Source organism: Falco cherrug, chromosome Z (genome assembly GCF_023634085.1).
Source record: "Falco cherrug isolate bFalChe1 chromosome Z, bFalChe1.pri, whole genome shotgun sequence".
Taxonomy (NCBI): Eukaryota; Metazoa; Chordata; class Aves; order Falconiformes; family Falconidae; genus Falco; species Falco cherrug.
Window position 1 is genome coordinate 23436576 of NC_073720.1, and position 226133 is coordinate 23662708.

The 226133-nt window shown below is 37.9% G+C and overlaps 1 protein-coding gene across 1 annotated transcript; it reads right to left on the reverse strand.

The window, feature by feature from the left end:
* Positions 1–41833: 41833 nt before the first annotated feature.
* Positions 41834–200597, reverse strand: ADAMTS6 (ADAM metallopeptidase with thrombospondin type 1 motif 6). Its single transcript, XM_055699675.1, has 25 exons — positions 200050–200597; positions 194549–194938; positions 193407–193771; positions 185776–185944; positions 180389–180606; positions 179779–179862; positions 179140–179285; positions 141654–141697; positions 137354–137459; positions 125021–125167; positions 115291–115432; positions 103780–103887; positions 97108–97253; positions 94809–94872; positions 85328–85430; positions 84049–84182; positions 82154–82277; positions 80832–80912; positions 75833–75996; positions 74022–74160; positions 63247–63376; positions 59505–59709; positions 53246–53422; positions 51810–51966; positions 41834–45264 (listed from the first exon to the last, which is right to left on the reverse strand). The coding sequence occupies exons 2-25, from the start codon at positions 194643–194645 to the stop codon at positions 45155–45157; spliced, it is 3360 nt and encodes a 1119-aa protein (XP_055555650.1). The 5' UTR covers positions 194646–194938; positions 200050–200597; the 3' UTR covers positions 41834–45154.
* Positions 200598–226133: the final 25536 nt, after the last annotated feature.

The following is a 226133-nucleotide window of genomic DNA, read 5'->3' on the forward strand; positions in this document are numbered from 1 at the left end:
CATTCTGGCAGAGACATCTGCGTCTGCCATTACTTAAATGATGACAGACTTGGATGCTTAGAAGATGATGAGGGGACTCCTGTGTGTATATTCACAGTAAAAGATGCAGGTATTTGCTTACATCTTTCACTGTAACAAGACATGAACGGATCATACAGTGGCTACATACAGCACAGAGGTTGTGAAGTTAGAAGTGAGACCACATCTCCTAGTGTAGAGTTTTAGACCAACTAGGAATATCTACCAAATGTCACCGAGTAAATCCAAGGGGCTGAGCACATTATATAGCCAGGACATACACTGGAAAGTCATGACACAGAAATTCCTTGAAGAGAACTGGGAGCACTGGTGACAAGCATCCGTTGCTACCCTGCAGCGCAGCCTCCATCTCCCTGCTTCTCCCTGCTAGCCAGCATACGTGTGAAGTCATGCAGGCTGAGTGGGGGGAACTGCCTTACTGCAGTGCTGTTGCTGCTCCTGTGTCCTCCTCTTCCAGCACCTACATCACCCAGGCTCAGCTCAACAGCTAATTTACCTTCCCTCAGGCAGCACCTTGGACTAAAAAGTGCCCTGAGTGCATGCTCATGTCCATCAGCTCTCATCCCATTTTTGCATGTAGATGGTAATCCTTTGATAACACATCCTGCCCTGCCAGTACCGTAAGCTTGATATATCCCAGTCTAATGCTGTACAGTGATTCCCCTTCAGCTATCCTGGTCAGACATGCTACATTCCAACTTGCTAGTCACAAATTCCTCATGCAGACAGACAGAAACCTCACACTCCCAGTGGGGCACTCTGATCGATAACCTCCACTCACAAGATCTGCAAGGCACAAGGGGCAGGTGGCACACAGCTTCTCAGTGGCCAACTACCTATGACCTCAGCTGCTGTCACAACAGGATAACTTCTTCTGAATTCATTTTCTTCTACACTGTACTGTGAAACAAATACTTTTTTTTCTTGAGAAGTTTTATCTTCCACTTCAGTATCCATCACAGATGGAGTTTTCCATTTATTTTACACACCTTCTTTTCCCCTTTTTTTCCAAGAACGCTTTCACATGGCACAAGTTTCATTTATAAGACACAGATTGGAAGTGTATGTTTAAAGAGCTACTAAGCTACTGCACACTTGTGCAGGTCTGTCTTACACATCTCACACAAATGTGTAAGAATTGCTTTTTGCCTTCCAGACTTCACCACCACACTCTCATCATCATACCTTCCCTGTCAGCCACTGTTACTGAAGGGCCAGAGGAAGAATTTATATCATCCTCCTCCTCCTCCCTCTTTTGAAATGGATAGCTATTAGGTTTATAGCTAGGCTCTGCCTCACTGTCCTCCCAAACTATTTCTATGTCTCTGTGTACTTGGCATCCCAGTGCAGAACTGAAGAATCTGTACAACCGTAGAAAAGCCAAACTTAAGCTGAAGCTGCATTATATTTTATTATGTGCATGTGTAGTTTCTGCACATACTAAAAATGAAAAAAAACCCTGAAGTCAAAGCTTCAGTGAGTAGAGTTATAATTGATATTTTAACTTTATTATGGTTAAAACACTTTCTCTGTATATCTCGCTTTTTTATTCCTGAAACACACAGCAAAATAGCATTGTACCAAAAGTACTTTCTCTGTTCATTCTTGATCCTACCTTTAAGTCGTGCATAAAGAACGAAAGCTGGAAGCTGCTAGAAATACCTAATATGCATGACAAACTGACATTAGTTAACTAAGTTTGAAGTATCTGCTACTCAGAAAAATCTGACCACAGAATGAGGATCTTCTGATTGCAGCCTACAAATGGTATCTGATACTCCTCTGGAAGCAGTAAAAACCTCTGAAAGCTAATTTGGGGGAAAAAAAAATCAAACCTTTTCTTTTCCACTTTTTTAAAATACGAATTGGTTGATAGTAGTAACCTTCTACTCCTAAAGCACCGTTTAAAAAAGCACAAGGCCTACCTTAACAACTCTAAATTTACAGACATGAAGCTACAAGCATGACAGTGCCTTCTAAAAAACAAACAAAAAACCAAAACAACAAAACAAAACAAAGCAAAACCAAAAAGACCCACAAACCACACAAACAAACAAAACCCCCTATTCTTAAACCTCAATGCATCAGAAAAAAAATGAGGGGTTTTGCAATTTTATTTAGTGTCTCCAGATCTACATGAAGCAATATTGCAGTGTGGGAAAGGTAGAGGGAAAATCTACTGTTCTTGACTTAGAAGATCTCTTGGAAAACAATGACTGATACAAAGAGCTTTTACTATGGTTCCTATTTTTAATTTATTAAATACACTGGCTATGGAACAAAGCAAGATGCAACAGTTGTATTCCTCAGTCAATGGGAGTCACAAACTTATAACTCCGCTCCAATATTCGTAGGGTTATTTAGGCTGTACACCTGCTCCCCGTTCCGATCTGTTTGTAGTAGTAAAAGGGCACAGTTACAGAATAGCCCTAGGATAGCATTTCGTTTTGGCAGCTTCATTTTGGCAGCCATAAAGCATTAAAAGCTGAAGCTCTTTATATTGAACAATCTGGAAGATCATGTTTTTGCAACAGCTACTGAAAACTCGGCTCAAAAACATGTTTGCTCTTCTTCAGAAGTAACTTCTAAGTCAAACAGATTTTAATGCAACATTGCATTCAGAGGATACTTCTTGCACCTCTTGGACCAAGTGCCTCCCTATGTTCTTGGCAAGCAGTCAGAGACACTGATTCATACAAGTTCACTTATGAACATACACTGATTCAAAAATATTTTTCCTATTTCTTCTTTTTTGTAGCTTTACTGTGTGAATGGCCTGCATGATATGACCTATATTATCAGGTATTGTGCCCTTCTGCCTCTAAAGTTATTTCACTGGAATGGCAGAGAATAACAGTCAAAATATGTATAGTAATTAAAAAAAAAAAACAAACAAGATTTCCATTACAGCTACACTATAATATCTCTTACATTTAAAGCATATACAAACCAAGGGATACCATACATTAAACACATTAAGCACAAGAATTATTTCACATGGTAGAGCATGGGTTGATCCCATTCTTATGAACTGGGATAGACTTGGCAACATGGCATAGTAAGCATGAACATCTGAATAATGATTCAGGGGGATGAGCTGGTAAATGGGATACTATAATACGAATCTTTGCCCTGGAGAGTGGGAAGACAGTTTTTAAGATGATTGACCCTTGAGGGGAAACAGAAATATGCATGTTTTAATAGAGAGCAAGATAATGCCATCTAAGGCACCCAAACAATCAAGTTATCTCTGAATGACACAGAACAGCATTTGAGAGAGCTGTAAAAACATGAGGAAACAATAATTCTGACCCGACTGTTGCAGGCTTATTTATATTTGTAATGTAGGCAGAAGAGTCTCCTTCCAGTGTTTCAATAATCATTTTATTTTACAAAGACAAAAATCATTGGACAGAGAAATCAGTAGCAATGTTTGCCTTTCCCAAACAAAGAATTTATGTAAACATCTGCAACTGAACACCCCCCACCCCCCCCCCCGCAAAATCAAACCAGCTTACTTCAACCTTTAAATCTAATGCACTTTACTTGTTTTTGTTTAATTTCAGGTGGTTTCACTGCTACGAGATGAGACTTCATATACCGAAGGGACCAGAATATACTACCTCACTGTCATATAATTTAGGCTCAGTCATACCTCAGACAATATTTTTACAAGGTCACTTTGCAAAAGTATGTCTAGCCTATCCAAATGACGGTATTATTTTTGCCAAAGGTTTCACTTTGGGGATGGAAGTATTCCAACTACTGTTTAATAGGCTATATGGAGAGGCTAAGAAAACATCATTTGTTGCACACACAGCTTATGTGTATAATATAGAACTAAAGAGTACAGACTGACCATTGGCAATATAGCCTAAAACTAGCTTTACTGAAAAAAGCCACAAAAGCAATGAGATTTTGAGTTTTCCTTTCTGATATTATTTTTGGAATTCCTGAGCTTAACCAGAAATATGAATGCACAAGTGAGAAATACATCTGAATTCAGTAGCTATCTAGATTTTCAAAATGCAAAAAGATATTTTTCAGAAGATAGTTTATAACCCGGGTGTACAACTTTTTACAAACAGACAGGACAGCATATTCTCAGCTACAATCTTAGGACAGGGAATGGACAGGAGAGGAATGGCAGGAACTCCAATAAAAAACTTTTTAGAAATACTGATGTGAAGACAACACGCTCTTCATAGCCAAAGTAATTAGTATCAGGCCCAGTTTCAGGAGGGGATTAGAATGTAAAGTAAAACAAGCACATATCTTTCTTCTCAAGCTCTGTTCTTAGAAGACAAGCTTCATCCACAGACTTCATTTCTAGTCAATTTGTAACAGTTTTTCTGGTAAACTTCTTCATGGTCTGAAACTTGAATTCATCATTGTTACTGAATATAATTATAGTGAGAATGCAGTATATTTTAATGGTGTGAAATCTGTCTAGATATTAGTCCTGATTCTTGTAACCTGTGCTGTTTAAAAGGTTAATTTATTCAGGAAGTATGGTGTTTTACTGCAGTAACAGGAGTTCGTATTGAATACTTACTTATTCATAAAGCTCAACGGTTAGAAACAGGAAAAGGTGTTTTTCCTGTGACTCTGTCATTCTTATCAAGGACAGTGGTATTATTCCTTAAAGAAAGTCACTCACCTGCTGTCAGAACCCCTTCAGTGCACCAAGAAAGATCCTTATTCTCATGCTGTGAGTGACTAAAATTACAAAATCCATACCAGACAAGCACTGCCACATGCACCAGAAGAATACAGCACTTGAAAATCAGCTGGCATCTGAACAATCTTAGTATGCCACAGTCAGTAGGTTACTGTAAATAAAATTTGGAGGAACAGAATCACAAGAGAAGACCCCACAGGCTGAGGAAGGAGCTGGAAAAAATACTGCAGCTGTGTAAGGATCTTAGCCAGGGAACCATGGTTCGTAGGCATGGGAAAGCCCAGCCAGGCATTTTGAGTAAAAGTACATGGCATAAGAGGCTTCACAATGCATAATATATACACTACATAATATTCTGTGATAGTTCTGCTTTCAATATAGAAAATAAATGTTTATTTACCCTACAGAGCTGTAGAACAGCTGGCATTCTTCCTCTGTTACAGTTCCATTTAAGTCCATGCTTTTTGACAGCACCAGAACATGCAGAAATCTGGGGCTTCTTACCAGATGAGAAAAACTACAGAAGGGTAAGCAACCATTTTTCCTTTGTTTTGAAAATGCTTTTTGTGAACTGTTAGTCAAAGCAGCTACATTACTGAGACTGGCAGCAGACAGTGGAGTGTTGCTCTCCCCGACCTGGCCACCATTCTAGTGTTTAGGTCTCATCTGTATTTTGCATATATCAGTTGGCCTTTCAGTTGTCAGATCACAGGTTTAGTTCAGGTTCCAAACAGGAGGGAGAGAGGCAAGAAAAGAGCTTCTAATAGCGACAAACTCTTCGCTATTTCCATAATGATACCATGTGACTTTTGGAGCAGTAGCCCCCTGTGACCACAAAAAACCACAGGCATTCAGATATATTTGAGTAAGCTAGTATAATATCACACAGCTATGGACAGACAATATATGGCTCCTGGTCACCCTGTGTGGAATGCAGTTTTAGAAGAAAAACATCTTAAACTATTCAGCTGAAGGGCAAGTCCAAAGATGTCTTGCATAAAGACTCAGTGCCTCAAGTTATCTATTGATTTCTACCCTGAACAACTAAAGCACACATTTTCTGAATGGTGTGAATGTATCTAAAAAGAGAGTTTGGAGACTGAGGTGGTATTTATTCACATACCACTAAATAAATATGCACTATACCTCTCAGAAATATAGTCAACATTAGGAAGGGAGAATACAGACAGCAACTCTAATCATGGAAAAAAAGGATGACACTGTACAGAGATCAAACCTGACTGAACAAAAGGTAAGTCTAGACTCATTCAACAGTAGTGAATTAATCAAGAACCTTTAGTACCAGAGCTACACCGACAGCAAGTGGGGCTTTGTATGACACAAATTTTCCTGAAGTTTCTCTTTTCATGCTTTCTTGGCTCTGTGCTTACATACAGCACCCTCTTTTTAGTGAGTTTTCCAAATAACATAGCCACTAAGCATGATTTCAGGTCAGAACAGACAGGATATAATCAAATGTTCCTACATAATTTAAGTAAGAAGTTTGTCTAATCTCTCTCCCTCGGTATTCCACACTTCCCCAGCATGGTCTTTTCCAGTGCATGACCATTCTTGTCCTCAGAAATCTTTTCCTAAAACCTTACCTAGACCTCCCCTGCTGTAGTTAAAACTATAGCTTCTTGTACCACCCTGAATGAATAACCTTTTCTGCTCTGCAGCAATATTTTATGTATTGGAAGATTTATCATGTCTCCTCTCAACTTTTTCTTCTCTAGAATAAACAATCCCAAATTTTTAGTTCTAAATCATCCCTACTGATTTTCTCTGGCTTTTCTCCCAGCTGGCCTGCATTCTTCTTTACCTGTGGTACCTACGGAAGGCTGGACACAGCAGTCTAGCTAAAGCCCTACTAATGCTAAGAAGAGAGGAATGAATTTTAACTTACAGCACCCCTGTTCCCCCTTCTCCATTGGCACAACTTTTTTAATGACATTTAGCTTGTGAACCATTATAATTCTCAAATCCTTTGCTAGTAACATACTGGTTAGTATTTATTTTTTATTTTAGCAATTTGTTATTCCCAAGAGTGGTATTTTATATTCATCTGTATTGAACTGGACTTTATTGTTTTGGGATGTTTTTTCAATTAGTTGCAATTGTTATGATTTCTAGTCTTATTCTCCAGCACTCTTGCAAGCCTTTCTAGCTGTAGTTTTGCCTAGGCAATACTTCCTCGGTTGCTTATGAGAATGCCGTATGAGACAGGTCAAACTATCAAACAATTAAACTTATGTCTCTGCTATCTGCAAGCCCTATTACCATACACTAGAAGGAAATTAGGTAATCAAACTAAATTTATGCAATGAAGGCTAAGCGCAAGTTCATCATGTTCTGAAGAATAATATGAAGTGAAAAAAATCTATTCCACAGAAGGAAAATATTTGCTGAAATGCAATTTGTTCTTAATATGATATAGTCTGTGCAGGATAAAGAATGCTTTTCATATTTCACTAAATCCAGCAGCATGAGCCAAGTTAAGATAGAGCTGAGGCTTAAAACCTGATTGGACATTCAATCACATGCATTTCTTTTCTTTAGTTGTGTCATGAACCTCTGGCTGCAAATTGCAAGATTATGCATACCCCAAGCCTCCAGTCCGTTAAACTGGTTGGATGAATGTGTGAAACTGAATCAAAAGCCAGCTCTGGGTCTGCACAGATGGTAAGGCAGAGGTAAGCACTACCAAGCTTTCTCAATCTTTTTATGTCAGCAAGGGTACAGATCTTCTGAAAAAAGAGAATCTGTAGAGGCTTTTTACTTGTGTTGACATAGCAAGTTGTGTCATCTAGACACAGTAACTAAAACAATTTCATTTCCTGTATGTCCTCATATGAATGTTTGTAATTCCTCTTACCAAATAAAAGGGCTGAAAAGGAAAAGAATTAAAGTCTCAGAACAACTGCTCTCATCTGTCATTTGAAAACTGATATGCCATGTCTCCACAAAGGAAGTCAAATGCCTCCAGCAATTCTTTTTAGACTGATTTCCACATGGTTCTTTACACTTTAGTCAAAGGTACTGCCACTGAGAGGAAGCCCACAAGCTACAGAGAAGGAAGATAAGGGGGTTGCTAAGTATGTGAAATATTTCATGATGACTGTGAACGTAGAACAGCATTTCACATTTGTGAAAGCCAGCTGGCCTTATGGGGAGATAATTGGAGGTTGTCTAAAAAGAACCTCAGCCTTGCACGTGAAAACAGAATCTGTCAGTGGTCAGGCTGAAGGTGAATCTCGTCTTTATCTTCTAAAATACTGGACGCATAATCAGGATGCGACTTCTGTTTGAACAGTTGTCACTAAACAGGTCCAAATATATCTGTCCTGTGCAGTGCAGTCTTTGCTATCATCTAGCCTTTGATTCTGGCACTTCGATTTTTCTCTGTGATCAGTGAGACTTTAGATACCTTGATTTGCCTGTCTTCTCAGGATCAAAGAACATATTTTTTTGAATGGGGCCTGGTAGTTTATTAAACAGAATTCAAGGAAAACAATAGATATTGTCTTGAAAAGTCTGTTGAACTGGGAATCAATTGCCTTTTCTTGTTCCTCCTGGCATACTGGTACAGTTTAGGGGAGTACTGTTTCCATACACTGCTCTAATCCTGGAAATTAGTAGACTTATTCATTATAAGGTACAAGTGAAAAAGAGTGACAGTTGTTTCCTGGGAGGTATTGGTACTAGAATGTGGTTATTTGCTGGTATCAACACAGCACTTAATGTTCTGCTGTTAATCCTTTCTGTAGGACTATCCCATCCCATGCTCAACATTTTGACCATTCTTAAATCATACACTTCTTGAACAGAGCCACTGCTTTCCTCAGACTCAAATATGAAATCATCTGACTAAATGAACATGTCTACATTTCTACAACTCTTTTTTTTTCAATGGGCATTACCTAATCAGAAGAGATGTAGCAATTACACCAGTAGTTTGTGCCTCAGGTCTCCAAATTTTTGTTCCCAGAACAATAAGAAAAAGGTGGCCAAACAATAGTCAGGTGATGCATCCCCTAGAAAATCCCACTAGACTAATTTTTCTGAAATTAGAAGATTTTTAACATGACAAGCAAGGCTGACACCCCCACAGTAGGGCCACAGAGAGAACCACTTTTCAGGTCTAAAGAGAAATATTAAATATTCATCTTCTCATACTTGAACGAAAGCAGTCCTGTATCAGGTTTGGAGTCAGATTATACCACCAGCCTCTCCACTTCCAAGCAGAGCTTAGAACCTGTCAGGCAAAACATGGCCGTGGCCAAGAGCTGCAGTCCGTGCTGTGCTTCTGAGAAGCATGTTACAGAAGCATAGGCTGTCTTAGCTGGGAATACTTGCATGCTGCTTCACACACAGTGCTAACTTATCTCCTCTGTCTGCTTCTGCCACATTTCTGCTTTGATGCTGTGCATTGAAAAAAAAATAATCGTTTTCTTGTTAGAGCAAAGCACTAGGTGTCAGAAATAAAAAGCACTACCTCTTTATACACTGGTTGCACCAATACAGTTACTTCTTTTTTACCTAATATGAAATTATTTTTACTTACTTTATATTAGACGTTATTGTTGTGAAGTAGCTACGTTTGTTTTGGTGTTTCTTTTTTGGCCAAAACTGTCTTGCAGGAAGACCAAACAGAAAAACATATTTTAAACCTTCCATTTTACTGCATCAATTTTACTAATGTGATCTTTTTTTCTTTACAAGTGTTTTTCCATAGCACCAATGCCAAACTTACTCTTAGGCTATAGGGAGGCAGAAGACAGACAGGGACAATGCTATTTGAAAGCAGTTCAACTCACCTCCGAAATAATGCAGCTGTAGTCTGTTGCTACATTGGCCTATGCTCACAAAAAAACACTAAATGAAGTGCTTAAACACAGCACTTCATTCCCCTCAAATCCAAAGAGAACATATGTCCCTGCTCAGTACTTGGACTCTGACTGTTTTTTACATCCAGGTAGAAGTGGGAAGTCTCAGGTAGTGAGTACTGACGTAGTATTTTGAGGACACAAGCTCTCAAGGTCAGGGCTTTACGTTTAAACTAGTTAAGAGGCATAAAAGCCCTTCTGAAGTACTTAGGAGTTTCCCTTTCAGCAGAGTTCTAGGAAGATTTTTATGGAGCAAATCCATTTGATACGTAAAAAGGATGGAATGCAAATACCATTAAAATAGATTAAGATGGATTTGCTTTGTTCACGACCTGTATGAAAAGTATCATCAAACAGCAAGCTTGAAGGTTGCTGAAGGAACAGTCTCTGGGAAGATTACAGAAAGCTTTTTCCTCTTGTCCATAATCAACATATTATGGCAAGTTCACAGAGTTAGTACTAATTATTGCATAAAAATTAATTTGTAACTATACGGTATATGAATGTTTTCTCTCTGAAGTGAAATACAAGCATATTCAATAAAATAAAAACGTGTAAAAGCTAATGGTACAGAAAAATCCCACTAAGGGCTCACACAATATGTCCTCATGTAAATCAGCCATCCAGCTACATTTGTGCTAAAACATTGTGCTTCTGTAGAAAAGGGTCATTCTCTGTCCATCTTATTAGAAGATATTATTAGGAGTATTAGAAACTATTGAATGGAAAGTCAGGTCACCTCCAAGAAGTCACTGAGGAAAAACTTTATTCCTAGCCTTTAAACATAAATACTGCATGAAATTAAAAAAAAATACCATATGAAATAAGTCTTAGTCATTCTTTCAAAATAATTTTCATAAACTTTCAATTCTGGAGTCATTAGTGGATTCCTTTATAGTATAAAATGTCTATTTAGAGTTATGTATAGCGCTCAGAAGCAAGAAAAGGAACCAATATGGAAGAAAAAACCCAAATAAATTACACAGCTCAGTTTCTCTTTCATTTTCTCTCTCTCTCCTGCTACCTTGCTATAGTTTCTTTAAAAGCTCCTTTCACCTCAATCTTCCTTATTTTCAAATAGGTTTCTTCTATTTCTTCTTTCAGCCACTTCCGGCTAACCAGGGAGGTCCCAGTTGACTGGAAGTTCGTGAATGAGATGTCCATATACAAGAAGGGCCAGGAGGAGGATCTGGGGAGCTACAGACCTGTCCGCCTGACCTTGGTGTCAGGGAAAGTTAAAAAGCAGATCATCTTGAGTGCCATCACACAGTATGTACAGGACAGCCAGGTGATCAGGCCCAGCCAGCATGGGTTTATGAAAGGCAGGTTCTCCTTGACAAATGTGATTACCTTCTATGACAATATGATTTGCTCAGTGGATGAGTGAAAGGCTGTGGAAGTTGTTTACCTGGACTTCAATAAAGTCTTTGACACCACCTCCCACTGCATTCTCCTGGAGAAACTGGCTGCTCATGGCTTGGACAGGTGTACTCTGTGCTAAGTAAAAAACTGGCTGGATGGCCTGGCCCAAAGAGTGGTGGTGAATGGAGTCAAATCCAGTTGGTGGCTGGTCACAAGTGGTGTTGCCTAGGGCTCAGTACTGGGGCTGGATCTTTCTTGATCTGGACGAGGGGATCGAGTGCACCCTCAGTAAGTTTGCAGATGACACCAAGCTGGGCAGCAGTGCTGATCTGCGGGAGGGCAGGAGGCTCTGCAGAGGGGTCTGGACATGCCGGACCGATGGGCCGAGGGCAGCTGGATGAGGTTCAAGAAGGCTCCGTGCCGGGTCCTGCACCTGGGTCACACCAGCCCCACACAGCGCTACAGGCTGGGGCAGAGCGGCTGGAAAGGGCCTGGTGGGAAAGGGCCTGGGGGTGCTGGTCGGCAGCCGGCTGGGCATGAGCCAGCTGTGTGCCCAGGTGGCCAAGGAGGCCAGCAGCACCCTGGCTGGTATCAGAAACTGTGTGGCCAGCAGGGCTGGGGCAGAGATTGTCCCCCTGTACTGGGCACTGGTGGGGCTGCACCTTGAATACTGTGTTCAGTTTTGGGCCCCTCACTGCAAGGAAGACTCTGACGTGCTGGAGTGTGTACAAACAAGAGCAATGAAGCTGGTGAAGTTTTTCGTGAGCAAGCGCTATGACAGATGGCTGAGGGAACTAAGGTTTAACCTGGAGAAGAGGAGGCTCAGGGGAGATATTATCACTCTCTACAACTACCTGAAAGGAGGCTGTAGGGAGGTGAGTCTCCATTTATTCTCCCAGGCAACAAGTGATAGGACAAGAGGAAATGGCCTCAAGTTGCATGTCAGGGGAGGTTTAAATTGGATCTTAGGAAAAAAATTCTTCACTGATAGGGTTGTCAAGCATTGGAACAGGCTGCCCAGGGAAGTGGCTGAGTCACCATCCCTGGAGGTATTTAAAAGATGTGTAGCTGTGCCGCTTCAGGACATGGTTTAGTGGTGGACTTGGTAGGGTTAGGTTAGCAGTTGGACTCAATGATCTTAAAGGTCTTTTCCAACCTAAATAATTTTATGATACCATGATTCTGTCCTTTCTTTTTGCAAAGCTACTTGCTTGTTTGTCTTTTCTTGCTGCAATTAAATAACCAATGTGACTCCAGCTGACTTCTGTGACTCCTCTATACCTTCCCCTCTGCCTCTTTGCTAACAGTCTTTTACATCTGGCTACAAATGTAGAAAACTGCTTTCTTCCTCACCTTAACAGGAAAAAAAAAAAAAAAAAAAAAAAAAAAAAAAGAGGTAAAATATCCCAGGACACTGCTGAGGCAAGCAGTAACACTTTACTAATCATAACTGCATTCACATATCCCTCCTCACCAGCTGTCAGACCTTCCTCCTTAGTTATGTCACCACTGTAGCTCCTGACCAGGGGCTGTTCCTTAAGGACAAGCCAGCGAATACACCATACACGACTGAAAAGGTTAAGTAAAGAACTCTGGAGTTTACCCTTCCCCTGCCTCCTTGGCATGCAGCCTGAGCTGCCTTCTTTTCTATGAGAGGCTCCAGGCTTGCTGCCTGGAGTTTGAGGCAAAGATGATTTGGATGATACGCATGTCAGGTTACAAGCATATTCTGCTTTCCTGTAAAAGAATGAAGACAAGAAATCAGACACACATCTACACTTCAAATGTGCCATTTTCCAGATTGTGTAGTGCAAGCTAATGGCAAAGGCCCCCCACACAGCAGCTGCTGTCAAGGCAGATATAATACCATTCTATAGATCTTGTTTGTAAAGCAGAAAAACTGGGAGATTCTGTATTATTTACAGCCCCACCTTCTCATTGAGACTAGTTCACACTGGTCAAAGCAGCACCAAAATGTGTACGGATAGGCCAGATTCCTTCCAGCTAAGTGATTTCAAAATGGGAAGAATTCGCAGCTAGTCATCATTCCTAGGAGGACCACCCTGGCTTATGAGGACCAGGTCAGGTTAGGTACAGCTCAGTCACAAACACTGAGAGAAAGGTCCCTTTTTATGGGATCATACACAATCCTTCATCATCCATCCAGAATAAAGGACCTCTACAGCCCCCCTAATGGATTTGAGCAGTGAGAGATTACTCAGAAAGGACACGGAACATAAACAAGGGCTGTTAGATACATCTGAGAAATAAGATGCCCCTTTAACACCTAAAGTAACTACAAAAGTACAATAAACCAGTCAGGGCTAAAAGCCCTTTCAGCTTTTTGACTACGAATCTCCAATTGAGATAATGGGCTGTCTGCCCAGGAGCTCAATGAAACCTGTTCATTATCACAGTCTCCAGAGTGATATCAACAAGGCGTTCCACCTGTGGGGAGGGGAGGGGAGAACTTCTTTTGAAAAGTAGAAAGCAAAAAAAAAAAAAAAAAGAAAAAAGAAGAGATTTGACTTTCTGTCTTTTAGTGCTTCTGCAGGTTCCTATGACAAGCAGCTACTTGCTCCCACCATCTGCAGGTACCAGTCCTGTGACCAGTCTCTCCTGGACTAACATAATGGATGCAGTAGGTGCCACCTTCTCAGGTAGCCTGACTGGGTGCCCAAGTGCCAATGCTGGTAGAACAACTCACCTTTTTGGCTGCTCACAGGAACATGAACCCAAAAATGGGAGGGTAGGAGAGCTCTCCTGCAGAAGAACGCTTGCATTTGAGCCTCTGCTCCCAGTCATGGGTAGTTCTTGCATTCCCCACAACCTTTGTAAAAGCAGCAGAGAACTACTCATCAACTAAAGCCCAGCTGACAGAAGCTCCTTGGAGTAGTCTGTAAGATGAGGTGAAGAAAACTTGAAAAAAGGCTGCTGTGCTGATTTTACTACTGTGCCCTTCTGGGCAAAAGGGCTTCCTGCATGCACGTGCAGTTGCTGGGAAAGGTAGTTTGCTGAAATGTAGAGATGTTCAGCGCTTCCCATGGTGGTGTCCCTGCCCTGCACTTTATCCCGACCTAATCCCCAGCAGATGATGAAGGTCACTGTGAAGCTTGATTCCTGCCCTAACCTCAAAACAGCAACTCCCCAAACACCCATAGCAGATGCCTGGCAAATCCAGTGAGTCTGAGCACTCAGAGCGAGTAACGCCTGCTGCCAGAGAGCCTTAAAGGAGCAGCCTGTGAGTCTCTCCAGTACCCAATGCGCAGTAACCTATACTGATGACCCATACTAATGCACATACTGGAAAACAAGCCGTCCTACCACCCCTACAGAGTGATCTAGGGCACACCCAGGTCATCAGCTTGGTTAGGAGGCCACAGCAATTCTCACCATCATCCATGCTGGAGGCAGCATGAGGGTGGAGGCATGCATGTTCACTTTGAACTGCTTTTCCTCCCCTCTCCAGCAGGTGACAAGGGATTTTCCTCACCCCACAAGGATGGTGTTTTTCAGAGTCACAGGGTGAGCAGTGACTTTCTTCCTCCAGCCCTCCTGATGCCACCTCAAGTCTAGGAGAAGAGAAATAAGATGTTAGTATTCCCTACCTTGGAGAGATTGTTCTTCAGCAGTTTGTTTTAGACCAATAAATAGGCCTCCAGTCCCAGCTGGGCCCTCCAGGCAGTGGTCTACATACCTTCCTCAAATTGTATACTTGCTCTGTAGGGGATCATGCTGTGCCTCCCTTTTCTCCTCACCAAGCAGTCAAGTGCATGAACACAACAGGACGGGCACTTTAGTACCATATTAACAAGAAGAGGCCTCTCTCTGCACTATGTCTGTGCCCCTGACTTTGAAGGGACGTGTTATGAAGTGCTGGCAACACAATATGCAAGTGTGCTGGTACAAGCAACCACATGTGCTGCACATGGTGAACAGAGAGCTCTGCAGTGAAAGCTGCACAACTGCATGTGGGTAGATTCAGTAAACACAGTGTGGTTGCCAAGGCTTCATCCTTGCTCCATCGAAGCATACAGTTGCTCTCACAGTGTCCTAAGGTTAGGACAGAATTAAGAGACAGGAAGATTAAACCTCTGGGAGGCCATGTCAGTGGCCTCACAGGATAGCTCACCCATGGCCAAACTTCAGTCTCTCTTGAGGAAGAGTACTGGGACTTTAGGATGTCAGTCAAAAGAGGACGATGATTAGAAAAAGATCACAATAGAGGCTGGAAAAGCATACTCTGAAAGGGTGCAGAATATACGTATATGCTAGGCATTTATGAAGGGGGGTGTGTTACTGAAACTGTCCAGAAATCAAATAATTTTGTTTCATCTGCAAACGCCAGATTACTATTCATCATTTTATAGATATCAGGGGGAAAGGACAAGCATAACTAAAGCTTTTACAATTAGTGCTTTTACCTATAGTTCATTTTCATATGCCTAAATTTAATCTGATCATGTAGATATACGGATTTTGCATTTCCCAGTCTCTTGTGGAATTGATTTGCATTCAGTGAATTTTCATTTTGTTCCCCCTCCCAGACTGAGTAACGTGCTACCACACAAAGACAAAAAAAGGACCAGGGCCATTGTAAAATTAAAAAAAAAAAAAAAGAGACTGCAAAACACACCACACACCAACTTTAGAGCATGCAGTGAGAGCTTTTAAAATCTCAGCCAATGTGATTGTCTTTTTGTTTGGACAGTGGTAGGAACAATAGGATTTTTGGCTAATCCCTACAGTTCTAGGGAATTAATAAAGGGAGATATTAAACAATATTCACTTGGCAAGGAAATACATATTTAGAATTACTGAAATGGCTACAGGTGAAATTTTATAGATCCCTATTTAGTTGGATGAGGAGAAGTTGCCTTTACATGTACTATTTTGCAAAATACATGCAGCAGTAAAATATAAAATTCTGGAAAAAAGCAGAATCTGCAGGATAAAGAAGGGAGAATGGGAGCAGGCTGTCAGAAGTTCGTATTTCCCACAGAAGGAAATGAACAAAGACATATGGGACAAAACCAAAACAATGAAACATGTAAGCAAAGATAATGCTTAAATGGAAAAAAAAACAAGAGAGAAAAGATTGGGACGTGGGGGTGGGGTTGCGGGGGAAGCATGCTATCAAAACAAAAAGATACAGGAAGAATACTAGAGGAACAAAGAAGAAAAATAGTGATAGATGGCTAATATGCTGCAGGTCTAAATTATTTTTTCACTACACTGCACACAAAAGGAAAGAAGATAACATCCTAGGGACTGAGGCATGTTTTCCTAGGCTTGGGGGAGCGAATTGTTGAAAGGCTTTGCCCTCATCATAAAACAGATAAGAAGGCAATTAGAACTACTGAAAGCCAACAAAGCACTAGACCCAGATGACTTAAATCCCCAGTGGAAGAAAGGGGAACTGGAAACCTTATAGAAAAGATTTATGACAGCTTATTGAGAACAGGGTATTACTAAAGGTCTGGAGAAAGAATTGATGCATTACCACATTTAATAGAGGATAGAAAGAGCCAGGGAACAAATGTGTTCAGCTGTAGGCACACATATGCGAAATGCTTACTAGGAAAGGTAAAAAATTTGTATGAGATATGGAAATAATAAGGAGAAAGGGAGACAGGGAACACACATTTGCAAAATTCATTATTTTTTGTTTCTTTGGATATCTGTTTGCATTCAGTATTGATCACCTAACAGTAAGGAAGGGCATATGTAGTAATGGCCATTTATCTGGGCTTGAGGCAAGAATGTAATACGCAGCCAGAGTCTCCCCCAGATCTGCATATGGTTGTTAGTCCAGGAGAGCAGTTCTTCCTGATAAAGGACCCAGCACAGGCAGCTGTATCAGTCAGTGGAGCATAAACACGTTCATTCTAGTGGTGGGTTCCAGCCTTGCAGAAGCAGAAGTTAATTGAATAACCTGGCAGACACATCTGACCACTTAAAAGCAATTTCAAAAGCACCTCAAAGCATGAAGACATGTAAATAATCCTTCAGAGACTACAGAGCAGCAGCAGAACACTACTGAAAGACATATGAGTCACAACTCAACACTGAAGGGACACTTTCAGAACTGCCCTTAACAAGTGAGCACTTTTATAAGTGCAGACACCACAATTCGAAATTATTTGCATGGTCAAGGCAACATATATGGGGAAAACATTAAAGAGATTGACACAATTTAAGGTCAAAACACAAAATACAGTACGTAGATGTTTGTATCCCTTCCCTTTCTCCCCCAAAACATTCTGCTAAATTAATCCTAGATTATGCTATTAATTTACTCTGGACATTGATTTATAGTTTTAATTTCCACTTTCTATTTAAGAAGAGTTACTAGCTTCAGAAAAAGCAAAATCTTTAGGATAAAAGGTAAAAAATGCCTAGTTATGCATTTGTGCACTTAGGTTCTGGAGGGCAAAATTAGAGCTGCCAAATTAAAAAATACTCCAAACACTAATTTTCTTGATGTGATTTGGCACATGGAGCTGAGAGTCAGGTAGCCAATTAGCACACTAACTCCTCTAAAGGTCTTCTCACATACCACTTCACATTACAAGCTGAGAAAAGTACTATACAACCAATACACTAAGGATATTTTTCAAAACAAAAAGTATGAACATTTCTACCAAAATGAAGCTTGTAAAAGCATAAGCATGGTTATGGCAAGAGGCAGAGCCACAAGACAGCCTTTATACTTAAATTAATGTACAATCTTCAAAGACCTTCACCTTTCTTATCAGCAAGCCTGTGCACACTCTTGTCCAGAGTTTGTCACACAATTTATCTTTTCTAAGAGGGGGAAAAGATTCTGTGGGAAGTGCTGTTAAAAGACTGGCACACTTCATCAGTGTGAAACAATTTAAAGAAATGCTGCTATTTTTAGTTTCAGTGAGACATTTAGTTCATTAAGTGGCACTTCTAGCTGTCCTAATCACCATGTCTACCTCTTCTTATGGCCAAAATTTCTGATCATCAGAAAACTAAAATAAACTTGCAACATATACATCACCCCCAGAGTAACAACAGGGATAAGAAAGGGTTGGATTCACTGAGGGGAAAAAAAAATCCAAAATCAAAGAAAGATTTACCATGCAGATCAAAATGCTTATATAAGCACCAACAAATTAGAAAGTGGTACCACACTGGAGTCAGACATCATGTTTTGTCTTCTAAAAAGTGTCTGAAGTATTTGTGTACTTCATCCCAAGATCACAGCAAGACATTTTGTTCATAAGTTCACACACTGATTAGCACATAAAATCAGACGAACTACATTTACCAAAAAGAATTATTGAAATACAGGAGAGAAAAAGCAGCATTAGAAAAAGGATTAAGTGCACTGAATTATGGAAGTTGGGACACGTTGATAAGAGAAACGATGGAAGTTCAAACCAACTAATTTTTAAATGTAAAGACTGTGAGAAGAGAAACAAAGAAGAGCTAACAGCTATATTTGCATCTCCAGTATTTTATAATGACAGCTATTTGTAGCTCCATTCTGAACAGTCGCCTTCTGTCATTTAATATCTGTGTATTCATAACTGCACAGTTAATCTTACTAAAAGCTAGCAATCTAAGAACTGGCTCTCCACTCTTTATTCATGTAGTTTTCTCACTGTATTTCAAAGCATTGATTGGTCAAAAAAATTAACACAGCTGGGATTAAAAGTGCTACACAACAGTCAGGAGCACATGCTGGTTATATACAATAAGTTCAAAAACAAATAACAGCTGTGATGTTTTTTGACTCAAGACAGAATAGTTAGCTGCTAATTCAACTTCTGACACACCTCTGCACAGTCAATTTTTCTTTGCTGTTTTGTTTTTATGTGACTTTTCATTTCACCAGGTCAGACCATATCATCTTGGACAGCCTCAGGGGCCTCTGAGCAATCAATGGCACAGAGTACAAAGGTTGAAAAAGCAACTGCAGGTGCAAGCTCTGATATCACTGATCCAGTTTGGTGCACTATAATCACCCATTGCTTAAGGCTTCAAAAACACCAGAGTTGACCCTATGCTTTATAAATTATGCTACTTTTACAGAACTATCCCCTTCAGCTATTGAATGAATTGTTTTGTATAAACATGTATCAAATCTCATTGTTCCTTTCCAAGCTTCCAAAGTGCATAGCTTCCCCCAGAGGGGAAAGAGGCTGAGAGAGACTTGGAAGATTGTAATGGATGGGCTGTGGGGGGGTGGGAGCAGCGGGGGAAGAAACAAAAGAAAAAAACCCCAGCTACTATATTTTGGCTAATAAAAAACTATACAAAACAATGCTTATCCTCAGGATTTATCCCTGTTAAAACAACTTCTGGCATTAATTGACTGCAGCATAAATTTCCCAAGAACATTCAGCTCTCCAATACAGTAAAACAGGTTTGGTTTTTTTCATTCATAATCTCATCTAATTAGCATAAGCAAAGGAAAATGCTATAAGGCTGACCTTCAGGCAAACAAACAGAAGTATTTTATGGCTACTATCAGGAAAGAGGAAGTCAATATATTAGACTCATAAAGAGGCTCAAGATCTGCATCCATCTAGATGTCCATTAAAACCTAGCTCGTGAACCTGCTGTCTATGCCTGTAAATAGCTAGTTAGCCAAGTTATTAAGAAACTACACTTAGGTTTAGGTGCGTGCCTAAATACATACCATTTCAGATGCATTAGGCAGGGGGAGGCTAAGTTATTCTTTATCATAGAATAGAGATGTTGAGTCTCTCTCATGTGTGGGTGTATGCACTCAGACCCCATATGTTCAAACAAGACACAAAGAAACTAACATCATTATTTCCTACCCTGTGATTAAAACTGTCATCCAGGATGTGGGAGACCAGAGTTCAGTGCCCTTATTTGCCTTGGGGATTAGAATCCATACCTCACCTGTGCTTCCTTCCCCACCCCCCCACCCCCTTCCCCAAGGACAAAGCTATGGGATACCTTAAGCAAGGGGTGAAGACATACCCATTAAAGGGAGATACCCATTACACTGACACAACATCCTTTTGTGCATCTAGCCAGTTACACAGTCTTGGAAATTACACACACACACACACACATAGTATTTGTTTACATGGCATTTTGCAGGCAGGCACATGAAAATTCCACCCAAACTGAGCCAGCAGGACAGTGCCAGCTCTGAATGAAAAGCCATACTGTTGCATTTAGCACATCATTGAGCCTCAAATGATAAACCCCACTCAGCAGTAAGCAACTTTAAATTCGGGCATTTCTTAACTTTTCACTGTTTAACTATATTAAAACTAAAAATGCCTGCTTGCAATATATTAAGTAGCAAGATTAGTAATATTCCTCTGAAGCACTTTCCTAGGACTTGAGCTAATGATAGTAATAAAAGACTGGCTTTCATTTTGTGGCCCTATCTGTAGGGGGAAAAGACACACACCTTGTAAATTTGTTTTACAAATTTTTTGCGAGACAGTAATGCAATTGGAGATCCAGGAGGAGTGGTTCTGCAGGCAAGCAGGCCATAGTTAATAAGCCAGTCAAAATGATCTAGCTGCTTCTGTGAAAAAGCTTAGAAAAAATGCAAAGCTTAAGAAAAAATCATTACCTTAATGAAAATATTTATCGTCTTTGATTTCCCCATTCCTTTGCTAACAAGAAGATCTATGAAGACCACTGCTAAAATGTCCAAGATTCACATAGAAGACAACAACCTACTATTTCTGCCAATTGCTTGCTTGCTTCAAAGGATTTGCTTTGACAGACCAAAGTTTTCCATCTGTTTAGAGCTAAAAAAACACCTTAAAGAAAGTAGTATGACTTTTAAAATCAAGCACTCAAAAGTAACCAAGAAATTAAAATAACACCTGCTTATGCAGCATTAGTTCAGCTACCTGTTTACACATGCTCAGGTCAGATCTAACAGGAAAAGGAGCTAAAAGGACACCAGACTTTTATAAAGACACTTCTCAAATCCAGGGCTAGTAATATTCACTGCAAAATTATTACCATCCAGAAAGTTACTAACAGCGATGTTGTCTAGTTTCAGTTAAGAAGTAGTAATTTTGGGGCATGCTTTTGGAATTTTCAGTTTGCCTATATGAAAAACAGTTTTCACTATGTAAAGCAATTTTATGCGCACTTACAGTCAAATCCCAAACCACCAGTCTGACATTCCCCTAACAACAGGTTAGCAGTTTGTATATATTTCAGCAGCAGGGCAGCCATTAAAAATGTCTGCTTACTGTTGGGAGTCTGAGCCTTGCCTAAGGGTCCTGCTAGTTTAAGGCAAGTAAGTGTTGTGAACAGCCGACCAGCAGGAGTGTGAAGCCTAACATTACATTCTGAATGTGCTTCTATTACTGAAAGAGGGGGCTGAATCCGAACAAAACCTCATGAGAAGTTCAGTGCTACATGTATCTTTTTGTGTCCAAGATAGATTTTGCAAGAGGATTGAATTGTACTCTTGATGTGAACTATGAAAATCCTCACCAGACGAAAGAGGAAAAAATCCTTCAGGGGTTCATCTAAGTTAATCTTGTAACTATGGAGTTAATACTGAGGTTGGGTAGATAGCTATTTATGTACTTGTCTAACATTTTCTTGTGTAAATGTTGATTCCAGTCTAAGGGACCAAACACCACTGCATTCCTTTCCTGTGAACGTGGCAATTCCTAAGACTGAGAGAAGCATAGCATTTCAGCAGGGAGAGCCTGAACTTCAGGACACTCCCTATGAGTCTGCAACACTCCCTCACTCCCCTCATCTGTCCATGATGTTATGTTGCATACTTGAATGATCACAAAACAATTTTTCTTGAATGACCTCTGCCCCATTCTTTGTGTTCCAGACTTGGAGGATGAATCAAGGCTGCACATGCAGTACAAAAGCTGCCTTCTGCAAGTACTCAGTTTGGCCAAAAAGCTGGAAGAAAAAATTGAATGAGGCCAGAAATGCAGAAAGAAGAGTCTGGTTTCATACTCAAGGCTGATAAGTGATAATCTGGATCATTTCTCTTGCCCCTGCATAACACTTTTCTTTCAATTTTAGTTAGTGCTATACAATGCCAAGTACATAGCAGAAAAAAACTAGAAAAAAAATCATTCCAAGACTTCTGAAGCTGGAGACCCAAAGTGGGTTTTAGCATTGGATTGTAAATTTTCTAATCTATTAAATTATGAAATATGGTGCCTTTTAATCTGCTACAAGTTTTCTGAGAATATTAGTCATTACCTGACTAATATTTGAGGATGTTTAGATACTGTTATGGCGACTTCCTCGTAAGAAACCATTAGGAAGTTAATAAAACTGTTAACTTTTCATGATTTTGAGAAAACACAGTAAATATGGTCAAATTTAGACAACAAATTGCTTGTTATTCCATCATCAGTTATGGTATACAGAAGTAGCATAGCAAATAAAGATAGCATGATATATTTGGCCTTATATGCAAAACTACTTCACATTGCATTAAGAACCAGTTTAAAAATGTTGAGTTTTGTTAACAACAATCCAGAATTCTGAACAGTTTTGTTGTTGCCACAGTCACCCTGGTTAGGCATGATTAAATTTCAAAAATACAAAAGCAACAGCAGATCTGGGGAGGAAGGTCTTATTTTTTATACCATCATTAACAAATGAAGTGTCAGAGGAAGATAAGAAGAGCCCACTTTCTATTATTCTGTGCAAAGCTTCTGAAACTAAGATGACCTAAAAAGTATCTAAGACAGAAAACTACATTTACATTTTTACATCTTATTCTAGGACTTCATTACTGAAGTTGCTCACACTAAGGAAATACTGTAAGAGAGGAAATACTACTTAGAGGCCTGTTTCTTTTCCAAGGATTCACAGAAAAAGACTTTGAAACTTTCTAAAATGTAAAACTTCTCAGAAAAATGGTGTTAAATAGAAGGCACTTGGCAGTTTGCAGTAAAGCTTATTTCTCAGGACAGAAAGTACATTCCTTCTTTGTGGCCTGTAAAATACAGAGAACTGTATTACAAAAATTGACAAGTAATTACAAGGTGAAAAAAGATTTTCTTTTTAATCCTTTTTCTTTGTTATAAACTGGCTTCAGCTGATACTATTTTGACCACAGGACTTCGGGGTACATATATTCAAAAATCACTGCAAAATACTAAACCATTTACGATTTTTCTCCTCTTCACAGACAAATTGTGGTTTTCCTGCATATATTAATCTTAGAATGGATTTTCTTCTCCTGCAATGTTATGCTTACTTGACACTTCATAGCTTCCTTGCTTTGTTTTTTAGACCAGATCTGGGAGAAAGTTTCTTCTTTAATACTAAACTCCAGGTTCCCCATAATTCAGGAAACTCTCCCTAAAAATTGAGGGAAAGTGAAGTGTGTCTTGTTTGGTTTTGTTGCTATGCCTGCTAGTGGTAATGCTTAAGATTTTGAGAAGCTTCTCACTGAGTCTAGACTGAAGCACTTCCTAACTACCATAATCATATTAGGCAGTAAAAAAGTCAAGGCCCCATACCCATGGTCAAGAGGACCAATTTGATACATATAAGGCACATAAATTACTTTTTCTGGGTGAATATCATTGTTATGGCTTAGATTAAGAGGAGAAAAGTTATTGTAGACTGCACTACATGGCAAACTTCTCTCAAGGGTTATGAGATTATTTACTATTTGGATGTTTCTTCGTTGCTCAGAAGTTATTATCACATAGGCTTAGAAGACTTTGAGCATATGCTGAAATATGACATGTAGCATGATAGTATTTAACTGGCATACATCCATATTTCACAGTTGAAAGTATGTCTTATTCGTTATCTCCTTTTAAAGATTTGAGGTTAAACTTTCTAGGCAAATGACAATGCACACTGATATTTTTTTTTTTTTATTTCCAGAAAAATCCATTACAAATTCCATGTTACATGTAAATTTTCTTCGAATAAGCAAATAATTTGTTTGTACAGATAAAATATTCACAGATCTTCAACCCTGTTTCATACCAGCAAAAGGACACATTTTAAATGTACCATGGAAACATTTTGCAGGTACTGAGAATAAAGTATAATGGGATAGTTTAACTGTGGGAAATGTCAAACTAAAAATTCAAGCAAACTAATATTAAGAAAAATAAAAATCTGTCACATCTAAGGTTTTATATAAGTTTTTCAGCTTTTGTCCAAACATGCTGCCAGGAGATATTATCACAAAGGATATTCTTAGCTTCTTCAAGTCTCTTTCCATTTACTGTGTAGCAAGTATAGCCAGAAATTCAAGAATGTAACCTGTGTGCCATATTTTGATGGACATACCCCGAGGATGCAATTCCATAAGTGATTAACAGAAAGGAAACAACTGCTTTATTGTCATCTATTGACTGAAGAAATCGCCGTCATGGCTGTCAAAGAAAGCATCAGAAGTTACTGAAAGGAAGAAGAAATGAGCATCCCTCTGGGCATCAAGTTTACAGTGCTAAGCTACTTCACTGCAATATATAGAGTAAATCAAAGTCAGATAATTACTCATAGCATGAACAACTGTATAGAATAAATATGCATGCTAAAGGGATAGTAACAATTTCAATGAAGTATTATTTAGTCCCTTATTTTCAGTAAAGAAAGTTGTTGAGAAAAGTCTATCATTAACTAGCACGTGCTCACATACATGTTCTTTTGTAACTTGAAAATGGAAAGGAAATGCAATGTTTAATGTTTTCATTAGAATATTGTCCTTGTTATTGGTAATGATGCCTTAAAAAAATACTGACTAATCAAATGAAACATCAAAAGAAAAACAGCCTGAAAGGAGTTCCCTTTGTGAGGGAAGATTAAAAGAGCTACAGAATTGCAACCTCTCTTCCCCCATCTCTTGAGTGGACTGACTGAAAGGCAAGGAATGGGGGAGCAAAGTCCCTCCCACTGTAAGAGAAGATCAGGTTCATGACCACCTGAGGAACCTCAACATACATAGGTCTATGGGACCTGACAAGGTGCAGCCCAGAGTCCTGAGGGAATTGGCTGATGTAGTTACCAAGCCACTCTCCACGATATTTGAAAAGTCACAGCAGTCACGTGAAGTCCCCGGTGACTGGAAAAAGGAAAACATCACACCCGTTTTTAAAAGCCTAGAAAGGAGGACCCTGGGAACTACTGACCTCTGTGCCTGGGAAGATCATGGAACAGATCCTCCTAGAAGCTATGCTGAGGCACACAGAGGACAGGGAGGTGATCTGAGACAGCCAGCATGGCTTCACCAAGGGCAAGTCCTGCCTGACCAAGCTAGTGGCCTTCTGCGGTGGAGTGACTACATCAGCAGACAAGGGAAGAGCTTGGATGACATCTATCTGGGCTTCTGTAAGGCCTTTGACATGGTCCCCTGCAACATCTTTCCCTCTGAATTGGAGGGATACGGATTTGATGGATGGACTATTCAGTGGATAAGGAATTGGCTGGCTGGTTACATCCAGAGGGTAATGGTCATTGGCTAAAATTCCGGATGGGGACTGGTGACAAGTGGTGTCCCTCAGGGGCCTGTACTGGGATCCATACAGTTTAGTATCTTCAACAAAGACACAGACAGCGGGATCAAGTGCACCCTCAGCAAGTTTGCAGACGATGCCAAGCTCAGTAGTGTTGCTGACACACCTGAGGGATGAGATGCCATCCAGAGGGACCCAGACAAACTCAAGAATTGAGCTTATGTGAACCTCAAGAGGTTCTACATAAAGGTTCTACAAGGCCAAGTGCAAGGTCCTGCACCTGAGTTGGGGCAACCCATGGTATCAACACAGGCTGGGGGGTGAAAGGATTGAGAGCAGCCCTGTGGAGAAGGACCTGGGGATATAGAGGATGAAAATCTGGACATGAGCTCACACCCAATGTGTGCTTGCAGCCCAGATGGCAAATCATATCCTAGGCTGCATCAAAAGAAGCATGGCCAGCAGGTTGAGGGAGGTGATTCTGCCCCTCTACTCCACTCTGGTGAGACCCTACCTGGAGTGCTGTGTCCAGCTCTGGAGCCTGGAGCATAGCAAAGACATGGACCTGCTGGAGTGGGTCCAAAGAAGGACCAGAAAAATGATCAGGGGGATGGAACATCTCTTCTGTGAGGAAAAGCTGACAGAGTTGGGGTTGTTCTGCCTGGAGAAGAGAAGGCTCCAGGGACACCTTATTGTGGCCTTTCAGTACTTAAAGGAACTTATGAAAAAGATGGGGACAGACATTTTAGCAGGGCCTGTTGCAATAGGACAAGGGCTAATGGTTTTAAACTAAAAGGGTGTAGATTCAGACTAGATACAAGGAAGAAACTTTACTGTGAGGCTGGTGAGACTGTCCTGGTGGAACAGTTTACCCAAAGAGGTGGCAGATACTCCATCTCTGGAAACATTCAAGGCCAGGTTGGAAAAGTGTCTGAGCAACCTGATCGAGTTGAAGATTATCCTGCTCATTGCAGGAGGGCTGGACCCAATGACCATTAATGGTCCCTTCCAACCCAAACTATTCTATGATTCTATGTCTCAAGTGGTAGAGCCAAACTTTGACTAAGGAAAGAAAGTCTGTAAATATTTTGCAATAATTTGGGATACAGAATTATATTCTTTCATTGAAGCTAGACAATGAGCATTCATATTCTTGCATTTTCCTTCTTTCACATCCTTTTCTTCAGAAGTCTACATGTGACCATTTATCCAATGTGTGTCCTAGCTGTTTCTTAACTATCCATAATGGTCTAGCCTCACAGCTTGGGTAATGTAAATAGCTTTTGCCCCAACAAAATCCCAGAATCATGAAAATTCCTAAAGAGCGTGAAAAAAAAAAAAAGCTGGTTAAGTTGGTTGAAGAGTTGGAAGGTCCTTCTTACAGATATTTATTCACAATCTTAAAGATGTTGGGTCTCCCCAGCTAAAATGGGAAGAGACTTTCATTAAGCATCAATTGTAACCAGGATCTTCCAGATTTTCAAGGAATCTTAGAAGACTTTTCCACATCATGGAACAAAGTGACATTTCTAAACACCCCACAGCAAGAGTGAATGCTTTTCTAACTTCCTGCCCCCAAGACTCTGCTTATCAAAAATTAGATACAGACCACAAGATGCAATTGAGTGGAACAGACAGGCCCACCAAATGAGGAGGAGTGTAGGCAATCATCTGTTACTGTTGTACAACTATTTCCACTCCCACTCCTTCTTCCCTTCCTGCTTTACTTTCTTGATTTATGAAAGTAGAATAGGAAAAGTTTTTCATACATTCAGTTATCTCCAGTGGTTTACACAGGACAGCATCTAGCAAATGAACAGTTTTTGTCCATACCCTCAAGCTATCTGAAGGTAATAATAAAAAACCTTGTTCTTATTTTTTTCTTCTGTTTTAGCTTAAGTACTACCTTTTACTGAAGAAACATGACTATCTAATTATCTCGGAGATGAAAATCAGAGCCAAGCTGATATATCAATAAAAAATCTGTATAAATGATCTTTTCTCCTTTGAAAAAATAGCAAAGTCATTGACTAATCAAATTAGACCTGAAATTCAGGTTTTATTTTAACAAAAGATACAATAAACTTATTTCCTCAAAATGTGACATTTCAGCCTCACAACTACAACATCCTGTGCTAATCTTAGAACAGGAGGATAGACCTATTCAAAAATTGAAAGTTACCAAGTCTCAAAGCATGGAATACAGTCTGGATCCAGACTTGGAGCAAAAATATTAAACCAAGTAATAAGTTCATTACTTGTCTAGTCTCTTTACAGTTCAAATTTTGTATAAGCATTGAAAGAGCTTGTGCAACCTGATGCATGCTTAATGCAGGTACTTCCAAAAATAGTATTTTTATATGACTGTACTTTACAAAACGTCAAAAGCTCTTTAATTACAAAGAACTTCCCTGACTCATTATAATGTCATTGACAGTTACAGAGTATTATTTTTTCTTAGTCAAAGCCTCAAATTGCTAGCACATTTATATATGGTCAAAAACATATCAGCAGGGTGAAAGAACACATTTCACTTGTTCCAGGCTAGGATGGAGGATGAAACACACCTTGGAGTCTAGATTTTAGTGAAATGACAAAAAGAGGACTCTCTGTTATAAAGCCCTTATTTTGAATAAGAGTAGAACTTAATTGTACTAGTCATTTTCTACCCATTATCTTATTTTGGGATACTGCAGCCAGAGCAAAGAGAGGTAAGAGATAGGTCAAAACTCTTTCTCTACAGCGTTGTTTGCTCAGATCAGGTGGAATATATAGGAGACCTTTAAGATCATTTGGGGAAGGAGGGTTCTTGACCATTTTAGCTGCTGACATTGTTTTTCCACTAACAAGATGACTGAGGTTAGTTAGCTGGAGTGCTGAATAGTTTTAGTGAAGAGCTAAATAGATGTAATGCACATTGATTGCACTTAAAAAACTAAAAGCCATCAGATTGCTTTCTAATCTGCACAGAGCTTAAAAGTCATTTGGTATTGGTGTATTTTAAACTTCACTTTCACATCAAAAGACATAAAAACTGGGACATTTTACTTGGATGCCTTAAGCCTCTGGGTTAAAGTACAGGTTAGCTCTTCAGTTTTTGTGGGATAGGAAACTTGTACAAAGCATCCCTGAGTACGACATGGCTCTTCATCTCTCAATTTTGTGTGCTTTGGTAATTGCTTTTCATCACAGGACTGTGTTTTATCTGCAGATGTCACTTCATAGCATGTAGGTAAACATCTGGCTAATAGGGTTGTACTGGGCTCCTTTTTTGTTCCCTCCCATGCCTCAAAACCTACATATCTAAGTTTGACAGTGGGCTGCCTCCATTCCTCAAGGCATAGGAAGGAAACATAGTAAACAAATATGTAAAATTCCAGGTGGCTAGTTCTGAATGTAGAAAGCTGTATTTCAATAAATGTTCCTTAAATGGAAGCTCTCTCCATGTTGGCAACATCAGCAACACTACTGCTGCATACATACATTTTGTGACGTATTTCTTACTGGTTAAGTGACTACCAAGGCCACAGCAGCTGATCAAAGGTTGTACAAGCACCAGGTACAGGCATCTAGGTGGAACACTTAGGTAGAATGCTAGGTAGGTATGTAGGCATTTAAGTAGAGGCCAGAAGAATCTGTGCACTAGAATCATATTTGAACAGATTTCATCTTGCAAGGGAGCTACCTTTTTATGAGACAGCTGCTGAAAACACACCTTTGTAATTTTCACAGTTCTGAAATAAAAACTCTCCCTTCAGTTTAATATAAGAGAAGAATTTCAGTTTAGCAGAAGCTTTTTAAGAGTGCAGATTTCCACTTAATCATGAATAATGCAGAAAAGTCCTGCTTTTCTGTCTGCCATATCCAAACATGGAAAGTTTTATCAAGCTAAACCACACTGTGAGGCTACTCCTTACATAGTTCTGGTCCTCCCTTTCTACTTCATTTTATCCCTTCTTTGGGGTGGGAATGGACAAGGTGGTTATTCTTCAGGAGTACTTGATTTGGGTCCCTGCCTGCTGTTGTGCACCTCTGAGCTCCTCTGGGCTTGCATAGATGGGCCTTTAGTGAGCTGCTCTCTCCTGTGATGAGCTTGGCAGGACAGTATTTGGCCTGCCCTTCCTGCCATTGTCTCTTTGATTTCCTTTGTGGGTGTTTTATCACATAACCTCCTACTTAGATTTAAAAATCAATAGGCAAATAATTTTGAAAAAAATATTTTTTTAAGGATGCTCTTCAGAATGACAAGACATCTCCAAAATGGCTGTTTATAATTTAAGCTTTCCATTTATTCTTACAGTCTCAAGCTGTAATGACTGACAGTTACAAAAGCACTGGTGGAACCAAAGGAGATAAAGTGGAGATAAAGTAGTACTTAAAAATAGAAATTGCATCTGATTCATACCTTTCTTTTTTTTTTTTTGTCTCATCCTAATTCTACATTCCTCAGCAGATCTTAGAAGACTTACATTTTGAACACACTCTGAGCTATATTTCTCCTGAACTTATATTATGCTTAGCTTCACCTTTTCACAAAACTTCTGCCTGTTTCAAAATCACACAAGTGTCAGATACATGGTCATAAGTAATAGCCTTAGATGGGATAAATACATATTCTGACTGTGGGTTTCAAATACTGCCATTGCGAAACCACACTTGGACACAGAGAGTCTGATTAGAGCCAAGTGTTTAATATTTTTTCTAGAGCTCACAAGTTTTGGCACAAACAGCAGGTACCTCAGATTCTTCTACTGCTTTTAGAATAAGACAACGTTTAGTAACACAGTATAAATTCAATAAATATAATACCAAAGGATTTTTTGCTTCATATTAATAAGGACACCAATGAACAGATTATAAGCAGGCAGGGAGGGGAATCTCACTTTACTGACTTTGGCCTAAGATTCCCTGAGAGAGGAAAAAAAGAAACCATAATTGCTTTTTTCTAACCAACACAGCATAAGCCTGACTAGTAACAATGCTTAAGATTACTAGATTTTCTTTTTTATAACACCATGCTCCTCAAGCGATTAGATACTCAGCAAGAAAGCAGCTTTAAATACTTCTCAGCTTCTCTTTAGCACCTGGGTTTGCAGCATCTACAATTCTTTGACCACCAAGAATCCAGTAACTGAGATTAAACCTAGCAACATCCAAGCTGCTGCTGTTTCAATTTATTACCAGATGTTTCAAAAAAGGTAATTTTATATCTATATGAAAGCAGAGCATTAACAGTGTTTCTGTCTCCCTATCCTTGCCAACAGGGCTCAAAATAGCTCATCGCATGAATGCAGAATGTAACTCTCCTGGACTGTAACACAGCTCGGTGATGACCATTTGAATTGCCTCTTAATGTGCACATATGCCAGAGCACTGCTTGGTTTCAAAGCAAAAACTCAGTCAGATTGACACTGTATCTTCTGAAAGCAGGCATGCATCATCAGACCTAGTTAGCCAGGTCAAGAGACCAAACCTCTACTTATTCTTACTCTGTTAGTTGTCTGCATGTGCTACAACCTCTGAAAGGTACACTTTCATCAAATTACCAGATACCAAATACTTGCTGCCTCTCACAGCAGTGAAGTGACCTCCCTTGCCACCCTGCAAAGCGCATCAGTAAACCTGCACTAACTACTTGAAAACAAAGATTATCTCAGCTCTAATCACTGTAGTGCCAAAGAAGTTGTCTGTGAAGGTCTTTTGACTGCTGGCAGGCTTAGTAATGAGTTCCCAGTACTAGGGGATTATCAGCCCAGGCCTGCTTTACTCCCTCTTTGTTCTAAGCAGAGATCTAAGAAACAATTAACTAGCTAGGGAAAAAGTGGTATTCTCCATCAGTGGCAAAGAACTTTTTCTTCTAACCTTTGAAAGGGATTACAAACAGTGAACATCCCCTATATCTTAACCCTTTGTTGAATGCCCCACAGGACAAGAGATTAATTGTTAAAATTAACATGAGTTATAAGACTCCGCAGCAGCTTGGCCTGCCTGGGATCTGCCTGTACGCTTTCCTATTTGCCCCCATGCAACGCGTCATTGAGCAATACGAAATTTATAGAATTGATTAAATGTGGTCACTTGCTCCACACAAATAAATCCTCATGAGCTCCATGGATTTGCTGCTATTCACAGCTCCAGGTATCAGGCATCCTCTGGGAAACAGAAGCAGCCTTATGGACTGCTTTATCACTTCAAGAAATTAACTCATGAGAGCAGCAAAAAGACTGCCCAAAAAAGATTTGGGAGCCACTTCCTACTTACTAGAATTGTATGCTCCAGCCCCAAGTCACAGGAACACCACAAAGAGCTTCAGCTTTCCTTCAGACAGAATTGCTCCAGCACCAGCTCCAGAAACACCCTCTCACAAACCACAAAGGAAGCATCAAAAAGCCTATCAACAACCCTCCTTAACCTCCTCTTCAGAAGCCTCCCAATGGGGACAGCCACCTAAAGGCACTTTTGAGAGGAACTGTAAGAGCCATGGATCAACCCACTTCACAGCCTGACAGCTACTTCTATTAGTTTTAGAAAGTGCCTGAGGTTACCTAGGACTAATGGTTTCTCAGAACTCTCAGCAAAGGATTCACATACGATTTCCAAACCCTTTCAAACCTTTCTGCATTTCCATGACTAGCTGGAGGAGGAGTGATGATGAAGTCAGTTCCCTAATACACCCAAAGTAGCAAGGAAAGCACCTACAGGACCTTAAGGAGAAGAAATTCTACCTTTACTTCTGTTGCACAAGCATTTTGTAGCCTCTCATCTCCAAATGTACAAGTACTTGACTTTGTTTCTATACAGTCCAAAATCTATCTGTATACAGCATTCCTCACAGCTGTGACGACAACACCAACCCAGGCCGAGTAACTTTGTAAATTAAGCACCATACTGCATCTCATATGTATTGTCAATTCACTTCCCATATGCCTTTTGGGTTAGTCACACAGAATTACTATCTCAGAGCTTTGTGAAACAGGAAAAGCAGTTTTGTGCTGAAACACCGCCACTGCAAGCCAGTTCAGCAAGAGCATTCCCTCCTTTCTGCAGCATCGCTTCCCCTCTGTCTGCCTGTGCTGACTTGTACATATAAGGACCATGGCACAAGTGTAAGAGTTATGCCTTGCCAGAGCAGGTTCTTCATAAAGGCAACTGAGGAGTTGCTGTGGATTGCACAGAACAGGAAGGTGAGCTCAGTATTGATAAAGACTTTTTAAAGCTGCACCAGGAGTAACATTTGTTTCTCTTCAGGAAGAAGGGATGATCCAGAGCTGAACTTGAAAGCAGAGAGGAAAAAAACATGTCCAGACATAGGAACAGGCAGTCAAGTGTGTGACCCAGCCTGAATTCATTGATTTGAGTACTTTGAGATAAAACATGTAGCACAAAGCCCAGAATAGGTAAATGACTATATTAAAATGAGCTTATTCTGTGACAAAGTAGTTCTGTTTAAAAGTAGTTAAAAAAAAAATAAAATTTCACATTAACCAGAAAGCAGTGTAAATGCATCTCATGACACTGTGTTAGTTCTTGCTAATAACCAGGAAACGTGTAACTAGCCTGAAGAGAGGTGAATGTTAAAATAAATGTTGTAACATGCAACTTACATAATTTGGCATTTCGTTCCAGGAACTAATGGAATAAAACAGTTAAAACTTTTAAGTTTTAAATATGAATGCTAGTGGCCAGATTTCAAAATGTAGTGACAGGTAACTTCTGGCACAAAATCATTTCCAAGCTGCTTTTCAAAAAATTCCTCTTTAACAGAAAAATACAACTATGACAAGGTAGTGTAAGATACAGCTGGGAATGTCCAAAGGTTGTGTATAACATGGACACAATGCAAAAGTGATCATCACTGAATAAACACCTCAGTGCCTGTGTATGCTCATTTACACATGATCTTGCAAATGCTGATGAACTTTCTGAAGCATTAACTGATTTCTGTAAAATGCCCCAAGATCCACTAAGAACAGAGTAAGCTGAGAGTAAGATCAGATAAGGAAGAAAGAAGGGGGAACTGAAAGGAGACCCAAAGTGCCCAAAGTGGGTTTTACATTTTCCTGCTGTCAATTAACTGCAATTGCATGTTAGTTAAGCAATATAGGGATCGGGGGGGAAAACCTTTTTTTTTAAAATTTCAAAACTGTTTCTCCAAACAATGCTTTGTGAGTATTTTTCCTAGTACCTGTATATATTTTTAAAGAAGACTGCTAACAGCTTTTAAAGACTGACTTGTAATTTTAGTTCTGAGTCAGAAATGCTGTTTGTGCGCTTTATTTTGAAATCTGAACTGAAATTCCAAAATATTCTTCAAATACCCTTATCCCCACCACTTCTTCAACATCTGCCTATCAGAAAAATATATTTGCTGTGTAACCACATGGTAGGTTGCAAAAGAATCTTAAGAAGAAAAAGGAGACAAAATACATAGTTTGGGAAAAATTTCTGCCAGTTTGTAACTAAAAACACTGAAGGAAATTCAGTCCTTTATCTAACACATTCATATATAAGATAAAGAGTTTGATATATAACTTCTTGATAAGTTTTCAGAAAACTGTAAAGGTAAGTCCTCCAACTATAAATCACAGGAGCACCCAGATACCATCATATCAGCAGAGTCCTTCATAAAATACTTAAGTATGAAAATGGGTCAGACTATCCACCCAGAAAAATCTTATTCTTTCTTGTATGTTTATTTCAACATTGTTATGTACTTATATGGAATTGTTAAACCAATCATGTTTTTGCCAAACTGCCTATAACATAATCCACCTATGACTGACCAGCTACAGAACAAAAATTAAACAAACATTTCGCTGCTGTTAATCTTTTTTTCTGTGGGTTTGAGCTTCTGAAGCCAGAAGGTCACTTGGATTATGTATACAATGTTGGTAATTGCATTCCTTAAATCTACAAAATGCCATGAAGCTCACTATTTTCCAAAATAACTTCACAAACAATGACAATTACTGCCCAGACATTTTCAAACACAGCAGGTTATTGGCTTGGGCAGTGATGGAAACCCTAAAGAGAAGATAAATATTTTGAAATGCACTGTAAATCAAATTTGTGCACTGGAATAAGAATGGATTATCTGCCTCTAAAGAGCAAAAGATGTTTTAGTTTGAGAGGTTTTTTTCATGCTTATTTACTAGAAATTACTTTAAATTGTATCTTTGTGATTTATTTTTTTTATTTTCTCAAGATTTTTAGCAGTTGCATTGTAATAAATACTCTAATATAATTAGTTATACATACTTTACTCATTACATTTACTGATATCCAAGAATTCACTGTTTCTTAATCTTTTAATAAAAAGTATATTTTTCAGATTAAAAATTGATTGGGAACAATGCTGTGTTGGCTTCATGCTGCTCTGCAAGTATTTATAGCAGATGTATCTACAGTCACAACCGGACAAACTATATTTTGATACTATGGCACCAAGACAAAAGCAGCCACTTTTTGCATCCTTCATTTCAGAAAGAAAGTATCTGGACAATAAAAACAGACAGTTCAAATGGGAATTCATGCAACTGACTGTCTAAGCAGCTTTGGCTAGTATCAACAGAGACACAACAACCTGGAAGCCAAAGGCATTGGGTATATGTGTGCACACTCCAAGCTGGTTATGGATTATCAGGTTTCTGACTTTATGCCAGATTCACTTTCCCTGGCAGAGCAAGACTGTTGTAGGAGGAAGACAACATTACCTTTGTACTCTCATAGTAGTCCTTCAGCAGACCACTACTTCTGGTTTGCTAGGCATCTTCACAAAAGAAGTAATACAGGTAAAACAGGATGCTGCTAGACTGTTGTTGAGGGTTTACTAATGAGTATAGAGTTGGTATGGCACACCTCTCTTTCCTAGAAGATCACAGACATTAGAGACAAAGTGAATGTGGGCAGAATACCCCTGCGCTATAGCAGTTTCCAGCTGGAAGGCAATGCCTTGAAATGACCCAGAAAGAAGCAGCATTTCACTAAATCAGGTTATTATTTTTATAAAATAGGGATCAAAGCTTAAAATTTTATAAAACAGTTGCCTGCACTGACAAAGTGCAACTGGCACTTCCTAAAAAGTGTAGTGAGCATTTCCTTCTTAATGATAATAGGATATTTATTCCGCTAGCCCTTGTGATTTTATAGCATCTGAAAAGTATTTGTGTTTTCTACTGAAAGACTACTGCAATAACATGAATCCAGGTGTTGAATTTCCTACCTTTCCTCTCAACCTTACAAAATTAATTTTCTAGCTTTCCCTCAGTATAAAGAGGTGGGGGAAATGAAAGAAGTTAACCATAAAGTTTTTTTTAAAAAATGCTAATAAAAGATTAGTAACTCAGAAGTTTGGTTTTCATTTCATGTGGGTTTTTTTTCCCCCAAAGTTTCATGATTTTTTCCAAATCCTGGCTCAAGATTTTTGAGCAGTAAGGCTGACTATTCATCTGTGCATCTTTTTCCAAACTTCCATAGACTGAGTCAAGGTAAGTATGGCCCATTAAAAGCAGCCTCTGAGAACAGCATGAATTTGATCAAAATAAAGATAAACATACCCAGTTGAATGACACACATGATATAAGAAGGAAAACACGTGCAAAAGCAAGCTGGCATTTTACACATAACCACAGCACTCCACTCCACAATTCTGGACACTCTGCGCAAGGTGACTGCTTTTGTAATCAAGTTGCTTAAGCCACAGAGGAATGTACAAAATTTTAGTCCAAAGTTTACCAAAACATGTTACCACTTTCTTACCCTTTTATTTTTAAAGGACATTCAAGGTTTATTGTTTTGAAGGCTTTAGGTCTCAGACTGTTAACAAGCAACATACCTCTTGGCAGCTCTTCACTACCCTGACGACCAGCTGAGAGACAACACACGCTGTAAGCATTTGTTCATCAGCTCAGCAGAATTACATGGGACTCAGCAAGCATCTGGCATTCGAGAATGCTGCTGTCCTTGTGGCAAGCAGATTTATGGGCATCATTTTTGCAACTGCTACTTTTTGTAATCATTTGCAGATCACTCATCTGCTAAATACAGCATAGCCAATTAAAACAGGCTATCCAAAGAAACATAGAGTTCAGCCCACGCTGCAAGGCACCAAGAGCTATCGCTTCTTTCTTTTAACGGTATACATAGCACTACCAGAATTCACTGAAGGGATTAAACTGACCAGGGGTCTCTCTGCCTCCCCAGGCCTCGCATGGGCCCTCCACTCTCCATCCTGAGGACTGAGCTTCTGCAAGGGAAGTCCCCTTGGCCTCCCCAAGCCTAAGGCTTTTCTACAAGTTTTTTCCACACTTCCTCTACCCACAGGAGCCATCTCCTCTCCACTGTAGGGGCATCTCTGGCTGGGATGTGTGGTCTCCACCAGCTCATCCCATCCTTGCCGCAGGATCCCCTTACTACCTGAGATCTCCTCAGCCATTCACACCCACCCAGACCCCCCACTCCATACCCTCCCTCCCTAACCTCTGGCCCCTATGTAGCTGTCCCAGCCCAGACACTTCCCTCCCTCACTGAGAAGCCCCGCCGATGTGTGTGCCCCAGAGATGCAGCCCCACTGTGGCTCCCTGTGCCCCACCACCAGCCTTCCACTCAGCTTGAGCCTTCCTGCTCACATGTGGGGACTTCTCTCTTTGGAGCCGTGTGGCTTCTCACTGTGGTGTCCCCTTCACTTCCCCAGGGGAGGAGGCAGCTGCCATGAGCCACGGGATGGGCAGCGGTGGTTGCTCAGCCCAGCCCAGCCCGTGAGGACCACAGGCGCTTCTTGCCCAGGTGCTCCCCAGATCTGGGACTTCCCAGCATGAAGCTGGCCCACAGCCAGCTCTCAGCCTGCCCTCGGGTGCCAGCTGCCCGTGGAGGGGACCCATCACAGCTTGGAGCTCCGCAGGTCTTCACACCACAAAGTGACCAGGGCAACCCCAAGCCCCAGCCAGGCCTGTGACAGGCTTGTGCACACCAGCACCGTGTCCTGGCTGCCGCTCTGGGCTGCCACGGGGCATGGCTGGTCTCCCAGAAAGGGCTGAGGGACAGCTGGTGCCACAGGCAGGGAAGTTAAGAGGAGGCTGCTGGCCAAGTTTGGAAGATGTCCTGGAAAGAGCCTGCTTCTTGAGTGCAGCCTGTCCCCACCATGCATGCCAGGTGATGGGAAGGCCACGTACCAGGGGAACCGATTCGGTGCAGCCCTGCCAAGGCACCACAGGGGCACCTGCAATGTCTGAAGCCACATCCACCCGTTTTACTGAGCCTCTGCCCACAGCCTGGGAGTGCCAAGGAGCAGCCAGTGAGCCTCTGGTGACAGAAATGTGTTTTGCTCATACTGGGGGGAAAAGGGCCGCATGGCAGTTTTCCATCTAGAGGAGGCAGAGAGTGAGGAAACACATCCAGGGCCATGAAACCAAGGCCCCAAACCCATCGTTCTCAGCAGTTTTTCTTTCATTAAAATTTGTGGTCACCATGACTGCATGAAGTGGCAAAAACAGCATTGCAACTTCACAAACCTTTCGAGGATCCTTTACAGAAGGATGTTTGTCTTAATGCTCGAGAGCTTTGTTAGGCTGATGAAGATAAGAAAGTTAAAAAAATATATCCATATAAATAGAATCCAGGCCATCCACCTTTAGCTTTACAAATATTTCACCAAGGACTGCAATGACAACCGAAGCTGAGCCAACTTCTTAAACCTCACTGAAAAACCCAGGATGGAGTATGCTTCCCTTCAGCTTCCCCTTTGTGTCTGGTGCAAAAGGCAACTTAAATTCTTTCCCCCTGTTATTTAAACAGGCTGTTCTGCACTCTCTTTCACAAGGACTCTGAGCAAGATACAGTTAATTGATACATGTAATTATAGCCATCTTATATCCACTCCTCCCTAGAAAATTCAGTTACCAGCCCTATCCCTGACAAAATGCTTGTCAAGAATAATACATCTGAAGTCAAATGTTATCTGCTAATTGGCAGGATGGTTTCAACAATGTAACCTTATCTTAGGTAAATAAACTTCTAAGGAAACTTTGAGCCAGAAAGACCAAATGAAATGTTTTGAGATTCCTTTTTACCGCAGAAGGTCTTGTTTTGATAGTGCATTTCAATAGCAAAGGCCAATGTGACAGAGAAACTCAGAGACCAAAAGAGAGGCTCAGTTCCTTCTGTTCATGTTTGCTCCTCAGTGTTTTTCATAATAAGAAAAAGCATACTGAGGGGGTCTTTCATTATTGAGGTAGGAAAAAATGTGAAAAATTATCTGGTATCTTATTTGAAAAAATAAATTAATGCATCTCTAGAACTTGTTTATTTAAATTCTTACTTAAATTTTCTATTACTTTTTACACTTCAATAACTAATTCACAAAACCAGTCTAAAAATAGCATTTCTAACATACAACATTGTTGATATGGATGTGAAAACCCTTAATAACATTCACATTGAAATATCAGATCAAAGACAGCAGTACTCTACACCAAACATGAGATCCACAGACATGTGAAAGCAGTGAGGAAGAGAAGCAGTCAGCAGGAGGGAGAAGATGATAGAGGGAAGAGAAGTCCTCTCCCAGTATGTGGAATCCGAGGAATGAAAGAGAGCTTCCCAGAAATGGACTGCAAATTTTTCAAACATGTTGTTGTGTGTGTGCAAGGCCCTAACCCTGTCTGATCAGTACTGAAAGATGTTAGAAGGCAGTGACCCTATTATGTGCACTGCACTTCTGTAAAATTAATTGTTTTATAAAGCATAGCTGACCTCAGAAGAAATGTGGCAATAATAACTTAAAATGCACTCTCAACTTAAGTTGGTCTTCCTCAGGTAACTTGGGTGTCTGTGTCTTTCTATAAAGATATAACTGGAAGATATTCCCACATGTGCAGAACTGTTATGTCAGCTAAGCGGCGTACGAAGTGTTAGTACCAATCTGCTTCCAAGGGGAGGGAGACTTTGAATCCTACATAGAAGACTGATCTTCACTGCAAAAGAGAAATCATACTGTGAGATGGGTTTTCAAACAATATGAATGATAATTTTGTTATGTTATAAACATTGCAAGAGTGTGTACAATTATAAGGACTTTGATGTCAAGGGGGATGGGGAGAAGAATAAACAAATACACTGACTTTGATGTGGTTATCATTGAAGAAATCCAGTTTCCAAAAGTCATGGCTTATCCCTTATCAACCACACCAAATCTGATCCCGCTGGGTGGTCATGGCAACTGAAGCCTGGAGCACTCTTTGGATGAGCCTTCACTTCTAGCTCCCAAAACCTTCCTTTTCTATCTCAAGCTGTGATCCAACAAATTTGTTCCAAACAGGGTTGCTAAAGAAGTGAGATCGTTTATCTAGTGATCTTGCTAGGTCTTCTCTAAAAAGGTCTGCCTGTTTATAGAAATGGCATCTTCCCACTCTTAATGCAGAGATAGATACTTATATCCTTTCCAGGTCAGATTTCAGTAATTTTCTGACTGGCAGCTATATGACCTCTGAGCATAAACTATGTGTCTTGTAGCCTGTCCAGCTCAATGAAAATGTTAGTGATGTGCAGAAATAGAAGAAAATAAATAACCTGTAGTGCTTTGGTAAAATGCCAGTTTAAGGGACACAGTATCCTTAAATGCACACCATACCACATTCTGAGAGGCTCGGTTTCCTAAACTGGACATGAACTCCTCCTTCAGCTGGGCCAAATATACTTGGGAAACTACCAAGTCGCTAGTACTATAGTGAACCTTGTTCTGTGGCTGACTGAGCCCTTATAAATCTGTTTGGGATTCCATCCTGATTACTGCATGCAAATGCTCTTACACTGTTCTGTCTAGGACAAAAATTGGAGGGACCACACAGAAGCAATGATCCATCCCTTCCACCTAATTGTTGTTTGTGGGTAAGGGAAGACGGCCAGATAGGGTGTCACTTCTTGCAGAATGACAGCCTCGGCTTAGTAATGGTCTTCTCTTAAGACCCTTAGATTGATGACTGGCTGAGTCCAGATGAGGCTCACAGGACTCATCCAAAGCCTGCTGCAGTAAACCTCCACAGAAGAGTCCTGGATCTTAGTTCCTAGTAATAAAAAATAATAAATAAGTCAGCAAAATAACCAGGGCCTGTTCAGCATTCTACAGAGGATATTTAAAAGTGTCTCTTGTAGGTCAGATGGCTTCAGAGAGAACAGGGAGCTTACTGATGAAGGAACTGCTGTGGGCTATAGCTAGGGAAATGAGGGAAAGGAAAAGCCAGTATCTCAGGAAAAGTAATGTCCACTGCCTCAAGAAATAAACTGAAAAAGCGTAACAGAGAATTATAATTGCAGGGTTGGCTCCAGAAGGAAGTTTAGGTGCAGGAAGAGCACATTTTCAGAAGACTGAAGGGTATGTTGTGTGTCAGGAATTCTGTAGTCAGCATGGGTGATGGTAGGTTTAAGGCAGGAGGAGGAAGAGGAAAAGAGGGGAACACAACATCATCTGTTTCAGTGTACCCAGTTTGTCATTATCATTCAAAATACAAACACTCCAGGGGGAAAGAATAACACTAAAAACCGAATAGCGGGAAACCTATCGGGTAGTAACTTGTAGTGTCAATGTATGGGAAGAAAGTCAACAGTTTTGGAATAACAGAGAAAACTGTTATTAGACTGTTATTTACTAAGACTATGCCATCTTTAACTTCAAATCTGTAGGGCAATAAAACTTTGTGACAAAGCACAAGTAGAAATACCTGCACCTTTAAAACAGGTAATTGTTTTTTTTTAATTCTTATTTGTAAACAGAATAAAAAAGAATAACCAAAATTAGTAAACACCTTATCAGAATAATGAAACTTCTCTACTTTTAACAGCCCACTCATAATAGTAGGGTGATTTTCACTGTATCAGAAAGGAGATTTTAACTGAGAAACAAGAAGTATTTCATAGGACTTGATCAGAGATCTCCATACAAGGTTTTTTTACTGGAACAGGTAAGAATCATCTCTCAGCAACAGTGGCACCAAGTCTTCTAATTTTCTTCTTTATATTAAAAACCAACATGTCTTCAGATAAACTTCAGATAAAACCTTAAAAGCTCAATGCAAGAAGGACATTTTATTGTTATTATTGACTAGCTGTTAATCAAATCATTCCAAGAAGTACAGGATATTTTTGCTGCCATTAATTTAATTCTTGATCTACATTATTGCTTAGGCTAAAATATCATCTAACAATGTACATGACCACGGTCTTGACTTTTCCTTTTCCTTTTTTTTTTTGCTGATATATGACAAACATTGCTGCTGCCAAGGACAGGATTGTAGCATAACATATAGATGTTACTTGAAAGAAAACATCTTGTATATATTTTGATGCATCTGATGAAGCAAATGGTAAGCATACAGAATTCTAGTAACTGTTAAATCAGGGAATAGACAACTGTACCATGGGTATCATTCTTAAAAGCTGCAGTTTTATTTTACTAAATTATCTATGTTAAAAACAAATTTGTGGCTGGTGTGGAATTTCACTGCATCAAGTGTTACAATATTTTTTTTTCATTACAAGCAGGAGAATGCATGTAGAACAAGTGTTAAGAAACTTGACAATAAATTAGAATATAATTTACAAAAGCAAAAATAACAAAGTAACAGTGTACCACATTAATACTGAGTATAAAATAATAAGCAACTAATCACAATAATACAAAGGTAATTTCAGTCTGTATTATTAAGGATATCTATGTGACATTCACTCCATTACAAAGTTCCTAATGAAATGGACTATTTTTGGGTGTATACACCTTGAGGGGTTAATCTCTAGATTTTTCTTTCTGTTTTGATCTTCTTCTAGCTGATAGTGTTGCTCAGTGGAAGTACTGGCATCAGATTGATTTCTGTATTTCATATTCTACTATTTGATTCTAGGCCTGCCATATTTATAGCCTATACAAATAGTCCTTTTGTCACTATTTAGGAATATAACACTATTTAGCTTAGATTACATAGATGGCTACAGTGTAGCAGCAGCAATGAACTGTGCTGTGGAAACCAATTATTTTTCTTTGAATTATGTTTCATTTTTCAGTCTTAGTCTGAAGTGTTGCTTAGTTTGTAAATCCACATACATTCTGTGTTTTCCCTTTAACAATACAAATTCAACCTTGCTCCAGGGAGTTCTTTAAATTCCAACCTCAGAGCTGTTAAGTTGTAGAGTAAACATCAGACTCCCTAGTGTTCTAGCACCAGTAAGAGAGCAAAATGTGTCTTTGGAAACACTCCTTTCAATTTTAATGTCCTAAGTGAGGTAAAAAAAAAAAAAAAAAAAGTTTCTTTCGAATACATAGAAAACCCTTTTCCTGTTAGCTGAAAAGACACATTAGCTGATAAACAAAATCATGCCCTGGAGAAAACTGGACCCTGATACAAAGAGGTCTGTTGCTTAGGGAATGCCATAGCAACCCCTTTCCCTTTCATTGTATTTTTGACCTAGCCAGGGCATGCTAGCACCAAGGTGTTTTGTCAAAAGAATATACAAAGTCGATTCACTTAACAGAGAAGGACTGCATATTGCCCTTAATGTCTATGTGCAACTCCCAAAGGCTGTGGGGTTTTTTATTTACTGGTGTCAGTTTTAACAGGAGTTGTTTACATGGTGATGAGAGCAGCAGATAAGCATATGTGAATACACATGAGCCAACTGAAAATGAATTCCACTGGTCACACAGGCCTACAGAAGTGGAAATAATGGCAAGAGGTAGCAGATGACAGGAATCTGATGGTCATGAACACATGGGCTACACAAAACCCCACGGACAGACTGTCAATATGTTGGAGGGATTTCATAGTATGAATCCTGTTAACAATACTTATTGTTCCATGTTAATTCACATTAGTAAATAGTGTGCAACACATTTGGCTTGTTATTGGTAAAATACACTGGTACACTTCAATCTTGTATTTTGGAATTATTTTTCTTGGAAAAGAGTACTTTTTTAAAAAAGTGCTACTTGAGTTAGAATTTGTAACACATTGTTCACGTAATTTTAATTGCATTACAACAAAGGAGGCATAGCTGGACACAAAAGCACTTCATCAAGTACCTGCTGCAAAATGCAAGTGTTCAAGTACAATATATTAATATAAACAAGTACCTACTTTTCTTACCTCCTTTATTGAGTCTGTTACTGAAAAGTGAAAGGGAAGAGGAACAAGACAATTAGCTTTTTTATAGTAGATTCCTGAATGTTTGGTTTCACATTTAAAAAGCCAAGTATTTGGTGACTATTAAAAATATGGTAATAACAAAATAAGTGGAGTATGGCAGCAGAATAGTTAAGGTATCCGGTTACTAATCCAGAGGCACGGGTTTGTTCCAGTCTCATGCTGAAAACTGCCCCTAGCTTTAAGTATGGTCTAGCTCTAAATATGTACCTGGGCATTTAGGGTAAGGTGGCTAGACTTCATTCTAGCCACCCTTTTTCCAGTGTGCCTTACTCCTGATAGTCCAACAGGCCTCTTGGCTCAAGCACACTTTTCACTTCTCATTTGAACACAACCTAGATACCTCCATGAGTTGTTTATTCTTTGGTTGTAAACTTTGCCCATGTGGATGGGTTCGCCTGAACTGCACATTCACATATTCTTCCTCACAAACAAATGTACTTCTGCTATGGTATCAAAGAAGGGAATACCGAGAATCCATTTTGACTTTCAGCTTTGCAAAGGATGGTTGCTATTACACAGTAGGCTTATCTTTTGCACTGGAATTCCTTGGGTTTGGAGAATCATAAGTAACAAGAAAAACAGATCTAGATGCCCACAAAGTTGTTTCTTCTTTGTGGCTGGTGTTGTAAACAAAAGTGTAAGTTCTAAGCAACCTATATAGCAGTAGTGAAGCAGCTGGCAACATGGTCTTCACCACTGCTGGGAGTCTGCCTCCTCCATGATTTTGAAATATGTTCCCTTTCAGTGGAAATCTCAGCTTCACTTGTACAATGGTAAGATGGCTATAAACCTGCAACACAGATTTAATTTCGTTTCATAGCACACTTGTATTTCATGCACCACTGCAATAACTGTTGCACCTCTTAAAACTAAGTCCCTCATGGTTGTTCGGTTTAGTATAGCTTTATATATGGCTCACAGCAGTATTCAGGAAATATGGATTACTCCAAAGGGAATTAGGTGGAATGAAAGAAAAATACATATCTTTTTTTTTAATTTCTGCTCCTTAAATAACATTTCCAAGCTCATTTTATAATTTAAATTGTGGTGCTGTGTTGTGAGATAAAATAGTTAACATTTTTAAGCTATGACTTAAAATTTTTTTTGATTCTTCTTTACTTTCATAGTAGACCAAGTCATAACAGCTACATTTTAAACAGTTTTAAATACAAATGGATTCAGTGTCATTGCTAAGTCCATAATAAAAATTATTTTAATGGTCCAAGGAGGTAAACAGACTATTGGATTTAGTCAAAAGAACACAAATGTTCCACAGTAAGCTATTCTATATGTGTTGTGTGGATCTTTCCAATTTGGCATGCCCTCCTTATACTGTGTCCAGCACTTTGGATTAATAAATCCCACTTCACAGAAGTTAAAATAATATTGAAATCCTGTCAGCTGGGGCTGACCAGTGGTTACGTTTTCCACAGGGTAATGCATTTGCAAGGACGTCAATCTCACTGCGTTGTGTGACTCTCTTCAATGGACACTCTGACACTCTTCCACAATGGTAATAACAAGGCACATTCTTGTGCTTTCTGTGGGTCAGTGTCCTTGGCAGGTCTTGCAGCACATCTGTCTGAAGTATGCTCGACTGCAGAACTTGAACTTCAGCACCAGTGGGCAATATGCCACTTTGTTCACATCTTTGCACTCTAATAATTAAAAGCATTAAAGAGAAAAAATCAGAAATAAAAATTAAATTACGATGAAAATTTTACGTTTAACATGTTGCTTCTCTATCCAGCCACCTTGCCCTGTTTGTAACTACTCTTTCTAGTCCAGCACTGTGCACACAATATATTTTAAAAAGCCATAAACATGTTTGCAGGGCTTCTCCCCCAGACATTTAGAAGTGTGCCTGCTTTGTCTTGGAAGAATTATCATTTATTGGGATAAATGATCACTTTAGACAGCTAGGAAATACAAGTAATTTTTCTTACAATGCTTTTACAGCTTTTTTCTCAGGAGTTATTGTACCCATCCACGAGAGGTTATCCAAACAATTCACGCTATTTGGTACCATGCCTCTACATTTGTACGAATCCCTGAAACAGAATGGGCACTGCAGCTAACAGGGATGGGGAAAATGATGAGTGTTATGAATAAATGCACCAACAGTGCGAGTTCGTTGACTGGACTGAATGGTGGATTATATTTTAGGCTTTGTTCCACACATCCACAATTTCTTTTATGTAGAAAAAAAAAGCCATTCCTATGCCCATAATAGACATGTAAGAGGTTTTTTTCATAGTTGCCTTTTCCCTATATGCTGGGCTTACTGCCTTAGCAGCCCGTCATACTGGCAGGTAACTCTCCCAGGAAGAACAAAAGCTCAACCATGTGGAGGAAGGATTCCTTTTCTGTCCCACACAGGTTGTATCTAAAGTGACTTGTGGGGGTACGTTACAGGAGCACTGCTGGAATACACTGTGGTTCTCCTCTAGCTAAGTTTCCTTTCTGTGTAAAGAAGGTGTGAATACAGAATGGAATAGTTTGGCCCATTCCCAGTTTTTATGCTGATATAGCTGGAGATAAAGCTGCATCTGTGAGCTCAGGGGCACGTTCTGGTTCTACAACTCAGATGTTGCTGCTGCAGATTTCCTTTGCACTGGAGTGAATATTATGACAGACGCCCAATAGGGGATTTTTAGTTAAAAGCATTTGCACAGTTCCTTCCAGACTGATACTAAAATAGGACTTTGGCAAGGAGCTTTGCTTCACGTGTAGGAAGATGGAAGAGATGTATACAGAGAAAAAGTAAACCCCACAAGTTTGAATAACAAAAATTAAGTGATGGGAAGAATGAAATTAAGATTCATTTTCTCAGATGATTTGTCTCAGAAGAAAGCTCTAAGTTTTTACTTTTCAGGTTGGATTTGATACTGGCTTCCTCCTACAATCTTTCTCAAATTGCAACAGCTGTAAAGAAAATGTGAAAAGGGTATGAACTAACAGTACTTCGACCATTATCATTACTTTGTATTGATTTCATATCTAGAAGTGCAGACTGGAGGGCAGGATGTTGTTGCTCTAAGGCATAACGAAACAACAACCCTTGACTCCAAGATGTCTGTAAGCCAAACATGAAAGAGACAACAGACACACCAAACAGGCAAGAAAAGAAAAAAGTAGTAGAGAAACAAAGACAATCAGCATGTACCATTTTTCAGCTCCTTCTGTTTGTGTTGTTCTGCATAGAGTTTCCTAGTATGTAATTTTTGTGTTGGAACATGTAGTTATGGATGATGCATTCATGCTGCAAGCATACATGTGATGGGTTGACATTGGCTGGATGCCAGGTGCCCACCAAGCTGCTCTATCACTCCCCTCCTCAGCAGAATAGAGGGGGGAGAAAATAAGGTGAAAAAACCCTTGTGGGTCAAGATAAAGGCAGTTTAACGAAGCAACAGCAGAAGTCACGTGCACGGAAGCAAAGGAAAACAGATGTTATTCTCCATTTCCCACCAGCAGATGATGCTCAGCCACTTTCCAGGAAGCAGGGCTTCAGTACCTGTAGCAGTTGCTCCAGAAGACAATCGCCATAAATAATGAATGCCCCCCCGCTTTGTCCTCCTCCTTTCTCCTTAGCTTTTATATCTGAGCAGACGTTACATGGTATGGAATATCCCCCTGGTCACTTTAGGTCAGCTGTCCTGGCTATGTCCCCTCCCGATATCTTACCCCCTTCTCCCCCCCCAACTGGTGCGGATGAGGGGAAGGCTGGAGAGACAGCCTTGATGGGGGTGAGCCCTGCTCAGCAGCAGCCAGAACCCTGGTGTGTTATCACCACCTTTCCAGCTACCAAACCAAGCACAGCACTGCGAGGGCTGCTGTGGGGCCCAGCAAGACCCAATACAGTACTACAGTAGCAAGTCAAGTGCAGATGAGGATTTTTAGTATTGGAACCTAGGCTAGCATCAGTGAGGCTGAACCCTAGTATCTGTACTGAATGGTATTTTTTAATTTCACTAACCCAATGTTTTATGCTCTACTTTTCTAATTTTTAAATTCTCAATTTGGAAACAGAGTTGGGCACCAGGAGAAAAGACATTTGGGGTAGCTGGTTGAAAGAGACATGTTTCTCTATCATACGCAGTCATTGTGTTTCACTGTTTCAAAAACCTTCCAAAAGAGGTCAAATATTTCTCCAAGAAATATTTCAGGTCCTTGTGTTTGTGAAGACTGGGAATATAGGAGACAGATGGTGAATTATAAATGAAGTAAGGAATAAAAAGGTTCACTTCATCTTGATGAGAAGTAAAAAGTTCACTCGGCCCCAAAAATAACCTCATACACATTGCATTTAGTCAAATACAGGTAAAGCCACTAACTGCATTTCTGCTAAAAGTAGGATTTGAAATTATCCTATTTCATGTTTCTTTGAGTTATTCTTCCTTTTGACTAAAACTGGAACCTGTCCAGCCAATGCCATTTGGACAGCAGTGAGACAATATTCTGGAAGTTGCCCACAACTTCTGTTTTAAAAATCAGTTTTGAAATAGATACAGTGGCTGATGAAGTAGCCTATTCTTCATAGGACTGTGGTTGAATGGAAGAGGTTTAGCAGAAGCCTTTTTGTTCCTAGTAACTACTGTTAATAAGTTTCAGAAAGCTAAACATATTAAACTCTCCCTTCCTGAACTTTTGTGGCTAGATCAGACAATATTATGATATTTACTATCACATTACAGTAATAAAGTCACAGAAAGTCACTGTGCCTTTCAACTAAAGAGACTACAAAGACATACCACACAAAGCACAAGGAAAACTGAAATGACATAAATAGAGATAAAATAGAATTTCAGGTGAAGTTTCAGATGCCTTTTAGCAGTCTAGACTCAGCAGATGTGTGTGTATATGTATATACTTAAGACAATAAAATAATTCTGAATACATTTCAAATCATGTGGTACCTGCTGCCTGTAGTTCACTTCTAGCAGCAAATGCATGTTACCCTCCTCAGTGGCAGCCTGTCAAAACCCCATCTACAAAATTCTAAATCACAAGTCAAAGAAAACAAAGAGCTAAAGCAGATGTAAAATGTGACATGATGTATCATAACTTCCTTTTACTATTTCTGTATCCCCAAAATTTTGAGTCTTATTTTATGTAAACAACCTGCACTTTCCTCCAAACTTTACCAACATGGTCATTATACTGCAAAGTGGCTCAAGCTTCCTCAAAATAATGTACGTTCTTTGCTTGGGTTAGCAAAATTAAATTGTGCAGGAATTGTGTAATGGGTTCCACAGGCAGTGAGCACTGGAGTTTGGTAAGTGAAGGGAATCAGGTGGTTTGCTGGGGTTTGAAATGGGAAGGGAATCCCCTCAGCTACAATCCCCCTGCTGCAAATCAGTGATCTGGAGCTGAAGTTGCTTTTGGTCCACACTGGGGCCCAAAGCACGAGGCGATGCTACTATGTGGCATACAGACAAAGTCTCCGCATGTGAGCAGGTATGCTCCACTATGTACGCACATTCCCACCGGGCAGAACACTCCCTCCCAGAGACCTGACTCCTTCCCGAAACCCAAATGCTGATACACAGTTCACACCCCACTGCACCGGGAGAGAGACAGGAGTGAGTGTACAGGCACAGCATGCTCCTCTCACAAATACATCCCCGAAGAAATATCAGAACTCAAATATTTCCTTCTCAGAATTATCTTTCAAAAAATAGTTGTGCTCTTTAGGATTAGTTACTTCTTGAAATCTAACAAGCTTTCCATCATCTGTTGTATGCTGAAAAAGATATGCCTCTCTGTTTAAAGGCTAACACCACCAAAACAAGAGATGGGAACTCCTTGTGTGCAAGAGGATTATTTTAAGGCAGAAAATATGCAATATACAGACATTATTGTGCAAATCCTCAGTTTATGCTTCTTATATTCATTATATAATAGCAGCTTTGAAATGTGTATAAGTTAGAGTATGTATTTAAGAAATACTCACAGAAGTATTGAAAAAATACCACAAAGACAAAATCTTTATCTAATTTTGGGATAGGGCACCCTTATTACTTCATGGATTGCAGCAACAATTTTCTGGAAGGATGTAGGTATTTTAGATTATCAAATGATCTTCAAGATTACATTTACTTTTGAGCCATCTGAGCCACTTAACCATTTTAAAATGATCAGTGGTTTCCAGTAAATACCTTCAATGTGGGACGTAAGCAAAAATGGGATGCTAAGTGGCAAGATGTTGGGAACCGTATCTATTGGAAGAGATTGTGCTGTAACTCTGTTCCTAACTGTCCTAATGAGGCTGCATGGCTGTCAGTAAGGTGGCTCACGCCTGACCCACTCAGAGTGCAGGCCAAAGAGCTGAAGTCCATCTGGAATACTGTGTAAGTGATTTTCAACATTTCTATTTGTGGACCCCAAAAATCTTCAAATGAAGTCTGTAGGTCCCTCAAATTCACTATGACCAGCAGGCTTACTGTTCAGTTACCCTGCACAGTTCCACTGTAAAGAAGTGTATGGCCGCCCAATGTCCATATATCACACACCGTAAACCCCTAATTGTATTCATCTATAGGAGATTAGCATTTTTTCCTGATAATATTGAAGAATTACCAATGTAATGAATATAAATAACAATACGACCTTGTCATCTTGAAACTAAGAGGAGACTGGGACTAAATCATGCCCACTTTGCCACTTTGGAAAAAGTCAACATCTTTGTTTGGAAATAAAGTATCATTTAGCCTTTGAGCTTTAAGGAGCAGAAAGTTTCCTAGATTGATAATCATCATGTAAAGATTACTTGAGAGTACTAAGCATAAGAATGGGAATTAAAATAAGCAAGGAAAATTCTATTATGAAGATGCTTTTCAAATAACAACGTGGAATGATAAGCCTCTGTTTAAAATCAAATTTCCAAGCAGTTAATTACGGTGCTTGTACACTGAATAATAAAGTGTATTTCTGGGAGATTTTAGTATGCTCCCGTTTCATCACAGACATCTCCATTTGACAGACTTTTATGACAACTTTGAATCTACAGTGTGAACTTCAACGGGTACAGTAGGTGTTGAATGAATACCAAATCTGGGAATACTGTACCATAAATTTGCTCCCTGCCCCCCCACCACCCCCCCGTTTGTTTTTTTTTTTTAATTATTTAAAATCAGAGTATTTGTTCCATATAAAGAGGATATTGAACTCCAATGTAGTTGGAGAACCTGTGTAAAAGATACTCCATTATTTACCGCACAGAGATTAGTTATGTTAAAAAGAGCAGTGGTATTGACATTGCAGTCAATTACTCAAAATTTAGGAAAAGTCAACATTTAGGGAATAATTGTTTTAAAAGACCTAACGCTGTTGTGCAATCTTTCTTAAATTTTGGACATGTGTGTTTTGGTAATTTTTTATTCCACTTCCCCTTCCACACAAAATGGAATGTACTCATCTGGTGAGTAACTACTCTAAATTTCTACAATCAGTAAAGAAACTTTGGAGTTTTACTGCCTAGCACTCCAATTCTACTTTGAAGACAGCATTTCCTAATAGGTTGGTTTGGACAATTTATGAGTTCAGATCTGGAGCCTTTCCTAAACATTAATAAGCTTACTTTGACATTATTATCTAACATATCCTCTAGCAAAAATATGTTATTATGAAGCTAGTTAATAGTCTGATTAAATTAGACTGCATCATGTAAAAAAAAGGTAATTATTTTGAACAGTCATTACCAGTCCAAGAAAATAAAAGTTACGTAGAAGCTGACAAGTAAGTCAAAGTATAAGAACAGGCTTGAAACATTGTATAGCACTAAATCTGTGGTCCCACTCTTTCAATGAATATGTAATTAACTATTTTTGCCACTACACTGTTATGTTAACCACTGATGGAGCAGGTCAGGGTTGAGAACTATATCATGCTCCCCCTGCTCTTACGGACATTTCCATTAAACCAACAAAGAGACTGGAAAATTAATGACACAAACCAATAGTATTTTGTCCATGACTTAGGCTACATGTTTTAAGGGTGTTTTTTTTTAAACAAAGAACCTGCATTTAGCTTTTTATTGACTTCACCTTTGAACTACAACGACTAATTAGAAAATAATTATAAAAAATTCATACACAGTCTGAGATGATGTCGTGTAGACTTTTACTAATAAATTAATGCAGTAATACTGACCATGCCATTTTACTCTCTACAGAACGTCATATTAAGATGGCAGACATACCTTCTGTGTTGGAAATGGGAGTACTGTCACATTTACTTTCACACTGCTGCATTGATGGAGGTCTAAGTGTTTCTGGACACTCGCTAGATGCTTGTCCAGTGTATGAGAGGCACTGTACTGTTCTCATCTGTTGCCCAAGACCACACTGTGCAGAACACTAGAAATAAGAAAGGTACAAAACTAAAACAACTTGGATCCAATTTTTAAATATAGAACAAGGTAATAGGAAAGCAATCAGGAACAGTATAAATGGACAACCTTACAAAAGACAGGCATCTGAAGAGATCTGGTTAATACAAAGCATAATTTTCATAAAATAGTTTAGATTATTTTTTTTTTTGACAGTATATGGGAACACTTGTCTTTCAAAGAAAAAGAACCACAATGCAATGTTGGCTCCCAGAACAGTTCAGATTTGAGGTATAGTTTAAACTATTTCATATATCATGTCTGAGTTTAAGTGCATGTTTTCAAGAGAGCAATAATCACTTTAGAACAAAGAAGAAAAAGCAAGGAAAACAAGACTTCAAATCTGCTACAAACTTTAAGGAAAAAGGAAACTATCTTTAAAAATATATATACTTTGCTGTTTCAAAACATTTTTAATTTCTGTAACTAAACAGTGGGTTTAGTACAATATCAATTTAAGATAAATGCGCATCTGGACAGCTACCATAAAAGAAAAGCCATAATACCACAAATGATTGTACCCTGGTTAGTTAAACTGAACTGTTTTATTTTCATTAGTGCCATTACTCAACAAACTTAGAAAATAAAGCATCCACTTATTACTTTAAAACAGGCCTTTAATCATATGCGAAAACGAAGAAAGAAGCAAACTCAGTGTATCATATTTAGAAACACTGCATAATGGTAGCTATGTTCAGCCTGTCCTGTAACAATTTAGCTCTCTGTCTGGTAATTTAGCATATTTTATGTAAAATTATATAGATCTCAAAGTTTTTTTGGTGGAGATATCTATCTATCTATCTGTCTATCTACCTACCTATCTTACTAAAATAGGAATATATATATATATACACGCCCCTATCTTACTAAAATAGGAATTGGCTTCATATTTCCATCATGTTTCTCAGGGAAGCTAGATGTATTTTAAAAATAGTAAACCTTGAATCATCGCTGCATGTATATCAAAATCCCCTTCCAAAACCCCTATAATTAGGACTATTTATTTTTTTAAAAAAATACATACAGAAACCCATCCAGTAGAAAATAGATTGCTGCCAGCAAATCCTTTCTAGTTCAGCAGACAATTATCATTCAGAATCACATTTCAATATGAGCCAAACAGGGAAGCAGCTTCTCTTTCAGTCATGGGAGCTACCTCTTCTCCATTTCCACAAACATCTTATCCTTAGAAGATGCTAATATGTAGTACACTTAACAGCAATAAATACTTCTATGAACTTTCTTACCTGTCCCCAGTCTCCAGTAACCCAGCGAGGAGGAGGACATCGGCCTAAACTACAGCGGATGCGGACTGGTGGCTTGCTTTCCTCTTGGCATTGCGCAGCTGGAAAAGTTTTTAAAAGATCGCTGCTTTTACACAGTACAATTCTGTGTTTGAATCCTGGGCCACACTTTGGTGTGCACTGAAAAAATATTGATATAAATACATAACGAAAATCTTCAGTTAAAAGTCAATAAAAGTGTCAGATATGTTATAACATAAAACAGGAGAATATATTTATAGTTTTACAGAATTTACAAAATTTTAAAATGTTTAGAAACACAAACAAGCTGACTGATATTGCTTTCTTAAGTAAAATTTTTTTAAGTTTTAGTTTGATAAAAGTAGATTTCCTTTGCTATTTGCATTTAGACTATGGCGTTACTATTTATTTTTATATAAAACAGCATTTAGGCTGTTGGTTTTAATAAAAAGCACTTTGCTGCAAAGTAGAAAGGTCCGCCACATCTATTGCTACTATGAAACAAACTTGAGTGTGCATTTCAGAAATTGAAAGCAAAACTCTCTGTTTCCAACTCACTTATAGACTATTGAGCTACGAGGAACACATTTTTGCTCAATAAACATACTGGTAGAGAAGTGGTTTCTTGGAGACTCCATAGAAACCGGGCTATTCAGATAGAAATACTTTATCCTCTCCTACGATGCATGCTTTTCATTCCTTTCCTATTTAAATTTTAATTCTGTTTTCACACATTTCTTGTTTTTCCTCTTTTTATCATTTCTCTGCTTGTTCTAACTGCAAGCCAATAATAACACTGTAATCTGAAAAGAAGCAGGTTTGATGATCTCTGCTTTTCCTTCTTTCTTCATATTGGTTCCCCCCCACCCTTTCCTTCCTTTTTGCTACTATGAACTGTCATTTACATTAGCACAACCACAGAAAGGGGAAGAGACAAGTGCTAACAAAACTCAAGACCTTCCCCATATCAGTCCCTCTTTAACACCTGACCAGAAGATTTTGCAAGCAGTTGTAGAATTCCCTATTGGCATGTATCCCATAAGCCTATCTGCAGTATGTGGACCAGGATTAGTTTCTGACAGCATAAACTTCACACTCAGATTATGCTAAACCTGTCAAAAGTGGAACTGTCTTTCAATATGAAAGCAGCTGGAGAGACAAAACATTATCTGGGAAATAATACTATGTCAAAATGAAGCAATATTCAAGAGGCACACACCAAAGGCCTTCCACACATCCAAAACGGGTTAGTATACATTTGGGGAAAAAATAAAAACCCCTAAGAATAATTTTCAAAAAAATCACTCAAGTGATCCAAACTCTACGTTATATGCCTAATCCTGAAGCATCTCTGCCTAATTTAAGAAATTTTAAAACAGTTCCACAGCACTATGTAAGGTATTGATACTCCCTATACATATGTAAAGGGTTACGTGTGTGTGTGTGTATATATATATATATATATGCGCACACCCACCCCCGCTCAAAAGAAGATCTTTAAGAAAATCTCTCAGTGGGAGCCACCTAAACTAATCAATACAGAGTGGACAGATTCATCCTAAACCTTATCTCTGCTTAGATTTAGGATCTTAAACTGGGCTGCAAAGACATGGGTCCTTCGCTTGGAGTTTATAATCCAGAACTGCAAAATGGGTACACAATCCCTTTCCCTGAAATTTCACCTCCCCTTCCCTATCCTATCCTTTCCTGTCAAGGTGCTGCCTCCTTATCTACAGCAGTTCAGTGCTCAGAATTCTGATACAGAACAGCCAGGTTCAATCATCCTCATGTCCTCATACTGAATGGGCTTTTAACTCCAAATCTCATATACCCTAAGTACCTGCCTTACTATAAAACTAGGGGAAGGAATTAAGTGAGAGAAGAAAGTTCTCTGTCTCTCTCGCTGGACTGCAAAAACAGTATTAATGCTAAATAGAGACCAAAAAGAAACAGCGACGAGTGTGTGAGGTCTTCGGCATCATCACCATGATTCCTCAGTACTGGTCCAAATTCCATGGAATATTGCGTGTATTTTCTCTCACAAATATTTCGTCTAAAATGCATGATTTTTAAGCAGGAACTAGAAGCCAACACCCCTTTATAGCTGTGTGCTTAAAAACCACTTGTGCTTTATCTCTTCTTCTCAGTGACTTAACATTCTGCCAAAAACAAACAGAAGAGAGACAAGGTTGAAAGGACCTTGTCAAAAATATCAAAACCCAATGTGCCTGTGCTGTTTCATGATCTCTAGAATGTATTAGCAAATAAACAAGAGTTTGAGGATCAAAATTTGAGTTTAGAAGAAATACGTCCATTTTCTAGTCCTGCTTGAACACATGTTCTTTTATCTATATCTACATTGCCATCTCAGAAAAATCTTTCAGCTACTGGTACCAGAAGAACACAACATCCCTTAAAAAATTACTTTTTTCGGAGTCACAGTCGAAATTCCACTAAGTAAGATGGACTACACCCAGTCCCCAGAAATGAAAGCAAAGTAAGGAAATAGGATGCCTACAATAATACTGAGTCACCAGAACTAAAAAGCATCAGTAGGATTTAACCAAAAATTTATGTCTCCAAAGCAAATGCAAGACAAAATACCCAGACAAACAAAACCAGGAAAAGTCATCCACTATGAAATGCTTCTAGAATTTTTGACTCATTTAGTGGAAGTCATGACTAATGGTAATATGAATGCAAACCAAATGTACTTGTCTGATAAGGCTCAAGAAATCCTCAGATTATTTTTTGCCATGTTATTTTACTATCTGGAAAATTATAAAAGAAGTTATTTATAGAGGGCAGAATAATTCAGTCAAAGCTAAACTATTGCAAAGCATGAAAAAGTTTATGGTAAAACTGACATTGCCTGAGAATGGCTACATTCCACTGGGCAACAGACTGTTAGCTTTCATTAGTATTTGATAAAAGCACTTTTATGTTCTCCTAAGGACTTTCTTTAATGTGCATGTTTACAAAATGTTTTTGTTTCTTTGACCAAAAAGATACAGAACTTCTTGTTAATAATTACTGAAGACTAAAAAATTAGTACATGTGTTCTACACTTGTTTGATTTGTATCACATACTGCTTCTTTTGAGTATGAAAACAAAACTTTAGAACTTGCATTCCAGAGAAAAGTACTAAGGTTTGCCATTGGTTTCAATGGAAGCAGTATTCAACTTTTCATTTTTTGAGTTCACTCTTGTTTTCTTTTTCATGCTTCTGTCAGAAATTAATAAAATACATATATAAAAATGTTTTGATATATATTAGCACAGGATCTAATACATTATATTTCTGGGAACCCTGCACAGAAAAAAGCGCTATTTTTCTCATTATATTAAAATGGTATCATGAATCAAGACAGTTTGCCAAGTTACACCAGGCAAAATTTGTATCAGAAAGAATTTGGCACTTCTTCACAATCCTGATTAAATACCATCACAACCAGGAGCTTAGCAGAGCTTGAATCTTTAGACAGAATGATTTTGTTCAAAATTATAACACACTCCTGCTGTATAAAAGGCTGGCAAAAAAGCCTTAAAAAATTGTTGACGCTTATGAGGGTGGCAATGTTAAAAGCTCTAAGGATGATGCATTAGTGAGCAATGTCTCAAGGAGGTAGCTAAAGGGTAATAGTATATAGCCAACACATATCTATGGCTCTATAACATCATATGGATACTATTATTTGTTAGTACTGAGATGATGTCTAGATATTCCAGTTGGAAATAAAGTACTGTGAAAATGGATGCAAAGAGCTTACAAACTATCAACAAGAGATGTGGTATGACAGTCTTCAACTGAACATCCCCTTCCACTCATCCATTCTTTCCTTCCCTCATTTCCGCTTTAAGTCAGATTCCTTTTCAAAGAGCTGGAATACACTGTACCTTTTCAAGTAGCGACAAGGACACTTCAATACCTTTTCTGTCTTGATTTTCATGCCCTACCTCTTGTGTGAAATGCTGGCTACCAGTGGGGTAAAAAAATACTGTTCTGCATGTAGATTCACTGTGCTGTTTCTATGTTTCTCGAGGTCCTGATCTACACTGAGAAAAGTTGCTAAAAGAAACTGCTTTTCTACAGGTTTCAGGACACAAAGCTGACAACTTTTTATAGAACTGATTCTAAAAAATACCTGTTACCTTAAACTGAGTAAAGCTAGAGACAGATAGAGGTATTGTGTAGGAATGACCTACCTGTTTTATGATAGTGGATTATTAATAAAACCTGGTACAAATAACAGGAGATTCAGAATATAAGCAAAAGTATCTGCCTGATAAATTAATGAAAACAAGAAAAAGTATCTGCCTGATAAATTAATGAAAACAAGGAAATTTTAAAAGCTCACATTGTATTTTAGAAGATTTTTCATGGATTTAAAAGCTTTTTAAAATGGCATTTAATTCATAATTCCTTATAGAACAAAGCCAGTTGAACAGTACAGCAAGTTGACACATTTTCCTTTTGTTCAAAGAAAAATAATGGGTACAATAATAAAATAATAATAATAATAAAATTGTCTACAAAAGTAGTTTCTTCAGCTAAGAACAGATGGAGATTATGCAAGCATGAAATTCAGACATCAAGACAAGGAACAACAACAGCTTCCATGGCAGTTCACAACACTGTAATTTAAGACATGGATATTACTACTTTTAAGTACTGCCACTAATGCTTAGACTATTATTAACAGCAGATTGAATTCCCATTCTTGGAGATATTAGAAAGCTGTCTGGACATGGTCCTGGATAACTGGCTCTAGGTGGCCCTGCTTGAGCAGAGAGGGTTGGACAAGATGACCTTCAGATGTCCCTTCCAACCTCAACCACTCTGTGATCTCATGAACTATATTACCTGCATTAACAAATTATGGTAAAAGCTGTTCTGTACCACTTCTGTGGGTGTTCACAGTGACTCTAGTAGGCTTCCTTCTTTATGCCTTGAAATTCCAGAGACTCTAACAACTTTTGGAGCTAAAAGTATCTGTATGTAATTAATATGTGATAGCTGTGGAACAAAAGAAGCTTATTTAGGGTATGCTGATACACTGTAGGTTATGGTTATTTTCATTAGAGGCAGGAAATAAAAGGATAAGGCACGTGTGAAACCTCCTCTAACTCTAGTAATCCATTTCCAGAAAGACAAATTCAAACTGAAACATGAAAGCAGAATGTGATCAAGATTAATTAATTGCTGATGAATAATAGCTGGAAAGGAAGAACAGCTGTTTCATGTAACAAAAGCAAACAGGTATAAACTGGCATAGAACTAAACATTAGAATGCTTCTTGCAATTCAAAGATTGAAGTTCAGGAAAAGTTTTCCAAAAAGCAGTGGGACAAACCTCCAAACTAACTAATTTTAAAACATAATTTAATCAGTTTATGAAAGCAATTATATGATATGGCTGCATTCAACAACAAGGACACAGATATGGCAACTCAGGAAATCCTAACTTGTAAGTAGTTCAAAGGGTACTCCGAGATAAAAAGTGGGGTGAGATGGGAGTCCAGGATAGCAAGGATCTGAAAAAAATATAAAGACATTTTTTCACTCTGATTTGCATGTGATGCAGTCCCATTCAAATGAATCTGCCTTTCCTTCCAGCTGCACTGGTTCACATTCTTCACACTTAATACCTGAATCAGTATAAGGTATAGTGTAAGTTTGGCTTGCACTTTAAGACCTATCACCATACTTAATGAAAGATGTTCTCTCTTTAATAAAAAGAATACCAACTTTTAGGTCTGCCTTTTGAGGTATGTTCCTAAGAATGTGATGCTTTACATCAGCACGGTTACTTCAGGAAAAAGAAAAAAACCAACAAACAAACAGTCTGTTCTGGCTTCTGATATGGTAAACCTATCATCTCTACTATGCAGCTACTTGCCTGTTCAAAAATCAATGGAAATGGAAATTGCTGTTATCTTTAAGACAATTATCTCGTATCAAATGGCTATTCTAGGGTGTGTGTGTTTCATTGGGGTTTTTTTACTACTTTACTATTCTATTTTGTATTTTACTATTTTTCTACTTTGATTAATAAAACCAGGTCATAACTGTTTGACAAACATACAAGGAAAGAATAAAGAAAAAACTGCTTCGGTATTAAACCTATGAAGTTTTGCATTTCTTATTAATGCTTTACAAAGTAGTAATAGAAAATATACTAATCTTCAGTGATCAGAGTTCCTGTCTCCGCTATGAGGTAACACAGCAAAATTGCCTTACTTCTGACCAGTCCAAAGCAACCCACTGGGGAGGACAGGACTGATTGTTACAGGGCTCTTTTTCAACAGGCCGGTGTGTTAAACAGTTGGTATTGTCCAGTGTCTCCTCCTCAGAAGGTCCAATCTTTCTGATACAGAGAACTGTCCGTGAACGCATTCCTCCATCACAAGTCTTACTGCATTCTGACCAATCCCCTATAAACCACCTGGACAGAAAAAGTTAGGAGACTCAGTTAATGTATTTCACAAACAGAGTGGATAACTGCGCAAACCCAAAATCCAAATAGTTTAAATTACTAAACCCAAATAATTGTTAATAATGCATGTATTCACAGTGAAACAAAATAGAAACTTACAGGTCTTTTACTGAGTATTTTAATTTATGTCACACTGCAATTATATCTTCCAATAATACTACTACTTTGTGTTTTTCTATAGCAGCAACTTCCAGCCTAGGCTACTAGTTAGAAAGGAGTGTTCAGCCTGACACAGCTGCAGCTATCTAAGCAGATTTGCACAAGACTTGCCTGAAATTATTTCTCTGAAAGTGGTTAACAACTCGAATTGTTTGGGAACCACTACTGTAGGTTACAGCACAAGTTAAAAGCCAAGATAGTTGCCTCTCTAGTATCATTACAATAAAATATTTTGATCTCAGAATTCGGCTTTCTGAGAGTTAATTCTCATGTTTCTATACTTTTTTATAAATGCAAAATATTCTTACTAATTAGAGTAAATACATTAAAGCATTTGTTAATCCTGCTGTGACATTTTTTGTTTCGTGTTTTTTTTCCTACTGATGAATGGTTAATGCAGCTCAGTTCACTGGAAATCTCTCTTCACGCTGTTGAGCACATTTTGTCTTCAGGATTTCATACTCTAATCAGATGCACTCGTCTGTATTATCCTTGCAAAGGAGGAAGGCTAGCATACTATCAGATGTTGCCAACATGACAAAAATGCCAGGTGCCAGTAGTCACCGTGCACATTCCTTCCTGGAGGTATGCTTGGAGCTGCCTCATAAGATCTGTCATTTTCTGATGCCTTTGTCAAAACAAAACATGCTGCTATCCTGTCTTGTGTTACAGAACATATATTCTAATATGAACTAATAGGAATTCTATATTCTCTCAATACAGAAATGCAAACGAATACGCCACATTCTGTCATTAATTTTGCAGCAAAAGAGAATCGAATTGTGATTCTTTGCCACCAAACTTATGCTTTTACCACAGTAGGGAGAATCAGAAGCTCTTCAGAGCTTTGGAGAGGCTGAACTGTTAAATTTTTAGTTGTTACTATGATTTACTGAAGTGCATTCTCAGGTACCTTTTATGTTTATACATTACAACAAGAAAGTGTTATTCATAATTCATATTACTGAGTTACCTGTATCATTTCTTGAAAACTGGAATTTTAAGAGTTATTATCACAATAACAAACAAAATACTGTGAACAAACACAGTCGCTGCTGCTGCTGCTGCTCAGGGACATCAAGTATAATGTAACTGTCATTTCAGTTAGAGTAACATTATAATAACCTTTGGAAGACACCACATGGGAAACAGAATTATGTTAGTTGAAAAAGGAAGTACTTGGCCACTCCATGTAAAAGAGTAAGTCTTACTGGGTGACAAATAGCTCAGCCAAAAGGGCTAAACTTCTTTGGGTAACCATCTGTTACCTGAACAGCTTTCTTCTAGACTACTTACACGATCAGGAATCAAGAACACTTTCTTAGGAGTTTGGCACTTTGTATTCACCCTGTGAGGAACATCAGAATGGAGGCAGATGTGGGCTGAACTGCTCTGACATACTCAAGCAGATGCTGATTAACACACACCACCCCCTTTCTAAATCTTGATGACTTGAGTTTCACCATGTTGATCAATGTCCCTGCTGTACTGGATGCAGAATGCAGAGGTGTACTGCTTTGTAGGATGGGAGGTGTGTGGTGTGTGTGTTCCTGTTTTTTAAATAATGTCAGTGCAAAAAAATAAAAATTCATATACTTAAAAATATGTCAAACATTTAGTATGTAATATAAATACCTACAGCAAAGTTAGCGTCGCCTCAAGATTCTTCTGTCATTCTTGCCTTAAGAATGGTCCCCAGTTCTACTCTAAGCACTATGCACCACATCTGACACACCCTAAGAAACTGCTTCTATCTTTTTACTTACAATGTCTGAGCTGCTTTGAGTAGTTCAGGCTAGTTTGGAATAGCTATGTTAACACTACTTTTTGAAGTGCTAATTTTTTAATAGTTAAGCCACACAAAGGAAGGTATAGGGATGTGTTTGGTAAAAAGGAACTGACCAAACACGACCACTTCACAAGATCTGCTCTCAGGTACATGCCACGACAGTTTAGTCAGCACACTTAGAGCCATACTAAACAGTGTTACCCAAACAGAATCTAAGTGCACAGCCTTGCAGAGGAAACATCTATTTACAAATAGACTGTGGGGCCAATGATTTAGACCTACTTTAGACCTGTTTGTGAGGCAGCACATTCATGTTAAAGCACACTCATAGTGAAAGCAGTGTAATGGCTTCACTTCTGTTTATGTCAAAGGAGTTTGGTACGTGACACGTGAGTAAGTGTAGAAGACATTGCTTTAACATCCTGCAACTAGTCACCATACCAGGGAAGCAGCTGATACTCCAGGAGGAAACTGGTTTCATGAAGACCTGTTGCAATGTTAATGCATTATGGTCTTGTCTCATTTCTCCCAGTGTCCTTCATGCTACAATTTTCCAATTTCTAAGAGATATTTAAAAGAGACCAAGTACTTCTTTATTGTCTCTACATTTAATCAGCATTAGTGATTTTCATGCACAATTAGAATATAGTAATAGATTATCAGCAAACTAACCAGAGCCTACGAATCAATGAACTGTTGTATCTGTTCCAGTTTTTCCACAAGTTTTGTCTCAAAACATAAGAAGCTGCTGTACACATGCTGAAATAATTTTCTAGTGCAAAATATCACGACTGTTTCTAAACAAGTTTTGTAGCAAGATTAAGCTACGCTATAGGTCCTTGCCAAATTTTGTTATTGAACAAATGAGCTGATGTGGTTTTAATTATGTTTTCAGTATATAGCATAGCTATCTTTCAAAATAAAACTAAATACATGCAAAAAAGTAGGTACCTATTCTAAAGGCACACAGCATTACTGTACAATACTCAGTATCCTGGATGGAATGTTGTGTGACAAAATAATTACCAGTAAATTGTTTGTTCTGTTGAGAATTCTCTACATTTGCCATCTCTCATGTGAACACTTAAACCCAAATTTCAATATAACACACTTAAAAATATGGCAGACATTCAACATGCAATATAAATATCTATGGCAAAGTTAATCTCACCTCAAGATTCTTCTGTCATTCTTGCCTTAAGAATGGTATCCAGTTCTACCCTGAGCGCTATCACCACATCTGATACTTACACCTTAAGAAACTGCTTTGCTAGTATCTTTTTACTTACAATGTCTGAGCTTCTCTGTGTAGTTTAAACACCAGTGTTCTTCAGTCAGATCAGGCCTCCTCTAGGTCAAAGTATGTATTTTCCACAACTGATTTCACAGGAACAAGAAACCATAAACCAAAACTACATATCTTGTCTGGTAAGACAGGATGCTAATACTAGATCACAATTTTATAGACATTTGGTCAACAGGATTTATTATAGACTACAAAGATTCTTCTATCTATGCAAAACACATCAATGACTTACTCAGGTGGGCAAGGCTCAGTGTTGCAGGCTCTTTGGTTTTCTGGAGGCTTACTGTCAGGGTCACAGTAACTGTTTTGTACAATGGAGCTGTCATCCAGCCTTTTACACACCACCTCTTGTTTCTGCACACCTTGGGATGAAATGAAACACCATTAATTAATCATTCTTGCTCTTCTTCTACTTGTTGAGTAAAAGTGTATTTCACCTATTGATTATTAATCCTTCCATCCCACTTTAACTGGATGAATGCTGCAGGGGTGTGAATTCCAATTGACTGAATGCCCCTGACCACAATAAATCTTTCATTTGCCTTCAATTTTAGGCCACCCCATTGAGAGAAGATTATAAAATGCTGTTGTTTTCTAAAACAAAGGGAATATATTTATAGATTTACTAACAGACTGTTTTTATTTGTATATTGTACAAAATCCATTTTCTGTCTGCCCTCCTCTCCCAGTAAAAGACACTTCAATTTCCAAAGAAAACATCACCAAATAGAATGTGGTCACACTTCAATGGAGAATTATTGGTTTTGTGCTCTGCTTTAAAATAAACCAGCAATACTGGGAAGCAGTATTGCATTTTTATACATGTTATCCTATAAACATTTCCTTCATTAAAAAAATAGAAGTATTATTCATTCTGAAAGATGCAGTTTCTCTCTGTGAATGCTCATTTTGTCTGGCACTCCCAGCTCCTCTCTCACTGTTAATCCTCAACAGGGCAGCTCAGACCTCATTATCATTCCCAAAATATAATGATGTAACGCTGCCAAGGCAACATAAGTAGTGTATTAAGCAGAACTTCTGATTTTTAAAAAATAGGATCTAAAGAAAGGCATTAAAGAACCATTGATATGGCAGCAGTGTACCTCAGAGAACTGTGAAGAGTAGTACACGAGGCCTCCCCCTCTCTTTTTAGAACAAACTGTATAATGTTTGCTAACATAAAAAGACCTGTGGATCTGCAATTCATTTGCAGTTCTTATCAAACATGAGTAGTCATAATACTGAAATAACACAATTATTTGTATGAGAAAAGTTGCAAAAAGCCTTGAACTTTTCATAAATACAGAAGCAATTATTTAACTTCTTAAAAAAATGAAATGTGAAAATTTCATGAAAAAAAATTGTAAGTGAAATGCTTACAATTTCATAGGGATTAAAAAATCCTGGCTTCAAATATCTGCCAACTTTACTTCACAGCCTTGTCTTCATTTTAAGACAAGCTTTTTATAGGAGGTAGACGTGCAGTAGTAAAATTAATTACAGAAATATGTTTTTCAGACACTAAACATCCCACTAAAAACATGGAAATTGTTTCACCAAATATTGGAAGTCCTTTTGCTCATTTTAAACAATAGGCTGCCGTTATTTGTTGGTTCCAACTTACCTTGTAATTGTTTATTTTGTTATTAATTATTGACAAGAATCAAATCTCCTACTTGTGTTCCCAAAATGTGACTTCTACAGAAGTAGTAACTTCAGGTATTTAATTCCAACAATGAGTCAAGCCTAGCCTTGAGATGCCTGAAGTTTGGCCCACAGCGCATCCTGCTTGGTTATGAACAGAAATCTCCAGTCTACACACATGTGAACTATCTTCACGACATTACGTGCAAAGGACATGGGGCAAATGGTAACCTTTTCTGTGAGTTTTGAGGATGGCCTGCACTCCCCCATGAGGCTGCAGATGCAGGAGTGAAGTACAATCCCTTCTCACCCTGAGGGGTTGCCTAATTCCCATGAGCACACGTTAACTTTTAAGACTTAGTTGTTAATTTAGCTAAGGTGGCAAGACTATGAATTATAGTCCGTAGATTATGTCTAGTTTTTATTCAATTACGGTCTGATGTAAAATGTCTAAATCATCTTGAGATCAAGGATGAAAATCCATACGTGCCCATGCTAGATTAATGTCTTATTTTCTGGCTACAGATTAAACCCCTTCCTTTTCTTCCTGCCACAAGCCCCATGAATCTTGCATCCCTGGCTGCACTGTGGCCCAGAAAACTTACTTTCTCTTTCCCCATCCTCTTCAACTCCTCAACTTCCTATGGAACATAGTTAAGAGTACTCTTCTGGAGATATATTCCCAGCTGACACCTCTTCAGTCTGCAGTAGGGAATTGCTACTTTAATAGGTAATTATCATGGCATCCTGCAGAATATGATTGTTATCCCTCTCGTAAAAATACAACCTTTTTAATTCAAATACTCACAGTAAACCCAGCAGTCTGGATCCTAAGCACATAATGTTCCATGTGTCCTCAACTCTAATGTTCATGTACCTGACAAGCAGGAGGAGTTAGATTCATCACTCAACGTACTACTTACAGGATGCTTGCTTAGCAGGTGAGAACTTTGTATCAGCCTTCAAAATCACCTGCCTCCTCACCTCACTTCAAAATCATTAACCATGTTGAGACCAAAGATGCCTAAATGCTGGAGACTTCACTCTACTGCAGTACCTAAATCCAGAGTCCAGAGCTTTGCTGCTGGGCTATCTCCTTTCTGATTACAGCTACACACAACCTTCACAAAGCAGGCACTTTAAATAAGGTTGTGTGTAATCTCACATGCCTGACATCTCAGGTTATCCATAAACTTCACAATATTTTTAAAGTAAGCTTTATTTATAACAAAACATGATTAATATGACACATATGTCTTACAGGTGAGCCATTTGCTCCTCTTTCTACATGTATCTGGACACCACATTAGACAACACTAGGTACCACTGAACCATGTGGAAGGCTGCCATATTTGTTGGTTCCAAGTGTATCCTACATACACAAATCTACATGAATAAGGTAAAACGAAAATACCATTTTTGAACAGTAACCAACCTCAATTTTTTTGCTAATTTTCAATTTGTGTGCTTTACATGTTGGAAAAAAATAATTTTGCTAGATAGATAGGTCCAGCTGGAACTGAGAAACAACTCAACTCATTAGCATGGGGAACCCTCAAGGGCCAGAGGTACATGCCTCCACAACTGGTGGCCGATTGTGTTAACATACAGATATTCTCTTCCACATATTCACCCATCAGGTATCAAAGACTTTGGTGCTTCATATAAAGATGTTCCATATATAGCATCCTCAGAACCTAATATTTCCATTACGTGAAATGATATAAGCAGAAATTCAGTGAGATCTTGCCTGTAAGGGCAATTAAATAACTTTGGAAGACAGGAACTTGGAACATACAACTAGAAGTAACACCCTTCTATTGCTGAGAACCACTCTATGCAACCCCCTTTCATAAACTGATCAAATTCCACTTCAAGCCCAGGTATATTTTTTTTCTCTGAATTTCACACCTGTGACTAAGTATTCCAATTTCCATTCTAGGTGCACTAAATGCCAAATTAATTTTTTAAAGTCAAACCAGTTTTCTATTCAAGTAACTTTATTGTGTTAACCAAGTCAACTCTTGCAGTATCTGTGTTGTTAGATACAACATTCCTTTGGTCAGCCTCACAACCTGTCTGTGTGTCTGCTCATACCTGAGTTTATTACAGCCACAATACCAACTGTTCCCAGTACTCCAGAGATTTTACTAGTGTCTTATCCAGTGTCATTAATACTTTTAAATAAATACATCCTAAAATTATCATGACTATCACATATCTCAGTCTTCCCCATACTTTTCCTAGCACTGCACTGTCAGCAAATTACATCAGAGCTTTCTACTTATTATGCTGAAAACCAAGAAAAACTGAAGTCTCATGAGCCATGTGAAAGGCCTATAAGAAGCCCACTAGGCTCACTGCCTTTTGGACCATTAATTTACATTTTGATCATGCATGCCTCATCCACTAAGCTTTTCTAATTCTTTTTTAGGTGTAGGTGACAACAAATACCTTAAGAAAGTCTAGATCAACAAACATACTACATTTCCTTAGTCTAGAATATTAATTATATATTAAAATATATCTAGCTAGCTAAGCATGACCTATGATTTTACACTTTGCCCCATTTGTCACTTACTTCTAGACCTTTATACTTTTCAAAATTTCAAATCAGCTAATAGTTCAATGTTGGTACAGATTTATACATATATATATATATATATACACACACATACACACACACAGAGAGAATGAGAGATTATTTTCTTCAGTTCTCTACTCTTTTAATACTGTTTTAGTAAAGAAAAGGCATATAAACTGCATCACGAAAGAGAGAGAAAAATGTTTACCAGATGAGGGTCTCCTTTATAAAAATCTTCCTTTGGTTCATAAAAAATAAGTGGAAGATCTAAATATCTGAGAAGCTGTGACAAGATGATTCACTTTAAATCCTATAATCTATGCAAACACTGCCAACAGATGAGAATAATTAAAATCAACCTGAGTAGGAGTATTTCTTTTGCAATTTTCTCTCAGACTTCACCATGAGAAGAAATAGTATTCAAAAGGTATAGCTGAACAGCAACGCTATAACATGGCAATGTTAGATGACACGGAATTTATGTTCAACTCTGATGAATAATCATTTATCCTTTCTATCACAAACTGCCTTAATTCTCTTGGTGGCTGATAAAGTAGGATGAATATTGCCTTCATAAAGATATTTCACTCAAATATAATTGCTTAAAAATAGTAATTCATGCACACTCTAGGATTAAGCATTTTAATGATGCATATCATTCTCACAAATATATATATGGAATAACATAGATGTTAATGTTAACCTTTCCCTGAATTTGCTACTGGCATCAGACACATTTCCTTCTAGACTTTGGCTAAAAATTGGCAGCCTCGATGAATGAATTTCTGAAGAGCTATGTAATAAGAAAGTGTTCTGAAGTACTACGAACACTTAGTATCATTGTGCTCAGTTTAAAAAAAAATTTAAGTCAGACATGTTATTAATTGAATGTTGGTCTGGTAGCATATCACCCATAAGACAGTATTCACCACTATTCACTTACACATTGAAGAATCTTTAATCCATGCTAGGCGATATATTACCAAATTTTAAAGTGTTCTGCAGCATCTTGCCACATAGTACGTAAACTTTATGTTACTGCAGTCTAATTACAGTGTTATTTAAAAATATCTCAGAAAAAATGCAGATTCTGAGTTTAAGACAAGGAAAAGAAATGGAAAAACCTAGACATACAGTTTTTATCCAGACAACAGCTACAACTTGGTTAAGCCCTGTGGGCCTTGAAAAAAATCTTTTTAAATTATCAACTCTTCCCCAAATACATGGTCTCTCTTAAAATAATCTAAAAAGCACAGCTAAACAAGTTCATTTAAACTCTTGGGGGAATAATTACAAGCAGTTAGACAGAAACACCCTGCTTTCAAACCTACAGATTTATAGTTTATAATAAAAGACATAAAATGTCCTCATGACTGGTCAATGCAAGTCTAATAGAAAACAAAACTTCAGTGGTTTAGTGACCATAATCTCCAGAGAACTGAGATGTTTTGCAGATTTCAATTCACAAATAGTCTGCATGACTTTCAGCAGCCAAATTCTAAATTACATTTTATTCTTAAATTAAAATTTCAGGCATGTAAATGCTGTATCTATTTATAAAAGCAATCCCAAAAATTGTGGTTTGCGATTGCAACAGTTAATTATAAAGATGCCAGTACCAATATATTGTGAATCCTGCATCATTAAAACTAGTGCATGCTGGTTAACCCAGACATACTTTCTGAGCTCACTCATCAGATCACAAGATGTTCATCACAGAGCCAAACTTACATTCTCCTTGAAGAGAGCAAGTATGTTTTATTTGTCTAAAGACAGTTTCATAATTTGTCTGAAAGGCATGAAAGGAAAACATCGTAGGCACCACTCGATAAGAGTGATGAGCAGTAAAGAAAACTGGATGGCAATCAATTCACTTATAATATTATACTACCTGAATATTTCATAAAAACTCATTAATATCTAGGGCATTCAACTTATCTAGAGATGAACTCTAATAAAATGAATGAAATCAAAACCCCCGTTTAGTATACCTGGTAAATTCTAGATAATAAATGCTGTCATTTGTTGCTAGAATTTATTAAGCATGGAATATATGAAGCACATAAGAAATTAAAAAAAAGGGGGGGCATATACATTTAAAAATAAAGTATACGAAAATAAAAACACAGAGAAGGATTACTTTTTTTCCTTTGTGGCATTTTTTTAAACAATACCACCAGCAGTTCACTTCTTAATACTACTTATGAATCTGGACAGTCATACACTTGCCTTTGGAAAGCTACAAGGTAACATGTAGGAAAAGACAGGCATGCAAGTAAATAAACTACTATTCTGTGATCTACAAGTGATGTATATCATCCTTTCCCATTTTAGCACTTTATTCTTCTACTATTTCTATATATCCTAGTTTTCCCTTTCTCAGACTTCCTCATTACATAATAACAAGGTCCTTAAAGAAAATACTCATTTTTTTCTGAATTCCAGCAAATTGTTCATCCATCCAACCCTTCTGAATTCCCTGTGTTCTCTCCTCTCCCACTTTTCTCTGTATAGATGAACTTGCACTATACATGCTGGTATTTTCTGGCAGTGTTCTACTGTAGTCTTGTCCAAGTCTGCCACCATCTATAAAGACCTATATGAGATAGTAACAAACTTCGCTTCTGAAATCTCAGGAGTAGAGCAGCTGGTGGTGAATATACAGGAAAAAAGGGAATTAATATGAAGAATGTATGTAGCTAAGTTTTACATAGTATTTCCAGAGAGGAAGAACTAGCTCAGATACTATAAAACTGTATTTTAAAGACAAGTTTTTCAATATAGAAATATAGGTCCTAGTGTACAAAAAAGAAAAAAAAAAAAAAGCTGTGATTCTGGTATTCCAAGTCTAAGAACAGATACCAAGAGATATTAGAAATTAATGGAATTATATTCTCATCTTACATATGAGTACATGAATCCAGGAAAATAAAAAGAGTTGTTTATTACCAGGCAAGCCTTTTTAACTACCTGCTAAACCTGAAGAACCTATTTTTAGAAAAACTCCAGAAAATATCAAAATAAATCTCAGACTTTGGAAACTTAATTTGTGTTCAGTTCACACGGAACATGATGCTCATTGTCAGAGACACCATGAAATACTTTTTTCTTTTCTCCTTTAACATGAATGACACTAAATACAGTTTATAATCTCTCATGAAAGAAAGACTCACTTCCTTCTGGTTTTTTACATTCAATTTAAAAACATAACTTTATTTCACAGACTTTATCTCCTAGACCACTCTGTGAAGGACACAGGGGGATAGGAGGCATAATGTCTGCTGAGCAAAGAGTCTGTTGATTTCAGGTGTCTGATTGAGTTTTCAGAATATTTTGCTTTATACACACTTCATGCAATGATGAAATTCATTGCATGCTTCAGAGGTCAGACACTCCAGAGAGGTACCCATATAATGATTAACTGATAATTAGCAAGTAGGACTCTTAATGTATGCTTTGAGTTTTCAGCATCACATGAGAACCACACAAGGGAGGTAGCAAATGGAATCCAGAGCTCTGGCAACACATTGAGCTGTTGTAAGCAGGAAACCCTCCTCCTCATTCTATTCTGCAAAATAGGCCCTAGAACAGAGGTCCTGCTTGAAAATTCAGAGCACTTTTCGCTGTTCCGATGTAACTCATCAGCACAGCAGAGATAATACAGAAATCCAGTGGAAGAGACAGCATATTACCATCTAATTAAAGATTGTAGGCTGCTCCTAGCTTGCTCTTAGCTTGCTCCTTGTCTCCTGACTGCCCTAGTTACCCCTTCTCCAAGACAAGGCCCACAAGCTCTAGAAACAGCTGAATGCAGTGGATTCCTCTCAAAATACTATGAAGAAGAGAGTGCACAAAGATTGGACACTTCTGCAATATACAATAGTCCAAAACCAATTTAATCTTTGCACTGCCAAAATGCTGCTGTAGCCTAGCTCTGCTTCATGACATTCAACACATACCGTCAAAATTCACAATACAGAAACGTCATTTTAGTGGGCTGTAATGCAGTTCTCACTTTTATATTTTAGATTCTTTGAATTAAAAAACATACATCAAGTAGTAACTATGTTTTAAAAGACACAGACTTGGTCAAATGATATGCAATGCAGATACAGTCAGTCTGATTTAGAGAGAACTAGACTTTAGTGTGGAATGGACATGAACTAGCCTGTGACACAGCCTCAGCAAGTCCCTGCTCAACTGGTCCTTCTTCCACAGAACAGTCACAACGACAGAAAACAATTAAAGATTCCATAGTCATCCTTAATTCTGTCATTTCCTAGCTTATAAATACTTGCAAATTTAATGTTCTTTTAAGACAGTATTTTAAGTGTTACCCAGACAAAAAGACATAACATTAAAATATAGATGCAGACATGTTCAGAGGTGGACAGAAGTTAAATGTGTGGATTAGAATTTAGATTTACCTATAGCTTTGACAAAAACCTGTGTCTTGATATAAAAGTATATCTGGCTCTATGTCATCTTAGCCTTCTTGGATCAAGACAGAATATCATATGATCAAACCTTGATCAGTCCACATACAACAGCTGAGCTACACCTGCCAAGAGGCAGGAAAATGTTGATGCCTTTAACTTGTTCAGTCTGTCACAAAGTCCCTATATAATTTTTTTAACCTCATAAATAAAAATAATTTACATACTAATATTCCTCACACATGTTTATTGTCCTTTTTTACTTCCAGTGAGAAATTCTTTAACTGCTTAGTATTTTGTTATCCTTTGATGTAAGGCAAAATTTCTCTCCTAAAGATGCAGAGTTCCAAGTAAACAGAACTCCAGTAATGAACTTCATAACAAATTCTACAGAAATAAAAAAAGTCATGCAGTGGTTTCATTTCTAAGTTTTTTCAACATTTCATATTTGTATCAGCCAAATCTTCCAGTTACAGTCTCTGTCTCTGCAACTTTTGTCTCCCTTTTCTTTCTTCCTGACTCAGCTCCTTTTTACAATTGTGTCTTCTTTTGGCATATGGTGAAAGATGTTTCATAAACTGGGAGGAACAGCAAGTACTCATATGAAGAAAGTATATACAGTTTTAACATGAATTATAGTTACAAAGAAATATTTACTCCCTGAGTACAGAGCTCAGTGAAAATAAGCGACCAAAGTATACCCTCATACTCAAGCTGAACGAAAGGAGAGCAAAGTGCCTGGTTTAGCTACTATAAGCTACTGAAGAAAATCTTCCCCCCAAAAGTTCTAAATTAATAAATGTCTGCAATTTTCAGGGATTCACAAGTCTTCCCTTAAAAGTTAATTAATCAAGTCAAAATGTTTTCATCTAGGCAAACACTCATCCCTTCAGAGCCATTTATTTTTTCCATGGCATATTGTGAATCTATGAAATGACAATGACCTGCATGACAGATCAGTGACTAAAATTTTGTCTCTACCCAAATCAATGGGAGTTCTCCTATGACTTCAAAAAGATCACTAACTCATTGCCATCATAAAATAGATTTTGGCAGTACTTTTAAGGTTCTGATACTTGGAACTGTATTTTGCTATGAGCTAGGCACTTCCCTTCTTCATACTACTTTAAAATATTCCTTTTCCTACCAGATTCACCATTACTGAAAAAGTAGTTAAAAAAGCAGTATGCCACCCAGGAATCCAACAGATGAACAATAAGAATAACAGAGCAAGTTGGCACCTTACTCCATTTTGTTTCAAGACTTTGTCTAATTAGCAGCACAGAAAAGAATTTGTGCTGTCCTTTGTGTATTACATATGGCTAAGCAAACAGCAGCATTTAAACAGCTAACAACTAGTAACAGCCACAGCAGTTTCCAGCAGAAAAGAAAGATGAGTCATGACAGTTCTAAACATGAACACCTTCAGTAGCCAGAATAAAAAAGGACCAATATTTGGTCCAAAGGTTCTTAAAAAAATATAGTGTGTTCCTCTTGCTATGGGCAGTGCACAGTGCAGGAGAAAACTGAAATTCTGAGATGGATTTAAAGCACTCTCCCCTATCTTCTGAAATAGACGTATGTTGGGGAGATGATGCAGTCTCCAGAGAAGAAAGATACTGTTCACACAGCACTGCTACTCACCAGTCCTTGCAGCAGCAATGGTGTTGGCTTTGAAGGAAGCCAACTGTCCTGCTCTACCAGCCACAGGTAAAGAATTGCATTGGTGGCCACTAGAGGGAGGATTAGGAATACAGTAATTTGTGGGCGAAAGGCACCCATGATGCATCACACGGGTCAGCCTACAAATCCCCCACTGCTGCCAAAGGACAACAATTCTCAGATACTGCTGTGGGCTGGGAAGTAAAATCCAGTTGTTACCAGCTGCTACAGAGGAGCTACCAGTATGCATCCTAAACTTTGGCGGCTGAAGGATAGGAGGGCTGACTAGGATCATGTGAAGCATACCTACAAACCCACAAAGACACATCCCTTCATTTACAGCTGCCTTATTTGTCTTCTGGTTTTTAATCTCCTTACTCAAAAATTCTGATGTCCTTTACCAAGGAAGCTCCTGTAAAAGCAAACAAACCAACTTCAAGAGAATCTCAGAAGAAGCATCAGCAAAGACACACTGTGACAAGATACACTGTGTCTAACAAAAACATCTCAACATATTAAATGTACTGGAAAACAAAATCTGTTGTGAGAAAATGAATGTTTTCACTACAGTAAGGTTGAGGCATGTCTGAAAGAAACGTTTTCAATTAGTTACCTAGATAATTATGTAAAGTGTATCTTGCAATTCAGTTTACCCTGTAGCTTGTCTGCCTGGTGTCTTACCTCCAGCACAAGTGGCAGAACATTCTGACCAAGGCAGGTGATTCCATGCAAAGCCAACTTCATTGTCTCCACTGCCAGTGCGAGAGATGGGAACATTGAATTTATACCTTATACCCAAATTTTGTTCCTGTAGCAGAATCTGTAGTTGAAAACAACTGGTTATACCATTAAAACAGGCAAGCAGAGGGCAACTACAGTGACATTTAATCTAAGTATATGTTAAGTCCTGCGGAAGGGAAAAAAGTAATAAGGGAAGCCACAGTAGTTCTTTTAGGTATTCCCAAAAGAACTGGATTAACTTTTAAAACATATACAAAAGAAAAGCATTGCTGTCTAAGGTGAGCTTTGTCTTCTCCCCCTAACTTGTCAGTTCTTTATTCTTGACATAATTGTTCTAAAAAGCCAGTTTTCATAAAATTAATGTCTTAATGGGAATTAACTTGATAATTGAATAATTATGCAAGGTCAAAGTTGGTTAAGGGCATTACTGTGCAAACATGCAACAGTCCTCATGGAAATCTTGCGAGGAGCAACCCACACAACAGAACCTAGCTCTGCCATTATTTGCACTTTCAGTGACTATAGTAACAGTAATAATAGTAACAGCAACAGACTTGCTGAGATCATTGTTTTCTCCTAATGCAACAGCCAATAGCATTAGCTTGGTGGAATCACACCTGTGCTTCCTTGAAAGGAGTAATCAAAACTCTTGCTGCAGCCACATCACTGCAGGTGATACAGACAGAAGTGCAACAATCACCATGAGTTTTTGTCTAACCTAAAGTGAACTGCACTTCCGCACACCACCTGTCCAACACTACCCTTTTGAATCTATATCAAACATTTTCTTTCTGTTGCTAATAATGTATATCATGTTAGATGCAGCGATCTGACACATCTATCTTCTGTGAAATTTTTCAAAGGCATATCTGCCCATCTCCATCAGAGAAAAGAGCAGAGAACTTTTAAGTAAAAAAGTCAGTGGCATGGGCTGAATAAGAAAAGGCACTATAATCATTGTGTAACTCATTCCATATGGATTATTTAGCTTATCCACACCTACAGAAAGAGAAAATAGGATTTGGGTGTTTGAAAATGCTGCCTAAAATGTGACTATCCACTCAACAATCATTCTATACACAAAAATACTCCATCTGGCTCAAGCAATCCCTGGACTGCAAATCTGGCAGCTGGCAGAATACACTGGGCAAGCATCACCTTGGTTTTATACTTCTCAACACAGTAGCACAACAGCAGGCTCACTATTGCTGCTCTCAGAGACAGGGTACCAGGATCCCAGCCTCACCTTCTATTATGTTCTCACATTTTGTGCTATCTGTTCAGAGCAATGTATGTCACAGCAACACAGTTTAACATGGGTCAGATCACGATACTCTTGTTGTGGCAAGAGTATACTTCACACTCAGGCTAGGCTTAAACCCACTGACAAGCACAGAACTGTCAGGAACTGTCATGCTGTATCTCAACCCTTCCATGTATCAGCAGTATGCAGAGGTACAATGTATGTCCCACACACAATTTAAGCTACCGTTATGCTGAACGACACTTAACAGAGATGGGGCATTTCCTGTGGCATTTCCTGGTGCTCTTCTGACTTTATTTTTGCTTACCACAATGTTTGCCAATTTTGAAAGGTAAAGCTGTGTTAAAACATAAATGCAAAGCTGCAGCTAGGCAGGCTGTATGGTCTTTGAAAACACAACTTATTTTGATTTCATTCATGGCCTTTGCTTTTCTCAGAACATGAATACATATTTCAAATTTCAGAAATACATTAATTACAACTTTACCATGACTATGAGATTTTCTGAAGTAGGGCCCAGTGCTTCCAAAGACTCTGGTTCATCTGTTGGCCTCTTGTAATGGAAAGCTGTTCCAGCAACATCAAATTTCCTTGGCCAGTCAATAGTCCAGGCACCATTAATATAGTAGTCATCCTCTTCAGATTTTAAAGCTTAAAAAAAAATACAAGCCACCTAAAAATTGGAAGCAGCATTTATAATGGAGAAGCCATTGCAAATTAATCTACTAATCTGTTAGAAGTACATGAGCTTCAGCTCCATGACATGATTTTTTCAAGCAATGTAAAGTCTTTTCTTTATTGTCAAAATATCCCTTGTGCAGTTTGACCATATTCCTCTGCAATAATCTTCAATGTGCAGATACACTTTTCAGATTTCAACATGCAGATGCTATATGGAACAAAACAGAATGCCTCATGCAACTTGCAATATAACTTCAAATCAATATATAGATATATAAAATAAATAAATGTAACTTTAAAATTGAGACCATGTGCAATGGATGCTGTTCTACATAAGATATATGTAGGTCTTAAATGTATAATCAATTACCAACATAATTTTTAGATTAAGAAGTTGGGGCATAGGATAGGGTATCTCAGATAATGTGCAGACAAAAAAAAAAGAGAAGGAACATTGAGTCTGACATATGGTGCCAATCACTTCTTGCTTTGCTGCCTTAGTCCACTGGGGTTATATATAGATAGATAGATAGCTTACATATAGGTGTTTTATATACATAAAATCTATACCTTATATATAGAGACAAGATATATAGATATTTCTACTACAAACCCAAATGATAGCTACTTAATTTGATAAAATATTGTATTATTCCTATTTTACAGCCTTAAACCATAAAAGCACTATAGATACATCAAATTTCTTAGCTAACCAACTAATTAGGCTGGGCAAGCAGATATTATTCAGGGATTTATATTGCTCAACTATATTAAAATACATTTCTAAATACAAAACTGTCTTTGTGTTTTAAGGTGAATAGTTCTGTTAATTAGATACTGACTTCTTGACTTTAGGTGAAGATTACAGTTATTCAGCATTCGTGTTTACTTTAAATAACATATGTTCTTAAAGGGAAAATAATGGTTGGAAATACGTGGTCAAACAGCCATGTCATTTTCGAGACAAATAATTGACTTTACTAGATAGGCAACAAACGTCACAATCATAAGGAATAAGATAATTTACCATCAAGTTTTATTCTCAACTTCATCTGTGTGGACAGATGGTTTACCTTAAACAGTTAGGGAAAATGTCTCAATGATGCTCGAATTTTCTAAAACTGATCAGACAGCATTCATATGAGCAGGAGACAGTTGGAGAGGTGGTATGGTTCTGCTGGTGACAACCACATTTGGCAGGTATTAGTAACCATTTCCATCAGCACCATAAGGCCTGAAAAGGAATGTCTTTCCAGAGCATACATCTTACTCCACTGACTTCTCTGGATTTACTTTGGAAACACTCATGTAGAAGAAACTAGCTCTGACACATTCATTTACCTGGAATTCTCAAAGTAATTCCGATTCCTTATTGTCTATATAGGCTTTGTAGTACAAGAAGGAGATTTTTTAAAAAGTGAATGTAGGAGACCAAGACAAATTGCAAGCAGTACTGTACTAAAAGAAAGGAACAGTACTTCACTGTTTATCTATTTTGCATAGGTATATAAAATAACTATGTTACGGATGAACATCAGAATTTTGTTTTATCGATGGTCCTATTGCACATAGCCAAAACATCTATCCGTCCTGCTTTTATAAAATCTAGCTTATTTAAAAGAAATTTGTAGGGCCTTCCAAAGCTACCAACACATACTGAAGTCTCTCATACTGTGCCACTCAATCCCAAATGTTTTCTTGTCAGTATATCTAGTATCTACCAAGAGCAAATATTGAATTACTGTATTATTTGAGACACATAAACAACTACAAATGAGACATACAAATAAGCACAAGAGAATTAAACATCCTCATACATGTTTACATAATTAATAATTGTGAAATTATATGCTACCAATTGTATGTATTCTATATACACTTCAACTAATGTATATCCAGAAGCAAAGCCATTAATTTTTTACCTGTCAAAGAAAGATGCATTTGCATTCTGTAAATAGATTTACCTAATTTCAGCTGTTACACATAGGTGAAAACCACACTGTTGTAAACAGCATTCCAATGATATAATTACATGACAACGATGACACAGTGGCATACTACTATTAGCATGTAAGACAGAAGGAACAAGTTAGTGTCCTCATCAAATAGTTCATGGGAACTTGACATTACAGGAAGCCCACAGAAAATTAGCACACAACACCCTGTTGTGTAAGGGGATTATAAGGGAAGATGTCACCCTGGATCAAGCCATTTACAGGAAGGTAACAGCATTACTAAATACATGTTTTTTTCAGCAGCCTGGAAAACAGGCAGTTTTGGGTTTTTTTGCTGTTATTTGGAGTTATTTGCTGGACAGCTCAGTGCAAAATACTGAATTATTTATACAGCTGCAAAAATGTGCTTTTACTTTCACAACACTAGGAGCAATAACTGGTGCAGAAATGACAGCCAGAGACAGGGGGACGGATGACAGGTGTTGACTGAGCTAACTGAATCACGAAATGTCTAATAGCAGCCTAAATTTGAGGCCATGGCTTGTAAAAGAACTGGATCTTAGTTTAAGGAACCATGGGATGTTTGCTGCAAGTTAGTTTGAAAGCCTGCAAACTGAAAAGAAGAAACTTTGAAGTCCATGTGACAGCTACCAAGGAAGAAGGTTCTATTCTTCCATTTTTTTGTGTATTTCTGAAAGGAGAAACTGATTTCTTAGGCTGTGGTCACATATCTGGCAGCAGTGCATGCAAAACAAAACATAGTAATATGTGTAAATGAGCGGAATCAGTTCTCTAATCTCATTCACACTGTGGCCACAAAAACAAAAGTCCTGGAAAACAAAGTGAACTCTATACAAAGACAGGGAAGGAGCTGTGAAGTTGATACTGCCACTAAAGAAATATCCATAATACCCTTGATGTATGTATTTTAACGTAATTAACTTTTAACTATCACTCTGATTGTATGGTTCTTTTAAGGCAGCAGAAAAATTTGAAGCCTTGCTTTCCCAAGAAATTGGTGATCCTAAAGTAGTGATCTGATTCACACTCAGAGAACAAAGAATCCCTTTGTGATGAAATGGATAAATGTGATGAAATGGATAAAATGAAAAGGACCCTGCAACTTAGAAAGATTAACTGTCGTTAGGATCCAATGGCACCTGTGAATGTTGGAAACAGAAGAAACCAGTGAAGGACAGGAATCCCCCAATTGTGTAGTCAGGGCTGCTGTGGCATGAAGCAGAATAGCAAGGAGAGAGCCTGAAACTCAGAAAACTCCTCAAAATTGTGACAAGCACATTAAAAAGTGTTTATGTACCGCTTTACAGGTTTAGATCTCTGGCCAGATTAAATACCAATGAAGTTGTATTTTTTATTTAAGCCAAAAAATTACATTTTTCATTCATTTTATACAGATGGTGCCAATCTAAATGCTTTTCCAAATCACTTTCCTCTGCTTATGATACAGAGGAATAACAAAATTATTTGTAGTAGCTAAGAGTTATCTTATTTGTTCTGGTTTTCAGCTGCCCATGGAATAGTTCTTAGCAGAAAATGACAGTGATAGGATGCACTGTGTGCCTCTCTCCCACGACATCTGTTTGAAATGTCAGTATAGGATATATGGGCAACCTTACCCACAGTATATTTTGACATAGGGGAGAGACCATGGGAATGTGATGCTGAAAAAATAGTAAGCACTCTACTCCTGGAGTACCAGTGTTGTTATTCCCACAGAATAGAAGGAGACTGATTAACTGCTGAACTACAAAAGGGTAGGGGCAGGCAGGATGAAGGCATCCAACAGTAAAAGGTACTTTTATTATCAATATAATCAGCTTAGGAATTAATGTATCCAGGAGGACAGTTGCCCTTCTAACACACACTTACAGGCATCATATTCCTTTACAACATGTTAATGTTATATATATCAACTACATAGAGTACAGAGTGACAAAAGTAGGCTTGTCATCCACTGTTTAGCCTAACAGGCAATAGCTTTTGGTTGTGTTATTCCGTTAGTTTGCTGTACAACTAATCAGCTCTGTAATCTACTTTTGACTAAATAAATGGGTTTCTTGCACTACTGTGAACTGACTGCTATGCAAAATAGGGTACAGGGAATTCCAGAAATGCACGTTGTCTTGAGTTCAATGAAGCCAAACTTGTACATATCAGTATTAAAAAAACAGAAATCAAATTTAACACAGTCTTTAAAGAAAGGCATAATTATTTGGGAATTTAGATTTAATTCTGTGGTTCACAACAGGCTCTCTGAATGACCTCAAATAAGCACCTAGTTTTTCTGCAGCTCATTTTCCTTATCATTCAATAGGGATGGCATTTAGTCCCTACAACACAGCAACACAGAAATACTGTGGAATTATTACATTAAACCGTTTGAAGATGAGGAGACAGTATTCTTAGCATTTCAGTAACTATGGCTGTTGAATAATCATTCCAAGAACAAAATAAAGTTTTAAAACAGCGTAAGCCCCCAAGATCAGAGACTTCCCAGATGGAAGATACTACCCCAAAGTGGGAGAGTACATCACTTGAATGTTCCTCATCCACTTCAGGTCAGGTCTGACACTGTAACTATAATGAAATTGACTTGATTTTGCACTGAGTGGACAAGGAAGAATCACCGTGTATTTTATTAGCTGCATTCAGAAGAATACATCCTAACCAACTGCTGGAACTGTCTGATCACAATCTAATATTAACAGCTAAAAATTTCCTCTGCTGCTTCTACTATGTGTATGGTTTGGCCAGACCAGAAAATGTACCTTCAAATCACAACATAATCTCTGACTTAGTAACAGTCTGTGATTTCAGCCATGGTCTTACCAATGTAATTCTTTGACACTGCCACTTCTCTTACTTCAATGTGCACAGAACCTCTTGGAATTTGAATCACTTCCATATAGCCTATAAAACAAAGGTAAATTTGTTTACGTTGACAAGTATTAGTCATTAAATTAAACATTAATAAATTATTTACTAATAAAAGTTACTATGACAGATGGGATTCAAATGTACTTGAACATTTTATTTCACATGATATAGAGGAAAAGAATAAATTTCATCCAAAGATTTGAAAGTGATAGCAAGAACTTAAAAAAAGGAATTCCTGACTGTGTGCTAAGTGCTAATACAGTCTTTTCAACAGTGTATCAAGGAAATTAACATATAAAATGACCTTAGGATCGATCATAGGATAATTCATGTTGGAGAAGACATTTGAAAGCCATTTAGTCAAACCTGCTACAAGCAGCATCAGCTAGGAGATCAGGTCAAGTTACTCAGCACTTTACCCTGCTGGGTAGTAAGAAACTCCAAAGATAGAAACTGTACAAGCTTTCTGGGCAACCTGACCCTCTCCTGGACTGCCCTCCTTGGGAAAAAGTTTTTCCTTCCATTTGGTCATCAGGTGTCTTGTTTCAGTTTATAGCCACTGTCCCTTCTCCCACCATGTAACTACTACTGTGAAGAGCCTGGCTCTATCTTCTCCATAACCTCCTCACAGGTATTGGAAGGCTGATACTAGATCCCCACAAACCACGCCTTCTCCAGGCTAAATAAGCCCAGTTCTCTCAGCCTTTTCTCAGAGAGGGGCAAGTGCTCCAAACCCCAATAATCTTAGTGGCCCATCACTGAACTGAACTCACTCCAGTGCATCAATCTTTCTTCTGTATTTGGGAGCCCCAAACTGACAATACTAAGATTGCAATGCTAATATTACCTTTTTTGAGCTAGGCTTTAAACTAATCACCCATATACATTTCCCGAGTTCTTAATAAGATAAACTTTAGAGACATTTCTGAATTCCTTCTATTTTAAAATTTCATGTATGACTAAATGTCAAATTCTGCCACACACATTAAATTCACATACAACACTACCCTTACTATACCACTATAACTAAATAATAATTTTAAACCCCCACCCACTTCTTTAAGTGCATATGAGACCATGAAAACAAAGTATTCAGTAATGAAACGCTGTTTTATTTGACATCAAACCCACTAATACAGTAAAAGGAAACGAGGCAAAAGGAGTCAAAGTGAATGTCCAACAGCTATGCCATGCTGGAAATCAATGCAGCACTGTTATTTGCTAAGAAGTGATCTAAATGCATTGTGCAATAGAACGAACATATATATGCATACCTCCTCTGGGTAATGAATCATTGAAGAAACCTTCAATGGCTTCACATGTACTCCCATCTCCTCCGCAAACACGACATCTATCTTCCTTAGCATCAGACCCCAAAATATTATCACAACCTACATGCTGAGAACAGATAAGAAAAAATATTTTAACAGGATGATGGCCTTGCACCACTATCTTAATAACTTTTTTGAAGTGTTTCTCTCAAGTTGGAGATATTCAGTTCTTTTTATCTACTGTTTTGATAGCTGTTACAGTAAGTGGGTTTTCACTTACCAGAGAAAGAAAAAAAAAAAAAAGAACAATCCACATTCTGGGTTGTTACCAAATCTTGATCAGCAAGTACCTTCTATTTCTACTGTGACTTTCAGGAAGGGATCTCAATGTTTTACAAACAATTTAGTTAATACAGTTACCAATGAACGATTAGTGATGTTTTTACTTAATATTACAACCATTAACTGTGTTACATCTATATTCCCTTGTCAAGATAAACATTTGCAGCGTGTTCCTTAAACATGTATGCAGTATAAATAATATTATCAGTCCTAAAGGCATTTACAGCTTCATAGAACATATACCCACATCCTCCAGGCAAAACTTGCAATTATTTTCACAAGTTTCAATGTGAAGTGTAAATTGACTACACTGTAAGAATGAATGCAGAATGAAACTTAGTGAAAGGCCATATTACATGCTGTATGTATTAAACAGGATTCAAAAGACTCTGGAAAAAAGAGGTGTCTGTAACTGATCATTAAAAGTACCTTACATTTCTGATTATGTACTTCAGAAATCTATGTACAGTGAACAAAGATTAACTCCCTGTAACTTATTATAAACAGGTAATACATAGGTCATAAGGGAAGTTAAAATACTTTAAGTAATTGACAAAGTAGTATTATTTGAATTGTTTACAATTTTGAATCTGATCCACCAATATGTCAGAGACCCAAATTAATAACACAGCTTATTCTCAACTTGAGATTTAGTCTGACTATTAGTTTTAAAAGATTTCTCAAAACTACTAAGATCTTCTTATGTATAAACTACATCAGAACTCCCCAGATTTGTTTTTGGTTAGTTTGCCAATACATGGCAAATGCTTTTGATCTCATCATGTTATTCAATAAACATACATCTTTAGCCCTCAGTTTAGCAAAGAACTTAAGCATTGGGTTAAGCTTTAGTTACGTTAGTGGTTTTTTAAAAAAATAGTTTTAAACAAATTTTCTAGTCACCAGCACTGTTCAGATGCCTATACTTAAGTATGTGATTAAACACTTTGCTAAACTGAAGAAGCAGTGGGATGTACGTAAAAAATACAGCACAGACCTCCAATCCTATTTAAATTCATGTAATGCAGTTCTATAGAAAACTTACATAACCAGATTTTTAGTACATGGCAAATACTTGTGTCATTAGAACTACAGAGCAATAGTGACAACTTTCTGTTTCAATTAAATTAACAGCAGAACTGTTTGCAACAGGATGAACTAGTCAGAGAGAACCAGATTAGTTTGTTCACATTCACTGTTTTTCAGCCAGAGTGGTGTTCTAATTGGAATGACTGAACAGGCCTTGGAACATCTCAAGGATGCTGTTGATCTCCTGTTGCCCCTTTCATTGGTTCTCCAAGAGGAAACACAAAGCAAGAAAAAAGACGACAAAAAGAAGGATTCTATGAATGCCTGTGAGAAGCTACTGCAATTCAAATGATTTGTCTAATTTATGCAATATTTTTTATCCTTTTGTCTCAATCTTACTCTTTCATTGAAAACTTGACCTGTCAACACTCCCATTTCATATAATAACAAACAAGTATCGTAATTAAATGCAGGAGATAGCAGACACAACAAAGTAATCCATAAGTACTTCATAAAACATTTGTAACCTTGCATTCTCCATTGATACAGATATCCAGTGAATCAGCATTGCACTGAGTCCCATCTATTACCGCAGGAGCACGTTCAGTGTAAAAATTATAACCTTCAGCCAAGCAGTTTAATGCACATGGTTTAACCCCACCTGGACAACAAAAACGAACGAAAAAAAACCCAACAGAAATCTCGAAAAGTTAACAATTAGTTAAAAATATATATGCATACAGATCTGAAATTTATAATCTTATCTCATACCTGACACATATAAACTATACACTTTATTTAACTCCCCTTTATTGATTTCTCTACTTGACTCTTCTTTCTTGCAAAAAAGATTAATTCCCTTAGTAAGATACAGCAAGGTTGGCTGGCTCCGTAACGATTCCATTATGTTATACAACCCTAATGATTATTGAACAATTTAAAACATTAGGGATACCACTTCATCATTCGAAAAACAAGAATAACAAGAAAATGTAATCCTGGAAGTAAATCAGGGTAAATTTCAAACCCAAGATCAGACTGTTTCAGTTATGAATTTAGTCCTATTGAATTCCACTACAGATCAGACCATGTGACCACAATGATAATTTTTAGGCTTCTAATCTAAAAAACTGAGAGTAAAACTATTCAAGTCAATAAAATACAGTACCACAAGGGAAAACACAGACTTATTCACTAGAGTTTACAACAGTAAAAAACAAAATAAAAAAAGGGTAACCTAAGAACTTTGAACAATGGCAGAAAATTAACTAAACTTGATTAAACTGTCTGAAAGAGAAACAGAAATTACAGTCCTTTTCCCTGCTGCAAAATACCCTTTTATTGCACAGTGCAATTATAAATAATTATTCTAGTGAAGTAGTCTTTAAATACTCTTATGAATGCTTTCACTTATTTCTCCTTTTCCTAGTATTCTGATGTTAACAAAGGAAAATTCATTGTGAGATTTTTTTATACTGTATGCATCACTGTAGCATGACAGGCACTTACAGATCACCTATGGAATTTCTAATTCTATTGCAACTGCAGGTGGAAAAGGGCTGCATATTTTAAAAGTGGAGTCACTACGATGCTTAGTCCCCTTCACAGTAAAACAAAACTCTTAACAGAATATAGAGATGGCTCTTCTGCAAGATTTTCAGAAACTGACAAAAGTACAAGCTTAGCAAACTTAGCTCATTAAATTTTAATCAAAACATTCTATTCACAAACATTACTCTCTATATAACATTTATATAATTTTGAAGACTTCACATATGATAACATTTATACAAAGCTAACCATTACCTCCAGTGTAGGGTTTCCAGTTATAATACTTTCCTCGGAAAGGCATATTGTCAAAATCTGCACACTGCTTTTCTCGAAAATCACGGGCCCCTGAAGGACATGGCTGAAAGAAGAAAGACAAAAAATGTGACATTCTTCCAAATATTAACGTAAAAGAAAATGCATACATGCTTATATTGATAACGTAATCATGCAAGAGACTAGCCAGTGGTTCCCTGCTTTGTCTTGTGGCTCTGATTCTGGAACTTGCTTTACTGTTTTACAGCTGAAGTGTCTATTTTGCAGTCAGGCTGGCATGGAGTAACTGAAGTAATTTAAACAAAATTAATTGTTATATAACAGTTTCCATAAAACTGGACAACTAGAATCACATCAAGCTATGCTCCATAATCAACCCATCAGCTACTGCCTTATAAACACACATTAAAAACACCTGAAAAAATTAAAAATAAATTTACTAAGATTTGTATGCTCAGTTATACTGTACTAAGCAGCTGTACTGAAGACATGTTATTAAGGCATCAAGAAAAAAATCAAAACACTTTATAGAGAGGTCTATCACCTTTGCTTACTTGCAGACTTGACAAAAGCATTGTTTTAAGGCTGAGAATGAGAATAGATACCATGTTTGGCTCTGATTTCTACCAGTCTCCAAGCATGAAGAAATAAAAACTTTTAAATTTTCATTACTTTGCATTGCAATTAAAAAACTGTAAAGTATCTTTTTTACTTGGAATAAGGGTAGATGTAAGTGAAATTCATCTCAGAAAGAATTACTCATTATTCATCAGTAGGTTCAAAATAATTATTACAACTAACCTTGAATACACCCAGAATTAAGACAGCACATTAAGCATTGTTATCAATGCTTAAGTACCTGTCAAAATTTCAAGCTGCATCAAAGTATTGGAAATACATATTAAAATCATTTTTACACTGAAAGAGAAGAGAATTTGACAGAAACCAGAGGTGTTAATAAATACTGCTGTTTTATGAGGAACAGAAGAGTTCATTTTATGACAGTCTTACTGGTCTTCCTATGTATCTAAGCCAGTTAGCACTGTTCAGGAATCTGAAATGCATTCAAATAAAATGACCTCTATAAACACAGATGATAAAAATTTACTGCACAATGCAAATATTAACATAATAATTATGGTTCTCAGTATACATTAATCAAACTCTTATAACAGCCAGCCCACTGCAATATGATTCAGAAACTAGAAAATTTTTACCAGTTTTGAAGCTGTTGCAATACAAATTAAAATAATGAACATCAGACAGAATTTAAATTTTCTTTATAACTCACTCTATTATTATCTCTTTCTAATTAAAAATATATTTTTGAATGTAATACATTTACTGGTGAAAAAAAAAGCACTGTAACTACTTGAACTCACCAATCCTTCAGGTAAGAGCGAGAATAAGAAATAACCATACAAATAAAATAATGAAAAATTTTAGAAGTTTTTTAAATAGCAACACAAATGAAATTTGCCTCTTTGTGTCATATTCTCTAGGCAGCAGAAGGATCAGTCTTGAGTCACCTCAAAGCTTGAGTTGGAATCCTATACTGGTCACTACACCCTATTCTTCAGTCCCACTTGCTTAAAGTACTAATCTACATGGCTGGTATTTTACTGCACCAAGTTCCCCTCACAAGTTAATTAAATCACCCACCATGGGAAATCTTTTTTCTAAGTAGTTATACCAGGACAAAACAATAAAACACAAAGATTAGTAAAGAAGGATCAAGACTTCCATATTTATATTCTTAAAAAAATTACTTGCAATCTGATCTCTGAGATGTAGTCTTATTTATCTTGTTTGATGGTGATCTTGGATGCGTTTTGAAGCAGTAAGATCACTTCATAAATGATCTGAATAAAGGGGAAAAGTATACCCTCAAGAAGTTTGCTGATAACACAAAACAGAGAGGAGTGGTTGATAAGGCCAGAGGGTTGTGCTGCTGCCCAGAGGGACCTTGACAGGCTGGAAAAATGGGCCCGCAGGAATCTCATGGAAGTTCAACAAGGAGAAGCGCAAAGTCCTGCACCTAGGCAGGATCAACCCCATGCCCCAATACATGCTGGTGGCCAACCAGCTGGAAAGGTGGTCCGTCCTCTCTACCCAGCACTGCTGAGGTCACACCTGAAGTCCTGTGTTCAGTTCTGGGCTCCTCAGTACAAGAGAGACATGGCTATGCTGAAGACAGACCAACCAAGGGCCACGAAGGGCCTGGAGCAACTCTCATGTGAGGAAAGGCTGAGAGAGCTGGGGACTGTTCAAGTTCAGCAGGGGATCTCATCCATTTGTACTAACATTTGAAGGAAGGGTGTGAAGAAGATGGAACCAGACTCTCTCCAGTGGTGCCCAGTGATTCACCCAGAGGAAAGGCACACAAATGGAGACACAGGCTCCTACTGAACATCATGAAACATTTTTTTACTGTGAGGGTGACCAAGCGCTTGTGAGTTTGCCCAAAGAGGTGGTGGAATCTCCCTCTTTGAAGATATTCAAAAGCCATTTGGACATGATCCTGGGCAACCAGTTTGAGGTTTGAGCAAGAGGAGCCCTAATATGATGAACTCTGGAGGTCCCCTTGCAAGCAAAGAAAAATCCTTCTTTTAACCTATTAAATACCAATTCAGTTTTTGTAACAACTTAAACTGCTAAAAAACCCAGTTTGTATCCTCTTTTCTTCTTGAACACAGTTCTAGCAGCCTGACAGAAAACCAACTACACAAAAGTATGCATAGTCTGTAATCTCACCGCTGACAACAAAAGCAGACAAAGCTGGGAATACCTGGGAGCAGCTAAAGGAACTGTGGAAGCAAAGCCCCTTTCACACAGCATTCCTGCTTTTTTGATATTTTTTCTGGTTTTGGTAGTCCTGCAGATTAAATCCTGGTTTCCTACACTGTAAGTTATGTTAAATAAATTTCACAAACTAATATATTCTATGATATCAAAGCTTTTACATAATGTGGTGTCTTTGGCTCTAAAAATGCAAATCCATCAATCCAGAGGCAGATTTGGTGATCTTTCCAATAAAGTAGGTTTCCATTTTAGTGGCTAAGTCCTCTCAGTGAATACCCTCATCTCAGGGTCTTGCTCTTTGACCAAATCATTAGTCTGAATCCAGCTTTCAGGCGGAATCAGTAAAGTTTTCAGGCAGTCCTTCTCAAGACTGCCGTTACCAAATGACAGCCTGAAACCTGAACATTCTGTGATCTGAAGCACAAAACGCAACTTAAAAATTTGTTGTTGCTGCCACATAATTTTCGTACCTTGTTTACTATCTCATTAATACCTGAATGAAAGTAAAACTATGACCTCAAGTAATGCGCTCAAAATCATGCTTGACAAATGTGACCATCTTCTACAATAAAGTAACCTGCTCAGTTGATATGGGGTGAGCTGTGGACATTGACTACCAAGACTTCTCCAACGCTTTTGATAGGTTTCCCACAGCCTTCTCCTACAGAAACTGAGGTGTTACGGTCTAGACAAGTGGTCTGCGTGGTGGATGGGCAGCTGGCTGACAGGCCACACGCACAGTGTGGTAAAAGGCTCTTTATAAAACTGTCAACCTGTCAAGTGGGGTGGCCAGGGATCGATATTGGGTCCAACAATGTTTAGTATCTTCCTAAGTGATCTGGATGATGAGGTCAAGCGTACCCTGAAGTCTGCTGATGATACCAAACTGAGTGGGGAGGTGGACACTTCAGAAGGGAGAGCCACCCTGCAGGAAGACCTTCACAGGCTGGAAGACATGAACCTAATGAAGTTCAACAAAGGCAAATGTAAGGTTTTGCACCTGGGAAAACATAATCTAGGAGTGCAGCACAAGCTGACATCAACCCATCTGGGGAGCCGTTTTGTGGAAAGGGACCTAGGGGTCCTGGTAGACAACAAGCTCAGTAAGAGCAAACAGTGTGCTGCTGCAGCAAAGAAAGCCAGCAGGATGCTGGGGTTGCATCAACAAGGGCATCACCAGCAGAGATAAGTAAGTCGTTATTGCATTCGGCATTTGTCAGGCCACACCTGGAATACTGAATTCAGTTTTGGTCCCTGCTATATAAGAAAAGATGCAGACAGGTTGGACAGGATCTAGAGAAGGGCCACAAAGCTGATCAAAGCACAGACAAGCCTGCTGTAGGAGAAAAAGCTGGGAGAACTGGGCTCGTTCAGCCTTCAGAAGAGATGGCTTAGGGGAGAACTTGTGACCATGAAGATGGAGACTACCTCCTTACAAGGAGTCACATAGAAAAGACAAGAGGTAATGGGTACAAGTTACTCCTGGGGAGATTCCGATTGGGCACCAGAGGAAAAATTTTTACCATGAGAACAATCATTGCAATAAGCTCCTCGGGGAAGTGATGGATTCCCTAAGATTGGACACTTTTAAGATTCAGCTGGAGAGGGTGCTAAGCCATCTTGTCTAGAACATGCTTTGGCCAAGAAAGATGGGCCCAGATGATCACTGAAGTCCCTTCACCTGGCGTCCTATAAGTCTGAAAACTATAGGTACAGAAATGCAAAACTATTACTGCAAGATAAACTACAATATGCATTTACAAAATGTCAGCTTTTTGCACTGTATCTTTGTGTATTTACTCTCTTCCCAAGGTAAATGTGCAGTAACTGCTTCTCTTTACTGGGTAATCTATTTCTCTTTTTTCATGCAGTTATAGTACATAGATAATTCTTGTCAAGCAACAGGCTGCTTGTGTTTCCAAATGCTCTTTAAGACTGCAAATCATGAGGTAGGAATCTAACAAATGTACAAGAATTTAAAATCATGCCTAAAGGTCCTGAGAAGAAAATAATGAAATAATTAAATTTTTGAGTGTAAAAAAAGCATTGACTTAATGAAAACAAAAAATTTTAAGACTGAAGCAAAAATAAATTGTCTAAAGAGTGTTAACGAATCATTGAACCAACATTGACATGATACCAAACATCTTATCTCACAGAAATCTGTTTTATCTTGGAGCTTAAAGTCAGGCAGACTTCACTATTTGAACTCACTGTGTCTCCTATTAACAAAGGGCTATACTACACCTCACAGAAGATGATAAACATGGCCAGAAGGGTGACAGTTAAAACTCGGACTGTTCAAAGATACAGCTCCTCACATGAATGCATGTAAGAAAAAATAGTCTTGAAAATATTAGAATTACAAAAGCAACAAACAATACCTGTGAATGTATGCACAGTGGAAGGAACCAACAAAAAACATTTGCCTACATTCTACTAAGACAAAAGTCTGAAGAACAAGATTCTTTAAATGGTATGTATACACTCATGCTTTTATGTAGATAAACCATTCACAGAACTTGTAAGCAAAATATGTTTTTTACTGTATGTAAAAAATTAGGAGGCTTTTACAGTTTTAGACGTGTATTAAATCATGCATCACATCCTACACATTTTAAATCAGATGAGTTACTTTGAGTAATTATGTGTCTAGCAATTCTATTAGCATTTTGTATTTTTTTTTTAAATTAAACATATTTTTGTTGGAAAAATACTGATATTTTTGTTAGAGATAGTGTGGGTTGTGGTAGAAAATAAGTTTCTGATGACTGTGTTCTTTCTACAATCCCTTTTGTTTCCAGAACTCATTAGGTAATGTTCTTTTCTGCTGATCTCAACGTTTAGCAGATGCCTTTTGAATTAAGAAGTCATATATGGCTTTGGAAGTGCTTGATGAGAAATATGCTTAGTAGGAGTGTGTGTGCTGTTTCCAAAGAATTAAAGTGATCAAAAGAAAGGACAACAGAATGAACTCATCTTTGAAAGAAAAATGAAGTAAAAGATATATTAATCTTTTTTTTTTTGTTTATGAATAGTAGGAGCTTTAGGGAGTGCTACATTGAAAATTACAGATGGACGATGAATGTTGACACTGCAAAATAAACTTCAACAGAAAAGATGTACAAACAACATATTTATTCATCAAAACAATGACAGATTTGCAAGATTTGCATGCTCTTAATGCTTACATAAATCAAACATACCATTCCATTAAAAATTTCAAGCACTAAGGAGTATCATAAATCTTGAAACAAAATCTACTAATCTCAGCAGTTCTTACCTATGTAAAGCCCTAAATATTACTATGAAAGAAATAGACTCCAACCATCAAAACCATTAAAGCAGTAAATTTAAACTTCTTTAATTACCAATATGTTTTTGCAATGGAAAACCATCCCCAAAAAAACACGCTAAAAAAATGATTCACTATCATAGTGTAAGAAGGGCATTTCCAAATTGCCTGGCCAAAGTCTGCAATTGTTCAAGATTTGTTTTTAAGACCTAGACAACAAAATGTTGTTTCCTTTCCACTATGTTGTTTAAATTATTAAAATCAGAGTATAGGAAGGGAATGAACACTTCAGAATCGAAGACTATAATTTCAAAAGATTTTGATAAATTGGAGCAGCGGTTTGAAATAAAGGAATGGATGCAAATTACTACACTTGAGTAGGAACAATCAACTGTCCAAGCAGAAACTAAGGAAACAATTCCTAAACAGCAGCCCTTAAGAAAGGGATTTGGACATTATGGATCAACACAGACTAAATACATATAGTCACTCCTTGTAATAAAAATGAACACAGTACTGAAATAAATGGAATCCCACCACTAAGATGACAGACTATGTTCAAAGTTATACTTACCTCTGACAGGCCTCAGCTAGAATCCTGTGCAGAGGTTTGGGCACCACGCTTCAAGATGTGTACTACTGGGATCCCAAAGGCTTTGAACACAGAGACTGTCTAGTGTAAAGAAGACTGAGACATGATAGTAGGCTGCAAACACAGGAAAGGCTCCCACAGAAAGAATATTATCAGCTGTCTCCCTGCTGGTGAAGGAGTAAGTGAGGGTCTTAAAAGGATCAGCAAACATACGCTGTGTTTTATGAAAACCATCCTGACTGTAAGGATATGGTAGAATCCTTGGATGGGAGGTATTTCAAAACAGATCAGCTTCTTAACCATCAGTTAAGAATGGTTTAATAACAATTGATTTTGCCCTTGAGCCACGGAATAGCCTGAACGGCCGCCTCAGACATCTCACAGAGGTTCCTTCTGTGACCCTGCAGGCCTCCTCTCAGCAATAAACAAAGAAAGAAAAAGAGAAGCAAAACCAGCTAAGAATAAAACTGTCTGAAAAGTGTCTGACAATAATAGAACATATCCTACCAGCATTTCAACGGTATCACTAAGTAGCTAAGGTATGACTGTTAATAATAAAGCATTAAAAAATTGTTGTTTATTTGTGAGGAAGCAGGATTACATATTATGCAAACCTCCTTGTATACTAGTTAGCATGGCAGAAGCTAAATAATATCTACTGAAGATAAACATTTTAAATAAAAATGCCTGGACAATTACCTCACGGAGGTCCTCAAAAGAGTAAATGGAGGAGGGCTCCTGTGTGCCAATGTGAATTTTGTAACAAATCTTAAGACTGTATGATCAAACTGGAACAGTACTAACGCAAAAAGGTCATTATTTGAAAAGGACAAACAGAATATGCTAGGTTATAATTTGCCTGATATCAAGACCAAATAAACAGAAAAGTTTGCAGAGACTTGACTGATACAGGTTTAAAAGAAAGATAAATAATAATACAAATCAGTATTTTGTATAAGAATAGGTTCTATCAACTAAAACTTTTTAGAATCCCTAGTTAAATTAAAAAGATAATGGAATATGCCAAGGTTTTGGTAAGGCACTTAACTAGTACACAACATCCCGATTAAAAAAAAAAAAAAAGAAGAAATGAACCTGTAATAGTTCTGTAAAACATACATTAAATTTATTAAGAATTTACTGACAGATTTCAACAGACAGGTTTCAGTGAGGAATCATCAATTACTTGGTGAATTAAAAGGTGGATTTCCTATCAATTCTAAGAATAAGAAACACACTCAATGTCACTCAACATTTTCCTTTGTGATTTGGAACTATGAAATCATTCCGTGCTTATGAACTCTTCAAATTAAAAAAAGACTATTGGAGGGAAAATAAAGAGAAAGGTGAATTAATTACAGTGGATCATCTGAGAAGCTGGATCCACTCAAATGAAAACTGCATAAAGACAGCCAAGCACAAAAACACACGTCTACAGAAAAAAGTACGACTGTCAAAGTTTCAGAATGGTCCACTGCAATTTGGAAGCTTGTATGACTGGAAAATTTTTACAGCTCCTACTGGACAAGCAGCTTAGCTTCAGCTGCTCTTACAACAGTGGCCAGAAGGCCTAACACATTTCTTGGCTGTGTGAACAGAGCAGCTGTGATTAGTAGTAAGAACGTAATTTCTAATTTGGAAATTTGTAATACTGCCTAATAATGAGAATAGCCTCCATGGAGAAATTTGCAGAACTAATACTTATGATAATTAGTAATCATCATAAAAACAATGATTTTTTTTAATTATTTTTTATTTTTTTTTTTAAGGAATCTGCATATTAACCCTTGTATTTTTTCCTGAAATACATCAAAAGATAAACAGGTAAATCAACACCTTTAGGTACAGATTCTCCCACTGTTATGAACCTTCTTGAATTAAGAAGAAAATTAAGAAATATTGGAAGCTAAAATAATATGACAGCCTATTTATGTTTGTAGCTCTATTAACTGGTAAAATTACTAGTGAAATTATTGGTGTTGACTTTTTTCTGGTTCTCTTTTTAACTTACTTGAATTTGTAATTTAGGTTCACGATTTGATTTTACACATTTATAGTCTGTCCCATCCCCTTAGTGGTAGTTCATTATTTGATGGGTACAGTTCTAAAGTAAAACTGCATGATCATTCTGGTAATACAAGAACCAACAGATACCTAATGGCAAAACAGCAGGTTTAAAACACACCAAAAGAAACACATTTTCATAGCACGTGTAAGAGGATTGTGTAACACATTAGCACTTGAAGTAATGAAGGTATAAGAAAAGAGTAAGAGCATTTAAATGTGGATTCATAGAGGATAATCCCATATGTGGCACTTAATGAAGTATAGATACGATATGGAGCTCAAGAAATCTTTAGACACCCAGCTTCTGGAAAGTCATACAGTATATCCATGAAAAAGTCATGCCTAGGCATTATAAGAGTTTGTAATTTTTCCCTATTGGCTGCTACTGGGAGACGAGACACTGGGCTAGACAGACTTTTGCTCTGATCTGGAATGCCCCTTGTTCACCTTTAACATAGATGCTCAAGTTGAACTCACTCCAGGCCTTAATGTGAAGGCACCAGCTGGGCATCACACTGAGACAGGGATCCTAACATTTAGCAAAACACATAGAGTGCCTAAAACATAGATGTGCACTAAAGGACTGTTCGCCAATAAAATGCAGAATGCACAGTTTTCTGAACTGGGAGAAAAAATGCACCCATTGCTGCTAAAACGAAAACCAGACAAGTTGATTAAACTTTTACAGTGGAACAAAATTTACTTACATCGGTATTACAGGAGCGATACCGCTTCCTTTCTCCAAGACAATATTTGCCTCCACCTGAAGGCCTGGAAAAACATATTTTATGTGTTAGTATATGTATTAGTCAAAACACAAGTTCATAAGCGATACTAATGCATTACTAATATAAATACTTCAAGACATATACATTATATAAATAAAAGTACATGGGAGCTTTAAGGTGAGATTTTAAAATATTTAATTTAATAAGAATTACAGCATTGACTTGAATTAGATCAGATACAAAACAATAGTGGGCACTTAAAAATTGTCACTCATCTAGTATTAATCTAGTTTGCATACATTTCAAGCAACACAATTTCATTGTATTTTGAACACAATAAAAAGCCATTGTTTTAAATTATTTGTTTGCTCTGTAAAACTAATGAGAATTGTGTAAACAACGTATGTGATATTTCTTTTTTTAATCTTCTCATGTTACACTTGAAAATACAACAAAATGAAGAAATACTGCCCGCTAAATACTGGAGCCAGCGAAGACTGCATTTTTTAGCTCAAGAATCCGATTCCGATTTGAATTAAGCAGTATTAAATCTGAGGAAACTCCAGAGTAAGCAGGTTTCTATTAGTGTGAATAAGACACTGGCTCTTAAATTCCCAAACTCTTCAAAAGCCTTATCTATCTTCCAACAGAGGTCAAATAATGAATTAACATTGACTCAAATGGAAGATTAATCAGACATCAGCTATTTGGCTCATAACCTGAAAGCAGAAAGGAAAAACACTTGATGTTTGTTTAATTTTTTATAATAAAGAAATGAAAAAATTAACTAAAAAGAAAATCAATATTATTTTCCACATTACAGATATTTAACCAGGCAACATTGCCCTTGAACCAAAAGGAATTTTTTTCTTAATGAAGACATGCCCCCCCAAATGCATTTGCTGGCTGTACTGTCAAGCATTTAATATGTAAGCACTTTTCAGCATACCAACCCATATACACGTTGACAGTAGTTAAAAAACCTTAAAGAATCACTTACTCTCCAAACAAACATTTCACTAGCATTTTTACCTACTGCTGTGAAAAAAATAATTAATGCATTATTCTCTCAGTAACACAATCTGACATGTTATCGATGCATATGGATAATTTTTGCCTTTTAAGCCATTCAGTAAGTTGTGCTGTTTGCCAGATTTGATACGTTATTGTTAATGACAGGAGATGAACAGACCACCTTAAGCAGTAGTAATGTGACATTATGGTGTCTGTCCTGCAGAGCACAGTGGAAAGCTGATGTACAGCCTGGCCTGTAAAGAACCTAAGTCTACAGAGAGGAGAAGATAAGAAAAAAGTGACAAAAGCCACAAAATGGAATTTCATTAAAAGAAGAAAAAAGCTTAACGTTTTCAAGAAAAAGTGGTCTTAAGAACTAATAGTTGTGATGGAAACAGTGATTACAGGACATGATAAGAACAAAGTATGAAGTAATAAAACTATCCTTCTGCAATGACCTATAGCTGTGATGAGGTATCCAGACCATGGCAAGCAGCAACAGAGAAAAGCAGTGATTCATTTAGCAAAGAATGGGAACAGAAATAAGCAAATATTCGTCATCTATGAAGCGCTAGTGACAGAGAAAGGAGCACTTACCTGACAGACCTTCTCTGAACAGTGCTCAGGACACTGGAAAGCAGACAGGTGACAAGACCAGTACAGATACACACAACTGATCAAGCTGCAGTGGAGAAGTTGGCCCATCTTGAAAGAGAGTAGATGGACCAACAGGGAGTAGTGGCAAGGACAGAAGATGCTGAATTGTTTTAAGAGTCAGTTGGAAAGTACAGCTGAGTGTTGGACATGACAGCATATAAATGTATTGTATGCCACATAATATACTATGGTTTATATGTAAGCAGTTGTATGTAAAAGCTTGGAAATACTGATTTTTTACTAATTAACTGGCAATAGTTATTCTATATCATAGACAAGCATTAGAGGACTTAATATCTTACATGTCTTAAGAAAGGAACCTGTCTAAGGCATAATTTAAATATATTTTGCACGAACAGCAAATTACAGAAGGAAATCCATTATAGTTACTGCTAAATATAAATCCAGCTATCTTACCTTGTACAAGATACATTAAAATGTTAGAAGTACGTCTAGTGAACTTCTCCTGTTTAAGTTTTTCTGTCTGCTATTTTGAAGAAAAATGTTGGCAAACTAGCAAAACATTTTTACAGATAACATAAACTACGGGTTTGAATAATTTCCATATGTGTCTTTTTATTGGCTCCGGCTTACTTTAGCTACTTACGCTGGACTGTCACAGTGTCTTATAGACGAGGAGACTCCTCCCCCGCAGGTCCTGCTGCACTCTCCCCATATTGACCACGGACCCCAACCCCCATCTATGCTCTGGGGCCAAGTGCCAAAAGGTACGCACTCTCCCTGATAACACCACTGAAAGATTTCACAAAAAAACACAAAATTAGCTTCCAGGCTGACAGTTATCAGGACAGAAAAATATAAGGGTCAGACAATGACCAATTATAGGCATTAGTATTCCCCGTACAGATAACGAGACTAATATTTTACTTTTTCTAGCCATGTTTAGACATTGGTGAGGGTGTGTGTGATTTGTTAATTGTCTTCACTAAGTCCTGAATTATAGGTCCCTAACACACACCAGAAGTTAAAAGCAAGCTAAAAATAAAGATTTTCTTTTTTCTTCATATATCCTCCCTAATGTTTCACGTTAAAGGAACTGCAAGTTGCTTACATTGTTTTAAACACTAAGATTAATTTCTAAGATTAGTTTAGAAAAACACTCTCCACTTAGGATTCATGTAGGGACTTCATTATGCAAAATGAAAAATCCCCACAATGGTATTTTTAAGTACTCCCTCAGGTTTTGAAGAAGAAAATCTGGACAAAGTTACAATGGAAGAAGAAGTTGTTGCAGTACTTCATTTATACTAACACTACAGACATAATAAAAGTAGTGCCAAAGCATTAGACATGGTACCGAAAAGCATTATACAATAGTGACTGGCCACTCGTTCAGGGACAGAAAGTTACTGTTACTTTGGAACATACAAAATTACAGACATCTTGCGCAAATGGCTAATTGTTAAAGTAAGTTTGTAATTTCCTGAGCCAGAAACCTTTTTTAAACCCTTCAGAAATAATACTGGAGCCCACAGTTTGATCCACATTCTGGTGTCTACTGCATCACTGAGAATCTGGAATAGCTCAGTTAAATAACCCTTTAGTGCCTTTTATAGGCTTAAGAGACAGAAGACATGGACAGACAGACATATCCCTGTCCACCCTTAAGCAAATAGAAAGCTGACTTCATAACAATAGGCAGCAAAGCCATGTTTTCTCTTCTCCTGAGTCCTAAGGCTCACCTAAAGCCTCCGTCCCAGTGATGTAGGACATACATAAACAAATAAATATAGCCGTTCATAATGACCTGAATTCCTCTAGATTTTTCTGAAAGCAACTGAAAAGAGAATTTAACCTTCAGTCATTACTGAGAAAAAAAAAACCAAACAAAGAATTAACAGGAGTTCAATATGAACATGGATTATACAGTGTCAAAGAAAATTAAAAAAAAAAAACCTTATTTTTTTATTAGAAATATAATTTTTAATAAAAAGTACTTATAGACTGTAAAACATGTCAGAGTTCTAAGCGTGTACCTCTCAGGAATGTACATTAAAATGGGGTCTAGCAGAAGATGTACCTGCCCATGGTAGTGGGGTTGGAACTAGGTGATTTTTAAGGTCCCTTCCAACCCAAGCCACTCTATGATTCTATGACTAATATTAAAATGTGTAGCTTATCATCCGTAAATGTGCCTAGATACAACATACTTTTGCACACACACACATATGCTAGCATCCAACATATTTCCTTATTACATTATTCCCTTTTTATATCCACATTAATAAGTGAAGCCTGTAGCACTATTTTTCTAGCCACATTCATTCCAGTTTCTTCTCTCAAAACATTTTGATCCTCCATGACCTGTTTTTTCTCTGTATATGCTGTACCTGTTTTAAAACACAGCTGTCATAATCCAGCGCATTTCTGTTTATAAGCCTCATCCAGTTAGAGAAACAAAAAATAAGCATTAATGTATCTACAGAATAGATAAACCAGACTATTTTAAATCTCAAGTTCAAAATGCATTGCCTTTTCTACCAAAGTCTGGCCAGGTCAGAGTTCTCCTCCTAGCAGCCCATGTGGTGCTGCATTTTAGGATTGTGACCAGCTAAAACACTGATGTTTTAGCTATTGCTGAACAGCGTGTACACCACCAAGGCTTTCTCAGTTTCTCAACCTGCCACCCAAGTGAGCAGGCTGTGGGTGGGCAAGAGGAGGGACAGCTGCCCCCAACTGACCAAAGGGATATTCCATACTCTGTAACATCATGCTCAGCAGTAAAACTTGGGGTGGGGGTGTTTCCAAAGTAGCCACTGCTTGGAGATTGGCTGGGCAACTGTCTGCTGGTGGGAGGGAGTGTGTGATTGCCTTTGATGTCTTGCTGGCTTTTTCTTTGTTTTCCTTTCACTTACTAGACTGTCTAACTCGGCCCATGAGTTCTTCTCACTTTTGCCCTTCTGATTCTCTCCCCCCTCCCTGGAGAGGCAGTGAGTGAGCAGCTGCATGGGGGCCCTGCCGCTGAATGGGGTCAACTCACTGCAACCTTCTTCAGACAAAAAAGAACCCAGACACGTGTTTCCCGTGGAGTTGTACTGAGGAAAGGAAGGTTTATCCCTCTCAAAGTTCTGAATTTACAAAGCGGTGGTTTATGCCAACGAGTAGGCATCCATCAGAGGAACAAAAGCTTTATATGGAGATTCTCTTAAAATCCAGACTATCACTGACTGTCTGCGTAACACATAACACCATCTGTATAGTGAACTCACATTTTTAGGTAGTACAGATATATCCACATGGCACAGTGTTTTGCAATGCCTCTAATAGTGCAATTACGATGGAGAATAAGTGTTTTTGTGAGTTACACATGAGGAATTAAAATGTTCTCATTTTCTTCTCATTATAGTGATAAATAATAATGATTTTATTAACTAAAGACAATAATCTCCTTGCAGCATTCTATTGAAGATGCAACACAAGTACATGAACAGTTAACTAATGCTGAAGTCAAAAACTAAAAATTAAAACGTTTCTAACAGTAAAAATGTATGCCAATAGTTTAATTGAAAATACACTATATGTATTACAAATGTCAAAATCAAAGTTAAGAAAGGAAAGACAGAGTTACAAGTTAAATGCACAAGAATATCATATGTGTAAAACAGAATATGCAAACCATCCTAGTTCTATACTATCACAACTGCATACCATAGGCAGGTGCATTTTACCTGCTTTCTTCTCCAAAACTGTGTAAAATCCCTGTACTCTGAATTTACTCTGTCATGCAAACATTGTCTTCAACATTCACATAGCCCCCTGTAAAAATTCGTTAAATTCTCCTCTAGTGAATTTAAATTTGAGGGCATACTGCTCACTTCAGTGTCTCCTCTTAATTTTTTAGTGAAATTTTATCTTACACCAGAAGTCAGTGATGCATAGGATCTCTGTCAGAGTAATTCAGAATGACCAAAATCTTTATTTTTTTCTAATGGGACTACAGAGATATGCTTCCTCCGCAAATTACAGCAACATCATCTACTATGATAACATAAGGGCTATTGAGTAAACAGTATATGAAGAAACAAGAGAAGGTGACAGCTATATTAAAAGAACAATCCTTCATGAAAGGTTTAAAACTGAAATGTTAATTCTTCTCTAACACCGATAAATAAGATAAATAATTTTCACTTAATTCAACTAGAAAGACAGGGGCGATGCATTTGCTTATGTATAAATGTACAAAAAACTGTGAATAATGTAAGCAGTCTCAAATTTTTCTTATAAAGATCATTAACAATAAAATAAACCACAGTATTACAGCACATTTGAGATCACTTATGTAAGTGTTGGCTATTTAACAGAACTAAGATTTACAATAGTATACTTTTATAAAACTCACTAGGGAAGTGCTCTAATATTGAGGAAAAATGATTGCATCTTTTGTAAGGATGGGAAAAGATTAGTTCAATTTTAACAATGGATTTTCAATCACTGCTTCTACAATTGTTTTGCAAGAAAACTTCATGTCCAAAAATAAATTTACCTTATCTTAATTTCCAGTAATAACTCATATCATCGCACAATATAGCTATTTAAACTGTCCTTTCAGCACACTCTTTCTACTATTTGCACGTCTGCCCCACATTTACATCCCTAGCATGGATCTAAACAATGAAGTTAGAAAAGGTTACTTTTTTAATTACTTTAAATTCAAAGACAGAATAAACATTCCTATCAGTTTTGTCTTATCATTTTATATGCATCAGAGTCCTTTCAAAAACCTATCATTTAGTCTACCTTCACGAACACATCTCTGGGCATACCAGAGAGAAACTTCATGTATATTTAAAATTATTATTATAAATTAGTAAAAAGTGTACCTTTTTGAACCCAGCCGAAACGTAAAACCCTTCACCAAAGCATGAACATATTAAAGCTTCAAAACAGAACAGATGTACAAGTTCCATCAGTAGCAAGAAACCACTCTATTCTCTTTCCCTGTATGCAGAAAACAGCTGAGTAACTTTTATGGAAAACACTCTAACAACCTTCAGGCGTAGACAGACATCTACTGTGGAAAATTTCAACCCAAAGAGTTAAAAGTTTGGCAGGTTTATATAAGCAACTGAAAGAAGGTTTTATAATAGAGTGTTAGGCCAATTTAATTACAGAAAACCCTCCCAACACTGCCAATAAGATGCTAATGCGCATTGCACCAAATTTTGCTTTGAGTTAATAGCTACACTGAATTTACATTAGTGTAACTAAATGCAGAAATTGACCCTCCAAATATGATTAAATACTCTGAGATCTTGTTAGGCCTTTAGAGCAGAGAATGTAATTTATTACATATTTGGACAGAGCCCAGCAAAACAGGGCCTAATTTGGTTGTGGCCTTTAGGCGTGACTGCAATATAAATGTAGTAGTAGTTGTAGTAGTAGTAGTAATAATCATAATAATAATAAAGTGTTATAGAATTGTAACCTATTATTTTCTCCTTAGCATGTGGTAAAGAGAACGACATATTTGGAAAGAGCTCGTGTTTTCTGGTTTTTTGCTATCAGGAACTAATAATTTACAGGAACCTTTGAAGCTGCAGTTTACAGATACAGCTCTCTGCTGTTAACAGGCACGAACAGTTTACCTTTGTAAAACAGTACAGATTCTCTCATTTCCCTCTAAAACCTAATGATAGAACAAGATACTGATGACTGGAAAAAGACATTTTGTAGACAGCAAACCAATTAAAGCCTCTGGCAAGTGGACACAGCAACATTGTCTTAAAGCATCTCAACTTGTTCACCGTAGTCCCATGGTTTAAAAAATATAAATTGAGGTAAATTGCTCCTTGTCATTGACAAGGAGCGGTGGTTCCAAAATAAACCTAGACTGTTGATTTAAGAGTAGAGCTTCTAACATTTACTGTTACTTTAATAAAAGGTAACATTTTTGGTAGAATGCGAAGGTCTCTATTTTCATTGGCTAACTCTAAGCACTCTATTTTTTTTAAATGACCCCTTCTTCAATGAATTTATTTAACATGGTTTACCAATATTTCCAAACTCAGCATGGAAAAGCCATCAGAATGATGCTAGGTCATGAGCCCTGAATGAAGCCATCAACAAGCATTAATAAACTGTGACAGCTGCCCAAAAGCTTTCATTCTTTCTGTTTAAACATCAGACTGAAAGTCAAAATGCAGTGTAATCTTTGTTGAAACTAGCCTAGCTAGCCTGGCAAAAGTCAGAATGAGAATAGATGTCAGCAATCACTGTTAGGAAAAAATTCAATTTGGAGCAGTAAATTTTATGAACACATGCAGAACTTTCGAACAGATACTAGATACTGTTTAATATAATAAGGTCTCTTCACTTTGTACGAACATAAAATATATTATTTGGGGGGGGGGAAAAGGCATATAGAATTCACTTTTTCCCCAGTACCTGTCTTGCAACTTAATAATTTTGAAAAAATTTCTATCCTCTTTAAGACCTGAATAGATCTTGCCTTGTAATTGAGAAATGCTCTTTTACTATTCTTAATCTAAAACTAAGTTTCAGAACTTTGTCTGAGACCACTGCTATACAGACATTGTTTTAAAATCAGAATACACATGTTCAGCCACATACAGTAGCACTAGACTTATCTATTGCAGCATTCACTTTCTGTATTTTTCTGTTAGGTAGAAAAGTTTATCAGACTGCACGGCAAAATCCTTTAAAGCTGAACAGTTATGCAAGTATAACTGAATATTGTAAGAATAATCCACAGGCAGAACAGAAATGTCACTGGGAAATATGGCTTTTAGAAAACTCTTTTATTAAGGCAACATTTTTTCTTTACGTTTTTATGGTTCAGCTTGTACCTGAAGGATTTTTTTTTTAAAAAAAAAATCTTCTAACAAAATGACAGAATTCAGGCTCTAGATTTATGTTACACATTTTCAAAGTCCATGCCAGACCTAAAGTTATAACAGTCCTCTATGGAAGAGTGCTATATAATTTAATAAACATTAAACCAAAGAGTTTTTACAAAAATTACTCAAAAAATATGCTAAGTGTACACAACAGTTTTGGGTTTTTTCAATCCAGGCTATAGATTTTTATAGCAAGCACAAATGTTTTATTAAATTATATATATAAAATAATTGTGAAAAAATTCTGTGGGATACCTCCAATTAAGATGCAAACATATTCTGAAATATCTCTTTTTTTGAAGTCTTATGTTGCTTCTAAGTACTTTAATTTTCTTGTCCTCTCTTCCTGTAGTCTTTAAACAATAAATTGCTTCTTCAAACAATAAATTATTTGTACTTACCCCCTTTTCAATGCTCCCTGTTTGGCAAAGAGTACCTTCAGCTGCTGGAATGCTGTTGGTAACACAACGGTTACTTTTGCTGAGGCACCAGAGCTCTCTACACACTTCCTAGGAAAGAAGGCAGAAGCAAGTTGATGAGAATAAAAGCCTAAAATTGCTTTCAGTCCTCATACACCCACGTATACACAAATTTGTTTTGAACAGAGACTATTAAGAAGTAGGCTGCAGAGATAAATCTATACACGGCTGTGAAATATTCTGGAGCCAATTCAGAGTCACCACATTTTACCCAAGAATATTCTGCCAAAAAAAGGTATTTCTGGAAGCATCAAACTGTAGGCTACAAGAATGCGTTTTTCACACCTGCCATGCAAGTCATGTTTTATAGATGCTTTTTCTTGATTAGTGCTAATACTGGGATTAATTTCTTTTAGTGTTGCTATAAAAGCGGTCTTCAGATGCTCTGTAGTATCTCCATTACTGTCATTATCTGCCTCAGAAATGCATGGTAAAAGGATACTATTGATTTTGAAATATAAACCAGCAACAATTATTTTTGTTTCCTTTAGTTAAAGCCAAATTTCTGAGCTCAGATTACTTGCACTTCTCTTCTGTAACACTCGCTGAAAAAGTACATGCATATTTAGTGCTAACTGAGGTATGTACTAAAATATTTCCTTTAGGCTTTTTGATTTGTGGGTGGTATTTCATATATGATTTAGCCTAACCTGTTTCCCTCTGTTGTCATTGTTAAGCAAATACAGGTTTTCAAATAATCTTTTTTCCTACCATATTTTGTTGTTTGGTTTTGCACATTTAAATTAAGCCAGTTCTGCTGACATGGGAGATTCATTGTTAAAACTATCTAAGGTTGAAATTCATAATGTGGGCATGATCCAAAGTTGGCTGCACACTGGAAATCTTCATACTTGCTTCAGTTGCACTTGGATTCAGGTATGCATGCAGAATGGAAGCAAAAGTGGTTTGCTTCTACAGTAAATTACTTACATGATAATCTTTCTTGTGTTACTTAAGAGTGTCTGTGCAAGAGTTCACCACCTGCTAGTATATATTTTCTAAGTATTTTTTAAAATTTGCAAGATACTCAGATCTTTAAAATTACCATATAGTTATTATTATTTTGCTTTATTTAATTGCTGCTTGAAATCATATCTTAGAATTAATCCTTGCAGAGATTCTATGGCTGAACCTTGGCACAAAGAGCAAAAAGGAAAAGACAGTGTAAGTAAATTAAAGTTAATATGTGGCCCCACCCCGAAGTTCATTGTTTCTCTGAGGAAATGAATGAGTACCTAGTGTCTAGGCTATCTTATTTATACATATCAATAGGAACAACTGTTAAATTTAACGCTAAGATTCAAGTTTCTTGCAAAATCCATATATACAATCCATATACAAATGGATTTATTTATACATTATTCACTAGCAGCTGCAGTACAAGCTTTTCTCAAATAATGCAAAATTATTTTCCAAGTTTAAAATCAGCTGGTGCTGTTCTTGCAGGCCTATTAATACACTGTATTTAAAGTTTCATTATTGGTACAAGCAAAGCATCTTTTTAAAATCCATTAAAAATATACCATATTATAATGGTTTGACATTATAAGGAATAAGTAATGATGGTTTCTGCAGTTTCCATCCAATTTGTGACTATCAGGCCTGAACTATTTTTGTCCTGTTTGGTGGGTGGCTCTGTGAAAGCTTAAGGGAATTGTTGAGTCTCTGTTTAGGAGAAATACTGCTGCTTGTAAAAGAATACCCACTTACAACATAGAACTCTTGCTTTTCAGATTAGAATTATTCTTTGAAGAAATGCAAACAGTTTTATTTACTTAAACCTCTGAATAAAACACTTGCTTTTGCAACTCAGCTGAGAAAATTTTCAGATTAAGATACACAATTGCAAATAAACACACAATTTAAAACATCAAGGAGGGAAAGAACAAAAAGTACATCACAAAGATTCTTGAAAAAGTCTAACTAGATTACTAATTCCACAGTATGAGGTGCTGCTGTCATAATTCTGCCTTATTTACTTTTCCATTTATTACTTTCATTTTGTCAAGCAAAATTAGTGTAATTAACTTGCTCGTGTTTCATGTGTGGTTTACATTGTCAAATTATAAGCGTCAGACTGTGACACTTCTACTTGTGACCTTATGTTTATTTGGCATCTGATCAAGTTCAAATACTTAAATTAGCGGCTGTGTTGTCACTGAAGTTTCGTTCAATGTTCTGAAAAGCCAAAAATTCAATTACCATGAAGAAACAAAGATTTCAACCATTCTAATATAGGCAAATGCAAAAAATCAGATCTGGATAACAGTCTGGAATTTAAAAACAACTACATTTCAAGGCAGTTTGAATCCAGAGTTCTGGTTTGTGCTCCAGAGTTTACATGCAGAATTTCACTTCTGATACGCCTACACAAGCATGCCATCTATATATTAACATATATGGGAAGTAATAATTGAAACATGTATTTCATTGTCAGGCTAACATATCCACAAATGAGAGTATTTAACAATTTCTTTCTGATAGGATTCTTTCTCTGTACTCCAGCTTCTTCATGGCACTAGACTCCTCCAAATTCACTGACTAGCATCACCCAGACACCTTAATTTCAAACAAATAATCAGCTGAACTGTGTGAATTAATAGATACAGCACTCCAAAACTATTTTAGCCATTCATCTGGTTGCAGGATGATTGTAAGCATGTTAGCTCACCTCCCTACTCCACAAAATGTGAAAAATATTTCCCTTCTTCCTAAATTGCTTTGGGAGATAGAATAAAAAGCACTGCATCAAACCCAGATATTATTACCCACACAGTCTGGTAGTTTTTATTCAGACCTTAATTTCAGCAGAAGTTTGCTTAAGTAAATCCCTAATGACAAAATGAAAGTTTCTGACAAAATGAAATGACTGTGGGCTGTATCACACTATTAATATTTGAGAAAAAACCTCTGTTTAAATCAGAAAGGAGTTCTGTTTGAGACATACAATATCCCAAAATCAACAGAATATTTCCTTACAGAAACTATGCAAAAACCAGAGGATTTATTAACTAAAATAACACAGTCTATTAATTTGTAGAAGTAATTCATATTAAAAACTATAAATTAAAGTATTTTTATAATTTCTCTTACATCTAGCCACACTTATTTAAGAAGCTGTTTATCGTCCCTTGCTGTTTTGCATTTGAAAGAAAGAGTAGAATCTGAAGTACATTCTCGATTACCCTGTACTTGAAGTTAAAAATAACATGAACGTTAATTTGAAAACAAATAAGATACCTAAAAAGAAATGGAAATTCCATCTGTGCTGTTATTTCATTAAATGAAAATGGAATTATACCAGGTACTACTATGGCTATGTCTTCTTTATTTTCAGCTGATTTTATAAAGTTAACAGAGAAACTCTGACCAAGGTGCATAAAGCTTTCTGTTCTCCAGCTCAGCCCTACAGCTGGTACTACCTTAGTTTCATAGCTACTGATTTGAGCTATTTCCTTACTACCACCATTCTATCTGTAACATCTCTTAAGCAACTGATTTTAATAAGCCAGCCTTAAAAACATGAGGAACTGCCCCGGAAAGGTCAGGCATAAAGTAACTAGTAGAAAGTATACTGGTTTTTTTCACACACTAACAACCACACATGCATGCACGCACACCCACCCACCCACCCACAACTACCCATCAACATAAGGTGACCCTTTAGGGGTAGCTTTTTTTCACTGGTGGACAGAGGATGAAGCTAACATATTTTTTGCCAACATTGTATTTGGGTGAATAATTTACTGAAACCAAGAGAAAGAAGCATAACCTGAAAATCATTCAGTGACCTCAAAGTCAGTCTCCAAATGTGTGGATTTACTAATTTCTAAAGCAAACATGTGAAAGTGTTTTAAAAATCCAGGAAACATAAACTGAAGCTGAGGCCTTTCACAAGATCAAGACAAGATAGATGACAACCTGTAACGGTGTATCTTAGGGCTCCATGACTTCAGTTTGGAATTCGGATGCTTGTATTTGCAGTAAATTAAACAAAGCTGAACCCATCTAGAGAAAAAAAACAGCAAATCAAATTATCTTCCTTTTGCCTAAGTGTTATCAATGATGGAGCCTCCTTCTGTTTTGTCATGCAGAGTTACATATAGGCATTTCAAATTATGTAACATCTAAGCATCCTATATCATAATCATCATTAATGGTAACAATACAGCACAATCAAAACTCAGTAATATGAGCAAAGACTAAATTGCTGTGCTGTTCTTAATGTTCTCAACACTAATGAAAGCCTCCAACAAAAGTTAGCAGTTTTGCCCATAATATTAAAAAAAAAAAAAAAGATGGTGAAATACATTCACAATGCATATTAAACTATGGTAATTTGGGAGTTCCATTTTTTCTTCATATCATTTTAAAATGTTAATTAGGATTTTGTTACTTCAGCACATTTTATCTATAATATGCTGCACCTCTTGATGAGCATTTGCCAAAATAGAGCATAAAAATAATTAGCTTGAATTGTAATTTACAATTCAGACCTGAAAAGCATCAACCTAGAGTATTTTCAGCCTCACTGCTGAAATACTGCTGGCAACAGTTAAAACTAGACTATAATTATGGGTGAGCTTGAGAAGGGTCAAAGTTTAGTTCAGATAAGCACCCAAAAGTTACCATTTTAGTGCTCCACTACCTAATGCTCATTAAGTGGTGCAGCATGTTATGAATCACAACATGCTGAAAGAATGTGAAATAGAATCTAAAGCTTAAGTCGTGCTTTTGTATTATGATACCAATATTCTTTCCTAAATATTGGGTGCTTATGTGAACCTTACGGAAACTACAGAAGCCCCACAAGGTCAATCACCTCCAAGTAGCATCCTCCCTTTCAGACACATACAACCTATCCCATCTGTAGTCAAACCATACTCCAATATCTGGAACCTCATTACTGCTTCTACTGTCATCTCATGCGCTCCTCCTGCTTTGATCACTAGCTTCACCTTGCACATTTTCAAGCAGCCTTCATAAGATCCAGGCACATTGGTGTTATGCCTGTGTCTCTTGTGAAAGAGAGAGAAAGAGAAGGGGAGGTGGCGGGAAGATATAGGGGGAGAGAGAGAGAAGGAGGGGGGAGAAAGGGTAAGGGGAATGGAGGAAGGGGGCTGGAAAAGGAAAGGGGGGGGGGCGGAAAAGAGAACAGAAAAGGTGGGCAGAAAAGGGAAAGGGCGTCGGCAAAGGGCGTCGGCAAAGGGCGTCGGCAAAGGGCGTCGGCAAAGGGCGTCGGCAAAGGGCGTCGGCAAAGGGCGTCGGCAAAGGGCGTCGGCAAAGGGCGTCGGCAAAGGGCGTCGGCAAAGGGCGTCGGCAAAGGGCGTCGGGAAAGGCAAAGGGCGTCGGGAAAGGCAGGCAGGAAAGGGAGGAAAGGGAGGAAAGGGAAAGGGAGTCGGAAAGGGAGGAAAGGGAGGAAAGGGAAAGGGAGGAAAGGGAAAGGGAGGAAAGGGAAAGGGAGGAAAGGGAAAGGGAGGAAAGGGAAAGGGAGGAAAGGGAAAGGGAGGAAAGGGAAAGGGAGGAAAGGGAAAGGGAGGAAAGGGAAAGGGAGGAAAGGGAAAGGGAGGAAAGGGAAAGGGAGGAAAGGGAAAGGGAGGAAAGGGAAAGGGAGGAAAGGGAAAGGGAGGCAAGGGAGGCAAGGGAGGCAAGGGAGGCAAGGGAGGCAAGGGAGGCAAGGGAGGCAAGGGAGGCAAGGGAGGCAAGGGAGGCAAGGGAGGCAAGGGAGGCAAGGGAGGCAAGGGAGGCAAGGGAGGCAAGGGAGGCAAGGGAGGCAAGGGAGGCAAGGGAGGCAAGGGAGGCAAGGGAGGCAAGGGAGGCAAGGGAGGCAAGGGAGGCAAGGGAGGAAAGGGAGGCAAGGGAGGCAAGGGAGGAAAGGGAGGAAAGGGAGGAAAGGGAAAGGGAGTGGGAGTGGAAAAGGAAAGACAGGTGGGGAGAGAGAGAAGAAGGGTCTGGAGACAAGATAGCCCTAGCAAAGAAGAAAGGAAGAAAGGGGACTACAGGAACTTGTTAGAAAAAGATACAAAAAGGATGTAAAACTACTTCAGGATTCAGAAACAGGAAAACTTCCACAATTTCTCTTGGCTATACCGATCTTAATCTTAAAAAAAGAAGAGGGAACAAAACTCACTTTTAAGAATAAAAGTGAAAATGTTTCAAATGTTCTTAATTACAGCATGATCCTGTAACTGCTTACACAAGAAAAGCTTGAAACTTTATCATTCTAAATGCAAAAGGCCTGCACAATAGTGATGACAGGTTTTGCACTTGACTGGCAAGACCTTATGAAATAAAAAAATAATGGAAAGGTTGCTAAAAATGAAAAGAGTATACCACCAGGATCTTAAATTCCTCTCTTCGCCTACACATACTTTAATACCAACTTGTGAGCAATGTAATATAAATCCATTTGATCAAACTACTTACGCTCTGTTAACAAACACCACGTATAAAGTGACTTAGCCATGGTATGACATATGAAGCTTTGGGGAAAAAAAGTCACTTTTCAGTGAGTTGCTAAGTACTATGTACAGATTCAACTGAATACACAACTATAGTCACAGTATCAACAAGTGAGGGAACAAGAGGGAACCAGTAGTTTTACTGCAAAGATACACCAGTGGCTTCACTGCCTTTCCTTCTGAAAAAACAGCTTCCAGGCTCTGCTTCTACCTTCCTATAAAAACCCAACATCAAGCTCAATATCCCTCTTTATTTAATTGGAGTAAATCACATCAGTGTGTCACGAAGAAAGTGACAGTTTAATTCACCAACATTAAAGTTTGTATCACCTGATTACAAGGGTCAATTCTAATTCAGGGTATTTTGCCCTAAAAGAAATACTGTAGAACTATTGTGTACAGTAATTTATGCACTTTCCTGGATTTGAAAGTTAGCTGATCAATACTATTTTGTTTTGGTCATTACTAACTAATTCAGTTAAACTATTCCATCTCTGAATTGGCATGAAGGAAACCAGAGAGCAATGAAGGTATGACAACTGCATGTTCTTCCACTTCTGTAGTCGACACTTTCCTAGCAATTAATGCTAATTAACTTTATGGTCACCATAACTCATTAAAAACTTCCCAGAGACAACTAATGCAAGGGAGCTATTGAACACCAGGAGGGCTTCTTAATCTGAGAATATCTTCATTCTGCCTGTTTACAAGCGGTAAGTTCTATCATAGCTTGAACTCCATCTGTCCTCCAAAATGTACTCAGAAAATGTGAATAAAAACTGTTATTTCAGTTTAAAGCTATTTTCATTGGCAAACTAACTGAAGAACTTACTTGCAAAGATAACACCATAACAAAGAGCACTACCTATCATCAGTTAAAATACACAACCCAATGTGTTAAACTCCAGTGTGAAACACAATGAGTGGTCCTGATGATTTCAGTGAAGCCATGTATGCAAAGGAAAAGAGTTTGTCACCTCTTCCCCATACTCAAAATATTTGGTGACACCAATGATGGTGGAAAAGCATAAAATGTGAAAAAATATACCAAAGAATTGTGAGGCACTATCTCTGATATGCATGCCAGCAGCCAACAGCTTCACAGATCATAAAACACACCACAGCAATATTAGCCATACGCATAAAGTATTAACTGCTATTAAAATGTCTGAGGTTTTAGCCTCTGTCCTAAAAATGAGAGGACCAGTTCTAAGGCAAAGCATTATTTTGAACCACAAAATCCGTAAGTTACAGTCACGTATTTTCAGGTATTATTTAAACTCATAAAACAAGACTGGAATTTGTTCCTGAGTTAACCCAGAGACAGCCAAATGCCAAATGTTATTAGGCCGATGCTCAAAGGTTTAGGAGGTAAGGAGTCAATGAAAAAAGTTCTCCTTACACTCACCTAAACAAAGGGAAAGAAAAAGGTTCTGAACTACCAGGGGAACTGGCATACGAACCGAGCAAAGAGCAGAGACAAAGCTGACAATCAGTAGAAGAGAATTCACACTGCACCACCCTAGAAATTGTAGCATATCTAGTAGTTAGATAAATGAACCAGAACGAGCTCCAGTTATTCCTGATAGCCTCAAAATCTCCCACTGTAGTGAATCCAACAAGATACCTGAAAGCATGTGTTGTCTTCAGGGAAAAGTTATGTTTCAGTATTATATGGTGAAATTTCCACCATTACAATTTGGCTCACTCAAAGTCAAAAATTTAACATTCTCCTGAATCTGAAAGTGTAACTTAAAAATGAAATATTTTAAGTAATTTGAGACATTGTCTCTCAATTCTTTATTCAAAGTATCTATTTCTTCACTTAAATTCTCCAAAATTGCCCCTGTATCATAAATGGTGGAAAGTACAGAATAAAGAACAATGCACATGTAACATTAGAAGGATCACTGTTTACTATCTAACATGTAGTTTTAATTTTTCAGCTTAAAAAGCTAAAGCATCTCTTTGAATTCTTCTTTACTTATTGTGCTGAACAATACAGGGAAATCTGACCAATAGCCACAATACTTTTGCTGGAACAGTTCTGTCCCTAAGTGACTGAACAGTTTAATTAGGTCTAGTACTTAACATAGTATCAAAACAAATCTACCAAAGAGCTCCTTTTAAGGACAAACTGGCTCCTTGACAGTAAACACAGAAAGGCAGAAACTTGCAGCCCCTTTAGTACTTTAGTTCTGATACCTTAATTGTTCCAACACCTCTCCATGTATTTAACTTTGAGTTCCTAGATGAGAAAGGCTTCAGTTACTTAAATGTGAAAAACTCTCTGCAGGATTAGGACATGATCTATGATCAAAAGAAACAAAAAGTTTAAAACACACATACAGAGAGAATGGATGAAGAAATAGGGTAGAAAAGTCAACAAACACATCAACATTAAAGATAGATGGTTGAAAGAGGTAATTTTTCACACGTTTAGTAAAATATTACACAGAATTCCAAAGTAGAAAGAATCTGAAGATTTTCCAAGTTACATTGAAAACATCAACCATTTCAACCAAAAATCCCAACAGCTCCATCAGAGCCCAAAGACTTGTAACTTTTTGGCCTTTGAGAGTTTGACTGTTTCCCTTGTCATGTCTCGCCATCACAAATCAGTAAAGAACATGAGCAACAGGAAAAGGCAAGCAATTTTCTCTGAGATTTCCCTTTGGTTTAGAATTTATTTCCAAGTCACTAAATCGCATGTTGGAAAACCCGCCCTACCCCTTTTTTACCATGCACTTCAAATAAAAAGGGCTAAAAGAAGTGCTGTACAAAAGTTAGTACACAAACTACATCCACCGTTAATTGGGGATTTTTATTGGTTTTCCATCCATAGCTGCACATGTGTCTGTAAGAGTAAGATCAATGAACTATTAATGGCATCTTCATGTGAACAGTACATCAAATAGGAATACCCAAAGCACTGCTTATTTTTGAAAATGGAAAGGCTGAGCAGAGTATTCAGCTTGGCTTCTCCTGGTATTTAGATCTAGTTCCGCTACTCAGTTCTAGAAACCATATTATATATGAATAGGTCTTTCTTGTGTGGGTATTTCCCATTTGCGTTACCAGCTTCCAAAGACTTTTTTTTTACCCTTTCAAAATTATCACTTGAAAACTGTATCATCATAATCATCATGACAATATTTTCAGAGCATTATGGCCATGGAGGATAACACTTTCAAATGCAGATGCTATTTTAAATGCATACAGTTTCTTAAAGTGGGTATTACCGAACTTCTGCAATAACCTGTTATATTAATATATGCAGTCTGAATCTATCTATTAAAAACGGGGGGGGGCGGGTCTGAGACAAGTAAGTTATGCTTCCATTGATGGCACACTGATGGAACACAACACACTACATCAGAGGACTGGTAATGTCACACAAAGACGTAACTTTTTAACTATTGCCTCAATTAAGTGTCAACCTCTTCTTTGTAACTATAAGGGAATCCCAACAAAAACTTTACAACAAAAAGAAAGTAGGCAGAAAGCCAAGATTACCTACACATCTTCATTACTTCCAATTGTTTGTTGTTTAGAAACTAGCTTAAGAAAGAAAGTGTATCGTGCAGCATGATCATCACAACAATGATTACATAGTTTTAAACAGTATTTGAAAAAAATAACATACATGGGGAAAAGCCAGGTTTTGCACATTATTAACTTTCCAGTTTAATTTAAAATGCATTATATCTCCAAAGGCTGTGCTATAAATGATGGAATTAAATACCTGCAGATTTCCTTAGTCTGAAAATAAAAGAGTACATGTGGTGAGAATTTTTAAGAAAAAAATAAATTAAAAAAAGGTATAACTTAGAGGTAGTGACAGGAAACAAGGCTTTTAAAGAACAGCAGTGGGAAGTGAGAACTTAAGAGGAACAATAAAGGCTGAAAGAGGTTTGATGAGGGATCAGGAGTAGAAGACCCAGTGAGCTACACAGCCAGCTACATACAGCTTTTAAATCCTCTGCACAATGCAATCTGCCAAAGAGGCATCCCACGAATAATACTGTATTTATCACCCCAGGGATATTAAAAATGGACTTTCTTTGTAGCTAGCCTTTAGAGAAGTAAATAGAAGTTCAATGATTACATTGTTTTATTGGAATAACCTAAAAATTAAATTATTATTAAAACTTTTTACTTTTAAACCACTAGATATGTTTTCAAGGTTTATTTAATTTAGCCTCAGCTTATTTTTTGAAAACAAGTACAGCAGAACATATCCTTTTACTACATACTTTGGTCTGTAACATTTTAAGTAAATATTTACAAATTTATTGCATATAGGCCCAAGCATGCAAGTTCTACTGTAAATTTATTTACCTCAACTATTGCACACTGCTACTTCCAGCCAAAGGTTTGTTACTATCTAGCTAGTCAGTATTCTATTCAGCTATCTAACTTCATGTTCCTCTGTTCCCTTAACCACATCCCATCTTTCCAAAAAGAGATCTGAACAATGTAAGAAACTATATGCTCCATGTCAGAAAAAAACCCCAAAAAAACATCCCCCCCCCCCCAAGACCTGACAAATCAATACAAGTACAAAAGTAATTTAAAAAATTCAAAAGTAAAAGCCAATACAAAGATTTCATGTTTCAAGACTAATGCAACATGAACCTAACCTCATTTAACTGAAATCTGGGAAAACTGTGTAGTACACTTTACAAGGAGCAGGATCAAGTTTCTGGGCTCCTTTTTTTCCCCTAAAATTAAAGAATGCTTTCCCCAGCTCATTGTTACACACATATTTTGGTGTACAGTACATACAAATGACTCAAGCAAAAGATGCAGCATAAGGATTAAAATTTACCCTTTGCTTATGTATGATGGCACCAGGCATGCTATTGGAAATCTGTAACCCACTACTGCATCTAACTAAAGATTTATGTTATAAAGGAATATATACACATGACTAAGCAGAACACTCAGCATAAGGATTAAGACTTCTTACCCCATATTTACATTGGCGGGATGTTGCTCCATACTGGAAGCGACACTGTTCATCAGCATCATACACCTGACCTGGGGCCACAGCTGGATAAAGAAAGTCACGCTTGGGAGGCTCATTATCAAGGCAAGTACCACGGCCCGAACTGTTCAACATAAAGGACCAAATCAATTAGGAATTCTACTGACTGTAAATCACAGTAACGATATCATGTATCTAGTTCTTACTTTTAATAGCACTGGGTGTGAAACAAATATGATTGCAATAAACAAACACTAAGATGGTACACCCATAGTAAAAAGAAAAAATAATTAGAGGGAATTAAGAAATTAAAATATTTTTTCATCATTATTATTAACAAAATGGTTATTTTAGATTGCGAAATAGATTTCATAAATTATCCTTTTTTAAAGTGTGATAATTTCTGAGCCACACAAGACTGATTTTCATTTTTGTTTTAAGATTCCTATTTGTTTTCTCTGAAGAATAGCTACATTTGGTCATAGAATGAAAAATAAACACATTAAGCAAATAAAGAAATTCAGTTTACAATTCTTAATGACCTTCTGATCCTTCAAACAGCTAAGTATAATCTTACAGATAAGAGCAGCTCAATTCGTTTATATAAAAGTAAAACACATTGAAATTTCAATATAACTAAATGTTTATAGGATTAGGACATTAACATGCACACTTTTCTTCCACTCGGGTGAACAAAATAGTTACAGTGGTAAAAATCCTGCAGGATCTTCAAATTTACCTATACTAGTGTGAATAAAAACATTTGTATGGATCCAAGATCTTTTTTATTGTGTTAATATTTTGCCTTTAAAATTTCATATTAGAACTAAGATCATACAGTATTTTCTTCTCTTATATTCACTGTTTTGCTTGGTGGTTGGCGGGGTTTTTTTCCAAAATATGCCCATATTCAACTACATTAGTGTAGTGGAATAAATAACAAAGCAAGCCAAATACACTCTGAGTTCTGTCTAGGAAACTTCGCAACTTTGTACTTTGCTAAATATAATTACTCAGTTTTATTTAGGCAGTGTGCATAAAAGAGGGCAGATGCTTTTTTACTTTCATTTTACATGTGAATAAGTGAGGATTTTTAAAGAATTCTTATGCCAACACTTTAAATTTTTTCTGACATTCCTACAAATTTTGCCAGCACTTATGGTTTTTTTTCCAAATCTTTTCCATGCACCTTGCCAAAGGAACGTAATTTCAGAAGTGAATGTTCTATGCTGTTTTTAGGAGATCTCTAATTTTCTATACTTTTCATGTGAAGATAAAAAAACGAGCAAAAAAGCCTACTCTAACTCACATTTTGTGTTCTTATTTTAATCCCATTTCATTCAGTTCTTTGAAATACTACAATAAACCCTTTGAAAAAAAACAAAGAAACAACTGCTGACCATTTCAGAAAAAGGCAAATAGCAACTAAGGCAATACCAGGTAAATACAGAAAAAAATATGATATTCAGTTACTAATCCCAATGAATTCAGTGTGATTTACCTATACACACACACACACACACATACATGCACCCTCAGCTGAAATCTACCTTTAAAATATCAACTGTGTGGTCCTGGCATAAAAAAAATAATGTACTTCCCCTTTCATTCCAGCTTTAATTATTGCAAGCATAAATATTTTCTAATAGCAGAAGTTGGGAAACTATCCTACATTCTTTTGAAATACTTCAGTGTTGTATTTTGTGTGTATGAGGAGTACATGTTAATAATTCCAATATGAAAATAACACAAATACAGTCTGATTTTTCTGCATTGTCTGGACCAAACTGCAGATAGGAACTTTACTTCCAAGCAGTTGGAATGTTAGCATTTGACACCAGTTTGAGCTCGTACTGCAGGTGATGGGAACATTTTCAATGATTCCAATAGTGCAGAGTTTGATCTGTAAACTACGATCTTGTAGACAGCCAAAGGCACAGCGTTAAAAAATCCTCATTACCTTTGGAGACTCTCTGCATAGGCACACATACTCCTACATCCATTAGATTACAGAATGAGATCTAAACCTTTAAATTCACTGAACCTGTAAACCTGTTAAGTCTATACCTACTCTACAAGTCATAATTGCAGAAATATGTCAAAATCCTTATAGTAAATACAGAAATATGCCTCTTCTGCTCTAATGACAGGATTTTCATCATAATGAAAAACTGTTGCGATAGTAGAAAACCAAGAAAATGACTACAAAGCAGTTGTTCACTTACAAGATACATCACATTACCATCGCTCAGACTGAAAATTGTTTCTTACTTTCTGCTTCAGTTCTGTTATTTCACTCAAGTAGCTGAACAAAATCAGCACATTTCAAAAACTTAAGCATTAGAACCTGACACTGTATTGTGTGAAGTACTTTGGAAAGGAAATACCATCTGTTATAAACCACATTAATTAAACCACGGACCTTCCATTGGTAATGAAAGGTCTCACCAAAGCTGCACGAAGGATGAATACAGGCCAAGGACCATAAACTTTTCAGAGAACTTCTACTGGACTCAGGAATGGTGTAATACTCTTGAATCTATATCCTTGTTCTTCTCCCTTACTCTTTGCTCCAACAAAGTAAACCCCAGATACCTGAGAAAGAAAATCTGCTAAATCTAGGGGAATAACCGAAAGGGTGCAAGAAGAATGGCATCAGAGCACTTTATAAACAGAGATCTAATAGTTATTATCAATCAGGCCTACAAAAGCGAAAAAAGTGCTCTGTCCAGATGTAAAAAAGGTACAAGAGGGAAAAGAATGCCCAAAATACCTTCAATTCTGAAATTTTAGAAAATTTCTACTCACAATCACTTTTATGCTTTGTGACCTTACTTTATAATAAGCATATACAAAGTCAATCCTACAGACTATCACTGCAGAACGTTTACATTTTTGAACATGGAGTGAATAAATCTTAAGTGTCTGCAATATAAATAAATGATCTCAAACTCATCCCTACATTCTATATACTCCACAAGATACTATTAGACTTCCTCTATTTCCTAATTTTAGTTTCATTTCATAAGGTTTTATGGGATATGGTGGCACTGGTTCCAATTATAAAGTAACAAAGCTTGATGTCATTTCATCTCAGTATTGCAGTGTAGTGCCTCAACTGATCTTTGTAAAATACTCTGCAGTATATTTTAAACATTGTTTTGTATTATAATATCACACGGTAGCAAATTAGTCTTCTGTTTGGAAGCATATCAAACACACTAGAGCATTCTCTGAAAGCTTAAGATCACCAACATGCTACCACTGATAACTGATCAAAATAAAAGCAACCAGGGATTCAGTGCAAGATTCTTTACAGACAAAATAATGCAAAATTGAGGATCATCACCTCTGTCCAGACACCACTGTTGCACTGAAGGCCAATAAATAGAAAAAGCAAAAAACACTGATGTAGACTTTTCAGGGTTGACGCTCCTATTACGGTTTCTACTCCCAAACATTTCAGCAACATGCACAGTACAACACAACTCCTTCAGTGGCTAAAAAAAATATTCCAAGAACACTGGCAACGAAATTAGGTTTTGAATTTTACAGAATTGGCTCATTCATAATAATAATGTGGACTATAATGCAAGCTATGATTAACAGTGATACATTCAATTTCTTATAAATATTAGTAATTATCTGTTATAGCTAAACAATCACATACATAAATATATGGATAGTATACACAATTTTATTTAATTCTGTTATCAAATTACTCATAAAATATGGGAAAATAGTAAAATTTATTAACTATAAACACAGTGCATTTTACACATATACATACATATAAAAATGTAAATAATTTACATGCCTATACATAACATTTGGCTCCTAAAAAAAATCCTTACTTCTTCTTTATTACATACTTTTCCTGAGTAAAAACTGGTTTCCAGAGAACACCAGGATTTATTTCTGTACAGGTTACAAAAGCTGCTTAACTTGACATTAATGAATAAACTCTGCAGATTACTCAATAGTCTACAGATAATAACAAAAATATTTGCAGAATCAGGGCATAAGTCATGGAAGTGTGATTTGGAGTGGTATGTTTAAAACTAAAATGAACCAGAACAGGATTATTAAATGAAAACACTCTTGAATGTTAAGAGAAATTCAGATGCTGATTCGATTTACCACTTACTCCTATGATAAATTCTACTTCTTATCAATCTTTTATGCAAGGCTGGCTCTACATCTTATTATCTATTTCATAGCAAAGACTAATATTGAACACAATCTTCGTAATATTAAATTTTTCTTTTGTCTGATAGTATATGATTTGCTATTTCTTTAATGTACACTTTTCTCCACAATATGATCTGTGTTCCAAAGCATTCTTTGATTTGTTTAAATAATCATCCAGAAAGCCATATAAGGAAAAATATATTGGTTCATCTACCAAAATCATCCACCTACCAAAATCTATTGGTATCTAGCCTTCAGAGTTTGGGAGATACTAAGCTATAAAATATAAGGTTTATTCATTGTTCTGTATTTCTTTCATCAAACATACTACAGGGAAGTTAATGGGAATCTGCTGATGATTCTGCCCTTTACAATCTCCTCAAATTTAAATAAGCCAAGAGGTAGACAAATAGTAATACTTGCGAAGTCAATGTTTAAAAACATATTTTCATGATTACAGAAAGTGTAAAAGCCTTTTAAGTAAAACATAAGACTTTCAAAGTTTCAGAAATCTACAGTAATTGCGGGCATATGCTTTTTATTCAATTATCTGATAGGTAAAAACCAAGTCCTAGTAAACTTTAAAGAAATAAGCAAACTGTAATTCAAAGTGTAGGTCAACAGATAATACTGAATATAAATTTTCTCCATTGATTTGTAGAGAGAGATAGGAAATTTTGATATGATTGATGTGACCTTATATTTCAAAACCAGTCTTGGGTTGTACATTTTAAAGATTATTTAGGTTTCTAGAGTACTAGAGGAACGGCCAACCTGCCATAAAAAGCACATGAGACACATATCCTATATTTATCTTGCATATCCACTTGTATGTCCAAGATTCTTGGGTAGATGAAGTCTGGGCCCAAACATTGGATGATTTATCTTGTCTACATGGGCTTGCTTGGACCAGCGTAGTTTTGGCTCCTTTCCAGAGTTAGAAAAGTGTAGTCTCAGACCTAAACCCTGCTGTATGGCAAACTTAGACCCTCTCCAAGAACCTCCTGTCATAGATCTTATTTATTCAAATAGTTTAAAAGGGTCTTGGTTCTTCTCCATTCATCTTCAAAAGACAATCCTGCCTTTGAAAGACAGAGCTGGCCATCTGGCTTCTTCTAACACCTTCTCTTGCTGACAGGATTAACGAACTATGATTCTAGAAATCAGATTTTGTTCTTGCAAAACATAAAAGCAACAATAAAAAATTCTAAGCAGAGAGTTCTCCTCTTTACATCTAGGTATCTGCACGGCTCTATAGGCACACTGTGTAAATACATGCTGGCTCTCATGAAACGTGCATGTTATATATATAATATACATACATACATACACACACACATGCTGCATAGAATTAAATTTATATTAAATGGTTTTCAGTCACAAACAGTATTTTTAGGCTTGGTTCATTACTCTATGAACAGATATCAAGGGTTTCCACTTCTCTGACAAGAATCTCTGTTCTCTGACACTGTTTCCCAACCCTTCAATTCTCAGTGAGTATTACTGCCTTTAATTCCATAAAAGGTTAGTGAAATTCAAAGCTATTGTAAAGCACTTATGAGCAATTCAGTTGATAAACTGAATTCAGTCAAAATCCCACTCTAACATAAAGCTTGACAGACAACTGTTATTCTGTGTTAGAAGGAACGTTTTCCTCAGAAAAAAAAATATTTCCTTTAGCCATTTCAGAGCCTGTGTCGGCTGACCATCCTTCTTGAGAGTTTTGATAGATCTATTACCAATACATAGCGTTACTTTGTCTTATTGCCATCCTCTAAGCCACATTCATCCTCTATCTGGCCATCTCGCAAAATAAATTGCTTTCCCAACTAGTGCCTGACCGAACTGATACCTTCCAAGTGATACTTAATGGCTATTCCTGAGTAGCGTCAGTCTGGAAAATTTGTTTCTGGGTGTAGTTTCAAGAAAGTCTTGAGTAAAAGAAGGATGACACTACTTTTGATTGTGACCAGCATGACTTCCATTTCAAAATGCTTCTGCCTGATGATAAAGGACAACATGGTATCTACATTACAAAATGGCACACAGTGAAAAACTGCTGTAGCAGGTGGTGACCCAAGCTGATAAACTAGTACATCCACATTAATCTACCGTACGTATAACACTGTGAAAAAACAATGAGCTTCTAGTGGAATTCATTCCAGCTGCATCATCCAGGTGCCACGACAGCGCTGCTCAAACTCACATCCAAATCCAAGCTGATAAATCAAAAAGGTGTTGTCATACCGACACACGGCTTCAGGTTTTCTGCTTGAGTATCGGCATTTCATCCCATTGTGTTCCATCCTTCTTGTTAAATACAGCTAAATGAATCCTAAACTAGCCATATTCATTCAGCACAAGAGGAAACCATTGTCTTTCTTATTTGTAGTCTATTGGGTCCTGTCCCCGCTGTTTTCCTATTGTTGAGGAAAAACGGAAAGAAAGGGGGCAAAAATCTAATCTATATGGAGACACAGGTGACAATATCTTGAAACTTTGCCTCTAAAGCTCTAAATCAGTATTTTTCTCATTTGTTGCTAAGTTTTGAAGAAGTATTAGGAGAAAAACTGAATTATTTTTCCTGTCTGGATGCAGACTGTTCTCTTACAGGAGCAGTCAAGGAATTACTACCACATGAAACTTGCTATTTCTCTTTGCTTCTTGCTCATGGATCATTACAAGTAACAGAAAAGGATCTGCTCAGGAAAGGTGTGAATGGGTAAAAAAAAGTAATCTAGGCTTCTGACAGCCATCTTGCAGCTACCTGAGCTTTAGATCAACAGCTTCCTGCTGTCATTGAGGAGATGACATGAAAAGCTTGGGAGAAAACTAGAAGCTGGGGAAAAAAAATTTACAAATTTACAGACCATTCTACTTTATGAAATAATAAAACAACTATTTTGAGAAAAAATTATTAATTCATTCATAGTATAGTAGAAACACAAACAAGAAGCATGTATTTATAATGGACAGATCATGTTTGAGAAATGTGACATTTTTAAAAATAGATTGCAAATGTAGGACATGAAAGAGAAGTTATCTTTGGATCTCAGTACATTTAACACAGTATCATATACAACTGGAAAATCTATTCATAATTCCAACATAATTGGATAAAATGTTTATCTAAGGTGGCTTCGAAAAAAATAACATCAACGCTCCAGGTTACAAAAATACAGCTAAAATACTATAAAAGATAAATTATTATTGAAGCGGCTATGTGTAGAATTTATTTTATTTACTCTAGGTCAAACAACACTTAGTATCTTCAGTAATGATTTTTTTTACGAAATTCGAAGATGATAATTTGAGTAGAGTTGCAAATACTGGCAAATAGAGAAGTATCTCAAAAAAACTGAGATTATTACTTTGGGGACAGATTCACCAGAGTAACATTCTGGCTTTATGCTAAGGTAACTACAATTTCAATGGCATCCCACAGACTTAAAAATGAAACTTAACAGTGAATCAAATCTAGGAAACAGGAAAAAATAATGGAGATGCTAACAGTAAATAATAAAATAAAAAATTAAACATAGAGGAGGCACAAGCCAAACATGTTTTTAACTGGCAGTAAAAATCTGAAAGATCACTATATACATATCAAGTACAGAAACAAGAAAGTTTATTCAAGCTGAAATTTAAAACTGTGTGGGAACATAATGAGCAAATATTCAGCTCTGTTACATTTGCAGCATAGCACAAGCCACAGAATGCTACCATATTTCTTTCTCTAAATCCATAAGAAATTACTTATTACCTCTCTGTTGAATTGTGTCTTCATCAACAGACAACTTACTGTCAGGACAATTACGGGATCAAAATGGAATTCAGAGAGCAACAAAGTAAAGTAAATGAGACAGAGAATAGCAGAACTGTAACAGTAAGAAACAAAACCCCACATGCTACAAGAAAATACCTGAATTTTAAGCTTACGCTCAGAACTACTAAACTGTGAAATAATCTCTCAGTAGAGTTGTGAAAACCGTATTCTTTGTCATAGTTAAAACTAGGCCATGTGATATACTAGAAAGTCTAATGGGAACAGTGTTGAATTAACAGGAATGATTGGTTATGATAAAACAAAACTACCCTGTACATTTATTTTTTTTAAATAAAATAATAGGAGTGTTAAATGAATACATACATATCTCTCCTGAGAAAATCAGTTTATATTATGAGAAACCTGTACCACACATATACGTAAGGACGACTTATTCAGTCTGTTTTACTTTATAGGCACACATCTTAAAACACTACCGTACATAAAATTGGGTGGGTGCACAATTCAGTGAGATGATACAAAATGCTGATTAACCTGACACAGTATCTGAAGTTTTTTTCCTTTGAGCAGCACCACCATGAAACATTTGTCTCTGCCCACTGACTATTCTATGAAGAGCTGAAACACCTCTCCAGAGCAATGCAGTGATCCTCTACACTGCGTGTGAAGCTACATTTGAAGCACCCTAAAGAAAATTTATTGGTCTGGGTGGTTCCCTTTAGGCAAGATTCAAAATACAGCACCTTATTCTGAGGTTAGATCCCTGAAAGAGCAGGAAAAGATCATTTTGTTCTTAGCAGTCTCATTGTTAGACCACTTGACTGCTTTAAGTCCATCTCCTAAAACACAGTAAGTGTACGGATTATTAAACAACCTTTATTTCTTAGAAGACTGATTGCACTGACGACACTGAACCTGCCAAGCAGCTGCCATTTGCTCCCATAAAACCTGTGTTACACTATATTTAAAAATCCTGTTATCAACCTGTTCTCTGTGAACTCAACTGTTTTTGTCTTTCCCAATTTAAAACACATGCAAAGGCTTCACTATGCATCACATACACCAATGTATACGTGGATATGAGCACATTTTTGAGATTAACATATTTTGACTGTTTAGATTTTTTCATACAGAAGTAAAATTTCAGGTAGCAATCTACTTCTGGATAAAAATCACCACACAAGTGTAGATTAGCACAATTTTAATATATTAACGTAAAGATCTATGCCATCCTCTCCTATAATCTTTATATTCTCACCAATGCTACCAAAGAACATTGATAGATAAAAACCCCACAAGACTGCATGAAAAAAATCTGAAGAATGAAATGTGCAAGGATCAGGGCCACAGCCTTGTTCTTTGATTAGATTCCTTCACGTTATGCACGTATTTAAAAAAACAAAACAAAACAAAACAAATCAACAACTTCCCATCATTCATAGACAAATTCCACCCTTCTCTGTTCCTTGCCCTCAGATTAATGAAGTAGTAAGATATCATCAACAATGCAAAATGTTTTGAATAGATTAAAAATGAGAACTGTAGGTAGGGAATGAAGCAGAAGAAGCTTTTGCCAATACATACAAAAAGTGCTCTACAAAATAAAAAACTTACATGACTTGCTGTCCATTTTAAAAATGTAAACTATCAGAACAGGTCACTGTATCTCTACTCTTTACCCTGAAAAGTGTCAATTTTTTGTAAACTCATGATTTTTCTTGTGAGATTACTTACTCTAAAAAACTGGTGATGTAATCCCGACTGCAGGCTGACCAAGAGAAAGGGTTGGTGTTTGCTGTAATATGAGCTGCCATTAGCTTTGCTGCTTCGTGACCTTTGGTCCCACAGGAATTTCCAATTCCATCATGATTCATACCAAAACTGCCCAAAAGAGGAGAGAAACAGCTCATTACATTTCTACAGCATCAGATATCTCTTAATGCCATCTTTACAGAAATCATGTTGGACCTAAACGTACGCAGGAGAACTTGGGTGGAGAATCAGGATCAGTTAAGTTCTCTTTAGTTTATTCAGATCTCAGAATACTGCACAATTAGATAAATTTCCTTTCTCTCACACAGACTTTTGAAAGCATTTTACTTATTTTCTAAAGCTTCTAAAGAAAATATAACAATATTCTTGCAAAATAAATACAGAGCACTCAGTTCTTATTTGGTATTGTACCTGGATAAGGAATATACATTGTGGCACTGATACTCAGATTAGTAAACAAGGACAAAGAGAGAATAGTTGATGTTGCGGTAACAGTACAGTATAGGCACACAGCAGCCAACAATTCAGGGAGAAAATGAGTTCTGCAATTCCCAGGATCACACTGCATGCACACTCTCTCTCTGTATCCACTCACAGAGTAGAGTGACTTGGAACCTTCTTGTTGGAGGTCTGCTTTGTCATGGAACATCAGAATGAAAACAACTAGAAATCAGCAGAAAGTATAGTAAGAAACCTCTGGAGGCACTTGGCCAACAGAGATTTCTAGGCAACAAATTAATTAATTTTCAAGAACGATTATATAACTGTGGAAAAAGAAATATGGAAAAAGAATCCTTATGTCTTAGAAATCCCGTGTTACTGAAATAAACCCTCGGAGCTATAGATAGTCAACATAATCTTTAAATTAAAAATAGAAGTAAATTCACAGAGCATCTATTTGAAAAGACTTTCATTAGAGGATAACTTTGATTAAATTATTACTGCTATTCCTAAACAATCAACAACACATATGTGATGGCCTGGCATAAATGAAGTACCTGAACACAGTATTTCTTAACAGTATGCACTTTTCTAAAGCTATGTTTTTCTGTTCTCTTAGTCTGCCTCTGATTAATTTTCACACAATCACTTGGGGGGATAGATCTATTTCTTTAAACATCAACCTTTGGTCAAATTCATTCCTTCTTCCCGAACTGGCACAAGGCTTACAAAAGCAGAAGGACAGGTAGTGAGACACAGAAGAGCCTCCCTGACCACAACACAAAAGCAGTAGTTAAAAGGACTGCCAAAACTGAGCTTCTACACACCCAGAGCAGCAAAACTGTCATTTCTTGGTGTATCATACAAAGAGATCAGCCTTTGGAGCCTTCTGTACTACAAATGCTAAAAAGACTGACTCCCTGATTTCTTACTCATCGCTCAGGAACACAAATATGCTAAGGCACTTCATTTTGATTTTCTATAAACTTCTAGGACTGACTGCGAGAAGATAAAAAAGGTAGTAGATTATAGGCTGGCCATTTGTCTATGGACAATACCACTTCATGCCACCTTCTTTACTGAAAACAGTGAGAGTGGTGTTATATTAATCTAAATATATTGGTCCAGAATGTGGTATAAAAATACATGATCTTCATGTTACTCTGAGCTTCAACACACTGGGTACTGTTCCACCTCTTCAGCTGATCGTACCTATCTACAAGCACAAGGTATAGCTAACCATTCCTCCCAAACCCTGTTAATGGCACGGATGGAAAAAAAGGAACATCAGTGAATGACAGATGTTTCCTACACACTGGGGAAGAACATAATAAAAAAAGCATCACTTCCTTGCCTGTGGGATGTCTCCCTATGCAATACCTATCTGTACCTAGCATGTATCTAGATCAGTGCATGATACCACAGAAATGTGACATTTTATACATGGGAAATTTTATACATGGGAAAGGTCTGGCTGACACCTTAGTTTATTATATCATCAAAGGCATACCTCCTGCATATAAAAAACACAGCTTTAATAACAACTCATCTAAGCAATGGATGTATTATAATGAAACTTTCAGACCTATGTTAATTATTATGATCAGCCTTCAATATCGATAGATATTTTGGGAGGGAAGAACTTAAGCGGTTCAATGCACAAACTGAACCAGAATTTTACAGCAAAAAAAGTGCTTTATTGACCTAGTTCTAAACTGCCATAGCTTCCTAGAATTAAGGGTACTTCAAATAGAAACACTTCATGTTGAATTGCCTCTGAACAGTTTCTTAAAATACAAACCTTAGGTTTTTAATCATCTCCAAGAGTGACTCCTTTATAGAAATGGGCAATTGGGTATGGGGGAACAAGTTGAACTGGATCATGTTAACTATCTCTGATACCCAGCTTATCTGTAGTGTTCTCCATTTGTCAAAGAAATGGCAGACTTTAACTGTTTGGAAAATGAAATCTGGATCTTTTAGGCCTATCTAAAAAAAACAAGAAAAAAAAAACAAACAAAAAAACCAAAACAAAAGCAAAACCCCCCCACATACACACAAAAAAAACTCCACAAAAAAAAAAAAAAAAAAAAAAACCACAAATGGGCCACAACTTAGTTTTATTAGTTAAACTTCTTAGTTTAATATTTTTCCTTCCTCTACTAGCTCTCCTGAAAAAAGATGTTGCTGATGGTGGCAATGGCATGCCTAATAAAAACCACGTCTGTAAAGGAAAGCTGTGATTTTTGATATACACAGGAACTCAATGCTTTTTCATGAGCTGATGGTATTCTCAGTTTCTATAATTATTCATTCACCTAAATCACCTATTCCCTTCCAAGAAGGCTCTTCTACTTGCCTCTGCTTCTGAACTTAGAAGGAAACTGATCATTAGGTGCAGGTAATTTTTTCTAATGTTTGGAAAGGGGTTCTGCAATTACTGTCATCTGTTTCCAAAGACGGTAGTGGCAGCATGCCATTACAGCTCAGTAAATTGCACTCCTATGGCCAGGACTGCAGATGAAAACACATTTCTGTCCAAAGTACCAGTTTTATTTCCATCAGAACACATTGATTATATTTGGCCACTGTTACATTAAAGCTATGTCTTTTACAAAAGCATGCTTGCAATTAGATTGAGGTGGGCAGTGAGGGAAAAAAAGAAGGAACACACAATATTCTTCATGGAACCACCGTTATAATTTACTTACCCTTTTCAAACTCACTGAACAGATGCAGACCGTATTTCTTTCACTGGCTTCAAGAGCCTGTCTAAAACTACCAGTATAATTTTGTTTTCAAAAGAACAGCCAGATGAGTGAAGAGAGAGTGAAACATCTCAGGTGACACAGGAATTTTTCTATGAAGTTACCTTTCCACCCAGCATCTCAAGGAAAAAAGTTTAACCCAGCAGCTCTTGTTTTTCAAGAATTATGGCTTCTCTTTTCCCAAGACAGCACCTATATTACATTTAAGAACTGTGCAAAGCAGCAACACCAAAACCTTCAAAGTCACAAATTAAACTCTCCTGCAACTCCTCAATAATTTGTATACTTCTTTAAAAATACTAAGAGGGCAGCACATCTGCCTAGTGCACTGTGCCTGTTTCATCTGCTACCATCTGTAACGGAACAAGATTATTTTTTTCTTGACAATCTGTTTTTTTCCATGTATCTGCAAAAATTATCTGAGGGAGTTATTCGAATACACGTCCAACTTAAGATCTGACCTCAGAAATCACAGGGGAGATAACTAGTCTCAGCTGCACTGAATAAAACAGCAATAGATAACCAGAGACACTGGAGTATAAGCAGACGGAAGGATGGGAATGTAAACATCTTGTCTACCCTTCCTTTATCTTGTGAAGGAACAATACTGCAGGTCGCTACAATTTAATTTGTGTTTAAGATTAGTTTACTGATTTGTTGGATAGTTCTAAACTATGATGCTTATGGTCGCCGAAACACTTATTGCCAATATATCTGGAATGAAAGCAGTTATTCTGTGAGACAGCCAGGATATTACTGTCCTGATTTATTATCCAAACACTTAAGATGCAGAGAAGACAGATCCAAACCAATGAGTGCTCCTCAATACTGTTCACTGAGGTTTATTTTGTATACCATGTACTTTCATAGCACTGAAAGTTACCTGAAATGTGCTACTCAAGTGAACTGCTTTTCCTCAGTAACAATCAATTATCTCTGCTTTCCAACTGTAGTACTAATGATTTGCATATAAAACCATTTCATAACTTTCTTAGTGTTTGGAGCATTCAGAACTGCAGAGATTGCTAATTTTTCCTTTCTCTAAACACAACAGGATATGCTCATTTTTCAGTCACTTATGATTTATCAATTCATGAGTTGCATGAATTTCACCTAATTATTTTAAAGTAGTGGCTATTACCACTTACCACAGTTTGCTCTTCCACTCATTTAACGGCATAAGGAAGAAGCATACCAGAGACAGAGATCTTGAGTCAGGTGAGGCAACAAAGTTACAGGAATACAGGCAAGAGAAATACTGTAAAATCAAGCACTTGATCTTCTTGTATTCTTACCTGAGGCTGATTTAAAGCTGCATAACTACATGTAACTCTTTAGGAAAAAGAAACCTTTCTGTCCAAAAGACAAAAGAAACTTTAATCTTAAGAAGTCTTATTATACTACTTACTTGCACTAGGAGAGAAAAAATAAACATACATACTAAGAGGGAAATGGGTCATTTTCAAGCTAAGTATCTTGACCCAGGTATGTTGCCAAAACTTCCGCCAGTACCTCAGCACATGAGTTACATACATTACTCTCAAAACATTTATGGAGAATGAAGAAAAGGGCAGGGAAAAATCACAAAATGCACCAGTGAAGAATACTTTAAAAACTTCTAACAATAAATGTCTACTACAGTGAGAAGATGTACCGAGCATGCTTGATCAAGTATTCTTGTACTAGATATAAAACCTAAAGGGTGAAATACAATTTGCTTGTAAAAACTGCCAGTTCATTTTATTAGATACCAACTTTTTAATAAACCTTGTATTCATTTAGGTTTTTAGTATGTTGTATTCTCACAGTTATTAAAAAGGTTTCATTAAAATCTAAATATATATTTCATATAGCTTAGAACATCTATTTACAGCTTACATTGAAATAATAAGAAAATTGTCAGCTTCCCTATATGTGTAAATGTTACCAGTAGTTTTTGCCTTTTCTTAGTGACATCAAAACATGTACAAGGAGGGAAGAGTTTCAGCATTATTTTGTTCAACAAAAAGTGCATGAATGTAAACATTATCTACCATTAAAGAATAAAATATATTTTTTCCCCTACAATATCAGAGCTATGAACTCAATGTAACAAAACACAATTTCTGTGTGGACATACACGGTAATTTTCTCAATTATTCTCAGGTCTAGTAGCAGTGATAAATATGTCAATTGATATAATGTCATGGTAAATTTTGTGAGAAGATACAATCTTCACATTTTATGGTTCTAAAGTAATAGAAGATCAGCACTTTTTCTTTACCTTTTTAACTATATTCCCATACTGTTTTACAAGAGAACGTTCTCCTCTTTCTATGTAGCCTTCCACCTGTTTCTAGTCAATGTTATAAAAGCATTGGTTGTACCTTTGTAACAGCATGCAAATTGCAACTGACCCGTAAATGACACTGCAAATAAAAGAGAAAATAATAAAAATGTATGGTCTTGAAAAATCAGTTTATTTTCATTTAGGATCACAAACGTTGATAGCATTTATTTAAAATACATGATACTGTGTAGTTCCCCTCACGGGAGGAATCAAGGTTAATTAGTTACTTAACTTTCTATTTCCTTCTCTTACTGTAGGTTTTAACCTTAACTGCAGATTTCCTGCATTTGGAAATCATTATATGGTTTGGAGCATCCCTAATCCTTTATTTGAAGTAATGCAGAATTTAAAATTTTGATGCTGTGCAAACATACTACTTCCCTGAAAATTTGTGAAATAAACTAATTCCATAATGGTAGCTTTATAACAAGCATACCTGTCATGCAAATAAGCACAAATTTAGCATACTTTTATCATATCATTTTTCCCATTTACTTCCTAAGCATCATTCTTCTCCAAGTTACAGCTGATGATCAAACACAACATCAAATACAATTTTTAAACATTAGCAGAATTTAATATTAAATAAGGTATGAGCTCTTAAATGCACAGCAAATTCTGATTTGCTAAAAACTGCAGCCTATTCAGAAACATAAACTTTCTTATGGGGAAATGACAGACGTGTGGGAGTATTAGAAAAAGCAGAGTACTAACTTCTCCTGGTTTACATTGCCATAGCTATCAGGTTTTCATGCCACAAGGGTAACATCAAGTAAGGTCTGTGTGCTGTACAAAGCCAGAGTATGAATACATCAGGTCTCTACACTGTAGGTCAAAGTGGAAAGTATTGGCTCTAATCAGGAAGCAAACTTAAGAGCTCAGATTTCCTTTGGAAATTCATGATGCTCTGAAGGTTAGGAAAACCTTCCTCTTAAACCCCATTTATTCTTTTTACACTTAAGAACTATGAAGTGTTATTACATTCCTTTTCCTTGATCACAATGCTTTGATTTAGACAAATCATTTTACTACTGGAAATTCTAAACTTGAATTTTTCACAGTGTCTAAATAACACAAGCCTTTTTCATATTGTAAATATAAACATGTCCCAGAAAACAGAACTGTTCTTCCAGCCTTAGGTTTATGGTATTTCATTCTATATGCACAAAACATCATTAAAACTGAAGTCCCAATTAAGACTTTTTTATAGAAGTTGCATGCATTTATACCTGCAGTATTACAGAGGCAGACATAACAGAATGTTCCTTTAACAAGAAAAATCAGGGCAGGTGGTGGTGGTGGTGGTGGTGAGGGAGCGAGAATATGATTATGTATGGTCTTAAGCGGCTTGTCCAGCCAAAAAATGGACACATTTGGTATGTTTGTGGGGTTTTTTTAACTAAAAACGGTTACTTGAACTGTCCCTAAAAACTTCAGCCATTGTTTCTCTGTCAATCCTTTGCATCCAGCAGGACTCTAGGCATCTACCAGGGACTCATTTTAACTTGTTCTGGCTGGTGTTGAAGTGTTCATACACTGTAGATTTGAGACAATCTGTTAGCCCTGCTATAGTTGAGGATGGAAGGCATGATGAAACGGTAACAGGATCAGCCGGAGATCTGGCCATGGGAGAGCTGGCAGGAGGTAGTGTTAGTACAATTCATCCCAGTTGTGTTTCAACTATTTTTGAAAGCTTTTATGAAGTTTGGTATATGTGTCTTTATTACCACAGACTGGAGTATTTTCCTTCTAGTTGGGCAACACATACGTTCCTTGACATGCATTACTTTAGAAATCTTACTCAAACTCAGGTCCTATAATGTAGCTGAGGTTTGACTACTTGTGGGTCAAACCAGGTGCCAACCAAGCCACTCTATCACTCCCTTCCTCAGCCAGACAGGGGAGACAAAATAGACAAAAGACTTCTGGGTCAAGATAAGGACAGGGAGAGATCACTAACCAATTACTGTCATGGGCAAAACAGACTAAACTTGGGGAAATCAGTTTAACTTATTACCAATCAAATCAGAGTAGGGTAATGAGAAATAAAAACTAAATCTTAAAACACCTTCCCCTTGCTCCTCCTTTCTTCCTGGTCTTTACTTTCAGTTCTCTCTACCTTCTCCCCCTGCACAGCACTGAGGAACAGGGAATGAGGGTTGTGGTCAGTTTAACACATTGTCTCCACCACTCCTTCCCCCTCAGGGCGAGGAGTCCTCACACTCCTCCCCTACTCCAGCATGGGGTCCTTCCCACAGGCTACAGTTTCTCCACAAACTGCTCCAGTGTGGGTCCTTCCTACAGGGTGCAGTCCTTCAGGATCAGACTGGTCCAGCGTGGGTTCCCCCCAGCAAACCTGCTCCAGCCTGGGCTGCTCTTTCGGTGGGGCCACAGGTCCTGCCAGGAACCTATGCCAGCCTGAGCTTCCCACAGGGCCACAGACTCCTTGAGGCATCCACCTGCTCTGGTGTGGGGTCTTCCACAAGCTGCAGGTGGATATCTGCTCCACCATGGACCTCCATGGGCTGCAGGGGCACAGCCTGGCTCACCATGGGCTTCCCCACGGGCTGCAGGGGAATCTCTGCCCTGGTGCCGGGAGCACCTCCTGCCCTCCTTCTGCACTGACCTGGGGGTCTGCAGGGTTGTTGCTCTCACAGTCTCACTCCTCTCTGGCTGCAGCTGCACAGGGTTTTTTTTCCCAGTTCTTAAATATGTCATCCCAGAGGTACTACCACCATTGCTGATGGGCTCAGCCTTGACCAGCGACAGGTCCATCTTGCAGCAGGCTGGCCCTGGCTCTGTCAGACATAGGGGAAGCTTCTGGCAGTTGTTCACAGAAGCCATCCTGGCAGACCACAGCTACCAAAACTTCACCACACAAACTCAACACACTGATCAAACATGAAGCTCACTGATCCCAGAAGAATGAGGAAAAGACAAACACCTTCTGAAAGTACTGCTAGGATTTTCTAGATCAGAAATTTCTACTGCAACACTGAAGACCAACTTTCTCATATGGGAGGAGAGGTATTTATAATATTTTTCTACTTTGCATACAGACTAAGAAAAGACTTTTTTTTTAAAAGTGCTAGAATTGCACGCATATTTTTAGCTGCATAAACTAATTCAGAACTAAATACATGCTTGAAAAATTATTGTTCATCTCAAAGCCAATTTACTCTGTTAGACTGTATCATCTTATTATTTCTCACACCTTTTTTTCCAGTAAAGATATGACTGCTGAACTCCTCTATTTTCAGTTTATTACATTTACCATAAATCAAGACAATTCTGACTTTTCAAATATTACTTCAGATACCTGTCTTTTCTCCCTGCTCCTTCTGTAACAGCCCTCAATAGCTGCCTGTCTTTAGTAAATTCTGTTCCTACTCCAAGTTTTATGGGCAGCTCTTTGTTGTAAACATAGCCCACTATCCTCGTATTTTGAAACTTCCCCCCACCCCGCCCATTTTTTTTTTTTTTTTTTTAATTTTGTCTGTTTCACTTTGTTATTTAGTTTCCAGATCTCAGCTAATCCATAGGACTGCAAAAATGAATGGCACAATGCCTTTCTTTTACGGATACACCCCTTTCAATGGAACCTGAAATTCCATATCAATTTAACTAAGCATCCTGTATGGCATGCATGGGGCAAGCTAGGCATTTTAAGAAAGTATCCCAATTAAAACGCATACAGCAGAAAGCCACATAATTCAGCCAGTAGGGTAACGGAAAATGGGACTGAGTCTTAAATTGTACCATTTGTCTGAGCTTAAGAGCATACTCTAGCCTGAAAATAGTTCCTTTCTTCACAACGCAGGGGATACACATTCAGTTCTCACTCCTGCCATGAGCAACCACTAGTTTAGACTTGTACTTATGAGAAATCTTAAGCATTTCTTTGGTGTGAAATATATAATGGCAGGAAAGTAAGCAGTAAGTCAAGCATCATAAATCAAGTCTAGAGATACTATTCTAAAGGCTAAAGGGCCCACTCTGAACTTTATCCGATTCACAAACGTATTCTAAGTAATTAGAAGTTTGTGCTATTCTCAGAACCATGCATAGGGAGAAACAATCATAAAACTGTTAGTCTAAAACCAATCTTTATGTCCTCAAGAAAGAAATATAGAATTAATCACAGTGTATGGTCACCTTCAGTAATAAGGCTGGTTATGAGTCTCAACTGCACACAGCTTATCTGCACCAAAACTGAGTTATATACCTATAACAACTAATAGTAGTAAGGCTCGGAAGCCAAAAAAGTATGTTGAAAAATACTTACAAATATTTTACAGGAAGTAGGACTGAGCAAAATAATCACACTCTCAGTTTCTAAGTATTCAAGACTAAGTGCTCTTCTGAATAATGTTCTTCAACCATATGAAAGTTACTTGGATCAACACCAGGGTTAAATGAGTTAAACTTAATACACTATGATATACAGAAAGTCAGACTGAATGATCTGATGATTTCTCATCAATCTATAATTTAATAAACTACTAGAAACTAAGAACAAGTTGAGCCCTACTTCCATCAGTAAATCTTACAAATCCAGTATTGGAGAAACTGTGGGTAATTATCAAAATGTATGTATTATCATTACTGTTCTCTTTTAATCATAAAATAATTTTATTCCTTAGTTCAATATTTTTAAAAAAACACTCAGTATTCCATGGAACTATATAATAAATTAAAAAATGATCTTTCCAACTGCAATTCTTCCATTCTAATTTAATAGAGTGATTTTTTGTTATCTATTCAGTACAGACATGTCCCTTAAATGCTTCCGTTTTTCATTTGACAATTAAGCCAATTTCCTACTTCCCATGTTGTCTGAAGAGAAAAGCAATCATCATGGTACAGCCAAAGAAAAGTCTACAAGGCTCACCAAATGATTATTTTACTCGCATATGCAAGTACACATAAGCAGGTACTAGGAAGCATGAAGCTGACTGGAAATAAGAATGTCCTTGATTTAGACGTAGAAGCATTCAGTCACAGCATGGGTGAATGGGAGGTAATGCTTGAATAGCACAAAAAGCTATAAAACATGAAGATTTTTTGCCCGTGTATTCTTCTCAGTTTTTACCGAAGGTATCTACATGGCACATTAATTTTTAACCCCAAGCCTGCAGTGCAACTTTCTTGAATCACTGTGCACTGGATAAAAGCTAAAGTAGTATAATTTCTACTTTATTTTCAAACCAACGTTTGACATGTCATGCCAGCTACATGATGAAGTGAAAGCCTCAGAGAGCTGAGAATGATGAAGTGAAAGCCTCAGAGAGCTGAGATTTCAGAATTTTAAAAGACTTTATGTATAAGCAGCCAAAAGATATGGAAAGAAAAAAGAAAACATAGATGGTTAAAAAAATTCCTGTGATCACAGGATATACGCTATCACTATATTATTTTTCTTGGATTCTAACCAAAGTCTGAGCTCTTCAAATCAATTCTTATCATGCCAGCTTTACATGATAAAATAGCTGCATATTTTTAAATTATTGTCATGTATCTGTGGAATAACACGTATAAAATATGTTGCATGACATATGGATTAGAATGACGATGTGGTATTGGAATACTGTTTTTCTTGTTAAACGTGACAAATTCACAGCGAGGTCACCTATTACTTCAAAATATTATTAACAGGAACTTCATAACTATGAGTGATTTGGAGAAGCCCTTTCTTCAACAGTGGAAATATATTTTCCTTTACCCTACTTTTTTCAACTAATACAAGTGAAGGAAAAGAAGGAAATGAAGATGAGGAGAATTACGTATGTTTTAAATTATTTTTGTTCGTATCTTACGATTGCTTTTGGATTCTAAAATTTGTCTGCTTCAGTGCAGCTACAGGACTTTTTTCATCATAACATAAATGAGATCATACTTGCCCAGTGACTACCTCACATGATAGCTGGGCTGGAAATAACTGTTTACTTCCAACTCCTTTTTGTGATCAGCAGGTTGATAGCTTCCATTTCGGTTTGCATTGGAACTTCTAGCAATTGCATCAGCTAATGACTGGAAAAACGTCATCCATAACGCATTGTTGGTCAAGCCATGTAAACAAAGAAGGAAACCCCTTGATAACAGGTTACTTGTCTTTCTAGTCATCACAATAGATTAAAAATGCTGAAGGAAGACCTGAAATATTTCCAGACCAAACTCAGATTTTGTCAGTCGCATAACATCATGCTCTTTAAAATATGCTGATGCTTAAAATGTAACAAGTGATGCTATGACTACTCTGACTGTTCTATATATTTCATGTGTTTGAGTGAAAGATGACCAAAAGTGTATGAATATTGACAACAGAATCAATGTTTACTGAAAATAGTTTGAACTATATTTAAGAAAGAATAACAAAAAAGGGGGGAATTACCTTTTAACCGCTTTTCTTTCATAAAGAAATGGACACAAAAGTAAGAGGGGGGCAAGAGAAAATTTTCAAAGCCAAATATTTAAAAATATGAAACAGAGTAGGAAGGTTGTAAGCCAGATCTCAAAAGCACATATTTAACTAGAATCTGAAATCAGAGGGTAAAGAATGAGCCTTCAGTTCTAAATTTAAAGTCCTTGGTAATAAATACTAAATAAAAGTCACTGCCACTCCTGAATACTATATACAGAAACATGGAGCACCAGAATAGAGATGGTACAGCCATGCAGGGAAAAAATGTATCTATTATTAAACTAATATTGAAAAGGTAATACATTAAAACGTATTCTTTTTTTAAACACACTCACTTGTGACCAATCTCATGTGCAATGGTAAAAGCTGAACCTAGGCCAATGTCTTCATTAATGCTGCAGCTCCTTTCAGGCTCACACATTCCAGCCACAGAGGCCAAGCCTGAATAAACAGAAGGAGACACAAAGGGTCATGCCAAGGTGTTTCAGTCTTAAAAGCCCTAGTTATAAATGCCTGGATTCTTTTTAATAACCTCTATGCACAGAAGGAGCAGTTGGCAAAAGGTTAACTTTCTAGTCATTTGCAAAATCACTGGGGGGAATTTCACTTTGCCGGCTAGACATTAATATTTTTTGAACTGCAGTCAGTGCTGGAAAATGTCTAGACTAGGGGTTAGATTTATAAATTTTACTTCTGGTAACTTGGGACCACCTAGTAACTTGAGCCAGGAGAGGGAACTCAAGAAAGCATTTCTATTTTAACATTCTTGAGCCTGAAGAAAGCAAAGTGTATCCACATTATTTTTCTAAAGAAATCTGTTTAAGTTTAGTGGGTTCATAAAAACATACAAGCAACTTTTTTAGCTATGAAAAGCCCCACACGGTACGTTAAAAAAAATAAAAAAACAAACCTGAATGCATCTATGAAGAGAGAGAAGACATGTTAATAACAAGAATTCATTTAACCATAGAAGTCTTTTCCATTTATCACCCATCATCTTCTGGAATTAATACCTTATTGTATTACAAGCACTACTTAAACATTACTTTAGAGAGAAAGCCACTGACATTTACAGAATATAGCTCTTCTGTACCTTACACATTCTTCAACAAAAAATTATCACACAACATACTGCAATCATAATTTAGTGCCACTAGAGAAAGATCTAAACATCAGATTTATTTAATGTATTCCTCCCTAGAGTTTCTTATCTGAGAGCAGCAGTAATCCTTTCTGTAAGGAAATTACCTGCTCAGTTAACTACACTATAACAAAAAAATGTCTGGAGAATGTGTAACTTTCGTTAGGGTATGGGAGGCATGGGGCAGGGAACAGGGAAGAGTGTAATCATACTCTATACAAGCAGGCACATCAAATTATTCTGTTTGGACTAACAGTAAGCAAGCATAAGATGACAAGTGCTTCCTGGCTGTGTCCACATTAGCAAGTAATTTGGAGCCATAGGAGCAGGTCAGCAGAGTGAAGCACTAATACTGAGGCTCCTCACATATCTTTGTATGTGGGTTGGACGCTCTACTTTGGGCTAGTTTAATCCCACAGGCTGAACATATTTACTACACGTGTGGTTCAAAACTTTCTACAGGGGAAAAAAGGTCTAGTGGTTTAGACCCTGTTTTGCTGATTGACTGGATACCAAGCAAAAATTATTTCCAAATCAAATATAAGAATAAATTAAGTTTATTATATTACAAAATAATAATGGAAAATAGCATGCAATGTGATAAAAGGAAACAGTACTAGTACAGGTACATTATGATAAAAAAGCAATAGGAGCAAAGCATCAAATCATTACTGCAAAGCATTACAGAGACTAAGAAAAGAACACATCACCAATTACACTGTTAACACCATCCAGGCCCACACTTCAGCCCCATGAAAGCCCTTTTGCAGCTGGCACCAGGAGTCTTTTGGTAACTGGGAAAATTCCTACATGGTGCATCCACCCATAGGTGAGGCTCCTGTCCCAGTCCCGGAGCTTGCCCACCTTTATACTCAGTGAAAAAAACAAAAATAGTTTACACACCTAGTGTATGTAAACTTTAACTTTAGGCTAAGTGCAGGTGTGCACTATGTCATGATTTGTAAGGTTCACACATGCCAGGGATGCTGGCCAGACACCCGAGTGTGGTGGAGTTACTGCCATGACACAGCTGCATTGCATTTATTGTCTGGATGGTCCTGCTCATATCTGGCTTGTTCAGGGGGCTCAGGACACACACCACCTTCTCATTAAAGTTGTCCTTGAGCTCCCTGAGCTCACTGTCCCAGTTAAATAATTTCTAACTAAAGTAATCAATTTCATAAACTTTCACCACAGACCCCAGTGTCTCCCATAGGCAGATATGGAGCATTTAGGGAGTGTGTGTTCTGACAGTTTTCCCCAAAACAAACCTAGTTTGCAGATACAAAAACTACTATGATAACCAAACTGACATGGGCAAAAGGTGATAATGTGCATTGGCAGAATTTGCATCAAAACAGTACCACTGCTATAATCAGTCTAGGCACACCCACTGAGGACAGGTTAAAACATCAGAAGAAAAAAGACTACCCGTGGAGAAAAATCTGTTGGGTTTTTTGTTGGGTTTTTTTGTTTGTTTGTGGGTGGGGTTTTTTTTCAGGAAATACAGTAACTACAGTTCACCTATGCTATTCTAATTGACTAGGACATGCTGAAGACAACGTGGCAATACTTATATACGAGCTGTCATGTTCCTCTGCAAAGTCTACCACACTTGAGCAATAAAGTCATCTCCATGTTCAGATCTTGTAACTGAGCGCTTGCTGCAGTGACTTACAGGAGCAGATTAACACAATCCCATACCATGCTTACAGAAAGTGACAAAGATCACATCAAGAACTCAGTCCATGGCTCAGATTTAAAAACTGAGTTGTCCTTCACTGGAGCCACAGATGCACTGCAAAGACATCTGAGGTCTCTTTTCTAAGAGGTTCTATGAAAGACTCCCTGTTTTAGGAAACTTTAATAGGAAAGAGATGTCTATGCCACACAAAATCCTCTACTTCCACTTCTTCCTAGAACAGCAATGATTCAGATTTCTTTTGACCTTTTGAGACTTCTCTGAGACTTTTTCTCACAAACTCCTTAAATATATGCTTAAACTTAAGTTACTGTGGGTCCCTGGGACTTACGCATATTAAATGACCTGCAAAGGAGGGCCACAGGGGCCTTGTCTCTTCTCCCATTCAATGTCTATAATCCAAATATATTGTTATGGTTGTGTTGCCAAGTGTCCTAGAACACTGAGTTGGAACTGATACCATATGTAATTTTTATTTTTAAAATTATTTATTTATTTATTTAAATCGAGCCTTTTGCTTAATAAAACATTTGCCAAAGCCTATCCTCTGTTTAAGCTGGATTCACATGAAGCAGAATTTACCTTTATGCCAAAGTCTGACACAGTAAGAACTGGTACACTAATGACCTGAGTTAAAAATATCACATAAAAATATAAAATAGTTCACATGTTTCTATGACACCAATGTAGGCAGTCTCTTCCATTTTGTCTCCTCCACACAGATGTCAAAGCAGATCAGTTACATTTAGAAATTAATCAGCATCATTTGCCTTTTACTAAAACATGCTGTGGATATTGTTTATGCAGATGGCAACATTCTGGTACCTTTCCCCATGCAAACTACATCGCTGTGCCAGAAGCATCTTGCTGACTTGAGCAGGACTGGTACAAAATTAACACGAGTTAAGGCTATCAAAGTAATTCAGGAAAAGACAAAGTAAATACACTTGTGAGCTCTGATTGAGAAAAGTATTAATAATTTGAATTTGAATAATCAACTTAGAATTGTATCTTTAATTACTTTGAGAAAGAGGCTTCTGAAAAGATGGAAACTGGAAAAATCTAAATAAATGTTACATTAGTCTTTGAATAATATCTGTCATATCATAAAACACTATTAAAGGTAATAACTATAGTACAATAAATAACATTTGGTGACAAATTTAGGTACAGATTCTACAGAACAATAGCTCTCCATCCTGCACCTAAGGTTGCTGTGTGCTTCTCCATTATGAAACCTTTGTTTTCAGTAGTTTCAATGTTACTGTAATTCACATCACTGTGGTATTTTTCTGTAGGTCTGTGAAAGAAACAATCTGAAGCCATACTCTCTGTGTACAACACAGCAACATAAACGTCAAAGACATAAACATCAAAGGCAGTTTCTTTCAAAAGGGTTGGGGTTTTTTTGGTTGGTTGGGTTTTAAGTGTTCTGTGGTCTTTGAGTTTTGCTTTTGTTTTGTTTTTGTTTTTTTTAAACAAGATCATGGAGACAGGTTAAATGTACATACAGAGCAAGTTCTCTTCTGTAACAACAAAGTTTGAGTGATCTGATAGTTTTTCTCAGAACTACAGCTGCCAGAGAAGAAACACACAGCAGCAGCTCACTTAAGCTTCCAGCAATGTAAGAAAGCCAAAACCCACCAAGGTTACTTTTTATTGTTCATGTTTATAAAACTGCAAAATTTTGAAAGCATAGCCTTAAAAAGATCTAATAGGTCAATAAAACAATAGGCAAGTATAAAGCAAGGAAACGGCAAATACAAGCTGAAATTTCTCCTTATGATCTTACCCAATGTTCCACAAGGCTTGTTTTTGTAAGTGCAGATATCATATCTGTTAAGGAGAAAAAAATGTAGATAAAATATGTCAGAGAATCACATTGTAATATATTTTGTATATTTGTCACATTATCTGTATCATAATTCAAGTTGTCAGACCACAATCAGCTTAATTATGTGCACCCAGCTGGTGTTGTTCATTTTCTACACTCTGGTGTAAACCACAAGCTGCAGTACACTCACAGCCGCTGGCCTCAGGCCAGTGGGACACCTGCCAGTGAGAAAAAAAAACGGTTAAAGTGGATCTTTGTAATCACCGGCTCCATAAAGCAGTCTGCCACGCTGTTGCGAAGTTACAGCAGCATTTCTATAGGCTGCTACTGACTCAAAAAACTTAATTTTACTTTTTGAACATAACTGGAATCCTTTTACAGTCTCACACCGATCAGCTAAACAATACTAACAGTAAACTCTACTACTTACACTTTGATTCCAATTAAAACTGTAACTCTCAAATATTACACCAACAATTACATATTTTAAAAAAATCTTATGAACTACCTTTATAGCTCCCTTGTAATTATATTCCAATGATTATATGTGCCTTAAGTGTATACTATAACAAACGAAAAACATTTTCATGAAAAGCTACATAATACCTTAAGAATTTTCTATTTCAGATACAATCTTTCAAATACAGAAGCTTGAGTTTTTGTGTAGTTAACATGTAAGTATCTGGAGCTGAAAATGGAATTAAAATGTCTTCTGTGACATTGCTGATAGTAGCAGCACTAGTCATGCAGCAGCCAATTTATTAATTACATCTTCATGTTTTGAATATACAATCCTATGATACAGCTAGTAATATGAGAACACTCCTATGTCTTTGATTTTTAAGGATTTATACTGAATTCCTTGTATGTTTCAGAACAAATTCTACTCTTTTGAACGGTGAGTGAAAACAAACATGAAAAGATAGCATCTTTTATGCTTTATTTTTTAACCCAAATACTAATTTCAGGCAACCGGACATTTGTGTTAAAAATAACCTAAGGACTCATCACTAGGAGTCTGATCACAAGAGATACACCTTCCAGTGCTAAAAGACTTATGGTCTGTCTGTAAGCCAAATCCATGGACATAATAACAAAGCTTAAAATTTGGAACAAATCCAGTAAACTCTCTATACGTGTAGACCGCTGTGACCACACGGAATTCCTGTGATTTTTGAAGGTACTAAGTGTGGAGTAGTTTGTGGGATTAAGCACTAATTTTGAACTCAAATGTTCATATATACAGAATCTCATCAAAGTGGTTCAAACTCTGCCATCCTATATGCACATAAAGCTCTCACTGATTTCCCATTTGCTGTTTGGGAAGGGGAAGGCAATCAAATCGCATTCCTATATAAAATATGTTAGAATATAATCAGGTTTTGTATGTCACAAAGCTTTAAGATGACACAGATACAAAAATAGATTTTTACTGAATATTTCCCTACTTTAAGATATTTAAGGAAGTAAACTTCTTATTTCTGCATTTAGGACAGGCCTGAATCTAATCCTATTGAAGTTCATGCAAAATTATTCCTCAAAGAAAGCAGACAGGGCTCAAGCTGATTTGGTGAGAAAACCCAAACTTTGTCAAATTCTTCAAAATGTAGTTTAGAATTGAACACAAGGAACTCTGTGCAATACATGGGAATTACTGGTCTTCTAATGCTTTTTAATATCCAATGGTAATGCGGGGGGGGGGGGGGGGGGGGGGGGGCACGACAATTAAAGCTAATTATCCTTAGATAAAATGGATGTTTAAGAAGAAAGCCAGTTCACTAAGCTCAAGTAAAATGCTATTACTGATTTCAGCAGAGCTGAAAATTTGCCCTTATGGTCTGAATCTGCTTACTCTTATACATCTATGTATCTGAAGTTACTCCTCACTTTCAGTTCAGTTTCACAATGAACTGTGGTAAGAGAGAATTATATGAATTAAGCACCTTCCTTGATCCTGTTACATTTTTGAAAAAGAAAGACCACAGTATCCCTGTTTATGCTGGGTAGCAAGTGTTCTTCATTATGCATAGGCTAGCATTTGTAAGAAAACATGACGACAATGGAACTTAAACTAGATAATAAAACTAAGGAAAACATTTTTATTTTCCAATATACTAATTATTTTTGTAAGAATATATCTAAGTACTAATGTGTTCTAATTATGGCTTCATTAAATATTAAAATTTTATAGGCAATAATTGATTTCCTGTAAGGTGCATTCATATACTCTTATGCCTCAGTTTATCAGAAAAAAAAACTCTACTGACTTACTTTACCTACATCTTCAAGCCCCCCCCCCCTTTTTTTTTTATTTTCTTCCTTTCATATGGATGATTTCTGCTCGTGATTTGTTTGAAAGTTCTTATCATTTTTATGTACTAAACTGCTCATTTCCATCATTTGCTTCTGTATATGATTTAACCATATCAGCCTGTCTGTTTTGCTTTTGACACCACCTCCTCTAACTGTATTTTGAATTTCCAAGGAGTCCATTTAACAAACAGATGCTGGGTTCCAAAATGCAGAAGACTACAGAGTCAGTAATTGCCAGATAGTAGTTTCAAGCCAAGAAACCCCTGAAATGACAAATTATCCAGATTACCCATGGGATTCAATAGGTCTAATTGCTATTAAAAAAAAAACAAACCAAAAAACAAAAACAAACAAACAGAACAAAACAACAACAACAAAAACCACCCTCACCCAAACAAAAAACCACAGGCAACAACAACAAAAAGAAAAAGAAAAAACCCCAAATGCACCAAAAGGAAAGAAAGAAAAAAAACACCACAAAGGTGAAGGTAAGTCATAGCTCTTAGGTAAGTACCTTAGTAAATACCTCAGGACCCCAAAGACAAGCAAAACAAATTTTCAAGCCAACAGTTACCTCAGCCAATGATGAAAAAAGGTAACAAAAGTCATGAGAGTTACGCAAACACAGTTTGCAAGATGTTAAAATGTTTTCTTCTTGATTCACTGACAAAATGTGTAAAAGAGCCACCACCCAACATTTTGAATGTATTACAGATGTGCAGGTTGCAAAAAACATCAGGATGAGATGGCAGCCTGATCATTCTGAGATGGCCAATGAAATCCTTTGCCCAAGTCAGAAGAGAACATCCTATGCCTCTGGGTAAAATGGGTGCATATATCCCTGAAATGTGACCAGGCTGGGGAAGTGGAATGTAGAAAGAGGTATGAGGCAAGATTGTTGATTGTGCGTCTGTTCCCACCCTGAATGGATAAGTCATTTGATGAGGCAGGCAGGGAAGAGGACTGGGGCTTCTGGGCACAGCCGCAGGGGTGCTGTAACAAACAGGTGGGAAATACATGATGTATGTACAGTTGTTACTGACAACTCTGACTGACACATCAGCCAGAAAGGAACCGCAGAGACAATTATCAGTTCAAACAGGATGGCCAAGAACTGGAGCAACAACAGCCTCCTGTCATGCCATGAATCAAACATGAAGTGTTAGTGTGCCCTCCTAGGGGACTTAGAAAGGAAAAATACCTAGTCTTTTTTGGCAGGATATGAGCATGTCCCGTGCTGAAATATACATCTATACCACTGAATTAAAGAATGAAAGGGACCACAGTCCTGGACACTGAAATTCTATTATCTGTATTATTAAACTGTTTTACAAGTCCATCAAATCATTTAAAAAATGTTTCTTGCACAGATTTGGCTCATGACAACAGCTAGTCACAAAAAAAATTCCCATGAAAATTTCAGAAGGTGGCCACACACAATTATGAACAGGCTATACATACAAAGCTACTCTGTTCTGCAGAAATCAGCTTTATTAGTGTGGACACGAGAATTTCTGTGGCAGTGGTCCTCAGTGTAAGAAAAAAACTCAGTGACGTATTTATTTAATTTATTAGTGTACATGCAAACTACAGACTATCTCTTGAAGAAGCCTCAGTTACCTGCAACTCTGACTTCCAGAAAAACCCTTTCCTTTGCAAATCTGATGAGTAGCACGATCCTGATCATTTGACTAAGATCCAAATCAAACAGATAAGAAAGATGAGTCCTCTGTAAATAATGTAAGCACTGCTCAGTCTTGTCAGGTAAGTTATTTGCAGCTACAGCCAATCTCAGAACCTTAGAGGAAAGAAGGCATTTCTCTCCTATCTAGCTGTACATTGCAGGGAAAGGAGAGAGGATTCGTCCTGATCCCTGTGCAACCTGTTGGCTTGCTGGCCTAATGCATGTAATTGTGCAACTAGGAAGTTCACACAGAGTTCTATGTAAGCAACTGTATTCCCTAATTTAACAAACAAAAAGAAAATGAAAGATGTACAAAATCACAGGTTTGAACATTAGAAAGCATCTCAATTCAATCATGCCTCCACTCACCCCTACCTAGCATAAAAAAGTAAGTAATTTATTCCAGAAGCTACATAGAATAAAAAGCTATTCCTTAAAAGCTACTCAAATTCATATTAAGACTTGTTTACAAAATAATTGAGAACACCTGTACTAGGTTATCCAGTTCATCTGCCTCTCCCTCCACAGCAGTCATTTCTGAGTGCTTGCAGAGAAAACAGGTCAGCACAGACTTACAACTTCCCTGACAGAAGTACCTCTGTGGCTTTGAGAACTTCAGATGTAAAGAATGCATCTTAATTGATTTTTCTTCTAGTGTCTTTAGCACTTGGTTAATTCCTCCTTAATCTTAAAAACAAATTAATTCGATGTCCATCTGGGGGATGTTGTTACGTCTTTATCAGCAAAGTTGAGTCCCTCTGTCCCAGTAGAGATCTCTCCCATGCTGAATTTTGTTTTCTTTTAAGTCAGATTAATAAATTGAACTTTGTCAGCACTGCACCACCACACTGTGCCCTTTCTGCCACCTTCGTTTGAGCTCTAGCGCTTTTTAGAGTTTCTGAAGCATATGTATTACAATTCAGAAAGTTGTTTTCATACTGGTATTACAGTAGCAGATACAAAGGCAAAACTAATTACTTCTTCTTACATGTTAATATCTATTTATATGTTGAAGGATAACATTGTCCTTTCCACCAGTCTGATTATGTGAAATGTCCCACTGAAGGAAAAGAGTCTCTATAAAGCACTGTCATTACTAGCTGTATATTACTGGAAATGTTCACTGTGCCTGGAAAAAAGACTATCTGCATCAAAGTAACACTGAGATAGAAATACACCTGTAACAGGACTGGAAACATATATGAATACTAGCATTGGTTACACTTTGAAGAATTTAACTAATCAACAAGAAGAATAACCCACATCACATAGCTTATTTAACACAAACTGTTCAAAACCAGTACAAAATACAAGCTACTTACTTATAAGCATGTAAACCTGCTTTAAAATTACCTGAAAGCTACCAATATGCCCAAGTAATATTTGAGATAGAGATTGACAGAAATAACTGATGCTTTTAAAGAAGCATCTCTTAATGGCAAAAAGAGTTGAGAAAATAAACACACACACAAAAACCCCACACAAAAAACCCACAAAAAAACCCACAGTCACAGCAAATTGCTGAGGAAAAACCTGCAAAGATGACTGGTACATAAACATTAAAAGTACATTAATAGAAGAAAACTGAAGCTAGACAAAACCAACAAATAGGAATGACTGGACATAAAGCTCTTCATAACTGAGACAGACGAACACGTACCTCATACACATACTAACTACTACAGGATTTGCCTATTAACCTGCTTGAGAAGGTTGTCAGAAAACAAGTAAAGCCTAAGACCTGCTTCTGTCCTGAGTAAAAGGAAACAGAGCTAACTACTACAAATTATTAAGAGTTAACTTCTAGGGAACATATCCAAATATGTTCTCTCTGAAAGGAATGGGTTATTTTTCACATGTTTTAAACTAAGTTTGACCAAACCATACTTTTTGACACTTGCTTTTTATTATTGAATGTTTCAACAATAAGCTATTCAAATAATGTCCTTTTCATATACCCTTGCTCAACAATAAATATAACAGGCTCATTAGAATTTAGTTATTTTTTTATTTTTACTCTTTATGCTATGCAACAAGATTTATCTATGTACCCAATCATGTGTCTCATGTTTGAATAGGTGTTAAAAGATCACACACCACACACACACACACACACACACACACAAATAAATTAAAAAATTAAGTTAACCTGGTTCCAATACCCTAGGACTATAAACTGAACTCTGAATCAAACTGAAATCTCAGACTTCCCTTAAAGGATCAAAAACCTCAAGCTATCTGAAAATTCCAACTCCCATTTCTAAATTACGGAAAACAAAAATGAAAAAACAATGAGTAGCTTGTAGTTGCACCATGCTCTTTTGCATACCTAGACTGAGCTATGATTAAAAAGTGGTTATTTTGCAATTGCAGGCAATGTCACTAATGCTAGAGAATTGCAAGGGAAAAACAGTTAATGGAACAAATACTGACTTTTGGTCAGTTTTTATAAAAAGCTTTGTATCACAATTCTTCAACACTTCGTCACTCATAATTTGGTCATTCATTAGATTTGTACAGGTTACAAACAGCAATATTCTTTTATAGCACAGTATTTTTTGATGTCTTTCTAAAAGCTTTACTACAACATATCCTTAGCCTTAGAGAAAGTGGTACACCACAACAGCATTCTGCCTTAAAATAAAGTACACATCTTATTTGGTTTCTTCCTCAAAAACCTCAAACCAAAAAGAGCTCTTTAAACCAAGGAAGGAAAAGAATAATATACATGTTACATATCACTCAACAGAAATAGCTTTTTCTATTATTAGTTTTCCATGTCTTTAAAACTACCACAGACAACCAAAGTCTGGCTCTATTGGACCTTCTTCTGATACTTAGCTTGTGTGGAAAAATAACGTTCTGAATTACAGCTAGAAAAACTCTTTCTGCTGTAAGTCCTAAGTCTCCTGATTTATATGAAAAGAAATATTTTAAATAATTGCACTGTAGAAACATTTCCATACTACTTTTTCTACACTGCAAATGCACTTAGAATGGTAAAAATTAACTCCATTCTGAAACAATTTTTCTAATGCTGTCATTTGTCTTCATTAATTTTGGCAACGTACCATTAGAATAACAGTTGAAAATTTACCATAATCAGTAGGATTACTGGTGTAATTAGGACAGATGTACAAAGCTTATTTTGAGATTATGATTTATTAAAATATTATTTTTAAAAATAAAAATAATATAAATCTCAACATAAAATCCACCTCAAGTGTCTAAAAGTTTTTAAATAAGTTCATGAAAAAACACATCACTGATAAAAAGCCATCATACCCAAAAAACAGATGAGTAGCTTAAAAATTTGTTATTTTGAGGAAATAATACATTTAGGCTTTTTAGTATCTGCTTTCTAAGTCAATCTATATTTATTTAGATTATGACACTCTTCAAGGTTTATTCTACACCTACCCAAACTGAGAGCGTCCTTTTCCAAAGTAAGCTGCATACAGAAATGTGTTCTTAGCAGCTACAGCAATGAGAAGAGAATAAAGTACAGACTAACAAGTGTTACAAACTGTTCTGTCAGAATCTAGTTAGGCTTCTAAGACAGACACCTACAGAATCCTAAAAGCAATAATTCAGCATTCTACTAGTGAAAAAAGGAAAGAGGGGGAAAAAAAAAAATAAAAATGATTCAAACACCATCAAACTGCTGACTGGTTCAGATATGACACATCACAAAGCAATCTTTGCTCCTGGAGCGCAAGTCTTAGGAGGAACAGCTGTGGGAACTGGGGTTGTTTAGCCTGGGCAGGAGGAGGCTCTGGGGGACCTCATTGCTCTCTACAACCACCTGAAAAGAGTTTGTAGGCAGGTAGGGGGTAGGTGCTACTCCCAGATAATTAGCAACAGGACAAGAGGCAAGAGCCTCAAGTTGTGCTAGTGGAGGTTTAGGCTGGATATTAGGAAAAACTTCTTCACTGAAAGGTTGGTCAAGCATTGGAACAGGCTGCCCAGGGAAGTCGTTGAGTCACCATCCCTGGAGGTATTTAAAGAATACATTTATGTGGTGCTTAGGGACAAAGTTTAGTGATGGATTTGGCAGTCCTGGGTTAACAGTTCGATTTGACGATCTCAAAGGTCTTTTCCAACCTAAATGATTCTATGATAAATGGTTTAAAATAAGATAGCATAAAAATACAGATAATTCCTTGCTGTTGGCTGGTGTATTGTTAGCATCATTTGGAACTCTGGAAAATAATAACTCCCTTCCCTGCTTTCTTATAATCAGAATCTTTCTGTGGACCAAACATGACTGCAAAGTAATAAAGAATCAGCTCAACCACGATATATCATGAAGGCAAATGAACACTGTACAAACTCATTAGACTATTTCAGTTGACAATGTAGACTTCAGCATTACTCTAGAGACAGCTTTATAAGCAAATCTGGCCACTGAATTAACAGCCAGGCTCTTGTGGTTCCAAAGCCAGACCCCCGCAGGTCTTGGACTAGCAATGTCACTTCACTCCCTGCTCTGCTTTGATTTCTACGTCATTAGAATTTAACTCTTCCTTTCTCTACTCTGTATCTGACACATACAGGCTTACTGCTCTAACTCATCCCTCCCTCCTCCATATATTTTCTTTCGTGACCCTCAGGTAACGTAAGTTCCAGCAGAGTTCTCCCTCCACACCTTTATGATGACCAGAGATCAACTGGCTCAAACTATCATCAACTAGCTTATACAAATAGACCTATCCTACTATAAACATAAATTTGAGGGATACCCACACTGCAGTCATAGCAGCATCAAAAGGCTCAGCCTAGGGTAGCTACCTGAAGACCCACCTTGCTTACTCCAGTCTTTACATCCTACACCAAATTCTGTGCATCTGCATTTAACATCAGCACCCAAGCTAGCTAAGGAGGTTTGATGAGTCTTCAGCATACTGGAATCACTTTACTGATAGCAGTACAGACAGCATAAGCCATCACACAGAAGGAGCTCCAGGCCTTCTAGCAGTTGCAGCTCGATCTTAGATAAATCTGTCCTTCTTCTTCAGAACACGTTAATTCTATTTCAAGCTAGGCTTGAGGTCCCCTTTGACACTAAGACTCCTCAGCTAGGCATCTTTCAACAAAATCATTAAAAACCCCTTTTGTTTGGATAAACCATATGCAGATTCCAAAATGGTAGAAATCTGAAAATTAATTACAATGGTAAGACACAAAGCTTGCAAGCTGGAGGCTGTGAACCCATAAAAATGATCAGAGTTTAAACCTAGCAGAATTACAAGGAATGTTTCAGAGTTTTTATGCAGCATATCTAATTTTGCTCCCATGGGATAGTTCCTGATTCATAGGATATTTTTTTTTACCCTGGTGTATCAGACCTGTAGAGCTACCTACCTGCATGTCAATCATGACTTCATTACCATTCAGAGACAATTGAGAGATGCAGCATTTGCACTATCACACCATCACCAAAATGTAGGCAACACTTAACACGCTGTTCCTCAAAAGCAATTGTGTAGTGTTATTGCATTCTCAGTACTGAGCCAAAATTTAGATGGAGTTACATTGATGTGATTAGAGATAGCTGGCATAGAGAACAGAACAAAAATTTCTGCATATCTGCTCTAAGTACATTGCTAATAATTTTTCATCAGTACCTTCAGGAAAAGTCTGGCAACAAATACATAAAGCCTTTGTTCAGAACACACTGACTCAGAGCAGCTCAAGCAGCTTACAGGGCAATGCTTTTTTAGAGTGTGCTAATGCAACAAAGTCTGGGAAAAAGGAAGACTAGCAAAACTAATTACATAGGTGTGGTTGGGGGCATCCTGCCACATAGCAGAAAATACCACGCTAAACCGTTTATAGGAAGCCACTAGTCTAGACCTTTGGCAGGAGGGAAAAACAGCTAGCAGCTATTATTACTAACCAAGTTTTAGTTCTGTTGTAACAAAATAATGAGATAAATTATAGCAGAAACATATTGCAATTATATGTGTAAGTTTTGCTCTGGATATGGCCTTTCTTTCTTGTCGCACTTTCTGAGTATTATAAATTATTAGTTTACAAGTCTCTCAGAAGATCACACATCTTTATACACAAAATGTCCACTTTATCTGCCCTTACTCACACTGTATAAGGGATAAAAAGCTTGGTTCTTGAGGTAGGTTGTAAAGCGTAGCAGTTCATTAGAATGACAGACCACACCTGGTACAAAAAGAAGAACACAAAAATTGCAATATGGGCCAGGCCAAAGGTTCCAGTATCCCAGTACCCTGTCTTCACAATGATCTAAGAGAATGCTCAAGAAAGAGCAACAACAGTGCAAGCATAACATTGCAATTATCCTAATATTCTCCCAACTTCAACTATTTTTGGCTTAGATTTTTTGAGACAGATGTGCTTCTAGATATTTTTTAACTCTGATTTGATTTTTCTTCCTTGAAGTTGCCTAGCCAATCTTTCTTCTGCTAAGTTTACTGGGAAGCTTCTAGTTCTTATACCAAAAGATGCAATGAACAACTGTTCCTTATTTATGCCCTCCATACAATCTGTAACTTTTTAGATGACTGTAATATCCTCCTAAATCTGACTTTTCCAAAATTTGACTCATTCAAGTAAGACAGTCCTCAACTTAGTCATTCCTTGTAAAGAAAGTCGCATATTTTTTTGATCATCCTTGCTTCTCTTTTCCAATTCTCCTAAAACCTTTTTAGGCAAGGCCAAAATGACACAAACAATTCAAGACATAAGCATATCATGCCTAGTTTACTCAATGGCATAATAAGATTGTTTATTCTTTTACCAATAATTATTAATATTTAATTAACTGGAATAACAATATATTTTACATGCAGCCCAAATCTTTTTAGTAAAATCATAATATTATCAAGTAATAAAATCAAAACAGTAAAGAGCAGCAGTGATTTTTTGCAATACCTCTCGTTGATCTTTTTACCAAATTTCTGAGAAAAGCACTGGAACTCTTAAGCAGGTACTGTTACAACTTATTTTTCCTGAACACTATGAGAAAAATATGCCCTGTGCTTGGGCCCAGTTAAACAATCACAAGGTATGTGGGTAATTACAGACTTGTATTTACACAGAGAGCTAAATTTCAGTACCTTAATGTGGCAATTGAAAGCTTCTTCAGTCAATGGAATGAGACACATTTGATGACTTCTTTTTCAATTAAAATTAAAGACAATCACTCCATTCACACGATTTTTAACTCTGACCAGTATCAAAAAGAATTTTAGATTATTTTGAGTTTGCATTAAAACTATTTTACAAGGTTAGTGTTTGTTTCTATAAGCCATGTTACAATAAACTACAATTACAATAAAGGATTTCTCATCTTCAAGAATGACAGCAACTAATTTGGTTGCCAGTGCTTAAACAACAATACAAAGCCAATCAAGTGCTGGCCATCTGTGTTAGTTCTCCAGATAACACACATTAATTCCATCGAACAGGCTGCTGCGGTGTTCTACAGGCTAACAAATTTTGAAACTAACAAATAGTGTAGATTGCCTGTGAACTGACAGGAAGATAAATGGACAGACTGACAGAACGAAATAGCAGTAGAAGCAATGAGTGTTATAACAAAGGTAAGTTTAAAAGATGTCAACAGAGAATAAGTCTACAAGAGTAATAGGAAAGAGAGCTTGTCCAAGTTTGTGAAAGTGCACCTACCCAAAGCTCCTGTCATGTTAAGACCAAAAGGAATTTAATTCCGTTTTCTTATTTTTTATAATGTGTTGGCAAATGGGATACCTGCACCTCAGACTGATCTCTGAAGTCTGTGGAACCTGTGCATTCAATCCAGAATCGAACATAAATCTTTGCTTCATCTCCTCTTCCATACAATGCACAGCAGGAAGAAATATTTGTTCTATTCAAGACAAAAAAGTTTGTGTGTGGCATACATTACCATTTTCTGTCTAGCTTACCTTTTACAAATTATTTTAATGACAATAGCAACTAAGTGTTGTGAATGGCTGAATACCATGAGAACAGTAACTTACTTTACAACAGTGGCTCTTCACAAACCTCATTACTCTTACTGTATACAAGTTCGGATTAGTCAACAGTGTCTATCCAGACTGCATGCACACATACTTAATTTCCCATATCTGTAAGAATGTAAAGAATGTAAGAGTGGAGCAGGTGCAGTTTATATTAGTACTTCTGCCAATAAGGAATCACAGAAGACTCAGTACTAGCTGAGGGAAAAAAACAGGCTGCAGCAACAGCAATTCATCTTGCAAAGGGATGCACCTGTCAGATTCCTTTCCCAGCATATGAATTCTTCAAACTAAGTTATTAATTCCACATAAAAAGTACCTGATTGTTAAAAGGCATTCCTCACTGATTCCTTAGTTTTAAACTTCCATACATTATTCATGTCATTATTTTGTAAAGTAGTCTTTCAAACCTAACGTATTTTGAAGCGGAAAAATAAATTCCTCTTCAGTACTTTTACTAAGTTCACTAAGCATTTAGTCACTTGAAAAAAAAAACCAAACACCAAACAAAAACCACAAACCACCACCCACCAAAAACACAAACCCACCACTTGCAGTTGTATTTCCACAACTAGATTGGCTTCCTCTAAAAATGTTATGAAAGAATAATTCCATTATTTTTTAATTGAGAGATTACTCCTTTGTATTAAAAATTATTTGAACTTATGCTTTTTTATTTTTACCACATACTGAATATTAGCATGAGACTATTAAAATAATTATTCCCCCAAGTCTTATAAAATCTTAAATGCTGAGCAGAAATTTTGACTGGTTATAAGAAGAACTTTTTCCCAGTGAGGGCTGTCAAGCAGTAAAGTGGGTTGCATGAACAGCTTTTGCAAGACTTGATTGGATAAAGCCTTGTGCAAACTGGTTTGATCTCACAGCTCACTCTGCTTAGAGGAGGACATTGAACTGAAAATCTCCAGAAGTCCCTTTCAACCTGAATCCCACAGATTCTAAGTAGGTGTTACCTGAAAATCTTCAAAATGTTTCATTAATAATCATGGAATAATAAAAATGACATTTTAATATGACTCTTCAGAATATTCTTTGAAAAGTAAAGTAAATTTCATACTCAGAATGTAAGCTTCGTTACAGCCATAGCTATTGTAGTCTTAATATTTTATCAATATAGAAAATGGGGGAGAAATTTCCCTCCCCATCCCACTCTGAGTCAGAACAGTTCTACATCTTGGTAACAATTACATAGGAAACCTCCTGAATCACGTTCCCCAATTAGCTGTTAAGCTTTAAGCACTTGACATTGTCTTGTAAAACATGCTCTTTTCTGCAATGCCAACACAACTGCCTAAAACACTAACTGTAAGAAATCCAAGAAGTTCAAGATGAAAGAAAAATAAGTATGCCTTATTTTTTCCGGCTCGGTAAGTTTTCCAATTAACATAGTTAAACCATTACAAATAAATGCAAGTAAGTGCTGTGAGATATGCAAACAAGAAAAGTTAACATCCAATAAAACATTTCTCTCCATTGTGGCTGGAAAATAGGGAGAATTTAATTTTTTTAAAAATCACAGAATTATCTTATTACTTTTATCTGTGTGTAGTTAGTGAACCAAAACACTTCCACCCAAATTATACAGATATATGTTTCAATATAGAAGTTTAATAAAGTAAGGATGCTTGAAGAGAGGTTGGATAACATGCAAAAAATACCAGTATTTGGGTTTTTTCTCAACATAAAACTGTAATTTCTGTTGTACAAAACAGTCTCTTTATTAATTTGTTCCGTTTTAGTTACTTTAGTGTTTCCATTAACGTTAAATGCGGTTTTATTCAGTAAATAAAATTCATTTACAAATGCAAATACTTTAATCAAATTCTCACTTGTGCTTGGAAGAACTTGTAAAAACCTGAAGCAAAAAATCTGAAGTAAAAAAATATTTTTATAAGTTCAAAATGTAAAAATATTAAGATGAATAAATGTATTTAAGGTCTAGAGCTACTTAAAAGAACGTGCAAAAGCAGTTTCCTTCCAGTAATGCACAAAGACAGGGAAAATTCAACAGTGCAAAGACTACAAAGAAGACCCACACATTTCAGTGAAGTTACTACCCCTAGCACTGCACCATACTATTTAGATCCCCTTTTTTAAAAGGGTCACGTACAGGAACAAATTTTTTTGGATCACCAAACTATCTGTTTAATTGACTCAAGACATAACCAAAAATAGAATTGCAAAACATTACAATTCTCCTGACCAATGGCATCTCTTACTATTGCTATTGTTTGCTGCTCATTTTTTTAACCACTAAATAATTCACAATCTTAGCCAAAATATGACTAAAACGCAATAGCTTCAAAACCAATCTTAGCGAAAGACCCATAAACACTTTCATGGCTTAATAGATTGCATTTCTCGTCTCTGAAAAAATTCTTTGGTTTTGCTAGTGTCTGGAGTACATTTTCTTGTTCTTTAGTGTTTCAAAACATACCATTCAGAATTGCATAACGTATTTCACTCTACTTTGGCAGGTGGCTAAAGGAGCTCATACGGTAGACATTTCTTCTGAAATAATCTGGACAATGAATATTGTCAGCATTACTGGAGCTTGCAATTATTAAGCAGGTCTGACCTTAATCTAAAATTACAATATAAGCAAACACCTTTCATTACAGCTAAATTAGTGTGCGAGCTAAGGAACTGCCTGTACCTCTTCCTCCCTATTTATCCAATCACTTAGCACTCCCTTTTTCAAGCTGCTGAAAGTAATAAATGAGACACTTGTTATAGGTCTAGCTGAAGCACTGTGAAGGCCACCCAAATGGAACCTCAATGCTATTCAAGAAAACATCTTAAAATGTCTGGAAAAGAATCACTCTTATCTGGAAGTTGAATGTGATCAGCTCTACAGAATAACACCTGATGCCCTAACAAAATATTACAAATATCTACAAAAGAGATTTGACTGCACTGGATATTCATGAAGTATCATCCCTTCAGCAACTCAGTACAAAGCTAATTTTGAAACAAAGCAGCCATATGGGAAATAAGTAATGAATTTTGACAGTCTCTATCCTTCTAGTTCAGACATTAAAGCATCTTTTCCTTCAAGATCTTAACTGTTTAACTCTGAGCTTACTGACAATGAAAGAGTAGCTGACTCAGTATATGACAAAACAGGACTAAGCTAACTTGTAGTATCTTGCTGGTAATTTGTAGTAAGTTGCTCATATATCTAAACCATTACACAGCCTCTTACATTTACCTGGAATCAGTGTTACTCTATGTAGGTCTATGAGTATCCCCACAAAAAATCACATAAGTCAACATGCTCTTAAAACACCAAAACATATCAACTGTAAGTCACTTAAGAACTACATCTCAACTTTGGAAAGAACTTGAACAATAAAACACATGAAAAAAATACTTCAATTACCTGATCTAACTATTATTCCTTAGCCACAGACTAAGGCCATGATTTCACAGTCCAGTTACTCTTACACAGAATCTAAAGCCATTACTGAAAGAGTTCTCCGCAATTTTTGAGTAAGTAACAAGGTTATATGAATTCCAGACTACTAAGGTTACATCTCACTGCAAAACAGAAAAATGTTACTGCCAATGTTTTGGAATTTTTTGAACAATAACAGATTAGAAGTTATCAAAATATTTTGCAAATCACTTTTTTTTATTTTTTGGCAGCATTAAAACACGGGGGGGGGGGGGGGGGATCAAAAAACTACTTGTTTTGAAACAATACAGTATTTCAGGGGTTTTAGTTTCTACTTTTTATTCTTAATTAAAGCTGCTATTCATTAGAACTAAATTGTAACTTGCTTTTATAGAGGGGTGGGGAAAAAGTCTCCCCATTTATCAACAGACCAGGTTCAGTACCTGTAATGCCACAGCAAGTGTTTCCATAACACCCCTCCAAAACTGATACAAGACTCAGGTATCAAAGTTCATTAATATTGGTGCAGTCTGATTGCTAAAAACAATGCCAGCGACTCTTTAACTTTTGTAATATGGATGTGTATTTTCTTCTGCCTGGAGAAACACTAATGATAAAGTTAGTGTTACCCACAGAGAATTGTCCTGAACCATAACTATGTTCTGAGAGATATTACAAAAGCTTTCAATTCCAAATCATGGGAAAAAGTCACAATGATTGCTCATTAACTGAATATACTGGTAAGTGCACATGTGTAGATGCACCCTTTTTCTGCAGTATCCAGAGCACAGTGTATCTTTTTAGCAAGCTGTATACCAAAGACTCAGACTGCAGAGTAGCAGTAAACTGTCAAGACTCTGAAAACTCACATAGGTACCCATTCAAAATTATTATGGTCTTAAACTGTGGGGGAATCTTCAGGATAATCTGTTGGACCAGTAAGGCTTGGGCAAAAGAGCAAGTAATTAACTATTATTTATTTCAAGTCATGGGAAGACTCCTTCAGTTGTTTAGGAGAGAGGAAGCAATTTTCTTGGGGGGAAGGGGGGTTGGGGTAGGGGCAGAATCTAGAAATACAAAAAATCTAGAAATAGAATCTAAAAATCTACAGAAATTTTAAAATTTAATTTAGAATTTATTTTTTATTTAAATAAAAAAAATCTCTGTGGGTAACACTAACTTTATCATTAGTGTTTCTCCAGGCAGAAGAAAATACACATCCATATTACAAAAGTTAAAGAGTCGCTGGCATTGTTTTTAGCAATCAGACTGCACCAATATTAATGAACTTTAATACCCGAGTCTTGTATCAGTTTTGGAGGGGTGTTATGGAAACACTTGCTGTGGCATTACAGGTACTGAACCTGGTCTGTTGATAAATGGGGAGACTTTTTTTCTCCCCCTCTATAAAAGCAAGTTATGATTAGTTCTAATGAATAACAGATTTAATTAAGAATACTTTAAAAAGTAGACACAAAAAACCCTGAAATACCATATTGTTTCAAAACAAGTAGGTTTCTGTGTTTTTTCCCCCATGTTTTCAATTCTGCCAAAAAAAAAAAAAAAAATTAAATTAAAAAAAAGAAGTCTTCCACCATCCAATCTGGAGAACAACAGAAGTTGTGACTGGTAGCGTATTAAAAGAGCATTAAGACAGCAAGGAACACAAAACAATGATTCTGCTTTGTATGGAATCTCAGAAAGAAATTTGATTCTGGGAGGATCTACTCCTCAGTGCTCACCACCACATCACAGACCATGGATCACCAGCCCCAAGGGCACTGGTAACCGATGTTTTTTACTAAACCAGCTATGGGTTTCTGGTTGAGAACGTATCATAGTTATCATGACCAAAGTGCCACAAAACATCAGAGGAACACACCTCAGTTGTTAATTGCATTCTGTTTGGAAAGCTGAAGAGGATTTATCTTTTCATTTTACTCGATTCCAAGGCAAAGGCAAAACCCAATTTTACTCTTAGTAAGTAAAATGCAGGAGGAATAGCAGAAGATCCAAGTTCAGCATAAGCTGGCATTCTTTTCTGCCTTGAGGAAGCTCTCATTGAATACTATAAAAGGCTTAAGATGAAACGTTCTGTTTTCTGAAAAAAAACCCAACAATGCCACTTCAAATCCGTATTAGAAAACAAAACTAGCTGCATTACAAGATGGGCAGATTCCAAAACCTCTTTTTTATATCCATCTGTAATAAGCCAAATTCTCTTTACTCTAGAAACTAGAGAAAAGGTATGAAAATGGTGCGGATATTGTTTTTCAATGACCAGGCTGCAAAACACCAGAAAAAACAGGATCACACTCATCTGCTATATAAAAGGCTAAACGGAAAAGCACAAGTACAAATCTGTGAATCATATAAGAATTCAGTCTCTGGAACTAGTAGTAAGAATAATGAAAGAGATAGTGAAGCCCAATTTCCCTCGTTGCCATGTGTTCAGGGGACACAGGCATCCACAGCATGGCATGGGCAAAGGTACTGACAATCAGAATTCTAAGATTGTAACTTTATATAACCCAAGCATATTGGCAGTAAAATTGAATTTTCAAATTAATTTCAGTAACACACATGTGAAAAGCATGTATTTAAAGACTGTATTTTACAGTTAAAGCGATTTTCTATAGTGATTTGCATTTATGTCTGCAGCAGCAGAATCAGACCTTTAAGCATACAAAAACCCATGTCAAGACATCTTGTTTTGATACTATGAGCACTGAATATCATCAGCACAACTCCATGCCTCAGTCTCACATAAAATTCACTGAAATGTAACTGATTGGTAAGTTTTACACAGGGAATTTTCATCTTACTGTGAAAACTATTCTACTGAAGTCGTAAGACTTGTTATGGGACTAAAGATTTGACTGTCAGACCCTGTTAGGTGCAAGTTGGGGAGTGGAAGAATATATGTATGGGGGATATTACAACAATTTTAACAGTAACAGACATAACAGTTCAGAGAAAAAGTGTTATCCAGCAGCATTAATAACCAAGATTGAGACAAGCAAGAACGTAATAATTAAACAGAAATTTTGTCAGAATATGACAACTGATATTCTTGTTCTAATGAGCAGAAGAAGCAGTCAGAATCAATTCTATACTGTATTCTAAAAAAGGGAACCTTAAATACAGATAACCTAGGCATCTTGGTGACTCAGAGGGAAGAGTGCCATCTACTGAGTCAATAACTTAATTATAATAAAACCAACAAATTACATACTTGTCATGGAACAGAAAAGAAAGTTTCAAGTGATATTTAAAGAGTTTTCTATCTTCTATTGAAAATCTAAAGTTTTTTTATTTTGAAACATTACTACAGTTTATATGATAATGATGCCATGTTTCTATACAAGTGAGCTAGTGTCTTAGCTAAATTAATAATTTAGCCTAAATATTTCTGAAAGGCTTCTGATGCCTTTATTTCTAAGCAATTTAAAAGCTTTCGTTTCCAAAGGGAAGATGTCACTTTCTGACTATTCTGCCTCTTAAAAATCCCTCAGATTTGGACACAGAAACATGAAGATGTTCACATTACACATCAAATTACTGGAAAAGTAGAAAAAAAATGGAAAAGTAGATCTTTATTCCTTTTTTTTTTTTTTTCTGTCTTTTTAAAATATTGTGGCATACGGGTCTCTATGTTGGAGGACAAAATATTAAAACAGGACAACATGAATAACCAGTTACAGAAGATACTGTTAATTTATTTGACCTTTGGGTTAACAAAGTTGTTGATAATCAACCTGCAACATATTAACGCATACCTTTGCAGAAAATTTAACTACTTCTAGAAGTATGTAGGGTGGTCACAGAAAAACTTTGTGCAACCCTTAAATGTGGTTCTATATCTCACTCTTTGCCAAATATAATGTTATTTATCTACAGATTCCAAATTCTTTTACTGAAATTGTGGGATGCAAGTGATTATTTCTGGATGTTTCTGCTGTGCCCTTTACACAAGGAGTGAACTGATACTATGGCTCCTATTCTAAAACATTTAAGAGTATATACAGAAAATGTGATTTTTGTCACTAAGTGCTCCAAGCTGCAACACCACACAAAAATCAAGCCTTTATTTCCACAAGTACTCAGCAGTGAACAAGCCATACGGGGTGGGGGGTGGGAGGGACGGTGGTGGAAAATACACAGTGGGGTAGAAAGTCATAATTTAGATTCTGCAAGCTTCTAGAAATTAAATATAAATCTTTCATATTAACAGTCCTTTCTTGTAGACAGTTTGCCTTCCACGAAAAACTTACATCACAGTAACTGGAGGATCTGAGAAGTCAGCTGGATATGGAGCTTCTGAAATGCCCCAACTGCTTTGCAAAATCTGCTTAATTTTACAGTTCTAACTACTGTATGTTTAACAGATTCACAATCTTACTTTCTTATTTGTGAACAGTGTTTCTGAAAATAAGGAACTCTTAAAATAAAAAACCCTTCCACACAGGCAATTTAAAAAGCTTCAAAAGTGCTTAGCCCCAAGCAGCTTCTAGCAAATCCAATGGAGGTAGAAATGTTAACAAATTTTATGGCACATTATGGTACAGAGATCCTTTATTTTTAAAAGCTTGGCTAGGAAATTTTCACATAATTCCTACAAATATAGCATAATAAACCAATAGTAAAGCCCTTACCAGAACCCCTGCAGAACTTAAAAGCTGTGTGAAGACTATTACAGTACTTGCATAATGTTCCCCTTCCAGTCCTTCAGCTCTCTCATCACATTGTTTTCAACCAAACAGCTCAGCCTCATATGTGTTTTACTACCTTAGTGGGAAAACACATGCAAATACATACTATTGCAGTTTACTCAAGTATAATCAAAAGCAGTTTTGTGATGACCATTTAAAAAAAAAAGGGAGGTAAAATAAACCCCAAATTTGTTTCCAAAGTTTTTATCCGTGGAAAGCAAAACTTCAGAAACATCTGACCTTATTTCTAAAGTTTCCTCCAAAAAGCTGTATTTGAAAATATGAATCAATCATGAACTGGCAGTCTTGTATTTGACTTCATCTTCACCACATGTGATAGGAAATTACATGGTAACTATCTGGGAGAAATAGATACACGGAGTGGAGACCATCAAGATTTTGTTTTGAGAGCAACTATAAAATTATGTCTCGTTTAGTGTTTAGGGAGTTCATACTGTTGAAAAACCAGATTCTCTCAAGCTCAGTTTCAGCATATAAAACTGACATAATTCTTAAGAACAATACAAGCTGTGACAGCTTTAAGGGCAAAATGGCAATCAAAAAAAAATAAAGATGTTTTGGTGGGTTGCATAAATGAAGTTACCTACCAACAGATTAAGTACTTCAAAATACATTGTCTAAATATGCATTTTCATAAAAATCATACAACCAACATGATAATGGACTTCTTTTTTGCCATAGTATTGACAGCCAACCATCCCCTCTCTTCCTGCTCTGTGCTAACATGTATAATTTCCCTACCTCCAGCTCCACACTCACATTCATCCCACACCATTTTCTCTCATCTTCAAATGACAGGCTGTGTAGAGATTGAAGAAGAGAAATGAGGATGGGAAAGTCTGGTGCATCAAAATAAGTTCTGATGCACAGTAGATACCAGTAGCAATTTTGCTTCTTTCTTGTAGTGCTGTCAATACACACCATCTCTGTCACAGAGGACTTCAGTGTTGCTGTAGACTGTTCCTGGGATCCAAGGCAACAGCAACTGCATATTTCTACCCAGGGCTGCACCCCTGCATCCATCCCAGTCAATCCCAAGCAATCATCCACAGACATGGAAATGTATTTCAACAAAGCTACCACAGTAAGCATGGTAGAATGGGTTCTGAAGATTAAGGCAAAGCTTTCATTAGCAGGCCATTATCCATTTGGTAATTTTTACTGGTCTACTGCTACTTCAGGCCTTTCAGCTATAAAGGCAAGTAGCAGTGAAGAAGTTTATTTGTTTTGTAATAAGAAGTTTAGTCATGTGCAAGTGAAACTCTTTACACCAATTAAGTGCAAGAGGTTATAACAAAATAGCAGGCTAGGAGGAAGGTTTCACCTACTGCAAGAAGAAAATGATCTGTCTCAACTCAGGGCAACTGAGGAGAAAGAAGACAGCCTGCTGTTTTATGAATCTGGAGGTCTTGGACATACAGTACAGGTACACTAAAGGCAAAAGTCTAGAATTGCAGTGCTTAAGTTGCCTACGTGTTACGTAAACACGCACAGGCAAGAATAAATAGCTAGGTCTGTCACTTTCAAATTGTATTACTCTAAGCTGATCACAGCAGATCAAGCACTCCTACTTGATAATTAAATTTGGAAAAGGCAGATTCTGTTTGAAAGATTCACAGAAGCACTGTAATTTTTTTTACACTGCATACAGTTCCTTAGGAGGCTTAAAAATATATAATGCAACTCCAAACAACCCAGTTTTCTGGGCAGAGAAATGCAAACTACAAAAGAAAAAAATCTCCATCTTCTAATCTAAAATTCATTTCCTCAGGATCTAAAAGATTTGGATCATTATGAAGTTTTCTATGTTCACAGCATAAAATTCGGTATGAAACTAGAACAGCTCTGGCCCAAAGAAAGAGAACTGCAAGAGACTCAAGTATTTTAGAATACTGTATTAGTATAATACTCAACAGAAAATCAGAAGTAAACGTATCCCAGACATGACTTAGGAAGAAGCTTTCTCTTCTCCACATAGTTTAAGCTTACATGCTTGAAAGAAAAACAACCACGAATACAGGATCTGATCTTGTAGAGCATAGTTTATGTAAGCATTTCAACTGAGGTTTAGATCCCTTTTTCCTCCTGAGTTTGCAGAGCTGCACAACCTTTAGTGTATGAGCTAGTTATGGCCTTGGGTCTTTTATGTCTTTATAATCCCCTTCTCTGCAAGTATTACACTAAGCCGCCACTTCACATATGCAAGTATCTTTGATATTGTCATATGAGACACAAAATTTTGTTTTCATTATACTTTTTCCCTTAATTTGATTCCAGTTTTTAACCAAGCATCTTACGAAGTATTTTACTAACAAAAATCACAACATTTTGATACAATGGAAACACTAATTCCAGAAATTAAGTATTTTATTGTGAGCTAGAAGAAGCTACACAATGACACTTGCTGAAATAGTTCATCTCAAACCTATTATTGAAGTGTCTTGTCTCTGAAAACACACACTGATAATCTGCATATTGCTTGCCATTTACAAGCATCAAATTACAGCTGTGTACAAAATACATGTACTTGCATGAAGAAGGTTCACACAGTGAGGACTGTACATGGTCTCACTGAGTACGAAAACGTTTTCCCTCTGAGCCTCTGAACAGACCTTACAGAAAGTCACACTTTCTAACTATGTCCAGTCAAGGAACACCAGCATTTCCAAAGGTGAAAACAACGGTCTAGCAACTTTAATGAAATACCCTGTTGGGCTGGAAAGAATTTTCAACGAGAGAAATCTTAAACAGTGCAACATGAGTCCCCACTGCCAAATCTTACGTGAGACTACAGAGCAGTACAGGAATTACACTCTCAGCCAAAGAGCCTTGAACCCTTCAGCTCTGTTAACTTGATATATATGCGAAGTGAGAGGTATCTTCAGAATTAATACAGATATTAACTATTACGTATCGTCTTAGATTTAAAAAATACATATTTCTAAAGTATGTATTTATTTTACACTGCCATGGGTCTGATTCCAAATAACTTTTAACAGTAAAGCGTTCTAGTTATACAGATAAAGTGATTTTAGAAATAGGAAACTAAAGCACATCTGTATCACCAGTCCCACAAAACATTGTTCCAGAGCACCTCACAGAAAATACTTCCACACAGCTGCCACAGACACTTGGGGAACAAGTGATTCAAGATTTTATGGAAGAAGAATCTCTTTAATATGCAGCAGGGGAGCAGAGGATGCAACTGAATCTGAAGGGCAACAGACAAGCTTATGGCACATACCATGTGCAACATGTACATTGGTCAGTAACAGCGACCTTTACCAGAAGGCATAGCTCAAAACTAGATCAGTGAAGTAGTAAAAAAAGATTTTACAGGCTTAAAGAAAATACTGTTAACATTCTTATTTTCCTTCCTAGTTTTACAAAGTTATATAACTTGAACTGAAGTCACATCATCAGCATGGCAGGGAAAAAAAAAGTTGGAAGAAATGCCTTTTTAAAATTATACTATGACATTGTAAAACAAGTCCTAAGTACTACAGTTTTAAAGAGTGATACTCTGGTGTTTCAGGCTGAGGAATCTTGGAGGGGTTTGTTTGTTTGCTTGCTTTAAAGTGTGGAAAGAAAAAGAGGGTTTGGGTGTTGTTCCCTAAGGACACGAGTGCCCACAAACACAATGTTCTCACCTTCCTTCCCCTCCCTCCCATACACTAAATCTGGTTGTTATCACCTGTAAGCAAGACTAAGAAAGTACTCTGCCCTCTGTATGGCCTAAATCCTTCAATATGATATACTCATGCAGGGTTGGGGTTTTTTTAATCTATGTAATTGTGCAGAGCCAAGTTAATATTTTAGGCACTTGGCATAAGCATGAGAGTTTAACTTACAGATGAAAATGCAGGACTGCAGCCATAGTAAATACTCTTCCTGGTAACTCACTAAACAGAACCACAAAAAAAGTTAAATGTATAGAGGTCATAGGCAAAGGAAGATAAAATTATATATTACTCTGATGGCAGACAGGTCTTTTGGATGAGGCTGAGGAAGATTAAAATCTTCTTTTACAGACAAAGAAGCCCTACCGTGTAATGTGTCTCATACCTAACAGCTAAATGTTTTTAGATTATGTTTTAGATTTTTCTAATGTTCAGAACAATTCTAATTTCTGCATGACACATAAATAAATTAATTTAATTTATTGAACTAAAACTGCCACATCTAACAGTGACTTTGCTGCAATTAGAATGTGGTATATTTCACGCACTGTGCTACCACCAAAAAAACATTTCATACTGTAGTATAAAGAATATTTAAGGAAATCTTAATCTTCAGGCAGGCAAATACACAGTGAAAAGACATAGCTCACCTCTCTGAAAGAATGCAAGTTCACCGCTACATACTTTCACCATAAAACACTTGGCATGATCAGTGCTTTCCTGAACAAATGGTTTCAACTGAAAGCTTCTATAAGTCATTAAGGAGAGAATACAGTATTTCAGTTGGAAGGGACCAACAACAATCATCTAGTCCAAAATACAGAGGAAATAGAGAAGAATAGAAAAGAAAGAGGAAAAATAGAGAAGGCGGCAAACAGAAGGACTCCTGGTCCAAATGCATGATGAAAAGTAGACAAGAAGAGACAGATGCAAAGGTGACAAAAAAAAAAAAAAAAAAAAAAAAAAGAGTTCTGTGGGTTTTAGCTGATTAAGACGGGTCTTAATCAAGGAGATTACTTACACTGTATACAAAAGTAAGTACAGCACACTTGAGGAGTTATTCTGAAGGTACAACCAGGTACTTAAAACCCAGCCAAAATAATTTTTTAATCATGGTTTTCACCTTGCTTCCATTAATCAGAGAAAACCAAAAACCATTCTAACATAAAATGATACGAAGAAAATTCATCACGCTCAAAACTTAGTGACTGCTGGTACAGTTTTGCAAATCAAATTATCAGCAACAACATACATGGTAATCTGAGTTCACATCACCAAAGGGCTCCCCTCACTGGGTCCAGTATTTTCTGTTGTTGATTACCACATTGCTGGAATTTACCATCCTAACTATATATGGTAATGCGTGTTACAATAAAGGATGTACAACCCTACTCATTTCACAATTTGTTGCACCTACATAACATTTATATATAATATGCAAAACCTAAAAATAAAAGCTTCTTTAACTTAAGTCTTTTTTTATATAAAAGTATTTTCCCATTTGTGATAAATGGTTGAAACTGATCTTGACCTTATTCAAGTCCAGTTCAACAGCACTTATAACTGAAAGCCACTTCCCTCTTGCTATGCAAAACACAAAATGCAAGAGAGGAAAGCGTATGAAATATTCAGTACAAAAGATCTACACTATAGTGTGCCAAAGCAGCAAACATTAGAATAACTATCATTACTGACAAATTAAGATTTTGACTCACCAAACCGTATGAAACTGCCTGAATAAGAGTGCTGCCTGTTAAAGAAGTGATCAGTCATCACTCAATCTAAGACAACGACACATCACTTGGAAAAAGTATCCATGGTGGTAGGACCTGGCCATGCACATACAACATCTTTTGGCTATCTCCATAGTGTTTATGGACTACTTTGACACACTTCTGAAATGCACTACATAGTGGTATGTATATCAAGAGTTTAAACTAGGAGTGTTTAGAATTTTGCATAAGTGCATGTGTGGATGATTAATGACCGGTAATCTAAGAAATATATTTGATTATGCAGCTCTAGAAGAGATTTTTTTACTCACACTGTTGCTAATGTTGTAATTGCTGGCCTTTACTAGCCTAGTCAGCAGAAATACAGCTAGTGAGGGCAAAATCATCGAAAGTACGGAGAGTTTCAAGTCTAGAAATAAGTAAAAAATAAACACATAAAAAGGCAGAAATTGTTACATTTGCTGAATATATTCCCATCAGGAGTATTCCCATGTGCTACAGTTTCACCTGCCGGTAACAGGTCAACGTGGCAGCAACAGAAGGTAGCAGAAAACAAACAATGGTAGGAAGAACTGGAAAATAGCACATGAAAGAGCAGATATACACAAGACTTGCTAGTTATTAAATGTGTTTACAATTTCATATTTAATTCTTTACAGTTGGACAGACCACTGTTCCTTCACATACTGTTGCAGCACAACTCATTTGACCAGAATTTCATTTAGTTCTCAGTGTTATATCACTTGTGTTTCAGCAACTGTATTTTCCACTGTTTACTTCATAAAGACAGTGAAACATGTATCTTTAGAAAAGTAAGAGTCAGTTAAGAAAATGATTGAGAATACAACGGAGGTGGTAAATTAATTCTGAATACGCTACATGTAAAATATGATTTCTTATTTTCTTCATCACATTTCTTATTAACTAAAATGTTTTGAGTTGAAAACAAAATAGTTTTGATTTCATTTGAGTTTGAAGCAAAATTTCATGTGTTGTTTGGCAGATCTGATTTCAGAATCAACTTTAGAACCAATTAACAGAGCACATGTGATCAGGCCAGCATGGAAATTACAAAATTAATTTAACTATGGTATTCTAACCTTGTATTTTTACCTCCATCATCCAGTTCTGGCAGAATTTTAATAGCCTTTTAAGCTATCTTTTATCATACATTATGAAAGTGAAACTGAACAGTTACAACTGCAGACATGAACTACAACATATTTCTTTACTTGGGACAATTCTGTAATATACTCTGCTCCTGCCTATTCATCCCTGCTCTTTGAATGGAAAACTTCCAGACATTTCCTTTCAAGTGTCACTTTGTTGCTGTAAATTCACCAATCAATCAAGCACACAAGCAAAAAGGAAATAAATTTAACCTGTAAGTAATGCTAATCACTTTGGAAAATACTTTTAAGACACTGAATGTACTTCAAAATTAGTTAGGAAGTGACCTATCTCTATGCATAATAGACATTTATAAAAGCAATTTAATACAGAAATGGGTACAACTACAAAGAAAATACCACCCCTAATTTAAGAAAACATTATGACACTCTTGCATCTGACTTCATTAATCCATGTTTTAAAGCTGAAAAGTATTTCAGAAAGTTATTAACTAGCACAGAACAAACAGTGCTCACTTTAGGTTTTACATAACTACTTGCATAGTGAAAATGAACAAGCAATGAACTCAATTAGAAGACTTATCCAGATCCTACCGAAATAATGGACATGCTGTCATTGACCTCAAAGCATAAATAATCATGCCATTCATCAGGATAGACAGGTGTAAGCTAGCAGAAACTGAAGAATACTGAATACTAAAATTGAATGGATATGATGTTGCCACTGAAAGAATTAATTTACAACCTGTGTCCTAATTAACGCACTCTTTTAATGTGTTCTTATACATAAGCAATCTAATAAAATACAGCTATAAAGCTGAGCTAAGTAGTCCAGGCTGATGTTTAAAATGTGAAGAAAACATAAAGATGTAGTATATATAAGTGTGTGGTGAGAGACAAAATTTATGCAACAGATTGCAGACAAAATCCCAAACTGGTGAAAATCCAGGGTAAAAACTGGCCTAATATGTTTTTCTGGATTGTTAAGAATGAGCAGCACAGCTACTCACTTGCATATGTATTATTCTGCCAGTCATTGTAAACTGTGAAAATAACAGCAGCCCCCATATACAATATACTTAAGCAAGAGAGGGGTAGGGGAAGAAAAAAACAGGAAAAAATGCTAGGATTCTACTCAGGCTACTAAGAAAAAACAAAAATGAGATACTTTTAGACAAGTCTATGTTCTTTATAAAGAAGAAGGCAAAATATGACATTTCAAACTGCTAGAAAGCCCTTCTTCAGATATCTGTCCAAGCAGTAACTGAGTGTTCTAACAGATATCCCAAAATATTACCATCAAACATTTCCTGGAAAAACTATCATTTGAATAGTTTTATGACCCTTTGTGCAACTCAGAAGGTAAATGCCTGGAGAAAGAAAAAAAAAGGGAGGGGGGGGGCGCGCATAAAAGCATATAAAATTATTTTTCATTGACTTTTTTTCTTCCATAGAAAGTCCAGTGTGTAAAAGCAGAACTTTTATTTGCAAACTACAGCAGGCATTAATAAACCATTACTATCAACAGCGAATGTAGTTCGAAATTTTATGGATTATATCCCAATGCAATAGTAGTTTTTAACTACCAAAGGTTTCATTGCTTCATTTACAGAAAGACTTTTAACTGGGGGCAGTAAGAAGCTGTACTGCCCATGTTGTGTGCTGGTAGATATTAAGTTTTCCAGTTGAGGAAATCATTAGGTCTGTAACCACTTCTACTCAGTAAGCACATCTTAAGAGAAGTTTGCGGGATTACACTGAAATTATCTGTCTTCAGTTAAGATAGGAGAATGTTATTTGTCTTTTTACTCAGTGTTTGAATCAATTCACACAAAAAAATCAAAAAAAAGGAAACGGATTTCAGACTCATGCTCTACTCAAAGCATGAAGGTCTGCGCTTTACTCTTGACACTGCTCACTCTTCCCAATTTGATCTTAAACGTTTTGAATACAGTTTATCCATCTGGAATGGATTAGGCAAACTCTGGGTATACCTTATACCTTTTCCACCCTTCCACCTTCACAGACTCAAATTTTATAAACTCAATCAGAATACATATCTTCTAACTAACCAACCATAAACTAAGAGTCAACTAATGGCATCAGAAATTACAAATAACAGCCTTTTTATTGATTAGAAAACATTCCACTCACACAGTGTGCTTGTTAATTAGCTGCAAATCACCTGCTGGTTGACATTTGCCATGCAGTAAGCAGTTTCTCAGCGTCACGTTCTAGCCAATTTATTGTTGCATGTGAGTTCTCTCAAATCCCATAGTGTCTATTTGATTCCATTCAGCTATAAAATCTAGGAATAAATTTTAAAGATACAATTTACCCTAACCTCCCCCACACCCCACGCCACCCAAAAAAATCACAGCCAAGGTACCAAGAGCAGAAACCTGAAAAAACGTTTCAGGCCTTATTCTCTTAATGTGCAGGGGGGGAACAAACCAACCCACCCCACAAGTAAACGTATAGCTGTCAGATAAAGGAGAATTACATAATATGACAACTGATTTTATTAATTCCCAACTGTTTCAGATTTTTCTTTATTGCCCGAGTTATCTAGTTTCGCTGTCTACCACAATTATCACAGCCTACAGCCTCTCAGCTCACAGAAAGATACACAGAAAATGGATGACGGAGAACTCTCCACCGAAATATTTGCATATGTTTTTTTCCCCCCACTGAACATGCAGGGGTTTCAATCTTGGAACATGGCTCTAAACCCATATATATCTTGAGCAAATCATCTACACACAGATCCTGTATTGCTGTAATGGTTCACAGTTATTATGTTGCATCTCAACCACAACTTCTCTTTTGTCAGTCACTCAGGATCCTGAAGACCCACAAAATGTTTTTGACCCTAGAGTAAGAGTACTGGAACTGTGGTACCAGCACCGTGTCTAGCAACATACTGATCCTCTCAGTGATCAGTAACTGGTCTCTAAAAAAAGAGTGTAAGGAACATGTCATATACAGAAACCCTGGTATAATATTCCTATTATCCAAAGCATCATGCAAACAACATCAAATACCTTACTTTCCTCAATCTGCTGTAGCAGAGTCCTAGTACATTTCAAGTTTGTTTCAGGTTTTTTTCCAAATACATCATTTTGAATATGCAGATAGATTGTTCAGGTACACCCCTTTAAGCCCCTGAAAACAAAGAGGCAGGGGGAATTTGGTGTTACTATATCGAAAGTGGGCTCCTCACATTTTAAGTATCTGGAGAGACAGGCATTAAGGGCAACATATATATCTCAGCTTTTCAGCCCTCTCTCTCAGAGAAGTAATCTTATCCACATTGTGTCCAGGACACTAAGTCTATGGACAATGTTATGATTTTTGCACAAAAATCAACCAAGTCCTGTCAGGGGATTAAATTCACTGCAAGGAACTCTAGTGGAACAAGCTGAAAGGCTCCATAAAAAACAGGGATGAGAATCGCTTAATGGACTAAAAGTCAACGAAGTAAGAAGCAAATAGATACAACTGACATCAGAATTACTTCTTGAAATCAAAGACCTTCTCATTAACAGAGGGAAACAGCAGAAGGAGGGCTGGTGACAGGGCTTCACGGGAACAGAAAAGCTTTGGACATCCAGATTTATTGGGCTAGGAAATGTCAGCAGTCTAGTCAACGGGCTAGTCCTGACACAGCACCATGCAAATGCCTTGTATATAAAAGAAATCTTTGCAACAAGGTCAGAAGCCCAGAAAAAAGTGGAACATTTCCTCAGAAAAGCAGCATAACAATCTTGGACCTGCAGGAGGAAAGGAATGTGCAGAGTCCTGGCTGGCCCTACCTCGCTACCAAATGCCTTAACTAGTACAGAACTCGATGGGAAAATGTTACTGTTATTATAAAAGAAAAGTATATTGTTAACCTATAAGCAACTGGCATGCAAAAGGACAATGGTGTCCATCAAATGCATTTCCTTTTAGGGCTGCTATTGGGACAATGCAACTACCAAATCATCTCTGACTGCCTAAAGCTCCTTAATGTTACAAAACAAAAGAAAGGCATGACTGTGGGCAGCTCTACACAGGTATGCAAAATGAAACAAGAAAATTTTTGACCCTCTCGAGTATCTCCAGCAATGCCAGAAACATTGCAGTTCTTTAGATCATGAACCACAAGATTTACAGGAGTTCAGGATTGCTGCCATATACCTCCTGCCCCCTTAGAGAAACTGGCAGCACTGGCCTGCACAGGGGACGCAGATCTCACAGACAAATTAAAGACAGTACACCTTGCCCTTGAGAGCACATGAATGACAGAATAACTAACTGAAGCACTGTGAAGTTAATCTTGTACATATACAATAAACATTAACCAGTTCTGTAAAACTTCTCTCCTTCAAAGATTTGAAAAATCCACCAATTGTGTAATAAAGCTAATGCCTCCCACATGGGCTTCAGCAGTGCTGCTAGAGCCATGTTACAGACCAATACCAGAGTTACTGCTAACAACAGCCATACCACACTGCTTAGCAATACGCTTACTGAATTACAAGTACAGTGGTACCTGGCAAAAATACAAGTCTGTATTAAGACAGAGCTCATTCATTCTCTCACAAAAATTAACATACACAAGCCCATTTAAAACTCAGAGAAACAGAAGATTATACCATCTGTGGTATTGAACATTTTTACTGACACCAGTCTAACCTACAAATCAAGATGTATTTGGCTTAATCAGTAAGAACACCTTATGGCCCTGAGTCTTTATTCAAGCAAACGAAGATTCCTCGAACACAGTGTATCAGTTCAGTGGGGCTACAGGATAAATTGTTGCTGAAGCAGTAAACCACTTACAAAACTAACTCCAGCGGACTCATATCCAAGTAAAAGATTGTTGGTTTTCAAGATATTGCAAGTCATTAATTTCAGAAGCTCTATCTAAATCAGTGCATCTCCAACAGCATAAGGGGTGGGAGAGGTGGGGAAGAAGAAAAAAGGATGCTAGTTTACACTCTCAAAACTAAAACTTTACAAAGCTTTTTGCATGGAATCACTGATGTTCCCATAAAAGCACTGCAGCTGCATCAAAGAGATCTTAATGCTTTTGTCAAGTATAGTGGATATAGTTTTCTTTTAAAAAATCATAAAACTCTTGGTATGCTACCAACAGAAGATGAGATTCAATGCAATGATTTTTGAGAAGTAATACCTCTTTAAATAAGTACGATTTCAAATGTTTCTCTGTTTAAAACATTTGTATCTTAAAGACCAAGTTCTGCCCCTTTAGAGAAACACACATGGGCATCTCAACTTCCCTCTGAAACTTTCCTCTCTGTGGGCTGCTTGGTATGCCTTCTGCTGGATCTACTGACACACCAGGAGACAAACTAATAGTTCTGGATCTTCCCTCCCAACAGGAAGAGACTCCATTGCTGCAGGGTTTAGAGTCAGTCACACATGTCATTTGGAAAAACAACTATTTAGGACAAACCAAAAGAACCATCTTGAGCTACGCAGAGCTCTAGGGAGCATTTAGGGTGTAAACTAAAAAAAAAAGATTTGTAAAAGGCTTGGTTGGTTTGTTGTTGTTTTTTATTTATTTTGTCACCTTCTCCACCTCTACTACAAAGTGTAACCAAGCATTGTGGGTTGACCTTGGCTGGATGCCAGGTGCCCACCAAGCTGCTCTATCACTCCCCTCCTCAGAAGAATGGAGGGCGGAGAAAATAAGATGGAAAAAACCCTTGTGGGTCAAGATAAAGGCAGTTTAATGAAGCAATGGCAGAAGTTGTGTGAACACAAGTGAAGGAAAACAGATGATGTTATTCTCTACTTCCCACCAGCAGACGATGCTCAGCCACCTCCCAGGAAGCAGGGCTTCAGTACCTGCAGCGGTTGCTTCAAACGTCATAAATAATGAATGGCCCTCCCTCCTCCTCCTTTCTCTTAGCTCTCATATCTGAGCAGATGTTATATGGAATATCCCCCTGGTCACTTTGGGTCAGCTGTCCTGGCTTTGTCCCCTCCCAAAATCTTGCCCACCCAGAGTCTACTGGTGAGAGGGGGGAAGGCTAGAAAGACAGCCTTGGTGCTGGGTGAGCCCTGCTCAGCAGCAGCCAGAACCCTGGTGTGTTATCACCACCTTTCCAGCTACCAAACCAAGCACAGCACTGTGAGGGCTGCTGTGGGTCTCTGCCAGACCCAGTACAACTAGAATGCAACCCTCTGGCCCTTACCATTCTGTGCAGGTGCACAGGAAAAGGAACAGGTTTGTAATGTATAACCTTGCAAGTTAACCAAGGTATTGCTGAGGAATTCTGTAATTCTTCCTTTATGGTCTATAACATCAAGAGAAGGAAGCAACTGATTGAAATTGAAGGGAAGCTAGGTTAAAGGATTCTTCAAAAATCACTAACGATATCATACTGTACATTGTGACCTCTGAAGTTTTGTGGGTTTAAGGTAAACTATGGAGACTATTTCTTAGCAAGTTTCTGAAGAAACAAAAAGAAACACGCTATCAATGAAGGTTAAAAAAATAGTAATCAGCAAATAAACAAGAACTAACTTCAAAAAGGCAAAGAGATACTTCTGCACTGGGGGTGAGATGCGCAAGGGGGAATATAGAGACTCTCAAAACTTAGAGTCTTAAAATGACAAATCTGAGAACAGACATTGTGCTAAAAAGTAGAGATGATCACATCTGTGATGCAGGAATACAGGAACAAAATGCAAAGACTACTTTTTGTATACCAAAGACTTAAGATTTAGAGAATCATACAAGTTTTTCTCCTTCTTTTATTGATCTGTAATACAAAAGAAAATTTTAAGGATTCACTAGATTTATCTAAAGTCAAAGTCACTTCATGGAAAAAAGACTGTCTTAACAGCATTACACTATTAATCAACTTCATAATTAAAACCTGTCTGCTCAGTATTTTACTTTCACTTGCTCTCAAGAACCTAATTTGGACAGATGACAAAATATTCAAGTCTGAGACTTAAATATAGTCTCCAACACAAAAAAACCTAGGTGAAATTTCAATGAGTGAACACTATACAAAAAAACCCAGGCCTCACTCTTTTAAAACATTAATTCAGTCACAGTCTTATCACAAAATAACATTAAGCATTTAATTTAAGACCCAGGAAATACAAAAAAATGTTCTGTAAGTGAATGAAAGAAGGCAAAAGCACAGTAACACACACAAAAGTATTACCAATGTTCTGGGTAATTCCTATTCTTGTTATACAAAGTCACCCTATATCCCAAGACTCTGCAATAAGCCCTCTGTATAAGGCCTATTACCTACCCTTGGGTTCTCATTCTAGAAGGTATCTAATTATCATCCATTTCAGGGATGCTCAAAAGCTCTCCACTGAAACTGAAGGAAGATGCTTCTGCTGACAATAGTATCAGGAAACACTCCTGCTAATGATCATTTTTATGCCTACAGCATAAAGTCTGGCAGCATTAACGCAGCTAAGCCAGTCCCAATACTCACTATAGTGAGTTGAGAATGGACATTATTTTTGTTACCATACTTGTGCAAGTAATACCATCTTTCCATCACCAGAGCTTTGCTCTCCAAATTGGCAATTAGGCGTTTACTTGGACCAGTCTCTTACTTGCCTTATTTTTTATGATCAGCTAAGAAGTTGTCTGCAGCCCCCGACTAGCTTTGCAAAACAACCGCTCTGCAGACCACTGGGTGCCTGCTGGACACCGACAGGGAAATCTACACACCAGGTACACTGAACACAGCTGGGCTCCTGTTCAAAGACCAGTGGCTTAGCAGGCATGGTAACATCTCCATGGGACTTTCTAGATTAGCTTGGCATACCTTCATCCCAGTGAGGCTACCTATTTTTAGCATACAGTTAGTTTAGGGTACAAAAGTCTGTCTGTGTTGGTCAAGCAGACACCCCTGGGGAACCAGTACCCTTAATACTGTTTTTTAACCCAGATCAGAGCAAGCCATCTTTGGAAGTACCACGGAGGAAAGCCAACAGTTGCCAAGAAAAGCTGACATGCTGTGTTCAGTTGCATGGATGAAGATAACGATTTCTTTTCTTAACAATTTTGTCCTGCTTTTCAGATAAAGATTGTTACAGTTACAAACACAAAACTATTCATAACGTTGTACTGAAACTTTCCTACTTTCAATAAAATAGTAATACACACAATGACTAAACATGGTTCCAGTGTCAAATTCAATTAAAATGTAATTATCCCATACAAAACAGAGCAGCATCAGTGGGACAGATTCAGGAAACTGCTTTTAAAACAGTATTACAGTGGCTAAAAAATAATTCAGTATTTGGTAGTATTGGTTCAAATTCCTATGAAGAGGTTACTAAAGAATTCTTCAACACGTTAAGACTTTCAAGCACTGTAGCTATACCCTTGTCTTTCACATGTAATGCATTAACTCCGGTTTATCAGGTGATGCATCCAAAACAGAATGAAAACAAGCATGTTACCATTTCATAATTAATTTAGAATTATTTAAAGTTAATGGATTTACATGTTTATATTAATATATATTAATATAAATTTATCTTTACTCATTCCAACCTAAAAATAGAAAAATCCATTCTTCACATAGGCTGATACATTTTATTAGTAAAAGCCAGTTTCAGTAATAGCCTGATTGATCCATTTAAATTCATCAGTGTAGCCTTTGAGGTTATTTTTAGAAATTGTAATTATTATAGTAAGTAAATGAATACAAGCATTTTATTGTGAAAGCATACATAACTCAACTTAGAAGTTCAGCAGTGCTTTATTAATGCACGTATTACTAGTCTACAGCTACCACACTAAGGCACTTTGTGGATTTAAAATACAGGTATATACTAAGTGCGAACTCCTTAGAAGTAAACGAGGATGTTATTTTTATAACTCGTATGTCCTTTTTAAAAGGTAGCATACACAAGTCCTAAAGAAACTATGCAGTGTACTTATATAATTACTAAGCCCTCCCATAATGAAGAATAAAATAAGTCCTTAATATTTACTACTTTTTGCTGAAAAAAACTTTATTTTCAATGGGTATTATCCATGTCCTCTGAAAATTTACTCCTTTTGCAGTTAAAGGTCTGGAAGTTAGCACTGTCTTAAGCCTTCATCTGGAAGGCACAACTGTTGCTGGGATCATCCTACCAGAACAGGGAAGCCAGTACAGAATATACAGTAATAAAATGTATTAAAGCTCAATAGTGAAAGAAAATAAACAATTGTGCTTTGCCGTGCCAGAATTACACTAACAAAATGTCATGTTATTCAGCCGTAACAGTAAAAATACAGTGTTGCCAACACAGTTTATGCATATATATTGGGGGGCTTCAGCTGGCATAACCACACCACCTACAGATTACACTTTTTCACTCACTGCCTAAATTATGCTAGCAAAAGCTTGATGTGTAGCACAGCTGTAAAGAAGTATTTCACATGAGAAACTCCAGTGAAGGAATTACTTATATGCCTAAAACCAAGCATAATTGTGAATACATCAGATCTTAGAATGTAACTGTATTTCTTTTTTTTTTTTTAATTTCATTCCATTTATTTTTATTAGAGACTATAATATTAATTTGTTAAACTTCTTGGTCTGCAACAACTCTCTAAATCACTCTGGCATTTAATCATTCTAATGGTTACTATGTAGGATTAATAACCACATGTAACAATTACATTTGAAATATGAATGCAAAAATACATGCAAGTGTATTCTGGAAAGTGTTTCCTCTCAAAAAACAAAAGCTCCTTATACAAAAAAAAACCAAAACAAACAAACAAACAAACAAAAAAAAAACAACAAAAAAAAAAACCCAAAAAAAAAACAAAAAACCCCATCCATCCTGAAAAAAAACAGCCACTTTTCCACCTTTTACACAAAATTTCAGAAAAGATCCATTATTTTAACCACCATTTAAAAATTTTTTGCCGTGAACACAAATCCACAAATAGGTCACATACAAAACAGTATAGAATTTGTCCTGAAAAGCAGAAACTATAATAAAAAGATCCTAATCCAAAATAGTGCTGCTGCACCTGATGCTATTTAAACAAAATAAAAAAGAATAGCGTCCTTCAACAACAGGGAAACTGATCTCCTAATAAAGTACAGTTACCAACCCATAAATGAAAAGGGCAAACAGGAATACATTTATCAAGATTGCAACACTACACTGCAAGCTTTGTCGAACTTATCACAGTAACTGGAATGGAAGCAAAATGGGCACATACACAGGCTTTGAATTACTTATTAGAACTGTCAATTCTCATCTTAATTAAGTGTAATAAATCAGAACAGCTACAAAGCAGATTCTCACATTGCCTGAATCTGAAAGAACCTGTTTTTCAAAGAAATACTATTACAGTAGTTGAGGCTCTGGCTTGAAATTCTTATTAAAAACATTATATATGGTTAGCCAAACATTTTCCATACTGTTTTGTTCTCCATAATCTTATGAATTCTCTTAAATTACAAAAGTATAAAATGTTCAACAGGATCAATCTGTTCTACAGGAATACTTTGCATTGGTAACTATGAAGTGAAAACAACAGCAGAAGCAAGTAATTTGCAGACCTTTCTTTCCCAAATTCTTAATCTATAGTTTGATAGTCCAATATATTTAAGACAAGCCATCTATTAATTTTCCTCCTTTTAAGATTACCTACAAATTATATTACTTTACAACTAGCATATATAAAGTAAAAAACCAAGAAAGCTACTATAATGAAATAAAATAAACACAATACTTATAATGACCATACCTAGTTATAAGAACCGCATTATCATGGTGGGCAATCCCATTTTCTGGAATGGTGTTTCCATCACTTTGGTGGGAGAGAATGGATTTCTGCCACTTACAGAAGCTATCGAGGGACTTGTCTGCATGGTGATTTATCTCCAAGTTTGGCTGCAATACAACATGCATACCAGAAATGTTCCAAACAAATTACTAAGGTCAGTTGTTAAGCCTTTTGAAAACTAAAATGGGACTATAATTAGAAGCAGTGGTTTCTAGGAATAAACTCTTCTTGCCAAATTTTATCTCTGTAAAATCTGACCCCAAGTTCAGCTCTGTATTACTGAACAGGCATTCCTTCTGCTCGAACTTTAATGATTATGTCAATAGAGAAAAATCATACTATCAAAATATAGATCTAAAAATAAAACTGACATCCCCAAAAAGGTATATTAATATTCACCTGAAGTTAAGAACAGGTATCTTTGAGATGATATATAAGGAATATTCCTTTGAACTGTTTCATCTTGATTAAAGTAATGAAATATTACAAGACAGGTTTTGTACTCAGATGCAGTCATTTCAAGCAATAATTAAATGAAATCTGTATTACACAACATAACTTGTATTGCAGGGATATAAAGCTTAGTGCAACAGCTCTTACCTGATCTTCAGTGAGAACAATTAAACGTGTCACTATAATATTCACAACGTTTCCTAGACTGGAATCACGATAAAGTTTGGCAACCTGACCTCCAGAAAATAAGAAAAGGCACAAAGTCAGACAAGAAACACTACTTGTTTCCTAAATGGTTAACAATCAACCTATTTTCTCACTCAGTGTAATTCCATGATGTTAATTATCATTATCACCTAAAGAAGTTATTTTTGGACCAAGAAAATCACTATTCAGTAAAAGAAACTTCTTGCGACACACTTCATTTTCAATCAAAACTGTTTATACTTCATTTCATAATTCAACCAGCATAAGGAGCACTTAGACTGTTGACTTAAACAGAACAGATCTGTACAAACTGAATGTAATCACATGCTTTTAAAATTAAAGACAAACAATATAAAAGTGATCACGGCACACTTCTTGACAGAAACAGTACCGCATTTTTCCCACAATGTTAACATTTGCCCTATTTCAACTAATTCCTGCAAGCTGATACATACTTTAAAGCATTATTCATGCCAATAAATACTTTTCAGTTGCTTTATCATTTCAGTACATGCATATTGATATGAGCACAGAGAGGGATGAAACTTACAATATTCATTACACTCAAAATGTAGTGTTCAATGTCTTTGCGACCATGGTATCCCACCATCATTTTGTCAGCTACTACCAGCGTTTCCACAAACCGTTCAAGGCTTACTGATCTCTTCTGTCGACTGTGACTACTTAATGTGTCATTGACTGGAAGTGAAGTTGGAAAAGCAGATGCATCACTCATCCACCAAGGTTTACCGCTTCTTGTGAGGTCTTCTAGGAACCAAAATAATTAAACACCTCAGAGGGGTCACTGGTAAAATTCATTCAAATGCAGCTCTTTTATGTTGAGATTACCATCTTCAGGCTTCTAAGAAGTCTTTCTTGAGGCAAAGAAAAATTGAATTACTATGTAATTTTTTAAATTAAAAAAATACCTTATAGAATGGAAAACCAACTTTGAGCTCTAATATCCTTAAATCTTCCTAAGCTGACCTAGGATAATAAATCATGAATCTTCTCTTAACAGTTCTAATTCTGCACATCTGTGTTAATACTAAATATTAGTTCTAATTAACCACAAGTATACTTCAGAATTTTAAGGATAAGAACAAGACAACTATAACATCGGGGGAAAAAATACTGGAAACCAAAAGATCACATTTAAGGCAAAATGTATCAAAATATATTAAGGAATTAAACGTGCTGGTAAGGCATGAAACTCTGTAATTATTAGGCAATTATGCTTACATGCCTAATAATTTTAAGGCCAGAAAAAAATATTTTCTCTTCAGAAAGCTATCAGATTATGTTTTATCTATCTGGTGAATGAACTATAACAGAAAGTTTTAAATGGCCTGACATGGGATAATTGCTATAGTTATTTTTGACACCAATTTTCATTCAAATACGTTGCTTATTGTACTTGTTTCATGTAAAATCTACAGAAAAATATTTCTTGCATCCAAGAGATTATTAAAAATCTAAGCAGCTGTAACTATCAGCAAAACAAACACTACAAAGTGACTTTGTATTCCTGTCCTCAGGACAAAACTGAACCTGCCTTTCCCTGCAAAACTGGCAAATTTTTGTATATTAAGTATCTCTTTTCTACAAAGGTCCACACAGATCTCAACCTTAAGTTTATCAAAGTGTATTATTAGTCCAGTTTTACCTATGTAGGATCTCAAAGTATCTAAGGTATTCTAGTTATGGATAAACGTAACATTAACAGTTAGACACACTTATAATTGTCTGAACAGGACTGACTGCTCATGTGAGCAATTTCCCAGATGCATCCTTACCTCTACTAAAAGAGGTTCAGCTAAGGATGAGTTGAAACAGGACCAGTACCTTCCGTGAAGAAGCAATACTTTATGCAACTCAACTAAGCACACTATTTTCAAAGACAAGTAACTACACCACAAAGAATGTATGTTCAGGTCAAAACCAGGAATATAAAGCTTCAGCATTCCCACTGTTGGCATATTTCATAATCTTTGAGGCCACAGTGCTATTTAAAAGGTGCATATTTTAGAAAAGTCAAAAACTGAAAATAAACCTGGTTGTTGAAATAATGCTGGTAGTAAAATTGTCCTTATTCTGCAACAGGTATAATCCACTCTAAAAAACTGTATCAAGTGTTAAAGCCTGTTGAGGATTCTATAATGAGTAATAAGCTGCTTCCTGTTTTTCCTCTCTTCTGTAGGAAATTCAAAACTGCTGTAATTATTCAAAGATTTTCATCTCACTTAAGCAGTAATTTAGGAATGTCTGGAAATTTCTGTGATCGCTTCTGTACTAAAATTTAAAGAAAATCTACTCTTCATTTTCAAATAACAAATAGTGATGTTTGAGGGTTTCTGATGCTCTTAAGATTGCTAGAAGTAGTTTAGAAATGCAATACTGCTTCCATATTCATTCATAATTTTTCACTCAAAGATGCAAATCTATTCTAAACATTTGAAAACTGATGAGCTCATGCAGAAAGCTTCCGGAGAAAAGAAGAAATATTATTTTTTACTTATCTTGGTTGCATCTTTCAAACAGAAAACTTTCAGAAGACTTCACAAACCAAACATTTCTGCTTTTCTTACCAGATGAGAAGCTTAGGCTTCAGCTGGTCTCAAAGAAACAACCCTGAGTTCTTAGGCTTGCACTCCAGGATCTATCAATGCTTATGCTGTTCTACTTTAAAAAACACTAAATAATGCTGGCTGAATTTTCTTTTAAGACACGTCAATAAAACTTTGTAAATCATTTAACAAAAATAGTTCTGTGGCAAGTTATGCCATTTTCCCACCATATTCCTAGATTAAAAAAGAAAAAAATTCAACTTCATTAATATCAAACATAGCAATCAGGAAGTAAGAAATGCAGACATGGAAAAGGCAAAAAAAAATAACCCACAGGAAACCACATAATTAATCCCAAAATAATGATTACAAGAGCAGAGAGTTAGGTTTTAAATTGCAACTGAAAAGAAATCCAAGTGTGTGTAGACATGGACTTCACAACTATAGTACCCAAATTTTCCTAAGTCAGTCCTCTAAATATGTTAGATGGGGTGAAGGCAGGGAGGAGAGAACACAAACAGGAAAAGGTCTCAAAATGCAATAGTAATCATCTATGTAAGATGCAACTATGAGAACATTTTGACATGAAGCATTATGTGCTTTTTTTCTTACTATTTTAACATCATTTAATGCATATACAAGTATTTTTTCATTTTAGAACACACTGACTGTGAAGTGTAGCGTAAGTAAAATCACTATGTAAGACAGCATGTAGTACAGCCATCCTTAAACAATCTGCCACTCTGCAGCTTTCATATGTGAACTTTTGTTGTTTCTCAATCCTATCCAAACACAGCATTCTGCAAGAAAACCCAGTGGCCTCAAATCCCATTGAAAAACATCTTACCAAGGCCTTAATGATATCAGCTATATTTAATAAAAGTTAACTTGGTGATGGTTTACCCATGAAATAGTAATTTAACATTTTTAACATTTTTAGACATTATTATAGCTAACTGCTTAAAATCTAATGTAGGTTATGAAAATCTAGCCCATGTTCCTATTCAAATCTCCCTGCCTCTCCAATTCTTCTCTTGTATTAAGCCACCATAGTTCTATCTACTATGTAGTCCACTTGCTCATCACCAACAATTCCAATCATCCTTTCACCAAATTCCCCACTTCCTATCAGTTATTGCAATTTTTCTCAGAAAGGTCAGAAATAACACTCTTCTTGCCTCTATCAACACTTCAAAATCCTGACCACTTCCCTGATTCAGAGCAGGTATACAACCAGTTCAGGTCTAGGTTACAGCAGGAGAACCTTGCTACATGCTGAGGAGCAGCACAGCTACACATGCAGATTCCTCCCAGAATACTACACTGGCAAAACTTTTCTGAACGTAAAGATAAAAATCAGTCTCCAGACAAAATAAATTATATACTGCCAAAAGACAGCTACAGGTTTGTTACAACAGCATTTTAAAATGCAAACTTGGACTGATTAAATCTGCCAAAACCAGTCAAATGCCCCAAAGATTACTGCAAACCTGGCTTTAGGCCTACTGACTGAAAGCCATGAAACTGAAAATCAGTATTTGGTTTTACTTTTTAGATATTATGGGGATGCTCTGGGTTCCATGGCACTTTGGGATAAAGATACAACAGTGCTCAGAAAACAAGTTTTAAAGGTTTTGGTACCCATGAGGAGAACAGTAAAATAGTATGTCATCTGGAAAAGTAAGAGCTTGCAGTTTTGTGGTAAAGCAACTTTTTCAGAAATTTTCATGGAGTGGAAGTAGTACACAGAAGAACAGGAAAAGGGGGAACAGAGATAAATGGCCATGATAGTAGTCTCAGGCTTGTAAAAAGCAGTGATTTAGTATTTCAATAATTAAGGACTTCAGGATATGACAGATAAGAAAACTCAGGAAATGCACAGGAGCTTCCAAGAACAAAGACAGCATCAAATATGCCCTAGTAATAAATGCTAAATATTACTGCATATTTCACAAAAAATGGATGCAAGGTGCATAGCTCTGATCTACCTATGATCCATCTGACAGACACCATCTGAATGACTGAATGCAACCTGACCAAACTAGCTGCCACTGCTTCATCCTCACTTGGAGGAGAGTGCATTAATCCAGAAAGTGACATCTGACAGGCCAATATACCTTTTCTTTTTCTAGGGATAAAAAATGGTGAAAATTGCGTCATTCTACATTTCATAATCCTTCCACTTGTTTCAAGAGGCTTAAGTGGCAGCTTTTCCTACAAAATTAACATATATTAGTACTCTTACTTTACAATCAGTTAGGCAGTAATAGTTTGGAGACTTGTTCTGCAATATTAGAAGCACATAGATGAAATACTGTTTCCAAACTAGAACAGAAGTTACATGGATGAAGCTGGACATTCCCCTAAACACAGTTATTAACTGAAACACTCAGGAAAAACTGTCTCCCAAGCATGGGCATTTGTAGACAATCTGCACTGTAAGATCAGCCAACCAGTGCCAGTAAAAATTACAACCTCGCAAAGAAGCTTAACAGTGATATTATTTTATTTTAAGATTATTATTTGTCAGCTTGCCCTGTTGCACTGAATCGCATGAAATACAACAGTCCAGGACTGAACTTTTAAGAACAAGCTAATTCTGATACACAAATGACAAGGTTAAAACATTTTTCTATGATGAAAAAAAACCCATCATTTTAGCACTTTAAAATAACTTTCCAAATTCACTCCATGCTGTCTTCAAGAGGTTAGTTTTCAGTTTCAGTTTAAGTAAGTGAAAATCATGTCAAAGAGTACTTGAAAAATGTATTTATGGAAGCTAACACTGCTTTACAAGGTAAATATCTCTCAATCAAAACTATACAGTCCTTCCCATAAGGCACCTGTACATCACATATTCAACTCTTGTGGAATAACATTAACCCACTGAACCAAAAGCCAGTATCAAAGCACCACAAACCTCTGTAAACAAGACAGATGTGGACTCCAGTTCCAAATGAAGTACTAACCATGATACAAACACATTTATTGCATGTCAAGTTTCCTCAAATGAGATGGAACACTTACTAAAGATTAAGCTTTAAGTAATACTTAAGTCACTCAACCATGCTTTCCAGTTGGGGAATCAAGTACATTAACAGCAGATTTTGAGGAAGCCTGTGCTCACAACTACCACTGTACACAACACAGGCATAAAACAAGACTTACTCGCAGTGTCTCAGTTTTTGGAAGACACTAGACTCTCGATCTCAATCTGAAAAAAAAGCAAAACTACTTTTTAACAGGTAACACCACATCACCCAAAAGGAGGAGCTACATTCTCCACTGTCTTACATGTGAACCAAGCAAGACTTTAAAAGAGAGCTTAAGTTATGATTTTTTAAAAGGAATGACACTCATACTCATTTACCTGAGACTCCACAGTGACTGTGATCATACAGATGTTGCTGGTGCATGGTAGATTTTTTGTATATAACATGAGGATGACCCTTTTCATAATTAAAGTTACTAGAATCTTCTGTTATATTCCTTAAAGGCTCAATAAAATACTCTTCATCTTCTGTAGCAATGACTCCATGCTTAAAGAAGAAAATAAGAAAAGAAAAACTTGCAAAAGACAATATAAAACTCCTATTAAAAAACTTTAAAAACATTTGACTTATCACCTATCTCTGTAAAGAAACCCATAACTATAAGCCAACACAGCAAACAACACATGAGCCAGCTCTCCTCCACCGATTTCAGTGGCAGCAGGAGTAAGTGCCTATAAGTAACACAATGAGAAAAGAATAAAAATGTCATTGCCCTATTTCTGGAGTTCTTTCCCATCACTTCTGATGCATGTAGTAAGAAAGCAAGAGATATTCTTAGTATATGACAAACAATCTCTTCACAGAGATGTTCCAAAACTAGACGATTCATATCCATTAAAAGTGATGCCAAGCCAAAACAGCCTTGCGCAAATCGTGAGACCAATAACCCTCTATGAGACACACCAGCAGATGCTTAAAGCCGCTTACTGCATCAAAGAAAAACAGCATGAAGGATTAATTTTAGAGCAAATATTCAGGGAAACCACTCAGCATTTTGTATCCAGACACTTAATTCCAAAACTGAGCTAGTTATTAGAATCAAATTATTAATGTTAACTTAGGATACACTATCTACAAAGCATTTATTCTTTAAAAGGTCTTGCCACAAATCTGGCAAACCCAAGCTGCTGCAGACTGTGCACTAGACCTCATTATCCATAACAAATGAACATTTTTTCCTCATATTGCAGTGCAAAATAGTAGATACTCTATTCTTATAACTATCACATTTGTGATCTCAGCTTCTTCCAAACAGGAAGTGGTTTATGAAAGAAGGGGGAGATTTCAGGCCAACTATGCAATTTCCTGAACCTTCAGCAACTAAAACTTGAGCAGAAAATCCAGCTTTAGGATCCTTTCAGATATAGAAACATTGTGGAGTAAGCCCTGAAGACTCCTACACCTATACTGCCTACACAAAAAAATCTGGTATCCACATCTAGGAAATTCTGAATGTACGATTTCTATACTGGGAGAAAGAGCTACTCATCAGGTATGAGACTGGAAGCAGGAACTTCTGCATTCATATCCTGATTTGATGAACTACAAATTTCTATCACACCTTTGATCTGTAAAAGCAAGTTCTATACATAAGCCTTTTTTTAAAGGGGTTATTTTTTCCCTCCAATGAGACCTCTGTGATCAGCCATAAGACCACTTGTGCCATCTCTGCCCTAAATACCCTAAAGCAGTTCCTAACATCAGGGCTTGCCACTGATGGTCAAAAGCTCTCATCCTGCTGCTGTTCTGTACATCAAATGTGTGCTGTTCTTCACTCCTGGAATAACTGGATTTCAGTAGCAACATAACACTTAGAAAATAAAAAATTTTGTATAATGCATCAGAAAGAACAGCATTTTCCAAATATAACCCTGCTATAAATTCTGAAGATGTTATGTATGAACACACTGCAGCTTTCAATAACACATTCCTTACATAGTGACTATAACAGTAAGTGTTCCTCTTCGGTGGTATTTTTCATTATGAACTCATTTACTCAGGAAGGTAACATCTTGGTCTATATCACCTGGAAGATGCTGGTATCAAATTTTTCTCACAATGCCTTCTTGTTGCTTGTAGTCTAAGATTTTAATTTACTTACTTAGTACACTATTGCTTATATAGTATTGAAAATATAAACCAAATTGTAACTGGGTTTACCAGATGTGCAGAAAGAACCTTGGCAGACTGGACTGCATCCAGTCTGCATGTCAGACATCTGGGTTCAACTCAATTTGGAGCCTTTATAAGCTCTGGTATTACATTCCCACAGGAAGAGAGTCCTGCAGAGTGGCTGTGGCCAACACCATCAGGCTGTCTGCTTCATGCCAAGCCTAAAGAGAAAGAGATACCATCCAACCTGTGGCTCTGCCTCTGCAACAGAGTGGGTCTTGATCTAAATCTGGTTACTCCAGAGCACACATCATTTGTGTCTGTACTCAAGTCTAGCCAGGTTAACAAGTAAGCATGAATGAGATATTTTTTCAGATACTGAAACTAGACTGGTGGATCAGTTGAACCCTCATGTGAATGACCTTAGTGGGAGTGAGTCAAATAAGATGCCATAAACAACACAGTTCCTTCATGTACCAGCAGTGAAAAAGGTTAGGAGAGTATGACTAATTTTTCCTATGCCTAGCTGACACCTCACCTCATCTGCCCAAACACCATGGTCATTTAAAGAAAATAGATTTTACTAACATCTGGTTGAGGAACTGCAAATACATTTTAATTTATACCTACCACCAGGTAGTCAGAACATGTATGCAGTGAGTTGCTGCAGCCAGCCAAGTGACTTGAAAACACTGGAAAAGCCCTTGTCCTGCGTATGTCCTTCAAATAAGCCCAGCATGTGTACACCATTTTAAACTTAACATGCTAATTCTGCTTGCAAACAGAACTGTTCTTCCCATATTAAACTGATGCAAGTGGTCTTGTTGAATTGCAGTAACTGATTTTAAGAACCACTCTGAACTCTGTACATAAAAAGTACCTATGTCAGTGACAACCAACATTTATTCAGAGTTTAGAAAATCATGGCGGCTAAACACACTTCCATTGTATATGCATTCAGCAATGCCTGATTAACAAATAGTGGGAATTATGTTATTACGTCCAAACATTCTAAACCCCATTTTTGGCTTCTAATCTACTATTTGAGCAAAACACAATTTTGGTTGCAGAAGTAAAATAATGTCCTTTTAAAGCATTGAAAGGAATTGGGGGGGGGGAGGAAGGGTTAGGTTTGCTATTATATTTGAGCAGATTGTGATTTAAATTTCTGCTGCAAAGGAAAAAAAATATCACTAAGATATAAGAATGACCAGCAAACGTTTTGAAAAGATACCAGCAAAAGTTTTGACAAAATACAATGAATTTAAAAAACAAGCCAAATGCCCCAAGTAGGTTACTACAAGCAACATTCTCAAGATTATTATCTGAAACAGATTGTTTGAGGTCCTGTGTTATACAATCCCACTACAGACTGCCAGCTCCTGCTAACATATATAAGGTCTGGATCCAGCAGTTTGACATGCTCAGACAGATCTGTGAATCCACACGGAGTTCCCCTGAACTTATGAAAAGGAATCTTTTTCTGTCGGGTTTCTCCAGCTGAGGCCTTAACCTCCTTCAGATGGGGGATGTCCATCAGTTGCAGTAGCAAACTGAATTATCGAGGACAAGTGCATGCCTTTTCCACACAGTACTACTGTTGTACAATTTCTCCATGCCTTGAACCTTTCTAGACTTCATGCTTTACCCATTTTTAATTATGAAGTAGTAGTAATGGAAACTTCTGAAAATGTCAGTGTTGTTCCGTATGTCTACAGTTGGCTATACACTTCAGTGGGGTTTTATGGCTGAGGAAAAAGATTGCGTTAGCTTGCTGTGTTCTTAAAGATGAAAAAAATAGTGATCTGGCCTGAGACAGTACATCAGGCAATCTGAGATACCTTAAAACTAGGACAGGGACAGCTTACATATAATTTTCTGAATACTAAGTCTGTGCTGCAAACACATCTTAGTACCAAAGAGAGCTCACCAAAGACACTGATCTAGAACACTAAATAGTTTTTAATACAGTTTATGATCTTTAAAAATTATTTTATAAATTAGACATTATTTTATGTGCAATTAAAAAATACCATACTATATGCAATTTATAATCTATAAAAGAAGATGCATTCTTTATGGTAGAATCAGCTTTCAAACAAGCTAATTTAAGAAGAATATGAATAATTTATACATAAATCAGTTTAGGAATACATTAAACAAACATTAAGTCTTCCAGCAGCAAGAGTATTCCTCCTTTAACCAAGTAAGGTCATGCTTCTAGCCACAGCCTACTTCTTGTGCCTTCTTTATCACTTCTGTCTGGATGGAGACATCTATGCTACCCAGCACAAATGTCACTCAGTGCATGGAAACTTCAAATGCCATGGAAATACTTGGCCTTTTACATTAAAAATTTCCTTGGAACCACAGTAGCCTCAAAATGTGATTTAATGTCTCATTCACTTTCCTAATAATAATTACTTTCTACACACTTTTAAGTACTTCCCATCATTGGGCTTTTCAGATCAAAATGAGAAAATCTACCCTGGAAAATTCATTTGTTTGAGCACTCAGTTAAAAACTTTGACACCTGGCAGAGGACAGCGGTGGGTCAGAATGCAAGAAGTTCGGTTTCTGCTCAATACCACTACTATAAGCTCCAAAACTTTCCTTCTTTTAAGATTTGCTCCCTCAGAATTAGACATACTTCTTTCCCTTGAGGTGAAGTTCTCTCTTTGGCCAGCCTGCCATTGTTTCTTCTCTTCTTTCCTTCAGTATGACATACTCAGCTCAGGCAGTGCCTCAGCCTCGTTGCCTTGCTCCCGGCACCCAAAAGCCCCACCATGCTGCTCCTTGCAGGCTCTTTCATGGGCAGGCCAAACCTGCAATCCATCCACAAATATAACATTCACTAAAGTAAATAAGAGTCTGGAAGCCAGCCAGCCTGCCGGACAAGACCTTCAATTTCCTCACTGCTCACTGGATTATAGAGCTTTCCTCATAACTTCAGACAATTTATAGCATAATCAGGGCTCAGCAGACGGAAACTGCTGGAATGAAACTTTGGTAAGTAGCAGCCTGTAATTCTGGGGCACTTGGTAATAAGAAATACAGAGGGAGCGGCCAAAACAGGAAACAGTGACAGGGAAATGAACTGACTGCTCGTCACTTTTATTATAAGGAAACTGAGAGAAAACCCTCCTTGTACAAGTGTTCTTCCAAGTCATACAACTTTGGTTAATCAGATCGTGGACTTGCCTGACCACGCTGAATAAACAGATTAACTCAAAACATTCACTAAGGGGAAGAAATTTCCCAGATTTGGCAGAATGTGACAATTGGAATAAATGGAATGCTTAAATTTTGCCTGTGAGGAACTCACTGTTAAAGATGGTTACTTATTTTAAGAGTTAAAATGACTGGCTTTGAGACAGGTGTTAACCAAGGACTATGCAGAATGTGACTAGCAGTCTCTTACAGACCAACAACCTGACTAGAAAATATAAAAAAATATAAAAAGTACAATGTATTCTGAACTATCACTAATTCTAAAACAAGTGGTACTGTCTCCAATATTCACTGCCAATTGCTTTATTAAACATGTTCTAACCAGCAGCTGTATAATAAAATAATAATCAGTAGGAAGCATCATTTAAAAATAACTCGGTGATGGATTTATCTGACTGGAGTGTTAACTCCCACACTCTGGAAAGCCCTACCAACACTGGATGACAGAGGAGTTTCTGTATAGTAGAGGATGACACTGAGTTGAGCCCACTGCTGCACGCCTCTACAGCTTTTCTGCCTCTCTGAGAAAGAGCCTTTTGTCACCCCTGCTGCTGCTTCTAGAGCATGACAGGAGCTTCACATGCTTGTGATGAGCTCTTCTAGGAGATGCAGTGGACATTTGAAACTTGCAGTCCCAGGGAAGAGGCATGACCATGAAGTACTTGCAAGTGCCAGTTGCGGTGGGCCCAGAGATCGGATTATGGCTGCCTTAATACATGGGAAGAAATACGCAAGAGCTGACAACAACGAATAGCACTGAAGATGAATTAACTGGGAATTACTCCACACTGAAGTTAGCTTATAAACACTAAATTAACATACTGACACCTAGAATGCCCCAGCAAAACATCATGTCTGGAGGCAGAGGGAAAACACGCAACAATGGTAATGCTGAATGTCACCTTAGGGTATAAAGCACAGAAGCAAAAAGACATCTCTGCTTCACCATGATGCCTTTCTTGCCACTCAATTATTTGAAGAAATGAAATGTCATGAGGAGCAAGAGACAGGCAAAGCTCATAGGATGATACAGACTTTTTCCTGCTTCATACCACTCTTGTTTTCCAAACACGAAAATAAAACAAGAGTGAGCTAGGGCAAGAGCAGGCATTCTTGACTCACTCCCTGACCAAGGTCAGAGAGGAACTGAAATGGGAGCACCACAGCACTGACAGCAGGCTCCAACAGGGCCAACCAGTCTGTGCCTCAACTGGCAGAAACTCTGGACGTAGAGAAGCATACAGCCTCTTTTAAAGAAGCAAGTCCTGAAGGCAGGAATTTGGTCCATAGTATTTTTAGGTGAAAATAACTCAAAAGCAAGATTATTGAATATATTAGTTTAAGAGCTTAAATAACTGTGACAAAAAAGTTATTACACAGGAACTGCAAAACCAAAACAAAAATTGTACTAAATTCTGACCTATCCACTATAAGTGTGCATTAACCAAACTATGATACCACACTCAATGGAATCCCATTTTAACTACTTTTCTTTGAAAGTGTTTGCTTAGCCCTAGAAATCACCATTAAATTATTTTTCCTCAAGACTAGCCCAAAATGTTAACCTAGACTGTAAAAGAGATACCACAAAGCATCTGGGTGTAATGCAACATATCTGAAGCAGCTGGCTTTTGTTTGTAAATAACATCCCAAGATGCATTATTCAACAGCACATCCAATGATAAATAGGAATCAGTTTACCTATTTTCTTTAGCAATTAGAGCTGTTTATTCCTAAAAAGAAGATTGACCAGTGTTTACTATAGCTAAAACCAGAACGAATAACCATAATGTGTACAAATATTTTTTACTAGAGAAATTACTGACTCTTGATTTAGTATTTCCTTGTCATGCCCATCTATTCCAGTTACTGAGTAGTCTGGGGTTGGTTTTTTTGTTCGTTTTCTAATTTTTGTTAGGAATAACAAAAGCTTTTTCCCATGGAAGTACTTCTGTCATGTAATCATGAGAACAACAATAAAAGAAGAGATGAGCACAGAAGAGATAAGAATTTCTAATCCCACCTTTAAATGCAACTGTTCACAATTTGTAAACAAAATATTTCAAGGGAAAAGGTAAATAATTACTTCCTGGTACTTGCAAAGGAGCTAATTTCCTCTTCACTTTTTGAATTTACAGAAATGACAACTTCTACACCAAGCAATTCCTCTTCTTTGTTACTTCACTCAAAGTTTCTAAACCCAGATTCTCAAAGACGACAAGCAGGTGTTCAGTTCAATCAATGTCTCCCTGGAGAGATGCAGCATCCTAAAGAATCCACTGTTTCCTTCTCCCTGTGCTCTGTTTTATAACCTGTAAGGATCTCAGCACAGACCTAATCTTGCAGCCCTGGTGTAGACACTGTAAACACCAAAAATGTTGCCTGCTAAAGGGCTACTGAATTGGGTCTTAACAACTAAGTTTGAAAAAATGATTAATACTTTTCCCCAGGACACAGATCAGGTTTTAGGGGTTTTCTGCACCTTCCTGTCTGCTTGTTTCCCATAGGAACTCAAAAACCTGAAATATATGCCAGTTAAGTTCTTCTTCTGTAATATAAAAGAGACAGGCACGCTATTATACTACAACATGTAACGTATACTTACCAGACCATTGCAGTTGCTTAAGGCCACTTTAGTTGTACTGTGTTGGTCTTGCAAATATCCTGTGTAGTGACAGTGGTCTAAAAAATCGTGCTTCCACTGCGGTCCTCCTTTCCCCCAGTATTCTACTGTAAAATGTCTGGACACCAAATCTGTGTTGAGAGTCAGGTTTAAATGAAAGTGCTTGCCATAGGCAGAAAGTTTAAAAAATAATTTAGATGCTGCCAGTTCTTGGTCATAAGGGTCTGTGCTCCTCCTCCTTCTTGAGGGTTTAGCATTTTTCACAGTAAAGCTGAGGAAGGCTCCATTTTGATCAACCCTTATTGGGACTGTTAGTTGGTAGTGTTCAAGGTAAGACAGGAATTCCTCTTTGTAATCACAAGGTAAGACAATCCAGGGAGTGGGCATAGAAGAGAAGAAAATATAACAGGAAACAACAAGTAGTAGCATAAACATAAACCATACTTGGCAAATCTAATCACCTTCATAAGTAAAAGTAATTTTCAAGTAAATGCAAGATGCAGCACTTTACTAAATGAAATAAAACATCTTTTCTTTCTTTCTTGAGTCAAGAAAATGTGTTCAGTTTCCTATTGATTTGATATCACTGGAATTACAAGTTTTTAACTACGTATCTTTTCCTATTTATCTAAAATACGTAAATATTTGGGGCTGAATTCTAACCTAAGAAGGACACAGCCTTCCCAGGCATACCATTCAAAAACAAAAGCTATTACATCCACCTGCAAGGATAAAAATGGTAGTGATGAAAAGTATTATATTGTAAAAACACATAAACAGCTCTTCATTTCATTAAAAAGCTATAAATGTTAATGGATAGAAGCCAGAATAGATCCTTACTTCCTAGTCTAAAAACATGTGAATGTTGTTATGGCAAGTCTCTAAACTGTTACCAAGCACAACATTTTACTAGATTTAATAGCAGTTACAAGTAAGCAAAGAAAATAAAAACAAAAAATTTATTCAGATTTGCTGTATTTAAACTTCTATGACAATGAATCATGATGAAACTAAGAGCAGAGCCCACACGATCTCATTAATTATAAAACATGGTTTAGGAAATGTTACCCAAATGCAATGCAAAAATAGACGCTTCTTGTCAGCTACAGAGGTCAGATCCCTACCTTGAGAACTATACGAAAGCCTGTTGTCACTGTGAAATTCTGACGAAACCATGACTAGGCTCAAAATCCATGTCCACATCTTCCAAAAAACTTCCATAATTTAGAAAAACAGAAAGCAGGTTTTTTTATCCCCCTCCTTGGAGAGCTACCTGTGTGCTACAGAGTTAACTCCCCTCCAGAATTGCACCATAACAAGTATATTTATTTTATACTACTTCCAAATTAGCTATTGCATGTTCCACTTCTTGACAGGTGTTCTTTTCCAAGAACCTGTACTTTCTTCTATATCTGCAGTCATTTTCTCAATTCAAAATACGTATTTGTAAGATTCCTGAAGATGTCAGTAAGGCATTAGACTGGATAGTTACTGAACTTCCTCCATTTCTTTTCCTGAAAAAGAAAAGAAAGTGAGTCAAGGCAAATTATTTCTATTAAAAGAGATCTATACTGCAAAACAATAAGCCATCATAATGAATTATACAATGTAACATTTTGAAATCATATTAAACCATTACCACTTCCATGGTTCAAGGTCACAATCTTACAAAAACCATGAATTACCATTAACCTTGAACAGCAGAGCCATACAGCTTAAGAAGCACGTATCGACTTCATGCTAAACAGGCAGAAGGATTCATAAAATTAAGGTTTCTTGTTGCTCAAATACTGTGTTCAGACTTGCTCCAGCTATAATCAATGTTACGCACTCATTGATTTCTGTGGTGAATAACTAAACCCAATATACTGGTAGACAAAAGAAGAACCTGGGAAACAATCCAGAGTAGTTATCTGATCTTTCTGCAGCATATATTTTGTTATTACTTGGGCCTTGGTTCTGCTTACGCAGGCAGAACTCTCATTCACTTAAATGGGAAGGCTGCACGTTCGAGTACCAAAGAACAAATTCCGTATCTAAAGCTATTGATCACACACATTCTGATTTTTCAAATACTTGTGTCAAGAATGTCTTCATCTACAAAAATGTCATCAAACTACAATTTGATGTAGTAGAATATATTTTTATTCTATTTTGCAGGTCATCAGATTAAGCAAATAAGATGTTACTTCCCCCTAACACCCCACCCCACCCCTTTTTTTTATTATTATTTAAAACACTATTGCAGAAATACTAGAAAGCAGCTCTAGCTGTGGCTAGGGATTAAATGGAATATCTATGTAGTAAACTAACAGTCCAGTATCATAGGATACCAAACCGTGTGTTGTGTCAGCTGGTACTAATCAGTCCTTTTAAGCACTTACAGCACACCTGTGCACAGAGCAAATTCTGCTAAGGCACACAATGGAGAAAGAGAACACCTAAGATGGGGAAGACTGTTTAAAAACAAATTTCTAAAAGCACATATAGCCACTTACATGCACACCAGATAAACTTGCTTTTCTAAAATTCTGAGAGTGATTTACAACATTCATTCAGACAGGTTATACCCCTGCAGTCAGTGGACAATTTGCAAAGGTTAAAGAGTTGTAGCATATCATCTCAGGAAAGCTCAACATCATGCAAATCCTATTTACTAATAGCACAGTGAGTATTAGGAAACTTCTCAGCCAATTTCAAATACATTTAATTATTCCTTGTAAGTGAGGTTCATCTGATCATTCTAATACCTACTTTTCAAATATATTTCAAGACAGCACAAAGTATTTAATCAGGTTTGTAGAGGGAATAACATATTTTGCAAGCATAGCTTGGGCTTAGCTTCTGGGGAAGCATAAGGATTTAGTGATGCCATTCACATGTAGCAAGGCCTCAAAGCATATTATGAAAATCTCTGGTCTGGCCTTCCATGTAAAACCTTATTTCCTAGCTAACATTTAGTTACATCTTTTAGACTTCTACAAGTTTTCAAGAGACAACCAACCCCATACTCCTCAGCTACACCAGTTTACCAAATAACGTGCCTTATTCTTAAACTGAGAAAATCCTGTTTCAAACTCCTATCACTGAATCTTACTTTACCCCATCTGCTAATAAGCTGCTTTCTTCTCCTTGCATGACTAGTTATAATATGATACATGCACGTCTTGACACTTCCTGATAAGCAGCTCAACCTATTCTGTTTATCTCACTCTGTACTGTCCGGTTTCCAGACGTCCAAATATTTGTGCAGTTCTTTGCTGAACCCTTCCCAATTCATCAGCATCCATTTTCATGCACAGAGACCAGAACCAGACCACGTAGTCCAGTAATGGCTTGTTACTGCCATACAGAGAGGTAACATTGCCTCACAGCTTTTACTTAGTCAAAAAATTGAAACTGGGAGCTCACGTTCAGCCTCTCAGGATGATAATGTCACCCTAACATTAAGGCCTCCTGCAACTGTAGTACCTATGGACCTAGGTAACTCAAAATACTGGACGTAAACTATGTATCCTGTTATTTAGACACCAGTGGCCCACATGGTAGGCACTGGCCAACAGCATCCAAGAGTCATCCACGTCTAAGTGTCCCTGCAGGGGGCTGTGTGAAATGGGGTCCCTCATTCTAGCTTCACACAAGAAAAACCTCCTTTCCCATTAAGCTTGCTGAAATTTCCAGTAGAATCTTTAACCTCCTTTCCAAAAGTGTTATAGCCAGCTTGAGCACTGACACAAGCAGACCACAGATAACTATATTACTGCTCTGAATTAAGGAGCAGTAATGGATGTGAAGGATAACTGACGTGAAGGATAATGCACTCAGGTAACTCCAGACATAGCTCTTCCAGTATGAAACGTGGTAGGAACATCAAAGCATCCACTGCCTACACCCTTTTTTCTTTCCATTTTCCTTACAAGCTTATGTTCAGTATTTGACTTTTGGTTGTTGCCAAGATGACCCGTTCAGTCCACACAAAGCTTACACTAAGAAGCATTTCCTCTGCCTCACCGCTGAACTACACGTTCACCCACCTGTAAGGGCAGGTGTGGCTCCATGTCCTGAACATCTACTGAAAACCACAGCTTCTGCCAAACGGTAAATGCTCTAGCTCTGCCAAGCAGCAAAGACGGACAAGGTGTTTTTCAAAATCTAGAATACTGATGACAAAACAGCTCTATGGCACAGGCGTTTTTGTGGCGGCACTGATGGCAAAAGCGGCACTCCTGTCACCAGTGCCATAGGCTTCCTACCCACTGGAACTCAACAAGGAGGGAACAAAGGCCATAAAGGCATACTGGAAGACTTCGGGGCAGAAAGCATATTATGGGGAGCCGACTGACCAGACTGCTCAGACCAGTCACCTTGAGAGCCTCCATGCTCGCAGAGGCTCCCTGAGCAGCTAAAGCGTCCCATAAACTGAAGGCAGCTCAAGCCTCAGGACGGGCAAGCTGAAGAGAGGCTATCCCAAGGCCATCGCAACACGTGCCGCCTCCCCTGGGGACTGCCACCTCCCCCACCGCTCCCGGCATCTCCACACCAAGGGCGTCCACCACCGAACGGCCAGGCTCCAGCACGCTCGGTGGCGGCGGAGACGGCGACGCGGTCTCCCGGTAGCTGGCGAGGTGCCGAAACAACCTGACACCGCCGCGCCGGGTCACACGGCGCAGCCGGGGGTTACGCTGCGGGGCGGAACGGGGGGGTCGAGGGGCGCGACACGCGCCGAGCTCCGCGGCGGGCGGGAAACGGCCCCGCCGATTCCAACGGGCGGGGCGGCTGCTTCAGCACGCCCGCCCCGCCGGCGGCTCGGCCCCCGCGCGCGTGTGGAGCGGGGCACGGGCTCCCCCCGCCGCCGCGAGGTGCCCAGCGCCCTCCCCAGCCCGGGCGGGCGGCGGGGAGCGCCGCGCTGAGGCGCGGCCAGGGGCGGGCGGCCGCGCCGGCAGTACGAGTGGTTGCTAAGGAAATGGGGAGGGCGGGCGGGAGGGGACGGGGCGGGGGGGCGGGCATCAATCACACAAATTCAATTACAGGTATCGGGGCTGGCCGTAAAAAGCGTTGCAGGGCTTCAAAAGCCGGGGATTAGACGCCCGCACCCACCCCCCACCCCCCCCCCCGGGAGCTCCTCGGGGCAAACAGCGACGGGCAGACCGCGCCGGGAAGGGCTCGGTGAAAAGGAACGGGGGCCGCGGGGTGGCGGGGAGGGGGACACGTACAAAGGGAAAGGACGGATCCTTCCTTCCCAGGAATCAAGCAGAAACCGAGGCGTGAGGCACAGAACGGCTGCTGTGCGTGCCCCGAGGTACGGCGGGGCCAGCCGCCCCGCGGGGGGGGACACGGGGCTGCCGCTGCACGCACAGCCTTCCCCCGAGCCGCCTGCCCCACGGCGCCCCGCCGGCCCTGCCCGCGGGTCAGCTGTCACTGCGCTTCGCGGGGGGAGCCAGGAAGCAAACGCCCCCCCCCCCCCAAAAAAAAAGTCAACAGACTACAAAAATGCATGGCTACAAACACAACCCAACACGTATACACATGCATATTATATACACACGTCTGCACGCACAAAAAAAAAAATTAAAAGTACTAAAGCAAGCCGCAGTTCAGCAGACACGCATCACTCAAAATTCAGAAGGAAAAAGGAAGGGGGGGGGAAAAAACCCAACCCCAAACACACAACTCCCTGGAGAGGCTGAAGGGAAGAGTCTGGTTGCTGTGGTGGGGTTGATCCTAAAGTTAACTTTCAGCAGCCCATTTCCAGACAGCAGCGCTGAATCTATTTGGATAAAACGCGTGTGACCCAGACACTTGGCGTTTGGCCCAAACGCGTTGCACCGGCAGCCCAAATAAAAACAAGAGTCTGACTCTCCGTCTCTCTTCTCCGTTGAACAACAATGAAAGAAAACAGCGAAGACCAAATCTGCACACACATCGCCAGGGAGCGAGAGCCCACTTAACCTCCTCCCACCAAACAAAGTTCCTTTGAACCCCGGGCCGCTGCGGAGACAGACACACACCGATAAAGACGGCTCCGCGGGGTTAAGAGTCTGGCAAATCCCAAGCGGCTCGAAGTAAATCAAAACCACACGCTTCCATCTTCCTGACGAGCACGGCGAAAGCCCGACATCCCCGCCAGCATCGGGCTGCGGACGGCGGCCGCGCCGACCCTCCGAGCTCCGGCACAAAGTGTGCACTTGTCCGGCCGCGGCTGCGGACACGCCGGACACGGCACGGCCAGGCGCCGCGCTTCCCAGGCTGAGCAATCCAGAATCCCTGCGGGTTGTCCTTGGGGTCTGGGGGCTGCTTTGGCTTTCATCTGTTGTTTTGTTGTTGGTTTTTTGGTTTTGTTTCTGGTTTTACCCTCCCTCTACCAACGATTTAGTATTAAAATTATGAAAGATCTAAAGAAATTGCACCATTCGAGACCGTACTTCATATACCACTAGTCTTTTCGGCTGAAAACCCTCGCACCCCCTTCCCCCATCCTCAAAGGTTTCTCTCTGAAATCACTCCAAACCCACCTCGCCTAATGCAATATAAACCTCCCCCCGCTCCCCGAAGCCCTGCACGCACCATTATTCGGGACACAAGAAAAGCAAAAAGTTTTCATTGAATAGCGTGAAATCTTCCTTACCGTTCTCATCTTCAATTTCTGATATAAAGTAAGTTTCAAACAATAGAGATTGCACAGGACGCTTCTCGTATTCCTCTCTGCTTTTCCCTTCTGTGCAAGCAACCATCAGGGTTATATTCTCCAACAGAATAAAATTCTCTAGCCTTCCTAAAAGGGTTTTTTAGAAAGCGGGCTGGCTTGGCAGGAGGAAGGATGCCATCAATTCACCCAACCTATCACCCTGCACATTTTGTCTTTCCAACAAAAAAAAAAAGGGGGGGGAAGGAAGGAAGGAAAAGCAGGCTTATATTGGGGTGGGGGTGGATGCCCTCCTCTTGAGCAGCCTCCTCTGTGCAAAATACCATGTGAATATCATCTGAGTTGGGGGGGTAGAAGGGGGAGCGACAGACAGAGAGAAGGGGAGGAGAGGGGGGAGGGGGGAAGGGGGAAGGCAGGCAGAGCAGGAAGGACTCAAGAAAGTTTGGTTGAAGTAGCCCCAGACCTCCTCTCGCTGCCGGCCCCCGGCCAAGCCGAGCGCGGCGGCAGCAGGGAGCCTTGGCAGCCTCGCCCGGGGGACGGCGCGGGCCACGCTGACGTCAGCCTGCAGATGTGCCCCGGGCTGGCTGGGCGGCCGCGCATGCGCGCCGCGTCACGTGGCGGCGGGGGGGCAGGGGTACAGTCGGGGTAACGAGAAGGGGGGGGAGGCGGGGGAGGCCGCGCGCGCCTCGCGGCGGAAGGGGCGGAGGAGCGATGGGGTTAACGTCCCCACCGCAACCCTCGCCCGGTGCCGAGGGGTGAGGCGGGAGAGGCGCTGCCGGCGGGCAGCCCAGCCCGGCGGCAGGGAGGTGCCGGGACGGCTGTGCCGCCGCTGCCGCAGCCCCGGTGTGCGGGCGGGCGGGCGGGCGGCGCCGGGTAGGGATGCTGCCGGTGGGCGCTGGGCCCGGCAGCCCCTTCTCCCCCTCCCTTCGGCCGGGCCCGGCTCGCGTCCCATAACGGGCCTTGGTAAAAGGAAACTTGAAATCACGCCGTCCCGCTGAGGGGAGGCGGCGTCTGAGCCCGCGCAGCGAGCGGCGGCTGGGTGGCGGCCGCGGCCCGGCCCTCCGCGCAGCCCCCCGCCTGCCCCTCGGCTTGCGGCGGGGAGCCGGGCGGCCTGGGCAGGGGCGGGGGCCGCGGGGCCGCCCGCCGGCCGGGGCCGCGCCGCGCCATCGCCAGCTCCGTCTGGAGGCGGGAGGAAGGTGGCCATGGCAGAGGGCAGCGGCGGTCTGCGGGATCGCTTGTGTTCCGTGAAGCCAGCGGTGGCGGGCGGGGGGTGCTGGAATCCGAGCCTCGCTCTCCTAACCGCCAAGTTAATTTCCGATAGCCAAAAAAAGAGAAGAGGGGATGAAAAAAAAAAAAAGTTTCCTGAACCTAGGTTCCAAGATTTCGAGCTTTTGCTAACAGTATTTCCCAAATGGTGCGGGTACGTGCTCTTCTCCCGAGCCGGAGGCAGTAGCAGTAAGTGTAATTCTTCTGGTGAATCTGTAATAGCTGCCTGGTCCGTGAGGTGACTCGAGAGGCTGAGGAGTACAGCTACTCCGGGATTTCTCCGAGGAGCCAAGGAACAGGATCAGCCCGCATAGTAACCCTGGTGGTCCCTAAGGGCTGGTGGCTATGTGCCCGCGAGGTGGGGGGGGTGAGACCCGTGGCTGGCATTCGCCGTTGTCAATAAACGCTGCACGCTTGCCTGTGTGCAGCTTATTTGCAGAGACATTTACATTTTTTTTCTAATGCTAATAACGTGTCCTTATGTGGTTGGCAGGGGTGAATCCCACTGAAAGATCAGTAGTGGTTATGTTGAGTTTTTAGGAAAGGCAGCTTATCTGAGATGAGCACAAGAAGGAAAGATGACATGCCAAAAGTCTGTGTGCTTAGGAATAAGTTATCTGGTGGGTGGAGTAGGGCAGCAGGCAGATCTGAATGTGGGTCACAAGTCCCAGAAATTAAGTAAGATACAGGGCAGTGCCATCGTGGAATTAAAGTCTCCATGTAAGCATGTGACATTGCTTTTAACAGTAGCTCTAGCAAAATAAGCACAACCCCCTACAACAGTAGTCCTGTTGGTCATCGTTCATACAGAAACGTCGCACTACATACAATAAACGCTTGCTTTTGGGATCCTTCTACAGCCATTGGGCAAATTTCATGTTACAGCGTTTCGCGAGCAGCTGAGCGGATCAGCGCGTTGAAAACCGGAGCTGTGAAATCGATGCTTCTTAGGAATACGGGCATTCGGAGGGAGAAACGCTTTACTCTGGAAGGGAGTCCTCAACCTGCTCCGTCCCGGTGAATTGCTCATACCGAGGGCGCCATCCTGCGTCCGCGAGCGGGGCGGGAGCGCGGGGGACACCCTGCCCCGCCACCCGCGGGCAGCCGGCGTGGCCCTCCCGTCCTCTGCCGCATCCTGTACGTGCGCGGGTATCTGCTGCTTTGGTGGGTATGTCTGCTTATTTAAAACGGGTATTTCTAATGTTGAGATGAGCGGGTTTTGTTAACAGTCCAAAGTTCCCGCTTCAGCAGCAAATTGTAAGATGGTCACATGGATAAACCACGCTCACCAAGCAAGTTCTGCGGCAGATGCAGCCAGGTGTACCTTGGCTGCATCACCCATCTCCATGAACAGGCATTGTGACAGGTTCTGCTCAACCTTTTCTGCAGACTCGGTATATATGGAGGACTGGGAGACTACCATTTTGAAAGGACAGATTTGTAAAGAGAGAGGTTTTTCCCCGTTCTGCATCAGGGCCAAAAATAACCTTTTGAACAGACACACGTATCACAGCTGATTGCCTCATGCTTATGGTATCCTCATGGGATTTGGGAGACCTGCCTTCAAATCAGATCCTGCCTGAATCAGACTTGGGAATGCTTACGTTGCTGTCTGACAGCTAGGCTGGCGACTATTTTGGTGTGGAAGACTGGCCTCTCCGTGGCTGGAGCTGCTCCGCTGTGTATAACTGATTAAATACTCATCAAGCTAAAAAGACAGACAGCTTATCACTGTCTGGTTAGGGCCCTCACATTAGTTCAATTCCCTGCTCTAAATCATGCAAAGCAAAGCAGAGATAGATGGGCTCTGCAAAACCCAGCTGCTTGCTCAGACCAGCAAGTTATTCAGCCCCTGTCCCAGCCAACTACATTTTCTTGCCTATACCAGCTGGTGTATATGTAACAGTCAAAACTGGTCTATTACCAGGAAAAGCTTTGACTTCTGTTAAAAAAAAGTCTGACCATCTGTGATTAGAATTTCTGACAGAATCCCCAATGCAGTTTGACTTACCTGTCTTGCTTTATTGCATAAAATCATTTTTCAGAGTGAACCACACCCAGATAAAAATGGTGAGCTTATCAGATTACTTTTATTTTTGTTTCATCATCCCAAATAATATCTATATACATTTTTTATGAACTGCAACCTTTTAGAAAAGAAACTTGCACAGAAAGTAGTATGCAGATTCTTAGCATAATTCTTTCTTTGCTGCAAATAGAAGTCTTTCTAGCTGCGATAGGAATAGGAATTCTACTGTGAATTCTAATAAAAATCATAAAGCATTTCGGCAACCCTGTCTCAGAGGCGCTGGACAAGATTACACATTTATCGAGTGCAGAGCATATTACTCCATGTCTTAACCAATTTGTTAGTCTTTGCTGACCATGGAAGTAGTTAGCTAAAGCACTCTTGACTTTACTTTAGGCCTTTGAACCCTTTAGTATGCCAGTCAACAACTGACTAAGATTGGCAAGCACACTTTTTTTGAGTAAATCTTTGTATTAAAACTTCAGTTTAGCATTGCTAGATGGTATTCAGAGGTATTTGCGGTTGATTCCAGGAATCTTAATTTTAACTGAAATATAGAAGAGGAAGCTACGAGTTTTTGGTGAACAGTGCATTTCTGTAAGATAAGATTCTTGTTTCCTGTACATTTGGATAGACATGCTTGGAATTATGTTTTTTCCCAAGATATATTTCACCTGGTCATTGAAGACCTAAGGATAATAACCTGTCATGTTTAGAAATACCACAGCAGTGTTTGGGGAGAGAATAATATTAAAAAAAAATAAAATTATGTTATAAATAAACTTGCTAAAATACTTTGGTTGACCATATAGTTGAAAAAAATACTGTATCTTAACCTTGCATTTATATGTGCTACAGGTTTTCTGTACTTTATCTGTGCTTATAGGGAGAAAAGCTCTTGATGTGCGTGAGGGCTTCATTTTTAGTCCCCCGAACTGAAAGATTCTAGGGATGCTTGAAGGTAATGGTACTTTTGAGATCCAGTTCTTCCACTGATGTTTCCTTGTAAATAGCCTGAATTCAGATTGTTTACAAATCTCATCTCCCCCTTGCAGGAAGAGATCTAAAAACATCTCTAGAAATGACCCTGGGCCATGCCTTCAGCGTAATACCAACCACTTGCCATCAGAAGTAGAAACTATCGTGCCTGGCACATTGTATTTCAGAGAGAGAATGCATATCAAAGTGTACTTTCAGTTGGTAAATGCACCCCTTTTGAGTTGAGCTATCCTTGATGGCTCTTTAAAACAAAATTCACAGCCACACATTTGGATCCAAGTATGGCTTTGAGGCTACTTCTGCCCACTAATGGCTTCATTTAAATACAAAGAGCCTTACCAAAGGCAGGATGACAGACCATCCTTTCCTAGGGTGCTCCTGGAAAGCATCTCTGTGTGTTGTGCTGATTGTGGGGCTTAGCATCATCCAAGCCTTCTTGTTTCTGCAAGAACCTGTGAACCTGGCCAACCTGATTATTTTAGTAAAATATTTGGAAATAAAACTGGGAAACTTCATGTCAGTTTGGCATCCTTCATCATGTCCTGGCCAGTTTCCTCCCTGGTGGAACACAGATGCAGCAGGGCAGAGAGAAGACCACAGAGTATGTGGTGAGAGGAACACTCAGAGCTTGCTCAAAACTTGGGAGGGGTGAACAGTGGGAGGACTAAGATCAAGTATTTCTCCAGAAAACTTGAGATGATAAATCTCAAACTGCTTAGAGAATCTTTATAGCAGAATGGATGCTGGCCATACATTTTGCCAGTGAGTAAGATGGAACTGATCCTATCCTCACCACAATTAAAGTAGAAGGTATAGAAAGAACAATACAGTTCTGCACAAGAACAGGAATAGTAGTAAGTGATAGACATCAGAAAGAAGATCAGGTCAGTAAGCAAAGCAGCTTCTTTAAAGGGAGCATTTTACAGCTATATGTTATAGTTTTTCTGTGTATTTTTGTTTCGTTATTTTCCTATTTCCAGAGAAAGTTGTTTGTAACATCTGAACAATTTGTGAGACTTATGGATGGAGAACAAAGCTCAGAAAAATTGTACAATATGTGGAAAATGTGTATGGAAAATCTCTATGGAAAAAATTGGCAAATGGTATTCCTCAAAGATTAGTGTATGCAGAAACATATTAAAAGCTATGCAGAAAATCCTAGAGAATACATAAGATTTCAGTTATTTTGATTTTAGAATGAAAAAGCTGGAATTAACTCACAAGAAGACTTGGCTATTACCATGCAAAGCACTGCAGCATTTTGCAGTCTGGTATGCAGCTCTAGGAATGCCACTCCCAATGCAGAATCAGGGACCTCAGTCTCGGGTGCCTGAGTGACTTGTTTAGTTTCTGCATTGAAGGAGAATTACGGTAGTCATACTGATGAGCATCACAGACTGCTCATTTAGCATCTGCTGAACTATGTGGTGATTCCCCTTTTCTTGGTATGCTTTATATAAAAGCATGAACACACTAGTGTCAGAGATTGTAAAATTGGATCATGACATGAGCACAGATTTATTTTGAATGGAAAGAATTGGGCTTTCCATATTCCTGGACGGTATAGCTGGAAAAGATTTATTAAAGACTGTAGAGCATACGGTGCATACTGCTTTGGACACAGATTACAACTTTGTCTAATTTAGATGGGTTTATGGCATTTTTTCTACTATGGTGTCGTGCAGCAGTTTATAAATGAAACTATCTAATAAAAGCTGTTAAGCCAATGGTTTGGAGAAGAATTGAAAAAACACAAAAAAACCAATGCACACCTCTCCCCTTGTGACTTTTGGGTATCCTTCAAAAATGCAAAGACTTTTGTGAATGCAGTAAGGTTTTATGTGAATGTGGACAATAAATGCATTTCTTTCCTCTTATCTCACAAGTAACTTCCTTGTTCATTTTCTTACAGGATTATCAGAGCAGTAAGAGTTCCTTGTTTAGGGAAGGCAGTGTTTTGCTTTGAAGGGCTTTATTAAGTCCCCTTTAAAAAGTCCAGCATTTCCATTTTCCAACTTATCTAGGATTGGCTGATTCTGCATGAAGATGGTTTGTGTAGCAGTATGGGCTCTGGCCCTCATATATGTCCCTAACCTGGAACTGGTCAGACACTGGAGACTGGAGAGTGGAAAGGGGAACTGTCATATATGCTTGCCCTGTTCTTTGCCCAGGTAACCCGTTATCCCTTGTAGCCACTGTTGGAGAAAAAATCCAGGGCCAGGTGAATGTTTTGGTATGACTCAGCAGCTGTTTTTATGTTAAGAGCAGTCTTCAACTTGTTCAGTACAAACTGTAAATGACTTAACTTAAAAGTACTTCCCACTAATTGCCACTGTAATCCACTGGCATTCACAGGCATCCATGAGAGTCCACTGCACTGTTGGATTTCACACTGGGGCAGCTCAGGAATGTATTTAGCTGCTTGGCTATAAAACCAGTGATCTCCCATGAAAGAACACTAATAAAAAGTCCCAAAAGACTCGTTACTGTTCCCCTAGTAATGACCATGTCAAGTAAACCTCTCAAAGCCCTCTGTCACTTGCACAAGGCCTGGGAGCAAGAGCAAACACCATGAAGGCTGAAATATATATAACCCTTTCATAGGACTTAGTCCTAGGAATCTTTTATTATTCCACTAAATATGCTTGAAATACGTTGTCTTGCATGTTTTTTTGTTTATCTGTTAAAAGGGTACTTTTATCATCTAAAGATAAAGCTAAAACAAAAGACTGTCAATAAAAGATGAAAGGTCACAGCATGAGTTTTCCATCATCAAAACGTCTTTTTCATATTTTGCTGAAAACTCAGCTGTGCATTAAAATCACAAACAACTTTTTGTCTCTAGGAAGTCAAGAGATTGCGTTTCTTAGTTACAGGCCTATATTCTGGGCACAATCTGTGAACTGAAATATGAACTGCATTTAGTGTATTTCTGTTCCTGCTATAGCCATTAAAAGGATAAGATTCAATTTTTCTCAAAAACTTCTCAGGGTCCTTAACATTATAGTTCAACAGACTTGTACAGTATATGCTATCAGTTTTGCATTCTAAAATGAAATAACCATAAATCCATGCAGGGATATGGAGGTAAAGGTGTGGGGCAGTTCACGGATGTTTGAGGGCAAAGGAGGAGGGAAAAGCAATTTGTTCCTGTGTTTGTACTTACATGATGAGCCAAGATCAAAAGAGGCCTCATGCTCCATGTGGTCATCACTGGAAACTCTGATATGGATTCAGGCTGATTCTAGCAGCAACCTTCTGAGCTTATGAAAGACTAACTTCTCCTAACTTCAGATTTGTTTCGGGTTTTGGTTTGTGTTTTTTGTTTTTTGTTTTTTGTTTGGGTTTTGGTTGTTTTTTGGTTTTTTTAATGCTCTCTGTGTTCTCACCATGTCTCAAACTCAATTAGTGGTAATAACTTCTATGGATTATTTTTGTAAATTTTGTAATTAATAGTATATCAAGAGATTCATCAGCCAAAATAACATTTCTCAAAGCAAATGGAGTAACAGCTAAAGAAATATACAGGCTTGCAGAAAATGCTGGACACATTTTTAGCTCACTGCATCCACAGTTGCCGCCATTTGTAAATCTACACAATTTAATCCACAGATTAAGTTATCTGGCAATAAATACAGTAAGCTCCTATATAAATTATTGCATGAACAGTTTCCTGCATAGATTTAATTATAAACGTAACACAACTCTTCCAGTACTGGCAGTCTGTATAAAGTTTGGCTAACAGTTAGTAGCTACAGCCATCTTAATTTAACACTGTATTTACAAGGCCAGTCAAGTACACACACAAAGAGTACGAACACAGATGAGATATCCCACCTGCAAGTGTATATCTACAGTTAATTTTTTCTGTTGTCTTTAGAAGAAGGTCTTAAAGGTTTGCCTGTTTCCTGAGCCAGTTAATGCTCATCCTGAGTAGTGCAGAAGCTGCAAGTTTAGTTTTGCATTTTAACAGATATGGTTGGTATTTGCTAATATATCAAACGGAACTACAAGGGACCTAGGTGTAATTAAGCATTAATTACTTCATCATTCAAGGATCTGCATTACTCAAATGGTTTAAATTTGTGCAACACCACACCTGCAGTTCAGTTGGTACAAATTTTGAATCAGGCTGAAGTACATTTTAGTAACTATAAAAATGAGGTATTTTACAGCTACTTCCACCACTGCAAGATGGCTTACTTCCCTAGCATAGGGTCATACTTCTGAAGTATCTTAATTTTATGCATCACCTGTGGCTATAGCCTGTCATTTCTATTTAAAGTCCAGACATGGACTATTTTTATTTCTCTTTTTTGAGGCAATGCTCCATGGCCATTCTTCTCTATCCCCAGATACAATGTCTGATTTTCAGAGGTGAGAAACAGAACTGGGATTCTTTCTGAATAGGCTGGGGGTGGGTGCAGTGTAACCTTTGCTCTTGTTCTGCCCCAGATTCTTGGCTTTGCACATGAATGGGTATCTTCTATTGGGGTCTTTTTTCTGGGGGATGAAACAAATTAACTGCAAAAGAGTACCAGGGAATTCACTTTGTGCACTATCTCTTCAAAGGGTTTTTTTGAGACTCCATGGAAAAAAGCAGTTCAGAGCTTGAAATGCCTGGTACAAAACTTTCAGAATAGGCAGGGCATTCCAGCATTCCTCACGCACTGCTCTACGGTAAAACTGCACACAAATCTCTTACCAGCTACATGGTTTCTTACCCAAGATGGAGTGCAAAATACATCACAGTTATTCTTCTGTCCAGTCTGTCTTCAAATCCAACTACCATTTGAAGATAAAAAGTTTTATGCCTGTTTAATTGCTGCTAACTACAGACAGAGACTTGGTGCATCTTTTTTTTCTTTTAAGTTCAAAAATTTGGGGAATTTGATGAAATACAATGTGCAGAAAAGGATTTTTTCATCTTGAGAACAGAACTCTGGGTGACAAAATGCCCACACTCTCTATAAAGTATGATTAGCTATTGCAACTGTTTTTCTCCAAAAAACCTCATTGTGCTTGTGCTATTGAACATGACATACATCCTAGTAAATGTACCTGGGTGAACGTGTTGCTACTGAAGTGTCTTCTGCCCCTTGCTAACACTTAGGCTTTTAAGCATCTCAGAAGTTCTTCCAGTTGTTTCATGTATGGATTTTATGTGGCTCACAGGAATGAATCTTGTATGACTTAATTTGAAAAAGCTGTAGAGAAAGTTGAACATCGCTACTTTTTGTGTTTTCTCAGTTAAGAAACACTTAAGTATGTAATATACCCTTACGGCATCCCATAGTGTTTTCAGGTGAGACAGCGGCACTATGATCAACAGTAGTGAATGCTGTGCTTTGTCCACAGACAAGAACTGACGTCAGCAGTGGGTCAACAATATATTGGGGCTATCCTAATTCTGTCTCCCTGTCTGATCCTGTCCATGGAGAAAGTGAATTTCGCCCCTGACCTCTGAAATGCATTAGGAATGTTAATGGTAAGTGTGTGCAATGTTAATGGTAAGTGTGTGCAATCGAGTGGTCATTACCTCTTAACTTACTAAAGAACTTCTCACAAATAATAAACAGTTTACTGTGTATTAGTTGGCAAGGTCACACCAGCTTTGTGACTTCAATACGTACTAAAGCACTGAAATTATTTTATTCAGGTCTATTTATATAGACTTAAATATAGATTGGTTTCATAAAACAATATCTATGTATAAATGTAAAATGTGCATATGCTGGCATTGGGAGGGAGGGCAGGGCTACGATTTAAATTGATTATTTATAATTTCCATAAAGTAAAGCTTTGTGATTAAAAAAAGCAAACCAATCTTTTCTTGTGGTTAGAGTACTGTGTTTAAACTCAGATTTCTAGCTTTCCTCATCTTTGTTTTTGAATAAGCATTTTCTGAAACATTCAGATGGTTTGATAGTAGTGAACTTATAAGCACTGTAGATTTGCTATTAAGAAGTTCTTACAGCTGAGAGTGGGGAAAGAGTTCTCCTATTGCTGATTATCTGGTTTATATTCAACTTTTCAGGCAGGTGTGCAGGCCCTGCAGCAAGTAGTTCTGCTTTTGAGGTTGAATAAAAGTAGTTTAGATTATCCAGATGACTTTTGCTAAAGACAAGCAAATTTAACTTGCACTAATTAACTGTATAGTTAGGAGGTAATTTGCATGATTAAAAACCATTGCTTTTTACCCTTTGGGAAAAAATAAAATTAAAAGGAATTCCCCTTCTAAAATACAGTTTGTTTTGGATATACTTCTTATCCATCTTTCTTCCTGTTACTTTACTAAAATAAACACACTTAACTGTTTTTTCATAATACTGGTAACAAGATCAGAATCTCCCTACAAATATTACAGCTCTGTCAGGGTATGTAATTTGTATTTCCCAACTTCACACTTGGTCATCAGGCAATTGTCCCACATCAGGCAGCATAATACTTTAAACCTCTGAGCTATAGAGTCGTAGACTGGCCAGCTGGAAGCAAAATAGGTTTCCCCTTACCCATTGCCAATGTGCTGGACTCAACCAATTCCCTGAAGAAAAATGACTATATACTTGGCACACAGCAGCTGCTAAATTTAAATTCCTCCCGCCTCTATATACTAAGCTTTCTATCTGGTTCAGTGTTAACTCCTATGATTTGGCCAGCTTGGATTCAGAAAGGGATCTTAGCCACCAGTAAATTTACTGAAAACGATGCTTTGCTTTCTTTTCCTTCATAGTACTAGAGATGGAAAAAGTGGCAGATACAGCCAACCTAACCTGCCACCAACAATCATTTTGGCTGTATTACCTGTGCCAGTCCACATCCGATTACACTGCTTCATTTCTCTCAGGAATTACTGTCGCCTGCAGCAATGTGCATGCTTAACCAGCAAATGTGAATTGAATGCAGATTTTCTAGCAAGGAAGAAGAAAATAGTCTGCATAGCCACTTTCACTTAATAAAAGCAAGTTTTAGTTAGGGTTCTCAACTGTTCCTGGGACTATGTAAGGTTCATCCAACATCATATGGAAGCATCATTGTATCCTTCTCTTGTGAACATTTAAAAGAAGTGCCACTAACATGAACAACTGTTGGCTCTGTGACTCATCAGACATTTATTTAACCCACATGTTTATGAATTCTCTGATGTCCATTTGTTCTAGAGAAAACTTAATTGCAGAATTAGTATCTTTATCTCAAATTGGATTATGTTATAAACTAGCCATGTGTGTTGTAAGACTGATGGATACCAAGTAGGAGGTAAGTATCAACAACTTTGGCTTAAGACATTAGGACTAAAATGCAAGTATTATAAAAGCAGAAGCATGAATCTCCAATTTTGTAAACAATGAACTCAAGGTAATTTTGTTTGGTTTCAATAAAATAGGATTGGCTTCTTTATTTTTACAATTCTAATTTTGACATGAAGGACTCTTACAACTGTCTCCAGTTTCCATTATTCCTACAAACCCTTTTTATGTTGAAGCAAGATGGAATGACCCATTAAAACATCTTATAGACAACCTTGGTATGTGTACTAACATTGAGATTAATGTGTACTAACTTGACAGAAAAAGAAAATTATTGTCAGATGTTCAGAATCCTTATGCATATCCCTGAAATAGAATAGAAAGAGATTTTTCCATTGTGTTTTCAGACCGAAAACTTTGGGATTTTTTTTCTGTTTGACATTCATATTCTAATGTCTATGCAATATTAAGTCACAGTCAGTATTACTCACATGTTTTCTTGAATAAAATAATGGTTTAACAGAAAGAAATCTTTACCCAAACGAATGCTTTTCAGGTTGCATTGCCTCCACTGCTGTTTCATTCCTCTCCAATACACCATTTGTATTTGGGGCCATAAAGACTCCTCAAACTTGGGCTTATCCACCTGTGATCAATTCTCTGGGTTTACATCCACCTGTGATTAGTCGCTTACAATGGTCACAGTTTTCATCTCCTTTCTCTGGAGACAGGATATAGAGACAGGATAAGAATAGTGATGGTGAAGTTGAGAAGGAAGTGGTTTACCTGATTAAAAAGAAAATCATGAATCTTCCCATTTAACAACGAGACAAAATACAATCTTCTGTTAAACAGTACATCCAGAGCACTTAGCTGACATCTGAGAGACTCAGTTTCCTGACCTTGCTTCAAATAAGTCAATATTCTTTAAAGTAAGTGGAACTGATCTAACATAAGACTGGGGAGACATCTATGCCTGACTGGCAAATTGGTTTGCTGTCCTGGCATTCAGTAACACAAATCAGGGTTCTCACTTTTGCTTTGCTCTAAGGTTTTAACACATCCTGTCTATGAGCCCTTATTAATAGATGGGTGGTGGTGGTGGCTTTCTTGCTCTCCACCCCCCCACCCCCAACCCCCTCCTTTGTAGAGCAGACAAACCTTTCCCTGAAAAGAATACAACAAACTATAGTCTATGGCCTGGATTTTAAGTTCCATAAAATTGTAAAAGGGAAAGGAAAAAAAAAAAAAAAAAAAAAAAAAAGAGGTCCTTATTGGTTCCACCTACAATGCAGTATAACTGTTACAAGGATAGGAAAAAAAGGCCAAAAAATGGCACACCTCACATTGAAAGATTTCCAACTATTCCTTCAGCACATTAACAGAAACTTGTTCTAAATTCAACTTTTTGAAAAGTCGCTCTTTTCCACAATTTTCTTACTCTTTATAAAGCTTAAGAGAGGGAGTACTATTTGGACTATGCTGCTACAAATTGATCTTCCAGGACTGAAGAATGTCAGCATCAGCAACAAAGCAAAAACCTTTAGGTTTCTGCAAAGAAAAGATGCTCCCTTTCAAACTCTTAACTAATAACAGTCTTTATAAAATAAGTAAGGACAGATAACAGTAAAAAATAAACAGCAAATAGAAATGTAGTACCTAGCATGTGCCTGATACACAGTTTTCCTGGTATACAAAGTGTAATGGGAGATCTTGACATTCAACATGATTAAAAATTCGGTCAGTTAGGCTGGAGACTAAATACAGAGCTAAGTGTGCTGTTTATAGTTGCTGTTTGTCAACCTCTTCCAACAAAAATTTATTTGGTTTTGTGATTGCAATTCCTTTTTCCACCTTCCCAGTTCTGTGTATGGAAGAGTTTGCCTCATACCAAAATCTATTGTTGAGAAAATTATGTCCTTTGCTAATGGAAATAAATTCTTGTATTCTGGGAACAAAGAACTGTGAGGCCAAATAAAAGCTATGACCTGGATCCCTATGGCCTGTTTGCACAATCTTTTTTTAAAATAGTCTCACTTACCAGTGGCTTGGCATCAAGCAGTAAGCTAGTAGGAAGGAAAGCATAACATTCTGAAGTGACCTTTAAAAGAAGTCCACAGCTTTCTTCTGTGGGAATAATTTTTGTAGTATTTTAGCATTTTCCAGCTGGGCCTGGCACACAGGTTCATGTAGAACAGTTTCAGACTTTCCCCATAAGCTCCAGATTCCTGTCGTTGTGTAGGTACACGATTACCAGGGTCAGTTGTCCCTCATCTTTTTTCCATATTGATATAGGAACTCAAGGCAGATTTTCTGTGTATTACTAAACATCTTCTGGTCTATCAGTTTCATATGCTAATCTTCTGACAAATGTTCCGGTGAAGATGGCAGAGGGACAGCTGAATGATGCACAGATCTAACTAAACCATCAGCATCTCATCTCCATCCACAGCTGCTCTTTGTCACTTTGTCCTTTGTGTACCCATGACAGAAAATTTTATATTTGTGCTCACAACTTGCTTCTCTGGAGTCAGTGCCAAGTGGCAGATGAATAGCCATAAGAATTACCTCCCCAGGAAATAACGGTGTGGTGTCTGGATCAAAAAATTTACAGACTTTGTAGCTGCATGGAATGCAACTGGTTTTGCTTCCATAAGGAAACTTAGCAGGTCCTCTGGGTTTCCCGGAAGCTGTGGGTGGAAGGGGGATGCATCTGCCCTTCTCTGAATTACAATTTTTTTCTTTTTTAATATCTAGCTGCCATATAGAGTATCAATAAAGCATTGTGATGATTACCTACTGCTTAAGTTTACTTGAAACGCGGTGTTAATGAATAAAGACATTTTGAACACTATTACTGTTGTCAAATAGTAATTAAGTAAATTAAGCAACAGAATTCCTTAACCATGCAAAAGTCATGCATAAGTCTTTGAAATAAAATATTTTTGTGGCAAAGTATAACACTAATTAATTCACTAAAAATATTCCATTTTGTCTGAATCAGACTGGTTTGTTGTTTACAGACAATTGTGTCATTTGCTAATAATTTGCTAAATACCCACATCTGATAATGGTTTTTTACATAAGCCTGGTCCCTGCCATACACATATGCGTGCTTTTTGGAAAACTACATACTGATATTAATTCAATATTATTTACTTCTCAAACTGAGTTCTGAACTGCTACTACAAATTAGATGTTTGAAAGTAAAACACATCAATGTCAGTTTGATTATTTCAGTATCTGTTTTCTTCTAGGTCCTCCTGCTCTTTAAAACTGGCACTGGGTTTGTGTCACCTTGCCGAATTATGTACGTGTTGACTACCTTCCAGATTGCATTTTTTAATAATAGCAGCTTAAAAACAACCTTGCTAAATTGTTGCAAAGATTGCTGTTCAACAATCATGATAAATCTTCTTTGCAAACATTGATGCTGCAGAAATCCAGTGGGACACTTTCATCCCTGGTGTAACCCTGCGGACAGTCGTATCTCCAGTGGAAAAGAACTGCAGCAGGAATTAATTTGGCAGAGTAAAATAACTCTTGGTTTAAGGTGAAGGTTTACATCTAACTCCCAATAGTTCTACATAGAGTTAGCTGATTTTAGGATGTTTCTGGCATGGTATAGGAGACTTCTCATTGTAAGTACTAGTCCTATTGTACATCCTACTGGGGCTCTGTCCTTTCCCAATTTCACTTGGTTTACATGACTCTTGGCTCTGAAAAGTGCTGCTTCTCTTGCAGTAATTCACAGCTGATGCAGAGATGTAATGTTTCATAAAATTGCTATCTGTGTTACATTATGAAATTGGAAAGCAGCTGCAGCTACATTTTTCTTGACGTAGAACAGTCACTGTTTGACTAAGTCAAGAAACAGTTGTTACTCTCAGCTTCAGTGCTCCTGAACTGTACGCAACCTGTATGTGAAAGCTTTCTTTCTGAGTTAATTATCTGAAAGTTAGCAGTCCAGAGACTTGCAAATGTTTTTTTAAATTCAGTTTTGTTGTCAGTCCTAGCTGTAGGAGGAAATTTACCTCCGAGTCTGTGTAGTGTTCTTAGCAGGATTCTGCTGAGACCCTCAGGTGTGCAGTTGTGGTATTATTTTTATACTTTTGCCAGTTCCTCAATATTTCATCTTCCCAAATAATAGACTATGTGCAATGTTACCAGAATCCTGTCATATACAAGGGACTTTGATCAGATTACACTGGTTTTGTCAAGCTTGCACACAGTTGGTCAATTAATGTATTGACTGCGCAGCTTTAGCCTTCCTTTTGCCTTCATATGCAAAAGGCATCAAAACTAAGCTCCTGTTTGCAGCCAAGGGTTGCTCTGCAAAGTTAGAGCCAGCTGGGAACTACCCGATAAAGTCTAGCTGAATTTTTAATTTGCAAAACGGGTGAGAGGACTATTCTGAATAGACTGACTAACTTCAAATTCAGCTCAGTTGAACAGTTTCACCTTTCCATGACGAAACACAGATCTGCTGCCTTTCTATTAAGCAACTTAATTCACATTGACCTTAGCTTTGGGATTCTTCTCTTAAAGACACCAAATTAGTTACCTAGTTTTCCAGTGTTGCAGGACTATAACCAGCATGTTCCTGGATCTAATCAAAATACAAATTTCATTGCGTTGCCCTTCACAAAACAAAACTGTCTAACAGTGAAATAGACACAAGTCCAAAAAGGAATGATACTGAAATAAAAGCATGCTGCATGCTCGAATAAAAACCTAGATGCAACTGCATCAGGTTTTGCATACACAGTAGCTCTGTAAGCTAACACTTGCTCTTTGGCAACATTTATTAGTATAAATTAATAATTTAACCATAAGAGCTTTACAGTCAGTGCAAATACACAAAATTAAACAGTTCCATTAAATAAAAGCAAAAGAAGCACCGAAGATGAACTATTATAAGATGCTGATTTAAAGCACTCTAACTTGTTTCTGTGGATAGTGTAGTTTCTGGCACAGTTGTTTCTAGATCATGACACCAAGAATAATGGCTGGCCTTGCCACCAATCAAAATTCCTCAGTGTTCTATTAAACAAAATAAAAGCACTTTATAATCTTAAGGAAACTTGAGCAACCAATTGTTGGGGAAATGATTTATTATAAATAGTAGAGGACTGGTTATTTATCAAATAAACTGCAACATTAATCTTGTTTAATTTGTACTGTAAGTCTTTCTGCCTGAAACAGTCTCCCACAACTCATTTAAATGCAACCTAAATTGCAATTAGGATAGGAATACCAGCAAAATTACATTTGTCTTGGCTAACTATAATTTAAAAGCTCATTTGGAAGCACCTGCAAGCAGCATTTGTTGCCAAACAGAGAAGGCAAGGTTAGGTTTCATTTGACACAATAAATTTTCTAAAGTACAGAACTTAAAAACATTTGCAGAACAAAGAACTTCTTGTAACCATGGCTGATTGTAATTAAGAGTAGTTAGGCACTGCTGAGGTACCTTGGAATGCTCATTGTTTAACCTGGAAACAATCTGAACTAAAACGTAGCATTAGTATTGCCTGAGAATATGCACAAATTAAAGAATCTCACTGGTTTAATCACTGGAATTTCATCTTTGGGAGTAAGTAAAAGTATTGTGATTAAACAGTTGTTATGCTAAAACAGTTTGAAGCAAAACAAATAAAAATAAAATAAAAATCCAGCAAGAAAAAAGAACAGTAGATCAAATCCAATAAACAAACCAAAACAATGAAAAAAATAACTTTCTCTCAGAAAGTACATGGATTGGCTATCTTTTGTGAATAAATCATCATGAGGATGAATTGCAGACTTAAAGTAAACAGATGCAAAGTGGAAATACCTTCCCAGACTCTTTTATATGCTGTTTATTGGACTTTGACCCCCTCTTTTTTTAAAGCTTTGAGTACAATATAAGGTACAGAAAATGTAGTATCATTGTACGAAAATGCTAAAGAATATTCAAGATTTCAAGATAGGCTTGTTTTTCCAAGCTTATATGCCTGTAACTAGCCATAGAAGTCTTCAGTAGCGTCACTTGTTCTGTCTCAAAAACACAAACAAAAAGCTCATGTGTATTTTTGCCAAAACTTTATATTGAGAAATATGTCTTCAAAATCTCAATACTTTTATCTGCAGCAAAATCCAGACAAATGCAACAGCTGGTTTTGATACCACCATCAAAAGTTGAAAAACTATGTGCAGAACAATGTAGTTAAATCACTAGGAAATTATGTCAGTAAGTTTGTACCAATCTCAATCTTTTGCAGAGTTACGTTTGTGAGGGCAGACGTGGTCTGCTTTTCCTTGTAATCCTGTGACGCTACCTGCAAGAAGGTGCTTATGTTGGTAGGTCAGCTTCCTCACGGTAAGAAGTTTGCTGTACCTATGCGTTCCGAAAAGTGAGAAGAGTCAGGGGCTCAACATTGTACGCACAGACCAGAAGGATGGATACTGTAGAATGAGTCATATTTTCCTCTTCATGTATGTGCCGGTTCGGATCCCATCAAATCTGAATGGCAAGTAGCGCTTCCTTGGGTTGAGATTTTCTACTGAATCAATCTGAACCAAAAGCACAATTCTCCCAGTTTTGGCCTGGGATTCAGCAGGTGGTTGTTTGTCCGTGATTTATGCCCTGGATGCTGACAGGGTTGTGACTGACATATTTTTCTTGACCATATTAAAGCCACCAGCTCAATACTGGGAGAACATGACATGGGTTAGATGGAGAAGTTTCCTGTTTTTCTGATGCTTAGCAGAGTCAGAGCTGTGAGGGGTTTTGAGCAGCATCAATCCTCCAGAGCAATGGGCTTAATCAAATAAACCCAGCCAAGGACAATACTACCTTACTGAGTAATAATGGAAGTCAAAGAAATCTGTCCTTACTGCTTGTTGCTTTCATGGCATCTACCTTGAGCACCACTGGTTATTATAGAAAACACAAAGATTGATTGAGATTTACCAAGAAGCCTGATTGGCACTTCTCAGGCTTGTCCTGTTATCATCAGCCAATTGTCTATGTATGAATTGGCAGACAAGGTTTTAATTAAGATCTCAGAGTCCAAGGGCAGTTCTGTGTGTTACTCAGATTGGCTCAGCTGTGAATCTCAGGTACAATTCTCATAGCTCAGCTGGATAGCAATATGATGTAAACAACCTGTAATTAAAAAACATGGCTCTGAAGTGATAGAAATTAGTACTGCTATTCAGAAGCCATGGCAACGCAGGTTACTCTGATATAGCCTAGGATATTATGAAGTTTCCTCTTCAGAAAAAGGAAATCAGAATTTTGGCTTATACTTCTACCTGATCTTTTCTGCAACTCCAAAGTAAATCAAAGCAACCACTTATTTTTATAGAGTTACTGAAGAATGAGGTGCAAAAATTTCTGTACAAGCATAAAATGAGATGTTTGCCATTGCTGACAATGTCCACTGTTCAAGTATCAGCTGTAGTCTCTGGCTATGTCCAGTGGGACTCGCGTTTCCAAGTCAGCTCCAGGATGGTTTTAATGTGATTCATGCTCATGCCATGAAACTGCAGACTAGGCAGTCAATTCCCTTAAGGACAGACAGATAAGATACTGTTGTCAGCTGGAATCCCAGACACCTTTAAATAGGTGTCTGAATTGTGACTCTTCTGGCCATGGATCAAGCATGCTAAAAACTCTTTCATTACACAGACGATCCATACGAACACTAAAGAGCCGACGATAAAGATATGAATAACCTGAGTACATTCTCTTGGATCACTGCGGCCTTAATTTTAAGCTCTAAATTATTTTCAAGAGCCACTTTGTAGGTTGCCAGCAGCCTGACAGACTAAATTTCCTAAAAAGATGGGAAGGAATGAATTTTCTCCTGAGCCACAATTCTCTCCAGCAAGACCTTCCTCTAAATACAATAAAAACTATCTGGGTAAACATACCTGTAGGTGGTGGGAAATGCGTTGGTGTTTTCCAAGATGTGTGTCACAGCTTCAGCTCAAGACATTAGAAAAACAAAATCCAAGGATGCCAACATTACAGTATTCCACAGGTGTCGTCTGTTTGCCCTCACTCATGTGCTGGACCTCACTATAGGATGCTTTCTGGATTTTAGTTTTGTGATCACTGCTGCTGTATCTGGTATGTCAAAATGAACAGTGTTTTCAGAGTCATGTTTTATTACTAGGAAGAACTTGCTTGTCTAGGCTGGTATACTTGGTTTCAGCAGCAAACCCTGTTTTGTTATTATCCCTGCCTTTTGTTATTGTTCCAACATATTTTAATGGGTTGGCTTTGCTTAAATTTTGTTATAAGTTAGATGCATTTGTACTAATTTATAAATATGGCACGAAGCACGTGAAACCGAAAATGTGAGCTCTTGGTCACAGAACTGATGCTGATGAAATTAATGTCAAAATCATAGACTCCAAGGTAGAGCTAACTGTAAACAGCTAATTATAAACATGCTGGCATGAATGGTCACAATGCTTTTTATATTTCTTCCCCTTGGAATTAGAGATACCTTATTTTGAAGTAATGGTAACTGTTAAAGCTTCTTGGATTTCGGCTGAAGGGCAGCAACAGATGAGAATAGGTCAAATGCTGTATCTTGAGTATTCGGGTATGGGACAGGAGAGACCAAGAGCAACGGCTGCAGCATTTGTCAGAGATGTGTACCCTTTTGGGGCAGAAGATTTACCTGCTATTTTTGTGGTTCAATGACGTGAAACAATTATGACAGGGTAATTTTAGCCACAGGCAGGGTCTGGAGTGTGTGTGTGGACTATCTGTGTTTATGCCTGAGTAGTCTCTAACTTATTGGAGGGAGCAAGGGTCTAACATACCAAGAAAAAAAAATTGTGAAAGAAACAGAACTTTCTTTCTTCGAAGATAGGATTTGAACTTACACTGATGCAGACTGCAACTTCTTGCCATGGAAAGTTTCAATGCCATCCTGACCTTTGCCTTGCACTAACGTATGAGGTGTGTATACATAGCTGCAAGAGAAAGCTGTTCAAGAGTTTATGAACTTGCATACTTAAGGTTCAAAGGTATGTACAATGGAACCTACACCAAACCACATGCAAACTAGAAGTTCTTTCCATGAAACGAGACAGCATACTCAAGTGACAGATTTAATACTTAGTGTTAGATTTAAACCCACTGCACAGGTCTTCCCCTTTCTACTGAGGTTTCTCATCACCGAGACAATTTAGCCTAAGTGGCAGGAAACGAGGAAGGAACCCTGGGGAACACTGGGCAGGGAGGAACAGGGTACATGGCCGTCGGTACCAGCAGCATAAGGCAGGGACAAAGGGGCATCAAAATGCACCCTAGAGCAGATCTGCTGTGTAACCTTTACACTGCAAGTTGCTTACTGTAATTCATCTATGTGAGAATGTGTCCTAACAGAAAATGTCTATTGATACTATCCAGGACAGGTCAGTGTCATGTCAGGTAAACAGCTGGATACCCTACTTAATGCTACAGGTGGTTAAACTGTGAAACTATTTGTCGCAGGACATTCTGGATACTAAAAAAAGTACATGGATTCAAAAAGTGATTACAGAAACTTATAAGAATTCAGTTAAGGACTTCACATTGGTGATTATGAAAAGACTCAGATCTCTTCCTGGCCCATGCAGCTGAATGGTACACACAGGCTCATTTTGAAAACTCAATAACCCACTGGATGCTAAGCACTAACCAGAACTAACTGGATGTTAAGATACTCTACTGCCATAGCTTTACCAAGGCTCACCTCTTGCCTCTGACCCTTGCGACTTTTTCACAATGGAGTGCTTCGTAACTATGTATTAATTTGTACACTACCTAATGTACTTGATAAACCAAACTAAAGAAAGTAAATGCAGGCTGTTCATTGATGGCCCTTGACTGGAACCAGGCACTAATTGAACCCATCTCCTCTAAGAAAATTAGTAACTACCCATGCTCACACAAGCTGCTAAAAAGTCACAATGAAAGAATGGATGATTGTGGGTTAGATTAAATTTTCACCTTACTCAGACTGGTAGCTCTGAATGTTCATTAAACTTTCCAGCTTTTTTTAATGTTAGCTTTATAGGGTTTAAAATTGCCATTAAGCTAAACAAAACCTTATTTCATAGAATGAACATAGTGTCCCATTATTAGCATTTACAGAAGTATTAATTCCAGTTAAACAATTGTCACTGAGACATGCACAGAGAAAATAAATGGAGAAGCTACCCTGCTCTGTCTTTAGATGTACTACCCAGCCATACTGATTTTTGATACTACTGATGGAAGATCCTATTCCAAGCTTTTCCTATAAGGAAGATCTGTTCTTCATTACTGCCTTGAACTTTGTTCATTTACTTGCCAGGATTCTTCTAGGAGCTATAGCTTCCAGCTAGCTCTGTTTCAGTCTGAACTAGTTTCCTTTAAAAACTGATAATGCATTTTAGGCCACGAGAAAAAATGGATTACCTGTTTCTACAGCTTTTTTTTTTTTTTTTTTTTTTTTTTTTACTATAGTATGTGACTTAATCAGGCCTAAGGAAAAAGCTCTACACAGAAGTTTTGGGTTTGGAGCATGTCCCAGGCCTAAGCAGAAAGGCTTTAGGGAATGGATAAAAATAGTGTAGAGCTGCAGGAGGGTCTTGAGTAGTATCTATGTGTATCTTCTCAGGGTCCAACAGTTAGCAGGATGGGGATTTCTGAAGACAGCTGACTATCAATTTTCTGTAATATCCACTCATGAATCTGAATTGTATAAACTTATTTTTTTTGAAAATTTGTACTTATCTTTTACTTTTTATGTCAGTGAGTTCCATAATGTAATATAAAGTTTCATATGAAGTGCTTTCTTTTAAGTCTATTCTGACAATTTGCCTGAATGAGATTTGATTCTGTCTTACGAAAAATAAATCAATATTGCATCTTCTGCAGAGCACTAATTTATAAACTATCCTATCCCTGTCTCAGTGGTTTCAGGGTTCTTTTGGGGTGGTGGTGGTATGGGTTAGTGTTTCTTTTTCTTTTTAAAACATGAGAAACTATTTAGTGTTTAACATCTTTTCTTCAACTTCCCAATGTCACCACGGACACAGGCATCCAGGGTCAATGAAGCATTTGAGCTTTGTAATATTAGTAATAAGGTGAAAGGATAGCAGAACTATTTAAAAACAAATGAAGAAAAAAATTGAATGAGGTAATGCTAAAAAGCAAAGCCAAGAAATGTAGCTATTTGAATGATTAATTAAGTCAGGCATTAGAGCTAGACTTTGAATAATGGAGGGCAGTTATGGAGGGCAGTTGAGCAAACAGTACAAAACAAAAAGAGGTCAATGTTCATGCACAACAGCACACACTGGCACCTACACACATGCCCAGTTACCAATTGTGTGGGTAAAATGAACAGCATTCACTCAAAAACACACAGAAAACAATGATTATTTTTTTTTAACATTTAGTGGGGCTAAAAAAGGCAGTTATGCTAGAACTTAGATTGGTCCTCCTTTCCTTCCCCATGCATCCTTATATTGTCTTGTAAAGCCATCATGTGAAATATTCTGTTGAGTCCTGTTCAGGACTTTCATAGTGATTTTAGTAGCTGCAAAACATAGCCTGATCTCAGTCATTGCATTCAGTTTCTTTATTTAGGAAGTTGAGGACAACTCCCTAGTACAAGTGATGGAGAGCCCAACCAGAGAGGCACTGCTGGACCTGTTGCTCACTAATGTGGAAGATTTTATCGTAGAGGTCAAGACTGGAGGTAGCCTGGGTTTCAGTGATCATGCCCTAGTGGAATTCTCAATCTTGAGGGGTACAGGATGGGTAAAAAGTTGAGTCAGGGCCCTAAATCTCATAAGGATAAACTTCTGGCTGTGTTGGCTATTCATGGGATCCCTTGGGAAACCGCCCTCAGAGGCAAAGGAGTGAACGAGAGCTGGGAAGCATTTAAAGACATCTTTCTTAGGGCATAAGAGCTCTCAATCCTCACGTGCAAGAAGTCAGGCCAGGGAGGCAGGAGGCCAGCTTGGCTACAACCTCTTAGCCAAACTAAAACACAAAACCAAAATACATAGGCAGTGGAGGCAGGGATATACATCCTGGGGAGATCATAGGGATATGTCCCAAGAGTGCAGAGGGGATCAGGAAGGCCAAGGCACAGCTGGAGCTGAACTTGTCTAGGTACATGAACAATAACAAGGGTTTCTTCAGGTACATAGGATAAGAAAGGAAGATGAAACAAACTGTACCCCCCAACCAGTGAAACGGCAGACCTGCCTACAAGAGACATGGAGAAGGCAGAGGTACTCAACAACTTTTTTGCCTTGTTCTTTACTGGCAAGTGTTCTAGTCACATCACCCAGTTCACAAAATCCAAAGACAGGGTGAAGTACTGGCCGCTGTAAGAGATGACCAGGTTTGAGACCATCTCAGGAACCTGAATGTGGACGAGCCCATGGGACCTATGAAATGTGTATTAGGTTTGCATGGCAAGGTTTTGGTCAGGGGGTGCTACAGGGGTGGCTTCTGTGAGAAGATGGACCCACCGCTGGCCAAGGCTGAGTCCATCAGCAACAGTGGTAACACCTCTGTAATAGCATATTCAAGAAGGAAGGGAAAAACCACTGTGGAGCAGCAGCCAGAAGAAAGGAGTGAGACTATGTGAGAGCAACAACCCTGCAGACCCCCAGGTCAGTGCAGAAGGAGGGCAGGAGGTGCTCCAGGCACCAGGGCAGAGATTCCCCTGCAGCCTGTGGTGAAGACCATGGTGAGCCAGGCTGTGCCCCTGCAGCCCATGGAGGTCCATGGTGGAGCAGATATGCACTCTATAGCCTGTGAAGGACCCCATGCTGGAGCAGGTGGATGTGCCCTGAAGGAGGCTGTGACCTGGTGGAGAGCCTGCACTGGAGCAGGCTCCTGGCAGGACCTGTGGCCCCAATTTAGATTGAAGCCCATGCTGGAGCAGGTTTGCTGGCAGGACTTGTGACCCCACTGGGGACCCACACTGGACCAGTCTGAACCTGAAGGGCTACACCCTGTGGGGGACGTACACTGGAGCAGTTTGTGAAGAACTGCAGTCTGTGGGAAGGACTCAGGTTGTAGAGGTTCGTGGAGGACTGTCTCCCATGGGAGGGATCTCATGATGGAGATGGAAAGAGTGGCAGAGATGTGTGGTGAACTGACCGTGACCCCCATTCCCTGTTCCTCTGTGCTGCGCAGGCGGATGAGGTACAGAAAATCAGAGTGAAGCTGAGACCGAGAAGAAGGGAGGGGTGGTGGGAAGGTATTTTAAGATTTGGTTTTTTTTCTCATTACCCTACTCTGATCTGATTGGTAATAAATTAACTTCCCTGGGTCAAGCCTGTTTTGCCTGTGATGGTAACGGCTGAGTGCTCTCTCCCTGTCCTTACCTTGGCCCACGAGCCTTTCTTTACATTCTCTCTCCCACCTCCAGCTGAGGAGGACAGTGAGAGTGGCTGGTACCTGGCATTCAGCCAAGGTCAAGCCACCGCAGATGCATCCACAGGTCCTGAGGGAACTGGCAAATGAAGTGGCTAAGCCACTATCCATCGTATCTGAGAAGTTCCCATGGACTGGAAAAGGGGAAATAATCCCCATTTCTAAAACAGGAAAAAAAATGACCTGAGAAACTACAGGCCACTCAGTCTCACCTCTGTGCCCAGCAAGATCATGGAGCAGATCCTGCTGGAAACTGTTAAGGCACATGGAAAACAGAGAGGTGACTGGTGACAGCCAACACAGCTTCGCTAAGGACAAATCATGCCTCACAGATTGGTGGCCTTCTATGACAGGGTTACAGTGCAGTAGCTAAGGGAAGAGCAACTGAGATCACCTACCTGGATCCATGCAAAACATTTGACACTGTCCCACACGCCATCCTCTTCTCTAAACTGGAGAGACATGGACTTGACAGGTGGACCATTAGGTGGATAAGGAATGGGCTGGATAGCCACACTCAGAGTTGTGCTCAGTGGCTTGATGCCCAGGTAGAGACCAAGTCAGGTCCCCACAGGGGTCTGTGTTAGGACCAGTGTTATTTAACATCTTTGTTGGCAACGTGGACAGTGGGACTGGGTGCACCCTCAGCAAGTGTGCAGGTGACATGCTGGAGGGAAGGGATGCCATCCAGAGGGACCTTGACAGGCTTGAGGTTGGCCTGTGTGAAATGCATGAAGTTCAACAAGGCCAAATGCAAGGTCCTGTACCTGCATCCCAAAACTGGGACACAGGCTGGAAGATGAAAGGATTGAGAGCAGTCCTGCTGAGGACTTGGGGGTGCCGGTGGATGAGAAGCTGGACACGAGCTGGCAAGGTGCGCTTCCAGCTGAGAAAGCCAACTGTATCCCAGGCTGCATCAAAAGAAGTGTGGCCACCAGGCTGAGGGAGGTGATTGTGCCTCTGCTCTCATGAGACCCCACCTGCAGTACCACGTTCAGCTCTGGGGCTCCAGCATATGAAAGACACGGGCCTGCCTAAGGAGGCCCACAAAGATGATCAGGGGGTACAGCACCTCCCATATGAGGACAGGCTG

Bases quoted from the DNA above. Each gene is read 5' to 3' on its own strand.
- ADAMTS6 (XM_055699675.1), bottom strand. From the start codon at position 194,645: ATGGAAGTTTTTTGGAAGATGTGGACATGGATTTTGAGCCTAGTCATG. The intron at 193,772-194,548 runs GTAGGGATCTGA...GTGATTACAAAG, and splicing joins GCTTTCGTATAGTTCTCAAG to AGGAATTCCTGTCTTACCTT. The intron at 137,460-141,653 runs GTAAGATCATAA...CTGTTTATTCAG, and splicing joins CAAGCCTTGTGGAACATTGG to GCTTGGCCTCTGTGGCTGGA.